The sequence below is a fragment of the Mytilus californianus genome, unplaced genomic scaffold (genome assembly GCF_021869535.1).
Source record: "Mytilus californianus isolate M0D057914Y unplaced genomic scaffold, xbMytCali1.0.p SCAF_4, whole genome shotgun sequence".
NCBI classification, from domain to species: domain Eukaryota; kingdom Metazoa; phylum Mollusca; class Bivalvia; order Mytilida; family Mytilidae; genus Mytilus; species Mytilus californianus.
Genome location: NW_026262690.1, coordinates 32,793,528 through 33,081,885, shown reverse-complemented (window position 1 = coordinate 33,081,885; position 288,358 = coordinate 32,793,528). Strand labels below are relative to the sequence as shown.

General features: G+C 32.7%; 2 protein-coding genes and 2 long non-coding RNA genes across 4 annotated transcripts; 3 read left to right on the top strand and 1 right to left on the bottom strand.

Moving 5' to 3' along the window:
- Positions 1 to 72,134: 72,134 nt before the first annotated feature.
- On the top strand, positions 72,135 to 248,283 carry LOC127736906 (uncharacterized). The gene is made up of 15 exons (XM_052247471.1): positions 72,135 to 72,401; positions 145,574 to 145,691; positions 152,107 to 152,211; positions 155,782 to 155,847; positions 168,669 to 168,766; positions 169,748 to 169,873; positions 172,336 to 172,410; positions 173,629 to 173,737; positions 175,877 to 176,146; positions 177,730 to 177,801; positions 181,608 to 181,690; positions 185,628 to 185,756; positions 187,825 to 187,899; positions 189,623 to 189,758; positions 248,008 to 248,283. Exons 1-15 carry the CDS (start codon positions 72,331 to 72,333, stop codon positions 248,281 to 248,283), a joined length of 1,809 nt encoding a protein of 602 aa, XP_052103431.1. The 5' UTR covers positions 72,135 to 72,330.
- On the top strand, positions 155,882 to 159,813 carry LOC127737924 (uncharacterized). Its single transcript, XR_007999888.1, has 3 exons — positions 155,882 to 156,378; positions 157,762 to 157,922; positions 158,835 to 159,813. It is a non-coding gene; the product is annotated as an uncharacterized LOC127737924 (long non-coding RNA).
- On the top strand, positions 213,728 to 219,622 carry LOC127737925 (uncharacterized). Its single transcript, XR_007999889.1, has 2 exons — positions 213,728 to 213,794; positions 219,427 to 219,622. It is a non-coding gene; the product is annotated as an uncharacterized LOC127737925 (long non-coding RNA).
- A 5,143-nt stretch (positions 248,284 to 253,426) lies between the features above and the next one.
- On the bottom strand, positions 253,427 to 274,788 carry LOC127737923 (uncharacterized). Its single transcript, XM_052248879.1, has 3 exons — positions 274,718 to 274,788; positions 266,499 to 268,503; positions 253,427 to 253,767 (listed from the first exon to the last, which is right to left on the bottom strand). The coding sequence occupies exons 2-3, from the start codon at positions 268,492 to 268,494 to the stop codon at positions 253,607 to 253,609; spliced, it is 2,157 nt and encodes a 718-aa protein (XP_052104839.1). The 5' UTR covers positions 268,495 to 268,503; positions 274,718 to 274,788; the 3' UTR covers positions 253,427 to 253,606.
- Positions 274,789 to 288,358: the final 13,570 nt, after the last annotated feature.

The following is a 288,358-nucleotide window of genomic DNA, read 5'->3' as shown; positions in this document are numbered from 1 at the left end:
TCGTTTTAATCTAAATTCATCTTCTTTTTTCAATTGTTTTAATGTAAATTCATCTTCTTTTTCCGATTGTTTTAATCTAACTTCTTCCAATTGTTTTAATTTGCATTCATCTTTTTTTTCCAATTGATTTAATTCAATTGCTTTTTCCAATTAATTTGATTTAAATTCTTTTTCCTACTGTTTTCATTTAAATTCATGCTCTAACTCAAGCTGTTTAAATTTGATAGCATCAAAATATTCGACATTAAGTTCAAGAGCCTCTTCACCAATAATTTCTGTGTTAACTAATTTGTCTATTACCCAATTTTTTATAATTATTTTCTGATAGATAATCTATAATCTATTTTAAGATGTTTAGCAAGCAACACTAATTCCTCTTTCTTCAACTTATCCAACCCCTCCTGGTCTGGCGTATTTAAAAATTTACTGGCATCAAATGACATTTTGTTGAATATTTTTGGCTAATTCTATTCTGATTCAATAAAATACTGAATCTATTTTTTTCTGAAAAATTTTAATCTTATATTTACGTCCACCCGGACGAGCTCCCAATTTCTGTTACGGCCAGAAATGACATTTAAATTGTTGCCAACAAGAGACAAAAATCAATAACAAATTTAATCAGATTTATTATAGAATTTTACAAGAAATGTTATACAAATATAAATATCAACTTAAATGTCAAAATATCTGAATGTCCGATCTTATAGTCTTTTCTTTATCCGGGATTCTTCTCTAAACTGAAACAGAATCCAACTGAATATGTATATCTCCAATAAGTTCACAAACTAATATGATGTTATTAGCGTAAATAAAAGTGTCAATCTAACAACTCCAGAGATCTTTTGAGAATATTTCTATATTTTTGTTCTTAATCCAATTCAGTGTCGGTATTTATAGTTACCACGGAAACTTCTAGAACACTTTAGAAGGGAAACTTCTAGAACACCGTAGAAGGGAAACTTCTAGAACATCGTAGAAGTTTAAATTACGAATAGTAGATTATAATGATTCAACACAATAACATTATTTTGTAAACTTAAATAGGTCACAAACCAATTATGTAAACATCTTATAAGGCCATACAAAACAAATTAGGCCAAGATAATAATCATAAAAATTACAATCTCACAACATTTTATAGATAATTGCTTCGATATTTGTGTTAATAGTAGCCAATCAATGAAAAAGATAATAAAAATGAAAAAAATGAATGAATCTGAATGTCCATCGCGAAGATGGAGAGTAGATATTGCTTCCCGATAGCCCGGTGTCAATTATTTAATAAAAAAGCCAAAAACTAATGTATAAGTCAAATAAATAAAATTATCACATATTTATTTCGCTTACTTTGGGCTTAGCAAAAATTGTTGTATCTGAAACTCCAATTAATAACAAGAGACCCGTTTGAGTTGTAAATAAACTCATCATAGATACCAGGACTAAATTTTGTATATACGCCAGACGCCCGTTTTGTCTACAAAAGACTCATCAGTGACGCTCGAATCCAAAACAGTTAAAAAGGCCAAATAAAGTACGATGTTGAAGAGCATTGAAGACCCCTTGTTCAGTAAAGATTGTCGTGATGCTGTGTACTGACCTCGACTGTCCTTACTGACCATCAGATCACCAAATACTCAATCTGGCAAGTAAATTTTAACTGTATCCCTTTGTTGACATCGTGACTTCGGGCACTACTATTACCATAAGTTTTGGACCCAGAGATTGGTGTCCTGTTACCAGTGAGGCATACTGTGTTCAGCTTACATAGTTTAACGAACGAGCATGTGCTACCAGCAGCAAGCTTGCCGTTTACTTTGTAGTTGTTCTCCCCTTTAAAATCTGAAATAAGGATGACAAACATTTCAACCATTTACAAGTTTGTCGGGTTTTTTTTGGGGACAGAAGTCAATGAGATCTTCCTAATATTACCAATGTTTTTTCAAATAGTCTGGCGGAACAAACGTTTTAATTTACATAGAGACAGTCTATTTTGAGATGTGTGTGTGATAAGGATAATTGCCGTTATAATTATATCATCATTACTGCTTTCTAATCAGTTTCACCAAACGGATATACAAAAGAACTGAGTGTATGAGTGTATGATATGGGAGGAGTAAAATAGTTTGAAATTTAAAGCATTTATATGTGCTATTACTAAAGCATTATTCTGTATAAAACTTTTCTAATTATTATATTGATATTAAACGTGATTTATAAAAATTATATATAAAAATCAAAACATTATCACCCTATTTATTTGAGTCGCAGATTCAGCAACCGTCACTCCAGTGAAAGCCTTTCTATAGAGAACTGCAGAAGCTAATATAAGGAGAATTTGGAACTACCCCCCCCCCCCCCCCCCCCCCTAAAAAAAGAAAATGTCCTCAGGAATAAATACAAGAAACAAGTTACAGAAAAACGCAATATGAATGTTTTCCAACTGCTGTAGTCATATTCATATTTTCATATCCACAATTTCCAAAATGTGGCATTTTTTACATGTGCTTAAATTCCGTTTTACAAGAAACTCAACGACTGTTTCTCACTATTTACTTTGCAAATACCAATATAGTGTTTACATTTTTTAATCGGATAAATGGCCATAACTGGACACTTCATTGATGACTTTATCCCAGAACACCTATCTATAGATGAACTGGTCTTTGATAAGCGAACCGGTTAAGCCCCACTCAGTCAAGTTAAATAAATAAAGTAATAAAAGCGAACAAATTATTCGTCATATGTGTATACGATTTATTACAAATCCACTTGCAAGGTTCTACAATTTGTACACATCGGAACACGACTTCTTGTTGCAAACTATATCTAACTTATTCTAAAAACATATTATTTGACATGGTATTTCAAATTGTCATTGATAAATTTAGAAATTATCAGGAAAATAAGGTTACTTAAAATTGACCGTAGGTGGTTTTAATTTTTCGTTCAAGGTCTCGTTGGATCATGTAGTTTTATTCAAACGTTTTGCATATTGTTGAATATTCTATTTTGGCATATTTGTCATTATCTTTATAAACTCTTCATAGATATTTAGCCTAAAATTTTGTACGCCAGACGCGCTTTTCGTCTACAAAAGACTCATCATTCACGTTCTTCTCAAAATAGCTAAAATGACCATATAATATATGAAGTTGAAGAGCATTTGGAGTCGAAAGTTACGGAGAGATTTTGCCAAATACAGCTTATCTAATCTATTCCTGGGGTAGAAAATCCTCAGTATTTCGAATAATATGCAATTTTAATACAAAGAAGAACTTTTCCCAAATTAGGACAAGATACTTATATCTGCGTTTACAATTACTGTACATGAACTTGAAACGCTAATATGATCATAAGAAGTAAACGATCTTTCAAATAAGACTGAAGATTGCTAATATATAAATAACGCTTTGATAATTTTGCAAAATGTATTGAATATGATTAAGGAAATCTATTAATTTATATGAACTCTTAAGAATGATACACATCTTTTATCAAACGATGGGGAGTTAGGGTCAATACATGGTCGTCAATAAAGAGCCATTGTCTAAACCATATGTTGAGCTTTCTATTTCCTAGGACATGTTTTATTGTGTTTTCGTTTTAAGACATACAGTCAAGATAGACCAGTACGTCTTTTTTAGGGAAGTCGGTTGTTGGTGGTAAATGTGTTTGTTTGCACTGTCCATTTTTTTTTAAAATAAAGTTTAGAGAATTTACCAAAGATTTGGTTTCAATATGTATAAAAGGAATGTTCTCTTTTGCAAAAAAGTCAGTAGCAACGTGCCTCTCTTTGTAGATTGAAATTTATAGATTTTCGCCACGTGCGTGAATAAACATTTGTAAAAGAGACAATTCATTTCAAACTAGAGTCATAAAAGTCAATCTTTAATAAAGTCTCATGATGTCTTTTTATGAAAACAAATTAAAAAAAATTCGCTAGTTGCTCTTCCATGCAAAAAGATACGGTCAATTTCCCATGTATTTGTTTAACTTGCAAGGTTCAATATCTAAAAATTGCAAAATCCTAAGATGAGTTATTGTATCTGCTTGTCTAATATCCAACATTATGCTGATTCTATGTGTGTCTTTTATGTCTCTACTTCATTTTTGCGGATTGATTTTTTTTAACATGAAACATTCGAACTAAAAATTGTGGTACGTAATCTGCTGGGTCCCATGTTGTTTTAGCAAAGTTTTCCCATTTTATCTCGTACATTTTACTACCTTGATGTCTACTGCAAGCTAAAATGTCTTGTACTACTATAGCATATTCGTCATCAAGTTTATTGTTTTCAACATCATTATGTGTTAAGTGAGTCTGAGCACATTTATTTTGAGTCGGATTAACGTTTTCATATTGAGAACAGTCGTCCTGAGAATTTGGGAAAAATTCATCCCTGTCGTCTGGATCTTCATATGGTATAAGTCTATTCGCATGAATAAATGATGTAAGTCTTTTATGAATTTTGCAATGATGCTGTCCATAAGCATGATAATGGCCTAAACCACTAATATAGTATGGTCCAGTCCTTTTAAATGTAGTTTTGCTGACTTGCCTTTTGGAATCTTGGGATTATAAATTCACACACGTTGACCTAAACGAACATCAGGGTCCTTTCTTCTTTTATCATGTTGCATTTTATATTTGTCCTGTGTTGTCTCTATACAATCTTTTGCAATTTGAATGCAATGTGTTTCTTCAGTTTCTGAGGGTATGCTTCGGCACTTGGACTAAGTCTTTTGAAAATACGGTCCACATTTAAGGTAACATCAAGGGGAAAAATAACATCTAGTTAAGATCCTGTTGACTTCGATTCAATCTGTTTTCCTATATGCCATAAGTATGCCAGGTAACATGCGACTCCAATTTTGATTGTACCTTTCACATGTACTTTTGGTCTACGGATGAAAGGAACTTGTTTTACAATGTCTAATATCCATTCGTTTACATAGTTCTGCAATAACATTCGAAAAAAAGTCCTTCCACGGTCCCAAACGAAAAACAAAGGACATCCATATCGACATCTTATTTCGGTATAAAGCTTTTCAGCTATTTCAGTAGCTTTTTGCAACCTTAGAGGGAACGCTTCTGGGAATTTAGAAAAACTGTCCACACACAAGAGAACATACAATATTTGTCTTTTGTAGCTGTTTACGGTCCTAATATGTCTATATGCCATCTTTCAAATGTTGACACTGTTGGTAAAGGATTTAATGGTGTAGGATGTTTGTGAGTTTGTTGTTTTGCAAGTTGGCACTTTTCACAAGTTTTTGCGTATTCTGAAATGTTAGCATACATCTTTGGCCAATAGTATTTTGAAGAAATAACAGAGTAAGTGCGATCAAAACCTTCGTAAGCTCCACCTATGTTACTATCATGACATGCTTTCATGACTTCAAATCTTAAAGTTTTGGTTATTGTCAACTGACGCTTCAATCTATTGTCTTTTGGTAACTTCTTTGCTCGTTGTTCTTTTAAATGGTATAAAATCCCATTTAATAACGCATATTGTTCACTTTCTTGTACAAATTTAATTGCAGAGTGTTTATTGTCTAGTAAATCACCACATGACAGATAATCATAAATAAATTTCAAGTCTGGACACTCAGACTGTAGTTGTTTAATTTCATCCACCCCATTATCAATCATTGAAATTATCTCTCCATCATTAAGGTTGTGATCAGTTACACTATAAATAGGGTATTCCCGTTGTGATGTAAAATGTTCAAAGTGTTTATATTCTAGAGAAACTATTGCAGGTTCTGTGTCAAACAAAGAACTGATATCACATTAATAAATCTTTTCGTTGTCAGTACCTTTATTTCTAGGTAGTACGTCTGCATTCTGATGTTGTTTTCCTGGTTTGTGAATAACCTCAAATTCAAATCCTTGCAATAATAAACTCCATCTATAGCTACTTAGTTTGCCAGATGAAAACTTGATATTTTGCAACCAAGCTTCAAAGCAAAATGGTCAGTAACTACTGTAAAAATTAATGCTGATGTTCAAGAAAATTTCTGTACTGTCTAACTCCTTCTACTAAAGCTAAACATTCAGTCTCAATACTATACTGTCTTTCACCGGTCGTAAGGTACGTCCCATATAAGCAATTGGATGTTCTCTACTATTGTGATCATTTTTGGAAAGTATCTCTAATTAGTGCTGTCTCAAGATGTATCTGTAGACAAAATGAATGGCTCATTCATATTTGGACATGTTAACACTGGAGTTGATGTAAGTGCCGCTTTCAATGAATCAAAAGCAATGTCATGAGAATCAGTCAATACAAATTTTACATCCTTCAACAACAGTTTATTCAAAGGAGCACTCATGTCACCATAATTCCTAATGAAACGCCTATAATAGTTTTTTTTTATAATGTAGTTGCTTTATTGTAACAAATAGACTAGCACAACATGTATGAACAAAGGTATACAGAATGGCATATTCACAGCAAGGAACTTTTAAATCAAAAACAACAATTGAATATTTATTGGTATAACATTAGGTTACACATAAATATTTATCTAATAACGAGGGAATCTAGTATTTGTTACATTCTTCTTCTGAGAGGTTTTTAAATGAACTGTATTTCTCTATGTGCATGTGTTCTTTTAAATTATTTTTAAAGCATTTAAATGTGGCAATACGTCTTGTAATTTTGTAAATAAAGTAATTTTTAATACAATAACCTTAATTTGAACAAAATTCAATTTAATATTTTTGAAGTTACCAAATAGAATAATTTTGAGTTTCAAAGGCAGTTTAATATTTGTCATTTCAAAAATTCAAGTCTTTATTGCATGCTAGAGACTTAAGACCACACGACAACCCCAAAATAGATGTTCCATGGTATCTGGTTCTTTTTTGAAAAATTTACACATATTGCTACCATTTATTTTCATCTTGTAAAGTAGTGTATTAGTTTCCAAAATTCTATGGATAATTCTGTATTGGAACCAGCAAATATTTTGCCTCTAGTATATTTTGTACACGAAGTGTGTATTTTTTTCAAGTTAATACCAGTCATATTAAGATGGTTTCCAATATTTCTATTGCAGCAAAAGTAATATATTTCTCATTCAATACTATGTACATGTCCTTTGGACCTTTCTTTGATTAAAAGAAAATACTTATATTGAAAGGTAGCATTGCCTGAGAGCTCTCTCCCATTCAGGTTAAGATAGACATTTAAAAAATAACTCATTATTTAAAAAGATAGTTTTCGTGGTATAATATTGTCAAGGCCGTCTTACTAGTTGTTGTGAAAATTATTTATTTACTCATTTTGTTTTATTAATGAACGAATTTACAACAAGATATCATTAAAAGTAATTGGATATCCATGCTTTACAATGAAATAAGATCAAATTGCTGAATGACCCCCTCCTAGATTATTAAAATCTATCCAATTACATTAACTGTAATTTCTCCGTGTAAATTAGGTACATGTGTCTCACATGGAAACAGGGTTAACATTTTTAACATCTGTATTAGCGATGATCATTTGATTTTCGGGGCAAAAGGGGGTGGGGGGAAGGTGAGTTTGAAAAAAAATATCCTGGCCTAGTAAGAGTTGAAAATAAATGATTTTTCCCAAGACAAGCTGAAAAAAATTAATAATCTGTAATACAAAATGCAGGAATTGATTGTGTACAAATAAAGGCAACAGTAGTATACCGTGTTCAAAGGTCATAAACCGATTGAGAGAAAACAAATGCATGAAAAAATGGCATGCGTAGCAACTTGGACATAATATATTGACAATGTACTATTCCCAGGTAGCAAAATATGAAGATGAATATTTAATCCGAAGAAAACCTTCTGGCCTCCCCCAGAATATCAATTGATCGTCCCTTTTCCAGTAAATGTATTTAGAAAAGGGTACGTTTTTATCATTTGCCATCTGGTGAATTGTACGAGGTGAAACAAGGATTCCACATGGCTAAGATGAACCGTAAGTAATAGAGACCTAGGGTATTTTGATTTGAGGTCCTTGGTTAACCAAAAAGAAAATGGTGTCAAGGTCAAAGGTCAAGGTAATTTTCTAAATGTTTCCCTTAGCTTGTGTGTGTATCCTGTCTTATACTATAAAAGCAAAATATAAAAGAACTAATGCAAAATATTTGAGTAATTGAGAGGAAGAAATGATACATTCTGTCCGAAGCGATCTCATTATATCTTATAGGAGTTATTGCCCCTAAAAGTTAAAATTTAGGTTAATCAAATATAACTTTATTCTGGTACATAATAAAGCCATACTGTCTTTTGAAAAGGGTTGGGTGACACATGACTTTGAAAATATCAACCGGAAGTGACCTTGTGCAAACCGGAATTAGCTATTTTTGCATTAATTCAAGGGCAAAATACTAAGAAACTATACATTTTCAGAATCAGCGTAAAAATAACATTGAAATGACACTGGAAGTCACCTTCTGTAAACCGGAAGTAGCTAATTATCTCCTGTATTTGAAAGAAAAGTATATAGAAATCAAATATTGTCAGAATCAGTGGAAAGTAGGCTATCTTATGAAACCGGAAATGACATTTTCTTAAATGGAAGTAGCAAATTATCTCCAATATTTAAGGCAAAAGTATATAAAAACCATATATTTTTTGAATCAATGCAAAGAAGGATGAGATCGGAAATGACATTTTTTTAACCGGAAGTAGTTTGTCAAGTACGTGATAACTCCTTTATGTGGTATCTGTGATTGCGCCTTCGCCTGTTCCGTTTACTGAAGCTGATCTTATCACGTGATTTGTTATCGAATGTCTTATCTACCTACCAATGTAAATAAATACGGAAACTCCCGTGGTTATTTTTGGCTCGCCACACGAATGACGACACCTGTTTCCGTTCAATTATCGAAGGCGAAAGCTGAAAAGATCTAAAAAAAATCGGTCCATACTTAACAGAATGACATAAGAAAATTAACTGCATTCGGAAAGAAGGAAAGAATATTTTTGGTTTTGTTTAATATGATTTAATCATTGGATCTTGGACATCGAGATATGTCCGGTAATAAAAATTACATGTACCTGAAGAGGGTGTTTGAAGAAAACAATGTGATGAGCGTGTAGTGTGCAGGATGGAGAAGGATAACTTAAATTTTAAGTTAGAGGTTGTAAATTTCTATCGAGCGTTACAAGAATATTAATGGTTTTCTCTATCGTCTCAAAATAGAAAAAATGTCATTAAACGTATTTATCGAATATGTTTTAAAAACTAAAAGGGGGTTTAAAATAATTAAACTCATGTGATTACCTCTACTTGGCATTTATCAGGTTACGAGACAGATAACTATATGTTATACCTTTTGTAATAATTCAAAAGTTAAAAACAACCTTCAACCTAGTTCGAGATTTCTCTGACTTCTGACAGATCTTTTTTAGGAATGGCTAAACTTTAAATATTAATTTCTGGATGCATTTAAAGAACGATCATCATGATGGGTCCTAAGAAGTATAATAATTTTTTTTTATTCTTAAGATTTTATTAAGGGAACCAACTTTGAATTCATTTTTGTGTGTAGATGCTTGACAGTTCTGAAACATCTTGCAACGTATGTTAAGCAAATTATGTTTTTGTTTCTTGTTGAAATGCATGAAATATTTGCCGTTGGAATTTCAGTAAACAATTAATCAAAACATTTGTCAAATTTAGAAGTAAACCTCAATCATAGATGCAGATTACAACTGATTTTTTTTCCTTACACAGGAAATTCATTGTTATTCAAGCCAATATCAAAATAAGGAGATATGGTATGATTGCCGATCGCTATTTCATTATACCAAAATACGATATTTTCCCGCCTATCTAAGCCCTCTGACAACTCCCCCTCCCCTCTCCTCCGGTTTATTGGAGCTCCTGTCAATATAATACTTCTATGGTATTATGTAATGTACATTATGTATTGTACATGTACAGGGATTTTAAACGTGTAGAAAGATAATGCGCATTTGATTTTTGTAACAAATGATGTAGTTATTTTCAATAATAATTTTTTTATACAGCTGTTATTACTTAATTGATTAATCAGCATGCGTTCATGTATACATTTACTTCCTCGAAACATATTGTATTTCAACGCTCTAACATTTTGAGTGTCTCTAAGAACAGGTAATGCAATTATATATTCTTTAGAACATTTATTTGGTTTTATAATTAGAAAATGTGGAAATATCCTTCGGACGCACCAATCATTCTTATTCTGTGTGTGCAAAGGTGGGATGCCTTTTTAAATGAATTATTTGCTTGTCAAACAGTGTTTTTTTCCCTTAAAGTTTAAAGTTATATCTCCGGAAAATACCCTTCCTCAAAATAGGATGAACAGTCTGTACCTTATATATTTATGTTTGCGTTACATTTGGTTGTCTGTTGAATGTGACAGGTATTAGAAAATACTGTCTTTAAATTGATATGTTCATTTTCTGTAAATTATTCAAAGCACTAATGTTTTTCTTCCAATAGGCATAGGCTGCCTTAGTCGTTTTTGGCACAATTTCGAAATATTCGGTATCAGTTGCTTTTCAACTTCGTATTTGATTCGGCATTTAAACTGTTTTGATTCGAGCGCAACTGATGAGTCTTATGTTTACGAAACGTGCGTCAGGCTTACTAAATTATCAGCTTGGTATCTTTAAAGAGTTTTTTTTCTGGTATACTTCAAAATTGTGGTTATATTAATTTCTTGACTAAAGTTTTAAGATTCACTTTATTAAGTCGTTAAAAGTTAGAATGTCACAGACATTTAAGGTAAAAACTACCAACATGTGGCTAAATGAAAAAAAAAAAAAAAAAAAAAAACACTTTTCAGTTTTTCATTTAACCGTTTTCCTTCCAAAATAACCCAAACAGAATAATCATAAGCGAGGATGACAAATGCGACTATGGATGGTACCAGTCCTTTAGGACACAGAGGCATGATGATTAATTTATTGTGGATAGAAGAGAAGCGACACACAAAATGAGGTCTATAGATTCAAATCCTGTATCATCCAATCAGAAGTCGTACAAGATTCTATTCTGAGTACTATCTGGGGTAAAAAATTTGCCGGTAAAATGTAAACAAATAATTGCGCTCTTTAAACCTATACGGTAATGCAAATTTTTAACTAGAATTAAGCGCACGGGCCATATGAAGCGCAAGCGTCTATCTAGCTCATATCACAGCTTCAAAACATTCTCTTATCACTCTTTGAATTTTGAGAATTATTTATTGGCCGTCGATCAGGCTTAAAATTTGAACTGATTTTTTTTTTTTGCAAATGCGGTACTGTTCAAAAGGACAAGAAGATAATATTTACTGCATTAATTTTTTAAAGGTCACCCAGCACTGATCATATTACCGACAAAACCGTTCTGATATGGAAAAGCTACATAGAATTTTGAAGAATGGCTTGAAATGAAATCATTTCTAGAAAAAAAATACGTTCGGTGTTAGCCAAGGCTCCGTGTTAAAGGCCGTACTTTGACCTATAATGGTTTACTTTTACAAATTGTGATTTGGATGGAGAGTTGTCTCATTGGCACTAATACCACATCTTCTTATATCCATTTCTAGAAAAAAATAAGTTTTTAAAACAGACTTTAGTTTTTCCAAATTCTGATATATGAAAATATTACTACTTTGGCATGAAAAACTATTCTTTTACTACAATATTTAACGCCAAGTTTTTTTTACTTTGTAATTCAACTCAATCATTGGTGTTTGCTAAGGGACTCTTTTTGTCAATTTTAACCAAATTTCCAATTTCAGTCACTCGAAACGGATTCCACTAATGAAATCAGATTATTATGTGATACTTGCAAATAAGATTGGAATTATGAATAGAGCCATAATAAAATACTCAATAAACAATGCGATTTGTGCACAAAACCGTCAGATTTTACTGAAATCTGGAAATGGCGTCAGACTTAATAAGGTGTTGGCTTTTAAGAAAGCAAATTAATCCTAATATGGGGTGCTTATTACGTCATATGAATAGAGCCATAATAAAATACTCAATAAACCACAACCACTATAAATCGACAACGTCATGTAATGCGTTTTGTGCACAAAAACGCCATATTTTACTGAAATAACGTCAGAGTTTCAGTGGGAAACTTTACCATATTAGAATCAAAATAATACATGCATTCCATAGATTTGTTTTCATTTTCACAGGGACCGAAGGAATGTTTGATACCTGTTTATGTAGCTCAGGTACCCAAAACATTAAAATTCTAATATAACGACCCAGGCCATGTGAAAATTTTCAAAATCTATGGCTTGCATGAATTATTTCTTAAACAGTTTGATACCGGTTCCTGTAGCTCAGGTACCCAAAACATGTATGTAATCAAGTTACGCTCGTAGAGCCATAACAAAATTCTCAATAAACCACAACCACTATAAATCGACGACGTTACAATGTGATTTGTGCACAAAAACGTCATATTTTACTGACTTTTCAGTGGGAAACTTTACTATGTCCATAGATTTGTTTTCATTTTTACATGGCCTGGGTCGTTATATTCGTTTATCTTATCCCTTGCTTACGCTCGGGATAAAATTCCAATATAACGACCCAGGCCAAGTGAAAATTTTCAACAAATATATGGTTTGCATGAGTTATTTCTTGAATAAAACATGATTATATACCGGTTCCAGGGGTCCCAAGAAATCGGATTTTTATCGCTTCCAGGGACCGAATGAATGTTTGATACCGGTTCCTGTAGCTCAGGTACCCAAAACATTGTATGTAATCAAGTTAGAAATAAAGGGTTGTTTGTAAATTTACTAAAATTCTGTATAATTTTAAACAGTCCTAAATGGAAGTCTTGTCTATGACTTAAAAATCCGTCCGATCACGGAAATAATATTTTTCTGACTTTTTCTTCTTATTTCTTATATTTTGCTATAATAGAAAACGTTTTCCTAAGTAATACTTTAATAAATATATAGTTATTAGTTAATGAAATTATTTTTGAAGCAGTAACTTACAACAAATTATTCACTAAAAGGGAAGCTTTTTATGTCCCTCTCTGGAACGCTGCGTAAATTTAGGGTCTCACTAATTAGCGACAAGAAGCGTCAAGAAGCGACAAGAAGCGACAAGAAGAAACAAATTAGCGACAAGAAGAATAATTTAGCGACAAGAAGTATAATTTAGTGACAAGAAAACAAATTTAGCGTAAAAATCTAATTATTAATTATTCTAAATTAATATATATTGAGACATATATTAAACTTTCTTTTTTAATATACGAGAAACAAGAGAATAAACTTTGTTTTTTTTTCATTATCAAGGATATGTTTTAGATAATATACCTTCATTTTGCAGCTTAGTGTATCGATGAATGAATCAATATGAATGTAGAGTCGGCATGGTTAAGATATCAAAGATTCAAAACCAAATTATAAGATAATATAATCTTGATTTATTTCAGACTCAAAAGGTCAATATATTTATATATAATATATAAATACATGACACAAATTTTTCTGTTTTAACATGATAAAAGGTTCAAATATTTACAATACCATTTAAACACAAAAGGTATACATGAATGTTTTGATAAAAAAGGGGGGGGGGGGGGTAATTTTTTTAATTTTCAACTGCTATTTTTCTCTATTTTTTATGGACCCTAAGTATAATCAGATGATTTATTTTCTATAAATATATTGTTTTAATAGTAAATAAACTTTCATGTCGCTAATTATTTTTTCTTGTCGCTAATATATTTCTTCATGTCGGTTCTTTACGCTTCTTGTCGCTAAAATTCTTCTTGTCGCTAATTAGTTAGACCGTAAATTTAAGTTTTACGTAGAGACTTATTGAAACCTCCATGGAGTCAGTAAACATTTATATGGATAGTTCATTCAGCTTGAATACTTCAATTACTCATTTATTATCATATTTCTTTCATAAATGAGTGAAAGTTACCCCATAATATTTATCTATTGGCCTAAAAAGTTAAGATTTTGAGGAAATGAGAGGTATAAATTGACCAAAAGGGACCTTATAATGAAGGCAAATAGGTCCATTAGTGGTATCTATCATCCTAGAGTCATCTTTTGTATCATATTCAACTGTTTGTAAGCTGATGAGATAAATATTTGATCATTTATTGGTCCACACTATATTCTATCATGATGCGGCTTGATTTGGATTTTTAAGAAGAAATTTTGCTCGAATCACTGTAGATGTCGTCTTATATTATACCAGAATTTTCTCAAAACTATTGAACTGATTATGACAAAAATTTACAGTAATGCTTGAAATAACCAGTATTACAAAGGAAAAAAATCACATTCATTTTATTCCTTTGTGGGAAGCTGCATATGCATCTTTGACCTTGTGTGTACTCTCATTTATTAAAATTTCATGCTATTTAAGTGAATTATTACAAAAATGAAATATTCTGAGTGGATTGAGTCTCAAAAACACATTTTATGAGAAAATTGCCTTGAAATAGGACACTACCATGAATATTTGTAGACAGAGCAAACCATACTTAGTGTTTTGGGGAGCTTTTTCTGACTTTTTCTTCTTATAAATAAATATATAGTTATTAGTAAATGAAATTATTTTTGAAGCAGTTACAACAAATTATTCACTTAAAGGGAAGCTTTTTATGTCCCTCTCTGGAACGCAGCGTAAATTTAAGTTTTACGTAAAGACTTATTGAAACCTCCATGGAGTCAGTAAACTTTAATATGGATAGTTCATTCAGCTTGAATACTTCAATTACTTATTTATTATCACATTTCTTTCATAAATGAGTGAACGTTACTCCAAAATTTTTATTTATTGGCCTAAAAAGTTGAGATTTTGAGGAAATGAGAGGTATAAATGGACCAAAAGGGACCTTATAATGAAGACAAAAGTTCCATTAGTGGTATCTACACTAGTACCAAGATTTAAGTCTGAAACGGTCATTTTGGTCTGATCAAGTTTTAATCGCCTTGATTTACTGCTAGGGAAAAACGTTAAGACTGGTTTAGACTTTCAGACACTGTTCCGATATATCGTGTTCAATCAGATCCGTCGGGTCAAGATAAACAAGACAGATTCTTCTAGCGTTCAAATAAGACTTGATTAGATCACGTTCAGATAAAATAAGACCAAAGGTAAAAAATCTGTTTAGTTGCTGTAAGATCGTGTTCAGTCGTGTTAAGATTTTAAATATTTTAAATAAAACGAGCGACACTTTATCTGTGTTTATCAGGGGTTACTCCCCTTTATGAATAAAATCGGCATAGCTAGGAGGATATTCTTTTGTAGTCTTTTAATGTAATACTGTATATCTATTTCATTAAATAACGTATGCAAACGTACAATTCATTTTTCCCCGATAACATTTGAGTTATGGAACCTGATCATGACAAACGTCAGGAATTTTGAGTAGACAAAATTATGATTTAGAGTGTAATTAATGGAACATATCAGAATTAAATTTGGACTCAACTAGTGCAACTTGGATTATTCTATATTATTAAATGTGCATATTAGCAAAAAACTGTCGCTGAAAGAAGTTTTCATTGTTTTCATTGGTATGAGTAGATGAATCGAGAGAAAAGGTAAACAACATTGTATACACAGACACATGAGTATAGTTCAAACGATAGTTATTAATCAATGTAGATATATACAATATAGTTAACCGTTATGACGAAGAACAGGCGCCCTGGTCAAAATAAAACTATTAACCCTTTTTCATCAAAATATAATGACCCTACAAAGTTACCACAAAGCAACGACACAGCAACGTTACCACAAAAAAGCGACTTAACAAAGACAAATAGCACTTCAAATCCACAAAAGAAACGTAAAAAAGACGAGGTGTCAGATAGTAGCGCATCCCAATCTGCATTAAGCCTGAACAACAGTAAGGAAGTTAATATTGACAAGGAGGAATCAATATCCAACACCATGTCTTACGCCTTATCGTGTATAAACAGTTTAAATGAACATACCTACGCAACCCCGAATAAAACTACCGGGTATACGCCTCAGCTGGCTACTAGTACACCAATATATCCAGCACAGTATTTACACTATCCGCCACCCCAACCTCAAAACGTACCTAATCATGTACCGATGCCATTCCAAGGCCCATTCCAAACACAGCAGTCGCCGCCGTTGTTACCCGTTCATCAACAACCTAATGATGTGAGTAGGCTGCTAACGGAAGTACTTAGCCGACTAAACGGTCTTGATCAGAAACTAGGTCGTCTCGACGAAATTGATAAAAAACTATTAAAGCTTGACACTGTTTCAACCAACTTAAAAAAAGAAAATAAAAACATTATGGTAGTCTCAAAAAACCAAAATAAAATTTTGCACGAGAGAATAGCTTCAGTCGAAAAGCAAAACACTGTTTTCAAAGCGGAAATTTCGAAAATGATATTGTTATACTTTCGGAATGTTGGATAAGTAATGATTTTACTTTCGATATAGAAGGGTTTATGTGTAACGCAATTCCGAGAAATAATCAAAATGTACGCAAGGGGGTGGATTATGTGTGATGATAAATACCATATATAGTCCGTATATTTCCTTTATTGAATCTATTGCTGATACATTCGAGTGGTTAAAATTCGACAAATTGCTATTTGATTTTGATCAGGATTTATATGTATGTGGTGCCTACATACCTCCAATTAATTCAAAGTACCATTCACTATACGAGTGTGATATTTTTCGATTAATGGAAGACAACATAATTTCATATTCATCCAAAGGAAAAATATGTCTTGTTGGTGATTTGAATTGCAGAACGTCAAATGTCTCTGACTTCATTGAAGATGATAAAGTCCATATAACATTACAAAATCAACTACCGAATCTATTCAATTATAGCAATGACTCTTCGTTATCTACACGCATAAATCCAGATACTATATTTAATGATTATGGTTCGAAACTAATAAAATTATGTAAATCGACAGGATTAAGGATATTAAATGGTCGTCATAAAGATGGATTATCAAATGACTACACATATTGCGGCCCAAAGTCATTTTCAGTTATTGATTATTTCTTAACAACTGTTGATTTATTCAGTATTATTGACAAATTTATTGTATCCAGTTTTACGCAATTTTCTGATCACGCAAGTTTGCACCTAGAAATAAAAATAAGGAATGTGAATTGTACGGATAAATTAATTACTGATTGTGAACTTGATAATGGAGTCGAAAGGAAAACTTTTAAATGGAGGGATGAATACAAATCTCAATGTAAAGAAGCTCTGTTTAATAATATTGACAATCTGAACTCTTTGTGTGAAAATTTGAATTTTGAATCACAGGATGGCATAGATAAAACTGTTTCCGACTTCAGTGAATTTTTAAATGGAATCATGTCGCCATACTTTAAAATTAAGCCAAAAGGGAGTACGTCTCGGAAGAAACATGACAGAATTATTCCTGCGATTGAACACAAACCATGGTTTAACGATGAATGTAAACGTCGGTATAATCATTATAAAAGATGTCTTAATATGTTTAATCACAGCAAGTGTAGTACACATCATCTGAACTTAGTAACAACAAAACGAAATTATAAACTACTTGAAGCAAAACTGAAACGGAATTATAAAAAGCAGCAAGGAAATATGTTAGAAAGCTTAAAGCGACAAAATCCTAAACTATTCTATAGAAAATTTTCACCTAAGCGTAAAGTTAAACCTAAAGCTACAGGAAAGGAATTTTTTGATCATTTTAAACGAATAGCGTCCGAAATTAATTCAGAGGATAATCCAAGAAATGGAAATTCAAATAATGATACTATACCAGTTTATGAGGAATTAGATTGTGTTATCACCAGTAAAGAAATTCTATGTGCTATATCTAGTTTAAAGAGAAGTAAGAGTCATGGTATTGATGGATTGTTGAATGAATATTTCATCGAATTCCAGGATATATTGATGCCAGTGTTCAATAAATTATTTAATGGTATATTAGTTTCAGGACTTTTTCCAGAATCATGGTCTATTGCAGTTATGGTACCAGTCTTCAAACGCGGCGACCCAAGTGACCCAAATAACTTTCGAGGCATAAGCCTAGTCAGTTGCTTAGCCAAACTTTTTACACACATTATAAACAATAGACTAATTGCATGGGCAAGCACGTATGATACAATAACTGATGCTCAATTTGGATTTAGAAACGGACTGTCTACTGTTGATGCAATGTTTGCTCTACAAAGTATTATTTCAAAAACACTGTCAGAAAAGAAGAAACTTTATTGCTGTTTTGTTGATTATACAAAAGCTTTTGACACTATTGATCGAATGAATTTATGGTTTAAATTGTCTAAAATTGGTATACAAGGAAAATTACTGTCAGTTATTAAGTCTATGTATTTAAATGTCAAATCATGTGTTACAATAAATGGGTTTTACACAGACTTTTTCAAAAATAATGTTGGTTTAATGCAAGGGGAGGTATTGTCGCCCATTTTGTTTGCTTTATATGTTAATGATTGTGAGATGGAGTTTATAAACAATAATTGTAAAGCTGTAGAGTTGAAAGAATTAAGTTTATTTTTATTAATGTATGCAGATGACATGGTCATTTTTTCGGAAACCAAAGATGGTTTGCAAGAGATGTTAAATGCATTGTATATTTATACTAAGAAATGGAAATTAACGGTAAATATTGATAAAACCAAAATTGTAATTTTTAGAAATGGTGGCTTAGTAAAGGAAGAAGATAAATGGTTTTATGATGATGTACAAATAGATATTGTTAACAAATTTACTTATCTTTACATAAAGAACTTTGTGAATACCACAGATCATTTAAACCAAGGTGGAACAATTCCTTTCGTATATTACAAACCCAGTTATTTTTGTCATTCGGATTCTTCAAACACATCCTAATCAGGGAGATTAGGACGAACACCCACAACAACTGGTCCAGTTATCAAATCTGACTTCAGATAAATACGATGGAGGGGAACATCTATACAACCTAACTCCACACCTTGTAACAAAACGGAGGCACCAACAGAAGTCTCCTCGGACAAAGGCAACACACCTTCTAACAATAAAGTCTGAGAAGCTCCAGTGTCCCTTAAAATCTTAATAGGCTGAGGAGTAGTATTATCAACAATAGAAACAAACCCATCAGAAATAAAGGGTTTATAATCCTCCATGTAATCACACAAACTGGACCTAAAAGCCTGACTCGCAGGACAATCCTACGTATTGGTAACAAGGGGTGTCGTACACGCACTGGTCTTGGGCGTATTATCTCTTTCATTCTTCTTCTTGAGTCTAAAACAATCAGCCATCGGGTGACCATTCTTCTTACAATAAACACAAGTCAGTGACTTCTTCTCAAAAGATTTTAAATTTTAGACTAGACATATTATAACGAGATTGACTCTTATTCTGTGCAACAGGCTTACTATCAGTACGCTCAGTGCTTTGATTCTTGTAATTTCCACTCGAAGTATTAAAATTTTGACCCGTGAAACTTCTTTTATGTGAAAGGGTATAATTATCGGAAATAACAGCTGGATCATGTAATGTCTCAACAGTTTTGTCGTCTAAATGTGTTTTTGAGTCTAAATGAACACGTTGTTTGAACTCTTCTAATAACATCAATTGTCTTAGGTTATCAAAATTGTTATCTGTTTTCTTTGACGTAAGCCATTTCTCAAATAGATCTTCTTTTCCCTAGCAAATTCAACATAGGTTTGTGAATCAAACTTTTTATAAGATCTAAATTTCTGTCTATATGCTTCTGGTACTAGCTCATAAGCTTTCAAAACTTCCTGTTTTACCGTGTCATAATCAGGACTTCGTTCGAATGAAAGTGCTGAGTAAATTTCAGCGGCATTGCCCTCAAAAACACTTTATGAGCAATTTTTCTCAAACTGTGGAAAGTATTTATCGACTGTTTTTTTCACAAAATCTGGGAACCAAACGTATATTTTTTGCTGCATCAAAATGTTCTGATTTCGACTGGACTTATGTGTTGCTTTCTTCTTTGACCATTTGAATTTTCATTTTCTCCATCTCAAACCTTTCCCTCATTTCAAGTTCTGCCTGTCTTTCTTCTTTTTCCAATTGTTTTATTTTGAGTTCATGTTCTAATTCAAGCTGTTTTGATTTGATAGCGTCAACATTTTCGACCTTAAGTTCGACCTGAAATTTCAGATGTTTAGCAAGCAACACTAATTCCTCTTTCTTTGAATTATCAAACCCCTCCAGGTCTGGCGTTTTCAAAAATTTACCGGCATCAAATGCCATTTTGTAGAATTTTGTTGGCTAGTTCTAATAAAAATACTGAATTTTTTTTTAATAAGATATTAACATTATTCCGGACGAGCCCCCAATTTCTGTTACGGCCAGAAAATCGCCTTTTTAATTGAAGCCAACAAAAGACACAAATCAATAATAAAATTTAACAAGATTTATTATACACAAGTTTACAAGAAGTATTACACAAAAAAGAAATGTCAACTTAACTGTCAAAATATATGTCTGATCTTTTGTCTTTTCTTTATCCAGAAATCTTCTCGGGAATCCACGCAGAATATTACGTCCAATAGGTCACAATCTAGTATGATGTAGATTGTAAATAAAAGTGTCAATCCAACTGCTGAGAATATTAATGTCTATCGATGTCTATGTCTGAAAGTTTAATTTTGGTGTCTGTATATATATAGTTGTCACGGAAATCTTTAGAACACTATAGAAAGGAAACTACTAGAAAACTTTATAACGGAAACTTCTAGAACACTTTTGACGTTTAAATAACGCATCTTTTATTATGATCATTCTGGGAACGTTATGTAAGTGAAATAGAAAGTTCCAATCATTCCATCAGTCTCTATGATTGTTCCAGTGATTTCTAAACTGCACAGTTACATTATCATTTTGTAAACAAGTACAAATTATGTAAACATATTATTAGGCCACACAAAACAAATAAGGCCAACTAAATAAATATGATAGTTACAATATCATAACAAGCTCAATAAAGAAAAACAGGGAAAGATAGTGATAAAAAAAAACTCCACAAATACTGAAAATATTTCTCGTTTCTAGTTTTTATTTAGATTAGACCGTTGGTTTTCCTGTTTGAATTGTTTTACACTAGACATTTTGGGGCCCTTTATAGCTTGCTGTTCGGTGTGAGCCAAGGCTCCGTGTTGAAGGCCGTCCTTTGACCTATAATGTTTACTTTTTATACATTGTGACTTGGATGGAGAGTTGTCTCATTTGCACTCATACCACATCTTCTTATTTATATTGCTCTACCAACTGATATGACAGATCATTCATGGTAAAGCGAGCCCGAATATGGCTTGCTCTATCTACTGATATGACAGATCATTCATGGTAGAGCCTGAATAGGGCTTGTTCTACCTACTGATATGACAGATCATTCACGGAAGAGCCTGAATAGGGCATGCTCTACCTACTGATATGACAAATCAGTCATGGAAGAGCCCGAATAGGATTTGTTCTACCTACTGATATGACAAATTATTTATGGAAGAGCCTGAATATGGCTTGCTCTACCTACTGATATGACAAATCATTTATGGTAGATCCTGAATAGGGCTTGCTCTACCTACTGATATACAGCAACAAACGACAACCACTGAATTACAGACTCCTGACTTGGGACAGGCACATTAGCCCATAATGATTACTTAAATATACAATCACTCTGTAAACATACTGTTGTTCAATCGATGTGGAATAATGATTATGTGAAAGATTTATACAGTGTTCGAAAACTATAATAAACAAAATATGTGACTATCAACCAAACGCTTTGCAAACTTCTCTGTCGGGATGCTTAAACACAGCTGTATACAATCATGTTCAGAACAATTCCGTAGAAAATGATTTACGTCATAAAATTGTTGTGGCTCCAAAACGAAAACCAGACTAACATACAAAACAGAATGATTTCCCTTAAATTTACTTTTTTCAACATTTTTTTTGATATTATTACCTTTAGCTAAATAACAAATAAAGAAAAAAGGACGCACATGTATGAGTCATTAAGTTTCCACTGAAATTGCGAAATTAGTGAAAAAAGATTTTCGTAATTTTGTATTTAAATTGATTGAGTGCAAGACGGTTGAAAACCTGAAGCAAATGATAAATACAAAATTAAAAAAAAATACATACATCTGATGGGCACAGGACGTTTGCACTTTTTTTTAACTTGTAACACAGAAGTACACTTGCGCTCAAACAATATGGACATTTGCACTTGACACAAATGAACAAAATTTACCGGACATTTGCGCGTTTTATCTATTAAAGTTTACCTGTCATCTTAAACAAATTTACCCCAAAAATGTAAAGGGATGATATTCATACATTTTTTCAAACATAACCCATACAAATCATAAAATCACAAAAAAATGTATTCAAGTAAAATATGGATAAAACGAACTTTTTTTTGGATTGCACAATTAAAATTTTGAACTAAATTGTGTAGATTCTTTTTAATTGTCACTTACTGAATACTAGTAATGTATAATTTTCAAAATTCTCATGGATTTATTGAATAAAGGAACAAATTCTGATGGGTATTGGTCAGTGACAACTGAAGAAAGAAAAGGACAACTTTAAGCTGTATATGCAAGATACGCGACAGATACCAAAGGGATATTCAAACTCACAAATGGAAAACAAACTGGCAATGCCATGGCAAAGAACGAAAAACGACGAAAAGACAAACAACAGTATGAATATATGAATGTGCTGTGTTTTGGATATTAAATGATTTTTAAACCATGATAGCTCAAATGTTATGTTTATAAAGCTCAAATGTCCTGTAGAAAAAGCGCAAATGTCCTTTATAGAAATAGCAAATGTCCATCAAAAGAAAAGCGGAAATGTCCATTAAAACAACCGTAAATGTCCTATCAAAAAGCGCAAACGTCCCGCACCGTATCTGATAGAATAATGTCTTAAGAACATCTGAAGCACGTTACTTGATATATTTACAATATTTTCTGCCTTTTGAAATCAAGAGGCCAAAAGAGTCCCCATTAGACCTTCTTTAGCATTGCAAAAATACGTTTCCGGCTGTAGGAAACTTGAAAAAATGGGTATTTCAGACCTACCTTCTTACGGTAACATGATTTAAAAAAAAATCTAAGAAATTTAGATACTGCCTTTACAATCTTTATTGGTGGCTTAATAAACACATTGATAAAGGATATTTGATAAAACTGTTGTTGTTTTATCATCGTGTTTGGTATTCTTCTGGATAAACATCCAACTAATGAAACGAGACCAAATTGTTCCGTTTCTGCATTGAAAAACTGTACAGATTTGTTCTTGGCATTGCACAATGTCGATTCTTCCTTCTGTTCATGGCGTTGTTGTATCAAATCTGCGGTGAAGTACAGCTATCGATATTAGAATGTAGGAAGATATAATTTCATATCGTCATGTTGAGTACTTTGACCTTCCCTTCAGTTACTGCGAGCATTCTTTGATATTATTTTGTTTATCATATTTTGTTTGTTCTTTTTTTTTTTGTTATTCAATATGCCGTAATGATAGAATAGAAGGATTTTTCTGTAGTGTTTTTTTTATAGCATGTTGTTTTATGTTCCTTTTGTTAGTTCCTTAATCGGGACCAATTAACGGAACGAGCTATATACACTAGTTTAATCCAAGAACATTTTTTAGTCATGACCTCGTCAGTGGTTGTTTTATGTAATATTTTATTGTTTGTTGGAGTTTGCTGCTGATGGCAGATCTTTAATATTCTCTCCTTACTTCATTCACTTATTTTCAGATCCGGGCGAATATTATATATACCCTTTCTCCATTTTGCTATTGTAGACTGTTGTTGACCTTTTGATGTCTCTTTGCTATTTATGTTGTTGTTTCATTGACGTATACGCCCTACTTCTTCATTATTACATTTATATTATAGACCAAAATCAGATACGGCGTATAACAACCTTGGACGAAATTAAATTTAATAGAGGGGATAATGAAGCAAAGAAAAGATTCCTATATCTTTCTTCTTCATAAACATATACTGGAGGTTGTAATAAAAATGTATAGTAATCTTGCAGACACAATTATCCGTAGCCTAAAACTCATAATACAAGACAGAAGGGCACTCATCCCATAAAAAAAATAGATAAAAATGGCCGTAAAGAAACAAGGGACTGCATTCATCACATCACAATCTCAACATCAGTTTATTGTTCAAAAGCAAATACATTTTAGGCCTACTTTAAGAAAGGCACTTGTTTTATAATAGTTTTTAATACACGACTATCATCATGCAAACAATCATTTAGCACTGTAGGTGACATTAACACCGGTTTTCACATCAATTTTAAGTCAAAACAAAATGAGTTCATTTTAACCTTAACATCTTACAAATCAATGCAGGAGCTCTTGTCTTTTCCTTTTCCATCAACTGTACTGCTGATACTGGAAAAGTAGATTCCATCCATATAAATCAACTGTTAGACCACTGATACTTGAAAGGTAGGTTCCATTCATATAAATCAACTGTTATATCGCTGATACTTGAAAGGTAGGTTCCATCCATATAAATCAACTGTTAGACCGCTGATACTTGAAAAGTAGATTCCATCCATATAAATCAACTGTTAGACCACTGATACTTGAAAGGTAGGTTCCATTCATATAAATCAACTGTTATATCGCTGATACTTGAAAGGTAGGTTCCATCCATATAAATCAACTGTTAGACCGCTGATACTTGAAAGGTAGGTTCCATCCATATAAATCAACTGTTAGACCGCTGATACTTGAAAGGTAGGTTCCATCCATATAAATCAACTGTTAGACCACTGATACTTGAAAGGTAGGTTCCATTCATATAAATCAACTGTTATATCGCTGATACTTGAAAGGTAGGTTCCATCCATATAAATCAACTGTTATATCGCTGATACTTGAAAGGTAGGTTCCATCCATATAAATCAACTGTTATATCGCTGATACTTGAAAGGTAGGTTCCATCCATATAAATCAACTGTTAGACCGCTGATACTTGAAAGGTAGGTTCCATCCATATAAATCAACTGTTAGACCGCTGATACTTGAAAGGTAGGTTCCATCCACATAAATCAACTGTTAGACCACTGATACTTGAAAGGTAGGTTCCATCCATATAAATCAACTGTTAGACCGCTGATACTTGAAAAGTAGGTTCCATCCATATAAATCAACTGTTAGACCGCTGATACTTGAAAGGTAGGTTCCATCCACATAAATCAACTGTTAGACCGCTGATACTGGAAAGGTATGTTTCATCCATATAAATCAACTGTTAGACTGTTGATACTGGAAAGGTAGGTTCCATCGATGTAAATCAACTGTTAGACCACTGATATGTAGGTATACCCAAAGATGTAATATAACTGCTGGTAATGTAAGTATTAATGTTAAATTGTACATTAATTCTACATATTCCTACGATTTATAACTATCCATCTCACATTCTTTGTGATTACGCAGAGTTCTAAATAAAAGAAGGAATATACACGTTAAACAATGAAATATGGTGGCGAATGATGATTTCCACTTTTTCCAGCAATGGTAGCATGATGTATCGCTGGTCTCACTTGAATTTCCTTGTGTTTAATCTCTACAATAAACATGTTGTATGTTACAAATATGTAATTAAGTGAAAAATATTTCCGTAATGATTTATTCGTGTACGCTCCATGTATAAAGTTTGGAATATATATTTAATTTACTGTATGTTAGTGAACTCAATATTACTGTACGTTAGAGAGGTCAATAGTACTGTACCGGAGTGAAGTAAAAATTACTAGGTACATAAGGGAGGGAATGAAATCCAGTAATGGAAATGTTATATTTTGAATTGTTGAAAGTTATGTTTTTTTAAATAGTTATTTAAAGAAAAGAAAGCATTACACTTAATAACTATATGTTGTAATGTACAATTGAAGGCGATATACAAATATTGAAACAAGGATTTTATAAGTAAAACATTTGTTAAGAAAATGCATTTGAAACATTGTTATTCCCATTACACCGATCTAGCTTTGATAGCTTGATAATAAAATTGAGAATGGAAATGGGGAATGTGTCAAAGAGACAAAACTACTTTCAGCTGACAAAAGTGTGACAAATCCTATAAAAATCCTTTCTCATGATAATACGTTTCAAACACTTTTAAAACTTGATGGTGATGGAGAGATTGCACATAATAGTGCATACATAATAATAGCTCATTGTTATTTGATTTTGTTTTTTTTTTCTATTGGGTTCTTTAATAATTTTTGCTTTGTCATAGATATTAGAAGATGTGGTATGAGTGCTAATCTATGCTTTGTTAGTCTGTGTGTTCTTGTATTTGTCGTTTTACCATTAGAAGTAAACGTAGATATTAATATCAGCTATATTACGTATCTCTATCGAATACAGCCAGTAACGAAAATATTTGTACGGAATAAAGTAATCACAATAACTGGCTACGTATCTCACTCGAATACAGCAAGTAAAGAAAATATTTGTACGGAATAAAGTCAACTGTTATTAAATTAACTGGACGTATGAATCACTTACACAAATCAAGTATTTTTTTCATAGAAAATAAAGTTTTGATTTTATCACATTTGTAGAAACTTAGCTTCAACGATAAACATAGAAACTAACCTGTACATTTTGAATAAACAACACAAACAGCGGCAAGTAAAATTCCAAGTCCTACGGAAGACAATACCACTATAACTATTATACCACTGAAATACAAAAACAAAAGTTTATTCGATTCATATGCCTCACTTTCAATTACCAACCATAGATAAAGTAGGCGTGGGATAAACCCTCATAAGACAGCAACCAAACAATTTGACAATTGGAGGTGCCACTACAAAAACTCTAAATTGCTCTAAATATAGAAAAATGTGAGAAATTTTTGAAGAACTAGATCAAATGTTTGAACATCAACGCTACATTTACATAGGCAAACAACACGAATAAAAGGTGCGACATTTTAATAGATTCCTACGTACGTTCACATTTAATCAGTGTAATCTTTGGATACTTTGCAATAATTTTAGTAGAAATCAATAACTATTATCAGTTTTATTTACATCAGAAAAGAGCCGTTATTCTTCACATGATGTCTAAAGTCAAGAATACTCATTAAGCGCATTCAACGAATGATGCTGTAGAAAATCATGCTATGAGACCCGTAAATAAAACTAGGTGGTATATTTCATTTGAACAATATAAAAGATGAAAGGAGATGAGCTATGGGTATACGTCAATGAAAAAGCAACTTATAACGACAAACATAGCCCAAAATAAAAATAGAGGGCAACATTCAGTTTTGAGATTAGTGTCTCTACTATAGTTTGTAATGTACATTTATGATGTGAATGATACCTCACAGAAGTATATACAAACTATATATGATGTGAATGATACCTCACAGAAGTATATACAAACTATATATGATGTGAATGATACCTCACAGAAGTATATACAAACTATATATAGCGTTGATTTTGATACCTCACAGAAGTATATACAAACTATATATAGCGTTGATTTTGATACCTCACAGAAGTATATACAAACTATATATAGCGTTGATTTTGATACCTCACAGAAGTATATACAAACTATATATAGCGTTGATTGTACAATTATTTAAACTACTAATACGATTTGACGGAATCTTCAATAAAATATCTTTTGCAATTAATTATAAGACTAGAGATCAAAACTAGAAACCATGAAACGTATGTGTATCAAGTTCAATTGATTGTGATGGATTTTGTCAATTGTACATTTACGATTATTGACAAATACAAATGAATGAAAAAAAAAAAATAAGAAGAAGAACCCCTCCCTTTTAAACCAACCCTCCCCAAATAATCAAAATTCGTATAATGTATTCGTTTTTGAGACAATTGTCTTATATACATGTTTACACATTGAACAGAGAGACGAAGTACAGGAATTTTCAATCAAGAACATCCACGACTTTTGAAATGATTTACTTACTTAATTGATAAACATAGAGATGTTCCTGTGCAATAAAGACCTTCTGGACAACACCACGTGCTTCCTGTACATTGATGATAGGTTGCTGGACATTCTTCTTGTGAAGCTGAAATAAGAAATATTTTCAATTTTAGAATCAGAAAAAAAAAATTTATCCAACTATCGCTTAAAATTGACCATCTAATGAATTATATTTTGTCAAACTAAAGTGATAAAAAAAGGAATTAAACCAAAAGAGATTGTACCTTTGGTATGAAGTTCATCCGATAACTTGTAAGTAAAAAAAATAAAAATAAAAAAGGAAAATCTCGTGTACTAAAGCATATGTTTTAAACGACTTATTAATATTTAGGTTTTCTCTTCTCCAATATGACCGTTAGACATATTATGGAAAGAAAAAGAAAAAATTAAACCATCAGATAACAGTTTTTTTAAAACAGTAAAAATAATTCAAATATTTCAGTTAACATCTAATGTTATAAATAAGTAACTGTAGCTGTGCAAAACTTATAAATAAGTAACTGCAGCTGTGCAAAACTAATAAATAAGTAACTGCAGCTGTGCAAAACAAAATTTAACATAATAAATAGATTACTTACACTGACAAAATACTTGTATTATAACATTGAAGAAGGCTAAAACAAATACGTAAACATATGTCACATCCATGTCTTTTATTGAAGTTATTTTTTCGGAAATGCTTACATATGATTATATTTTTCTTTTATACCTATTGCCGATGATTTTTTGAGATTCAGTTGAATTTATCAAATACACGGAAATGATATTGTTCTCAATCACCGCCTTAAATTTCAGCTAATTCAAACAAAGCACTTTAAATTAACGTCATCAAGCATATTGTTATATCAGTATTATGTACTTGATTGCTGGAGTGTAAAATACAACGTAACCATTCAAGGGCGTTACGATTAATTCCAGTAATATTTATATAAATAGAATTATTTGGAAACCGTCAATTATTTATTTCAGAGGATTTCATTTATAATTTCGTGTAAAGAATACATCACTACCACCCGACGTGTTACTGGAAATACAGCTACGCTAATGGGACTGCTCCTGACAATTTAAAAAAAAAATTGCAGGCTACTTCAACACAAGGAGTTAATTATTACTTTTTACTTTTCATCGTTTCCCTTTAGGCCAGGGTTTTGTTTGTTTTTCGACTTACTGTTTTTGTAGACAGTTTTATGTCCATCAATTTTTCTTTTGGTCAGGGTTTTGTTTGTTTTTCGACTTATTGTTTTTGTGGACTGTTTTCATCGATTTCCTTTTAGTCAGAGTTTGTTTGTTTTTCAACCTATTGTTTGTTTTTTGACTGTTTTCTTTTCGTCGTCTTCCTGTTGGTTAGGGATTTTTTTTCCGACTTATTGGTTCTGTGGATTGTTTTCTTTCCATCGTTTTTCTTTTTCAAGGTTTTTTTTCGACTTTTGTATTTGTGGACTGTTTTCCTTTTACCGTTTTCTTTTAGATCAGGGTTTTTGTTGTTTTTTAATGACTGTATTCCTTTGATCGTTTTACTTTAGATCAGGGTTTTTGTTGTTTTTTAATGACTGTATTCCTTTGATCGTTTTACTTTAGGTCAGGGTTTTTGTTGTTTTTTAATGACTGTATTCCTTTGATCGTTTTACTTTAGATCAGGGTTTTTGTTGTTTTTTAATGACTGTATTCCTTTGATCGTTTTACTTTAGGTCAGGGTTTTTGTTGTTTTTTAATGACTGTATTCCTTTGATCGTTTTACTTTAGGTCAGGGTTTTGTTTTGTTTTTCGACTTATTGTTTTGTGGACCGTTTCCTTTCCATCATTTTCCTTGCAGGTCAGGGTTTTTTATTTGTTTTTCGGATTATTGTGTTTGTGGAGTGTTTTCTTTTCATCGCTTTCCTTCAGGTATATTGCAGTATTTCGTCCAAGTTTTCAAGAATCTCAACCTAAACGAAAGTAGTTTGTTAATCATCTGAAGATACATATACATATATATATATCCATTTGCATACCATTAAACCTTATAAGACCAATTGATTGTTTTGTAACAGGAAATGTCTATCTCACAAAATCTAGTATGACACTATGCATAATTCTTTAAGTAAATTAATTCAACGATGATTATTTTCAAACATGCCATAAATACTGTCCGATACTGATCTCTCTAAAACAAAGAGGATCTAACTTTAAATGAATTACATTTTAAAGTTTGCCAACTTTGTTTTTCGTGTAATAGCAATTTAATATTTTCTTGTATGTGATAAAAAGGCCTACATACGAATCAATATAATGTGGTAGGTAGAACAGTCTTCTTTATATGTTACATAGATAGATAGTTTAACTTGAACTTATTCCAAAATTCAAAAAGCCACATATGACGCAATTTCTTAACTGTAAGTTTGGTAGATATGATGAAATTTTGAATGAAATAGAATGGGATTGGGCAAAAGATGCCCAAATTCGAAAATGGAGAAGATATATACAAGAAGTCTCAGACATGAACAAATCAAAACTGAAAAATGCACCTGTTTATTAAATAAAACGAATCATGCTGCTCCTTTTTTCTTTATTAAGCATGCGAACAATTAAGCAGATAGGGTTCGGTCATGTTTTTTTTTATACCGACCGAATACTTTCTGCAAACTAATGGTCAAGGACTCGCCTAAATCAATTCTCATCATTCTGAAACAGTCACGCTTATATTTGTATTCTCCGGATACATACCCAATCTATATGCATGCTTGGATTTCGCCTATTGCTGAAGGTCGTACAGTGACCTGTAATTGTTCACATCTTTGGTCTTTATGGATAGTTGTCACATTGGCGCCTCATCTTTATAGTGTTAATGACTTTCAAAATTTAATGTGTTTCCGCGCAATTATGTTTAAATACTCTGCAATATGTTTGACTTGACTCTGTATATTTCCACAATACTTCAGAGGCTCTCCTGACGATTTTTTTTTTAAATTAGATAAATAAACAGCAAACAATGCCGTTTTTTTTTTCTAAAATCATGAACATTTAATAGAAATGAATTATTTCCAAAGAGTTATTACACAAATAAAGATCATACTTTTGTAAAGAAGATATATCTTTTTTTCTTAAATCCGCATGTCTTCATCTTTTGAAATAAAAAAGTGAAGTATGTCTGTTCAATGGAAAGAACTGTTCAAGAAACCGAAATTTTAAGTAAATATCAAAAGTTTCGACCCATTTTATCTCTAAAATTAGCACATGAAGGTAAATTTTTTATTACATATTTTTACTGACTAGGTGAAAATCACCGTGGGATCTAAACTGTATCGTATACCCTTAAAATAAATGTGCTTTGCTCTTAACTTTCATAATCAAGATGTTTATGACAAGATGTTGTTAACGTTTAGTGGATGTGCCATAAAAACCAAATGTACTCCTCTTTTTGCCGACATGATAATTTATTCATTCCAGGCATACTTCATAAAGGGGCTTCTTACATAGAATAAAAAGCAGCCATCATTATCCTTTTACTTTATGATTGGGTACACAGAGGTTGTCTTCTCATAGAATTATTCATATTTAGTTTGATGACTATGTTGATCACATCGATCTTTTCCGTTTAACTTGAAAAAAATGATACCAAATATACAGTTAGGTCTGCCTCATATCTGTACTTTCATCGAGAAATTGACTTCGAGATTTAATTGAGAACTAATCACAAAAGAGATTTTTTTTTTTTAAATGGATTTCCATTTTAAATAGTAAATTCCAAAAAGCACCTGCATATGCATTATATACCTCCCAGCTGATACAATGAATTTCGTTTTCTATGATTTCCTTGAAAGAATTATGCTGCTCATAAGGAAGTTATTGGATCAAGTATGATTTTTGATATTAACTGCGGTAACCTCCAAATTAATCAAACATTACTAACATGAGATATGAGGAGTGATCTATTGAGGAACTATTCGTAATAGAATTAGACGTCTTTAGTGTAATGTTTCCTCTAATGAAACGGTCTCCAAACACAACTCTTTTAATGTTCTCATTTTATCACCAGTCTTTATAGCTATGTTGTGTTTTATGTACTGTTGTTTATCTTTTCTGTTTTTTTGCCATGGCGTTGTCAGTTTGTTTTCGCCTTATGAGTTTGAATGTTCCTTCAGTATCTTTCGCCTCTCTTTCAAACGAACTATTTACTCATATTCCTTCCATTTGTACAATCAATGTCACATAACAATACATAAAGCGATTTGTGGTACACGTCAATGAGACAGGTAAAAACGTCAAAATAATTCAAAAGACATATAGTAGCCAACATTAAGTCTACAACAATAACCAATCCAATCGGTACATTTCACTCTACATATTCCATATCAAACCATTGGAGAAACGGGTTCTACTAATTAACTACGTTGAATTACGAGAAACGGGTTCTACTAATTAACTACGTTGAATTACAATATGTATCAACTCTCGATGCTTAAATCAAATTTTAACTACATCGAGTGGATGAATATCGTAACAAAAGGGGTTGTGTTGTAGAATCTATGTTTCTATTTATATAAAACAAATGTTAATATATATATTGTCCTGATTCTAGGGTTACTGTGTGTTTAAGCTTTTGATTTTGCAATTTGATAATGGGCTTTCTGTTTTGACTTTTCCTTGGAGTTCGGTATTTTTGATATTTTACTTTTTACAGGGAAAATCAGAGATCTGCTATCAACATGTAATTATATCACAGAAAGATTATAGTCAAAAACAATTTGCAAGAGTAATTTGAAATACTTTTTATATCTACAAACAGCATATTAAACATGACTGTATGTTATTCATAATGCATGTTAGTTCTTCTTCATACCAGCATGATCCCATTTCTTACAGGAAGAAGGACCTAAAAAATATTATGACATAATTTGTCTTCAATTCATTATTTAAAAAAAAAGCAATACAAGGTGTCTTATTCGTGTCTTTGCAGATTCCTTGAAAATTTATATCTATGATAAAGAAAAGCAAGACATCAGTTATTTCAAATTGTTTTCAAATAAAAAAAGTGTATTGTTGCATAGAACTTTATGTCTAGACTAACTGTTCATTTTATGATCCTTCAGAAGGAAAGAAAATAAATTAGCTTAATATGTGTCTGAAAAAAATCAGAAGTATTGAAGAAGTTAAAAGATTGATGCAAAAATACTCCATGTTCCATTGTTGAAGTATTATATTGACTTCCATGATCATATATAACCAAACAGCCCCTTTGAAATTGAGAAAAAATTTAGTAAGTTTGATTGCGAGAATTTAAGTTTAAAGTTCTACAAATACATTCTCGGGGTAAATAAAAAGTCATGTAATTTAGCTGTTATGGGAGAGTTAGGTCGTACTCCATTGCATATTGAAATCATTTGTTCTATTCTTAAATTTTTACAAAGAATTAATGGTTTAGAAAAGGATCATTTGTTAAAATAAGCCCTATTCACAAGTATTGACACTCACAAATGTAATAAGTCATCTTGGTATTCTAATATTGTATATATTTTAAGATGTATTGATGTTGATATGGAAAGTTTTGACATTGACAAAGTTAAAAATATTTTGATTAGTAGATATAGGATTTACTGGAAAAATACTATAGAAGATAATGCAAATGTTAAAAAAGGAAAATTGCGTACTTATTTTAAATTTAAAAACATCTTCAAAAGGGAAGCATATTTATGTCAAGTTAATAAATTCCAGTATCGAAAAAGCTTAATTTAGAATCAGTGCTCATCAGTTAGCTATTGAGAAAGGTAGATATAAAAAAATCGATAAAGATAAAAGATTTTGTGGGCAGTGTGAAAATATGCAGGTTGAAGACGAGTTTCATTTTTAATGGAATGCATGCACTGCATATGAAAAGGAACGAAATTTTATTCTTAATGAAGCATGCATTCAATGTAAAAACTTCCCTTTTATTTCAAAGTATGAACAATTTATTTGGTTAATGTCATGTGAGTCTGAAAATGTTAATATGTCAGTGTCAAGATTTATAAGTACTTGTTTTGAAATAAGAGAAAATTTGCATTCCGGTAACTAACTAAATATACATGTAGTAGTGCTGTTACAGTAGTTTATTTATTTTTATGTATTAGAGAGGGTTAATATTCTATTTTATTTATTTTCAAACACCATCTGGTATGGAGTATAGTTATTTAATCATTTATTTTAATGTAATATATCTTAAAAATTACTGTATAATTAATACTATATATATATGTATATGCTCGGAAACGGGCCCTTTAATTGGATTCAATAAATATTCTTATTCTTATTCTTATATATATTTATCTTACCTCCTATAGATTTCTGGGGATAATTATGATTGGTTAAAGGACTACACGTGGAGACTACATATATTTGTTATAGGGTGTCCTAAAAAATATAGGCTTAGTTACCATATGGGGTTAGTAAGGAGTTACTTCCCTTTCAAAACAAAAAAGAAATCTGAAAGGTTTCAACAGACGAAGAAATTGATAATGAACGATTGAAATAAATTCATAAAAGAAATTTAAAGCTAACAAGTTGTTAATGTTGGCATTTGTTTTTTGTATAGACAAATGGAAGTAGGTTCTTTATACTAAGTATTGAAAACTTAATCACTTTGATAGGCCGCTAGTCTAAATACCACATGTGAAGATAGTCGGTAAGATAAATTCGTTACACGGTGTGCTAGTGACCTAATACGATACATATGGGGTGAGTAATTTCCATATGGGGATTCGAGTTTCGCTCTCACCCCATATGGAATTTACTGACCCCATATATATCGTAATAGGTCACTAACACACCATGTAACTAATGATATAAGTCACTTACATGGTAGATATCCTCACTTGTCGCTATTATCTCATTCACATCCTTTATTCTATCGTCGTGGGGGGTATCTGTCATATACGATCTAACACCGGATAAGGCATTATCTAGGGCAATAGTACCCCCGGTGCCAATAAGTTGTCCAGTGCTATATTCAAGGAATATATGTTAAAGTAATAACATTTAAAAAGTAAAATAACAATATTATCGAACTCCAAGGAAAATTCAAATCGGAAAGTCCCTTATCGAATGGCAAAATCAAAAGCTCAAACACATCAAACGAATGGAAAACAACTGTCATATTCCTGACTTGGTACAGACATTTCCTTTTGTAGAAAATGGTTGATTAAACCTGGTTTTATAGCTAGCTAATCCTCTCACTTGTATAACATTCGCATAACATTCCATTATATTGACAACAATGTGTGAACAAAACAAACAGACATAATAGGTAAAAATGTCAAAAATAGGAGTAAAGCAGTCAACATTGTGTTATAATCTTAATCACCATAAAACAAACATAATATTTAACATATAATAATCATTAATTTCACATACATTTCTACTTATTATTTCTATTAAGGAGTAAAATAATCTATCCCTATTGAGGAAACTTTGAACTTATAGAATTCCAACAAATTAACATTATAATGTATATAATAGATTATAATAGATCTGCAGTAATAAAGGACAACATACCGTCACTGAATAATAGCTCTTTTAGATATTTTTACATACATCTAATATTTTTTTATACTCCAGCTAAAAACGGATACAGTATGTTTACACTAGATCAAAACTTATTTTCCATTCCTAAACGAGCCCTATATTAAAAGAGAATAGACGTGAAATTTCAAGAAATATTACGTGGGTACTATATTTGGCAATTTGACAGTTTTTGGAGGGGTTCGTATTGCTCAGTCTTTGGTTTTCCTTGTGTTTTGTGTACTTTTTTTTATCTGTTTGTCTTTTTCGTTTTTTCGTTTTTAGCCATGATGTTGTCAGTTTATTTTCGACTTATGCGTTTGAATGTGCCTTTGGTATCCTCTCTTTTGAGACAACCTTAGTGTTCTAGATGCAGTATAAAATAAGTATGATAGGTTGTAGTGGTCACCAATCATGATAAAATCATTAACGGACAAATATTTATTTTTATTGTAACAAAACACATTATTGACTTCTGCAAACATCCCTTCTTTGCATAGGTTAACATCCATTTGTGAATTTCAGCAAAATGGAAAAAAACATTCTTATTATAAAAAATTACCCTTTGATCATTTTGTACATTTCTGTGCCTTTTGTTGCTTACTATGCGGCATGGGTTTTGCTCATTGTTGAAGGTCGTACGAGTTTTCAACCAAACAACATCTTCTTACTTTCATATAAAAAATTTTGACAGATTTTGGCATATTTGTATTATCTATCCAAACAATGTATGAGGTCATTCTTAACCAAGAATGGGAGGTAGAGCTATACGTTGTTTTTTGAATTTAGCTTAATTCATTTCGATTAGAGACGTCCTTTGATGAAAAAATTTACAAAATCATATACAATTTGCAGTATTGTCTTCCACAACAATATGCAGTCCCCTATTGACAATGAAATCACAGAGACAGCACAAAATTTACACTGATTTTGTATGATATTTTTGTCGTTGCAACAACAGAGATCAACAGAAGATGCAATGAAGACGGCAGGTATTTGGTTTGTCTGTTAAGATTTGTTGTCTCTAATATCTTTTATTGCACTTTACATTTTTGTTCAACCAACTCTTTATTATTAAAGGATTTCTATAGCTAGCATTGGAATGCTATGAACTGATAAAGTGCACAGTCAACGGGGTGAAGCAATCCCCAAACCACAACAAGCTCTTAGCTTTGAACAACCGAAATAAATAAGGCCAATCAATTCCAAGGAAACAGCAACTTACACATTTGAAAAAGAACGGATATGAGGAAATGACATGAAGATATCATCAAATCAATTATTGAAACGACCCACGTGACCACATGAACTCAGTCAAGGGCACACTCAATGTTGTACATACTACTAGTAAATGTAAGGTGGCTTTTATAAAAGTGTCGTTGGAGTTTCTACTGTTGGGCGAATCATTTGATACATATCCTTAATTATATGGTCTTGAGTATATTTGGATATTTGTACATGTATGTAAACCAATCAACCGAACAATGGGTAAAACTATCTTAAAAACAATACTACAAGATCAAATTAAAGAAACTTGGCATGCAAATGATTTAACTGTTCAAAAATGCGTATTTATCGATTTCTGAAAATGATCACATATTTGAGAACTATATTTTAATATTCTTATATAAAAGACATCATTATCTTTTGTAGATTTAAAGACTACCTATAGAAACCGGCCTAACAATTTGAAAGGACAAATATACCAAGAGAAATGGAACGTGAAATTTATGTCATAAATATGAAATTGGGGATTAATATAGAATAATATATACATTATGTATTAACATAGATATTAGAAGATGTGTGCTAATGAGACAACTCTCCATCCAAGTCACATTTAGTAAAAGTAAACCATTATAGGCCTTCAACACGGAGCATTGGCTCACAACGAACAGCAAGCTATATAGGGCCCCAAAATGACTAGTGTAAAACGATTCAAACGAGAAAACAAACGGTCTAATCTATATAAAAACCAGAAACGAGAAACACTTATGAACCACATCAACAAACGACAACCACTGAAGAAAAGGTTCCTGACTTCGGACAGGTGCAAACAAATGCAGCGGGTTTAAACGTTTTAACATGCGCAAACCTTCACCCTAACCTTAAACAATAGTGTAACATTACAACATTAAAAGACATACTATAAAATATCAATTGAAATGGCTTAACTCAATCAAAAGACATATTAACACAAATAAATAAACATTCTCTGAACGAATAAGATTGATATAAAAGGGAGGTGAGATGTAAAACAATATCAGAAAGAAAACCATAACCTTGCACAAAATAAAATAACGTACACAGGTAAATAAAAATAATTTTGTTGTAAGGTATACATGGAGTATGGAAATATTTTTTACAAAATCAAAGTACGAGAACTGAAGTGAAAATGTATTGTCATATCAAACACTTATCAAAGGTGGTATATATCAAAAATAGTGAGACGAGATATAATACAACAGAACTTATAAACGAAAAACTAAAATCAAAACTAAAACATTTGTGATTTTTTATTAGAATTATGATAAAAACGGTAATATCTTTGAACTAATTCCGTCTAAAATGACCTGCCTCATACAATCACTTCTTTCACTTTTTATAACTGTTGATTGTTGTTAACCAAACAGTTTTAATGAGGTACATGTGGATTGGTTGCATTCAAAAGTGCTTTAACTTTGTCATTTAAAAAGATATTCAGACAAATTAAGTACCATAATGAAGAACAAATATGTTTAGCGATTCACGAGATGCCACGAGATATGCATGACTTCTTAGTCTTGGAATGTATAGCTTTGAAAAGATAGAAATGACGTTAAACGAAAAAAAAAATGTAAACTTGCAGTCATCTAAGTTCAACGCAATTTATAAAACTTGCCAAAAAATGACTGGGTGTCATCATGCGGATTCTCAATATTAATAGTTTCAGCGACCAAAATCAACCAAAAAAACATTGGATATACTTCACATCCAAGTTAAGCTAGTTGGGCCTCATCTATCTTAGGAATGCCAGTTTGTATCAAACAAAAAGTAAATAGTAATGTGTAAATGTTGAAAATTGTAGTCCTCCCCAAGAAAATTTAAAAAAAAAGTAAAATTTTGTCTGTCAGTTTCTTTTAAAGGTTTCTCATTGTTACTACAACTTTTCTTTTGAAATGTTTTCGTTGCAACTATTCAAAACAATGTTTTGTGTTTGTTTCAAATACATATGAAGAACGCTATCAATATCAGCTAAAATGCTCTCCAGTCCCAACAAATTTTGGTCTTCAAAATAAATTATCTAAGTCATTTAAATAAATAGCAAACGGAGGGTCCGTGTAACACTTACCAATTCAAAATTTTAAAGTTTTCAAATTTTAGTTTTTTGGATTTTTGATCAAAGTTTTAAAATATCAAAATTCCAAATTTTTTGTTTTGTTTTTGATATTTTGAAAATTTCACCAAATAATTAATTTCGTTTAAAAATTAAACAGTTTAGATATTTAAGCAAACTTTAATAATACTAAACTGAACGTACAGTTTTGATCATTTCGATTTTTGAAAGTTTTAATGTTTTGATTTTTGAATAAAATTTAGGAAAGGGGAAAGGACTAAAAAGCTGATACCTGTTACAAGTGCGAAACGGAATAAGAACGTAACGAAACGAAATGATATTTACAAAACCAAATCAAAACGAAAACAATATTTTCTGAAAACTAAATATAATATAAAACAAGTGGCTAACGTGTTTGATGTACAGGATGAAAATGAGAAATATTTTTTCTTTAAGTCGAAAAATTTATAGTTAGACCTGATTTTGACACACTTTGATTCTCTAAATAAATGAACAGCAAGCAGAAATTATTTGTCAACTTTGTGATTACTGCTCTAAATGTGGTTATTGATAGTATATGTCTATGTGTTTGACTTGGATACCTCCACGAGGGACTTCATTAATAGTACATTTTTCAGGTGCGGATCCAGGAATTTGAAAAAGGTGGAGGCCTAGCTAGCCAACGTTTGGACGGATGCTTGTAAAATGTATATGCATTAATCAAATATGTAGCACCATTAGGGGTTGGCAGCACCACTGCCCCCTTAATCCACCTCTGTTTTTAAATAGCGAATAAAAGGAAACAGGATATTTGATTTTTTTTATCAAGAGGTAGTTCCGTATTTGTTTATTTTCGCATATGAAATTTATTGTACGACAATCAACTTTGTGCAAAGAACGAGTATGCAGCTACATCCAGTCATAATGGGGCGTGTAGAGAGAGTTCCACGCCCTCTGCACGTAAGGACCTCCTGCAACAACTCGTTGGTCGCCTGTTGAAGGCAAAATTTCTGTTCCTATCCAATATACCCTCATTTTCCAGTGACGATCTAAAGTTTGCTGACCTTCGTCATATACAGGACCTTCCTTTAGTATTTATTGTTAATTTGATATCGTCCCAAACGTGCATGAAAAAATATTTGCCACTGGACGTTAATCAACCAATAATCAATCATTATTAGTGATATCATATAATGATTGATTATTGGCATAATAAACATTCCATAATGGTCAACCAAATTGTGATGGCAAAGTTATATACCATAATACAGACTTCAGGATTAAAATGAAGTGCCCGGAAAAATAAGCATTTCTTATCTGTGCATGGTACCTGTTTAATCCATCTATTAAACCAACTAGTAAAAATTGAATTCCCTTAACAAACAAGAAAGCAGTTTTTTTTTTATAAAAAGAATTAAACAGTTTCACATTATATTTATTTGAGCGTTAATCAATCTTTTATAACTGATGACGATAGAAGTAAAAGTGGTATCCTGTAATTCCATCTCTCACTTTATATACTTTACCAGTTGTAGACGCTGAAATATTGACCATAACTCCTTTCCTAAAATATCCACTATTAAAAGAGCGGTGCCATTCTTAAATCATGGGATTCGGATGGTAGAGCATATAGTGTCCCTCCTCTGGATAAAACGTCACATCGTCCTTTAACCCATCAGCAAATTGTTCTAGATGAAAAGCGGAAAGTGTTTCCCCGTGTATTTGTTTACAACGTAATATGTATTTATTTAATTGTGACGTTTTATGTTACTCTTTTCCCCTTAAATAACGCAATTTCAAGATCTGCTATAGATTTGGAGAAAACAAAAAACTGCCATAGATTTGGTTTGTTATGGTTTTGTAACATCATATTTGCCATAGATTTGGAATATGCCATAGATTTGGAACCCGCCATAGATTTGAGTCCTACATATATAAACACGTAAAAAAATGAAAGCGTTGCTAGAGTTATTTATGAAAATAAAAGGTGTATTATAAATAAGACAGCAACCTAATTAACGCTTTGAAGCTAAACTAGGTCAACATTCTGGTTTCCTCAATGCAATATTTCAAGCTCTATTTTTTTTTAAATAGATAATTTAACAAAGACTTCCAAAAACATGAAATAAACACAAAATCCCTTAAATAGCAAAATTAAAAATACACAAATTTGGAGACCTTAAGGCAATGAACAGAAACGAACTCTGTTTGCTAACATCTGAGAAAACAATAATAAGAGCTTCATGTACATGTTTGTGTTATAATGTTCAGAAAACAAATGGTTTATGGTTAAACTTGGATCGATGTATGTGAATAGAGCTTGCGAATGTTCGAAACCATAGTATTATTAAATATGTTTTGCAATGGTCCAGAAAATTAGATAGTCATATATTTAAAACAAAAAGATAATATGTGGTTTGTTTTTCCTATACATTTCTAGGAATATGATTGGTTAAAAGCAACCGCGTGGAGACCATGTATACTTCATATAAGGTTATTTCAATTCACGGTTAGTGTAGTGGTATAGTGTCCCTTTATAAAAAAACAACACGGTGTTGAAGAAAAATGTTTCATGTTTCGACAGACGAAGAAATTAATGATGAACAATTGAAATAAATTCATAAAACACATTTAAAGCAAACAAGTTGTTATTGTTGGTATTTGTTTTTGTATAGACCAATATTAATGGAAGTAGGTTCTTTAATCGCTCTTACCTCATATGGAATTTACTGAGTCCATATATATATATATTTATATATATATATATATATATCGTATTAGGCCAATAGCACACTATGTAACTAATAATATACGGCATTCAACAATAAGAAAAATCGATACTGCATTGCAAGCTATACAAGGACCCAACATAAATTATGCAAAAATTGTCAAACAACAAAACCAACGGCATGTCATTGATTTCTGTACAAACCATTTAAAAAGGCACAGCAGACGATAACCAATGATTATGATTTTGCCACAGCCACACATCCTACATGTACATGTACTATGGACACATTCTTGCCTGTCTGTCTGTCTGTCTAATTTTTTAACCGGTAGGGGACTATATGTATTGCCATATGTGGGGTGGGGGTCTGTTTTAAAAATATGAAAAAAAAAAAAAAATAATTGTTGCCTGTTTCAAAACACGGAAAAAAAGTTGGACATCGTGTATTTTTACAAACTGAAAGAGAAGAAAGAACTCTGACTAAAAAGTGACTGTGTTTCTATTATTAAATCATTTAATAGCATTTATAGTTGCATCAAATGTATATAGTATCACTATCAGTGTAAAATTTCTATGATTTATAATATCAGCAACCCATTATATAGTCATCTACCTAGGAGTTCGACCATACTCAATATGAAGTTGCATGCATGTAGTTAGTTTGAAGATCAACTAAATTAAACTATTCAGAATATCAGCGACACAAAGGCAAAAGTACAAATGACCGATGAAATAAAAGAAATGGTGAATATTAGGTCAAAGAGACAACAATCCAATGAGGATAAAATATGACATTTTGTTTACAATACCAGAAAATAATAATTAAATAATTAAAGAAATTATACCATCTACTCCATATGAGTACCGAAAACATAATTTAAACAGGTTTATATGTAAGCGATCGTATATACGTAAACTGCTATATGTTAGGTCAGTATAATAGAGTTCTTGATATCTATATATATATACATTGTAAGTATTACGGAGAACTTTTCTACATTTATTTGAACGTTGTTGTTTTGACGTTTCTGCCAAAATGGGACATAACACAGAACCTCAAGCTTAAGTGATTCAGGCTTAGACTGCCCCTATAAAAATAAAGTGTAAACTTATCCTATGGTATATAAATGTACCTCAGTCTCCTTTTTACAGTTGACTGTGAAACCTGTAGTAATTTGGATATACTAGTATTTGATCCACTGAAACCTAAGTCTAAAAAGAACTGAAGTTGATCTTTAGAAATTTCATACAGTGGACGCCCTGGTTCCCCGTTACTGCTTCTTCCTGATCTGAATGCATTTTCATTCACTGTACTGAAATAGATAGAAATATACAAATAACTTTGGAAATTTACACACATTTGCAATGTAAGGTACATGTAGTTCATTGGTCTTTTCTGTCATCCCGACTTAGCATGTTGCAAAAATATTAATTTAGTTCACACGTATTGTACAAAATATATTTCAACGTGTAGCAGAAATTTCTTAACTTGGAATTTATACGATAACACTATAACTAGAGCCTGAATCCATCACCTGATTGGATGTTTCAACCGGAATTTCAGATTTCAAAGAAAGATAAGTCTTAAACCACATATCTGTCAATATTAACCTGAGAACATTGTTGTAGCTCTTGAAGAGCTACTCATTATTCCATTTTAAAATTTAGCTCTATATCTTACGGTTTTCAAGATATAAGCAAAAATATGCGAACATCAACAAATTTAGGTTTTTAAAGAGAGATAACTCTTGGAAATTTAACTGTTTTGACCTTGAAGACTTTATTGTAGCCCTAGGTAAATGATCAATAATGTTAATTTAGCTCTAGGTCTTTTTCGCTTAATTGATTTATGACAATTACCTTTTGCTGGAAACAAATAGTTGAAATGGTTGGAAATAACTGAACCATAACAGATCCCCCCTTTTTGTCAGTCAGTGACCACCCCTTTTTTTAGGAAGTAATGAGTTCTCGTTCGGCCACTGTTTCTTCATATTGACAATATAATACTTGCAGTATTTTGCAGTAAAGATTGGACCAACTGCAAAAGTTCATAACATTGTGGGAATCTCTTGGCAACCCTCAATACATTTCTTGCAACGCCTTCGAGTCGAACTGACACACCATCGACATTTTCTGGGTTTCTAACATCAGTGTTCAGTAAACGTATTGAATCCTGCACAATTCCATTACACGAATTCAAAAAAAGAATATAAGAATGATGGTCTGTGCGACGTCCTCTGCTAGACATTGTAAATAAGCATTAAAAAGGAGCGCATGCGGTAACTGTCCAACCAAGTAGTTAAGAAAGCGAGATTTTCATTGGAGAACACAATAAATTAAGCATAAGCTAAATTCATTTTAGCATAAGCTAATTCATTTTGGCATAAGCTGAATTCATTTTAGCAAAAGCTGAATTCATTTTAGCAAAAGCTGAAATCATCTTAGCATAAGCTAAATTCATTAAATATTTTCTTAAATGAATTAAGTATATGCTAAAATGAACTCGGTATGTGTGATCATATATGCGAAGTTTAATATTTATGACCTTGATTCCGCGCCAACATTTCTGTATAAGCTGAACAATTCAGCATATGCTAAATTGATTTTAGCATATGCTAAAATAATTAAAGGAAATGCTTAAATATATGCTAAAATCAAATTAGCATATGCTTAAATCATTTCAGCATAAGCTTAAATGGATTAAGCATATGCTAAAAGCGATAATTATGACCCTGATTCCGCGCCATAGTTCTGTATATAATTTATTTAGATAATGTTGATTAAGAGTAACATGAAAGCTTGCAATGCGAAGCAATAAAACATAATTGTAAACAGCAATACATATTTAGTTTCAGTGAAAATGATGTTGTTCTACTTTAAGAGTGTGCGTTTTACACCCATGCTTTTAAAATTTTGTTCACTTTACTTGTTGAAAATTAAAACATTTCCAAATAGGCACGACACTGGAGGTGTGCCTAGATTGGCAGAAGTTATACAATACAGAACATGCATTTTTGTTAACATTGTATAGGAACATTTGTTTAGCAAAACAAATCGTGCGTATTGCAGATTAACAAACCAAATAAACACGTATTAACAATTGATAATCCAATATTGAATTTCAGTGTGCAACATTTGCATAATAAAACGAACATGAATTAATGACAGTTGATCCGAACTGAAATACACATAGTTAATTTTCCGGCATTTGATGTCTTATCCTGAGACGAGAAAAGTCTGTAATTCTTTATCTCATTTAAGCCAATAGCTGTTGCTGTATCTCCGCCGCATCATAAAGCAACCAATCAGAACCTATATGTGATAAGTAATTATTTCAAGATGGCGTGTATACCGACTGAAACTAATAGATCCGCATCGTGATGCGAAGCAATTAATTTACGAAGATCGACATCATCGACAGCATTAAGTAGAGCAAAACAAGGTTTTACACTAACCCAACTTTATTTTATCTGTTTTGGACACCTTGGTGTTCAACAACATACTTGATGTACAAATTCCACTAAGTCTCCCTGTTACATTGAATGCTAAATATACAGAGAGAAATAGTTAATTTTGATTAATGTTATGCTATTTCTAATCTTTAATTTCTATATGATAAAATTATCTATAAATACTCAAGCTACGCATACGTTCATTAAATTATTTTTCCGTTGTGTAAACCAAAATATATAAAGGGATTCCAAAGCAGAGAAAAGGCACTTGACCATCTTCTGTTGTGTTTTATTTGACCAATTTTGAGAGCTAATAAACATAAACATATAGAATATATATAATTGATGTTCCCAAACAGTTCTCACAAAGTAACACATAATGTTTTCCAAATAAAAAAGCTGAAAGACACAAAAACTCTCTTTTGCCTCCCTTCTTTTTTTCATGCAATAGAAAACAAAGGATATGGGGTATCCATGCATGACACAAAATCAGTACATGCACTGCAAAAAAACACACAAAAAGCAATGGAACAGCGCTGTTATTGTTGTTCTTCATCTCTAAGTCACAGTGAGGCCTTCAACACGGAGCCAAAAAAAAAAACCCTCTCACCTCACTGCAAGTTTAAGACGGCCCCTAGCACCGGCATGAGCAGAATGATTTGCCAAAATAATTCTGATAGACTTTTTGGGCTGTTTTCTGCTCTTTGGTTGTGTTGTTGTCTCTTTGACACATTCCCAGTTTTCATTCTCAATTTTATTTGTAAGATATAACACTACAAAATCAGGCCCGTTCAAAAAGGAACAAACTGGAAAGTAGTACATATATTTAAAACAAAATAATTCCTACGCATAGGTGTAAATATCAAACTATGTAGAATATATTTTGGTGATTAAGGTATCAAATGAAAGGTGAAGGACTGGTGGGTGATCCTTTTAGAACACATTTTGATTGACAATTAGGAATAAAACAAAATGTATGAATGAATTCTAAAATTGAGGGCATGTGTTGCCTGTTTCTTAGATATGAAGTACCTGGTTTGGTGTATAAAAAGTTACGGTAACAGTCTGATGTGTAATTTTTTATTAACGGAATATTGTTCCCGCCCCCGTAAAATGTTTGTTACTTCCTTAAACAAAGACTTTGAAGGAGAAGTCTTTCCGTCACAAAACCAGCAAATATATATGTTGCCAAAAGGCATGAAAGCCCTTGTGACATTATTTTAACGAACTTTAAATATTTGATGTAAAATTAAGTCTTTTCGAATTATAAGTTTTGATATATACATTCTGCGCACCTTTTTTTTTTATTAACTTTGATACATACATATGTTTGTATAAAGTTAAAATTTGATGTGGCGGCATGGTAAGTAACATTATGATCCTTCACGACATTTCTGATCTGAAAGGTTCAACATCTACTTGTCACTATACCTGTACTGTGTTACAACCCTAAATAAGCAAGGATTCGAATTCCGCTGACGAAAGAACAGAAATTTACTAGCGAAAATTTGCAGATGTACAATGTAACTTAGCAGCATTGCCCATAAAAACACTTTTTTCAAACTGTGGAAAATATTTATCAACTGTTTTTCAGAAAATCTGGGAACTAAGCGTTTATTTTTTGCTGCCTCAAAAAGTTCTGATTTTTAGGTCCGTGTATATTTGCGTCCATTCGTTTTTCATTTTTAAATATCAAAAACAAAAAACAAAAAACGAGTGTTTTCATTTTTCGTTTTTGATTTCTCAAAAACCAAAACGAAAAACAAAAGTGTTTTCATTGTTCGTTTTTGATTTCTCTAAAACCAAAACGAAAAACAAAAGTGTTTTCATTTTTCGTTTTTGATTTCTCTAAAACCAAAACGGAAAACGAAAGTGTTTTCATTTTTTGTTTTTGATTTCTCTAAAACCAAAATGAAAATCTAAAGTGTTTCCGTTTTTAGTTTTTGATTTCACTAAACAAGAATTTTGTATTTAATTTTAATTATTTCTCGTTTAATATTGTACAATGTTTTCCTTTCTCGTTTCACAGTCATTGATAGTAAATAATGCCAATGTAAATATCCCGGTGTTCTTTCAACATAATGTAGACAAAATAGACCGCCTGACTTATGAATTGAACTACGGTGATAAATGAATCAAAGCCTTTCAAATTACCTTGTTTATATCTTTAATAAAAAATAAATTATTATATTTAAATATTAAACGAATCATAAATTTTAATTGTACAATACAATATTATATAAAGATGGTACAAATAAATAGATTGATTACAACATCACATAAACAAGGGAGGTTACTACTTTTTAAAACTTATAAGAAAACTACCCCGGTCGTTAAAGTATACATGCACAGTCACTGTCAGATCTTTAATCGAAGATAATGTCGACGGATGCAAAAGACTTTATCAATCTGAACAATAAGGGTGCGTGATCTTTACTTTTAAATTTAGAAAGGTTGATCTCAGATGATTATAGAATTCATGACCAAGGTCCATTGATTAAACGAACATTCAGGACGATAATGTGTTTTGCTTGATCAATTGATTAAAAAACAAATTTCCGCAATTTCACAATTCAAACCGGGATTTGCATTCAATCATTTTGCCATTCGGAGCCTACTCGGTATTAGTTTTGCTAATTTTTGAAAGCTATATGGTGACCTTAACTAGAGCCTGGGTGTGGATGGGGGTTTACGGAATAGAGAATAGTGGACAAAAAATATGAATAATAGAGACAATGGACCAAGAAATAAAAAAAAAAGAATAATGAGGTGTTAAAATATAAAGAGAACAGAATAATTGGCAAAAAGTATAAAGAAATAAAGAATAGAGAAAAATGGCCTGAAACACTGATTAAAGAATAGAGAAAATCGGCATAGAATATCAAAGAGTACAGAAATGAAGAACCCCGTATCCAGACCATCATCCTAGTTGCCTAAACCAACGTTATTTTGTCTCCGGTAGATTGTTATTGGTTATCATACGTTTTCTTTTTATTTCAATGCCTATCAATTAAGACGTGAGCTTTCATAATATGCCAGCTTATTACATTATAAAAAAAGACTAAGCCGAACATCACTCTGGATTTTTTTCTCAAGTGGACCTCAGCTACCTACTCTACCACACCATTACCGACAAGTTAATAAAAAAGAATCTACGGCAATACTAGGTGCACAGGGAAGTTGGGTAGCTGAGGTCTACTGGAGAAAAAAATTCAGGGTGTTATTCGTCTTAGTTTTTTTTTTTAAGTAGGTCCAAAGTTGGGGTCCGCGGACACCACACCCCACCCTTACCGAAAATTTAATAAAAAAAAATTCTAAGGCAATACTTTTGTCCGCACTAAGACAAAGGGAAGCTTAGTAGCTGAGGTCTACAGTAGAAAAAACACAGGGTATTTTTCGGCTTAGTTTTTTTTTCTAAAGTAGGTCCAAAGTTGAGGTCAGATACCCTACCCAACCCTTACCGAAAAGTTGACAAACAAAAATTCTATGGCAATACTTTTTTCCGCACTAGGTGCAAATGTAAGCTAGAGACCTAGCGCCTACTTTATCAAAATTCCCAGTTTGGGTATAGCACGGATTATTTTTTAAAGCTAATAAATAATTTCCTTGCCCACCATACTTTGAGTACAAAAAATAAACCTTTCGTCCAATCATAAGTAAGAGAAATCCACTGTTTCAGAAGTAGAATGTTTTGTCAAAACAGTTTTGTGTGGCAAAAAAAAAGTTAAAGCACGAGTGCAACTTTTTTTTCTTCTAATGCAGAACAATTGTTACTTTTCATGAACTATTTGACAGGATGCCGAGAATATGGAAAGCTATTTCACACAATAGTGCAATTTTGCCAACATTTAAATAATTTCATAATTATTTAAGATTCTATATACACTCAAAAGTGTTGACTATTTGAAATGTAAAGCGTGCAGCACGCTGTGTGATGTATTGAAAGCGATTTCTATTGTATTTATATAATTAATGAACAAGAAATGAAATTTTGAAATTCATTGAATAGTGTCTTTGACTGCTTAATTATATATCAAAAACTGATAATATAGTGGTTATATATTAATAAAAACATTTGAAGTACGTTTGAATCTTATGCAACATTTGGGTTTATATAAATATAGCCGGGTAAAATGGCGTTTCGGCTAAATGGAAATCAAGAAGGAATATTTCGCTCCTTAAACTTTTATTTTAGCAGTCCGGCAAGACCGAACAACAACTCCAAATCAAAATGTAAAATAACATACAAACAATAACAATATATATAAGCACAAGCAATTAAAGGATTAAGAAGATTAACATATGCCAAAAAGAAATAACAATATATTAAAAGAGTAATTAATGTCCGACACGTATTTGTAAGTTATTGTCCAAACTGTTACAGAGAATAAATAATTAAATTTAGAATATAGCAAAGTACTCTCGACCAATGAAATTGTAGGATTGGATGCCTCTTAATTGTGAAGAATGAATGTAAATCATGTTCTTAGTAAGGGATTATCCTATTATTTGGGTCTATTTACAGTTCAAAACAAAGAGTTTCTATAAATGAGTTACAACTGCCCTGAAGCCCATTTATCAGATTGAAAGAATTTATCACAGAGTGATTGAAACTGACTAAAAGTTGAATTGTGAAACAAACAAAAATCTCAAAATAAGTTGAAGTTCACTGGTGCAGTAAAATTGGTACCGTGAATGTTATTATGAAAATATTAATAACTTCAAATTACTATAAAATTAAACAATACCAAAGCAATGCAAAAAAAAAAAAGGAAAAAAATCCTTCAGATAAAAAATAACCTAAATCTTAAGCTTTCCAAAACTTTGATAACTTGATCAGCGGTTGGGGAGAATAGTATTTGATGTAAAAAGCAGGACCAAATTATTGGCTGTGAAATAAAATTTAGTTGTAACTCAAATGTATTAATTGATTTAAACTGTAAATAAAAAAAGGATAATTCCTCACTAAAATATTACATGATTTACATTCATACTCACAATCAGGAAACATACAATTCCTACCTTTTCTTTCTACTGTTGTGTCACCAAATATCTATAACGCATTTTTTTAAAAATATTTCCCAAATGATAAGAAAGTCCTCACATCACTAAAACTAATCCATAAATGACATGCCGAAAAAGGAAGTCATGCATCAATTATAAACATTGCACTGACAATGAAACTAATTGATAGATCATTTGAGCCTTGAGCACTTTACAATATTCTAAGTTTGTAAGAGAATGATAATCCCTTACTTCATGATAAGTACTCGCTAACGCTCGTACTTATTCATGAAGAAAGGGATTATCATTCTCTTACATATACGAATAGAGTAAATGAATTTAAGTCCTTTGTCCAAGATTATGACACATAATCCGTGTAAAACACTTATGCCTAAATTTACGACAAAGTTCAGAATAATAAAATAAATGCAAAACAAGAAAATACATTAAAACAATTGAATTCTTAAAATGTTGTTAAAAAACTAATTTCATTGCACAGTCCAAATTGTCCGGTCATATATTCCCGCGGCCCTTAAAGACACGACCCGGGTCTTACTGTTCATCTGAAGTTATGGTTCCGAAAGTTTCTTCTGTGGTTGTGGCGTCCTCTGTAACGATAGTTTTGGTTTTGATGATTATCTTCTCTTGTATTATTTCGAAAATTGTCCAATTCGTCTTCTAGTTTTGTGATTCGATCCCGCATATGTTCTTTGTCGCGTTGTTATTGGTATTGCTGGTCGATTGATTCACATCGTTGATCGTATATCCGAAAATTAGCTTCTTCAAGATCAGTAATGCGTTCCCGTAATTTTTCCATATCTTTTTTATCATCTGCACCTTGTTTTTGAAGTTTTTCTAGATTGCTAACAACACTGGTATGCTTTTGATTTAACTCTTTAAACTTCTTCTCATAGTGTACACTTTTGATTTTGAATTTAACTCTCTCGGAATTCACTCGGTCGTGCCTGAGTCTTACGTTTTCTATGAATTCCTTGTTATATTCTAAGGTTGGAAAGAAGTATTGAGTTCCGCACAAGGAAAAATTGACATAGCTTTCTGTTCTTTGAATTTTATCATTCTTTCTGCGTCACGACGTAATTTCGATTTGGATTTAACTTTAACGACTTTCACGTCCGGTTGTCTGTGAAAGTTGCACATTCTGGCGAAATGTCCAAAACTTCTGCACTTATAACAAAATGACGTTTTTGCTATACATTGTCTAAAATGAAATTGATTGTTCACAGTCTTTCCACAAAACTTACATAGGCAGTTGTCCATATGTTGTGAATTTCTTGTCTGAAAGGTAGTTCCATGATCACACATCTGGTACCTCCAGTCTCGGCCAAAATTTCTGGTTCTCCGCGTATCCATTTTTCTGTTTGCTGGGGGGTCAGCTTCACAGGTAGAACAAGGTATCCGATAGATGCGTTGCCCGGATGTCCTAACACCAGATATAGCCGGGTAAAATGGCGTTTCGGCTAAATGGAAATCAAGAAGGAATATTTCGCTCCTTAAACTTTTATTTTAGCAGTCCGGCAAGACCGAACAACAAACTCCAAATCAAAATGTAAAATAACATACAAACAATAACAATATATATAAGCACAAGCAATTAAAGGATTAAGAAGATTAACATATGCCAAAAAGAAATAACAATAGATTAAAAGAGTAATTAATGTCCGACACGTATTTGTAAGTTATTGTCCAAACTGTTACAGAGAATAAATAATTAAATGAATAGAGTAAATGAATTTAAGTCCTTTGTCCAAGATTATGACACATAATCCGTGTAAAACACTTATGCCTAAATTTACGACAAAGTTCAGAATAATAAAATAAATGCAAAACAAGAAAATACATTAAAACAATTGAATTCTTAAAATGTTGTTTAAAAACTAATTTCATTGCACAGTCCAAATTGTCCGGTCATATAAACATCTGAAAACTGGCTGCTAGAGAAGTGGCTGCTAGCGAGTGGCTGCTTGCTTGGACCTGGTCTCACAAACTCCGCATTTTCATTCACGTCTTCACATTACAGGTTTCAATAAACGTTTAGTAAATTATGTCAATGTGAAGAAAATGACCCGTATTATGCCAACAACTGGTTTTAGAATTAATTAGTTTATTTCCGATGCAAAGACCTTATAAGTGAATCAATATTTAAACGAGGTCGCAGTTGAATTGTTATACAGAATTATCAGTGGCTGTTTTGAGTTAGGTCATGTTCCAGAACAGTGGACAAATGGCATTATCAACCCTATTCCGAAACCTGGAATGAACGACAACAGGTGCCCACTAAACTATCGTGGAATTACCCTTATATCTGTACCATGCAAGATATATTGTACCGTTCTAAATAATCGTTTACGAAAATGGCTAGAAGAAAATGAATGTCTATGTGACGAGCAAAATGGATTTCGCCGAGGAAGGAGTTGTGAGGAACATATTTTTACTTTATATTCAATTCTAAATGACAGGAAAATTAGTAGAAAATCTACATATATATGCTTTGTTGACATGAAAAAGGCTTTTGACACTGTCAGACGTGATTTGCTATGGTACAAACTTCAAACAATTGGGATACTGGGGCAATTTCTTAACGCAATAAAATCACTTTATGAGGATGTTCGATGCGCAGTTAGAGTCAATAGAGAGCTTACCCCCTGGTTCCAAGTGTCTTCCGGTGTAAAACAAGGCTGTATTCTTTCGCCAACTTTATTCTCGATTTATATTAACGATTTGGCAGAAAAGATAAATGCATTAAATTGTGGTGTTAAATTTAACGAAGAAATCATAAACATTCTTCTTTATGCGGACGATATTGCACTTATAGCGCCCGACGACCAGAGCCTGCAACGAATGCTTGACACTTTAACGGACTGGTCTTGGAAATTGTCTGTGAATCCAGAAAAGACTAAAGTGGTACATTTTAGACCTCAATCGTTTAACTTGACGTCATTCCAATTCAAGTGCTCAAGCAACGACATTTTTATTACTGATACGTATAAATATTTAGGAATATGGTTGGACGATCACTTAACGTTTGATAAAACAACGAAAGAACTATCAAAGTCGGCTAGTAGAGCTCTCGGTGCGGTTTTCGCAAAAATTTATTTCATCAGGCGGTATGTCGTACAAAGTATTTACAAAACTCTATAATTCAATGGTGGAGCCAGTATTGATGTACGGGAGTGCCATATGGGGAACAAAATCATATACCGTTATAAACACTGTCCAAAATAAGGCATGTAAATACTTTTTGTCCGTTGGTAAAAATACGTCAAACATTTCGACACGTGGTGATATGGGATGGCTTTTTTGTCTCAGTAAGCAACGCATTTCTTGTATAAGACTTTTATGTAAATTAACACGGATAGACCAAAACAGGAAAATATTTAAGGTTTGGCGTTGGGCATCGAGACGGAAAAAAGGATGGAATTATGAAGTGAATAAAACTGTAAATTTATTAAATGTAAACGATGAAGCGCGTAACCCTTCTTCATCAAAATATAATGACCCTACAAAGTTACCACAAAGCAACGACACAGCAACGTTACCACAAAAAAGCGACTTAACAAAGACAAATAGCACTTCAAATCCACAAAAGAAACGTAAAAAAGACGAGGATTCAGATAGTAGCGCATCCCAATCTGCATTAAGCCTGAACAACAGTAAGGAAGTTAATATTGACAAGGAGGAATCAATATCCAACACCATGTCTTACGCCTTATCGTGTATAAACAGTTTAAATGAACATACCTACGCAACCCCGAATAAAACTACCGGGTAAACGCCTCAGCTGGCTACTAGTACACCAATATATCCAGCACAGTATTTACACTATCCGCCACCCCAACCTCAAAACGTACCTAATCATGTACCGATGCCATTCCAAGGCCCATTCCAAACACAGCAGTCGCCGCCGTTGTTACCCGTTCATCAACAACCTAATGATGTGAGTAGGCTGCTAACGGAAGTACTTAGCCGACTAAACGGTCTTGATCAGAAACTAGGTCGTCTCGACGAAATTGATAAAAAACTATTAAAGCTTGACACTGTTTCAACCAACTTAGGAAAAATAAACAGCCAAGTGCAAAATTTAGAAGGAAATCTAGTTGCAGTTAATAAACGGTTAGGAGATGTTGAAAAAAGTTCAGTTTTTGTAAGGGGTAAACTTGACGATATTACGAAAGAAAATAAAAACATTATGGTAGTCTCAAAAAACCAAAATAAAATTTTGCACGAGAGAATAGCTTCAGTCGAAAAGCAAAACACTGTTTTCAAAGCGGAAATTTCGAAAATGATATTGTTATACTTTCGGAATGTTGAATAAGTAATGATTTTACTTTCGATATAGAAGGGTTTATGTGTAACGCAATTCCGAGAAATAATCAAAATGTACGCAAGGGGGTGGATTATGTGTGATGATAAATACCATATATAGTCCGTATATTTCCTTTATTGAATCTATTGCTGATACATTCGTGTGGTTAAAATTCGACAAATTGCTATTTGATTTTGATCAGGATTTATATGTATGTGGTGCCTACATACCTCCAATTAATTCAAAGTACCATTCACTATACGAGTGTGATATTTTTCGATTAATGGAAGACAACATAATTTCATATTCATCCAAAGGAAAAATATGTCTTGTTGGTGATTTGAATTGCAGAACGTCAAATGTCTCTGACTTCATTGAAGATGATAAAGTCCATATAACATTACAAAATCAACTACCGAATCTATTCAATTATAGCAATGACTCTTCGTTATCTACACGCATAAATCCAGATACTATATTTAATGATTATGGTTCGAAACTAATGAAATTATGTAAATCGACAGGATTAAGGATATTAAATGGTCGTCATAAAGATGGATTATCAAATGACTACACATATTGCGGCCCAAAGTCATTTTCAGTTATTGATTATTTCTTAACAACTGTTGATTTATTCAGTATTATTGACAAATTTATTGTATCCAGTTTTACGCAATTTTCTGATCACGCAAGTTTGCACCTAGAAATAAAAATAAGGAATGTGAATTGTACGGATAAATTAATTACTGATTGTGAACTTGATAATGGAGTCGAAAGGAAAACTTTTAAATGGAGGGATGAATACAAATCTCAATGTAAAGAAGCTCTGTCTAATAATATTGACAATCTGAACTCTTTGTGTGAAAATTTGAATTTTGAATCACAGGATGGCATAGATAAAACTGTTTCCGACTTCAGTGAATTTTTAAATGGAATCATGTCGCCATACTTTAAAATTAAGCCAAAAGGGAGTACGTCTCGGAAGAAACATGACAGAATTATTCCTGCGATTGAACACAAACCATGGTTTAACGATGAATGTAAACGTCGGTATAATCATTATAAAAGATGTCTTAATATGTTTAATCACAGCAAGTGTAGTACACATCATCTGAACTTAGTAACAACAAAACGAAATTATAAATTACTTGAAGCAAGACTGAAACGGAATTATAAAAAGCAGCAAGGAAATATGTTAGAAAGCTTAAAGCGACAAAATCCTAAACTATTCTATAGAAAATTTTCACCTAAGCGTAAAGTTAAACCTAAAGCTACAGGAAAGGATTTTTTGATCATTTTAAACGAATAGCGTCCGAAATTAATTCAGAGGATAATCCAAGAAATGGAAATTCAAATAATGATACTATACCAGTTTATGAGGAATTAGATTGTGTTATCACCAGTAAAGAAATTCTATGTGCTATATCTAGTTTAAAGAGAAGTAAGAGTCATGGTATTGATGGATTGTTGAATGAATATTTCATCGAATTCCAGGATATATTGATGCCAGTGTTCAATAAATTATTTAATGGTATATTAGTTTCAGGACTTTTTCCAGAATCATGGTCTATTGCAGTTATGGTACCAGTCTTCAAACGCGGCGACCCAAGTGACCCAAATAACTTTCGAGGCATAAGCCTAGTCAGTTGCTTAGCCAAACTTTTTACACACATTATAAACAATAGACTAATTGCATGGGCAAGCACGTATGATACAATAACTGATGCTCAATTTGGATTTAGAAACGGACTGTCTACTGTTGATGCAATGTTTGCTCTACAAAGTATTATTTCAAAAACACTGTCAGAAAAGAAGAAACTTTATTGCTGTTTTGTTGATTATACAAAAGCTTTTGACACTATTGATCGAATGAATTTATGGTTTAAATTGTCTAAAATTGGTATACAAGGAAAATTACTGTCAGTTATTAAGTCTATGTATTTAAATGTCAAATCATGTGTTACAATAAATGGGTTTTACACAGACTTTTTCAAAAATAATGTTGGTTTAATGCAAGGGGAGGTATTGTCGCCCATTTTGTTTGCTTTATATGTTAATGATTGTGAGATGGAGTTTATAAACAATAATTGTAAAGCTGTAGAGTTGAAAGAATTAAGTTTATTTTTATTAATGTATGCAGATGACATGGTCATTTTTTCGGAAACCAAAGATGGTTTGCAAGAGATGTTAAATGCATTGTATATTTATACTAAGAAATGGAAATTAACGGTAAATATTGATAAAACCAAAATTGTAATTTTTAGAAATGGTGGCTTAGTAAAGGAAGAAGATAAATGGTTTTATGATGATGTACAAATAGATATTGTTAACAAATTTACTTATCTAGGTGTTGTTCTTAATTTTAATGGAAAATTTGCTGTTGCACAAAAAAAAATTGCAGAACAAGGTAGAAAAGCTATGTTTTGTTTATTTAGTAATATTAGACAATTTTCATTTAATTATGCCACGTTATTGTCATTATTTGATACATATGTGAGTAGTATTCTATGTTATGGTTCGGAAATATGGGGCTTCCATAAAGCTCAAGACGTAGAAAAAATACATATTGATTTTTGTAAAAGAATTTTGAATGTTAAAACAAGTACACCGAATGTAATGGTTTATTATGAACTTGGCAGATTTCCAATGTTAGTAACCAGGAAATTGCGTATATTTAAATATTGGATTAAGGTATTGAATAATAACAATTGTATATTACTTGGTTGTTACAATTATTTATATGATATGTGTTTGAAGAATCCGAATGACAAAAATAACTGGGTTTGTAATATACGAAAGGAATTTTTCCACCTTGGTTTAAATGATCTGTGGTATTCACAAAATTCTTTATGTAAAGATCATATTATGGTTATTAAACAGAGACTATGCGATATTGTCAAACAAGAGTTTGATGCTACTTTAGGTAGTTCATCAAAATGTTTTTTGTATAGATATATGATATCAAATTTTTCTTTGCAGTCATATTTATGTAAACCAATACCCGAAATTTACAAAAAGTGTATTGTTAAATTTAGATTGTCATCACATAATCTAGCTTTAGAGAAGGGAAGGTATTCTAATGTAAAAAGAAACCTTAGAACCTGTACATTGTGTATTGATGATATTGAGGATGAAATGCATTTTATTTTATCATGTCCTTTATATTCAAATTTGCGTGAATGTTTGATAAAACCATATTATTGGCGTAAGCCATCTGTTTACAAACTTTTACAATTATTAAGCACTAATAATGTAAAAGACTTGTGCAACTTAGGAAAATATATATTTAGAGCACTGAAGCTCAGAAATGACTGTTTTCAGTAAGTTGATTTGTAATTCATTTGTTACATATATTTGCTTTTTGGAATTATATTTATAAGTATTTATTTTTTGTGTATTTAATACTTCTGTCTGTTTTGTCATGATCGTATATTTTTGTAATCTATATTTAGTATATATTGATTATACATGTACCTATATGTTGTAAAACATTTGGTTAATAAAGAATTGAACATCTGATAGAATTTTTAACATTTAATTGGTTATATAAGAAAAGATTAATTGTCTTAACCGGGAAATGTGTTAGTCATTAAAACTTTGCAGTCGTGCTTTCTGACATAAAGTAGTCCTGTATTTATTCATTCCGCCCGTAAAGATATAATGATAAGTAATATATCCCAAAGATGTTCTGAAATTTTCTTAAACATTTTTTGTTTCTAATGTAAAATAATAGTTCTGATCCATATAAAATTTGTCAAGAAAAATATATTCTAAGTATCTAATTTACTTTAAATTTTTAAATATTATACAGATGACAGTTGCTTGGTGAAAGTTATTTACATTTCAATAAACGGATTATCTAAGCAGTCAACCGAAACGGGTTGTCATAAACTATCTAAATAATTACCCATGCAACGCTTATGATGTTTTATCTATGGACGTAAAATGAATAAAGTTCCATGTTTTATCTTATATAAGGATTTACCGGGTAAAATTATTACATTGACAAATAAAACATTATTTTTTCAAAAAAAAATGCAACAAGAATAAAGAATATTTTAAGAATTTAGTTGACAGTTTATATTTACCATTAGGTACCTATAAAGACCGATTTCGATACCTCTCTTGATTTTTTTTTATCATCAAGTTTTTTTTAGCAAGAACTAATACAAGAATAAATCATATAGAAAAATATCAAACAACGATTGATAAAATCTTGTGTACGGTTTATATTTCTGTTTCGTATCAGATTTTTTTTATAACACCAGCGTTACTTCTCATTTAAAAAACAGTGAGATGCTTACTTGCTTTTTCGAAATTGACCAAAAAATATAGAAAAACGTAGCGAAATGACTGTACTTATAGATTATACCTTTGTTTTTCCATTTTGAATTGTTTTACACTAGTCATTTTGGGGACCCTTATAGCTTGCTGTTCGGTGTGAGCCAAAGCTCCGTGTTGAGGGCGTATTTTTAATCTATAATTGTTTTATACTTTGTAACTTGGATGGAGATGATTATTTGGCACACATACCACATCTTCTTATTTATATTAACCGGGAGCAGTTTATAATATTTTCATTTCGATAAAAAGAAATATGCAATTCCGTAAATCAAATCGATTTGTACCATATTGTTACATTCAAAAGTCTTTAACTGAAGTAAATGATTGATAGAAATACATTATTTGTATTGCATCGCTCCTAAAATAATGTCCAGTGTCAAATATTACACATCGATGATCACTTAGATGTTCAACTGATTCAATCAAAAATTAAACTTAGGACTAGGATCAAATGCAATTCATCACGTTACAATTGTATCCAATATTAATATTGCTAATAACATTCAGTCGAGGAAAAGACACATGTGACATTGATATGCATTGGTTTGTTCTAGCCTGATACGGCGAGCGCGTGTCGACAAAAAAGGTCATGTTAACAAGAGAACAATTGTTGTGAATCAGAGCCAAATTGACCTTTGTTCCAACTTTACTCATAAATAATGCGTGCTTGTGGACAAAAGGTCACAGACGAAAGGTCACAATTCAGTTTCTGAGACTATTTTCTTTGAAAAGGAGAAAATACTTATTTAAAAAAATATATTTTGTATGTATCTTGAACTATTGTATATATAAACCAACTCTGTAAACAAATGTATTAAATGAACAAATAATTGTTTAGTAAACAAACTATCAAAGTGGATTGGTACCTAAACAGCTTCATGGTGCTAAGAAATATTATATCATTTGCATGATTAAAATTTAATAAATCTTCATTTACCAAGGCTAATGAACAATTTCATAAACTGTAAAAAGAATATATGTAATACAAAGTAATTTTTCAAGATATTTCTCTTACATACTTAAACAATTGTCACTTCCTGTCCTGTGACTTTTTGTCCTGTGACTTTTCAGTGTTCGCTTACTGTTAAGAATAGGACCTCCCTTACCCAGGACCTCCCTTACTAATGGAGAGAAAGCTGTCGGGACTACCAATCCTAAGTGTTAGAGAGAATAAAAAGTACATCAGTCATTCTCAATTTTATATGTTTTGCGTAAAACAAAACGGTTTTAAATGTTGAATTTAAGGAATGCTCGGATTTAAAAAAATAAATCTTTTTCGTTTGCTTTTCGTTGAAATCATCCTGAATATTATGTAATATTGTACGCTGAACATTCAACGATCATGGCCAAGCATGTGTTCTTCAAAATGCAATCTGTAGAAGAAAAAACACGGTTTTAAATCATGTACATTGGAAATCAAGAATCGTGTGTCGTGTTCGACCTATAATCCTTTATTAAATAGTCGAAATTGACTATTAATATATAGTTTTGTTTTGCACCTACGTAACTCTATATATGCATGTTTTTGCCACTTTGTTTGGAAAAATTATCATATATCTTAATTCTCTTTCAATAACATTTCCTTATTCAATTTGCTACTCGTCTACCAAAAAAAAAAAAATAGATATTGTTTCATTTTTGCCATTTTGGTTATAATAAGTTCTCATATTTAATACTTTTCTGTTAAAAAAGAAAGTGTAAAAATAAGAAGGCGAAAACGGGAAAAGGGGAGGGTTGTTACACGAACACTTTCTTCGCAATTTAATTCTAAACGAATAGTGATTATCTAACTTTTTGTTCAAATATCGAATACACAATCAAATCTCTAACTTATCCACGCTTGCAATAACCTTTTTATTGACAGGTTTCTGCTGGCATTTGATTGGACAACAGTTTAATGTAGGCGTGACAATCTATCACATTTATCCAATCAGCTGTCTTGTTAAACAAACCTGTGTGCGATGACCCACTGTCCACATAGTTTAGTTTAGAGAGTTTAGTTGTTTTTTTTTATAATAAATTGATCATCAAAAGGACGTTGTTGCTATTGTTGGCCAGGGACTTTCTATACTAATGAAAAAGTCCATGTGTGTGCTTGTCAGATAGAAATAGACAACGCTTATATTTAAGAATAAAAAAGTGATGAAAAAGAAATATTACTATGCATTGGATGGATATTTAGACTAATTCACTAGCTGTGTTATACAGACGGAGAAATAACGCCACGTGTAGCCAGGATAAAAAAAATGATGATTTTAATTATGCTAAAAATGATATATTATCCAATCAAAGGGGAAGCGATATGTCGGCTCCTGAATCCGCCACTGACCAAGCAAATTACTATGGCAAGCCGTTGTGGAATTTATTCCCTATTTATTAATATTAAAAAATCATTTATTAATATTAAATATTATTTCTTAATATTAATAAATCGATTTTTTAATATTAATAAATATTTTTTAATATTAATAAATAGGTAATTTTTAATATTAATAAATGGGTTTTATTTATTAATATTAAATATTCAATTTTTAATATTAAATATTCGATTTATTAATATTAAAAAATAATTTGTAATATTAAAAAATAGATCCTATTTATTAATATTAAAAAATCATTTTTTAATATTAATAAATCATTTTTTAATATTAAAAATTCATTTTCTAATATTAGTAAATGGTCTTATTTTTTAATATTAAAAAATGAATATTTAATATTAAATATTCAGCTTGATTTTTTAATATTAATAAATCATTTTCTAATATTAATAAATACGCCACCTATATATAAGAGTTGTTTGAGCGCTTTTATATACGATGATCATACGTTACTGCAAGCATGTAGCTGAACTAGATCAGTGGAAAATATGAATAACAAAAAAATCTACGAAACACCGGCTTTTATCCTGCTATCAACTAATTGTTGCATAAATAAAAAGTTCAAAAATAAAGTTTTGTTTAATTTTACTTGTACAAATAAAGCCTCTTGTACTCCACCTCCATATTGAGCAAACGGTAATGAGAATATTTCTGTTTCTGCCGTGACAGTTCAATTTCGATCAACTTCGCGGTCAGCGGTTAAAACTATGTAGATTTCTTTAAAAAATGTAAAAATTCAGACTTGGATTTAAAAACTAACCATTAAAGCGTCAGTTATAAATTGTAGGATATAAACAATAAATGTACATTGTCGGAAATACTAAATGTATGTGTACTCGCTACTAAGAAAGAAGAGAAAACCTGGAAAAGAGTTGCTTTTCGTTCTGTTTCTAAATCTTGAACAAAATAAGTTTGATTTTAACAGGTAAATGTAATTACAGGTGACCAGATTATCAAAGCTTTACCTGTTATATTCATGATATTGTTAATATTTGACATACGTTTAATTTCAATAACAACTACCCCCAATAAATGGCAAGCTGACATAACAGGAAAAAAGTAATAAAAGTTATTTTTATGACTATTCAAAACAATAAATTAATTCATACACGAAAACGAAATTTTGAAAGATTTATATTCTTACGGTTGCTGTTTTTTTTTTTTTTTTTATCTTTTTCTCTAATCTTTTATTCTAATAATCACTTTTTACATTGACTTGCATATTTTAACACACGACAAAAATCACAATCCAGTGATAAGAAAACTGTTTTTTTTTTATTAAATTTAAGAAAGGACTTATCTTTTTAGACAATCAGTTAGGTTTTTTTATTACTGAAATCTATAAAACATTTTTTTTTATATTTTATGAAAATACAAGTTAAAAACATTACTAAACATAAACATATTAATAAAAAGCTGCTCATTTAATAGAAAAAAATGGTAATAAAAAAAAAGGTCCCAGAAAATAAGCCTTCTACAATAATTATTGTATATTACCTCTATGTGGTTAGGTGACGTCCCATAATTAATTTAGAGCTCTTCAAACTAGACGAAGAACATTAAGAAAAGAAAGTTCAGTGAAAATGGACTTCACACTAAACTCCAAAACATATGAATAAACTAAAGTTAAAAAGCATCAAGACTAACAAAGGCCAGAGGCTCCGGACTTGGGACAAGAGCAAAAATGCGGCGGGGTTAAACATATATTGTGAGATCTCAACCTAGCCAATGTAGAATAAAGAATACGATATATGCCAAATATACAAGTGTTCTAAGTCTAGACCACACAAGCGGCGACCAAAGACACCGGTCATCGTTAATTGATGTAAAAAAGGGAGAAATAGAAACCATTTCATCCAAAAGGTATAAAATAAGAGAGTTTATCATAAATACATTTTTCAAGGCCATACATTTCACGGCATGATGATACACTTTTATTACAGTTACTTATCGGGGTTATCTATGAATCACTTACTTTGGCCAGCAGGTGATAGTTCATGTGGTCTTTGTGACAAACCAGACACCTCCTACCATATGCTTCAAAACTTTTACATGTCTAGTGCTATGGGTAATTTTAGAGACCATGCCTACCTCTACTTCTGGTAACCGTGGGCCACATGGAAAATATCTTAGTTTGGCCAGTGGGGAATAGGAAAGTTGGCATATTTGCCATACCAGGATACCCAAACTCCCATTCTTTGCTGACACACACGTATGGGTCTAAGCTTTAATTGCTTTGAGACATTCCAACCTCTACCTCTATTCCCATGGCCCACGTAGAAAATCTCTTAGTTTGGTCAGCAGGCAATATAAAAGTTGGACTATGTAACATTCCGGGTCCCCATTAACCTTTGCTGACAAACTCGTACAGTTGTAGGGTTTTAAATGCTATATTCCATTTTAGAGACCATTACCATTTTCTAGTACCATGGCCCTAATGGAGAATCTCTTAGTTTTCCCAGCGGGCAATAGTAGAGATAAAACAAGAATATGTCCATAGTACACGGATGCCCAACTCGCACTATCATTTCTATGTTCAGTGGACCGTGAAATTGGGGTAAAATCTCTAATTTGGCATTAAAATTATAGAACATATCATAGGGAACATGTGTACTGAGTTTCAAGTTGATTGGACTTCACCTTCATCAAAAACTACCTTGACAAAAAACTTTAACCTGAAGCGGGACGGACGAACGGACGGACGAACGGACGAACGGACGCACAGACCAGAAAACATAATGCCCCTCTACTATCGTAGGTGGGGCATAAAAATAAATTGAGGATGGAAATGGGGAAAATGTCAAAGAGACAACAGCCCGACCATAGAGCAGAAAACAGCCGAAGGCCACCAATGGGTCTTCAACACAGCGAGAAAATCCCCCTTCAGCTTTGTGCCATACAAGAATACCCCAATCCCCTTCTCTTTCCTGACACACTCCTAAGGGTATAAGTGCTATGGAACATTTTAGAGGCCATACCTACCTTTTTTTCTGGTACCTGCTATAACTATAGGACATTCAACAAGTACCTGCCATGACTATATGATATTCAACAAGTACCTGCTATAACTTTAGGACATTCAATAAATACCTGCTATAACTATAGGACATTCAACAAGTACCTGCTATGACTATAAGACATTCAACAAGTACCTGCTATAGCAATAGGATATCAAACAAGTACCTGCTATAACTATAGGACATTCAACAAGTACCTGCCATGACTATATGATATTCAACAAGTACCCGCTATAACTTTAGGACATTCAATAAGTACCTGCTATAACTATAGGACATTCAACAAGTACCTGCTATGACTATAAGATAATGTAAACAATGTAAAGAACATTCATCAACTACCTAGTAATAATATTGGACATTCATCAACTACCTAGAAATAATATTAGACATTCATCAACTACCTAGTAATAATATTGGACATTCATCAATTACCGACTAGAACTATGATATCCAACAAGTTCCTACTATAACAAAAGGAAATTCAACACGTACCTGCTACATATATAGGACATTCTATGAGTACCTACTTTACCAATAGGATATTCAACAGGTACCTGCTAAAACTATATGACATTCAACAAGTACCTGCTATAGCAATATGACATTCAACAAGTACCTGTTATAACTATAGGACATTCAACAAGTACCTTCTACAACTATAGGACATTCAAAAAGAACCTGCTATAACTATAAAACATTCAACAAGTACCTGCTATATTTATAGGATATTCAACTACAACATACTATACCAATAGGATATTCAACATTTGCCTATTATAGCTATTGAAAATTCAAAAGTATGTGCTATATCTATAGGACATTCAACAAGTACTTGCTATATTTATAGGACATTCAACTAGAACCTACTTTACCAATAGGATATTCAACAAGTACCTGCTATTAATACAGGACATTCAACAAATACCTGCTATAACTATAGGACATTCAACAAGTACCTACTATATCTGTAGGACATTCAATAAGAACCTTCTATACCAATAGGATATTCAACAAGTACCTGATATAGTAATAGGACATGAAACAAATACCTGCTCTAACTGTAGGACATAATTAAACAATTAACAACCTTGTAAAAAAAATAATAGAAAAGCGTCTTTTTTATCCATTATATTTTATGATATTTTGTGGACAATATAAATCTTAAATCAGTGTTTCAAAGTCATATCAGATAAAAAAAATAATTGCAATTTCTGCCACAAAAAAAACGTATTTTAGAATCACGAAATAATTGAAATCGAATTTGGATTAGTTTTGTGCTCAATGGAATTTATTAAGACTTTAAAATATCTGTTCCTTTATATTCGCTATTCTAAGATCGAATTTAATGAGGTTCATATATAAGTATGTGCCAAAACAGAAAAAATACAGTTGCAAATCAACGGGTACGTCTAAACACTGCCCAGGACCTCCTGAGTGCACTCAGGACATACAAAGTGCACCCAGGACTCTTTTAAAGTCATCGTATATGCACACAGGAAAAATGTTTACATTCTTTTCACGTTGTCTATTTTAGTGGAAACTTTTGGAATATTTTGAAAACGAACTTAAATAGATATTCAATATTTTTATAAAATGATGAGGGCACGTGTCACTGATTCACAACTACTCAGCCGTGAATAATCCAATCAACAAAATTGATTGGATTATCCTTATTGCTTATGAATATTCAGATTCAATATTTTATTAATCTATCTTATGAATATTATGTTATCAAAACAGTATTTTTTATAAAAATATAATAATGCGAAATTTTAAAGTTTTTTCGAAATTGATTTATGTAATTAAATACTTTGTGTATTGACTTTAACGATAATGGAGAAAAAAACCTCAAAAGTCCCATTTAATGTATTTTTATACAGTTTATGTGTAATGAGTCAGCTAAATTAATTTTGTTATTATACGTTCTGCAGTTCTAAAGTAAAAGAAATAACAATTGATATTGTTTTATAGTTTGTCTATTATCAGTTCGTTTTTGTTTTTCTTCGTGAATTTTTTCTCCTTTCCAACATCAATTAAATAAACGAATATCATATTTTATTTAATATAAACATACAAAGTGTTTTTTGTTTTGTTTTGATAAGTCTAATATCTTGGTAGAGTACGTGCTTTTATTGGTTTCTTTCTTTGGTTTGGCTTATGGGCAAGTTTTTGTTTTATTTTTATTTAACATCTGTGCATAAGGACTTATTCGTTGTAAGAACGGACTGAGTATATCTTTCAACAGTCTGCGAAATAGTCTTTCTCGCTGTTCTTGATTATGAGTCTTGCAAAAATCACATTAAATTGATATGAAATAACATGTTTTCTGTAAGACCAAAAAGTTCATAATTTCTCATGAGCTCGATTTAAAACCAAATCTTACTACCTGAAAATGTTAAGAAAAAAAACCAAATATGATAAATGACGGGAGTTCAATGTACGCATTATTTTAGCCCGTTTGTGAAAGGGGGTCGGTCTTGATTGGGACAGAAAACTGACAGAAAAATGCAGTCAAATTCATTATTCAGAATTTATTTTCTCATTGAAATTCGTTCAGGCTTGTAATCATGGTAATACTGGAGAAGAACGATTTTAAGGAGAAACAAAACTTTACTGTTTGAGTTTGATTATTTGAAAATCGTATTTTGATAAGTACGGCAACAAATACAGATAAGAACGGGCTTCGTTCAAAACCAAATATTGCCTTATTAAAATGTTGATGACAAATTCCTTCTTCAGATTTTATTTCCCTATTCAAACTCGTTTGAGGAATTTATTACTCACTCATCGGTACAGCGGATACAGCTTAATAGGTACTTCGAAGGGTGAAAAGCTATATACCGTACATTCATTTAACTATGCACCGTACAGAAGGATTTATGCTATACACTGTACACAACGCTTCTTTTCGGAATAAAATATCGAAAAATAACATATGTATGAAAGATTTCAATGCCAATTATTGAAACAGCTATACTTATTACGTACACACAGTGCATGGCCTTCTATCAGAAAAAGAGTTGCAATATTGAATATAGAATCATATCGGATGAGACGAGCGCCAACTTCTTTGACAAGTATTTGCACATGTTTTAGTAAGCGTTCTTGTTTTAGGAAAATAATGAGACTTCTCTAATCATCAACCTACGACCAAATCATTTCTTAAAACAACAATTATGTTTAGATTGAGGTACAAATTGATATTATGTAAACAAAACAAAGACTTTTTTACCGTGTCAGAAGAAAAATCGATCACGTCCGCTTGGTTAGTACCTATATCCGCTGTACCGATGATACACGGTGTTACTGGACAAGAACGAGTGAAAAAAGCGACAGTGTCTTGTAAATATGTGGATACACTTTCAATAGTCACACACATATTTTATATACATTTATTTCGGGAATTATTTTTTAATTTATTATGCGCTCTATTGATGCCAGATTTTCCTTTTTTTTACTATCAATGTTCAACCACACCTATATATGCATTCTTATATTATAGGACTTTCCTCGTAGATGAAACAGGGGTTTTATCCAAAAAGGACGTCACGTTTTGCAATGAATAAGATCTATATTATTTTTAACGTTTTCAAATGAAATGAATTGAATTGAAAATTTCCCGACTATAGACAAGACAAGACGTATACATGTACATATACGTAGACTTCGTTTGGATGTGACATGTCTTTAAAATTAATACAGTTGAAATAAGACTGAGAATAAAACTTTTTTCTGTTAACTATGTACCATAAATTTACGATTAATCAGTTCAGTTCAGTTCAGTTTCTTGTATATTCCTCCATTAATTGTGGAGCACTACCCATAGGGTATAATTGTAGCAACTATATACACCTTAGAACATAAGGAAACATTTAATTATGTACAGATGACTGAATTTAGGCAATAATAATTACTAAATAATTAATATTATAACTAATTCATAGGATTGTCATCATAAAATTTAAAAAATAATATTCATAATGTGCTGAAGTGTAAGAATAAGTTAAGTAAGAACTGGATATATTTACAAATAAGAATTTAGAATTTAAGTGGTCTTAAATTAAACTTTCTTATAATTGTTAGTTAAAGGTGCTATACGTACATCAGAATTTATAATGAGAAGGTTATTTTATAAGACTTATGTAAAAGGGTTGGGGTTTAGAACGATTCATCATATATACATGTTTTCCTTCACAGTTTAAAGTTACCTTATTTCGGATCTTATCATTATTCTTTAAAGGTAACTGGATATTTTAAAACTTTGCAAAATTTTTTATTTAATTTAGGTCCTAATACGTCATAAAATAGTAAGATGGTAAAGTAGGGAACTATTTTATTTTCAAAAAGTTTACTTATACTGTACTTGTGTTCAAGTTTTTTATCCTTTTTGTCCTCTGAGTATATGGATGGCTTAGGTGAAAGAAAAGCATTGATCTATACTCATGCAAATAACCCTTTCAATTATGAATTCTTATAAACTGAACAAGTAATAGCTTTTCTAAAAAGCTAGCCGTCTCATAGCTGATGAAAGTGGAAAATGTTTTCTCTTTGTAGTTCAATTCGTTCAAAATTGTATGTAAATTGTAGTAGATAACAAAAATCATAAAAGGCTTATACCTTTTTTTAGATTTACCAATTTTTTTTGGGGGAAAGTATTAAAACTGGAAATTGGGGGTAATGTCTTTTTATCGATTATTTTTTTTCAAACAGATATCCGAGTTGTTCGTTGGCTTTTTCTTTGGTTGTTTGCTTGTTTATTTGTGTTAGAAAAGTATGGCCGCTTCCACCTGAAAGTTTTTCGTTCATAATAGGCATCGAAAAGTGTAGAGAGCAGGCATGGGGTAATGCAAATTTGTAATTGTAATGCATGGTAATGCATTACATTTTTCCAAGTAATTGCATGTAATGTGTAATGCAGCAATTTGTGCATTACATGTAATTGTAATATAATGCATTACTTTAGCAAAACAAAAAGTTGTGTAATTTCATGCATTACATGGCATTACATGTCATTACTTTTTTCACATACTACATCTTTAACATATTGTTGGAGTTTTAACTAAACCAAATTTAAGATTTCTTGATTAATTAAGAATATGTTAATTTTAATTAAGGTCTATGTCTATTTTATAATTAGGGAAGTAATTCACAGTAATTAAATATTTCGTATAAAATTTAAAGAAAAACAACAAAAAAATATATTTATAAAAGTAAAGTCAACATTAAGTTAAAATAATTAAAAATTGTAAAAGTCAAATTAAATAGACTTTTTACATGTATACTTATATTCAATTCATGGAACAGTAACTGCATATGCTAGAATCTTTTGTGACTTGTAGTTGTTTTTCAAAATGTTTAATTTTTCTATTCACTAATAAAATTTTCAAATGTAATGTGTAATTCAAGGCATTACTTTGCAAAAGTAATTGTAATATAATGCATTACTTTGATAAATGCATGTAATTGTAATTGTAATATAATGCATGGTTTGGTCAAAGTAATTGTAATATAATGCATTACATTGCAATGTAATTCGCCCCATGCCTGGTAGAGAGTGAAACGTAGTAAAATTTAAACATATAAGAACACAATTAATATATTTCCAACGGTATCTCACATCTTTTCAAAAATGATCCTTAAAATGTAAAGCTTCACATATATGTATGGTTATTTTTGTTGTCGATGAAGATTTTGTCTATTCATTGTAGTTGGACTGCAATGTGGAATGCCCCACGCCTCTTTTTCTATATTTGAATAATGAGTATCCTTAACAATTAAATGTTTCTTTTTTCAGATTATTTGGTTTTATTGGACTTCTTGATTTTATTTTTTGATGAAAAATACTCAGAGTCGTGAGACGGGTAATTTGTTATATAAGACCTATTGTAAGCGCCTGAAAACAAAGTAGTTTCGCCGCCATTTTTTTTCAAATCATAATAGACGTCGTTGGTTATTAAGAAGGTGATAAGTTCTGCAAAGCTACTTTAAGTTCACTATGAGGCCATCAACATAAGAGAATCAACAAATTTGACCAAAACTTAATCAAGCATACAGCTTGATACTGTATCTTTTGTTATTGTTTTACTTGTACGTATCTTCATATTTATTTACTATACCATTTAATGTTGGATGACGAATAAGGCCCTTATCATACTTACCCTTAAAAGCTTGACATACTGAATTGACATAATCTTTTGTGGGAGACCGTTCGTATGTTGACATATAAATGTCTTTTTGTTTTATGATCATAGTATATGTATGTTTATACTTGTTTTTACAATTCTTGTAGAAAACATACAATTAAGAATAATCTTTTAAGGTGCCAACAGTATTTTCGTCTTTTAAATTTATAATTTTCTTTTATTTCTCTTTCTCTCATTTAGCATGTCTAGTATAAATAGTCAATAAACCTCAAAACAAACATTAGAAGTTTGTTCCTGACCCTGCTCATAGTTCCAAGTAATATCTGAATTATTTTTTGCTATTAAGATTATTTTTTGTAACAAAAAAAATGTTCCGGCGTGACATTTGTTCCGCTGGAACTTATTTCATAGGAAATATGTTCCACCGGAATTTATATCACAGAAATTTTTTACCCGGAATATATATTTAAAAAAAATATGTTCCAGCACTGTAAGATTTGTTCCGGAACTAATATTTTTACTAAATGTTAAATAAGTTTCGGGTGTTATAGATTAACATGATGCATTAACTTTATATCAAGCAAAACATTCTATAGTTGTACCTGACAAGTTTAATATTCAACATTGAAGTCTTTAAACAACACGACAACGTTCAAAATAAGGTAAATCTTTGAGAAATTCAAATTAAGTCAGCATATATATTGTACGTAGATAATATGATTAAAAAACAAATGCACAACTATGATTAACAACTGCGATAAATATTTAAAACACACTATTTCATTTTTTGTCTCGCCTTGACTGAGTCAAAAAGCGAGACATAGGTATGCTGTTTCCGGCGTCGGCGGCAGCGGCGTCGTCAACAATGTATTAGTTTGTGATTAGGTCTAGTTTATGGCGAACCACAAGTGGTAGGTCAATCATATTTGGTATGCAGTTGTATTAGCATTGGCACATCTCATTTCCATGGAGATTATTTGGCCCTGCCCCCCTCAGTCATGGTCTATTGACTTTGAAACTTTTGCTTATTTTACATGTATTAGTTTGTGATTAGGTCAGTTTATGAGGAATCACTAGTGGTAGGTCAATGATATTTGGTATGCAGTTGTATAAGCATTGGCATATCTTATTTCCATGGAGATTATTTGGCTCCCTTAGTCATGGTCTATTGACTTTGTGAATTTTGCTAAGTTAACATGTATTAGTTTGTGATTAGGTCAGTTCAAGGGGAACCATTTAGGGTAGGCAAATGTTAATTGGTATTCAGTTGTATAAGCATTAGCACATCTCATTACCATGGAGAATATTTGGCCCCGCCCCCTCAGTCATTGTCTATCGACTTAGAAACTTTTGCTTAGTTTACATGTATTAGTTTGTGATTAGATCAGTTTAAGATGAACTGCTAATGTTAAGTAAACGATATTTGGTATGCAAATTTATTGGCATTTGCAATTATCGTTTCCATGGATATTATATAGCCTCACCCCCTCTTCATGGTTCATTGACTTTGAAACTTTTACATAGTTTATAAGTTAATGTTTGTGTTTAGGTTTGTTTAAAGGGAACGACTTATAATAATTCAATGTATTTGGTATGCAGTTGTATTAGCTTTGGCACATCTCATTTACATGGAAATTGTTTAGCCATGTACCTCAGTCATGGTTCATTGACTTTGAATATTTGCATAACTTATGAAACATGTTAAAGTATTGCTATTTTAATTTCAACATTTGCATAATTAAAATTACAAAAGGATGAGACATATTTCTGTGATAACAGTTTATCTACAAATTCTGATATGAAGTAACATATGTTGAATTGCAATATTCATAAATAAATGATTGATCTAAAAAAAAATTCTGACGGATTTTTCTTATTCTTCGCTTATCTGCCTCATTAAATTATTGTCATTTGGATATTTTTGTATGGATAATGTAATTAAACATTTTGCTATACTCCACAGAATCCATATTGGATGTTTACACCTTTTATTTATTACATTATCAATATAATACATGTTTTTATAATGTACTTGAATTATAACTTTAAGCTCACTGATAACAATGCTCAGTATAAAAGATAACTTGTATAACCAGTGGAACATATTTCACAGACAAGGAACTTATTTCACCAGGTAAGGAACAAATCTTACAAACCTGGAACTTATTTCACTAGGTAAGGAACAAATTTCACAAACCCAGAACTTATTTCACCAGGTAAATTGTGGAACTTATTTTATAGAGATGGAACAAATCATATAGAAATTATCTGTGAAAAAAGTTCTCCCAGAATATATTTCCTGTGATATTTGTTCCACTGGAACTTTTTTCACAGGAACTAATTTTGGCTCACATATTCACAACTATTCTATATATTATAGTTAGACTTGGGAGGATAAAAAACTTTAAAATGTTGTAATGACATGTCCATTGAAGAAGACCGTAGATTGAACTTTAGAAGTAAATTGTCACGTTTTGTTTGTTGCTTAATTGGGTTGCTGTCTAAATTAATTATGTATACTTCACATCTCCTTTAAAATCATTCATAGAAATTAAACATTGCTTAAAATATGTTAGCATACATCGTCTGAGAGTAGTTTTTTGCTCTTCTTATATTCCCTTTTAGATATATTTTTAGTCTTCTGTTCTTCAACCTCTGCTATATCTTGCTAGGAAGAGCTAGCTAGGTAGATCTAGACAACATCCAACTCAGCCAAACGATCTTGGGGTGTGTGTGGGGGCACTTATTATGTAATGAGTGGAAAGGATGAGTCGCTGGGATAGGTCACTGTTTGAAGCTTCATGAAATTGCATGAGGTCGAGAAATTTAGGTGAAATATAAGACAAGGTTGATGATTGAATCTGAAACTAATCAGATGTCGATATTTTTTTACAGATGCAATTAAAATCACCAGAGATTGTGTATATATGTCTCTAAAATCACTTTCGTAAATGTTTAAGATCTTTGTCAAATCTATTTACTAGTATCTCCCCATGAAATAGCGTAACAATGATAGCTATGTGCAGGTATATATACTTATTGTAAAAAATATATGATAGCTAGGGTAACTGCATGTATGTTCTTTTATCATTCAATATATATAGTCAAATGCGTTTTGTTAAAATATACTTTTTCACTCATTTGGTCTTTTGGAAAATGTTGTTTGTGCTGTATTTAGACCCCTCTACCAAGAAATTTGTTTTGCATGCACACGTATACAAATTGCGGTTTTTATCCAACGCAATCATAGGTTTGAACGTTGTTTTCAATTTAGACTTGTTTATATTTTTTCGTTTGGGCTTGTATTATATTTGCCTTCGGACTTATATGATCCGTTCATCCTATTTTGACTCTTTCAAAATTCAAGAGTCTATCCTAAATTGAGGTAAATTATATGGCCTTCCAAATACCGTTTCGATTCCTAAAATCACTGAAGAGACATTAATTGTCGAAATCCGGATATGGTGTACAAATGTTTGCACCTCATGTTTGCGGTATACCATCTTTTCCGCAAGTTTATTGTATTCTGTTTGGTAATAAATTAATGATAAGATCTAATTGTTACATCTTGATATCCGTTTATTTGTCAATCGCCAATGGCAGTCAGCAGGGTTTAAGAACATCAGTTGTTCGACCTGCTAGTCAAATGCGTTTTGTTAAAATATACTTTTTCACTCATTTGGTCTTTTGGAAAATGTTGTTTGTGCTGTATTTAGACCCCTCTACCAAGAAATTTGTTTTTTTCATTCACACGTATAAAAATTGCGGTTTTTATCCAACGCAATCATAGGTTTGAACGTTGTTTTCAATTTAGACTTGTTTATATATATATATATGAGTCTAAAAGATTGTGTAACAATACCGATAAATAGATGGAAAACAAAACACTAAAAAGTGTTGAATATCATCGCACAAAGATGGAAAAACTGAACAGATGATATAAATTATACAATAATTGCAAATATTTCGGCTCAACAAATGGCCTTCCTCAGTGTTAAAAGTTTTAACAATACTGATATATAATGTATAAGGTGTAAACATAGATCAGTAATAATACAGGTAAGTTTTGGTCGATTGATTTTAATCCAAAATCCTGAATATCATAATATAAACATTAGACTGTAAATTTAATTATTTCTTTCTATTGATTCCATCTGGATGGAGGACACCCAGTGTTTTTATCCAAAACTTCTCCCGATTCTCTCTTTGCCTATTTTGCCATGTACAATCCTGTTCGATCACAAGGATCTTCATGTGATCAAAATCTTTCAGATTGTGATCTGGTAACCTGAAGTGTTGGCTGACAGGAATATACGGTTTTTTTGTGAGGTCACTCCTGTGGCCATTAAGGCGTTTGTGAAATGGCTGCATAGATTCACCAACATATTGGAGACCACATATAGGACACTCAAGAACGTAAATCACGTTTGAGCTTTTGCAGTTGACATTGCAGAAGATCTTGTATGTCTTTTCTGTGGTCTTACTGTGAAATGTTGATGAATGCTGCAATTGGTTGCAACATTTGCAGCGCTTATCCCCACAAGGCTGGCAATTACCTACAGTATGGTTAGGTTTGGAAAGGTAAGCACGGACAAGTATATTTCTCAGGCTGTTAGGTTGTTTGAAGGCAATCATGGGAGGCTCAGGAAAGATATTGGATAACTTAGAATGTTTCTCGGTTGCTGTCCAATGATCACGAATGGTCTTGAAACTATTTCTCAGGCATGGATGGTAGGTGAGCACACATGGGATTCTTTTACTTTTCTGTTTTTCTTTGTAAGTTAGCAGACTGCTTCTGGGGATGGATTCCGCTTTTCGAAAACTATTTTTGATGTTTTTGTGTTTATATTCCCTTCTTTTCAAATGTCCTTTGAGCTGCCCCAGACGTTGTTTTGCAGTGTCTTCAGAGGAGCAGATTCGCCTTATTCTGAGAGCTTGGCTGTATGGAATGCTCTTCGTGCAGTGTGGAGGATGGCAACTTTCAGGCGACAAGTATTGATGAGTATCTGTAGGTTTAGAGTATATATCTGTGTTTATTATACCTACAGAGAGGGTGCTAGATGTATCAAGGAATTTTATGGTGGAATTAGATGTTTCATGGGTGAAATTTGATGGTAGGGTGTTGATTGTTAGCATTTGTTATAAAAGTTTGTAATTCTTGGTCTCCCTTGTCCCATTTCATGTCAACGTCATCAATGAATCGATACCAGGAAAGCGGTTTTTCGATGGAGCACTCCAGCAGTTGCTTTTCAACTTTACCCATGAATATATTGGCATTAATGGAGCCATTTTTGTACCCATAGCAGTGCCATTTGTCTGTAAATAGTGTTCTCCTTGAACTTCACATTCCAAGGAGAATTTCTATTTACAGACAAATGGCACTGCTATGGGTACAAAAATGGCTCCATCTTATGCCAATATATTCATGGGTAAAGTTGAAAAGCAACTGCTGGAGTGCTCCATCGAAAAACCGCTTTCCTGGTATCGATTCATTGATGACGTTGACATGAAATGGGACAAGGGAGACCAAGAATTACAAACTTTTATAACAAATGCTAACAATCAACACCCTACCATCAAATTCACCCATGAAACATCTAATTCCACCATAAACTTCCTTGATACATCTAGCACCCTCTCTGTAGGTATAATAAACACAGATATATACTCTAAACCTACAGATACTCATCAATACTTGTCGCCTGAAAGTTGCCATCCTCCACACTGCACGAAGAGCATTCCATACAGCCAAGCTCTCAGAATAAGGCGAATCTGCTCCTCTGAAGACACTACAAAACAACGTCTGGGGCAGCTCAAATGACATTTGAAAAGAAGGGGATATAAACACAAAAACATCAAAAATAGTTTTCGAAAAGCGGAATCCATCCCCAGAAGCAGTCTGCTAACTTACAAAGAAAAACAGAAAAGTAAAAGAATCCCATGTGTGCTCACCTACCATCCATGCCTGAGAAATAGTTTCAAGACCATTCGTGATCATTGGACAGCAGTCGAGAAACATTCTAAGTTATCCAAAATCTTTCCTGAGCCTCCCATGATTGCCTTCAAGCAACCTAACAGCCTGAGAAATATACTTGTCCGAGCTCACCTTTCCAAACCTAACCATACTGTAGGTAATTGCCAGCCTTGTGGGGATAAGCGCTACAAATGTTGCAACCAATTGCAGCATTCATCAACATTTCACAGTAAGACCACAGAAAAGACATACAAGATCTTCTGCAATGTCAACTGCAAAAGCTCAAACGTGATTTACGTTCTTGAGTGTCCTATATGTGGTCTCCAATATGTTGGTGAATCTATGCAGCCATTTCACAAACGCCTTAATGGCCACAGGAGTGACCTCACAAAAAAACCGTATATTCCTGTCAGCCAACACTTCAGGTTACCAGATCACAATCTGAAAGATTTTGATCACATGAAGATCCTTGTGATCGAACAGGATTGTACATGGCAAAATAGGCAAAGAGAGAATCGGGAGAAGTTTTGGATAAAAACACTGGGTGTCCTCCATCCAGATAGAATCAATAGAAAGAAATAATTAAATTTACAGTCTAATGTTTATATTATGATATTCAGGATTTTGGATTAAAATCAATCGACCAAAACTTACCTGTATTATTACTGATCTATGTTTACACCTTATACATTATATATCAGTATTGTTAAAACTTTTAACACTGAGGAAGGCCATTTGTTGAGCCGAAATATTTGCAATTATTGTATAATTTATATCATCTGTTCAGTTTTTCCATCTTTGTGCGATGATATTCAACAATTTTTAGTGTTTTGTTTTCCATCTATTTATCGGTATTGTTACACAATCTTTTAGACTCATATAATTTTCCCTGTTTGTGTAGTATTGTCAATTTTGATGATCCAAAACCTATTAAGTTTACTGGTTGGTAGATTCTTATAGACTCTCTCTCTCTCTCTCTCTCTCTCTCTCTCTCTCTCTCTCTCTCTATATATATATATATATATATAAAGGGTGAGCTATTGGATGTTTCAGCTGCTCACCTCTGCCATAGAAAGGTCGAAGTGCCGCCGCCGCCGCCCCCGCCCCCTGAGATAAAAATTCTTGTGTAAATTAATATTAATCGAACAGAAATTATTTGATATCTCTGTTTTAAAATGTTTGTGTTGCCTTTAGATTATCTTACTGAGTAGGGGGCCTCGGTGGCCGAGTGGTCTAAGTAGTTACTACTGTAATCACTAGCCAGTCAACACTGTGGTTGTGAGTTCGAACCCCGCTCGTGCGGGTGCACTCGACTCCACTCTTAATTGACTAGGATTGTCAGTTTTCCTATCGAAGGTCGGTGGTTTTCTCCGGGCGCTCCGGCTTCCTCCACCAATAAAAACTGGCCGCCTCGAAATAGCCCAAAAGCGGTGCTTAAAAGTGGCGTTAAAACACCAAAAATCAAATCAAATCAAATCTTACTGAGTATAAATAAATATAACCTAAGAAAAAGGCATTTTCCTAAAAGTTTTCTTATGTTTTCGCGTATAAAATGTACGTAACATGAAATAATCACGTGTGTGTTTACAAATCTTCAGGAGATTTGGCTATTTATAGATAAGTGTTACCTGTGTACCGATATGCATGATTGGTAACCAGGCAAATCTATTTACTAAAATAAAGAGTTCAGATCCGACACTCTACGGGATTAAAAGACATTTACTAGGTTTGAATTGTCCCAACCAATGAACGAAATTTAATTATGACAGCGTCAGTAATATCTTCCAATTAGGTAGTAAGAAAGCCTTCAGCCCGCAGACTGTCCATCGTTCAACTCTTAATACCGTCTCCGAGGAGACGGTAATAAAAAGTAATCAAACAGAACTCAAACTATAGGAGATGTGGAATAAACTTCAATTTGACAGCAACCAAACGACAAAAACGCCATAGGTAAATCAGATATGTCTTTGAGTAAAAGCCAATTTCTATTGTTTCACTGTTTTTATTTCAAATAGCGCAATTAAACAATCACTTTTTCCAAATATATTTTTTCTAACAAAGCATCAAAGAAAAGATCAACAGCCCTTTTATCATTACTACTTAGCATCAAGGAAACATAATTCACAAGTTAAAGATTGGTTGGATCAATTTTCAAGGTGATCAGACATTACACAAGAAGAGCGCGTGCCCCGTAAAAATGTTAACTTGTATTTGTAGTATTTGTATTTTTATCCATCTGATGAGTTAAGCCTCTTTCAACTGATTTTTATAGTTCGTTCTTATGTTGTACTGTTACACCACTGTCCCAGGTTAGGGGGAGGGTTGGGATCCCGCTAACATGTTTAACTCCACATTCTGTATGTATGTGCCTGTCCCAAGTCAGGAGCCTGTAATTCAGTGGTTGTTGTTTGTTTATGTGTTACATATTTGTTTTTTGTTCATTTTTTGTACATAAATTAGGCCGTTAGTTTTCTCGTTTGAATTGTTTTACATTGTCATTTCGGGGCCTTTTATAGCTGACTGTACGGTATGGACTTTGCTCATTGTTGAAGGCCGTACGGTGACCTATAGTTGTTAATTTCTGTGTCATTTGGTCTCTTGTGGAGAGTTGTCTCATTGGCAATCATACCACATCTTCTTTTTTATGATAACTTTTAAATCTCTTAAGATTTTCGAACCAACTTTGAACATATTTGTTTACATTATAATAATCAATCTTAATTTACGATCTTGGTGCATATTTGACCTTTCCATTCATATCCTTAGTTCAGACGACATAGTACTACTGGCAGAAAGTGCTGATGATTTACAGAAACAGCTGGATTCTTTCAGTGAATACTGTAATATTTGGAAGCTTAAAGTTAACTAAAGTGATGATTTTTTCTAGAGGCAGAATGCCGTCAAATTTACATTTTTATATAGCTATAGACGGCACTGACATTGAAAATATTAAAAGAATTTAACTATTTGGGCATATTATTATCTAGAACTGGTAATACTAAAATAGCACAGAAACACCTAGCAGAAAAAGCCACACAAGCTATGTTTAAGGTGTTGAAATCAGGCCGCATACATAATCTTTCCACTCAGTGTCACTTAGATCTGTTCTATAAAGTTGTGAAACCCATACTTTTGTATGGATGTGAAATTTGGGGGCATGGTGATGTTGAAATTATAGAAAGAATCCATCAGAAATTCTGTAAACTTCTTTTGAAACTGAAAATTCCACACCTAGCTATATGGTATACGGAGAACTTGGTAGATATCCTTTAAATTAAAAATAGTATCTTATTGGTGTAAATTAGTATCTGCTAAAGAGACTAAGTTATCTTCTATCGCATATACACTATTAAAAACACTAATTACTGTTAATAATGTATGTACATTTTTTGTGAGTGAAGTTAAAAATATATTGGATGAATGTGGTTTTTCAAATATTTGGATTTCTCAATGTTTTGGTAATGATATATGATTAAAAAATGCACTAAAGTTGCGATTACAAGACCAATACAAACAGTTGTGGAATACACAATTTCAAGAGTCTACATAATCAGTAAATTATAGAATTTTAAGTTAGAATTAAATTTTGAAAAAAAATATTTTGAAATGTTGGATATGCACGAAAGTATTATTTTATGTAGATATAGAACCACAAACTACAGACTCTCAATAGAGACAGGGAGGTGGAATAATGTTAATAGAAATGATAGAAAATGTCATCTTTGTAATATTGGTAGCATTGGAGACGAATTTCATTATCTGCTAGAATGTCCATTTTTTAACGACAGTAGAAAATTACACCTTGATAAGTACTATTTGGCTTACTAGTATGTTAATACACTAAAGTTTAGAAAATTGATGAGCAAATTAAACAAAAATTCAGAGCTAAAAAGATTATGTAAGTTTATAAAGTGTATAAATAAACATGTGGGTCCTCCTAGCTAAAATGTATATTATTTGGAAACCACTGTATTGTATATATGTTTTGTAAATAGATGCATATTCATGTACATATTTTGCACTCTCTCTGTACCTATGTATCTGCAATGGTTATGGGAATAAAGATATTGGTATTGGTTTATATGAACGCGTCAAGCTTCGGTGGATTCAATCAACACTATGATAACTGGACACATTATACAAAAGTCGGCGCGTGCCATGTAAAATGTTTATAACTCTTTCATTTCTAAATACATTTACACCAAAATTTAAATATATGCTCTTTATTTACAACATTATCATACTGAATGACCTTGGTACTTATATGACTGTTCCATCATGGGCTTAGTGCACTTTTCAGAGCTTAGTGCACCAAGGCGGCCTAGGTGGTGTTTAGACGTACCGGGTAAATCAGTCTTCAACAAGAAACACGGGCGTGTTTTTTTGTTCTTCGGTAGTGAGCCAGAAGAGGTCCATTTCTGTTTTTTTGCATAGGGAAGATCTTCTGGCCCTCTTCCACCTCTTCGTTTTTGATAGGTAGTTTAGACGGCAGAGGCACATAACAAACATGGCGACGTTTAGTCTAAATGACATTAATAAATTTATGAATGCAGATATATTGGAATGTGAGCTGTGTTATAAACGTTTTTATGGTATGACAGTCTTAATAGGACATCCCTGTATGACGATAAGCTGGATAAATATAAGAACTACACGGACAATAAAAGTTAAGGGACGACTATTTGATATTCTAGGGACGGGATTTTGATTGATTGGTGTTTAACGCTACTTTCAACACTAAGTTGGGCTATTCCGTGGTGGTCAGTTTAAATTTATAGAGGGCATTATTAACATTTTTAATCTGTCGCTTATTATGCATATTTTTCAGCTCTTAATTACCAGCCCACCCCACTAAATGAATGAATATCAAATGGTTTTTCTTCTTATTTAACACAAGTTTAATTGGTTGATTGTTTGTTACTAATTATTAACGCCCAGTGACAAATATGTCATGCATGTTCAGGACTCGGTTCAAAACACGAGTTTAAAAGTCAGGTAAATAAATAAAAACGAAGAAATGTATGATTGCTAATGAGGCAACTATCCACCGGAGTTCAAATATGAAGTGGATGTAAGCAATTATAGACAACCGTAATTAAGGCCTTCAACAATGACAAAACCCGATACTGTCAAAAGGCCCGACGTGAAAAGTGTGCGATACCATTCAAACGAGAAAACTTACGGCCTAATTATACATAACAAAATAATTTACAAAATATTAAATATGAGTCGAGACATGAACCAACGACAACAACTAAACTACAGGCTCCTGACTTGGGATAGACACACACAGAATATGGCAGGGTTGATATAAAAACGAAGATTGCCAATGAGACAACCCTCCAGAAGAGACCAAATGACACAGCAATTAACAGCTATAGGTCACCGTACGGCATTCAACAATAAGCAAAGCCCATACCGCATAGTCAGCTATAAAAGGCCCCGAAATCACAAATGTAAAACAATTCAAACGAGAAAACTAACGGTCTAATTAATGTACAAAAAAAAAAATGAACGAAAAACAAATATGTAACACAGCAAAAAACGACAACCACTGAATTACATTTGACTTTGACTTTGGACAGAGCATACATACAGAATGTGGCGGGGTTAAACATGTTAGCGGGATCCGGCCCAACCAGCCCCCTAACCTGGGACAGTGGTGTAACAGTACAATAACATGTTTGTGAGCGCTTAACCCTCCCCGAGGCTGGGACAGTGGTGTAACAGAACAATATTAGAACAACCTGCACAAATCAATTGCAATTAGATTAACTCAAAAGATCGGTACGAGACACACACAAAAAAACTTACATTAAGACAATAGACACAAAGCACCGAAATAAGGGTATTTATTATATCTGGTCTATATACCAGCTTTGATAAGTGTTTGGTATAACTATAAATTTTCACTTCGTACTATGAACATCAACATTATTTATTTTGTAATAATATTTCCTTTCTCTATTGGTACTGTACACGTATACCTAACAACAAAATTATTTTCATTTACCTGTGTTTAAAGTTATTGCAAATGGATGGTATTTTTGTTCGAGCATATTGTTTTTCTTTAATTGTTTAACATTTCTTACCGATATAACATGTTACTTTTATTATTCTTCCCTTAGTTTATTTATTTTGTATTTACATTGTGTCATAGGTCAAATTTATTTGTTCAGTGTATGTTCAGTGGTGTTAATATGTCCTTTGATTGGGTTAAGCTATTTCATTTGATATTTTATAGTGTGTCTTTCTATGTTGTGATGTTACACTATTGTTTCAGAAAAAGGGTGAAGGTTTGGTACCATTAAAACGTTTAAACCCGCTGCATTTGTTTGCACCTGTCCTAAGTCAGGAATCTGATGTTCAGTAGTTGTCGTTTGTTGATGTGGTTCATAAGTGTTTCTCGTTTCTCGTTTTTTATATAGATTAGACCGTTGGTTTTCCCGTTTGAATGGTTTTACACTAGTAATTTTTTGGGGCCCTTTATAGCTTACTGTTCGGTGTGAGCCAAGGCTCCGTGTTGAAGACCGTACTTGACCTATAATGGTTTACTTTTATAAATTTTGACTTGGATGGAGAGTTGTCTCATTGGCACTCATACCACATCTTCTTATATCTATTTCAGCGGCAATTACTGGAAGTTTGCTCAAAGCTAATTACAACTATAGTACTGAAATAAATCTTGTTCTCCAAGACTGAAGTATCAATCAGTACACAACCAACGGATTTATTAAAAAAAAAGAAGAAAAAACAGTCTGAGAAATGTCTGGTATACATTGTATATATATACTTGCATATAGATCCATATACAATGAAAATTTTTGAAAAGTGGTGGTCCGAAGGTTTTGACCATCGAAATTATGCAATAGAAATAATAGTTAGGACCAGAAGATTTTTTTCAAGGACCACCAGAGAAAAATGATTTTGAGAACTTTCCGATATCTTTGCTTTATACAAAAATAATCCAGTTTGGTTACTTTAAAAAAATTGAATAGACAAGATGTCCTTTTTGATCATATTCGAGACAAACATTGACGAATTTTTGTGCAGTTTAAGATTATTCTTAAAAATCAAATAGTGGGGGTTTACGCCTGATTTGTCTAGCAAAATTGAGTTAGAGGAAAGAACAAAGAAGCATGTCACGAACAGAGCACACTTTTACAGTCATGTCTACCGGACGTATCTTAATTTTCTATAAAATCATCGTAAACTTCATTTAATATGTCATCCAACATAGCAAAAATCTGCTATATTCGACGGCAAATTGAATTTTTGTTTTATTGATCTTCCGTAGAATATCTCCAGGTTATCTCCAGATTCATTTTTTTTGGACTCTTCACCAGAAGACATTCTGGGGATGTGCAGAATAGACCAATAAAACACGCCCCAGGTGTCTACACGAAATGTCAAGGTCTAAACGTCATGAGTTTATATAAAATTCGTGAATACAATAAACAAAAACAATTATATGAAAGAATCTAAATAATATAAATACTCATTATTTTACACGTATTCGAGGGATCAAAATAATCAGTTCTACAAATTGCTGTTAAATGAAATATTTAAGCCAATTTTACAAATTTTTATACCTGCCTCTGTGATATGTCATATTGACGGACCACATTATTTTTTTTTATCGTTAGAGACACTGTTGCAAAGCTCATTTTCCGTTCACTTTAAAAACCTACAAAAATTGCCTAAACTTTTAATCTTAGACTAGACAGCGTGAAAGATCAATACACTTTGGTAAGTGTACAAACGGCGTTTTGACAAACCGGTAAATAATCATGTTTTCGCCCGGGGATATGAATTTGACATTAAACGTCCTTCAGTAACTTTACAATACCCAGCCATGTCATTTCCGTATATTGTAGATGGAACGTGTGACAAATATACACCAGCAATACCAATACAGGTGAATTTTACCTTTTTAAATGATTCCAAAGAGGGAGTGCATTGCATTTGCGCCAATTTTGAAAAAAAATCAATCTTTCATTTGCGCCAAAAAAATAAAACTATATTGGCGCCATTTCACAGGTAACATATAACGGAAAAGTTTTAAATATTCATTTTTACATCGTGAATAAGATGATTTTTTAAGTATTCCCCATGGATAACTTATTTTAAAAAGTTCATAATTATTGTTTATTATAAAATTGCGAGTCAGTTAGGTTTAAAATTATATAGTGTTCGCATGTTTGAGGTGTCAAGATGTATGGATCTGAGTAAAATCCGTTAGTTTTCTCAGAGTTTGATTATTTCATATTTTTCATGTTGGGACCGTTATTAGCCAACTTAACGGAATGGTTTTTAGAAGGCCGTACGGTTGTCTCTGGTGGCTTTCGTCCACCTCATTTGAACTTTACGGATAGTTGTTTCATAAGCAATTCTTAATATACCACATCTCCTTGTGTTTACATAGAGGAAATTAGTCTGTAATTTTTATGAACACACATATAGGTTATCCAGTATAAATAAGTACATCTGAGCCGTTGCCTACAAGTCTAGTGTCGGAACAAACTTTTGGTTTTACTCCAGTATATATATAGTCCTTTATTTCTAGTTTTTATGAACTCGTTCAATTATAACATAACTGTGTTTTAAAGTTATTATTCAAAGTCTCTTTTAAATAAAACAACTTTTTATACTATTCAAAATTGAGAATGGAAATGGGGAATGCATGTGTCAAAGTGACATCAACCCGAACACAGAGCAGAAAACAGCCGAAGGCCACCAATGGGTCTTCAACACAGCGAGAAAATCCCGCACCCGGAGGCGTGCTTCAGCTGGCCCCTAAACAGACACCAAGTGATGGATACAATTGTGGCTTATATTGTTTAATTAATTTTTTAGAGCAAAAGATTAATTGATTGTTGGTTGCTTAATGTCCAGTGGCAAACATTTCATGCATATTCAGGACGACAAAACTTTTCAGAAAAAGATTATGAAGTACTAGGTATAACAAATGTTAAAATTTTCTCATCATTGACCTTTTAATACAATTTTGTTTATGATATGATCTTTCGTTGTCTTTCTATGGTTATGAAGTCATAAAGTATGTTCTATATATTCTAAGTTAGCATATCTGTACAGTTTGTCATTTTGACTTTTTTTTATTTTGCCATGGCATTGTCAGTTTGTCTTTGAATAATAAGTTTGAATATCACTTTGGAAATTTAATTCCGCCTTTTTACAAAAATCATGAGATTCAAATTTGATAAGATGAAAGATTATATTTTAGACTAATACGTATGCACATCTGTATAATTTAATGAGATTCTTGATCGGGGGTAGACAATTCCTCTATCTAAACCAAGAAAACCAATATGTCTGCTGTATAATTCACCTACTTCTATTATATAAAATTGAAAACTGTCCTAACAGAACAAGTATCGATTTGCATATTTGTAAAATTTAATGTCAGTGGTGCACACAGTGGCGGATGGGGGGTGTGGATTTTGGACCCCCTTTTGTTAATAAGGACATACGGTTGGATCCCCTCCCTTTATCCTTGGTTGGTAACCCCCATTTAAAAAGACTGGATCCGCCACGTGCACTGTACACAGATTTAGTCCGCATTGTTTTCCGGGCAGAATAGACCACCACTGTTACTAATTTTTATAGTTGTAAATATTTACGCTAAATTTTGTTAATAAAGATAGAAACAGTTACAATTGTGTGGTCATAGATTTCGTAAATTTGTTTTCTGAATCCATATAGCAAGTGGCATGACATCATAATGGTGAATCGGGGAAATCACAGAAAGCTTATGAAAATGTTAGATTTTTTTTTATATATGACAATAGCGCAAAAAGTATCAAATATGTTTTAATAGAGAAAAAAAAATGGCTGTAGCTGTAATAGCTATATTTTTATTTGTTTTTAATTGTGTCGCTCTTTGATGACCATTTATCAAACCTGCATTTTCGTCTTTCATTCTTACGTACGTCTAGAAATTTACAGAACTCAAATTATATATCTGAATAAAAGGAGTTGTCGGTTTTATTTACGTCAATAATATAGCAAACAAACCAAAAACAAAAACAAAAACCAAGAGACATCCAGAGAGCAAAGTTGATTTTTCGGCTTGCAGTACAAACTAAGTATAAGTATAAAAAACAGTTATATTATAATTATACCACGTCAAAAGTTCTCTCGTTCATTTCATTCCATAGTAGAGTGAAATGACTAACTTTCATTTGACCTTTAAAGAGGCAGAATTAGTTGACACAAATGTTATGCCTTTTTGCATGGCTGATTGTATATATTTATGTTGAACATGTTAAATTCAAGGCGATCTTGTAGCGAACGCACAACCCTATAGATTGAAATAAACAATTAATTTCCCCATAGGCGACAATGATAGCCTTTTTCGAGATACAGACTTCAGAAAGTTGATTTTTTTAACGAAACCTTGCTATAATTAAAGAAAAGTTATTAGGACAGTATTTTTGGTCCAAAAAATATAGGTTCGCGTTGCTTTTCTGAGCGTAATTTGTACTTATCTCCCATGCCTATCAATTTTGCACTTAAAAATACGTGTCTCATCCTAGCGTTTAAAAGACATCTCAGTTCCGTTAGGGCTAAGGAAAATAATTTATTTGGCCTTTGGTATAATGCAGAATGCACGAAGTCTCTAATAACAAAAAATAACGGGCGCACATATCAACCAATCAGGATTAGCTATACTCTTAATTCTGAATACCATGTTGTGCTCATAAAATGGCTACGCCCATAAAATCTAATGGTGTATTGTAACCTATACGGTATTTAATACTTTCTAGAATCATGCAATTCATAGTTCGTTATATGCACAAATATATATGCCACACAAAAATCATCTTCAAAACGTTCTGGCATTACTCTCTGAATTTTCACAATTTTTTATCAGAGGTGACCCCAGTCAAAAAATGGGAAAAAAAAATTTCAGATTTTTTGAGTAAATGCGGTATTGCTAAAATAGGCCTGAAGATAATGTCCACTTTCTCCAATGATTCTTTGTATGTCATCAAGTACTGATTATATTGATACCAAAACCGATCCAATATGTAACTACTACGGTGAATTTTGAACAACAGTTTTAAATGAAACCATTTTCGTATAAAAGTACATTTTTGAAACAGACTATAGCATTTCAAAATATGAAAAATGTGTAAATATTTGTGTTTAAGCATCGAAAACTATTCGTTAACTACAAAATGTCATGCCTATTCATTTTTTTATAGTCTGTCATTCGAGTGAACATTTCAATGTTCGATGGGGATCATTTCTGTACATTTTCACTGAATTTGGTAATTTCGATAACAGCACTTGGATCGAGATTGTCATGTTTAAAAATCGATTTGTATATCCAAACTCTAGACGTGTACGTGCTTTTTTCAAACAAATCAGCAGAAGTTCAGAAAATGACATATTCTCTCCACAGTAAGTCAAAAGTCGAACCCACCCATGCTTCTAAGGTAAAAAGCAATACAAAAATGAAACAGACTATAGCTTAAAAACTAGTTAATCAATAATTCATTTGTCACCAAAAAATACGGTTTCACATCAATTATCAAGTAAAATTACTGTTTTTGACACTTTTTGAGCACTATGATAAAGAAATGTCGACGCTGTATAGATTGAAATAAACAATTAATTTCCCCATAGGCGACAATGATAGCCTTTTTCGAGATACAGACTTCAGAAAGTTGATTTTTTTAACGAAACCTTGCTAGAATTAAAGAAAAGTTATTAGGACAGTATTTTTTGGTCCAAAAAATATAGGTTCGCGTTGCTTTTCTGAGCGTAATTTGTACTTATCTCCCATGCCTATCAATTTTGCACTTAAAAATACGTGTCTCATCCTAGCGTTTAAAAGACATCTCAGTTCCGTTAGGGCTAAGGAAAATAATTTATTTGGCCTTTGGTATAATGCAGAATGCACGAAGTCTCTAATAACAAAAAATAACGGGCGCACATATCAACCAATCAGGATTAGCTATACTCTTAATTCTGAATACCATGTTGTGCTCATAAAATGGCTACGCCCATAAAATCTAATGGTGTATTGTAACCTATACGGTATTTAATACTTTCTAGAATCATGCAATTCATAGTTCGTTATATGCACAAATATATATGCCACACAAAAATCATCTTCAAAACGTTCTGGCATTACTCTCTGAATTTTCACAATTTTTTATCAGAGGTGACCCCAGTCAAAAAATGGGAAAAAAAAATTTCAGATTTTTTGAGTAAATGCGGTATTGCTAAAAAGGGCCTGAAGATAATGTCCACTTTCTCCAATGATTCTTTGTATGTCATCAAGTACTGATTATATTGATACCAAAACCGATCCAATATGTAACTACTACGGTGAATTTTGAACAACAGTTTTAAATGAAACCATTTTCGTATAAAAGTACATTTTTGAAACAGACTATAGCATTTCAAAATATGAAAAATGTGTAAATATTTGTGTTTAAGCATCGAAAACTATTCGTTAACTACAAAATGTCATGCCTATTCATTTTTTTATAGTCTGTCATTCGAGTGAACATTTCAATGTTCGATGGGGATCATTTCTGTACATTTTCACTGAATTTGGTAATTTCGATAACAGCACTTGGATCGAGATTGTCATGTTTAAAAATCGATTTGTATATCCAAACTCTAGACGTGTACGTGCTTTTTTCAAACAAATCAGCAGAAGTTCAGAAAATGACATATTCTCTCCACAGTAAGTCAAAAGTCGAACCCACCCATGCTTCTAAGGTAAAAAGCAATACAAAAATGAAACAGACTATAGCTTAAAAACTAGTTAATCAATAATTCATTTGTCACCAAAAAATACGGTTTCACATCAATTATCAAGTAAAATTACTGTTTTTGACACTTTTTGAGCACTATGATAAAGAAATGTCGACGCTGTATACGGTATTTAATACTTTCTAGAATCATGCAATTCATAGTTCGTTATATGCACAAATATATATGCCACACAAAAATCATCTTCAAAACGTTCTGGCATTACTCTCTGAATTTTCACAATTTTTTATCAGAGGTGACCCCAGTCAAAAAATGGGGAAAAAAAATTTCAGATTTTTTGAGTAAATGCGGTATTGCTAAAAAGGGCCTGAAGATAATGTCCACTTTCTCCAATGATTCTTTGTATGTCATCAAGTACTGATTATATTGATACCAAAACCGATCCAATATGTAACTACTACGGTGAATTTTGAACAACAGTTTTAAATGAAACCATTTTCGTATAAAAGTACATTTTTGAAACAGACTATAGCATTTCAAAATATGAAAAATGTGTAAATATTTGTGTTTAAGCATCGAAAACTATTCGTTAACTACAAAATGTCATGCCTATTCATTTTTTTATAGTCTGTCATTCGAGTGAACATTTCAATGTTCGATGGGGATCATTTCTGTACATTTTCACTGAATTTGGTAATTTCGATAACAGCACTTGGATCGAGATTGTCATGTTTAAAAATCGATTTGTATATCCAAACTCTAGACGTGTACGTGCTTTTTTCAAACAAATCAGCAGAAGTTCAGAAAATGACATATTCTCTCCACAGTAAGTCAAAAGTCGAACCCACCCATGCTTCTAAGGTAAAAAGCAATACAAAAATGAAACAGACTATAGCTTAAAAACTAGTTAATCAATAATTCATTTGTCACCAAAAAATACGGTTTCACATCAATTATCAAGTAAAATTACTGTTTTTGACACTTTTTGAGCACTATGATAAAGAAATGTCGACGCTGTATAGATTGAAATAAACAATTAATTTCCCCATAGGCGACAATGATAGCCTTTTTCGAGATACAGACTTCAGAAAGTTGATTTTTTTAACGAAACCTTGCTAGAATTAAAGAAAAGTTATTAGGACAGTATTTTTTGGTCCAAAAAATATAGGTTCGCGTTGCTTTTCTGAGCGTAATTTGTACTTATCTCCCATGCCTATCAATTTTGCACTTAAAAATACGTGTCTCATCCTAGCGTTTAAAAGACATCTCAGTTCCGTTAGGGCTAAGGAAAATAATTTATTTGGCCTTTGGTATAATGCAGAATGCACGAAGTCTCTAATAACAAAAAATAACGGGCGCACATATCAACCAATCAGGATTAGCTATACTCTTAATTCTGAATACCATGTTGTGCTCATAAAATGGCTACGCCCATAAAATCTAATGGTGTATTGTAACCTATACGGTATTTAATACTTTCTAGAATCATGCAATTCATAGTTCGTTATATGCACAAATATATATGCCACACAAAAATCATCTTCAAAACGTTCTGGCATTACTCTCTGAATTTTCACAATTTTTTATCAGAGGTGACCCCAGTCAAAAAATGGGAAAAAAAAATTTCAGATTTTTTGAGTAAATGCGGTATTGCTAAAAAGGGCCTGAAGATAATGTCCACTTTCTCCAATGATTCTTTGTATGTCATCAAGTACTGATTATATTGATACCAAAACCGATCCAATATGTAACTACTACGGTGAATTTTGAACAACAGTTTTAAATGAAACCATTTTCGTATAAAAGTACATTTTTGAAACAGACTATAGCATTTCAAAATATGAAAAATGTGTAAATATTTGTGTTTAAGCATCGAAAACTATTCGTTAACTACAAAATGTCATGCCTATTTATTTTTTTATAGTCTGTCATTCGAGTGAACATTTCAATGTTCGATGGGGATCATTTCTGTACATTTTCACTGAATTTGGTAATTTCGATAACAGCACTTGGATCGAGATTGTCATGTTTAAAAATCGATTTGTATATCCAAACTCTAGACGTGTACGTGCTTTTTTCAAACAAATCAGCAGAAGTTCAGAAAATGACATATTCTCTCCACAGTAAGTCAAAAGTCGAACCCACCCATGCTTCTAAGGTAAAAAGCAATACAAAAATGAAACAGACTATAGCTTAAAAACTAGTTAATCAATAATTCATTTGTCACCAAAAAATACGGTTTCACATCAATTATCAAGTAAAATTACTGTTTTTGACACTTTTTGAGCACTATGATAAAGAAATGTCGACGCTGTATACGGTATTTAATACTTTCTAGAATCATGCAATTCATAGTTCGTTATATGCACAAATATATATGCCACACAAAAATCATCTTCAAAACGTTCTGGCATTACTCTCTGAATTTTCACAATTTTTTATCAGAGGTGACCCCAGTCAAAAAATGGGAAAAAAAAATTTCAGATTTTTTGAGTAAATGCGGTATTGCTAAAAAGGGCCTGAAGATAATGTCCACTTTCTCCAATGATTCTTTGTATGTCATCAAGTACTGATTATATTGATACCAAAACCGATCCAATATGTAACTACTACGGTGAATTTTGAACAACAGTTTTAAATGAAACCATTTTCGTATAAAAGTACATTTTTGAAACAGACTATAGCATTTCAAAATATGAAAAATGTGTAAATATTTGTGTTTAAGCATCGAAAACTATTCGTTAACTACAAAATGTCATGCCTATTCATTTTTTTATAGTCTGTCATTCGAGTGAACATTTCAATGTTCGATGGGGATCATTTCTGTACATTTTCACTGAATTTGGTAATTTCGATAACAGCACTTGGATCGAGATTGTCATGTTTAAAAATCGATTTGTATATCCAAACTCTAGACGTGTACGTGCTTTTTTCAAACAAATCAGCAGAAGTTCAGAAAATGACATATTCTCTCCACAGTAAGTCAAAAGTCGAACCCACCCATGCTTCTAAGGTAAAAAGCAATACAAAAATGAAACAGACTATAGCTTAAAAACTAGTTAATCAATAATTCGTTTGTCACCAAAAAATACGGTTTCACATCAATTATCAAGTAAAATTACTGTTTTTGACACTTTTTGAGCACTATGATAAAGAAATGTCGACGCTGTATAGATTGAAATAAACAATTAATTTCCCCATAGGCGACAATGATAGCCTTTTTCGAGATACAGACTTCAGAAAGTTGATTTTTTTAACGAAACCTTGCTAGAATTAAAGAAAAGTTATTAGGACAGTATTTTTTGGTCCAAAAAATATAGGTTCGCGTTGCTTTTCTGAGCGTAATTTGTACTTATCTCCCATGCCTATCAATTTTGCACTTAAAAATACGTGTCTCATCCTAGCGTTTAAAAGACATCTCAGTTCCGTTAGGGCTAAGGAAAATAATTTATTTGGCCTTTGGTATAATGCAGAATGCACGAAGTCTCTAATAACAAAAAATAACGGGCGCACATATCAACCAATCAGGATTAGCTATACTCTTAATTCTGAATACCATGTTGTGCTCATAAAATGGCTACGCCCATAAAATCTAATGGTGTATTGTAACCTATACGGTATTTAATACTTTCTAGAATCATGCAATTCATAGTTCGTTATATGCACAAATATATATGCCACACAAAAATCATCTTCAAAACGTTCTGGCATTACTCTCTGAATTTTCACAATTTTTTATCAGAGGTGACCCCAGTCAAAAAATGGGAAAAAAAAATTTCAGATTTTTTGAGTAAATGCGGTATTGCTAAAAAGGGCCTGAAGATAATGTCCACTTTCTCCAATGATTCTTTGTATGTCATCAAGTACTGATTATATTGATACCAAAACCGATCCAATATGTAACTACTACGGTGAATTTTGAACAACAGTTTTAAATGAAACCATTTTCGTATAAAAGTACATTTTTGAAACAGACTATAGCATTTCAAAATATGAAAAATGTGTAAATATTTGTGTTTAAGCATCGAAAACTATTCGTTAACTACAAAATGTCATGCCTATTCATTTTTTTATAGTCTGTCATTCGAGTGAACATTTCAATGTTCGATGGGGATCATTTCTGTACATTTTCACTGAATTTGGTAATTTCGATAACAGCACTTGGATCGAGATTGTCATGTTTAAAAATCGATTTGTATATCCAAACTCTAGACGTGTACGTGCTTTTTTCAAACAAATCAGCAGAAGTTCAGAAAATGACATATTCTCTCCACAGTAAGTCAAAAGTCGAACCCACCCATGCTTCTAAGGTAAAAAGCAATACAAAAATGAAACAGACTATAGCTTAAAAACTAGTTAATCAATAATTCATTTGTCACCAAAAAATACGGTTTCACATCAATTATCAAGTAAAATTACTGTTTTTGACACTTTTTGAGCACTATGATAAAGAAATGTCGACGCTGTATACGGTATTTAATACTTTCTAGAATCATGCAATTCATAGTTCGTTATATGCACAAATATATATGCCACACAAAAATCATCTTCAAAACGTTCTGGCATTACTCTCTGAATTTTCACAATTTTTTATCAGAGGTGACCCCAGTCAAAAAATGGGAAAAAAAAATTTCAGATTTTTTGAGTAAATGCGGTATTGCTAAAAAGGGCCTGAAGATAATGTCCACTTTCTCCAATGATTCTTTGTATGTCATCAAGTACTGATTATATTGATACCAAAACCGATCCAATATGTAACTACTACGGTGAATTTTGAACAACAGTTTTAAATGAAACCATTTTCGTATAAAAGTACATTTTTGAAACAGACTATAGCATTTCAAAATATGAAAAATGTGTAAATATTTGTGTTTAAGCATCGAAAACTATTCGTTAACTACAAAATGTCATGCCTATTCATTTTTTTATAGTCTGTCATTCGAGTGAACATTTCAATGTTCGATGGGGATCATTTCTGTACATTTTCACTGAATTTGGTAATTTCGATAACAGCACTTGGATCGAGATTGTCATGTTTAAAAATCGATTTGTATATCCAAACTCTAGACGTGTACGTGCTTTTTTCAAACAAATCAGCAGAAGTTCAGAAAATGACATATTCTCTCCACAGTAAGTCAAAAGTCGAACCCACCCATGCTTCTAAGGTAAAAAGCAATACAAAAATGAAACAGACTATAGCTTAAAAACTAGTTAATCAATAATTCATTTGTCACCAAAAAATACGGTTTCACATCAATTATCAAGTAAAATTACTGTTTTTGACACTTTTTGAGCACTATGATAAAGAAATGTCGACGCTGTATAGATTGAAATAAACAATTAATTTCCCCATAGGCGACAATGATAGCCTTTTTCGAGATACAGACTTCAGAAAGTTGATTTTTTTAACGAAACCTTGCTAGAATTAAAGAAAAGTTATTAGGACAGTATTTTTTGGTCCAAAAAATATAGGTTCGCGTTGCTTTTCTGAGCGTAATTTGTACTTATCTCCCATGCCTATCAATTTTGCACTTAAAAATACGTGTCTCATCCTAGCGTTTAAAAGACATCTCAGTTCCGTTAGGGCTAAGGAAAATAATTTATTTGGCCTTTGGTATAATGCAGAATGCACGAAGTCTCTAATAACAAAAAATAACGGGCGCACATATCAACCAATCAGGATTAGCTATACTCTTAATTCTGAATACCATGTTGTGCTCATAAAATGGCTACGCCCATAAAATCTAATGGTGTATTGTAACCTATACGGTATTTAATACTTTCTAGAATCATGCAATTCATAGTTCGTTATATGCACAAATATATATGCCACACAAAAATCATCTTCAAAACGTTCTGGCATTACTCTCTGAATTTTCACAATTTTTTATCAGAGGTGACCCCAGTCAAAAAATGGGAAAAAAAAATTTCAGATTTTTTGAGTAAATGCGGTATTGCTAAAATAGGCCTGAAGATAATGTCCACTTTCTCCAATGATTCTTTGTATGTCATCAAGTACTGATTATATTGATACCAAAACCGATCCAATATGTAACTACTACGGTGAATTTTGAACAACAGTTTTAAATGAAACCATTTTCGTATAAAAGTACATTTTTGAAACAGACTATAGCATTTCAAAATATGAAAAATGTGTAAATATTTGTGTTTAAGCATCGAAAACTATTCGTTAACTACAAAATGTCATGCCTATTCATTTTTTTATAGTCTGTCATTCGAGTGAACATTTCAATGTTCGATGGGGATCATTTCTGTACATTTTCACTGAATTTGGTAATTTCGATAACAGCACTTGGATCGAGATTGTCATGTTTAAAAATCGATTTGTATATCCAAACTCTAGACGTGTACGTGCTTTTTTCAAACAAATCAGCAGAAGTTCAGAAAATGACATATTCTCTCCACAGTAAGTCAAAAGTCGAACCCACCCATGCTTCTAAGGTAAAAAGCAATACAAAAATGAAACAGACTATAGCTTAAAAACTAGTTAATCAATAATTCATTTGTCACCAAAAAATACGGTTTCACATCAATTATCAAGTAAAATTACTGTTTTTGACACTTTTTGAGCACTATGATAAAGAAATGTCGACGCTGTATAGATTGAAATAAACAATTAATTTCCCCATAGGCGACAATGATAGCCTTTTTCGAGATACAGACTTCAGAAAGTTGATTTTTTTAACGAAACCTTGCTAGAATTAAAGAAAAGTTATTAGGACAGTATTTTTTGGTCCAAAAAATATAGGTTCGCGTTGCTTTTCTGAGCGTAATTTGTACTTATCTCCCATGCCTATCAATTTTGCACTTAAAAATACGTGTCTCATCCTAGCGTTTAAAAGACATCTCAGTTCCGTTAGGGCTAAGGAAAATAATTTATTTGGCCTTTGGTATAATGCAGAATGCACGAAGTCTCTAATAACAAAAAATAACGGGCGCACATATCAACCAATCAGGATTAGCTATACTCTTAATTCTGAATACCATGTTGTGCTCATAAAATGGCTACGCCCATAAAATCTAATGGTGTATTGTAACCTATACGGTATTTAATACTTTCTAGAATCATGCAATTCATAGTTCGTTATATGCACAAATATATATGCCACACAAAAATCATCTTCAAAACGTTCTGGCATTACTCTCTGAATTTTCACAATTTTTTATCAGAGGTGACCCCAGTCAAAAAATGGGAAAAAAAAATTTCAGATTTTTTGAGTAAATGCGGTATTGCTAAAAAGGGCCTGAAGATAATGTCCACTTTCTCCAATGATTCTTTGTATGTCATCAAGTACTGATTATATTGATACCAAAACCGATCCAATATGTAACTACTACGGTGAATTTTGAACAACAGTTTTAAATGAAACCATTTTCGTATAAAAGTACATTTTTGAAACAGACTATAGCATTTCAAAATATGAAAAATGTGTAAATATTTGTGTTTAAGCATCGAAAACTATTCGTTAACTACAAAATGTCATGCCTATTCATTTTTTTATAGTCTGTCATTCGAGTGAACATTTCAATGTTCGATGGGGATCATTTCTGTACATTTTCACTGAATTTGGTAATTTCGATAACAGCACTTGGATCGAGATTGTCATGTTTAAAAATCGATTTGTATATCCAAACTCTAGACGTGTACGTGCTTTTTTCAAACAAATCAGCAGAAGTTCAGAAAATGACATATTCTCTCCACAGTAAGTCAAAAGTCGAACCCACCCATGCTTCTAAGGTAAAAAGCAATACAAAAATGAAACAGACTATAGCTTAAAAACTAGTTAATCAATAATTCATTTGTCACCAAAAAATACGGTTTCACATCAATTATCAAGTAAAATTACTGTTTTTGACACTTTTTGAGCACTATGATAAAGAAATGTCGACGCTGTATAGATTGAAATAAACAATTAATTTCCCCATAGGCGACAATGATAGCCTTTTTCGAGATACAGACTTCAGAAAGTTGATTTTTTTAACGAAACCTTGCTAGAATTAAAGAAAAGTTATTAGGACAGTATTTTTTGGTCCAAAAAATATAGGTTCGCGTTGCTTTTCTGAGCGTAATTTGTACTTATCTCCCATGCCTATCAATTTTGCACTTAAAAATACGTGTCTCATCCTAGCGTTTAAAAGACATCTCAGTTCCGTTAGGGCTAAGGAAAATAATTTATTTGGCCTTTGGTATAATGCAGAATGCACGAAGTCTCTAATAACAAAAAATAACGGGCGCACATATCAACCAATCAGGATTAGCTATACTCTTAATTCTGAATACCATGTTGTGCTCATAAAATGGCTACGCCCATAAAATCTAATGGTGTATTGTAACCTATACGGTATTTAATACTTTCTAGAATCATGCAATTCATAGTTCGTTATATGCACAAATATATATGCCACACAAAAATCATCTTCAAAACGTTCTGGCATTACTCTCTGAATTTTCACAATTTTTTATCAGAGGTGACCCCAGTCAAAAAATGGGAAAAAAAAATTTCAGATTTTTTGAGTAAATGCGGTATTGCTAAAAAGGGCCTGAAGATAATGTCCACTTTCTCCAATGATTCTTTGTATGTCATCAAGTACTGATTATATTGATACCAAAACCGATCCAATATGTAACTACTACGGTGAATTTTGAACAACAGTTTTAAATGAAACCATTTTCGTATAAAAGTACATTTTTGAAACAGACTATAGCATTTCAAAATATGAAAAATGTGTAAATATTTGTGTTTAAGCATCGAAAACTATTCGTTAACTACAAAATGTCATGCCTATTCATTTTTTTATAGTCTGTCATTCGAGTGAACATTTCAATGTTCGATGGGGATCATTTCTGTACATTTTCACTGAATTTGGTAATTTCGATAACAGCACTTGGATCGAGATTGTCATGTTTAAAAATCGATTTGTATATCCAAACTCTAGACGTGTACGTGCTTTTTTCAAACAAATCAGCAGAAGTTCAGAAAATGACATATTCTCTCCACAGTAAGTCAAAAGTCGAACCCACCCATGCTTCTAAGGTAAAAAGCAATACAAAAATGAAACAGACTATAGCTTAAAAACTAGTTAATCAATAATTCATTTGTCACCAAAAAATACGGTTTCACATCAATTATCAAGTAAAATTACTGTTTTTGACACTTTTTGAGCACTATGATAAAGAAATGTCGACGCTGTATACGGTATTTAATACTTTCTAGAATCATGCAATTCATAGTTCGTTATATGCACAAATATATATGCCACACAAAAATCATCTTCAAAACGTTCTGGCATTACTCTCTGAATTTTCACAATTTTTTATCAGAGGTGACCCCAGTCAAAAAATGGGAAAAAAAAATTTCAGATTTTTTGAGTAAATGCGGTATTGCTAAAAAGGGCCTGAAGATAATGTCCACTTTCTCCAATGATTCTTTGTATGTCATCAAGTACTGATTATATTGATACCAAAACCGATCCAATATGTAACTACTACGGTGAATTTTGAACAACAGTTTTAAATGAAACCATTTTCGTATAAAAGTACATTTTTGAAACAGACTATAGCATTTCAAAATATGAAAAATGTGTAAATATTTGTGTTTAAGCATCGAAAACTATTCGTTAACTACAAAATGTCATGCCTATTCATTTTTTTATAGTCTGTCATTCGAGTGAACATTTCAATGTTCGATGGGGATCATTTCTGTACATTTTCACTGAATTTGGTAATTTCGATAACAGCACTTGGATCGAGATTGTCATGTTTAAAAATCGATTTGTATATCCAAACTCTAGACGTGTACGTGCTTTTTTCAAACAAATCAGCAGAAGTTCAGAAAATGACATATTCTCTCCACAGTAAGTCAAAAGTCGAACCCACCCATGCTTCTAAGGTAAAAAGCAATACAAAAATGAAACAGACTATAGCTTAAAAACTAGTTAATCAATAATTCATTTGTCACCAAAAAATACGGTTTCACATCAATTATCAAGTAAAATTACTGTTTTTGACACTTTTTGAGCACTATGATAAAGAAATGTCGACGCTGTATAGATTGAAATAAACAATTAATTTCCCCATAGGCGACAATGATAGCCTTTTTCGAGATACAGACTTCAGAAAGTTGATTTTTTTAACGAAACCTTGCTAGAATTAAAGAAAAGTTATTAGGACAGTATTTTTTGGTCCAAAAAATATAGGTTCGCGTTGCTTTTCTGAGCGTAATTTGTACTTATCTCCCATGCCTATCAATTTTGCACTTAAAAATACGTGTCTCATCCTAGCGTTTAAAAGACATCTCAGTTCCGTTAGGGCTAAGGAAAATAATTTATTTGGCCTTTGGTATAATGCAGAATGCACGAAGTCTCTAATAACAAAAAATAACGGGCGCACATATCAACCAATCAGGATAAGCTATACTCTTAATTCTGAATACCATGTTGTGCTCATAAAATGGCTACGCCCATAAAATCTAATGGTGTATTGTAACCTATACGGTATTTAATACTTTCTAGAATCATGCAATTCATAGTTCGTTATATGCACAAATATATATGCCACACAAAAATCATCTTCAAAACGTTCTGGCATTACTCTCTGAATTTTCACAATTTTTTATCAGAGGTGACCCCAGTCAAAAAATGGGAAAAAAAAATTTCAGATTTTTTGAGTAAATGCGGTATTGCTAAAAAGGGCCTGAAGATAATGTCCACTTTCTCCAATGATTCTTTGTATGTCATCAAGTACTGATTATATTGATACCAAAACCGATCCAATATGTAACTACTACGGTGAATTTTGAACAACAGTTTTAAATGAAACCATTTTCGTATAAAAGTACATTTTTGAAACAGACTATAGCATTTCAAAATATGAAAAATGTGTAAATATTTGTGTTTAAGCATCGAAAACTATTCGTTAACTACAAAATGTCATGCCTATTCATTTTTTTATAGTCTGTCATTCGAGTGAACATTTCAATGTTCGATGGGGATCATTTCTGTACATTTTCACTGAATTTGGTAATTTCGATAACAGCACTTGGATCGAGATTGTCATGTTTAAAAATCGATTTGTATATCCAAACTCTAGACGTGTACGTGCTTTTTTCAAACAAATCAGCAGAAGTTCAGAAAATGACATATTCTCTCCACAGTAAGTCAAAAGTCGAACCCACCCATGCTTCTAAGGTAAAAAGCAATACAAAAATGAAACAGACTATAGCTTAAAAACTAGTTAATCAATAATTCATTTGTCACCAAAAAATACGGTTTCACATCAATTATCAAGTAAAATTACTGTTTTTGACACTTTTTGAGCACTATGATAAAGAAATGTCGACGCTGTATAGATTGAAATAAACAATTAATTTCCCCATAGGCGACAATGATAGCCTTTTTCGAGATACAGACTTCAGAAAGTTGATTTTTTTAACGAAACCTTGCTAGAATTAAAGAAAAGTTATTAGGACAGTATTTTTTGGTCCAAAAAATATAGGTTCGCGTTGCTTTTCTGAGCGTAATTTGTACTTATCTCCCATGCCTATCAATTTTGCACTTAAAAATACGTGTCTCATCCTAGCGTTTAAAAGACATCTCAGTTCCGTTAGGGCTAAGGAAAATAATTTATTTGGCCTTTGGTATAATGCAGAATGCACGAAGTCTCTAATAACAAAAAATAACGGGCGCACATATCAACCAATCAGGATTAGCTATACTCTTAATTCTGAATACCATGTTGTGCTCATAAAATGGCTACGCCCATAAAATCTAATGGTGTATTGTAACCTATACGGTATTTAATACTTTCTAGAATCATGCAATTCATAGTTCGTTATATGCACAAATATATATGCCACACAAAAATCATCTTCAAAACGTTCTGGCATTACTCTCTGAATTTTCACAATTTTTTATCAGAGGTGACCCCAGTCAAAAAATGGGAAAAAAAAATTTCAGATTTTTTGAGTAAATGCGGTATTGCTAAAAAGGGCCTGAAGATAATGTCCACTTTCTCCAATGATTCTTTGTATGTCATCAAGTACTGATTATATTGATACCAAAACCGATCCAATATGTAACTACTACGGTGAATTTTGAACAACAGTTTTAAATGAAACCATTTTCGTATAAAAGTACATTTTTGAAACAGACTATAGCATTTCAAAATATGAAAAATGTGTAAATATTTGTGTTTAAGCATCGAAAACTATTCGTTAACTACAAAATGTCATGCCTATTCATTTTTTTATAGTCTGTCATTCGAGTGAACATTTCAATGTTCGATGGGGATCATTTCTGTACATTTTCACTGAATTTGGTAATTTCGATAACAGCACTTGGATCGAGATTGTCATGTTTAAAAATCGATTTGTATATCCAAACTCTAGACGTGTACGTGCTTTTTTCAAACAAATCAGCAGAAGTTCAGAAAATGACATATTCTCTCCACAGTAAGTCAAAAGTCGAACCCACCCATGCTTCTAAGGTAAAAAGCAATACAAAAATGAAACAGACTATAGCTTAAAAACTAGTTAATCAATAATTCATTTGTCACCAAAAAATACGGTTTCACATCAATTATCAAGTAAAATTACTGTTTTTGACACTTTTTGAGCACTATGATAAAGAAATGTCGACGCTGTATACGGTATTTAATACTTTCTAGAATCATGCAATTCATAGTTCGTTATATGCACAAATATATATGCCACACAAAAATCATCTTCAAAACGTTCTGGCATTACTCTCTGAATTTTCACAATTTTTTATCAGAGGTGACCCCAGTCAAAAAATGGGAAAAAAAAATTTCAGATTTTTTGAGTAAATGCGGTATTGCTAAAAAGGGCCTGAAGATAATGTCCACTTTCTCCAATGATTCTTTGTATGTCATCAAGTACTGATTATATTGATACCAAAACCGATCCAATATGTAACTACTACGGTGAATTTTGAACAACAGTTTTAAATGAAACCATTTTCGTATAAAAGTACATTTTTGAAACAGACTATAGCATTTCAAAATATGAAAAATGTGTAAATATTTGTGTTTAAGCATCGAAAACTATTCGTTAACTACAAAATGTCATGCCTATTCATTTTTTTATAGTCTGTCATTCGAGTGAACATTTCAATGTTCGATGGGGATCATTTCTGTACATTTTCACTGAATTTGGTAATTTCGATAACAGCACTTGGATCGAGATTGTCATGTTTAAAAATCGATTTGTATATCCAAACTCTAGACGTGTACGTGCTTTTTTCAAACAAATCAGCAGAAGTTCAGAAAATGACATATTCTCTCCACAGTAAGTCAAAAGTCGAACCCACCCATGCTTCTAAGGTAAAAAGCAATACAAAAATGAAACAGACTATAGCTTAAAAACTAGTTAATCAATAATTCATTTGTCACCAAAAAATACGGTTTCACATCAATTATCAAGTAAAATTACTGTTTTTGACACTTTTTGAGCACTATGATAAAGAAATGTCGACGCTGTATAGATTGAAATAAACAATTAATTTCCCCATAGGCGACAATGATAGCCTTTTTCGAGATACAGACTTCAGAAAGTTGATTTTTTTAACGAAACCTTGCTAGAATTAAAGAAAAGTTATTAGGACAGTATTTTTTGGTCCAAAAAATATAGGTTCGCGTTGCTTTTCTGAGCGTAATTTGTACTTATCTCCCATGCCTATCAATTTTGCACTTAAAAATACGTGTCTCATCCTAGCATTTAAAAGACATCTCAGTTCCGTTAGGGATAAGGAAAATAATTTATTTGGCCTTTGGTATAATGCAGAATGCACGAAGTCTCTAATAACAAAAAATAACGGGCGCACATATCAACCAATCAGGATTAGCTATACTCTTAATTCTGAATACCATGTTGTGCTCATAAAATGGCTACGCCCATAAAATCTAATGGTGTATTGTAACCTATACGGTATTTAATACTTTCTAGAATCATGCAATTCATAGTTCGTTATATGCACAAATATATATGCCACACAAAAATCATCTTCAAAACGTTCTGGCATTACTCTCTGAATTTTCACAATTTTTTATCAGAGGTGACCCCAGTCAAAAAATGGGAAAAAAAAATTTCAGATTTTTTGAGTAAATGCGGTATTGCTAAAAAGGGCCTGAAGATAATGTCCACTTTCTCCAATGATTCTTTGTATGTCATCAAGTACTGATTATATTGATACCAAAACCGATCCAATATGTAACTACTACGGTGAATTTTGAACAACAGTTTTAAATGAAACCATTTTCGTATAAAAGTACATTTTTGAAACAGACTATAGCATTTCAAAATATGAAAAATGTGTAAATATTTGTGTTTAAGCATCGAAAACTATTCGTTAACTACAAAATGTCATGCCTATTCATTTTTTTATAGTCTGTCATTCGAGTGAACATTTCAATGTTCGATGGGGATCATTTCTGTACATTTTCACTGAATTTGGTAATTTCGATAACAGCACTTGGATCGAGATTGTCATGTTTAAAAATCGATTTGTATATCCAAACTCTAGACGTGTACGTGCTTTTTTCAAACAAATCAGCAGAAGTTCAGAAAATGACATATTCTCTCCACAGTAAGTCAAAAGTCGAACCCACCCATGCTTCTAAGGTAAAAAGCAATACAAAAATGAAACAGACTATAGCTTAAAAACTAGTTAATCAATAATTCATTTGTCACCAAAAAATACGGTTTCACATCAATTATCAAGTAAAATTACTGTTTTTGACACTTTTTGAGCACTATGATAAAGAAATGTCGACGCTGTATACGGTATTTAATACTTTCTAGAATCATGCAATTCATAGTTCGTTATATGCACAAATATATATGCCACACAAAAATCATCTTCAAAACGTTCTGGCATTACTCTCTGAATTTTCACAATTTTTTATTAGAGGTGACCCCAGTCAAAAAATGGGAAAAAAAAATTTCAGATTTTTTGAGTAAATGCGGTATTGCTAAAAAGGGCCTGAAGATAATGTCCACTTTCTCCAATGATTCTTTGTATGTCATCAAGTACTGATTATATTGATACCAAAACCGATCCAATATGTAACTACTACGGTGAATTTTGAACAACAGTTTTAAATGAAACCATTTTCGTATAAAAGTACATTTTTGAAACAGACTATAGCATTTCAAAATATGAAAAATGTGTAAATATTTGTGTTTAAGCATCGAAAACTATTCGTTAACTACAAAATGTCATGCCTATTCATTTTTTTATAGTCTGTCATTCGAGTGAACATTTCAATGTTCGATGGGGATCATTTCTGTACATTTTCACTGAATTTGGTAATTTCGATAACAGCATTTGGATCGAGATTGTCATGTTTAAAAATCGATTTGTATATCCAAACTCTAGACGTGTACGTGCTTTTTTCAAACAAATCAGCAGAAGTTCAGAAAATGACATATTCTCTCCACAGTAAGTCAAAAGTCGAACCCACCCATGCTTCTAAGGTAAAAAGCAATACAAAAATGAAACAGACTATAGCTTAAAAACTAGTTAATCAATAATTCATTTGTCACCAAAAAATACGGTTTCACATCAATTATCAAGTAAAATTACTGTTTTTGACACTTTTTGAGCACTATGATAAAGAAATGTCGACGCTGTATAGATTGAAATAAACAATTAATTTCCCCATAGGCGACAATGATAGCCTTTTTCGAGATACAGACTTCAGAAAGTTGATTTTTTTAACGAAACCTTGCTAGAATTAAAGAAAAGTTATTAGGACAGTATTTTTTGGTCCAAAAAATATAGGTTCGCGTTGCTTTTCTGAGCGTAATTTGTACTTATCTCCCATGCCTATCAATTTTGCACTTAAAAATACGTGTCTCATCCTAGCATTTAAAAGACATCTCAGTTCCGTTAGGGCTAAGGAAAATAATTTATTTGGCCTTTGGTATAATGCAGAATGCACGAAGTCTCTAATAACAAAAAATAACGGGCGCACATATCAACCAATCAGGATTAGCTATACTCTTAATTCTGAATACCATGTTGTGCTCATAAAATGGCTACGCCCATAAAATCTAATGGTGTATTGTAACCTATACGGTATTTAATACTTTCTAGAATCATGCAATTCATAGTTCGTTATATGCACAAATATATATGCCACACAAAAATCATCTTCAAAACGTTCTGGCATTACTCTCTGAATTTTCACAATTTTTTATCAGAGGTGACCCCAGTCAAAAAATGGGAAAAAAAAATTTCAGATTTTTTGAGTAAATGCGGTATTGCTAAAAAGGGCCTGAAGATAATGTCCACTTTCTCCAATGATTCTTTGTATGTCATCAAGTACTGATTATATTGATACCAAAACCGATCCAATATGTAACTACTACGGTGAATTTTGAACAACAGTTTTAAATGAAACCATTTTCGTATAAAAGTACATTTTTGAAACAGACTATAGCATTTCAAAATATGAAAAATGTGTAAATATTTGTGTTTAAGCATCGAAAACTATTCGTTAACTACAAAATGTCATGCCTATTCATTTTTTTATAGTCTGTCATTCGAGTGAACATTTCAATGTTCGATGGGGATCATTTCTGTACATTTTCACTGAATTTGGTAATTTCGATAACAGCACTTGGATCGAGATTGTCATGTTTAAAAATCGATTTGTATATCCAAACTCTAGACGTGTACGTGCTTTTTTCAAACAAATCAGCAGAAGTTCAGAAAATGACATATTCTCTCCACAGTAAGTCAAAAGTCGAACCCACCCATGCTTCTAAGGTAAAAAGCAATACAAAAATGAAACAGACTATAGCTTAAAAACTAGTTAATCAATAATTCATTTGTCACCAAAAAATACGGTTTCACATCAATTATCAAGTAAAATTACTGTTTTTGACACTTTTTGAGCACTATGATAAAGAAATGTCGACGCTGTATAGATTGAAATAAACAATTAATTTCCCCATAGGCGACAATGATAGCCTTTTTCGAGATACAGACTTCAGAAAGTTGATTTTTTTAACGAAACCTTGCTAGAATTAAAGAAAAGTTATTAGGACAGTATTTTTTGGTCCAAAAAATATAGGTTCGCGTTGCTTTTCTGAGCGTAATTTGTACTTATCTCCCATGCCTATCAATTTTGCACTTAAAAATACGTGTCTCATCCTAGCGTTTAAAAGACATCTCAGTTCCGTTAGGGCTAAGGAAAATAATTTATTTGGCCTTTGGTATAATGCAGAATGCACGAAGTCTCTAATAACAAAAAATAACGGGCGCACATATCAACCAATCAGGATTAGCTATACTCTTAATTCTGAATACCATGTTGTGCTCATAAAATGGCTACGCCCATAAAATCTAATGGTGTATTGTAACCTATACGGTATTTAATACTTTCTAGAATCATGCAATTCATAGTTCGTTATATGCACAAATATATATGCCACACAAAAATCATCTTCAAAACGTTCTGGCATTACTCTCTGAATTTTCACAATTTTTTATCAGAGGTGACCCCAGTCAAAAAATGGGAAAAAAAAATTTCAGATTTTTTGAGTAAATGCGGTATTGCTAAAAAGGGCCTGAAGATAATGTCCACTTTCTCCAATGATTCTTTGTATGTCATCAAGTACTGATTATATTGATACCAAAACCGATCCAATATGTAACTACTACGGTGAATTTTGAACAACAGTTTTAAATGAAACCATTTTCGTATAAAAGTACATTTTTGAAACAGACTATAGCATTTCAAAATATGAAAAATGTGTAAATATTTGTGTTTAAGCATCGAAAACTATTCGTTAACTACAAAATGTCATGCCTATTCATTTTTTTATAGTCTGTCATTCGAGTGAACATTTCAATGTTCGATGGGGATCATTTCTGTACATTTTCACTGAATTTGGTAATTTCGATAACAGCACTTGGATCGAGATTGTCATGTTTAAAAATCGATTTGTATATCCAAACTCTAGACGTGTACGTGCTTTTTTCAAACAAATCAGCAGAAGTTCAGAAAATGACATATTCTCTCCACAGTAAGTCAAAAGTCGAACCCACCCATGCTTCTAAGGTAAAAAGCAATACAAAAATGAAACAGACTATAGCTTAAAAACTAGTTAATCAATAATTCATTTGTCACCAAAAAATACGGTTTCACATCAATTATCAAGTAAAATTACTGTTTTTGACACTTTTTGAGCACTATGATAAAGAAATGTCGACGCTGTATAGATTGAAATAAACAATTAATTTCCCCATAGGCGACAATGATAGCCTTTTTCGAGATACAGACTTCAGAAAGTTGATTTTTTTAACGAAACCTTGCTAGAATTAAAGAAAAGTTATTAGGACAGTATTTTTTGGTCCAAAAAATATAGGTTCGCGTTGCTTTTCTGAGCGTAATTTGTACTTATCTCCCATGCCTATCAATTTTGCACTTAAAAATACGTGTCTCATCCTAGCGTTTAAAAGACATCTCAGTTCCGTTAGGGCTAAGGAAAATAATTTATTTGGCCTTTGGTATAATGCAGAATGCACGAAGTCTCTAATAACAAAAAATAACGGGCGCACATATCAACCAATCAGGATTAGCTATACTCTTAATTCTGAATACCATGTTGTGCTCATAAAATGGCTACGCCCATAAAATCTAATGGTGTATTGTAACCTATACGGTATTTAATACTTTCTAGAATCATGCAATTCATAGTTCGTTATATGCACAAATATATATGCCACACAAAAATCATCTTCAAAACGTTCTGGCATTACTCTCTGAATTTTCACAATTTTTTATCAGAGGTGACCCCAGTCAAAAAATGGGAAAAAAAAATTTCAGATTTTTTGAGTAAATGCGGTATTGCTAAAAAGGGCCTGAAGATAATGTCCACTTTCTCCAATGATTCTTTGTATGTCATCAAGTACTGATTATATTGATACCAAAACCGATCCAATATGTAACTACTACGGTGAATTTTGAACAACAGTTTTAAATGAAACCATTTTCGTATAAAAGTACATTTTTGAAACAGACTATAGCATTTCAAAATATGAAAAATGTGTAAATATTTGTGTTTAAGCATCGAAAACTATTCGTTAACTACAAAATGTCATGCCTATTCATTTTTTTATAGTCTGTCATTCGAGTGAACATTTCAATGTTCGATGGGGATCATTTCTGTACATTTTCACTGAATTTGGTAATTTCGATAACAGCACTTGGATCGAGATTGTCATGTTTAAAAATCGATTTGTATATCCAAACTCTAGACGTGTACGTGCTTTTTTCAAACAAATCAGCAGAAGTTCAGAAAATGACATATTCTCTCCACAGTAAGTCAAAAGTCGAACCCACCCATGCTTCTAAGGTAAAAAGCAATACAAAAATGAAACAGACTATAGCTTAAAAACTAGTTAATCAATAATTCATTTGTCACCAAAAAATACGGTTTCACATCAATTATCAAGTAAAATTACTGTTTTTGACACTTTTTGAGCACTATGATAAAGAAATGTCGACGCTGTATAGATTGAAATAAACAATTAATTTCCCCATAGGCGACAATGATAGCCTTTTTCGAGATACAGACTTCAGAAAGTTGATTTTTTTAACGAAACCTTGCTAGAATTAAAGAAAAGTTATTAGGACAGTATTTTTTGGTCCAAAAAATATAGGTTCGCGTTGCTTTTCTGAGCGTAATTTGTACTTATCTCCCATGCCTATCAATTTTGCACTTAAAAATACGTGTCTCATCCTAGCGTTTAAAAGACATCTCAGTTCCGTTAGGGCTAAGGAAAATAATTTATTTGGCCTTTGGTATAATGCAGAATGCACGAAGTCTCTTATAACAAAAAATAACGGGCGCACATATCAACCAATCAGGATTAGCTATACTCTTAATTCTGAATACCATGTTGTGCTCATAAAATGGCTACGCCCATAAAATCTAATGGTGTATTGTAACCTATACGGTATTTAATACTTTCTAGAATCATGCAATTCATAGTTCGTTATATGCACAAATATATATGCCACACAAAAATCATCTTCAAAACGTTCTGGCATTACTCTCTGAATTTTCACAATTTTTTATCAGAGGTGACCCCAGTCAAAAAATGGGAAAAAAAAATTTCAGATTTTTTGAGTAAATGCGGTATTGCTAAAAAGGGCCTGAAGATAATGTCCACTTTCTCCAATGATTCTTTGTATGTCATCAAGTACTGATTATATTGATACCAAAACCGATCCAATATGTAACTACTACGGTGAATTTTGAACAACAGTTTTAAATGAAACCATTTTCGTATAAAAGTACATTTTTGAAACAGACTATAGCATTTCAAAATATGAAAAATGTGTAAATATTTGTGTTTAAGCATCGAAAACTATTCGTTAACTACAAAATGTCATGCCTATTCATTTTTTTATAGTCTGTCATTCGAGTGAACATTTCAATGTTCGATGGGGATCATTTCTGTACATTTTCACTGAATTTGGTAATTTCGATAACAGCACTTGGATCGAGATTGTCATGTTTAAAAATCGATTTGTATATCCAAACTCTAGACGTGTACGTGCTTTTTTCAAACAAATCAGCAGAAGTTCAGAAAATGACATATTCTCTCCACAGTAAGTCAAAAGTCGAACCCACCCATGCTTCTAAGGTAAAAAGCAATACAAAAATGAAACAGACTATAGCTTAAAAACTAGTTAATCAATAATTCATTTGTCACCAAAAAATACGGTTTCACATCAATTATCAAGTAAAATTACTGTTTTTGACACTTTTTGAGCACTATGATAAAGAAATGTCGACGCTGTATAGATTGAAATAAACAATTAATTTCCCCATAGGCGACAATGATAGCCTTTTTCGAGATACAGACTTCAGAAAGTTGATTTTTTTAACGAAACCTTGCTAGAATTAAAGAAAAGTTATTAGGACAGTATTTTTTGGTCCAAAAAATATAGGTTCGCGTTGCTTTTCTGAGCGTAATTTGTACTTATCTCCCATGCCTATCAATTTTGCACTTAAAAATACGTGTCTCATCCTAGCGTTTAAAAGACATCTCAGTTCCGTTAGGGCTAAGGAAAATAATTTATTTGGCCTTTGGTATAATGCAGAATGCACGAAGTCTCTTATAACAAAAAATAACGGGCGCACATATCAACCAATCAGGATTAGCTATACTCTTAATTCTGAATACCATGTTGTGCTCATAAAATGGCTACGCCCATAAAATCTAATGGTGTATTGTAACCTATACGGTATTTAATACTTTCTAGAATCATGCAATTCATAGTTCGTTATATGCACAAATATATATGCCACACAAAAATCATCTTCAAAACGTTCTGGCATTACTCTCTGAATTTTCACAATTTTTTATCAGAGGTGACCCCAGTCAAAAAATGGGAAAAAAAAATTTCAGATTTTTTGAGTAAATGCGGTATTGCTAAAAAGGGCCTGAAGATAATGTCCACTTTCTCCAATGATTCTTTGTATGTCATCAAGTACTGATTATATTGATACCAAAACCGATCCAATATGTAACTACTACGGTGAATTTTGAACAACAGTTTTAAATGAAACCATTTTCGTATAAAAGTACATTTTTGAAACAGACTATAGCATTTCAAAATATGAAAAATGTGTAAATATTTGTGTTTAAGCATCGAAAACTATTCGTTAACTACAAAATGTCATGCCTATTCATTTTTTTATAGTCTGTCATTCGAGTGAACATTTCAATGTTCGATGGGGATCATTTCTGTACATTTTCACTGAATTTGGTAATTTCGATAACAGCACTTGGATCGAGATTGTCATGTTTAAAAATCGATTTGTATATCCAAACTCTAGACGTGTACGTGCTTTTTTCAAACAAATCAGCAGAAGTTCAGAAAATGACATATTCTCTCCACAGTAAGTCAAAAGTCGAACCCACCCATGCTTCTAAGGTAAAAAGCAATACAAAAATGAAACAGACTATAGCTTAAAAACTAGTTAATCAATAATTCATTTGTCACCAAAAAATACGGTTTCACATCAATTATCAAGTAAAATTACTGTTTTTGACACTTTTTGAGCACTATGATAAAGAAATGTCGACGCTGTATAGATTGAAATAAACAATTAATTTCCCCATAGGCGACAATGATAGCCTTTTTCGAGATACAGACTTCAGAAAGTTGATTTTTTTAACGAAACCTTGCTAGAATTAAAGAAAAGTTATTAGGACAGTATTTTTTGGTCCAAAAAATATAGGTTCGCGTTGCTTTTCTGAGCGTAATTTGTACTTATCTCCCATGCCTATCAATTTTGCACTTAAAAATACGTGTCTCATCCTAGCGTTTAAAAGACATCTCAGTTCCGTTAGGGCTAAGGAAAATAATTTATTTGGCCTTTGGTATAATGCAGAATGCACGAAGTCTCTTATAACAAAAAATAACGGGCGCACATATCAACCAATCAGGATTAGCTATACTCTTAATTCTGAATACCATGTTGTGCTCATAAAATGGCTACGCCCATAAAATCTAATGGTGTATTGTAACCTATACGGTATTTAATACTTTCTAGAATCATGCAATTCATAGTTCGTTATATGCACAAATATATATGCCACACAAAAATCATCTTCAAAACGTTCTGGCATTACTCTCTGAATTTTCACAATTTTTTATCAGAGGTGACCCCAGTCAAAAAATGGGAAAAAAAAATTTCAGATTTTTTGAGTAAATGCGGTATTGCTAAAAAGGGCCTGAAGATAATGTCCACTTTCTCCAATGATTCTTTGTATGTCATCAAGTACTGATTATATTGATACCAAAACCGATCCAATATGTAACTACTACGGTGAATTTTGAACAACAGTTTTAAATGAAACCATTTTCGTATAAAAGTACATTTTTGAAACAGACTATAGCATTTCAAAATATGAAAAATGTGTAAATATTTGTGTTTAAGCATCGAAAACTATTCGTTAACTACAAAATGTCATGCCTATTCATTTTTTATAGTCTGTCATTCGAGTGAACATTTCAATGTTCGATGGGGATCATTTCTGTACATTTTCACTGAATTTGGTAATTTCGATAACAGCACTTGGATCGAGATTGTCATGTTTAAAAATCGATTTGTATATCCAAACTCTAGACGTGTACGTGCTTTTTTCAAACAAATCAGCAGAAGTTCAGAAAATGACATATTCTCTCCACAGTAAGTCAAAAGTCGAACCCACCCATGCTTCTAAGGTAAAAAGCAATACAAAAATGAAACAGACTATAGCTTAAAAACTAGTTAATCAATAATTCATTTGTCACCAAAAAATACGGTTTCACATCAATTATCAAGTAAAATTACTGTTTTTGACACTTTTTGAGCACTATGATAAAGAAATGTCGACGCTGTATAGATTGAAATAAACAATTAATTTCCCCATAGGCGACAATGATAGCCTTTTTCGAGATACAGACTTCAGAAAGTTGATTTTTTTAACGAAACCTTGCTAGAATTAAAGAAAAGTTATTAGGACAGTATTTTTTGGTCCAAAAAATATAGGTTCGCGTTGCTTTTCTGAGCGTAATTTGTACTTATCTCCCATGCCTATCAATTTTGCACTTAAAAATACGTGTCTCATCCTAGCGTTTAAAAGACATCTCAGTTCCGTTAGGGCTAAGGAAAATAATTTATTTGGCCTTTGGTATAATGCAGAATGCACGAAGTCTCTTATAACAAAAAATAACGGGCGCACATATCAACCAATCAGGATTAGCTATACTCTTAATTCTGAATACCATGTTGTGCTCATAAAATGGCTACGCCCATAAAATCTAATGGTGTATTGTAACCTATACGGTATTTAATACTTTCTAGAATCATGCAATTCATAGTTCGTTATATGCACAAATATATATGCCACACAAAAATCATCTTCAAAACGTTCTGGCATTACTCTCTGAATTTTCACAATTTTTTATCAGAGGTGACCCCAGTCAAAAAATGGGAAAAAAAAATTTCAGATTTTTTGAGTAAATGCGGTATTGCTAAAAAGGGCCTGAAGATAATGTCCACTTTCTCCAATGATTCTTTGTATGTCATCAAGTACTGATTATATTGATACCAAAACCGATCCAATATGTAACTACTACGGTGAATTTTGAACAACAGTTTTAAATGAAACCATTTTCGTATAAAAGTACATTTTTGAAACAGACTATAGCATTTCAAAATATGAAAAATGTGTAAATATTTGTGTTTAAGCATCGAAAACTATTCGTTAACTACAAAATGTCATGCCTATTCATTTTTTTATAGTCTGTCATTCGAGTGAACATTTCAATGTTCGATGGGGATCATTTCTGTACATTTTCACTGAATTTGGTAATTTCGATAACAGCACTTGGATCGAGATTGTCATGTTTAAAAATCGATTTGTATATCCAAACTCTAGACGTGTACGTGCTTTTTTCAAACAAATCAGCAGAAGTTCAGAAAATGACATATTCTCTCCACAGTAAGTCAAAAGTCGAACCCACCCATGCTTCTAAGGTAAAAAGCAATACAAAAATGAAACAGACTATAGCTTAAAAACTAGTTAATCAATAATTCATTTGTCACCAAAAAATACGGTTTCACATCAATTATCAAGTAAAATTACTGTTTTTGACACTTTTTGAGCACTATGATAAAGAAATGTCGACGCTGTATACGGTATTTAATACTTTCTAGAATCATGCAATTCATAGTTCGTTATATGCACAAATATATATGCCACACAAAAATCATCTTCAAAACGTTCTGGCATTACTCTCTGAATTTTCACAATTTTTTATTAGAGGTGACCCCAGTCAAAAAATGGGAAAAAAAAATTTCAGATTTTTTGAGTAAATGCGGTATTGCTAAAAAGGGCCTGAAGATAATGTCCACTTTCTCCAATGATTCTTTGTATGTCATCAAGTACTGATTATATTGATACCAAAACCGATCCAATATGTAACTACTACGGTGAATTTTGAACAACAGTTTTAAATGAAACCATTTTCGTATAAAAGTACATTTTTGAAACAGACTATAGCATTTCAAAATATGAAAAATGTGTAAATATTTGTGTTTAAGCATCGAAAACTATTCGTTAACTACAAAATGTCATGCCTATTCATTTTTTTATAGTCTGTCATTCGAGTGAACATTTCAATGTTCGATGGGGATCATTTCTGTACATTTTCACTGAATTTGGTAATTTCGATAACAGCACTTGGATCGAGATTGTCATGTTTAAAAATCGATTTGTATATCCAAACTCTAGACGTGTACGTGCTTTTTTCAAACAAATCAGCAGAAGTTCAGAAAATGACATATTCTCTCCACAGTAAGTCAAAAGTCGAACCCACCCATGCTTCTAAGGTAAAAAGCAATACAAAAATGAAACAGACTATAGCTTAAAAACTAGTTAATCAATAATTCATTTGTCACCAAAAAATACGGTTTCACATCAATTATCAAGTAAAATTACTGTTTTTGACACTTTTTGAGCACTATGATAAAGAAATGTCGACGCTGTATAGATTGAAATAAACAATTAATTTCCCCATAGGCGACAATGATAGCCTTTTTCGAGATACAGACTTCAGAAAGTTGATTTTTTTAACGAAACCTTGCTAGAATTAAAGAAAAGTTATTAGGACAGTATTTTTTGGTCCAAAAAATATAGGTTCGCGTTGCTTTTCTGAGCGTAATTTGTACTTATCTCCCATGCCTATCAATTTTGCACTTAAAAATACGTGTCTCATCCTAGCGTTTAAAAGACATCTCAGTTCCGTTAGGGCTAAGGAAAATAATTTATTTGGCCTTTGGTATAATGCAGAATGCACGAAGTCTCTTATAACAAAAAATAACGGGCGCACATATCAACCAATCAGGATTAGCTATACTCTTAATTCTGAATACCATGTTGTGCTCATAAAATGGCTACGCCCATAAAATCTAATGGTGTATTGTAACCTATACGGTATTTAATACTTTCTAGAATCATGCAATTCATAGTTCGTTATATGCACAAATATATATGCCACACAAAAATCATCTTCAAAACGTTCTGGCATTACTCTCTGAATTTTCACAATTTTTTATCAGAGGTGACCCCAGTCAAAAAATGGGAAAAAAAAATTTCAGATTTTTTGAGTAAATGCGGTATTGCTAAAAAGGGCCTGAAGATAATGTCCACTTTCTCCAATGATTCTTTGTATGTCATCAAGTACTGATTATATTGATACCAAAACCGATCCAATATGTAACTACTACGGTGAATTTTGAACAACAGTTTTAAATGAAACCATTTTCGTATAAAAGTACATTTTTGAAACAGACTATAGCATTTCAAAATATGAAAAATGTGTAAATATTTGTGTTTAAGCATCGAAAACTATTCGTTAACTACAAAATGTCATGCCTATTCATTTTTTTATAGTCTGTCATTCGAGTGAACATTTCAATGTTCGATGGGGATCATTTCTGTACATTTTCACTGAATTTGGTAATTTCGATAACAGCACTTGGATCGAGATTGTCATGTTTAAAAATCGATTTGTATATCCAAACTCTAGACGTGTACGTGCTTTTTTCAAACAAATCAGCAGAAGTTCAGAAAATGACATATTCTCTCCACAGTAAGTCAAAAGTCGAACCCACCCATGCTTCTAAGGTAAAAAGCAATACAAAAATGAAACAGACTATAGCTTAAAAACTAGTTAATCAATAATTCATTTGTCACCAAAAAATACGGTTTCACATCAATTATCAAGTAAAATTACTGTTTTTGACACTTTTTGAGCACTATGATAAAGAAATGTCGACGCTGTATAGATTGAAATAAACAATTAATTTCCCCATAGGCGACAATGATAGCCTTTTTCGAGATACAGACTTCAGAAAGTTGATTTTTTTAACGAAACCTTGCTAGAATTAAAGAAAAGTTATTAGGACAGTATTTTTTGGTCCAAAAAATATAGGTTCGCGTTGCTTTTCTGAGCGTAATTTGTACTTATCTCCCATGCCTATCAATTTTGCACTTAAAAATACGTGTCTCATCCTAGCGTTTAAAAGACATCTCAGTTCCGTTAGGGCTAAGGAAAATAATTTATTTGGCCTTTGGTATAATGCAGAATGCACGAAGTCTCTTATAACAAAAAATAACGGGCGCACATATCAACCAATCAGGATTAGCTATACTCTTAATTCTGAATACCATGTTGTGCTCATAAAATGGCTACGCCCATAAAATCTAATGGTGTATTGTAACCTATACGGTATTTAATACTTTCTAGAATCATGCAATTCATAGTTCGTTATATGCACAAATATATATGCCACACAAAAATCATCTTCAAAACGTTCTGGCATTACTCTCTGAATTTTCACAATTTTTTATCAGAGGTGACCCCAGTCAAAAAATGGGAAAAAAAAATTTCAGATTTTTTGAGTAAATGCGGTATTGCTAAAAAGGGCCTGAAGATAATGTCCACTTTCTCCAATGATTCTTTGTATGTCATCAAGTACTGATTATATTGATACCAAAACCGATCCAATATGTAACTACTACGGTGAATTTTGAACAACAGTTTTAAATGAAACCATTTTCGTATAAAAGTACATTTTTGAAACAGACTATAGCATTTCAAAATATGAAAAATGTGTAAATATTTGTGTTTAAGCATCGAAAACTATTCGTTAACTACAAAATGTCATGCCTATTCATTTTTTTATAGTCTGTCATTCGAGTGAACATTTCAATGTTCGATGGGGATCATTTCTGTACATTTTCACTGAATTTGGTAATTTCGATAACAGCACTTGGATCGAGATTGTCATGTTTAAAAATCGATTTGTATATCCAAACTCTAGACGTGTACGTGCTTTTTTCAAACAAATCAGCAGAAGTTCAGAAAATGACATATTCTCTCCACAGTAAGTCAAAAGTCGAACCCACCCATGCTTCTAAGGTAAAAAGCAATACAAAAATGAAACAGACTATAGCTTAAAAACTAGTTAATCAATAATTCATTTGTCACCAAAAAATACGGTTTCACATCAATTATCAAGTAAAATTACTGTTTTTGACACTTTTTGAGCACTATGATAAAGAAATGTCGACGCTGTATACGGTATTTAATACTTTCTAGAATCATGCAATTCATAGTTCGTTATATGCACAAATATATATGCCACACAAAAATCATCTTCAAAACGTTCTGGCATTACTCTCTGAATTTTCACAATTTTTTATCAGAGGTGACCCCAGTCAAAAAATGGGAAAAAAAAATTTCAGATTTTTTGAGTAAATGCGGTATTGCTAAAAAGGGCCTGAAGATAATGTCCACTTTCTCCAATGATTCTTTGTATGTCATCAAGTACTGATTATATTGATACCAAAACCGATCCAATATGTAACTACTACGGTGAATTTTGAACAACAGTTTTAAATGAAACCATTTTCGTATAAAAGTACATTTTTGAAACAGACTATAGCATTTCAAAATATGAAAAATGTGTAAATATTTGTGTTTAAGCATCGAAAACTATTCGTTAACTACAAAATGTCATGCCTATTCATTTTTTTATAGTCTGTCATTCGAGTGAACATTTCAATGTTCGATGGGGATCATTTCTGTACATTTTCACTGAATTTGGTAATTTCGATAACAGCACTTGGATCGAGATTGTCATGTTTAAAAATCGATTTGTATATCCAAACTCTAGACGTGTACGTGCTTTTTTCAAACAAATCAGCAGAAGTTCAGAAAATGACATATTCTCTCCACAGTAAGTCAAAAGTCGAACCCACCCATGCTTCTAAGGTAAAAAGCAATACAAAAATGAAACAGACTATAGCTTAAAAACTAGTTAATCAATAATTCATTTGTCACCAAAAAATACGGTTTCACATCAATTATCAAGTAAAATTACTGTTTTTGACACTTTTTGAGCACTATGATAAAGAAATGTCGACGCTGTATAGATTGAAATAAACAATTAATTTCCCCATAGGCGACAATGATAGCCTTTTTCGAGATACAGACTTCAGAAAGTTGATTTTTTTAACGAAACCTTGCTAGAATTAAAGAAAAGTTATTAGGACAGTATTTTTTGGTCCAAAAAATATAGGTTCGCGTTGCTTTTCTGAGCGTAATTTGTACTTATCTCCCATGCCTATCAATTTTGCACTTAAAAATACGTGTCTCATCCTAGCGTTTAAAAGACATCTCAGTTCCGTTAGGGCTAAGGAAAATAATTTATTTGGCCTTTGGTATAATGCAGAATGCACGAAGTCTCTTATAACAAAAAATAACGGGCGCACATATCAACCAATCAGGATTAGCTATACTCTTAATTCTGAATACCATGTTGTGCTCATAAAATGGCTACGCCCATAAAATCTAATGGTGTATTGTAACCTATACGGTATTTAATACTTTCTAGAATCATGCAATTCATAGTTCGTTATATGCACAAATATATATGCCACACAAAAATCATCTTCAAAACGTTCTGGCATTACTCTCTGAATTTTCACAATTTTTTATCAGAGGTGACCCCAGTCAAAAAATGGGAAAAAAAAATTTCAGATTTTTTGAGTAAATGCGGTATTGCTAAAAAGGGCCTGAAGATAATGTCCACTTTCTCCAATGATTCTTTGTATGTCATCAAGTACTGATTATATTGATACCAAAACCGATCCAATATGTAACTACTACGGTGAATTTTGAACAACAGTTTTAAATGAAACCATTTTCGTATAAAAGTACATTTTTGAAACAGACTATAGCATTTCAAAATATGAAAAATGTGTAAATATTTGTGTTTAAGCATCGAAAACTATTCGTTAACTACAAAATGTCATGCCTATTCATTTTTTTATAGTCTGTCATTCGAGTGAACATTTCAATGTTCGATGGGGATCATTTCTGTACATTTTCACTGAATTTGGTAATTTCGATAACAGCACTTGGATCGAGATTGTCATGTTTAAAAATCGATTTGTATATCCAAACTCTAGACGTGTACGTGCTTTTTTCAAACAAATCAGCAGAAGTTCAGAAAATGACATATTCTCTCCACAGTAAGTCAAAAGTCGAACCCACCCATGCTTCTAAGGTAAAAAGCAATACAAAAATGAAACAGACTATAGCTTAAAAACTAGTTAATCAATAATTCATTTGTCACCAAAAAATACGGTTTCACATCAATTATCAAGTAAAATTACTGTTTTTGACACTTTTTGAGCACTATGATAAAGAAATGTCGACGCTGTATACGGTATTTAATACTTTCTAGAATCATGCAATTCATAGTTCGTTATATGCACAAATATATATGCCACACAAAAATCATCTTCAAAACGTTCTGGCATTACTCTCTGAATTTTCACAATTTTTTATCAGAGGTGACCCCAGTCAAAAAATGGGAAAAAAAAATTTCAGATTTTTTGAGTAAATGCGGTATTGCTAAAAAGGGCCTGAAGATAATGTCCACTTTCTCCAATGATTCTTTGTATGTCATCAAGTACTGATTATATTGATACCAAAACCGATCCAATATGTAACTACTACGGTGAATTTTGAACAACAGTTTTAAATGAAACCATTTTCGTATAAAAGTACATTTTTGAAACAGACTATAGCATTTCAAAATATGAAAAATGTGTAAATATTTGTGTTTAAGCATCGAAAACTATTCGTTAACTACAAAATGTCATGCCTATTCATTTTTTTATAGTCTGTCATTCGAGTGAACATTTCAATGTTCGATGGGGATCATTTCTGTACATTTTCACTGAATTTGGTAATTTCGATAACAGCACTTGGATCGAGATTGTCATGTTTAAAAATCGATTTGTATATCCAAACTCTAGACGTGTACGTGCTTTTTTCAAACAAATCAGCAGAAGTTCAGAAAATGACATATTCTCTCCACAGTAAGTCAAAAGTCGAACCCACCCATGCTTCTAAGGTAAAAAGCAATACAAAAATGAAACAGACTATAGCTTAAAAACTAGTTAATCAATAATTCATTTGTCACCAAAAATACGGTTTCACATCAATTATCAAGTAAAATTACTGTTTTTGACACTTTTTGAGCACTATGATAAAGAAATGTCGACGCTGTATAGATTGAAATAAACAATTAATTTCCCCATAGGCGACAATGATAGCCTTTTTCGAGATACAGACTTCAGAAAGTTGATTTTTTTAACGAAACCTTGCTAGAATTAAAGAAAAGTTATTAGGACAGTATTTTTTGGTCCAAAAAATATAGGTTCGCGTTGCTTTTCTGAGCGTAATTTGTACTTATCTCCCATGCCTATCAATTTTGCACTTAAAAATACGTGTCTCATCCTAGCGTTTAAAAGACATCTCAGTTCCGTTAGGGCTAAGAAAAATAATTTATTTGGCCTTTGGTATAATGCAGAATGCACGAAGTCTCTTATAACAAAAAATAACGGGCGCACATATCAACCAATCAGGATTAGCTATACTCTTAATTCTGAATACCATGTTGTGCTCATAAAATGGCTACGCCCATAAAATCTAATGGTGTATTGTAACCTATACGGTATTTAATACTTTCTAGAATCATGCAATTCATAGTTCGTTATATGCACAAATATATATGCCACACAAAAATCATCTTCAAAACGTTCTGGCATTACTCTCTGAATTTTCACAATTTTTTATCAGAGGTGACCCCAGTCAAAAAATGGGAAAAAAAAATTTCAGATTTTTTGAGTAAATGCGGTATTGCTAAAAAGGGCCTGAAGATAATGTCCACTTTCTCCAATGATTCTTTGTATGTCATCAAGTACTGATTATATTGATACCAAAACCGATCCAATATGTAACTACTACGGTGAATTTTGAACAACAGTTTTAAATGAAACCATTTTCGTATAAAAGTACATTTTTGAAACAGACTATAGCATTTCAAAATATGAAAAATGTGTAAATATTTGTGTTTAAGCATCGAAAACTATTCGTTAACTACAAAATGTCATGCCTATTCATTTTTTTATAGTCTGTCATTCGAGTGAACATTTCAATGTTCGATGGGGATCATTTCTGTACATTTTCACTGAATTTGGTAATTTCGATAACAGCACTTGGATCGAGATTGTCATGTTTAAAAATCGATTTGTATATCCAAACTCTAGACGTGTACGTGCTTTTTTCAAACAAATCAGCAGAAGTTCAGAAAATGACATATTCTCTCCACAGTAAGTCAAAAGTCGAACCCACCCATGCTTCTAAGGTAAAAAGCAATACAAAAATGAAACAGACTATAGCTTAAAAACTAGTTAATCAATAATTCATTTGTCACCAAAAAATACGGTTTCACATCAATTATCAAGTAAAATTACTGTTTTTGACACTTTTTGAGCACTATGATAAAGAAATGTCGACGCTGTATAGATTGAAATAAACAATTAATTTCCCCATAGGCGACAATGATAGCCTTTTTCGAGATACAGACTTCAGAAAGTTGATTTTTTTAACGAAACCTTGCTAGAATTAAAGAAAAGTTATTAGGACAGTATTTTTTGGTCCAAAAAATATAGGTTCGCGTTGCTTTTCTGAGCGTAATTTGTACTTATCTCCCATGCCTATCAATTTTGCACTTAAAAATACGTGTCTCATCCTAGCGTTTAAAAGACATCTCAGTTCCGTTAGGGCTAAGAAAAATAATTTATTTGGCCTTTGGTATAATGCAGAATGCACGAAGTCTCTTATAACAAAAAATAACGGGCGCACATATCAACCAATCAGGATTAGCTATACTCTTAATTCTGAATACCATGTTGTGCTCATAAAATGGCTACGCCCATAAAATCTAATGGTGTATTGTAACCTATACGGTATTTAATACTTTCTAGAATCATGCAATTCATAGTTCGTTATATGCACAAATATATATGCCACACAAAAATCATCTTCAAAACGTTCTGGCATTACTCTCTGAATTTTCACAATTTTTTATCAGAGGTGACCCCAGTCAAAAAATGGGAAAAAAAAATTTCAGATTTTTTGAGTAAATGCGGTATTGCTAAAAAGGGCCTGAAGATAATGTCCACTTTCTCCAATGATTCTTTGTATGTCATCAAGTACTGATTATATTGATACCAAAACCGATCCAATATGTAACTACTACGGTGAATTTTGAACAACAGTTTTAAATGAAACCATTTTCGTATAAAAGTACATTTTTGAAACAGACTATAGCATTTCAAAATATGAAAAATGTGTAAATATTTGTGTTTAAGCATCGAAAACTATTCGTTAACTACAAAATGTCATGCCTATTCATTTTTTTATAGTCTGTCATTCGAGTGAACATTTCAATGTTCGATGGGGATCATTTCTGTACATTTTCACTGAATTTGGTAATTTCGATAACAGCACTTGGATCGAGATTGTCATGTTTAAAAATCGATTTGTATATCCAAACTCTAGACGTGTACGTGCTTTTTTCAAACAAATCAGCAGAAGTTCAGAAAATGACATATTCTCTCCACAGTAAGTCAAAAGTCGAACCCACCCATGCTTCTAAGGTAAAAAGCAATACAAAAATGAAACAGACTATAGCTTAAAAACTAGTTAATCAATAATTCATTTGTCACCAAAAAATACGGTTTCACATCAATTATCAAGTAAAATTACTGTTTTTGACACTTTTTGAGCACTATGATAAAGAAATGTCGACGCTGTATACGGTATTTAATACTTTCTAGAATCATGCAATTCATAGTTCGTTATATGCACAAATATATATGCCACACAAAAATCATCTTCAAAACGTTCTGGCATTACTCTCTGAATTTTCACAATTTTTTATCAGAGGTGACCCCAGTCAAAAAATGGGAAAAAAAAAATTTCAGATTTTTTGAGTAAATGCGGTATTGCTAAAAAGGGCCTGAAGATAATGTCCACTTTCTCCAATGATTCTTTGTATGTCATCAAGTACTGATTATATTGATACCAAAACCGATCCAATATGTAACTACTACGGTGAATTTTGAACAACAGTTTTAAATGAAACCATTTTCGTATAAAAGTACATTTTTGAAACAGACTATAGCATTTCAAAATATGAAAAATGTGTAAATATTTGTGTTTAAGCATCGAAAACTATTCGTTAACTACAAAATGTCATGCCTATTCATTTTTTTATAGTCTGTCATTCGAGTGAACATTTCAATGTTCGATGGGGATCATTTCTGTACATTTTCACTGAATTTGGTAATTTCGATAACAGCACTTGGATCGAGATTGTCATGTTTAAAAATCGATTTGTATATCCAAACTCTAGACGTGTACGTGCTTTTTTCAAACAAATCAGCAGAAGTTCAGAAAATGACATATTCTCTCCACAGTAAGTCAAAAGTCGAACCCACCCATGCTTCTAAGGTAAAAAGCAATACAAAAATGAAACAGACTATAGCTTAAAAACTAGTTAATCAATAATTCATTTGTCACCAAAAAATACGGTTTCACATCAATTATCAAGTAAAATTACTGTTTTTGACACTTTTTGAGCACTATGATAAAGAAATGTCGACGCTGTATAGATTGAAATAAACAATTAATTTCCCCATAGGCGACAATGATAGCCTTTTTCGAGATACAGACTTCAGAAAGTTGATTTTTTTAACGAAACCTTGCTAGAATTAAAGAAAAGTTATTAGGACAGTATTTTTTGGTCCAAAAAATATAGGTTCGCGTTGCTTTTCTGAGCGTAATTTGTACTTATCTCCCATGCCTATCAATTTTGCACTTAAAAATACGTGTCTCATCCTAGCGTTTAAAAGACATCTCAGTTCCGTTAGGGCTAAGGAAAATAATTTATTTGGCCTTTGGTATAATGCAGAATGCACGAAGTCTCTTATAACAAAAAATAACGGGCGCACATATCAACCAATCAGGATTAGCTATACTCTTAATTCTGAATACCATGTTGTGCTCATAAAATGGCTACGCCCATAAAATCTAATGGTGTATTGTAACCTATACGGTATTTAATACTTTCTAGAATCATGCAATTCATAGTTCGTTATATGCACAAATATATATGCCACACAAAAATCATCTTCAAAACGTTCTGGCATTACTCTCTGAATTTTCACAATTTTTTATCAGAGGTGACCCCAGTCAAAAAATGGGAAAAAAAAATTTCAGATTTTTTGAGTAAATGCGGTATTGCTAAAAAGGGCCTGAAGATAATGTCCACTTTCTCCAATGATTCTTTGTATGTCATCAAGTACTGATTATATTGATACCAAAACCGATCCAATATGTAACTACTACGGTGAATTTTGAACAACAGTTTTAAATGAAACCATTTTCGTATAAAAGTACATTTTTGAAACAGACTATAGCATTTCAAAATATGAAAAATGTGTAAATATTTGTGTTTAAGCATCGAAAACTATTCGTTAACTACAAAATGTCATGCCTATTCATTTTTTTATAGTCTGTCATTCGAGTGAACATTTCAATGTTCGATGGGGATCATTTCTGTACATTTTCACTGAATTTGGTAATTTCGATAACAGCACTTGGATCGAGATTGTCATGTTTAAAAATCGATTTGTATATCCAAACTCTAGACGTGTACGTGCTTTTTTCAAACAAATCAGCAGAAGTTCAGAAAATGACATATTCTCTCCACAGTAAGTCAAAAGTCGAACCCACCCATGCTTCTAAGGTAAAAAGCAATACAAAAATGAAACAGACTATAGCTTAAAAACTAGTTAATCAATAATTCATTTGTCACCAAAAAATACGGTTTCACATCAATTATCAAGTAAAATTACTGTTTTTGACACTTTTTGAGCACTATGATAAAGAAATGTCGACGCTGTATAGATTGAAATAAACAATTAATTTCCCCATAGGCGACAATGATAGCCTTTTTCGAGATACAGACTTCAGAAAGTTGATTTTTTTAACGAAACCTTGCTAGAATTAAAGAAAAGTTATTAGGACAGTATTTTTTGGTCCAAAAAATATAGGTTCGCGTTGCTTTTCTGAGCGTAATTTGTACTTATCTCCCATGCCTATCAATTTTGCACTTAAAAATACGTGTCTCATCCTAGCGTTTAAAAGACATCTCAGTTCCGTTAGGGCTAAGGAAAATAATTTATTTGGCCTTTGGTATAATGCAGAATGCACGAAGTCTCTTATAACAAAAAATAACGGGCGCACATATCAACCAATCAGGATTAGCTATACTCTTAATTCTGAATACCATGTTGTGCTCATAAAATGGCTACGCCCATAAAATCTAATGGTGTATTGTAACCTATACGGTATTTAATACTTTCTAGAATCATGCAATTCATAGTTCGTTATATGCACAAATATATATGCCACACAAAAATCATCTTCAAAACGTTCTGGCATTACTCTCTGAATTTTCACAATTTTTTATCAGAGGTGACCCCAGTCAAAAAATGGGAAAAAAAAATTTCAGATTTTTTGAGTAAATGCGGTATTGCTAAAAAGGGCCTGAAGATAATGTCCACTTTCTCCAATGATTCTTTGTATGTCATCAAGTACTGATTATATTGATACCAAAACCGATCCAATATGTAACTACTACGGTGAATTTTGAACAACAGTTTTAAATGAAACCATTTTCGTATAAAAGTACATTTTTGAAACAGACTATAGCATTTCAAAATATGAAAAATGTGTAAATATTTGTGTTTAAGCATCGAAAACTATTCGTTAACTACAAAATGTCATGCCTATTCATTTTTTTATAGTCTGTCATTCGAGTGAACATTTCAATGTTCGATGGGGATCATTTCTGTACATTTTCACTGAATTTGGTAATTTCGATAACAGCACTTGGATCGAGATTGTCATGTTTAAAAATCGATTTGTATATCCAAACTCTAGACGTGTACGTGCTTTTTTCAAACAAATCAGCAGAAGTTCAGAAAATGACATATTCTCTCCACAGTAAGTCAAAAGTCGAACCCACCCATGCTTCTAAGGTAAAAAGCAATACAAAAATGAAACAGACTATAGCTTAAAAACTAGTTAATCAATAATTCATTTGTCACCAAAAAATACGGTTTCACATCAATTATCAAGTAAAATTACTGTTTTTGACACTTTTTGAGCACTATGATAAAGAAATGTCGACGCTGTATAGATTGAAATAAACAATTAATTTCCCCATAGGCGACAATGATAGCCTTTTTCGAGATACAGACTTCAGAAAGTTGATTTTTTTAACGAAACCTTGCTAGAATTAAAGAAAAGTTATTAGGACAGTATTTTTTGGTCCAAAAAATATAGGTTCGCGTTGCTTTTCTGAGCGTAATTTGTACTTATCTCCCATGCCTATCAATTTTGCACTTAAAAATACGTGTCTCATCCTAGCGTTTAAAAGACATCTCAGTTCCGTTAGGGCTAAGGAAAATAATTTATTTGGCCTTTGGTATAATGCAGAATGCACGAAGTCTCTTATAACAAAAAATAACGGGCGCACATATCAACCAATCAGGATTAGCTATACTCTTAATTCTGAATACCATGTTGTGCTCATAAAATGGCTACGCCCATAAAATCTAATGGTGTATTGTAACCTATACGGTATTTAATACTTTCTAGAATCATGCAATTCATAGTTCGTTATATGCACAAATATATATGCCACACAAAAATCATCTTCAAAACGTTCTGGCATTACTCTCTGAATTTTCACAATTTTTTATCAGAGGTGACCCCAGTCAAAAAATGGGAAAAAAAAATTTCAGATTTTTTGAGTAAATGCGGTATTGCTAAAAAGGGCCTGAAGATAATGTCCACTTTCTCCAATGATTCTTTGTATGTCATCAAGTACTGATTATATTGATACCAAAACCGATCCAATATGTAACTACTACGGTGAATTTTGAACAACAGTTTTAAATGAAACCATTTTCGTATAAAAGTACATTTTTGAAACAGACTATAGCATTTCAAAATATGAAAAATGTGTAAATATTTGTGTTTAAGCATCGAAAACTATTCGTTAACTACAAAATGTCATGCCTATTCATTTTTTTATAGTCTGTCATTCGAGTGAACATTTCAATGTTCGATGGGGATCATTTCTGTACATTTTCACTGAATTTGGTAATTTCGATAACAGCACTTGGATCGAGATTGTCATGTTTAAAAATCGATTTGTATATCCAAACTCTAGACGTGTACGTGCTTTTTTCAAACAAATCAGCAGAAGTTCAGAAAATGACATATTCTCTCCACAGTAAGTCAAAAGTCGAACCCACCCATGCTTCTAAGGTAAAAAGCAATACAAAAATGAAACAGACTATAGCTTAAAAACTAGTTAATCAATAATTCATTTGTCACCAAAAAATACGGTTTCACATCAATTATCAAGTAAAATTACTGTTTTTGACACTTTTTGAGCACTATGATAAAGAAATGTCGACGCTGTATAGATTGAAATAAACAATTAATTTCCCCATAGGCGACAATGATAGCCTTTTTCGAGATACAGACTTCAGAAAGTTGATTTTTTTAACGAAACCTTGCTAGAATTAAAGAAAAGTTATTAGGACAGTATTTTTTGGTCCAAAAAATATAGGTTCGCGTTGCTTTTCTGAGCGTAATTTGTACTTATCTCCCATGCCTATCAATTTTGCACTTAAAAATACGTGTCTCATCCTAGCGTTTAAAAGACATCTCAGTTCCGTTAGGGCTAAGGAAAATAATTTATTTGGCCTTTGGTATAATGCAGAATGCACGAAGTCTCTTATAACAAAAAATAACGGGCGCACATATCAACCAATCAGGATTAGCTATACTCTTAATTCTGAATACCATGTTGTGCTCATAAAATGGCTACGCCCATAAAATCTAATGGTGTATTGTAACCTATACGGTATTTAATACTTTCTAGAATCATGCTATTCATAGTTCGTTATATGCACAAATATATATGCCACACAAAAATCATCTTCAAAACGTTCTGGCATTACTCTCTGAATTTTCACAATTTTTTATCAGAGGTGACCCCAGTCAAAAAATGGGAAAAAAAAATTTCAGATTTTTTGAGTAAATGCGGTATTGCTAAAAAGGGCCTGAAGATAATGTCCACTTTCTCCAATGATTCTTTGTATGTCATCAAGTACTGATTATATTGATACCAAAACCGATCCAATATGTAACTACTACGGTGAATTTTGAACAACAGTTTTAAATGAAACCATTTTCGTATAAAAGTACATTTTTGAAACAGACTATAGCATTTCAAAATATGAAAAATGTGTAAATATTTGTGTTTAAGCATCGAAAACTATTCGTTAACTACAAAATGTCATGCCTATTCATTTTTTTATAGTCTGTCATTCGAGTGAACATTTCAATGTTCGATGGGGATCATTTCTGTACATTTTCACTGAATTTGGTAATTTCGATAACAGCACTTGGATCGAGATTGTCATGTTTAAAAATCGATTTGTATATCCAAACTCTAGACGTGTACGTGCTTTTTTCAAACAAATCAGCAGAAGTTCAGAAAATGACATATTCTCTCCACAGTAAGTCAAAAGTCGAACCCACCCATGCTTCTAAGGTAAAAAGCAATACAAAAATGAAACAGACTATAGCTTAAAAACTAGTTAATCAATAATTCATTTGTCACCAAAAAATACGGTTTCACATCAATTATCAAGTAAAATTACTGTTTTTGACACTTTTTGAGCACTATGATAAAGAAATGTCGACGCTGTATAGATTGAAATAAACAATTAATTTCCCCATAGGCGACAATGATAGCCTTTTTCGAGATACAGACTTCAGAAAGTTGATTTTTTTAACGAAACCTTGCTAGAATTAAAGAAAAGTTATTAGGACAGTATTTTTTGGTCCAAAAAATATAGGTTCGCGTTGCTTTTCTGAGCGTAATTTGTACTTATCTCCCATGCCTATCAATTTTGCACTTAAAAATACGTGTCTCATCCTAGCGTTTAAAAGACATCTCAGTTCCGTTAGGGCTAAGGAAAATAATTTATTTGGCCTTTGGTATAATGCAGAATGCACGAAGTCTCTTATAACAAAAAATAACGGGCGCACATATCAACCAATCAGGATTAGCTATACTCTTAATTCTGAATACCATGTTGTGCTCATAAAATGGCTACGCCCATAAAATCTAATGGTGTATTGTAACCTATACGGTATTTAATACTTTCTAGAATCATGCAATTCATAGTTCGTTATATGCACAAATATATATGCCACACAAAAATCATCTTCAAAACGTTCTGGCATTACTCTCTGAATTTTCACAATTTTTTATCAGAGGTGACCCCAGTCAAAAAATGGGAAAAAAAAATTTCAGATTTTTTGAGTAAATGCGGTATTGCTAAAAAGGGCCTGAAGATAATGTCCACTTTCTCCAATGATTCTTTGTATGTCATCAAGTACTGATTATATTGATACCAAAACCGATCCAATATGTAACTACTACGGTGAATTTTGAACAACAGTTTTAAATGAAACCATTTTCGTATAAAAGTACATTTTTGAAACAGACTATAGCATTTCAAAATATGAAAAATGTGTAAATATTTGTGTTTAAGCATCGAAAACTATTCGTTAACTACAAAATGTCATGCCTATTCATTTTTTTATAGTCTGTCATTCGAGTGAACATTTCAATGTTCGATGGGGATCATTTCTGTACATTTTCACTGAATTTGGTAATTTCGATAACAGCACTTGGATCGAGATTGTCATGTTTAAAAATCGATTTGTATATCCAAACTCTAGACGTGTACGTGCTTTTTTCAAACAAATCAGCAGAAGTTCAGAAAATGACATATTCTCTCCACAGTAAGTCAAAAGTCGAACCCACCCATGCTTCTAAGGTAAAAAGCAATACAAAAATGAAACAGACTATAGCTTAAAAACTAGTTAATCAATAATTCATTTGTCACCAAAAAATACGGTTTCACATCAATTATCAAGTAAAATTACTGTTTTTGACACTTTTTGAGCACTATGATAAAGAAATGTCGACGCTGTATAGATTGAAATAAACAATTAATTTCCCCATAGGCGACAATGATAGCCTTTTTCGAGATACAGACTTCAGAAAGTTGATTTTTTTAACGAAACCTTGCTAGAATTAAAGAAAAGTTATTAGGACAGTATATTTTGGTCCAAAAAATATAGGTTCGCGTTGCTTTTCTGAGCGTAATTTGTACTTATCTCCCATGCCTATCAATTTTGCACTTAAAAATACGTGTCTCATCCTAGCGTTTAAAAGACATCTCAGTTCCGTTAGGGCTAAGGAAAATAATTTATTTGGCCTTTGGTATAATGCAGAATGCACGAAGTCTCTTATAACAAAAAATAACGGGCGCACATATCAACCAATCAGGATTAGCTATACTCTTAATTCTGAATACCATGTTGTGCTCATAAAATGGCTACGCCCATAAAATCTAATGGTGTATTGTAACCTATACGGTATTTAATACTTTCTAGAATCATGCAATTCATAATTCGTTATATGCACAAATATATATGCCACACAAAAATCATCTTCAAAACGTTCTGGCATTACTCTCTGAATTTTCACAATTTTTTATCAGAGGTGACCCCAGTCAAAAAATGGGAAAAAAAAATTTCAGATTTTTTGAGTAAATGCGGTATTGCTAAAAAGGGCCTGAAGATAATGTCCACTTTCTCCAATGATTCTTTGTATGTCATCAAGTACTGATTATATTGATACCAAAACCGATCCAATATGTAACTACTACGGTGAATTTTGAACAACAGTTTTAAATGAAACCATTTTCGTATAAAAGTACATTTTTGAAACAGACTATAGCATTTCAAAATATGAAAAATGTGTAAATATTTGTGTTTAAGCATCGAAAACTATTCGTTAACTACAAAATGTCATGCCTATTCATTTTTTTATAGTCTGTCATTCGAGTGAACATTTCAATGTTCGATGGGGATCATTTCTGTACATTTTCACTGAATTTGGTAATTTCGATAACAGCACTTGGATCGAGATTGTCATGTTTAAAAATCGATTTGTATATCCAAACTCTAGACGTGTACGTGCTTTTTTCAAACAAATCAGCAGAAGTTCAGAAAATGACATATTCTCTCCACAGTAAGTCAAAAGTCGAACCCACCCATGCTTCTAAGGTAAAAAGCAATACAAAAATGAAACAGACTATAGCTTAAAAACTAGTTAATCAATAATTCATTTGTCACCAAAAAATACGGTTTCACATCAATTATCAAGTAAAATTACTGTTTTTGACACTTTTTGAGCACTATGATAAAGAAATGTCGACGCTGTATAGATTGAAATAAACAATTAATTTCCCCATAGGCGACAATGATAGCCTTTTTCGAGATACAGACTTCAGAAAGTTGATTTTTTTAACGAAACCTTGCTAGAATTAAAGAAAAGTTATTAGGACAGTATTTTTTGGTCCAAAAAATATAGGTTCGCGTTGCTTTTCTGAGCGTAATTTGTACTTATCTCCCATGCCTATCAATTTTGCACTTAAAAATACGTGTCTCATCCTAGCGTTTAAAAGACATCTCAGTTCCGTTAGGGCTAAGGAAAATAATTTATTTGGCCTTTGGTATAATGCAGAATGCACGAAGTCTCTTATAACAAAAAATAACGGGCGCACATATCAACCAATCAGGATTAGCTATACTCTTAATTCTGAATACCATGTTGTGCTCATAAAATGGCTACGCCCATAAAATCTAATGGTGTATTGTAACCTATACGGTATTTAATACTTTCTAGAATCATGCAATTCATAGTTCGTTATATGCACAAATATATATGCCACACAAAAATCATCTTCAAAACGTTCTGGCATTACTCTCTGAATTTTCACAATTTTTTATCAGAGGTGACCCCAGTCAAAAAATGGGAAAAAAAAATTTCAGATTTTTTGAGTAAATGCGGTATTGCTAAAAAGGGCCTGAAGATAATGTCCACTTTCTCCAATGATTCTTTGTATGTCATCAAGTACTGATTATATTGATACCAAAACCGATCCAATATGTAACTACTACGGTGAATTTTGAACAACAGTTTTAAATGAAACCATTTTCGTATAAAAGTACATTTTTGAAACAGACTATAGCATTTCAAAATATGAAAAATGTGTAAATATTTGTGTTTAAGCATCGAAAACTATTCGTTAACTACAAAATGTCATGCCTATTCATTTTTTTATAGTCTGTCATTCGAGTGAACATTTCAATGTTCGATGGGGATCATTTCTGTACATTTTCACTGAATTTGGTAATTTCGATAACAGCACTTGGATCGAGATTGTCATGTTTAAAAATCGATTTGTATATCCAAACTCTAGACGTGTACGTGCTTTTTTCAAACAAATCAGCAGAAGTTCAGAAAATGACATATTCTCTCCACAGTAAGTCAAAAGTCGAACCCACCCATGCTTCTAAGGTAAAAAGCAATACAAAAATGAAACAGACTATAGCTTAAAAACTAGTTAATCAATAATTCATTTGTCACCAAAAAATACGGTTTCACATCAATTATCAAGTAAAATTACTGTTTTTGACACTTTTTGAGCACTATGATAAAGAAATGTCGACGCTGTATAGATTGAAATAAACAATTAATTTCCCCATAGGCGACAATGATAGCCTTTTTCGAGATACAGACTTCAGAAAGTTGATTTTTTTAACGAAACCTTGCTAGAATTAAAGAAAAGTTATTAGGACAGTATTTTTTGGTCCAAAAAATATAGGTTCGCGTTGCTTTTCTGAGCGTAATTTGTACTTATCTCCCATGCCTATCAATTTTGCACTTAAAAATACGTGTCTCATCCTAGCGTTTAAAAGACATCTCAGTTCCGTTAGGGCTAAGGAAAATAATTTATTTGGCCTTTGGTATAATGCAGAATGCACGAAGTCTCTTATAACAAAAAATAACGGGCGCACATATCAACCAATCAGGATTAGCTATACTCTTAATTCTGAATACCATGTTGTGCTCATAAAATGGCTACGCCCATAAAATCTAATGGTGTATTGTAACCTATACGGTATTTAATACTTTCTAGAATCATGCAATTCATAGTTCGTTATATGCACAAATATATATGCCACACAAAAATCATCTTCAAAACGTTCTGGCATTACTCTCTGAATTTTCACAATTTTTTATCAGAGGTGACCCCAGTCAAAAAATGGGAAAAAAAAATTTCAGATTTTTTGAGTAAATGCGGTATTGCTAAAAAGGGCCTGAAGATAATGTCCACTTTCTCCAATGATTCTTTGTATGTCATCAAGTACTGATTATATTGATACCAAAACCGATCCAATATGTAACTACTACGGTGAATTTTGAACAACAGTTTTAAATGAAACCATTTTCGTATAAAAGTACATTTTTGAAACAGACTATAGCATTTCAAAATATGAAAAATGTGTAAATATTTGTGTTTAAGCATCGAAAACTATTCGTTAACTACAAAATGTCATGCCTATTCATTTTTTTATAGTCTGTCATTCGAGTGAACATTTCAATGTTCGATGGGGATCATTTCTGTACATTTTCACTGAATTTGGTAATTTCGATAACAGCACTTGGATCGAGATTGTCATGTTTAAAAATCGATTTGTATATCCAAACTCTAGACGTGTACGTGCTTTTTTCAAACAAATCAGCAGAAGTTCAGAAAATGACATATTCTCTCCACAGTAAGTCAAAAGTCGAACCCACCCATGCTTCTAAGGTAAAAAGCAATACAAAAATGAAACAGACTATAGGTTAAAAACTAGTTAATCAATAATTCATTTGTCACCAAAAAATACGGTTTCACATCAATTATCAAGTAAAATTACTGTTTTTGACACTTTTTGAGCACTATGATAAAGAAATGTCGACGCTGTATAGATTGAAATAAACAATTAATTTCCCCATAGGCGACAATGATAGCCTTTTTCGAGATACAGACTTCAGAAAGTTGATTTTTTTAACGAAACCTTGCTAGAATTAAAGAAAAGTTATTAGGACAGTATTTTTTGGTCCAAAAAATATAGGTTCGCGTTGCTTTTCTGAGCGTAATTTGTACTTATCTCCCATGCCTATCAATTTTGCACTTAAAAATACGTGTCTCATCCTAGCGTTTAAAAGACATCTCAGTTCCGTTAGGGCTAAGGAAAATAATTTATTTGGCCTTTGGTATAATGCAGAATGCACGAAGTCTCTTATAACAAAAAATAACGGGCGCACATATCAACCAATCAGGATTAGCTATACTCTTAATTCTGAATACCATGTTGTGCTCATAAAATGGCTACGCCCATAAAATCTAATGGTGTATTGTAACCTATACGGTATTTAATACTTTCTAGAATCATGCAATTCATAGTTCGTTATATGCACAAATATATATGCCACACAAAAATCATCTTCAAAACGTTCTGGCATTACTCTCTGAATTTTCACAATTTTTTATCAGAGGTGACCCCAGTCAAAAAATGGGAAAAAAAAATTTCAGATTTTTTGAGTAAATGCGGTATTGCTAAAAAGGGCCTGAAGATAATGTCCACTTTCTCCAATGATTCTTTGTATGTCATCAAGTACTGATTATATTGATACCAAAACCGATCCAATATGTAACTACTACGGTGAATTTTGAACAACAGTTTTAAATGAAACCATTTTCGTATAAAAGTACATTTTTGAAACAGACTATAGCATTTCAAAATATGAAAAATGTGTAAATATTTGTGTTTAAGCATCGAAAACTATTCGTTAACTACAAAATGTCATGCCTATTCATTTTTTTATAGTCTGTCATTCGAGTGAACATTTCAATGTTCGATGGGGATCATTTCTGTACATTTTCACTGAATTTGGTAATTTCGATAACAGCACTTGGATCGAGATTGTCATGTTTAAAAATCGATTTGTATATCCAAACTCTAGACGTGTACGTGCTTTTTTCAAACAAATCAGCAGAAGTTCAGAAAATGACATATTCTCTCCACAGTAAGTCAAAAGTCGAACCCACCCATGCTTCTAAGGTAAAAAGCAATACAAAAATGAAACAGACTATAGCTTAAAAACTAGTTAATCAATAATTCATTTGTCACCAAAAAATACGGTTTCACATCAATTATCAAGTAAAATTACTGTTTTTGACACTTTTTGAGCACTATGATAAAGAAATGTCGACGCTGTATAGATTGGAATAAACAATTAATTTCCCCATAGGCGACAATGATAGCCTTTTTCGAGATACAGACTTCAGAAAGTTGATTTTTTTAACGAAACCTTGCTAGAATTAAAGAAAAGTTATTAGGACAGTATTTTTTGGTCCAAAAAATATAGGTTCGCGTTGCTTTTCTGAGCGTAATTTGTACTTATCTCCCATGCCTATCAATTTTGCACTTAAAAATACGTGTCTCATCCTAGCGTTTAAAAGACATCTCAGTTCCGTTAGGGCTAAGGAAAATAATTTATTTGGCCTTTGGTATAATGCAGAATGCACGAAGTCTCTTATAACAAAAAATAACGGGCGCACATATCAACCAATCAGGATTAGCTATACTCTTAATTCTGAATACCATGTTGTGCTCATAAAATGGCTACGCCCATAAAATCTAATGGTGTATTGTAACCTATACGGTATTTAATACTTTCTAGAATCATGCAATTCATAGTTCGTTATATGCACAAATATATATGCCACACAAAAATCATCTTCAAAACGTTCTGGCATTACTCTCTGAATTTTCACAATTTTTTATCAGAGGTGACCCCAGTCAAAAAATGGGAAAAAAAAATTTCAGATTTTTTGAGTAAATGCGGTATTGCTAAAAAGGGCCTGAAGATAATGTCCACTTTCTCCAATGATTCTTTGTATGTCATCAAGTACTGATTATATTGATACCAAAACCGATCCAATATGTAACTACTACGGTGAATTTTGAACAACAGTTTTAAATGAAACCATTTTCGTATAAAAGTACATTTTTGAAACAGACTATAGCATTTCAAAATATGAAAAATGTGTAAATATTTGTGTTTAAGCATCGAAAACTATTCGTTAACTACAAAATGTCATGCCTATTCATTTTTTTATAGTCTGTCATTCGAGTGAACATTTCAATGTTCGATGGGGATCATTTCTGTACATTTTCACTGAATTTGGTAATTTCGATAACAGCACTTGGATCGAGATTGTCATGTTTAAAAATCGATTTGTATATCCAAACTCTAGACGTGTACGTGCTTTTTTCAAACAAATCAGCAGAAGTTCAGAAAATGACATATTCTCTCCACAGTAAGTCAAAAGTCGAACCCACCCATGCTTCTAAGGTAAAAAGCAATACAAAAATGAAACAGACTATAGCTTAAAAACTAGTTAATCAATAATTCATTTGTCACCAAAAAATACGGTTTCACATCAATTATCAAGTAAAATTACTGTTTTTGACACTTTTTGAGCACTATGATAAAGAAATGTCGACGCTGTATAGATTGAAATAAACAATTAATTTCCCCATAGGCGACAATGATAGCCTTTTTCGAGATACAGACTTCAGAAAGTTGATTTTTTTAACGAAACCTTGCTAGAATTAAAGAAAAGTTATTAGGACAGTATTTTTTGGTCCAAAAAATATAGGTTCGCGTTGCTTTTCTGAGCGTAATTTGTACTTATCTCCCATGCCTATCAATTTTGCACTTAAAAATACGTGTCTCATCCTAGCGTTTAAAAGACATCTCAGTTCCGTTAGGGCTAAGGAAAATAATTTATTTGGCCTTTGGTATAATGCAGAATGCACGAAGTCTCTTATAACAAAAAATAACGGGCGCACATATCAACCAATCAGGATTAGCTATACTCTTAATTCTGAATACCATGTTGTGCTCATAAAATGGCTACGCCCATAAAATCTAATGGTGTATTGTAACCTATACGGTATTTAATACTTTCTAGAATCATGCAATTCATAGTTCGTTATATGCACAAATATATATGCCACACAAAAATCATCTTCAAAACGTTCTGGCATTACTCTCTGAATTTTCACAATTTTTTATCAGAGGTGACCCCAGTCAAAAAATGGGAAAAAAAAATTTCAGATTTTTTGAGTAAATGCGGTATTGCTAAAAAGGGCCTGAAGATAATGTCCACTTTCTCCAATGATTCTTTGTATGTCATCAAGTACTGATTATATTGATACCAAAACCGATCCAATATGTAACTACTACGGTGAATTTTGAACAACAGTTTTAAATGAAACCATTTTCGTATAAAAGTACATTTTTGAAACAGACTATAGCATTTCAAAATATGAAAAATGTGTAAATATTTGTGTTTAAGCATCGAAAACTATTCGTTAACTACAAAATGTCATGCCTATTCATTTTTTTATAGTCTGTCATTCGAGTGAACATTTCAATGTTCGATGGGGATCATTTCTGTACATTTTCACTGAATTTGGTAATTTCGATAACAGCACTTGGATCGAGATTGTCATGTTTAAAAATCGATTTGTATATCCAAACTCTAGACGTGTACGTGCTTTTTTCAAACAAATCAGCAGAAGTTCAGAAAATGACATATTCTCTCCACAGTAAGTCAAAAGTCGAACCCACCCATGCTTCTAAGGTAAAAAGCAATACAAAAATGAAACAGACTATAGCTTAAAAACTAGTTAATCAATAATTCATTTGTCACCAAAAAATACGGTTTCACATCAATTATCAAGTAAAATTACTGTTTTTGACACTTTTTGAGCACTATGATAAAGAAATGTCGACGCTGTATAGATTGAAATAAACAATTAATTTCCCCATAGGCGACAATGATAGCCTTTTTCGAGATACAGACTTCAGAAAGTTGATTTTTTTAACGAAACCTTGCTAGAATTAAAGAAAAGTTATTAGGACAGTATTTTTTGGTCCAAAAAATATAGGTTCGCGTTGCTTTTCTGAGCGTAATTTGTACTTATCTCCCATGCCTATCAATTTTGCACTTAAAAATACGTGTCTCATCCTAGCGTTTAAAAGACATCTCAGTTCCGTTAGGGCTAAGGAAAATAATTTATTTGGCCTTTGGTATAATGCAGAATGCACGAAGTCTCTTATAACAAAAAATAACGGGCGCACATATCAACCAATCAGGATTAGCTATACTCTTAATTCTGAATACCATGTTGTGCTCATAAAATGGCTACGCCCATAAAATCTAATGGTGTATTGTAACCTATACGGTATTTAATACTTTCTAGAATCATGCAATTCATAGTTCGTTATATGCACAAATATATATGCCACACAAAAATCATCTTCAAAACGTTCTGGCATTACTCTCTGAATTTTCACAATTTTTTATCAGAGGTGACCCCAGTCAAAAAATGGGAAAAAAAAATTTCAGATTTTTTGAGTAAATGCGGTATTGCTAAAAAGGGCCTGAAGATAATGTCCACTTTCTCCAATGATTCTTTGTATGTCATCAAGTACTGATTATATTGATACCAAAACCGATCCAATATGTAACTACTACGGTGAATTTTGAACAACAGTTTTAAATGAAACCATTTTCGTATAAAAGTACATTTTTGAAACAGACTATAGCATTTCAAAATATGAAAAATGTGTAAATATTTGTGTTTAAGCATCGAAAACTATTCGTTAACTACAAAATGTCATGCCTATTCATTTTTTTATAGTCTGTCATTCGAGTGAACATTTCAATGTTCGATGGGGATCATTTCTGTACATTTTCACTGAATTTGGTAATTTCGATAACAGCACTGGGATCGAGATTGTCATGTTTAAAAATTGATTTGTATATCCAAACTCTAGACGTGTACGTGCTTTTTTCAAACAAATCAGCAGAAGTTCAGAAAATGACATATTCTCTCCACAGTAAGTCAAAAGTCGAACCCACCCATGCTTCTAAGGTAAAAAGCAATACAAAAATGAAACAGACTATAGCTTAAAAACTAGTTAATCAATAATTCATTTGTCACCAAAAAATACGGTTTCACATCAATTATCAAGTAAAATTACTGTTTTTGACACTTTTTGAGCACTATGATAAAGAAATGTCGACGCTGTATAGATTGAAATAAACAATTAATTTCCCCATAGGCGACAATGATAGCCTTTTTCGAGATACAGACTTCAGAAAGTTGATTTTTTTAACGAAACCTTGCTAGAATTAAAGAAAAGTTATTAGGACAGTATTTTTTGGTCCAAAAAATATAGGTTCGCGTTGCTTTTCTGAGCGTAATTTGTACTTATCTCCCATGCCTATCAATTTTGCACTTAAAAATACGTGTCTCATCCTAGCGTTTAAAAGACATCTCAGTTCCGTTAGGGCTAAGGAAAATAATTTATTTGGCCTTTGGTATAATGCAGAATGCACGAAGTCTCTTATAACAAAAAATAACGGGCGCACATATCAACCAATCAGGATTAGCTATACTCTTAATTCTGAATACCATGTTGTGCTCATAAAATGGCTACGCCCATAAAATCTAATGGTGTATTGTAACCTATACTGTGTTTGGTTTTTCTACGATATCTAGTTAAAAAAAAACTTTATTATCGGAGGGGTGAAACGAGGGAGAAAATAATATGTATTAGATACACATTAAGGGCGTTAGCCCGAATGAGTGCGTATTACTTACACCAAGATAAATTGAATATTGTCAATGCAGAATGACAAATTCAATAATTTAGGACAGGGACTTTCAATACTAACGGATTCCCTGTTAAGGAGGAGATCTTTTAACAATTTGACAATATGCTATTGAAATGCATGATAAATGCAGGGTATCAAATTTATTTATCGACATCTTTGTGTAAAAAAAGATACAATTTTGCTAGATAAATAGAAAACAATAACACATTTCCTTGCATAATCTTATCTAAAATTATTGAAAATTATCATAATTTATGGGTATTGTTTTAACATGATACACCAAAGCCGAATTTTGTATGTTTACATTACACACTTGCACTGTTTGGATTAACGTATCAATTAGAAGGTAGGTTAGAAAATCACAAAAAAAGAATTAAAGGACAAAACGCCATTATATGGTTTTCCGGATAATGTTTTTTTTTTGGCAAATATTAAAAAAAAAATCTTAAACTTTTACATATACATAACATTTTAGGTAAACACCTAGAGTTACATATATACCAGCATACATTTTTGATAAGAAAAAAATGCTATCAAAGATACTTCAGAAATGCCTAGCTCCATGCCTAAGAAATATACATCTTTTTTATTGTTCACATTTATTTAACCTCCATTCAACAATGGGAAGGAACATTTGCCTCAGCTGTGAAATGAATTGATTTAAAACGACTTTTAACATATTTACTTCTGTCTTGTCAATATCTTAGCATAGAATATGATCAGAATATGGTCTGTGTATAAAACAAGTATACCGCTGTAATAAAAGCACTAGATAATTTATACATGTAAATATATGCTACTTCCAACAGAATTTTGTTTTGTTTTTAGTTTTTAATTATTTTTTTGTCATTATCGTTTATTTTTTAACCACTAAATTTGCGGTTTTGTGATATGTTCGTGCAGTTTTAACAATGTCGTCAATAGTGTTCAGAAAGAAGCTATTATAAAATGTGTCAGAACCTTAAATTACACATACATGAACGGAGCTATGATACCATGACAGGTGTACATATGATGTAATTGTGAAATAGCCATTGTAATTGCCAAGTTTTTGATAGTTTAAGGATCATTTTTGATTAGTGGCACGTGCCATCGAATTCAATCTTTATTGACAGAAAATATTAAATTACGAATACATTTATTACTATTATAGGAAGAAAAAGACGAAGAAGAATTATTTGCTATAGTGCAACTTGAATAAACAAATAAATACATAATTATTTTATATTAAATAACATTGTTATTAAAATGAAAGAAAGGATTAACGCATTTACAAGGATATATACTCGATGCTGAACTTAAATTAGGTTGTATTGTTTTAACGAAAACTTCTATGAGGATCTGGAGGGGGTCCTTTATTTCTGTATTCTTTAATTTTTTATGCCGATTTTCTCTATTCTTTAAACTTTTTGTCTATTATTATCACTTCTTTATATTCAAGCACCTTATTATTCTCTATTCTTTATTTTTTTTTATCCATTTTCTCTATTCTTTATATTTATTGCCACTCATTCTCTATTCTGTAACCTCCTCCCCGCCCCCTCCCATCAACATCTTCTTCTTTCCGATGGTATGTTATTTATAGTTTTATTGTCTCGTCATGGTCTAAGTGCAGTTTTCAGAATATTAACTGCACTCGGAGACATGGTTCCCTGAGGCGGCCTTGCTGACTACGCATCACTACGAAATAAAAGCCAAAAAAAAAAAAAAGAAGACGGTTGTCCAAATATAAAAAGAATAACACGCACGGGGAATGATTACTAAATGCCACGAAGTAATTATTAAGTTTTAGAGGAAAGTATCGAAAGATAACGAAATTAACGATATAAATTATCTGACATAAAACATATTTGTATTTACGTTGATCGTTCCCGATGAAGTTAAATCCAGAAACGTGCTTCAGACGCATGAAATTTATAAGGTGTTTTCACTCTTTTGATAATGTTATGTTTAAAATTTGCAATTACTTCTTTTCAAAGAATAAGTAGATAAATACATAAATTAACATCAGAAAATAAAAAATAAAATAAAATCATAAACAGTTATAGGCGAATAAGTTATTTCCTCAACAAAACAAAATCACTAATCTCTTAAAAAAAGACCAACAGAAATAAAAAGTCAACCAATGATTTTATGTTTAATTATTAAAAATATACGTTTTTCATTCTAGCATTTATATTGTAATTTTTTTATAATTAAAATGTATCATCCACATGAAGGGGCGTAACTCCTAATATCATTCTGACACACTAAACGGATCTTAACCCGATCTGAAAATTTTGAACATTACTTTTTATGTTTGGTCTGAATTCGTCTAAAACCATCTCAACATATCTTGTTTAACAGCTAGAGCCTTCTGTCTTGTTTATCTTGACATGAATGAACGGACTGAACACGACATATCTGAACAGCGTCTGAAAGTCTTAAAAAGTCTTAACGTTTTTCCCTAGCGGTAAATTCAGTTGATTCAGACTTGATCAGACCAAAATGACCATTTCAGACTGAAATCTTGCTACTAGTGCTATCATCCTAGAGTCATCTTTTGTATCATATTCAACTGTTTGTAGGCTGATGAGATAAATATTTGATAATTTATTGGTTCACACTATATTCTATGTTGATGCGGCTTGATTGGATTTTTAAGAAGAAATTTTGCTCGAATCACTGTAGATGTCGTCTTATATTATACTAGAATTTTCTCAAACTATTGAACTGATTATGACAAAAATTGACAGTAATGCTTGAAATAACCAGTATTACAAAGGGAAAAAATCACATTCATTTTATTGCTTTATGGGAAGCTGCATATGTACCTTTGACCTCGTGTGTACTCTCATTTGTTAAAATTTCATGCTATTTAAGTGAAATATTACAAAAATGAAATATTCTGTGTGGATTGAGTCTCAAAAACACATGTTATGAGAAAATTGCCTTGAAATAGGACTGCACCATGAATATAAGTAGACATGCAGAGCATACTCAGTGTTTTGGGGAGCTTTTTCTTACCTTTTCTTCTTATTTCTTATATTTTGCTATAATAGAAAACTTTTTCGGGTGCCACATGTGGAGCATCTGATTACCCTTCTGGAGGACCTGCGATCACTACTAGCTTTGGATGGGGTTCGTGTCGATCAGTCTTAATTTTCTATGTTGTGTTTTGTGTACTATTAGTTATATAAAAAAGAAGATGTGGTATGATTGCCAATGAGACAACTCTCCACAAGGGACCAATTAGACAGAAATTAACAACTATAGGTCACCGTACGGCCTTCAACAATGAGCAAAGCCCATACCGCATAGTCAGCTTGTCTGTTTGTCTTTTTCCTTTTTAGCCATGGCGTTGTCAATTTATTTTCGACTTGTGAGTTTGAATGTTACTTCGGTATCTTTAGACCCTCTTTCGCATACTGTAACGCATTTTCCACAGTTAGGGGGAAATCTATGAACGTTTACATTTATGTGCCATGTTCATTAATGTTGATTATTACAGCTCTGGTAAATTGATTTGAATTCATGCTTATGTTACACAAATAATTTGTATCTAAGGTCCTCTTTAAAGAGAGTAAACCATTTGAATACTTAGTATTTGAGAAATACTACGTACTGAGTTTCATTCATTCGTAACGTATAGAGCATTACAATAGAAACCAAGATCGATATGTCGAATTCATCATCAAACAGATGTCTAAAGTATGCTTAGTAGGAATCCGATTACGTATATTTCAACAAACATAACTGATCAAAAGCTTCTTAAGCTATCAAAGTAACATAATGAAGAAATTAGATTCGTTTCTACTTACGCCATGACTACATACTTAAATGTAGTAGGTATCCAAAACCGTCTTCTCCATTTCAACCGTATAATGTTTAACAGGTAACATTTGAAACAGTACCTTCATTTTGGAAATTTTGGCACACGATTGACGACCGAATATTGAATATTTAAGATCTTTAACTTCAAACATTTAAACTACCCGAGTAGGAGAATCATACAAATACATCTAGAGTTATGCGTATTTGAGCAGTTGTAAGGATTCAATTTGTTGGTTTAATTTTGAGGAGGATAGACCCACAGTAACTACAGACACTGGTGTTAAGAACTGATCAATCGTTAAATTGTATCCATAGGAATTACAAAGACTGAAAAATGAAACTCGGAAAGTGTATTATAATTCTCGTTCCTGACCGAAGTGAATGACAAATTCAATAAGAAAAGGAAGTATATGCACGTTTTAGTTTAAGAATAGTGCTTATGGATTGTTAACAAAAAAAACTGTCCAATGGACAATTAAAGTGGTATTCACTTTCAATGAAAGTCAAAGAATAAGTGGTAATTATAAAGACAATTGTCACTAGGTTAAACAGAGACATAAAATACCAAAGGGACAATCAAAACTCATTAGTCAAAGAAAAAGACCTACACTTCAGATGCCAAAGGAGGCTAAATAGATCTTGCTACACTAGTGGAACATGTCCTGCTGTTCATGGTACAAATTCGGTGATCAGTCTCAATAGGTGACGTCACAATCGAAAATAAGGCGACTTTATCACTTGGAATATTTGATTCAATAGCTTCCTTTTAAGCATCGACCTTCTACGAAGAAGCTTATCTTATGAAACGAAAGCTCTGGAATATTAGATCAACTCGGAGATATTTATTCCAGATGCAGGTGCTGCTGAAATGTTGTGACATAAAAATGGAAAGTTAACTATTGGAAAGCTGAAATCATCTCATTTAGTCGTAAAGTTTTGCTTTGAACCGACCCTCATTGGCAATTTCTAGATGTAAGTCAAGATTTTTGATAGACTTAACGATATCTGCGGTATCTTTTATTTCATGTTCGATAGGATAAATACGTTCAAATAGTAAACTTTGAAATATTTATTGAGAGGATATTATATTTATAGCAAAACGTGAATTTAAGTATGATTTGGAAGTATAGTATAACAGCGACAGTTATAATAGAGTCGTTTTCATTCTGTGTGATTGAAAATATAATTTATTCCATACCAATTTTCAATTTTAATCTCCGAATGATTTCGACAGTAACGGGCTTAAGCTTGCTGTTCGGTGTGAGCCAAGGCTCCGTGTTGAACGCCGTACTTTGACCTATAATTGCTTCCTTTTTACACATTGTGACTTGGATGGATAGTTGTCTCATTGACACTCATACCACATCTTCTTATTTATATTAAACAATAAATTGACACTAACCCACATAACACACCTATCTGGAAGTAACTTGACCCAGTGCATTGAAGCATGATAAAAAGTAAAACAACAAAATACCGAACTCCAAGGGAAATTAAAAACGAAAAGTCCCTTTACAATTAGTAAAATCAAAAGCCCTTACACATCAAACGAATGGAAAACAACTCATATTCCTGACTTGGTACAGGCATTTCCTTATGTAGAAAATGCTGGATTAAACCTAGTCTTAAAGCTAGCTAAACCTTTCACTTGTATAAAAGAGTTCTTTAAATGCCTGAACTATTTGCTTGCTTTAATACACATATCTTTGTGGATAATATTTTGGAGCAAAAAATCAATGTGAATGTTTTTTAGAGGGAGGTGACTTGGCTTATGTCATATGCATTCCAAATATTAAACTTTGAATATCTACGAGGTTAAGAAAATTCTACAACCAGTACCTATATATGTCGTCAACGCCCAATGCCTGGATTAAACACTAATTAATAATAACAAAGATAGGCCCTGGCTAATGCACACAAAGTATAAATAATGAAATAAGATAATATATTATTTATTTCAGGAACATGAAGAATAAAATGAAAATATTCCTACCATGTTTAGTCGTTTGGTCATTGGTGGCTTTATTTGCACATAAGATTATAATTTCAAACAAAAAACCATTTCAATACATAAAACAGGTAAGTGAAAAGGCAATCTGATGAAAGCTGAAAACAAGCAAGGCCTATGTTTTTCTACAGTTTAATTTTACTTTCTTAAATGTCATATTGTTTAAAAAAACTAAAGCATTTCTTTTTGGAACAAAGTACTGTACCATGATTTTATTTTTCTCCATCTATCAATCAAAATGTTGCAAAGCTGTACAAAAAAATATCAGAAAACATATATAACGAAAATTATTGTGTATACATATTGATATATGGTTAAGGCAGTAAATTTAAATGTACAGAGCTACAGTAACTATAGTAGTTATTACAGTCCTTGTCAATAAACGGCTAAGAAATAATTAGTTTCATGGTAAACGTAAAAACCGTAATCTACGTATTAAACATCGTATAAATTATACACTTGCTGATCTGTTATCTACAATAAAAAATAATGGTAGACATCAATTATTATTCAAACTTGGTCATATACTAATAAGTAAACTATATGATATTTTTATGGAGTGAGATAAAATTTCATTTTTTAGCCCGTTGAATGAATACATCTGTATTGTATTCTGTAGGTGTCGCTGTTGACACTGGATTGTCTCTCTTGTAAATATTGAAGTCTCGCGTGTACAATTTTCACTCTTGTAAATAACTCACTTGCACTTTAATTATACATATAGGTGGCAACTGTATTAAAATATTAAGAAACAAAAATGGAAAAAATATGATTTAACTTTTGCTTTAAGAAAAAACAAAAAATTCTTAATCAAATCTGCGCGACTCTCGTATAAAATCACCCAACAATCGCATTAGTGTTTCTCTAGAGACGGAGTAGTTTTCTATTGACAATAAAAGTTCTAAATCAATATGTATCGAGCCCGTGTAAAAAAACATATCATGTATAAGTTTTTGTCTAGCCTCTACATAATTTTCACAAAAAAGTAAATAATGTTCCACGGTTTCTAATTGACCACATTCACACTTTGGATCTACATTTGAATTGATTTTGTTTTGGTAATTTTTTAGGTAGTATCCTGATCTTAAATTTTTCATAATTTTTTATGTTTTATGATCTGGAAAATCAAGTGTTAATTTTTCATTGACTTATGGTGGAAATTATAATAGAATCTTCCTGTATCAGAATTGTCCCAACGATGTTGCAATTTTTTATTCACTAAAATCCTTGCTGCTGTTTTTATATCTTGTTTTGTTACGGTAATATGGGCTTCTTTTTCAATTTCATTCGCCTCTTTAGCTGCTTCTTTAGCTAGTTTATCAGCTATTACATTTCCTCTGACATCTGCATGTCCTGGGGTCCATTCAAAATTAATTTTTATTCCATAGTGTTTTTGGATAGATTTAATAAGAGAGATTATTTCACGAGAAGTGGATCTGTGATTTTCAATTTTCCAGTTTAATGATAATATTTCAATAGCTGATTGACTGTCTGAAAATATTTTTACTTCTTCTATTATGGTTTTATTTTCAACTCTGCTAATATAATCCAAACTAATTTTATTGCTACTAGCTCAGCTAAAAGAATAGAACCTCTTTTTGATACTGGTTGTTTTAATTCTGTTTCTGTATTATTGAATATTACAATTGCACTTGCTCCACAAGGTCCAGGGTTGGACTGGCAAGAACCGTCTGTAAATGCAACAACTGTTGAAGGAGATACTGTGTTAAGTTTGTTTAATATTAATTTTTTTTTCCTGTAATTTCTTGTTCTTTTGTTCTATTTTTGAGGAACCCAAAGTGCGCCAATATTCTGGTGGAAATTTTGATGCTTGTAGACCATTCAATTTATATTCTGGCTCTATGTCATCAATACTAATATCAGTTTCTTCTTTCAAGTTTTTTGCTTTGTGTAACATTAAGCCTAAAGGTGATATGAACTTGTCAACTGTTGGTTTGTTTTTCCATTCTTCTATTTTGTTTCTGATAGGGATTTTGGTTGAATATGAATTTATTTTGGCAATATCTCTAATTGCCATTTCTTCTCTTCTAAGATCTAATGGAAGTACTCCTGCCATAACTTGATGTACCTCCAAACTGGCCGTTGAAGATACTCCAAGACAAATAGACAAATCTTTCTTTTACATCCTTATTATTACAGCCTTTTGTCATCACAGGCTGTTTCCTAGTATCGATAAACCTGAAAATCATAAACGGCATTTTCTTAAACTAAAATATATAAATAGAGGTATTGATTTTATTAACTTATCTAGTATATTCAATGACTATACCATCCATAGCCAAATAACTCCATATTTTGATAACACAGAACCACCTTTTATTTCGTATTCGTACAAAAAACCCAGCAGAAGTTCGATTTTTAAATATAATACGTCAGTAACACCAGACGTCAATATAGAAAATAATGCTCCTTCCACTTAAGACTGTGAAACATCTAGTTTTAAATATGTTCCCTATGGTCATGTCATTATAGGAGACCTCAACATCGTCGAAGACCGTGAGGTCAAAACTTTTCTTAAGAAAGGACCTAAATATCGTCCTCCATCTATTATAGATTGGATACAGTGATGTCAGGTCATTAAAGACGCTCTGTCTGCCTACTGTAAAAATTGGTGTAAACGTGAAAAATCTGATAAAAAATCTCTGGACAGTTATTTGAATAAAATTATGAATACTGTTGATATTCGTATATCTCATTTTGAGAACAATTCTGAAATTAATAATAGAGTTCATGATATAGATATAAAAAGATGTGGTATGAGTGCCAATGAGACAACTCTCCATCCAAGTCAAAATTAATAAAAGTAAACCATTATAGGTCAAAGTACGGTCTTCAACACGGAGCCTTGGCTCACACCGAACAGCAAGCTATAAAGGGCCCAACAAATTACTAGTGTAAAACCATTCAAACGGGAAAACCAACGGTCTAATCTATATAAAAAACGAGAAACGAGAAACACTTATGAACCACATCAACAAACGGCAACTACTGAACATCAGATTCCTGACTTAGGACAGGTGCAAACAATTGCAGCGAGGTTAAACGTTTTAATGGTACCAAACCTTCACCCTTATCTGAAACAATAGTGTAACATCACAACATAGAAAGACACACTATAAAATATCAATTGAAATGGCTTAACTCAATCAAAAGACATATTAACACCAGTTTTTAGAATAAAAAAACTCCAAATACTCGCAAAGCGGTTTGTGTTCGTACCGGCAGACAAAGTAGCCAATAATGTAGTGGTGTCGTGACGCGTATACTACACCGCATGTTCTCCAAAACGAAATTATCAATTCTTCTACATTCAGGTCCGTACGCGTTCCACAGAGAGTCAAATTGTAAACAAGCATATCACTGCCACTACCCAACTTAAAGTCTCTTCCAAACATTTGAAAGTCCCGACTATGTACTGGTTACCTGAATTACAGAAAAAACAATTTAAATTTCGTTTCATCTCCGCATCTAGTAAGTGTTCTTCTACTAATCTGTCAGTGCTTCTAACTACCTCCCTTGCTACTATCAAATAAATTTTATTAACTTTTGTAATAAAGCTTATGAAAATAATAGTATTAATTATTTATGGAGTGTTACAAATTCTTTAGAGGTTTTAGATAAAATACGTGCTTTTGATGGTCCTTTTAATTCTGTTGACAGTTACGATTTTTCTACTGTCTACACTACACTTCCACACAATCTTATCAAGAAAAAGTTTTCATATTTAATCAAATGGTCTTTTGAAAAATCTCATTGCAAATTTATTTGCTGTAACTCGTTAAAAGCCTTTTTCTGTAACGAAAAAGGAAAGTATGCTAGATACACTTACTGAAAATGTGAAGATATGATTAAAGTTTTAAATGTTCTCCTGGACAACATATATGTACGTTTCGGCGATAAAGTATATCGACAGGTAGTAGGTATTCCTATGGGCACTAATTGCGCCCCTTTAATAGCAGATTTATTCCTGTATTGCCATGAAACTCATTTTATGACCAAACTCAGTAAAGACACGTCATTGTTACATTTGGTTGACACGTTCAACAATACCTACCGTTATCTTGATGAATTTTTTCGTTAAATACTACAGAAATTTACCCAAAGGAACTTACTTTAAAAAAATCTAACATAAACAGCAGTAGTTGTCCTTTCTGGATTTAGACATTTCAATTTCTAAAGGGAAACTCCATACTAAAAGTTACGACAAAAGAGACGATTTTTCATTCCCTATTGTACATTTTCCTTTTTTAGATGGCGATATTCCTTTGGCTCTATCATACGGTGTTTATATATTCTAACTCGTTCGTTATGCCCGAGTGTGTAGTGATGTCATAGATTTTAACGAACGTAATCAATGCATCACTGGTAAATTATTAAGTCAGTGATTTCGTTACCATAAATTACTTTAAACTTTTACTAAATTCTTCCAAGATACAAAGATTTGATTAGTAAATTTGGCTGTACCTTTAAAAAAAATATTAAAACGATATTTCACATCCTTTATTTTACGGTAATTTTGTACTAAAAGCGCGGAAATCACTATGTAATCCGTGTAAACTCATCGAACCTTTAAACAAACTTATTAGTAAAGGTTATCTTATTAATGTTGTAATAAGATCTTTGAATATTGTTTACATTGGCACAGATATCGATTTTGTCATCAACAAATTAAAACATAACTAAATTTGTATTCTTTTCGAATGGTTTTCAGGGATGTATATATACACACCCACGTTAATTTTCTATATAGAGATTGCTTTATCTATATTTAACAGTAAACATAATTATTATATCCAAACTATCCTACTGCCTATTTTGGCATTGCACTGTCCATGGCGTTAAAACACTAAATCCCTGGGATGTGTTTTAGTTGATTTTAGTCTCCGATGCATGATTTTTTATTATTGATTGTTTTTTACTTTTAACTAGCTTTCAGTAACTGCGAGTACTCTCAACATCTCAAATCGTACTTTCGTGTTAATTTGACCTGTTGACACAATTTGTAATGCATTTTTGTTATTCAATGTTTACTTATTTTGTGTTATATCTCGTCTCACTATTTTTAATATGTACCACCTTTGATAAGTATTTAGTATGACGATAAAATTTTACCTCTATTCTCGTACTATGAACAACAAATTTATTTATTTTGTAAAAAATATTTCCGTACTCCTAACAACAAAATTATTATATTTAAATTTACCTGTGTACGTTATCTTATTTAATGCCATTTTGTCCAGGGTTGTGGTTGTCTTTTTGACATTGATTTATCCCCCCTTTTTTATTTGATGTATTTATATTGTGTCATAGATCAAATTTATTCATTTATTCGTTCAGTGTATGTTTACTTGTTTTTGTTAATATGTCATTTTGATTGAGTTAATCCATTTCAATTGATATGTTATAGTTTGTCTCTCTATGTTGTAATGTTACACTACTATTTCAGGTTAGGGTGAAGGTTGACGCCTGTTAAAACGTTTAAACCCGATGCATTTGTTTGCACCTGTCCTAAGTCAGGAACCTGTTGTTCAGTGGTTGTCGTTTGTTGATGTGGTTCTCAAGTGTTTCTCGTTTCTTGTTTTTTATATAGATTAGACCGTTGGTTTTCTGTTTGAATTGTTTTACACTAGTCATTTTTGGTCCCTTTATAGGTTGCTGTTCGGTGTCTTCCAAGGCTCCGTGTTGAAGGCCGTACGCTGACCTATAATTATTTACATTTACACATTGTGTCTTTGATGGACAGTGGTCTCATTGCCACTAATACCACATCTTCTTATTTCTACTTGATACAAAAATTGTATGATAAGGTTTAACAGTCCAACAATCAGGACTCTTGTATGAACATTCTTTTTTGAAATTTACTGTTTTAAAATTTAGAACTTATCTAAAATTAAGGAAAATATCTCTTTCATGCATAGCCATGATGACTTGTTTCTTGTTCTTCTTTTTCAACTATTTTGACCTCGAGCATCACTAAAGAGACTTTACTTGTCGAAATGTGAATATGTTGTAGTAAAACTGTTACCTTAAATTTTATTATGCTAACATAAAAAGAAAATCTAAGCCTGTTGCACGCTTGCTTTATATTCATGAATTTACTGGCCTCGCAATGCCGTTTCAAAATGGTCATTTGTATGATTTTTAAGCGGGCGATCTTGAAGGTGAGAATGATCAATTATTTGTGATGTTTATATACTAAAGATGTGTACCTATTTCAAGGTTAATATTCCCGAAAAATTGTCCTTTGTGGATGCTTAACAAATTAAGTATTGAAAAAGGGAACTATACACAAAGGACCACGAATATCGTAACAATATTAGCATAAAGAGTAGAAAAGTAAATAGAACACTTTGAAATACTTCTTTAGAACTACTTTATTTATTATTAGTATATTTTTATAATGATTTTCCAATCTTTATTTACAATGAAAATTGCTGCTACAGATATTTTATTTGCATTTTTCAGACCAAGAATAATGACTCAGCACAAGTTAAGTTTAAACCAAAAGAGAGTACACACTCAGCCTTAGGAGTTTTTGATTCAAAAAGAGACATTTTCTGCATAAAAACTGTAAGATATGTATTTTCATTTATAGAAAAATTTGTCAGAGGAAACTAAAACTGTTGACGATGAACATCGACAACAAGACCCACAGTTACAAACGGATAAAAATGACACATACAATGACACACCAAGTAGAAGATCCACACACCATAGGGATCAAAACGTATTGAAGTGTCCGACAAAATTTTGCTAGGTAGACGAATCCGTCCTTAAAATTATCAATACACACATCATAGATACCAGGATTAGAAGTTTGTACGTCAGACGCGTATGTTTGACTTAATATTAAAAAAGTCATATCGGTCATATTTTAACTTCATTTGCTTTCGTTTAGCTTACATTGAAATAATAACAGCATAATGAGACTGTAAAAATTCTATTTTCTGTGAAGTTTCACACTCTTTAAACTTGCGTAGACTCGCATAAAATATTTCAACATTTCTCTTTAAAATATTTTTTTTATTCAAAGGTGAAAACGTATAGTCGGTAAAGTTTTTTTTTCAATTTCTGAAGAATGCGCTGTATAGATAATATATAATTTTTTTCTAAATTTTGAAAATTATTAAGTTAAACTGGCATTGTATTTTATTGATAAAAATGACAAGATTTCATCCAGTGTCCAGTTTATTGGCAAATTAACTAACAATACGGGTGCGTAAAAAGAAATGCAAATTAACCTGTTTTTATATACAAGAGGGATACTGGCTAAATATTTTCATATAAGAAACTTTGAATGGAATATTAAGAAGATCATTGTTTTTATCATTTATATCTATAAAGTAAATAAATGATAAAATGGTTTCCGACTTGCATATAAAAGGAGGTCACATGTAGCAAATCAGCTATAATTGTTAATTGACAATTCAAACGAAAGTTATTTTACTATTTCTTAAATAACATTTAACGTCAGAGCTGTCGTCCCTGTCTTCTTTAACAATTTTTGTAACATATAAAATTTCACGTTCTGACATTCACGCAGGAAACGTTTCCACAGACAAACCGGAAAAGGCGAAGCTAAAATCATCATATCGAGTTGCGTAAGGTTCAATAACAATGACCAGACCATTTCAAAATAAGTTTACTTGAAGTTGAAGGCTTAAATTTGCCTTATTAAAGTGACAATATATTAACAAATAATGCGCAGATACATAGCAACATCATTTCTTGTTATAATGTGGTATAGCAAACATCGAATTCATTTACAAAAGTTTATCACACACTCTGCCAATCCCTCCAATAATCCCATTTCAATCACTTTGCTTGATTTAAAGCCTGTATAACGTAGCGTTAAAAATGGGTCAATACGCCAAATTTGATTCAGGTAGGCGATAAAGTAGCTTTTTCTTCAATTCCTTTGTACATACTGTAAACTTGGATGTGTATGATGACTCGTAATATTCCCCGAAAGGACGTGTGTGTCGCAGTTTCAACTTGAATAAATCCCTTTTCTAAACAATTAAATTATCCGTAAATTCAATTTTTTACACACATTTAATAACTCCATTTATAGTTTTTTACATCTTATTCAATTGTCTTCTGCTCTTCCAAATAGAACAAAAGGTTAAACTGAGTCAATAATTAAAAATAGCATAATGTTCAATATTTTTGCATAAGGATTTTGTATTTACAAATTAGAATTGTTTTCTGCATTTTTAGATACATTATGGATATTGACTTCAAACAGAAAGCTAGTTTCAACATTTAAGAATTAAATCGTTCATTTTGTAATTTTATAAGAATGTTAAAACGTTACAACCCTTATAATCATATAAGAAAGCTTTCCATCCATAAAATTACATTTTTATGCTACAGTTAAATCAAGCCTTCCGTTTGTTGTTCTATACATAATTTGACGTTAGAGAGCATGTGTGGTCCTAGATGTTGCATATTAAACTTGAAAATGCCTAAGCAAATCAAAATTACAGAATTATATGCAACTTCTATGGAATGCAATTATGTTAAATTAAAGAATGACTTAATTTAGAAAACATAGTAACTGTATAAATCTGAAGCATACAAACCAATAAAGTCTGACCAGAAACCCATCTTTAACAATTTTGGTAGAGGAAGTTCCAAATTTAGTTTTAGTATATTTACAAGATTCAAGAAACTTAACTCACATTTAAAGTGATTAAGCATGCCAATCCAAAATAGTGGTATTTCAAGAAAAGGTCTAGTTTAACAGCTATCCATAAAAATAATCTATTCATATTTGATATAATTGTTAAGATCAACTTTGCCAGAAGCAGTTTCAACCTTAGTTTTAGTGCCGTATCATAATATACTAATCAAAATTTATAAAAATATTTTATCAATTTAATCATGCCAATATATGTGGTGGATAGTCTTCTCGGTTTTCTGATATAGTCTACCAGTAGCAGTGACAACTGATTGCTTTATTTACAATTCGTGTGAATCGTTTTTACAAAGACATTCACCAGAATTAAATGTTGAAAAGACTTTCGAGAACATAATCATGTAGAATATTACGTCTATTCATTTGTGCCGTTTCCAGCCATTCTTAAATATAGTCTTGCATTCTATAAAGATTCTAAGGAGTCCCAATTGTTAATGTTTTACTAATAAGAAAATAACCAGAAGCTTAACAATGAGGAAAGCTTGAGATGATATTCACTTTAGAACACCAAGTCTTGATCAATAACATTAACAGTATATTTTTTTCTGCACCAGAGGCGCATTTGGACAACAATGTCCCGTCAGTGATGCTCGAGGCCGAAATATATGAAACTCCAAAATTTATTATAAAAATGATGATGAGCCTATAAACAAAAAAAAGACAAAAAGTATAGCCAAGCCCGACAAGGAATCGGAGCTTCTGCATGAGGGAGATACATTCCTTAATTCAAAATAGTTTCTAAAACTTTGTAAATATATTCAAATCAATTAATGAACCCAAATCTTTAATATATCGAATAGAATTCTGAAAATACATGTTATAAGCTATTTCCTTTAAAATAACATTCTGTAAATATTATCATTGCAAGAATGATATTTGAGAATTTAGGCATTTGAAATAGTGACGCCTTTCTACCCAAAGCCATATATTGTTTTACCAAGATTTGGCACAGATTGTTCGAGTTGTCGGTCATAGATGCTCTTCAATATCATAATTAATTCGATTTCAATTATTTTGATTCTTGTGACAATTATAAGTCTTATGTAGACGCGCGTTTGTTGTACCAAATCATAAGTCTGGTAGCTTTATTGAGTTTTTCTAAACTTTTAAATTAACAAAATCTATATAAACACGATAGAGTTGCATTAGTCTCAAAATAGTTTTGCCATATTTTACATGTTTTTTTTTTATTTGGCAACAAAGTCATAAAAGGATATCGTTTATTTTCATTAGTGTATACTTTTTGTAGATTCAAACCTCACCCTTCTATTTAACCAAACTAAGGTATTTTCTACTGTACAGACTGTGTCACTAACAATGGAATGTCCAAGTGTTCGGTAACAAATGGTGTCACGGATATTTCAACTCCATGTGTACAGTGATATTGATACTACTGATAGTTTAACCCTATTTGGAAAAAAAACATTTGTATTTTTCAGAAAGAGATTACAGACTCAGCCTTAGGAGATTTTAAACCAAAAGAAGATTTTAACTGCATAAGAACTGTAAGATAAGCTTTTTAGATATTGGCAATGCAATCTAATTAAAATTAAATCTCCGCACTTGCTCCTCGTTGTTTATATGTCGCGCGTGGGAGATCTAACAACAGCCGCTTGAGGGTCATGTCTAGGGTCAAATTTGGTGAACTTTGACCGACCAATCAGCGTGCAGAAAATCAATTTCGATTAACCAATCAGCGACGGGCTTGTATACCATTATCGGATCGTTAAAAAACATGGATGCGCCCAGTTTGGACAACGTTTTGACAAAAGTTTTGCCAAAATTTGGTATAAATGATATAAAGAAGGAGCAAAAGGAAATTTTAGAGTGTTTAGTTAACAAGAAGAAGTGCGTGGCTGTACTACCGACTGGTTTTGGCAAGTCACTGCCGTTTCAACTGTACCTTCCAGTTGTCCGGGAGGTTATTGAAAACAGTTCTGACTGAAAAGTTTTAGTCTGTTGTCCCTTAGTAGCTCTGATGCAGAACCAGGTGGAAAAACTCTCGCACATTGGAAATATTACTGCTGCATACAAAGGTTAGTATAACTTTAAGCATGCAGTGGTAGTAAGGCTTCAATAAATGGAATAGTCTATACTATAGTATTTAATGCCATTAAACACCTAATTTATATTATAATTATTATGTTGGCAGTGTTGTATAATAAAGATGTTTATAACACATGAGAAATCAGTTAGGGGGTGACATATTATCCCCCTGTACAGTGGCGGATCCAGAACTTTTTGTAAGGGGGGCCCACTGACTGACCTAAGAGGGGGCCCGCTCCAGTCATGCTTCAGTGATTCCCTATATAATCAACTAAATTTTTCCCACAAAAGGGGGGCCCAGGCCCCTCTGGATCCGCCTATGCTGTTGGAGCTACTTATATAATTAATGCAATGCCTCTATTTTACAAAAATGTATTAAGACGTTATTCCCACACCTTATGGTGTCTAAATGCAGGGCCCCCTTTTCCATAGTCCTGGATCCGCATCTGACCAGGCAAAGATGTACATGTATGCCTTATCAAATAAAATAAAATTTATTTGCAGGAACATACATTTAAACTTCAGTATATCAACACATACACATGACTAACATTAACAAAGCAGTAATATGAAACTTAGATATACATGAGCAAAGTTAAAAAAAAACTGCAGAAGCAGTTGATCATAGCCATGGTAGCACATAAATTTGTCTCATTTCACCGAGAACAGATTGTATCGGTCATATTGCCAGTATTTTACAGTCGTTTTGGCCATAATGCTAGTTCTTCATACTTTGTATAAAGATATATACTACATGTTGTATTAATGAAGCACCAGAGTCCAAGGGAAATGTTGTTAATTGCATGTACTAATAATCTATCTCAAAACAAATATACATGCATATAAGAATAAGAAGATGTCGTACATGTACAAGACTTGAAGTAAAATTGCCAACTCAACTCTCCTCCAGACAACAAATGACAAAGTTTACAACTATAGGTCACCATCTGACCTTCAACAATGAGCAAAATCATACAGCATAATCAGCTTTACATGGTTCAGAAACGTGCGGGAAACTTAATTTTTAAATTAGATTGTTATTTGTCATGTTTGTGTTAAACAATGAAAAAAATAAAAAAAAAGAATATGAAAAAGTGCAGTCTAAAAGACCTTGTTCGATGGCCAAACAGATACATTGGCAGAAACATCTCAAAATCGAGAAAATATGCCATGCATTCATTGAAATCTCAGCTATATTCATTTCTGTATTGGACTTTACAACAATAAGAATTATTTCATTGGATTTCAATCTTTAATCAAACGCAGTGAAATGGAGAAAGGGTATTTGTACAGTGTACATTTAAATTATAGAAGTTATCATAGAAATATGTCTTTTTGGAGACTGCCCACCTACATTTGTTTTTGCATTTTAGGATCATCTTCCCCAGAGTGACGATCAAATCAAAGAGGGGTTGATAGATGTCATTTTTGCATCTCCAGAAACATTGGTTGGTGATCCCTATTGGAGAACTTGTTTAAAGAAGTTGAACATTAAGTTGGTTGTAATTGATGAGTTTCACACAATAGCAATTTGGTAAGTGGATACAATGTTTATTCCCCATGTTCATTTCTATTCGCACATTTACAGGACGTATTATGGTATACCGTTGTCTATATAAAAAAGAATAGTGGTAGGATTGCCAATGAGACAACTCTCCACAAGTGACCAAATGACACAGACATAAACAACTATAGGTCACCGTACGGCCTTCAACAATGAGCAAAGCCCATACCGCATAGTCAGCTATCAAAGGCCCCGAAATGACAAGGTAAAACAATTCAAACGAGAAAACAAAAGGCCTAATTTATGCATAAAAAATGAACGAAAAACAAATACAAATGTATGTAACACATAAACAAATGACAACTACTGAATTACAGGCTCCTGACTTGGGACAGGCACTATACAGAATGTGGCAGGGTTAATTAAACATGTAAGCGGGATCCCAACCCTCCCCTAACCTGTGAATGTCTGTCAATCGTCAACCTGTCAGACAGTAACTCAAAAACTATTCAACTAATTTGCATGAAACTTTGATGAATTGTTTCTATATATTGATGTGTACTCCCTTCCCATTTTTATGAATTTAGATTTTCAAAAATATAGAAGTAAAAAATTAAGACCACTGGTACAGAACTGTACAGCTTTCAAGAACGAGATAACCTAATACTAAAAAGTAAGCTCTTTTAAGACCACTACTTGCAAAATGATGAACCATTACAATGTAATTATAAGAATGTATGAAAAATAAAACCCTAAACAAATGTGATAGACAGCAACCAACAACAACCACTGAATGATAGGCTGTTACATAACAATATGGACAAGCACATACATGTATTTAATTTTGTTTTGCCATAAGAATTAACAATCTAGGCAAGAGGTGCTGATATTTACCTTTTATAAAAGTTTTTATAGATGTACTTATTTCTATTTTTCTTTCAGGGGCCAAGATGAAGGAGACAGAAAAAAGGCTTTTCGAAAATGGTTTTCAAATGTAGGTGAACTAAGATCCCTCTTTTCCGATGCTACAGTATTGGCTTTAAGTGCAACTTGCACTGTAAGCTTTAGGAAAAAAGTCATGAAAATATTGCAGCTAGCGGAGGACACAACAGAAATTAATCTATCACCAAACAAGTCTAATATTAAACTAGTATCTTCCAAAATTAAAAATTAAATTGAAATGGGAATGACATGCTTAGTAGATGCATTAGAGGAAAAAAGTCAGGACTTCCCACGTACACTTTTGTATTGTTCATCGATAAATGACACTTCCAAACTTTATAAATACATTGTAACAGAATTGCCACATTGTGCCAAGTATATTGAGATGTTCCATTCTGAAACTCCAGATGTTAACAAAAACATCATAATTAATGCATTGAAGGAGGAAAGTAGTGTTTTGAGACTTATTTTGTCAACCAGTGCCCTGGGAATGGGTTTAGATGTAAAAAAAAGTGTAGTGGAGTGGTATTATTTGGACCTCCAAATAATCTGGTAGATTTGCTGCAAGAAATAGGGCGAGTGGGGAGGGATGGAAATCCATCAGTTGCCATTATCCTATACAATGGATACCACTTGCAGAAGTTGAAACCGGAAGTTAAGGCAATTCTTAAAGCTAAAGATTGTAGGAGAAAGGATCTGATGTGTAATTTCCTCAGAAATTCAGACTTGGATGATTTGATGAAGAAAGAAAGCAGGAAACATTCATGCTGTGACTTGTGTACTAAGTCTTGTAATTGTGAATCCTGTGATATGTTACCTCTTGAGAAGTTATTTCTGTCAGAATAAGTTGTTGAGGAGCTCGAGGAGCAAGAAGATTCTGCTGTTTCAGATAGCGATACTGAAGACTACAATGTGTCGGCCTATGAATACTTCGAAAATCTTGATATGGCTTTATTAGAAATACAAGATGATTAAAACAGTTGATATATATTTATTTAATTTTTCAGTATCTGGTTTCTGTAACTTATTCAACTTTAGACTCTTCAAATTTTTTTGACTTTTAACCCCCTTACAATTGCTGTATTGCCACTCTAGATCTGGGTTCATGTCATGCCTGCAGCTGTCAATGTGACTAAAAAGAGATGTAGCGTATAAAAACAAATGAGACAGTAACTGATTGACACACATCATAAGATATTTACTTGTTTTCATCTTAAAAATAAAGAGATGCGGTATGATTGCCAATCAGACAACTACCCTCCAGACTTTTCAATAACTTGATATAAGCAATTGTAGTACAACGAGAAAAACCCATGCCTTTAGTCGGCTACAAAAGGCCCCGACCAGAAAAATATGAAAAAAATTCAAAAGAGAAAACCATGTCTGCCATGTCTGTCAGATATGGTTGCAGATTCGCCTAATCTTGACCTCATTTCATGAAACAAGCATATATTCGGGGTCAAGTCTGCATCTCGATTACTATAAACATGATAAACAAACAGAAAAATATATTTGGTGTGGAATTATTGTAAGATGTACATGTTATATAAAAAAGAAGATGTGGAATGATAGCCAATGAGCATGATTAGACAACTCTCCACAAGAGACCAAATGACACAGAAAGTAACAACTATAGGTCACTGTACGGCCTTCAACAATGAGCAAAGCCGATACCGCATAGTCAGCTATAAAAGGCCCTGAAATGACAAATGTAAAACAATTCAAACAAGAAAACTAACGGCCTAATTTATGTACAAAAAATGAACGAAAAACAAATATGTAACACATAAACAAACGACAACCACTGAATTACCTAAGGCTCCTGATTTAGGACAGGCACATACATACAGAATGTGGCGGGGTTAAACATGTTAGCAGGATCCTAACCTGGGACAGTGGTGTAACAGTACAACACAGGAACGAACTATAAAAATCACTCTGGTTGGTTTCTGACCTTGACTTTTCATGGTTTATTGATCAACAAGTCAACTATCTTTGGTGTATAGAATTACTGCTATTGATGTATGTCCTTTTGTGCTAAGTTTTGGCATGGTTCATATGACATGTATGACTTTGACCTTTTTGTTCATTGTTCTTGATGATGTTATATTTGTTCTATATAGCAAACTCATTGTATTTAACTTGGTGTAGCCAACAGTATACACAGAGGATGATTATTTTTGCTCAAAATGAACATTGATAGGTTGATTGATTATTGATTTCTTCACTTGGGTTTCAGTGGCAAATATTTCATGCATATTCAAGACAATTACATGAAGTGGGACTATATCTTACTTACAACTTTGTTCAAGACCAATGTGCTCATCAAGAAAACAGTCAAATATAGACTTAATACCACATCTTCTTTTTTATACGACCACAAAATAATTTTGCGGTCGTATATTGGTATGACGTTAGCGTCGTCGTCCGAAGACACATTGGTTTTCGCACTCTTACTTTAGTTTAAGAAAATGGATCTCCATGAAATTTTACCATAAGGTTCAATACCACAGAAGTAAGGTGGGGATTGATTTTGGGGGTTATGGTACCAACAGTTCAGGAATTAGGGGTCAAAAATAAGCATTTTTGTAACTTCCAGACATTACTTGTGTGTTAGTGTATGGATCTCTCTGAAATTGTACCACAAGGTTCCATATCACAAAGGGAAGGCTGGGATTGATTTTGGGGGTAATTGCCTCAAAATTTTAGTAATTAAGGGCCAAAAAACAAGTATTTTTCTAGTTTCATGACAATAACTTGTGTGTAAGTGTATGGATCCTTCTGAAATTGTACTACAAGGTTCCATATCACAAAGGGAAAGCTAGGTTTGAGTTTGGGGATAATTTTCCTAAATGTTTAGGAATTTTGAACCAAAAAGGGGCCAAAAAACAAGCATTTTTCTAGTTTCCAGTCAATAACTTGTGTTAGAATAGGTAAATTAAAAATTTATAAGTTCTTAGACCACATTTATTCTGTGTCAGAAACCTATGCTGTGTCAAATATTTAATCACAATCCAAATTCAGTGCTGTATCAAGCTTGACTGTTGTGTCCATACTTGCCCCAACTGTTCAGGGTTCGACCTCTGCAGTCGTATCAAGCTGGGCCCAGCAGAGCATTTTATTATATTAAGTTACTGTGTTTAATTTGACTAAGATAGAAATTGAACCAAATAATGTGCACTAATAACTTCATCACTCAGGAAAGCACATTTAACCAACACCACCTTGTATAAGTTTTATCAACAGCTCTTTACATGTACATATAGGGTAAATATCTGCATGCTGGTCGCCTTGTGAACAAATCTGTAAAAGTTTGGTTTTTATCTCATTGTTGTTTTGTACAAACGTGCTTGATGTTTTCATAAAGTCATTTCGGGTCTTTGTTTAGCTTGCTATAGGTTTTACTCAAAGTCAGAGGTGGAACAGTGAACTTTAATACAGAAAAATAAGTTGGTCCCTTTTGAATAGTTGTCTCATTAGAAATCATGCCACATTTTTATAAACATGTTTTTGTAGGTAGTTATTCTGCCTAATCAAAATGCCCATGATATTCTGCAACTAAACTGAAAGTATTTCATTACTTTGTTTGTTGGGTTGATGTCTCATTGACTTATGACACTTTAATATCAGCAGCAAACTACTAAAAAAGTACCAGCTAATTAAGGTTATGACTTAAGAGAAAATTAAACCTGCACACTTTATTCACAATAATTTAATTCCAAGCAATATTTTTCAAATATGTGGATTTGAAGGCGATGGAAGGGGACTGTTGGTTGATGTCACGGCGATGAATCAATGTACGAAGTCCTATAAATGCACTGTCAAATGGGTTTTTGTCTTTTTTTAGCTCCTTGCACTTAATTGTTATTATTCCTGAAGTTTTATATGTTACATGTAGTACATTTTCTTGTAGTAGGTCTTTTGCAATTTTCTGAACATCAGCTCGGTATGACCGTATATGGTGGAACCCCTTCTTTCCTGTTAAATTGGTAATGTTATCAAATTGGCTTGCAAAATTAACTAGGTGAGGATACTCATTAGAGTGTTGAAGGATACTTTCCTTTGTCTGATGTCCTGAACATGTTACTTTTGTATCCTTGTGCAACATCTCTCAAGTATTCATCTAAGCTTATATTATTGTTTGTTCCACCTTGCAGATTAACAAATCTATTAGCAATTAATCTTTCTGATTGGTCAGGTGGTAAGACACCCAAAGTTAGTCACTTAGTTCTTCTTGAATTTTTAATGAATCATTCTTTAATTTGATTGACTGTTGGACTTTTCTAAAACATTTAATACAGACGCCATTGTCATTGTCTACTTCGGCGTTTACTTCAAAACCAGTAACAACACAAGAAATTATTGGATGAAAGAAAAACCGCATAAAACACAAATGCTTGTTCATACTGATATTTTCCTTGGGGTGCATACTTCACTTGATGCCATTTTAACCTCGGAAGGCAATAATACAAACTATTATTACAGTTGTATGTTACGAAACGTTTTTCGCATGGGGGCTGCCATTTTTGTTTATATACATTCGGAAGACCTCTAGACGATACTAAGACTCCTATGCCAGTCCAATACCCTAACACTTTGTAGCACCTTCGCTGATTGGCTACAGCAAATTTGACCCTAGACATGACCCTCAAGCGGCTGTTGTTAGATCTCCCACGCGCGACATATAAACAACGAGGAGCAAGTGCGGAGATTTAATTTTAATTAGATTGTTGGCAATGTTTTTGGACTTTTGATTGTTCCTAAAGTATCTTCTCTCCTTTTTTATAACAGTATTACAAAACGATTACTATTAACATATCAAATAAAAAAATATCATACAGTTTGAACTTATTTGATAATTCTACACTACAATCATCCCATTTCATTAGTGTATTAAAGAGCATGTACATGATACTAAATGCCTTATTACACTGATTGCCCTTGGAGAAACCTTCCTCTGCAGGTGTCAATATAATTGCAGTCTCTTAGTTATAGCAGTAAAAAGTAAAAAAACAAAAATTCCGAACTCCAAGGAAAATTCAAATCGGAAAGTCCCTTATCAAATGGCAAAATCATAAGCTCAAACACATCAAACGAATGGAAAACAACAGTAGTAAATAAGCAGTAAAATTTTTAAAGGGGTAAATTAAAAAGAAAAGAAAATTAGAAATAGAGATATAGCAAGTCTAAGTGGACAACTACTTTCAACATCTAAAGATTGAAGACAGGATTTAGCAAATATAAAGCCAATTTTTGTGCAAACGCATGTATACTACTTTCATCGGGTATATCTGATATGAAAAGTTGGGATAGCTAAAACGTAATGCCTATATCATTACTATTATGAGTATTCACACTAAGTGGTTTTAGCAAATAAATTCCCAAATTTCTTAGGAAACTTTGTATTCTTTAGTTCTGTAAATACCGAAACACTTTCTTACCTATTGTGGCACCCTCACTAACCACGTGATATGACAGCATTTTTCCTACGTATAACATGTTATTCTAAAATCCTATCTAAAATAAGCGTGATCAACATTTTGGAAAGATGATGATATAAAGCATTTTAGAGAATAATCACCAAAACGGTCTTAATTTTGAATTGATTTAGGACAAATTTATAACTCCCTTAAGGAGATCTTAACTTAGGTTGCGTTGGCGGCTATTCTTTTTGTATTCTTTTTGTTCATATTGTACCTACAGTTTTTACAATCCTTTGCTCTCAAAGTTTGGTTTTTAACGTTCCTGATGAAGATAAACTAAGAAAAGCGCTTCGGACGAATCGATTTATAAAATGTTATTTTCATTTTCTAGCTATGGGTCGATACCGCTTGTTGTGAAGTCCATGATGGTATAAATAACCATATTGTTTGTGCTTCCACAAATATATGATTTATGACAAAGATTTCTTGAATTTCTGATGATATTGTTTTTGAATTGTTTAGAAACTTTGGTAGATTTCGACTTATATTGTTTAATTTATGTTTTTATGTCCTTTGTGGTTATGTAGCTTCTCAAATATTGACACTCTTTGACTTTCAAGATTTTTGTTTTTCAGCGAACCTGATGGAAGTTAATCTAGAAAAGCCCTTCGAATGCAGTGACTTTTAAAGTTTTATTTTCATATGTTATTGATTGATTGTTGATTATTTTACGCCCAATAGCAATTATTTAACAAATTGTCTATTTTTCCGGCTAGCGAAAAGAATATGTAAAAATCTTTATTATTCTGACCATCAGTTTGCACGTGCTCAAATATTCGATTTTAGCTGCAGTATCATGTGTCCAAATGAGTCCCGGATGAGGTGTTACATTGTAAAGTCGCGTTTGCAATGGACTTTTTGAGAAATGGATATCGTGAAATATATTTGTCCTGAAAAAAAAAATAAGAGAGAATGAGATTGTTGTAACAACTAATTTTATAGGAGAGACTCCAAATCAAAATCGTGTGCACGTAAAAGAGAAATATAGCGTGAAATAAAATTGGAATTTCTGATTTACTCCATTGCCTTTGACCGTAAAAGTCGAGGCAAAACGCAGGACATCGACCAAATAAAATTGTAGTAGGCTGCATGATTTCCAAATTCTACTACACCATGAGATCTAGGCATATGCACAGATAGGGTTGGGTTATAACCCCACTTTTTTAAATTTTATTCTGTTTTATTGATTTTCTCAATAAGAAATATTATGTTTTTGCTATTATAAGCACAATTTTACGTTGAGGGCAGTTTAGATGTGCGGTTAAAAAAAATAAATAAAAAAAATCCAATTCATTTCACGACTTCATTGGAACTTAAGTTCAAGGAAATAATAAATTCAGAATTTTCTTTAGGAACCAAAGATGTCCATTAATGCTATAAAACACTGATGCTTATGATGGTCAAAACAGCTTGCCTGATTCTAAACTTGCAGGAAATTTATAGATAGAACATTAAAGCAAGACATTTTTAGCCCCTATTCCTTAAAAAGTAAGAGACAAAATCTAATGATGATATATAATAAGAAGCAAACTCATTTACATTTTAATTTGTTTTTTAGTAAATGGAAACTTTTTTGTACTATTTGTTTTGCCAAGTGACTTAAAGGGACATTAGCTGACTCAAATTCTCATATTTGATTTATAACATACTAAAACGTATATCCAAATTACAAAATGTCTAAAATTAACAATTAACAATGCATAGACTCGATAATATGTATCAGCGTTTCGTGTGTATTTAAGTCTAGACGTCATCTAAATAACCATGGAAATCACACCCAAAGACTTTCAACGGTCATATAATCCGATATAAACATAAATATAGATATAAATAGATAGCGACCACTTGTAATTGGATTTTTCTAGGTCTGTTTGATTTCATATGATATGTTTAAAAGTATGTTTGTCATTGTTTTTATCTGTATACGAATGATGTTTTGTGGATTTAATCAGTCAACCAAATGGTTCTTCCTTGTTTCGCTTTCAACGTTGACATTCTTTTCCTTTTAATAGCTGAACACACGCGTAACCAATCTCCAGCTAAGGGGTTGAATTGAAGGTCACATGGATACGGATTCTAACATGACGTCCTTCTTAAGCTTTGGAAACAAATCCATGTTCTAATTGCAATGAAACATGGGATGGACGCGATTGACGTCACAATTGAAATTGCAACGTCAGTTGTATTTTGAAAACACCGGAGAAACAAAACGGACATTTGTGTTGTTGTATCTTGCTAGGAAATTAAATAAAATTATTTTTTAAAGTAAGTTTTAGATGTAGATTTTCTATATCGTTTGGCTTCATAAAATCATAATGGCTGCCTTTCGAACTTGTATTATAGGCCTGCTTCGAAGTACGAAAGTTCTAAATTTTCCTATTAGAGTCGAAATGATTTTAACATGGGTAGGCATTATATTTGTCAACATTTTACACCTCGCTTACGCTCGGTATAAAGATATTGACACAAATAATGCGTACCCATGATGTTAAAATGAGCGTAGAGCATGGCATCACAGAATTATTCTTAATTTAATTGAGATTAAATTATTGTCTTGAAAGTCAATAGTATATCAGCGATATATTTGAGCTTATTTTGACAATTTTTGGCCAAGCGGACTACTTATAACGAAAATGTATTTCAAAACTCCACTCTTACTATTACTTACAAAAAAAAAAGAATCGTATTTAAAATTTTTGTCTAAATCGTAGCTAATGCCATTTTAATTCAGAAGTGTCTTTGCTGCATATCAATCTTTTTGTTCATATTCTTTTTTTTTTTTTTTTTTTTTTTTTTATCTTTCTTGACTTTCTACTGATATATACGGAGACTCAGTGTGCTCCAAAGAAGTATACAGCCAGTAGAAAAAAATATATTAAAGTTTGTACGTGAGGAATTTATTCCCATGAAAATTCAGTTTTATTTTAGTTTTTTTCAGTTATTACTATTTGCCAGAATGTTTTATCTTAAGCTTGTAATCAGCATTGTCCTCGCGGAGAACGTGCAAACAATTTAATAGTTACAATTCTCAGTGTTTTACTACATTCTCCATGGGATGCTGCAATTATCACTTAACCAAACACATTTGCATTATTCATTGTTATGTATGGCCGCAAAAAGCATAACAGCATAGAAAAGCTATTATTCTGGATGGCCGGAAGAATAAACTATTCGGTCTGTGTTTTCGTTAGATGTTTTTTGCTTTGTATCGATCTGATAACATAAGCCCTTTTGAACTGATTTTTATAGTTTGTTCTTATGCTGTACTGTTACACCACTGTCCAAGGTTAGGGAGAGGGTTTGGCGCATTCATTTTTCCTCAAATGTTCTAAAATAAAATACTGAACCTTGAACTTTACATTTACCTTATATTATTATGGATTTACAAGTTGGAAAAGTTCTCCGTCAATAGACCACATTCGAGTTATCTCCTTCACCGGAAAAGTTCGTCAATTGTGTGCGCCTTTGTGACATCATTTACCAGATAGAGGGGATCGCCTGTATCCCTGCTCTATTAAAGTTCATCAAGCGTCCATGTGATCGTTATTATGCAGGATAAACTAGTAATAATATTTGTTCCGTAAGTACTTAATCACAATTCCTTAATGATAGCAGTGCTAAATATCAACATTAAGAATTTATTTTGCCGACTAATTCGTGCAATATAGCATTATCATTTTTTAACCAATCGCTCAACATAGGAACGGAAGTGACGACGCTCCTAAACGCACGAATGATGTTCACTAAAACCAAAGTTTTTGACGGAAATGCAACGAACTCGAAAGTTGTCTATTGAGTCGAGCTTTTCATCCCTCAATTAATCGAAAGATCTGTATACATTAAACACAAAACTAAGTATTACTACCACTAGCTATTATTATTTTAAAAACACTGCCTTTAAAAAAGCCAGAAAAACTCAAAGCTGTAAAATTTCTGTCAAAGATGCAAAATATATACATTAAACAAATTATGACTTTAAAATAATTCATTATTTCCTTATTCCAAAATATTGATGTAAACAAAAGAAAGCTGAACAAATCATCTGATTCTTTCTTAAAGAAGTTAACCAATCTGGTTGATTATCGTATAATATTTCGAAAATAGCTTTATACAAAATCGTTCTTAAAGAACACTACGCCTGAAAACTAAACAAATTACTTACTTTAAGAAAGTGTGTTGTATTTGTATCAACCAACAAAAAGCCTGTTTGATATGAGTCATTCAAGTAATACCAAAATATTGATGTAATGGAAATAGTATATTTGTTTCAGATTTTGATCATGAAAGAATTTAACTTCTTTTTCTGTGATATAGTGTAACGGGTTGAACTGAAGTAATTTATTGATTTCAGATTGAACAATACCGGACTTTCGATGGTACTTTCTTCATTCCACCTGACCATATTTTGACAGCATTACCCAAAAAAGTTATTGATTGTCTATATCAAAGGTACTTACAGCTATTTCCTGAAAATACAAACCAGTATGATTATCTTGTATAATTTCGTTGATCAATAAGTACATCGAATATTACATTTTGTACCTAGTTGGGTGAAAGAACTATGAGAACATGTATGGAGTGTGAGGTTTCATATGAGCAGCTTTAAAAATTGAGCTATATTCATAAGCTGCGATCATTTTATGATACATATTGCTTATTATTGCTGTGATTTTATATTGTATTTTTATTGACTGTTTGCCATTTGTCACTAAACCAATCGAGATTAAAAGAGAGGGTTATTTGTAAAACGGATATTTGAATATTTTTCACTGGAAAGGACGACCTTTGTCAATTTTATTAACGTAGTGTTGTCTTTTTAGCGGTATTATTAACATTGCCATATTAGCGGGAGGTTTGGCTAGCCATTAAACCAGGTTCAACCCACCATTTTTTCTTAAAATGTCCTGTACCAAGTCAGGAATATGGCAGTTGTTATCAGACAGTCCGTTTCTATGTATGTTGGCGTTTGCTTTTGTTGTAGTTCAGTGTTTCTGTTGTTCCGTTGTTTTCCTCTTATAGATGATGTGTTTCCCTCGGTTTTAGTTTGTTACCCGGATTTGTTTTTGCTTAATCGAATGATGACTATTGAACAGTTGTATACTACTGTTGCCTTTATTTATAAAGCATTCTTTACGAGTATATTTTGGTGTCGGTTATTATGACTTGAGACCCGGAAGATTTGCTATGTCATCATTTTATTTTCCCGTAGAATTTTTCTTTGTGAAAACACACAAACAAGATTTGGACGAGTTTCTTGAATTGTGTCATACTCCCAACACAAATATATGTACTATGTCATATCTTAAAAATGTCATCCGGGAACATTTATCATTGGTAAAACTTAAGACTTATGTATGAGCTATTTTATTGTCTCTTCTCTTACTTAACTTCATCTGTTTGTTTATAAACGCATTTTATTTTTTATTATAGAATAACAACAACAATACAATATTTTTGCGCTAAACGAAGTCGACATGGATCAGTAAAGAACGGATGGAATATTTGTACAGATGGATGTTATAAGCCAAACAGTAAAACAGTTGTCCATGTGCTGAGGTATACAAATAAAAACCATGTGATATTCACTAAATAGTTTTACTCATTTAGATAAAGAAAATAAATATGTTTATAAAATGTGTCATCGGCAAAGCCGTAAGATCAAGAAAAAAAAATTATTTTTGCCGTAGGAAAGATTGCCAAAATTCACTCTGATGAAGGGGTTTCATTCGTTCTCAAGCATATAATGATTGTTTGCCTTAATAAGGAAAATTTCAAAAATCTGAAAAGACAGCCTAAGTGACACCACTTATGTTTTATGAAATAATTAGCTCATTTGTGGATATGTCAGTTTAAAAATGTCCACTTCCAAATATATAAGGCTTTTGGTGGTTATTTAAAGAGAAAACATTAAAATATACATAAATTAAACCATTATCTACAAACGAAAATGCATGTACCAAGTAAGGAATATGACAATTGTTTTTCTTTCGTTTAATGTGTTTGAGCTGTTGTTGATTTTTGACTTTTGATAAGGGACTTTCCGTCATCAATTTTTCTGGGAGTTTGGTATTTTGTTATTTTTACTTTTTTGTAGAACTTGACAATCTATTGATCAAGGATAAACCTGCTCGCAGAAATCCCATAAAACAGCAAATATATATATATAAAAAAAAATTTAAATAGAACGTATTTTTGATAATATTTTGTTAAAATCTAAATAGATTTTGTGAAACAGTTCTTTCATTATCATCTGGAAATAAATAAAAAAATTAAGATAGATAAGTGCATAACCATTGAAAGATAAATGTCAAAACCATCGAAAATATCGAACTTGACTGATATTTTAGGATCAATGACATTTTTTTATAAATTGTAAAAGATTTTTTCAAATAGTACTTTAATCAGCACCCGAAAACAACTCATTTCGTTTACTAAGTTTTGAAAGGTACAGAACAAAATCATCAAAATTGACCTGTAGTTTATGATCCTTGACATTATGTAAAAAAATCAGTATTCAGTCAAACGGTACTTTGATTATTATCGTGAAACCAAACTAGTAACGGGCAAATGAACAGACGGAGATGTGCATCCATTACTGTAAGTCTCGCTCTTCGAAGCGGGATATAATAAGATATACGTCTTAAAAGATGTATATATTTTAGAATAAAGATAGGAAAAAATTCAATCATTTTCGGAAAAGGATAATATACTTAATGCTATAATTAATGGAACATGTGTTCAAGACTATATTAAACTAAATTAGAAAAACCTGTCTTTGTGCTTGGCTTTTTCATATACAAGTTTAAATTAATAAGTATGAATCTTTTTTACGGTATGGACAGTGTAGTTCTTTATGCTCACTTTGTATTATTCGGTTTTGATTTTTGGGAAAATTGTTTTGCAAAGTCAACAGTTTCTAAATGTGCTTCACAACATCCGATTCCAACTTAAGTCAATAATTCGGTTTCAACGGAGGCATTAGTAACGAAATTACTAGCATGTAAAAACTTAACTTAATGTTAAATTGGTCAACCCCGAAGAGAATGCACTATATCTTAAACTAGGACTACTTTCTTGAAAAGCTTATGCTTATAACAGCATTTCTGTTATTGTTATACTTACTTTTAATTCAACATGTTTTTCCAAATCCAAAATTGCTACCAATATTGTAACTACTTCTAATAGGTAGACTGTTATTGGCAGGCTTTACCAGCTTTGATACAAGTATAAAATACGGTCATTGTTTTTTTTTTATTTTCTCTGTACAATTTTGGAAATCATTTGAAATTTAGGAATTATCAACCTTATTCATAGCTTTTTTTTCTTGTCTACTAGTAAGTTGTTTTGTTTTACATTTGGTCCCCTTTTTGGTTTAAACATCTGGTCAACGCATGTATTAGGTTTTGGACTTAATTTATTTTTACCTCGATCATCACGCTAAAAATATTAATTGTTGAAATTCGCAGCTGGTGTAGTAGTTTGGTACCGGTAATGTTATTATATGAAGTACAAAAACCTAATATAGAAAACATTGTTATAGAAAATGTAATCCGTAAATCTAAATAGTGCAGCCTTAACCGTCTATAGCTTTTCATATATATATACATATATATAGATTACATGTATCTGATTTGCAGGCTATATTTTGTAGATCAAATATGAGCACCTATTATTAAAGTTAGTCTATTTGGAAACGATAAGCAGGTTTGTGTTCTAAATGTGCTCTGGTGTCATAGGTTTATATCAATAAGATATATTAATTACTATGAGACTGAAAAATCGTATTGGTTACATAGTTATCCCTTGGCATGTTTACTACGTTGCGATGAACTACTTGCCGCACCTAAGTGTCTTATGAAATCTTTAAAATATCTTATTACCTTTATCGTGACAGATATTCTGATGAAATACTGGTGACCTATTTAAAATAAAGAAGTGCTAAGTAATGAAAGAAAATGTTAGTATCGTAATGTGTAAATATTTAAAACATAACATAGCAATGGGAAATTATTTTATAGCACAGTTAATGATTATGAAAATGTCCAAAGTATCCACATGACTTATAAGATCAACGTTCAAAGACACAAACCAAGGTACATTTAATTATTTATTTATTCACGTATAAGTTTTGCCATCATTACAGCTTATATGAATAACGATATTATCATAAATACAGAAACTCTTAAATAAAGTCATCACAATTTAAATTTACTAGGATTAAAGACAAAGTAAACCACACATTAAAGTCAGTAAGAAATAAATATTGGTTTCACAGTCAAATTAGCAACTCTGTTGCAACTAAAGCAAGCTCGATGCTCCGGCATTAATGATACTTCTTCTTTTCTTGAGCGACGTTTTAATAACTAAATAGAATTTGATGCAAGCTCTTGAGAAAAGAATAATGTGCGATATCATTTGTACAAAACGCCACACGCACGCGACTTAGGTATACTTGAAGTTGGAGAAACGTTTGTGCCGATCGTACTTTCGTTGTTTACCAAGCAATTGCATTTGTTTGCCAAAGTACAAAATTTGTTATACAAATACAATTTGTAAACGCAAAATACAAAGTGCGATTGGATATCTAAACAGAGAGTCTAATAAGAATTTGGTATGTAGCATACTTATCAGAAACGGCGAATTAATCAAAGCAACATGAAATTTCTTGTTTGTTGTTATGTATAAATATAATAATTCTAACCTCCGTTTTGATAACGTAACCTGGAAATTAACGCGTCAAAAGGTCGGGGTTGAACTCATGTCTTTCGAAAGGGTTATCAGTTGTTCATGAGCCACTAGTAACCCCTATCATGTTACTCTTGGTTAAGAGTTTTCTGTAGTAAAGCATTATACAGTAGCGGATTGGTAAATTGTTCTTATCTTATCCTAAGAAATTACCATAGAAACTACCAACACAAATATTCTACAGGATAAAGGACAGACAAGTCTCAAATAAATTGTCTCAGATATAACCTAGAAAACTAGTACTACTACTAGGACTAGTAAGTTTTTAAGGATAACAAGTAAAACAACTCTAGTCGGAACTAAAATCATCGAAAAGCCTGTATAGTCAATTCAAATTTAACTAAGCAGTTCATGTAACAGTAAATGCGTCTATGTTGTGGTTTCAATCCCATGAGAAGAATACCAGCTAACGATATGTATACACAAAACGTTTTGTTTAAAAAAAGTGTTAAAATATTAAGCATGAACACAATAGAATGTTATCGTACTTAATTCTTAACTTATTTGTTTGTTAATACGATGGTCAAGCACAGACACAAATATGCATATATATTTCTTTCTTTTAGCAAAAAGACTGGAACTGATGAAATATGTCTTTCAAAAAAGGAAAATAATATTATTGATGGTCAGTCCATCAAACTTGATGCATGGAGCTATGTAGTGACAGAGGAATCGGTAAAGTGGGGCCAGCTTACTATAGTCTTAAAAAAATGATAGCAATTTTTGTTTTGATAGTGAATTTCTCAAGAATATAAAGCGAGCACTATAGCGGGTCAGTCTAAAAAATGATTTGCTCACACAGATGAACAAGGGGCTGTCAAAATGATATCAAAACTGATTTAGAAAAAAAATTTAAAGTGTGATTGTTAAATGAATTAAGGGCCATAACTCCTTAACAACAATTAAAACTTTTTTCCCGTTCCCCGTCTTCCTGCTTAATTTGTGACATCTGTCGTGTTAATCATTGTTAGTAAATTTAGTTTCTTGGCATTTCATATGCCTTTTTTATAATTATCAGGATTCAAACAGAAAAAGTACGCTAAGGAAAATGCATTGTGAATAATTGAGCAATTGTAACCTATAGGACCAATCAGTAGTGTAAATTGTGATCTCCCTTAATTTCATCCAATCAAAGTGTTTGTGTATGTGTAGGGGGAGAGGGGGGTTCAGTTTGATGTAAACAATAGTATCTTGATATTTTGACGGAAAGGGTAGGTGTCGACAAGGTTCTATTTAATTGATTTTCATTTTTCTCTTGAAATTTGCTTTAAATTCTTCACTGACCTCAGCAGGATTCTGCAGGTAAGACTCATATTTGTATCAGGGCATCACAATTGTTTGTCTTTTTTGCAACGCCATTTTCAATTTAAATATCTCCATGCGGAAAAGGCTAGCAAATTTACAGGTTTTTTCTATATACGAATAAGCACGCACATATCTTAGTTACCTGAAACTATTAAATTTCTTTGCAAAGTTATTCGAATGATTTTCAGAAAAAACCTAAATGCTAAATCAATGAAAGTTTGAAGATTTATTATAAAATAAAAGGTCTGTCATCCTAGAAATTTGAATACGAGGGCTTATATCTCCTAACCAATTGATAAATTTTCCTTTTGAAAAATTTACACTCGTTTAGACTCAGAAAGCTTTAAAAAGCTCGAAGAACACATAAACCCTTAAAAAGGGTAAACAAACACAAAGTTCCTTATCGAGGACGTGACCTTATGACCTTTGACCTTATGACCTTTGTCAAGGTCATTGACCCCCGATGTCATTGCAAAAGACCCCATGGGTATTTAAACTTTGGTTTAAGGGTTAAATTTAATTCTGTCTTTTCAGAAACCGTTAACGGGGTTTATGCTCCTTACGGAAAAGTTAAATCGGTCGAATTGTAACAAAGTTGCGCTTTAATGACCCAAATATATTTCACTATTCACGAATTCTGTAAGTATTAGGTTTCCTGAGATATCCTTTAACAAGTAGTAGGGTCAAAGGTCAAGGTCAACCTACAAAAGCTTTAAAACACATAAAACCCTTTAAATAGGGACAAAAACACGTAAATCGCTTTCTGGGACATGATCTGACTTTAAGGTCTTTCCATCAAGAAAATTGATCAAATAGAAAAATGCAGCAGTAGTATAAAAAGAGGAAAACAAACAGTAAACGAAAAAAAAAAATGCACTAACAACCAACGACAACAAGAATTAGAAGCTGCTGACTTGGGGAAGACACATAAAGTTATGTCGGGGTTAAACAAGTTAGCAAGTCTCAGCACTTTCATATCAGATTGTCACGAAGCAAAAAAAAAAAAATTGAAAAAAAAACCGAAAATATCAAATACACAGCCATTCGTTTTGCATGATAAGCAGGGGACACTTACACTATCGACGCACCCGGTTTCTCTCTTTGTGGAATTCATGCGGTTCCCTCAGTTGATGTTTTTTTACCTTGATGGCTTTCTTGTTTCACTTTTCAATGATGAATCGCATGGATACTGATTCAAATGAGGTTAAAATATTAACTTGCAAGCCAATAACACATCAGTGATATTTCCGACATCAATTGAACTATGAACTAAAATGATTGATAAATTGAAATGCTATTTCATAATTTCATTTTTTGTTTAAATGTTTGAAACAAAACAAATCAATTTTTTATTTTTTTTTGTCTAAATTGTTGCTAATTCCACTAGAACTATAAACTAATTGTAACAATTTTTTTATATACTATAAGATTTCTACAATGGTATGTCCCATTGTATGTAAAGTATTCACCATTTACTTCTAAAATACATGTTTATTTCAATATCGATAGAATGGCCAGGGTATCCTTATTATTGATGTGGAAAACCTCACTGAGACAATTGTTGATCATGTGATCAACAGTGGAATGCTCGATGAAATACAACAGCTTTCTATTCGGATTAGTTATGGAGATCCTAAGTCTGGAATCAAGTACTTGTCTGCACTAAAACATTTAAGAACGCTGTTTGAAGCAGGGTTTAGAATATACTGGTCCAGACAAGAATGGTCTGGTATTCTTCGGGAAAACAAGAACAGAACAAGTTGTGTCTATCTAGATATGGTATGTTGAAACAGTTACTTCTAGTATCCTCCCTAGGAGGTATATAAATTTATGACTATGACACATGGTAATTTCTCATCAGTGTTGTGATTGCGTATCAATACTAATTTGAAAACTAAGGCTTGAAATTGTGTTTATTTACTAAGAATTTATTCCCAAAGGTAATAGTAATCTCAGAGATTTTTGCCTTCTCAGTTAATGTCTGTAAAATTTTGTTGTTCTAATATGGTAAAGAATTTGTCTCTTGAAACTTTTATACTCAAGCGTATCAATTTACGATTAGTCCCAGAGGAGGAACGACATTCTGCACACGGCTAGCATATTTGTGTTATATTATCGATCGGTAGCAGTGATGATGTGTCATTAAATTCAAGTAATTTGTGGTGTCAACACCACCTGGACACTCGAAATGTATTGAATGAGATTCTAAACATAAGCAGTAATATACAGTAAAAGAGAGAGGCGTATAGTAATGACTATACGATCTAAAAAAACATAATGAACGAATTCGATAAATGTCTTTTTTTGCCGGGAATATACATGCGTATTCAAAAAGTAAAACGCCATTTCAAAGAGGCTAAAAAGTTTCTTACTACTTCGTCTTGGATATTCGTTGAATACTCATTTATCGATTTTAATTAATAGAAAGTATGTCGAGTCTTCTCAAGTAAAATCTGTGCTCGAGCACAAAATATGGTCTTTTCAGACTCTGAGCAGTTTGTAGTGCATGATAACTGACATATACAAAATATAGGGTTTGTGTCTCATAGATAAACATATTTGTTACCGGATTTGACCAGTTTCATAGGTCATTTCATCGGAAACTCAACTACGGCAGAAGAAAAATTGTTCGTTTTTACCGACTTATTATGCACCAGAGGGTGGAGACTTAGTGACCTTTCGAATTATAGAATGTATATAAGTTTGTCACTGACGTATTTTTATAAATTAAACAAAATGTGTGCCTTGCGTTTTAAAAGAGATCCAATATAAATTCTAGCCATTACGCGACAGCTTCTTTTATAATAAAATTGACCCCTTAAGTAATAATAAAGTAAACATTTAATGTGAAATTGAGTATTGATCGTCGATATATATTTCCCTGTGAAAAGCTGTAATTTCCATGCATGCGAAAGACTACATTTGATATTAAAGCATCAACATATCGATCGTTTTCATATTTAAAATTGATGAAGTGACGCTGAATTCGTTACACGTGATATGAAAATTTTGCACTCAGTACTTCCTCTGGTTTAGGTAATTATTATATCAATTTTTGTATTGTTAAGTAATTTTTTATGTAACATATAGATAAATCATTTACGCATGTTGAATACTTTACACTACGGTTCCAATTTTTATGAACAGAGGCACTTGGATGGCTATAAATTATTTTAAACAATCAAGAGATTTTTTTTTGTAAACGATAGAAATTTATTTAGACAAAACTTGATAACGTTAACCTTAATTCAAAAATAAAGAGATGTAATATAATGAATTGCCAATGAGACAACTATACAATCCTGTTTCAAAATAACACAATCTTACTAGATCATTAAACGAAAGATCCATTGATTTATTAGGTTTACAGTGTATGTAGAGGTTTGCTAAAGTCAACAGGTCCTTTAAAGGAGTACAGTATAAAACAAAATTCGGTAAGTACAAAATGCTATAATAATGTGTAAAATCTCCTCGTGTAAAAGCTCATCAAAGATACCAGGCTTATTATTTGGTACGCTAGATGCGGGTTAAGTCTGCAATAATAAAAACAGTAGAAATTTCAAATAAAAAACGAAGTTAAAGAGCGCCCAAGAAAAACTTGTCAAAGATACTTGTACCAGGCAAATAATTTGGCACACCAGGCGATTTCATAGAAAATTGGAAGAAGGCATCATGTATGCTTAATGATTATAAGTATAAATCCGTATTACATTTAAACATGTATTTACTGTTCATTAATGAAACATGCAATATTTTCGAAGATTAATTACAAAGCGTAGTAGTTTATGGACCAATTTCAGTACATGAAAAATGACTTTCAATGATATTTACATCCTTAGATTTCAATTTTATAAGCATGAGTTTTTCTCATGGAGATAAATCGAGAAAAGAGCTTCGGATGAGCCAATTTTATTAAGTTTTATTTTCAAAGTAAAAAAGATGAGTTCAAGTATTGCATTAGAAATTCTGCAAGTATAATTCTGACTTTAAAGATTTGAGTTAAATCATTAACATCAATTTGTCCTGGATTAGCAGAAAGACAACTTGATGTGAAATATTTTATATCAAAATAAATACATTGTTTCTTTACCTTTTTATTATTTTTTTTACTCTATCAATCCGCCATGATATATACTACATGTTACTAACGTTGTATTTAAGAATAAATTAATCAGTTATTCATCTTGCATAAGATGTAAAATATAAACCCAAATTATACTTATATGTAAGTCGGGGGTATTTAGGAATCCTCATGTCCGTCCGTGTATTGTCCATGCGTCACACTTTTTTGGTTTCCAGTAGACAAACAGAGAACCGTTTTTTGAAATTAATTAAAATCTTAATATAATATTTTTGACCACCAAACACGGGTTCAGTTTGATTTTTGTCGCGTTTCACTTCTGTAACTTAAGAGTTATTGTACTTTATTGTAGGGAAAATTCAATTTATTATAGTTTTCGGGTAATAAATGGAGAAACCCTTTTTGAAATTTTAATGGAATGATTTGGACCACTTGAATACAGATAAGTTTCATTTTGATCGTTTCAGTTTTACCGTTCCAGAGTTATGGTTATTGATTGTTGGAAAAAAGTCAAAATTGTGTGGTTCCTGAATGTTAAATCGAGAACGATTTAAAAAAGTTAATTGCAATCTAAATGAAGAATGAAGGGTTTTGGACATCTAAACAGAAGCATTTAATCCAAAACTTTTTAAAACCATATTTTTATCAACTTTCATCATTCCAATGGTTTCATAAGTTCATTTTTCACAGCATTCCTTTATTTCAAGTGATTATCCATCTTATCATATGTCAATGTTTGTAATTAATTTTATACTAATATCATAAACTAATTTCTGCCATTATCAAGTTCGTTATTTTTAATTACATTTCATACTTCTTTGAACCATTCAAACATATCACAAAATCTTTATCTCTCAATTGCCGCAGACGGGGTGTCTATGATCAGTAGATCACTTTTCTAGATTTTTTGTTGGTCAGGAATCATCTATTATAAATATATAGAATAATTATCTCGGAGAACAAAACTATATTTCATAATATCTTGATATTTATAAAAGAAAAAAAGCTCTGTCCAAACAGCAGTGAAATCTACTAAAAAAATAAGACGAAACCTAGGTAGGATCCAATCGAATAGAATGAAAGACAATTCAACAATAAATAAACGGAAGCGAAGAAAGACACGCAGTTTATAAAACCTCACATAGTAAAATTGAGCTAATTGAATGTGCGCTTGATAACAAAGACCCTATAAAACATTACTACTTCAAGTCAATTTAAATAAGAATTTCCGTAAAGCGAAGTTTTATGACATAATCGATGTATTTGGAAGATTGTTCACATCTTGTAATTGAATAGTATTTCATTTACATGTATAAGAATAGTAAAGCAAATATTCAGTTTCTTATCTTAGTTTTGGTAAATAGTTACGTTGTTTTTTTTATAAATAACAAAAAACACTGAAGTAGAACATTTATCAATATGCAAGACGTGAAAAAAAATAATAATGATAAAAATTGGTGTATCTAATGCACTTTTCTGAATTTACCTTAATCAGGAACGCTAGAGCCAAAACATTTAACGCCAAACGACATTTAAATGCTTGACGAGTTGAGTAGAAAAATGACCTATATAGCCAGAAAGACAAAAAAAACCCTATAAAATTTGTAAACCATGTCAAATAACATATTCTCTATTCGAACAAACAGTCGGTATTTCAATTGATACAAATTGTAGACCCCTTATTGTGAACTTGGTCTAAATCATGTACACAATTTATTTCACTTTCATATATAGTTTACCAGATTATGTAAAAGAACAATGAGATATTTGGCAATGACTTTATTTTCTAAAATACACAAAATTTGTGTAAGAAACTGGTTTCCGGTTTGCAAATCAAATGCTTATATGGAATTGCTGCCTTATTTGAATATGTTTTCACACAAAATGAGAGAAAATACCGATTGATTATGATGTCATTTCGTCCAAGGTCAAGGTACTTACAAACACCAACATTTGTACAAGAAAGCGATTTTAAATGCTTAATCAAACTTTCATATATAATTGCTATTATCTTGTGCATTTTATCACATATAATGAAGGAAAGGATCCTTTTGAGTTTTAGTCGACAAAGAAACTAAAAATCGACCAAATTTGCTACAGGAAAAAAGTGTCTGGATGTTGTGTCAAATATTTAAATCGGATTGCAACGTCTATTGTATATATCCTTACATAATACTGCTAGAAAGACAAAGACCCCAGTTCTGATGTCACCTTTCTTTAGTCAAGATTCAAAGTTAATAATATCGACCGAAGTCCGTTCAGGAAAATGGAAATAAGCAAATAATTCATATCGGGCTGCGATCATACTTAATATTTATTGCATACTTGTATAACTAATCTTCTGTATTTAAGAATGTTTTCCTATTTAGTGTAGAACTGTATAATACTGAAATACCATATATTTTCCTTCGTATCTTAACGTGTTTGACAATTCTTTTGATATCTATACCAACTGAGCATGTAGATTTCGTCAATATCTAATAACGAATTTCCTTAGACTGACATCACGTGATGATGTCGCTACATTCATTTCTTTTAGTCCTTGCGTCACATATTGTCAGGTAAACTTAAAACTAAGAATACAATGACAATATTGTCCGCTCTTTGATTATTTCTTTTTAAAAACTTGATCTCTTTGGTTAAGCCATCATTAAGATCTATTACAAAATTGATACGATATTTAAGACCATCCTCTAATTTTGGTGATTTCGTTAATACAGATATCCAATTAGCCGGAAGAAAACAAAATTCTATCATAAACTCCACATGTCCACTCTCGTCCATCTTATATTGTTGCCTTTTTAGTCGTGTTACTTTCCCCATAATATGACATTGTTGTCATACGGAGTGAATTATGTAAGCAGTAGAGACAATTAATGGCGATATTATAACTTCATCATAGACTCCACGTCTGTAATTTTTTGCCATTCCGGGCTTGTCCGTGACTTTGCAATATGAAATTGTAATCTTCCAACAAATAAGTAATGTTTAGCAGAAAATTCCTTTCCTATAAATGTACCTGGTCGCGCACTGTTTCGAGTTAATACGATTCATACTGTATTTTACGTCTATTTATATTTTTACTGATGTTTTATATTACCTTAATTCATTTCAAACGTTCACTTGCATCTCCTTTTTCACATATTTTTACATTATTAGGCAGATTTAGGACACTTACGAATCCCAGAGGACAAGGAGGTTTCGAAATTAAAAGCAAAAGAGCGGTTTGCACTATATGTAAGGTAATTTGAATATGGGAAACTATTATTCTTTTGTAAGTTAGAGTTTTCATTGTAGTGCCATGTTAATTATGAAAGTTATATCTATGAATGGTTTTTGGAATTAGAAAACTTTTCATATTGAATGAAAGGATGAAATACGGTAGAAGCCATTATTTGCAGGAAATGTTTTCAAACCTTTAACCATTATTTCATAGATGAATGAAACAGGTGAATAAATCTTGACACTCTAATGCAGAAATATCACTTATTATGTTACTATGACATAATTCACATGTCGAAATTGACGTTATTGACATGAAATAGCCATTTCACACGCATGGATTTTGAAATTTTTTGTGAAATCAATCTTGTAGCAAATATATATATTTGGGTGAAGACTTGGCGTATATCTAAATTTCAAATGACAAGATCTCCATATGAAGGTTTTTAGCAAGAATTTAAAGCCCTTATGCCAATTTCTAAAACAAAAAAAACAAAAAACAAAAAAAATTGATACGGATGTCTGATGTCATATGTATACTTGAAGGATGTAAATTGCTAGATTCATAGTAATTTTTTGTTTTCGAATTCAGAGTGCAAAAAAAAGGTGACCGAAAACAAAATCACCATCAAACACTACGCGAGAAAACCAAAGACTAAGCAATATAAACCCAACCTAAAATTCAAATCGAAGTTGATGGAAAGGGTAACCAGATATTTTTTTTTATATAAGTGGCATCCGTCTTGTTTCTCATGGCAAGTACGCATCGAGTGAAAGTCGTGTATGGTAAGGAAAAGAGGACGAGATTAAAGCGACAATTGAAACATACCCGTAGTTTTATGTGACACAGATATTCCATAATGACCAACTAATTCAAGATATCTTCTCTCTGTAAAATTTTCGAAGGACACTTTTAACTTTACCATTAGGAACCCTTAATTTAACATCTTCTTTGTAAACAGCAACCCTTTATCAAGAAAATCATAATAGGAAACACAAACACAGTTATACTGGGATATATATATATATTGAAAATTATAAAATGTGTCCACGCTGCGCTATACATAGGCGCTGCAGGAATGTTGCTACACAGAAATAAAAGTTCACAATAGGAAAACTGAAACCAATCGACCCTTATTTTCAATGTGTAGATGAAAGTCAAGATATGAAGAAAAAAGTATAACAAAAATAACGAACTCCAAGGCAATTTCAAAACTGACCAAATCAAACGTTAGACTCCATCAACCAACAGAACGGATGAAAAAACAACTGGCATTTTCTGACTTGGTACAGACATTTTCCGACGAAAATAGTGGGTTAAATTAAGTGCTATAGCTCCCTCTTGAATGACAAATGTTAATAATTCAGTTTTATTTACAAAATTGGGTGAGCAATCCAAACAGACATAATCAGTTCATGTAACAATTATCGGGGTCCAGCAGCCAAAACAGCGAAAGTATAATTACAGACATACAACACAACTGACTGAAAAATTCAAACAAACCTACAAATAAATCTAACAAAGACAGCCAACAAAATAGTATTTGCTGTTGAAAAAATAATAAAAATATAGTAACACATAATTTTATAAACATTTTCCCCAAAAAGTTTCAGCAGTTGATAGCAAATTTGACAAAGACGCCAACAAAAAAGTGTTTGTAGTTGATAGTACATACAGTATATAGCATTCACTTTTTCGATAAAGTATAAGTTAAATAAAGTATAAAAAGAAGGATAAACAAAATGAAAACATCACCGTAAAAATCCCCTCCGTCCCAATCGCACCACTGGATCCACCTGTATCACGAACGCTAAAATCCAAAAGCCAATAGCTGGATGATCGGGATCCAGCAGCCAAAACTGCGAAAATATACTTACAGACATACAACAAATGACTGAAAAATTCAAACAAACCTACAAATAAATCTTACAAAGACGGCCAACAAAATAGTGTTTGCAGTTGATAAAAAACAAAAAAGTATAGTAACACATAATTGTATATACATTTTAAAAAAAAAAAAATTGTAGTTGATAGTAAATTTGACAAAGACGCCAACAAAAGAGTTTTTGTAATTGATAGTACATACAGTATATAGCATTCACTTTTTCGAAAAAGTATAAGTTAAATAGAATATAAAGACAAGGATAAACAATATGAAAACATCACCGTAAAAATCTCCTGCGTCCGAATCGCACCACTGGACCAACCTTCATCCCAAACGCCAAAAGCCAAAAACCCGATAGCTGGATGCATAAATACCGAGACACGTCAAGATCTATACGACCAAACGGTATGTCAAAGCACAAAGACAAATAAAAGGAAACTGTCAAGTGAATAAAAATATAGACAACTTCAGAACCTGGAATCTATAACTCGAGACATTCTTATTTTTTTTTGTGAAGTGGACACTGAATATTTATCTAGTAGGTCTTGATACTTTCCGATAAACTTTTTGTGAAATCAGACGAGACACTACAAAGCCTGATTAGCAGCTGCAAGCTCTTGGTTATCTCAAAGAAGACTTAACTGTATCAGATTCTGTGGCATCCTTTATTTTAAGTTCAATGGGTTAAATGAGTTCAACATAGTCACCAAACTTTGAATTATTGATTGAGACAACGTCAACTTTATAGTTGAACGTGAACTTAAAGGATAACACTAAATTCTGTTCATTCTTTTACTTCAGATTTCCCGTATGCAGTCTGCTGTATACAGATAAAAAGATGTGGTATAATTGCCAATGAAACAAATCTCTACCAGAGACCAAATAACATAGAAGTTAACAACTATAGGTCACCGTACGGCCTTCAACAATGAACAAAATCCATACCGGATAGACAGCTATAAAAGGCTCCGAAATGACAAATGTAAAACAATTCAAACGAGAAAAATAACGACCTGATTTATGTTAAAAACAATGAACGAAATACAAATGTGATATACAGAAATAAACAACAGCCACTGAATAACAGGCTCCTGACTTGAAACAGGCAAATACAAAATACGACGGGGATAAACATGTTTAACCCCGTCTAACCTGGGACAGTGGTGTAACAGTACGACATATGAACAAACTATAAAAATCAGTTGATAAAGGTTTAACTCATAGGAAAGATACAAAGCAGAAAAACAAGTAACAAAAACACAGACCGGACGTGTAGGGTATTTATACATCCCTTCAACAAAAAAGACACTAAGTACAGATCTGAGAGTACTCGCAGTTAGTGACAGCTATTTTAAAGCCAATAACAACTAATAAAAAAGCATGTATCTAAGACTAAAGTATCAATCAGCACACATCTAAGATCAAATGGATTTAGTGTAAAGTCGTTATTTACAGTCAGAAAAAAACATGAGCTTGTGCAATGCCAAAATACAGGTATCGACAGATTGTAGGACCGTGAATGTTCATATGTTTATGTATATAACAAAAACATTATTTTTGTTTTAATTGTCTGATACCAAAATTTATTGATAACAAAATCAATATTTATACCAATAAAAACAATACTTAAAGATCAAATTACAGCGTTGGATTAGTAACCTTTTGAAATAAGTTTATTTAAAGGATCGATTAATTTACCCGGGTCGTGTTTAAATTTCCGAGTTCGGTTAACAACATTTACGTAAAAATAAGGTTGTGCTATCCCGTTTGAATTAAGTTTTCTACAGGTACAGCCAAACTGACAAACTAATTCTTTGTATCAATGGAAGAATTTAGTAAAGGTTTTAAGTAATTTGTGAATCCATGACTCAATAATTTACCAGTAATACAAAGATTACCTTTATTGAAATCCAAAACGTCACTACTATATCTGTCTATAATGAAGGACTGTTTGTTAATTACAAGAATGGAATGTTTTGTGCAATAGGAAAATATTTCCGTATAATGATAAGATTTTCTTTTCAATAACCATGTGATATTTATCTTTCAATATACTTCGATATTTCTACAGATATTTGACGTCGATACAGATACATTGTAAAGAAGTGATAAGGTTAGGTCATATAACCGATGGTGGGTGGAACTGTTGTCATGATAAACCGTACAGACCGCCCTTTCCATGTTTTGCTTATTCATTTGGGTGAGTTTAAACAAATATAAATATGGACAAATTCAAGTACACCTTCTAGGATGCGCTCGACTTTAGTGACTCAGCACGAGGTGTTTTGGAATGTAAAGGTTGTTTAGGACTTTTTGTAAGCAATTAACGCTAGCACATCATGGAAAAATAAGTGAGTAATCTATGTTCAAAATTTTTTAACGAAAATCTGTGTATTGAAGTCTTAGGATTTTCTGCAAAAATCTTGTCTTTATTTGCCACAAAATCCCCATTTTCTATTAAATGCAATAAAACAATAAATAATATTGTTTTGAATGAAGTTTCCCTTTGATATATGTTCCACATGGCACATCTCTAACATTCATTATCTTTGCTGTTTTGATATTATTGCACTTTGAAAATTTCGTAATACACATGGCTACAGAAGAAGTCATAAACAGTACTACACATCACAGTAACAGCAACTTAACAATTTTTTTTTACAACATAAACTATAAATAATGTTTTTGCAACCTTTATGGTAACATGTCATTAAATGAGCATTCATACGTATTTTATGGACTTTTGCAAGAAACTAGAGCAAGCGGATCTGCCAATTCATATAGTTTAAGATATCAGATGAATTAAATATCCTCAAATGGAAGTATGTTTCATTTAAAAAAAACAATTCAATATTACAATATTTATTGAATATTTTGACTTTAAACCGTTTTTTGGCCAAAATTTGTCATTCGAATGGTCCTGAAAAAAAGTTATGTGCTTTTTACAAAATCAATTAACGTTTTACTCGTTTTTGCTGTATTAATCATTAGGATGTATCATCGAAAAAAAAATAAGATTCAACAATTATACTAAATATACGAACTCGGTGACCAGCTACATATTTGTTTCTAATAAAACGTAAATTCCATTGTAATTAACATATCATTTAAAAAGAAAATTAGTATGACCGGTTTTTGAGAAATTATAATTTAAGTGATATTTTTTTTTAACTTTTTTCGATACCTACGTGTATTCTTTTGAATATTACTTCAATTTTCTTGGTATATGATATGCCTATTCTGGGTAACTATAAAAATAACATATGTATACATTTTAAAAAATTCATATGTAGTTTTCGTGCTTCAGTGTAAGGCATATTTCATAAACATCCATGAGATCGCTCATTTATGTTCTTTTGACCTTAAAAAATTTACGAGAAACTATACACAGGAGACGAATATGAACTATTGGATTTAATACCTACTCAATACAATTATTTATGACATCTCTTCTTATCGTTAATTAGCTTAATAATGAGGTATTAGAAATTAATCAGTAAATATAAATGGAATTGACCTGTCAAATGTGTATGACAATTGTCATTTTCTTTTAATTTTCCGATATATAGGTTTAATAAAGTAGCTTGGCAGTTTTTATTCCCAGTTTAAAAAAACAAGGGCTTTGTATCAAGAGCCATGTTGACGTATTAATATGGCAGCCTAGTTATGTTTTAAAATCTTCAAGTATCAATATTCGACATTCAGAGGAAGGCTGATAAGGATACAACTGACTAGATCCATGCATTTAGAATGTTCACTTGGTAATACAGAAAAGCGCTTCTGACGCATAAAATTTATAAAGTGTAATTTCATTATGTTCATTTTGTATGATCATCAGATACTTATCATATTTTGCAATTTCTCAAACATTTTTTTAAATTTTGAAAGGCGCGGTAGTAATTATCTTCCGTATTGAGCGTCTACATAATTTATATTTTCTTCAACTTTGTCTATATCATTGCCACTTAGGAAAAAAATGCTGCAATTCAGAAAGTCGGTAGCATAATACCATATAAAACGCATGATAAATAACAGGCTTATAATTTGATACGCCAAACGAGCATAAGCAATATATACACTCACCGTATCCTACGTATCGAAGCTGAAAATTACGACATATTGACGTTTTAATGACGAATAAATTAAAGGTCGGACAAGCTGAATAAGTTTTCTACCACCTTAACGAATGATATATTTATATTTACTATTGGACTACAAATGTTTACATATGTTAGAAGGTCCAACATCAGTGTTATTTTATCTTGCAGAATAAATTGGGACTTCAGTTTTGATGATGCCGTGGTGGAAACATACGGATGTGACGTTCACTCTTTTGATCCCAGGTAACAGACTAAGTATATAGACAAATAATTCCTTTGATATTTAAATACTACAAAAAAACAACACAGACATTTTGAAGATAGTTGATGCTATGAACTTCATTTAGGCGTATATAATAATCGATTTATGAAATTTTAACATTGGTAAACTCTGTATTTGTATCTATATTTTTTCTGCATTTTCATAAAATGGCAGAGACCACATGTAGAGAGCCTTTCAATTTTGACACTACTTAAAATAAGGTTGAAAAGGGACAAAAGACATTGTCATCTAACTATTTAGTTCGAGAAAATTTTTTACAATAACTTTTATGAAACTTGTGTTCTGCTTTTAAAATATTGAATGATGAGATTTTCACGGTTTCTCGTCATCTAATTATACAACCTAGGATCTAGATGAAAATTTAATGCATCTGCTGTTTCTTTCAAATAGATTGAAATAATGAAATGAAATATTTTGACATTTTTTCTGAAGTTATGATAAGCACAAAAACCATTTAACAGTTAGCGCCTCGGAAGTCTTGTGGTAGATGTAGTGGGTTCGAACCCGTTAGGGTCTAACCAAAGACTTGAAAATTGTTATTAGCTGCTTCTCCGCTAAGCAGGCGCCAATAAAAAGCACTAAGACTACCGTCTCGGAGAATAATGTTCCGGGTACTTTGACATGTCTTCCTGCGGATTGTTAGCTGGTGAACCAGCATGTTAAAAATCAGACTAAGAGTAACGGTCTAGTAAAAAGTAGGTTTTATACTCATGTTATAACATCATGTTCTTGTCCAGAATATGCATTTAGTTTGACACTGGACGTTAAACAGCCGTCCATTCATACATCCATATAACAGTTAAAAAAAGATTCTTAAGCGAAACTATGGCGAATTCAATCTTGATAAGGAATTGGTCAAAGAATTTTCCTATTACGTCACTTGTCTTAGCATTTAATTACATATTTTTATTTTTTGAAGAACAATGTGAAAGGGTGAAATAAATAGCTGGAATTCTGGATATTTAGTATTTTTGTTTTTATCAGCCATTTAGTTGAGAAAAAAAAGATGCATGTATAGCTGAAAAGAGATCCAGTTGTTGCTAAAACAAATTTGGAACTTTAAAACCAAAAAAAAACAAAACAATCCTAACTATTCAAAAATCAACATAATTGCCATTTAATCTTTGACTTATGAGTTTAAATATCCTTTTGGTATCATCAGCCTGTTTTCAGTGGACGTCATATTTGTCGTCGTTATTAGACAGTTATCCTACGTATCAGAAAATAGATAAAGTGGGAGCTCGTGAGATACAAACCATGTTTAATTATATTCTAATTTACAAGTATGGCAAAGGAAAATTGTACTGTTATTTATTTTATTACGACAGTCGATGGAAAGGTTCCACGATCAACTACAATTATTAAACGTTACAATTATACTTGAAGAAAATTTTATAATTGCACGATGAAGTCGGATCTATGTTTCTATTGACATCCTTCAAATTGTAGATTCAATATACTTTTGTTTTGTTTTTAATTTGTCATAGCATACTGTTATGTTAATGTATTATGTATATTTTGAGCAGTATGAAACCCAATTCATTGGTCGCATACATTTGTTTTAAGTACAAATTTTCCATCTGGAAGTGAAAGTGTTTAAACAAATTTGAAAAATATTTTTTCACAGATATTTGTTTGTTGTTTTCAAGCAAAAAATATGCTGAAATTTTATGCGTTTTTTAGTATGAACCAGCCAGATTTTAGACGTGGAGACCATATATGGTTTCATAACCTTGGCATGAGCAATACAAAGTCTAGAAAAGGAAAATGGAATGTTTCTTCCTTAAAAGATATATCAAAACATTTGAACCATACTTCTGTAAGTAGATATCTTCTTGTGATCATATCAAATAAAGGTAAGAACATCAGGTATGCACAATTCTTTATTAAAATCTGATTATAAAAAATTTAAAACAGTTGATTATTTACTCCTTTGGTTGTTATGTAAGACTTTATATGTGAAATCACGTAGCTGTTTCAATATGATAAACATATCAAAAAGAGAAAGCCTTACATATACTATATGCGTAAATACATTCGTATCAGTTTGTCTAATTATTGTCAAATAAGTTATACTGATACAACAGCGTATGATTTAAAAGATGGGTATTAAAAGTAATAGATCATTAGATAATAAAAATCTATCAAAACATTTTCGGAACTAGGTAGTTTCTTCAGATTTTTACGCACAATTACCCAGCTAAGGCGTAAGTTATTGTTCAATGAGTTATCTGCCATTCATTACATGAATATACTCTTGATAAGCAAATTAGAATTAATGAATTAACATGAATAGATGTTTGTAAAGATGATTTTGTATTCAGATGTATGTTTGGTTTTCTTTGTGTTATTTAGGTTAATTAACGAATAATTCAATTATTTGTTACGAAATCTTGTTCCAATTAATTTTTTTTATTGATTTTAATATAATATAAATTTTAATGATTGGTTGTTGTTGCTTCAAGTCATTTGAAACAAGTTTCTTGTGATTATAATGTTAAGAAAAGTATTGAAATAATGGATGCATATATTCTTAACTAAATCCTATATGCATTTGTTTTTAACAATATTCCGAATCCATTACATTATATTATCGAAAAAAACAAAATTTCATTCTGTAATATTTAATCGAAAACTTTGGCTGCTAATTAGCTTTCGGATTATATTGCCAAGGAATTCCAAAACTTGAGCTTGATAAAAAATCAACAAAAAAGGCACGTGCAAAATAAGTAAAATGATAGAATGATGTTTAGTTTATATTCAAAAACAACATTTTCCTACAGTTTCCCTTTGTCAATTTAACCTTGTCACAAGATTTGTTAATTGGTTTGGTGTAATTTACCTAAAGATTTATTTCATAATCGGTTAATACTATATTACTTTGAGATTTGTTTACTTATTTTTCACTTCGCACTTGGGCTGTGCGATTGCCAGACTTCTGACAAAAGATGTCATCTTTTGGGTCTCTGCATACGGAAAAGCTGTCACCGGATTAGAGTACGGGAAGACAATAATTCAAAAGCAGTACATTTCTGAAGATTTTAATAAAATAAAGGATTTTCTTTGAAATGAAAGTCATTGTACACGTGTTTCATAGTAAAACTTAGTCATTCGAGTATATAAAACACTCTCATCTTTTACTCAGACCTAAGGGGGCCTGGGTATTCCATCACGATGCTAATTCTGAAATGCAAAAAAAAAAAAAAAAAGATAATAAAGATAACTGTTTTCAAACTTACAAAAAAAAAAAAAACCAAATGCAGTTTTATAATCATTAAAATAGACCTCTTCATTTTATCAAATAGCCTATTTAATAAGTCGTTTTTTAAAAGCATTTACCTAGATATTCTATATAGAGACAAATAATTATGGTTAAGCTATATATATTCATCCGTAATAATTAGTTCACCTGGCCTGCGTAACCGTTTGAGCTATCGTCATCAATTGGGATCCGTTATCAGTCAGCTCGTCTATAAACTTTCTTTTTTAAATCTTCTTCTCTAAAACATCTGAATGGAATGGAACCATTGACCCACAAACATCCTCAAGGTATCTACTTTAAAAGTTATCTCACACAAATTGCAGGATTTTCCCACAACTTGAAAGTGAAAACAATTAGGGAGAAAGTCTCAAAGCAAAAATGAACAATCAAACAAGATCAACAAAAAAGTGTAGTAACAAATATTGTTAGTTAACTTTTTATAAGAGTTATTGCCCATGGACCATTTATTCAATACTGTTTTACATAGAGAAAAACTGTAACTAGCAATTATGATCAGTAAAACAAGATCTTCATGGTCAAAATGGCCGATATTGTCAGATGTCTGCTTTCATGAGTTATTGTTCTTTAAGTCGATGTTCAGTAAATGGGCTATGTCACAGATATTTGTAAAATTTTGCATACAACTTTGGCACGTTGAATCGTTTATCTCTTTTATTTTCTGAAATATTACTTAATTTTCATTAAATGCCCATTTATTACAGAGAAACTGTAATTATCAATAATAAACATCAGAACAAGATCTATGATTATGTAGCAAATACTAGATTAAAGGCTACAGCAAAAGGTTTAACTACTAAGAGCCTGAGTTTTGAACTTTTTTCCAGAAAAGTTTTGTTAGTTAAATTCTAAGGATCAGATGACATTTACATCCATTGGGAAATATCATGCATATTCAAGGCGATGCATCCCTAGTCTGATTTTTTTAGTAGATATAGGAAGATGTGGTATGAGTGCCAATGAGACAACTCTCCATCCAAGTTACAATTTATAATAGTAAACCATTATAGGTCAAGCTACGACCTTCAACACGGAGCATTGGCTCACACCGAACAGCAAGCTATAAAGGGCTCCAAAAAATTACTAGTGTAAAACCATTCAAACGGAAAAACCAACGGTCTATTCTATATAAAAACGAGAAACGAGAAACACGTATGAACTACATAAACAGACGACAACTACTAGTACTGTTATCAGATTCCTGACTTAGGACAGGTGCAAACATTTGCAGCGGGATTAAGGTCTATTTGAAAACCGAAATGCAGTTTGCGGATATGGGGTATCAATCCATGACAATCAGTATATGCACAGCAAAAAAAAACCAAAAAAACACACGAAAAGCAAATGAACAGCGTTTTTATTGCTGTTCTTCATCTAAAGACTATCTAAAGAATTATTACCATTTCGAATTCTGCTACTGCTCTTTTGAGCTAAAAACTCATTGAATAAGAGTTTGATAATTGATTGAATTCCTCTTTATTTTATCGTGACGTAATTTTAGTATAGCAAATTCAAATTTTTATGCATTATTTTTCATTTTCAGCGAAGAGTCGATCTTCTTAAAATTGATATAGAGAGGATGGAATGGGAATCTTTCCCTAATATGATACAAACTGGAGCTCTAAGAAATACCAGACAATTGTTTGTAGAATTCCATGGTAGCTCAACATCATTTCAACAATTAATAACGCTTAGAGCAATATACAACGAAGGATTTAGAATTTTTTGGTACCATAGAAATCCAACAAAAAGTAACTTAGTACAAGGCACATTTGTCGAGCATACTTCATGTTATGAAGTGTATTTTGTTCGAGTCTGATTTGTACGCAAAAATGATATAAAATTCGTATCTTAAATGTGACTGATTTGTAAGCAAACATGATATAAAGTATGCTTCTTAAATGTGACTGATTTGTAAGCAAAGATGATATAAAATATGCATCATAAATATAAATGTGATTGATTTGTAAGCAAACATGATAAAAAAATATGCATTTTAAATGTGACTGATTTGTAAGCAAACATGATATTAAATATGCATCATAAATGTGACTGATTTGTTGTGCGGTGTGAGCCAAGGCTCCGTGTTGAAGACCGTACTGTTACCTATAATGGTTTACTTTTATAAATTGTGACTTGGATGGAGAGTTATCTCATTGGCACTCATACCACATTTTTCTTATATCTATGATATGAAATATGCATCTTAAATGTGACTGATTTGTAAGCAAACATGATATAATATATGCATCTTAAATGTGACAATTGAAGGATATCACTTGAGTGATAGATATTTTTACATTGGTGTTGATTGAAAAAATGTTGTTGTATTTTTTTGAGTTTTTGACGTGTGTGTGTGTTTTTGTGTTTATAGTGTCCTTGCTTGTTGAATAGAAGCTAATTATTTAGATAACTGCTTCGATATTTGTGGTAAAAGTAGCCAATAAATGAAATGAATAATAAAATTAAAGAAATAAATGAATCTGAATGGCCATCGCAAAGATGGATATTAGCTTTTGCTTCCCCATATCCCGGTGTCAATTATCTAATAAAAAGCCAAAGACTTATGTATTCGTCAAATGAATGAAACTTTGATAAATAAATCATAAAATTGTCACATATTTCTTTCACCTACTTTGGGCTTAGCAAAAAATATTGTATCTGTAATTCACATAAATACCAGTTTGAGTTGTAGCCCCTTATTCAATTAAGATTGTCGTGGTGCTGTGTATTGCCCTCGTTTGTCCTCACTGACCATCGGACCACCGAATACTCAATCTGGTAAGTAAATTAAAACTGTATCCCTTTGGTGACACCGTGACTTTGGGAACTACTATTACCATTTTATGCAGATGTTTGTTAAGTATTATATGACCAGTTCTTACTTTAAAGATGAGTCTTTCTTTGACTCGCTAACGCTCATACTTTATCATGAAGAAAATGATTATCATTCTCTTACATATACTTAACTATTAGTGGTAGACTAATTGATTCTAATTGGTATGCATGACTGTACTTACTTAGAGTTACTTAGTATAAAAAACTGTTTAATGACCGTGGAAACCAAAACGGAAATAAACTACGGACGTATAGACAGTTTAAACAGGAACGAAATATTGAACCGTATGTCTCAGTGTTAATATCCAGACAACATAAAAAGTAAAATAACACAAATACCGAACACCAAGGAATGTTCAAAACGCAAAGTCCCTTATCAAATGGCAAAATCAAAAGCGCAAACAAATCAGACGAATAGAAATTAACTGTCATAATCCTGACTTGGTACGGGCATTTCCTTATGTAGAACATGGTGGATTAAACCTGGTTTTATAGCTAGCTAAACGCATTATGGCTCTGTTCCGCACTGAGTCGCTACCGCTTGCCATCGAAACCGAAAGGTATGCCAGGCCACCATTTCCAGTTTATAACAGACTTTGTGTGTTTTGTACGAACAATTGTGTTGAATCTGAAAAACACTTTCTTTTCAATTGCACACTTTATGATGACTTGAGATGGGTTTTATTTTTTGAATGTTCAAATTATATTGAAAATTTTGTTAACTTAGACGATGATTAGAAATTAGTTGCAATTATGTAAGCCAGTGAAATTATGTAAGCCAGTGTAAGCAGACACTTTTGATTTGTAATACAAACACATTATAATCCAAACAAAAACAACATACGCCAGTAGCCTCATTAAATTTAATTATCTGATAAATAATAATTGCTATTAATAAAACGGACTACTGGCGCTGAAAAACCAACAATACAAATTGTAGAAAGAATACAGAATATTTATTACTAATAATACAACAAGTATATGTACAAAAATATGTATGTGTGGATATTTGATAGGCCGTAGATAAAATGTTTAACCAGTTCAAGGGAGACAAACAACCCGATAGCCAAAGGATTGAAAAGAGCATATCGGGGACCATATGATAACATAAGTGTCAAAACATCCCTCTTACGTGCAAGAGTGGACTGGACGGAGAACCCCCCTTTGTTTACACAAACCTCTGAAAACAACAGTCACTCCGATTTGTTATATGCAAATAACCTGAATTACGTGTACTGCGGAGATGACACCTCCCTTCTGATACCAGAAGTGGGGGGGATTCCTCTCGATGTCAAGAGTGAACCCTATGAAATTATTTAATACCCTCCACTATAGAGCCGGTAGCGTAGAGATATGTGCCAGAGGGGGACAGTTCCAAGTCCGTTTATTGTCTCCCTGAACCGCCAAATGAATGGGGGTCTATAAATCCCCATTCACCGCCAAACATTCTCTGCGCTAATTTATCTGGTGGGAAAACCTCAGCAACACCGAGTGCGAATGTTTTAATAGCAGCCTGAATGTTATTTAAGAAGATGCCAATACCAACTTGTGACAGGTGGGTGCCGTCATGTCTAAATAAATTTGATTCAGAGGCTTCTATAGTTGGATACCTTAAAATGTATTGACCTTCGATCTTCATAAACGATCTAACCGCACAGTTTACTCTTTTTCAGGCTATTTCTACTAACTTTGGCCTTAATGTTCCATGCCAATAGGGCCTTGGTAAAATATCTGACCATATTATTTTAATGTCAGGTGCGAAAACCTTTATTCTTAAAATTGAACATTTGATATTCTCGATTAACTCTTTTGACTTCATAAGCACTAAATCATTTGCACCTAGATGTATAAATATATAATTTGGGGATGGCCACTTTTTAATTTCACTTTCAAAAGATGAATCCAGATCTCTCCGTTTCATTCCTGATTTTGTTATCCATTTAATGTGTACTCCTAGCCTATCCAAATTAAGACTTTTACCACCAGATCGGCTAGCAGCTGTTACGCCAGCCCAATGGGGAATAGAAGAGGGAAGAAAGATACCAGAGGGACAGTCAAATTCATAGAAGATCCCATTATTCAGACAGTTGGCTGCGCCTCATGACCTACAAACCGAAAACTATTTGAAGGAGTTTGCTATAATGTTTTTTACTTCTGTTCTATATGTACATATAAAGAAATTGAAAATTTGAAATTATTTTCACCACGGAATCCTGATGTAGCGCTCAAATGCACCTGACGACCACCTTCCCCATTTGTTGATAGCTTCGTCATTAATACCACGATTGCTCGCCTCTGTGGCGGCTCCAATTCTTAAAGAATGCGATTTCAAAAGGTTAGGGTTTGGAATATTGCAAAAATTTACCGACTTCCTTAGCATAGCTGACAGTTGATAACGAGTTAGCGGTGACCCGTCAAAATGCATAAATAACTGATTACGACCTGAAACCGTAGGACGTGCAGATAAATATTTCTTCAAGGTTAACACAGGGCAAATGCTCGCGTTATCTCTGTATTTATTTATCACAATGAACGTTGAATGACCTTTTTGATCCGTTTTACTTTTCTTAATGTTAATTTTTAGTTGACGATCTGACAAGACCACATCCGACAATTGCAGTGCTTCTGTACTTGAATCAAATTTATTTTTTTGTCGTAAACTCACTTACACGTAACATAGCGAAAAATGCCAAAATAAATAAAGATTTAAATAATAAAGATTCGTAAGTAGATGTAAACATACTAGAGAGAGCGTCTGTAATCTGTCGTAGTAATGATAATGTTATCGGGGCCCTATTGTCTGTCCGTGGGTGATTTCTGTGTAAACCTTCAACCATTTTCGATACAACAAAATTCTTAGTAGTATCCTCTAAATTACGTGCCTTGTGAGAAAAGGAAATGCCACTTATATATAATCGAATGTTTTTCCGGCTAATGAATGAGCCCATATACCCTTTAATACATTCCGAAACCAAGTGTGGACCCCCCGGCACTGTCTTTGTAAAATTTGAGCGCCTCGTTAGAGGTCCATAATTTATCTGGCATAAGAGTAAGACCGTTAAAAATTTTCAAAAATGATTTCCACATCAAAAGATCAGCTTTTATGTTCGAAGTTATTCTTATTCTGTAATGTGGTTTATTCAAACCAATCGTTGAATCAATCAATGTTCTGCAAAAGGCTCTCCCCGGCGCGACAACACGACACGCAAAGTTTAATGAACCCAAAAGGAATTGCATTTCCCTTAGCGCGACCGTCTTGTTTTTTTAAAACAAAGGAAATTTTTTGAAGTAGTTCATCAAGCTTATCTGTAGGTAAGCGGAGAGTCATGTCGGAAGTGTCAATTTCTACACCCAAGCCGTGTCGTGGGAGAGATCGTTTTCTCATCCGCTAAAGGAACTCCCAGATCAATGCAAATAACCTTGAAAGTATGAAGCAGGTAACTACATTGACTGGTTCCGCCCCTTCCCAAAAATAAAAAGTCGTCAAGGTAGTGTACAATGGCGCCCTCAGATTTTCTTACAGAAACAGCCCAGAGTAGAAAAGAGGCAAACTTGTCAAATAAAGCACAGTTAATTGCGGCTCCAAAAGAGAGGGCTTTATCAAAATAAAATGCTTGATTAATTTTGAAACCAAGAAGATCAAAATCAATTGGCGAGATAGGGAGTATTCTAAATGCCGAGCGGACGTCGGACTTGCTGGCTAATGTTTTATTTCCGTACAATTTTATAACATCGACAGCGTCATCAATATTTGAGTAGACTACTGAACATTTCTTAGGGTCAATAAAATCATTAACGGATGAATTTTCTGGACAAGATAAGTCGTGAATAACTCTAAACTGGCCGTCCTTTCCCTTTAGAACTAAATCCAATGGGGAGATTCGTAAAGTAGGAATAGGCCTAAACTTAAAAGGACCTGCAACACGCCCTGTATCTATTTCCTTCTTAATTTTTTGAAGAAGTATATCTGGTCTCTCGATAGCGCTTTTTTAGTTTTTGGAATCTGTAGGTAAACGAGGGCCTAAGTAATGTAAACAAAAACCAAATGTAAAACCGGACAATAAATACGAGGCACTTTCTAAAAGGGGATAATCATGTAAATATATTTCTAAATTTTCAACCTTAACTGGGGAAAAACCAAGTGAAAATGTGTCTCTCTGTTTTGACATTTTAAAAAAGTAAGCTGGGTGTTGACCTCCGCATGCTGAGCATCCATGTTTGAATCTGCAAGGGTTAAAATTACACCGCTTCCCTTTTGTGTTGTATGCATTGCATGTTATTGGTGGCTGAAAATTTTGCTGGCCTGATGACTGACGAAAGGAATGAAGGGGCTCACTTTGAGAACTGAAACCTGCTTTACTTTCATTACTTTGACCTTGATCTCTCATAGCTGTTGTTATATAAAATGACCATATGTCTTGGTTTATGACAGCCCAAGATGACTGAGGTCTTTGTGCTTTTGAGAGTCTGAATTGCTCATCGTATGTTCCCCAACCGTGTGATTTATTTGCTGCAAAACGAATATCTCTCATGTACTTTAGCAGTTCCTGTGCCAAAGAACTCTGTTTCTCTAGCAAAATTCTCATATAAATATCGAAAGCGCTTGTCCATGTGTGTATATTTGGTATAGCGCGACATGGTAAAGATTCAATCCGCATGTGACCCCCTTTTACAACTAAGTCACCTTCTTGGTCAGGAAAATTTGCCAGTTCGCTAGGAGATTTAATCAACAAATTCAGGTCAATAAATTCATGTTTCCAAATCATATCTTTTAGCTTCATGGGTACGTAACACCCGATTTGGTCAAACAAACTTTCCTCAAGACAGGGAAGGCTTTGTAAAAACTGAATGTTTTCAATTAAATGAGTTAGGTTCTGTCCCAGTTGACGTTTGGGCCCTTGGACACTACTAAAATCAATAACTGAGTCAACAGATGATCTGTGATTGACTTCACTAGCTGTTTCTTTCTCCCTGGGGTTGGCCATTTTCGTCCTTATACCCCTTGTCCTCTAGCTGGAGTCCCTTTCTTAGAATTCCCTCTTGGCATGTTAGATTTGAAACTGGTCAGCAAATAAACAGCTAGGATGGTACTTAATTTATGCAATGGTAACGTCACACTTTTAATACAGGCTAATGTTTCTTCGGTATAAAAACTCTAAATGTCAACAAAATGTTTGTCTACGATGATACTCGGGCAATAATAACTATACAGGTGAAGATTGCACAATAATCCTAGAATATAGACTATGTCGAAAATGTTTTTTGTATAACAATATTTTTTGTATAACAAAATGTTTGTATGAAGCTAAACAGATTCTATGTGAGAAAGTTTTAACGTGCTTTACACTTTTGAGAATAAAATGCACGTGATAGTAATCATTCTAAACAAAAAGAGGCGTTTCTAAATGTAAGCCAGTGTAAGCAGACACTTTTGATTCATAATACAAACACATTATAATCCAAACAAAAGCAACATACGCCAGTAGCCTCATTAAATGCAATTATCTGATAAACAATAATTGCTATTATAATCATTTTTTTATGATTAATGTCCAAATTTTTTTTCATAGTGCCAAAATTTGTTTCATCTTGTGTTCAATATTTCATTTACACATACATTATGCTGGTTTTCACAGAGATATTTATATGAGGTGTTTGTTTCGTCCCAGTTTGCTTTTTGTATAATGGAATTACTCTTGGCTTTTGTTTGAGTTTTGATGGAGCTATTGCAAATTCAGCAAACACAATATCATGATCAGATAGACCGGGTATATCTTCAACGTTGTACTTGGTTTGGTAAGTTTGTGATAATCAGAACAAGGATATTGGCTTTACATGTAGGGACATCAACAATTTGTGTGAGACCTGTGTCGTCAAGTGAGTTGCCAAAGAAGTAATGAAGGTGTGGGTGATTATTGTTGGGTTTTAGTGACCAGTTGTACCAATCCTAACCAGGAAGATTGAAGTCTCCCCCTGTAATAAGCATAGAATATTTTGTTTGTGTGGCTTTTCTTATCATTAAGTCAAAGTTTGTGAGACTGGTTTCATCTGATGTTTTTTTTTTTGGTTGTAGAAGGAGCTTAGGTACAATATTGTTGAACCAACAATGTCTATTTTTGCCCAGACCATTTCTGTTTTATCAGGGTGTGCAAGTTCATATACCTCAGAACTAATTTTTTTTTACAGCTATAAGAACACCACCACGTCTTTGTCTGTTTCGTTCTTTTTTCTATCATTTCTGTACAAATTTAAAATTGTCAGGAAGTATTTCCACATCTTTGATTTTGAGGTTTAACCAAGTTTTAGTGCCAAAGTATCAGGTTTTGTGCTGTCAATGATGTTATTAACTAGATGTTGCTTGTTTTCAATTGACTGGAAGTTAATATTAAGTACCCTCAACGGCTTATTAAAGGGTGACACCCGAGTTTTTGTACGTATGGGTGTAGATGCTTGAATATGCTTGATGTCTTGATTTTGATAATCTAGACTTAAATGAGGATTTGAGTGATTAATTTCACCAATATATAGACTTGCAAATAGATTAAGTGAGTCAAGACTAAGTTGATCAAAAAGTACCGTGCTGTAGTTTATTTTGTCGCAAATAGTGCAGTGTCAGCTTATCATGCTGTCATTTAGATCTTCGTAATTTTTTAAGTGAATACCTTGGCAATTTATATGATACCACTGATCACACGTCTCGCATATAATGCCTTTGTGGTCCCAGTTTACTGACTGATGACAAGTACTACATTAATATCAGGTGCTGTCGTTACTAGGGCCAGTATTTGTCTGAATATCATTAGACTTTCCGATCATGAGTAAAAGAAAAAATAAGAGCATTTTAAATGGTTTTAGTTTTGTCCATCTATGGTCTTGCTTTGCCATCTTATACGTGATGTTTTAAATACTTAGGTAAGCATGCATGTTAAAGTGGTGTTTTAAATTGGATGTTATTTTCGGTAATTACACAAGTGACTGCCATAGCAGTGTGTATGCTGTTGGTTAAAAGTGAATACTCGTGTACATTAGGAATGCTATTATTTTCTTCTGCGTTTCGATGTTTCTTTCCTATAAATATAGCAGCTATGATAATCAAGAAGTACATTGTCAACATGTTCATGGTGTAATACTTACCGTTATGTGATGGAACTGGACCGGTGCTCTGGACTCGGGCTTGTAGTGTTATGGGCCGATGAATAGTTATCTTTTGTCCCTATTGTTGACCTAGGGCTCAAATGATGGAATGATGAGCAATGTTAGTGTACAGCTATGATATTTCAGTGCAGGGTGTCATAAAATGAGGACTGGTCACACTGTGGGATGTTTTTGTTATGTTTGCACCGGAAAAACACAAATATAAACAACACGAATCATGTGACAATTTCGGCGGGTAAATTTTGAAGGCCCTTCGATTTACGACCAAGAGTCAAAATATATTTTTTTTGTAAGACTGAGCTATGGAATCAATAGTAAAAATACTTCTAAATGTTCTGTTCAGTGCAAATTGTGATAAATTGTCAATTAGACAACGAAATTTAAGAAATATTCTCGGAGCTCAGAACAGCTGATCTAGTCGTGACGCATGCGTATTTTCCTGTGTAATACCTTAATAATTGTGTAATGTATACTTGTATCTACCGGTCTGTAACTTGTCAGACTTACTTGGTGTTTTAACTTTCTCCCGAGAATATTATACTAACATAGTATGTCCCAGCTTTCTTAGAGACATATATACATATATATATATATATAAAATGACTGAATAATAGCCAACGATAAATCTTACGGGGGATGGATCATAAATATATATATATATGCCTGTGCCTTTCTGTATTTTAATGCAGATGTTATAATATGTATGGACTTTAACAAAATTATTTTTTTACATTGAAAAAAGCTATTATAAATACAATAATGGTCAAAACATGCAACTTTCAAAAATTTCCCAAATAAATAATGAGAACAGAAAATTTATCTGAAGTATGAACACGATAAAACTAATGACACAGCCGCCAATTTGAAAATTCCCGAAATCGTCGAAAAATTTATAGGTTTAAATCTATTAGGGACGTAATTTGACAACGTATGTTTTAGATATTACAATATAGCAGCAAAGTAATACTTTTGTTTAAGGAATTTGTGAAATTCATGTATAAGAAGACGTAAGTTTTTTAGTTTTACAATACAGTCAAGAGCAGTATTTACAATTGATCAAGAACACGTAATTTCATCTAGATTTAAACTGTCAGGGTCAACATTTAAGAAAGATTTATATTCGAAGACAAAGAAACAAGCAGCAAAAGTTAGAAAACGGGTCGGATTAACGTAAAAATTTAAGTTTATTGAAGGGCCTATGCAATTTCTATAAGACAAATTTACTGAAGATGGCGGATTGCTACGTCATCGAAGTCACGTGATGTCTTACTTAGTTGGATATGAATAGGTGTTGTTATTACAATTATTAAGTACAGGTAAGCTACAGTCAGTATTTTAAGCATTACAAATCACTCTTTAAAATCAGAGGAAAAAATAAATACTTGCAAAATTGAAAATTGTATTGCAGTAAACATGAAATTGTTATAAAAAATAGACAAAAATTCTAAAATAGAACACTTAATACTTGCCAAAAAAAAAATATGTGGTCAAAAAATTATTTAATTTGCGAATTTTAGGATAACTTTTATTAATTATTTTAAAACATACAATGAACAAGCAACAACATATACATAAATCGTACAAACAATGCTAAATTTTCACAAACAATTAAACAATTTTAATTCAGATAAATTATACAATATTTAAGATTTAAAATAACTATCAAATATCAGGCTAACTGACCTAAAACAGAGATTCCAGGATAACAACATGACACCAGTTAAATACGCAGATGTAGCATCATATCTACTACATATTAATAAGTGTATGACTTATATGAAAATCATAGTATTAAAACTTTATCTTATTCTGCTTCTGCGTCTGTGTCTGTGTCAATATTGTAGTATGTATGAGTGAAAATTAAAAAGTTAATTTATTTTACATAAGTCAGTATTTATGAACTATGTGTGTTTCAATAGTGCTATAGTCAGTATGTCCATGTATTTGAAAAAATCTATCTAAATTATCATTAAATATTTCGATCATATATTGTATATTACTCACGAGAATGATACTTGTATATATACTACCCAAAGAAAATTTTGCATCAGTTCCATTGAGATGAATAGGGGTTCAAACTTTGAGGGCTCATATCTTTGTAGAAAATGCTGTGAAACGAAAAGTGTTCATGTTTTAAAGGATGTTGAATTGATTAAAAAAGAAAACCAAAAAATATGATAAAAATGGAAGGTTTGGGGATGTAAACAAAATGCCCTTCCAATTTAAAAAAAAAATTTTACGAGGTAAATGTTAGTTTTATGTTTAGATGTTATCGATTACATGTATGCCATCAGATTCACCAATTCGTCAACTGTGTGCGTTTTATGCATTTTTTAACTAGACCCTGTGCAGAAAAATGTTAAAGTTGTGACTTTCAATTTTGACCCACCAAAGTTTGGAAACCGTGTAGCTGTCTGAAATTTGACAAACATAACTGTTATACTTTTGAATACACGAATTATTGTAGATTAAGAAAACAAAAACTTCAAAGATAAATCGAAATTTGTTTTTATTTTATTTTCAGTCAGAAATTCTGTTGCTAAACTTTTTTTTAGAAGTATATTATATATACGAAAAGATGATTATTCCTTTAATAAAATTTAAAAAAAAATCTTATTTCCCATTGTTTTAAAATATCAATTCCTTATTAAAAAGACATCATCAACACATACAATTGCCTACATTTTCACTATTACATGTATAACAAAAATGGTTTTGAGTACACTTAATCGATAAGTTTAAACTGGTTGTAAATTGATTAGCCCCTAATCAATTGATATTTTTTTAACACTTAATCTGTTGCATATTATTCAACCTTTCAACCTATTTCTACATTTTTTCATGCAATTTTATACTTGAATTTCAAGTTGCCATAGGTTAAATGAACCATGAAAATAAAGAAAGTGCTGTATGAACTATTATGTTGATGTCATAATTATACAAAACTGTAATGTTATACGTGCTCTAGTTGTCAAAACAACGTGCTTATGGCAGTTTATGAAACAAGATATGACATCGATTAAATGTTAACGAATCTCATATATAATGTTTTCTGGAATAACATTCATGAGGTAAACTATTTTTTTTTGGCATAATCAAATAAATAAAATTACCTAATTAAAAGAGAGCTAAACTACAACAATCAAAACTGTCTGAAGTCAACTTTGGGAAGTCGTATACATTGTTTTAATTCAAGTACATTATTAACATAAAAGTTATATTTATACATGTTGGATTGCAATCTTAGCCGGGACTATGATGTCCCTACTTGTAGATGATTTTTGGTTATTTGCGTTGTTCGGTTGCTGTTTCATTGACGTACACCCACATCTCGTTTTATTTTTTCAAAGTCACATTTTAATCGCATTACAATATTTCTATTCCTTTTGAATATAGTATTTTTGCGTGTGCATTACCTATTTATTTATTAAGAAGTGCTAAAAAAAATTGTCTCTTTATTTCTTATGTCTTATCCTTCTGAAAAAGGAACCAATGCTATAAATGCTAACTTCTATCAAATGAATGTTTTCATTACACACTTAAAAAAAACAATGGGCGTCATATCGCATCACTAGGATGGACCTATATTTCACATATCAGGAAAAAAAGGTAAATTAAACGAACAATAAATGCTCAAAAAAAAATTGTTTAGTAGATATAAGAAGATGTGGTATGAGTGCCAATGAGACAACTCTCCATCCATTTCAAAATTTATAAAAGTAAATCATTATAGGTCAAAGTACGGTCTTCAACATGGAGCCTTAGCTCACACCGAACAGCAAGCTATAAAGGGCCCCAAAAATTACTAGTGTAAAACCATTCAAACGGGAAAACCAACGGTCTAATCTTTATAAAAACGAGAAACGAGAAACACTTATGAACCACATGAACAAAAGACAACTACTGAACATCAGATTCCTGACTTAGGACAGGTGCAAACAAATGCAGCGGGTTTAAACGTTTTAATGGTACCAAACCATCACCCTTTTTCTGAAACAATAGTGTAACATCACAACATAGAAAGACACACTATAAAATATCAACTGAAATAGCTTAACTCAATCAAAGGACATATCAACACCAGTGAACATACACTGAACAAATAAATTTAACCTATGATACAATGTAAATACAAAATAAATAAACTAAGGGAAGAATAATAAAAGTAACATGTTATACCGCTATGAAATGTTAAACAATTTAAGAAAAACAATAAGCTCGAACAAAAATATCAGCCATTTGCAATAACTTTAAACACAGGTACATGAAAATAATTTTGTTGTTAGGTCGTTTAATGTAACTTAACCTAATTTATGCGTAAGAAACGTCAAACTTGTAACTTAACTTACCTCAGGTTTGTGGTAAAAAAACCGTCTGAATAAAATTTGAGCCCTGCCGATCGTATTAAATACACCACACACTGTTGTACTTTACATTTTTTTAATCTATTTTGATTAGCAAATAGTAAAACGGAGAACTCCAAAGAATGACATCGGAAAAAAGTTTCAATTAAATAATAGTTTCTGGAATATTGATTCCAGGTTTCCTTTATAAATCAAAGCATTTTCAGTGCTGTCAGCTATAGGCAGCCAATATGACCAGAGGGTTATCTTCGGACATTTTTTTAAAGATAACTCTTACAGCGCCCTCTGTTGGGTTTTACTTTGAAATGGTGGTCGCATGTAAAAAAAAGATCTCTTGAGAAATCAGAACGTATTGCCTATTGTAATGCATTATACGTATTACTAAGCTCAATAGGTATTTTAATCTCTGGGTAACAAGCACTTTATGTTATCTTAATAAAAACGATATCCGACGCATTTATATTGAAGTTTAAGACAATCAATTTTATCGCATTATGGTCATATAAAACTGCCTTGTCAACCAATACGCATTTTCAAAACGTGACATTTTGATAATTAAGGTTATGAAGGTAGTAACAAAGCAAATGGTAATCTATGGTTTACAAAACTGATTCCATTTTTATTTTTCTTTGCTGTCTTTGAGCAAAAATGTAAACGAGCCCATGAAAGTCTTAGTGTAAATCATAATGCACGTAAAAACCCAAAGGGTTGACTAGGTTATAGCAAAATTGTCCTCCCTTGGTCTTCTTTCGAACGTTAGTAAAACACTTATCAAAGTGGGGCGCCCGTTTGGCTGTGCGGGATGTATAAATTATAAGCCCCGTCGAACCATGACAGTATAACATTGACCAACGAATTATGGTCAGTTGAAACCAACCGGTCGGACATGTACACCCTAAAATCAGCCTATACACGAGCAAAACCACGAAAATGAAATCAAGGTCAATGGAAAATGATGACATTGAAACATAAGGCATTATGATACAATATTTGAATCATTCAGATCTTCATCGCATCTGATATAAAAAGACCTATACCGAAAGATAGAGACGCCGGATTTGCATCCCTATGTTTCGCATTCTGTCGCTATTTTCGCAGGCGAAACTTAATCAAATTTATAGATAAAAGAATTACAATGATCATAATAATGCTCGTCTTCGTCTAAATATTTCGAATGAATTATTTTAAACTGAAGCGTACGGTTAATTTAAAGCATGCTTGACTTCCAGCGGTAAATTCAGAACATATTGGTCAAGCTAGTTAAAAAACTAGATACTCCATGTACCACTCATTTACAGAGAAATAGGTTCTGTATTTATTTTCAAAGATGTCATGGTGTTTCGAAGTTCAAATGGAACCTACAAAAATATGCACATTTTAATTCGGACATAAAGCGAAATCATCGGTCAAACAGCAAATCAGACCAAAGGCAACGGACAAAAAACAAGAGTGTCGGACTGAAAACAAATTTATCGGACAAAAAGCAAAACGGACTGAAAGCAACGGACAAAAATCAAAAGTGTCGGACGAAATACAAAATTATCAGACAAAAACCAAAAACGGACAGAAAGCAACGGACAAAAAGCAAAATCGTCGGATGAAATACAAAATTATCGGACAAATAATAAAACGGACAGAAAGCAGCGGACAAAAAGCAAAAGTGTCGGACGCAAAGCAAAAATATCGGACAAAAAGCAACGCCGGACAAAAAAAAACAAATCCCGGAAAGAAAAGCACCGTATCACACACCCGTTCATAATTGGCACGTTAAATATGATGCATCTTGTAGAGAGTGCCATGCTCTCTGCACTTTAAGAACTAATATAGGCGTCCGTAGATGGCCTGTCGCATAGGTAAATCTCTGTTCCTTTCAATTTACCCTCATTTTCCAGTCTGAATATTACTTACAGATGGTGGAATTTTGATTTTCTGCGGTCATATTCATTTGACTGCTCATCTTCACTAATCTTTGAATCTCTTTCACTCTCTGCCGGTGCTTTGATGTCTTCAGATGGTTCCAACCTTCACCAGATGTTTCGACCCTGTACCATTACATCCTCTGGTTGGCGGGTCAGTAGATGTGGCCAAACCTCTACTCATCAGCACTTGGCTTCCAGCTCAGATCATCTCGGCGATGCCATAAACAGCAAGATGAACGTTCTGCAGCTTCCCCTAGCTGTCTTACTGCTGTCTTCCGTGCCTTTCCAACTATTCCCATTGCCTGTAGCATCCTCCATAATGACTGTGTAGGAAATCCCATGCAGCCTACTTCTACTGGGAACAGCCACGCTTTCCAACCTCTCTCTCTAACATGTTGTCTCAGTTCTGTATACTTCTCCTTCTTCCTCTGGGATGCCTCTTCACATCTCTCTTCCCAAGGAACTGTTAGTTCTACTGTTACGATCATCTTTGACTTCTGTGACCAAACTACAATGTCTTTGCGTAGGGTTGTCTGTACACATTCAGGAAACACAAGCTTCTTGCCAATGTCAGCACTCATGTTACTTTCACTGCCCTTGTCCAAGATGAAGTGCTGTTGTGACGTTTTTGCATAACCTGTATCTCCCTCTCTTACGAATCTAATCTGCTTTGCCTCTGTTGTTGTTGGTCTCTTTTTCCTTCTCTAAACATCAGGGATCGCTGCCAGATGTTTTAGGATCTTGTTGTGCCACCATCGATATCTTCCCTGTGTCAGCGCAACTTTACAGCCTGAAAGGATGTGTGCCATCGTATCTCTTTCTTTACATAACTCGCAGCCTGGTTCTTCTATCAGTCCCCACTGATGTTAGTTTGAAGGGGAAGGAAGTGTATCGTAGACTGACCTAAGCATGAATGAAATTCTGAATGGTTCCATCTTCCATAACTCTGCCCATGTGATCTGGCAAATTCCACTTCACCCATGATCAGTGACGGCTTAACTCTACTGCTTTTGCCCTTCTTTGTTCTTTTTCTACTTGTCTTATTTCTGACTGCATCATGCTGCTCTTCTCTTTTGGTGTTACCTTTAACCACTGTTAGAAATGTGTCATTTAGCCCTTTCTACCAGTACAGGTGTTGCCGGCTATGTCTTTGTGATGAAGAATACTTTCTGCTTGATCTACTAAAGTTCTCGCTTACCATTTTCGCCTAGTACGTGTCTGGATTCCAACCTATCTGATCTTGTTATCCTTTGAGTCTCTGAGAGTCATTACAAATCTGCTCTTTGATACCTTGTATTCCCCCAAAATTGATGTTAAAGGTAGCTGGATTTATGGTGATCGACTGTAAAGACCTATGGCTGTAAAACTTGGTGGTACTCCTAGCCATCTTCTGAGGTGACTGTTTATCTTTCTTTCTATGGCTTCAACTGTCATTTCATAGATCATGAGAAGCCATGTCAGTCTTGGTAGCAACCCATGTTGGTATATCCAAGCCTTAAACTTTCCAGACAGTCTACGCTTGTCTACTTTCATAAGCCATTCTGCAACCTGTGTCTGTACTGTCTTCAAATTGGAATTGTCTTTCAGGGGGTCATCAAACCATTTTCCAAGGCACTTAATAGGGTTATCTACAATTGTTGGTATTTCTTCCCCTTAGATCTTAAGCTGGAACTTCGTTGTAATCTGATCCTTTCTCAGTATCATTGATCTTGACCTCTTTGGCTTAAATTTCATCCTGGCCCACGTGACTACCTCTTCCAGTGCTAAATGTATCCATCTTGCTTGAATATGGGATGATGCTGTTACTGTAAGGTCATCAATGAACCCTCTTGTTGCTGGTAGAAAAATCCCTGAATCTGTCTTTGGACCTCTTGTTTCTCTTTTTGCTGCCTTCATGATGATATTCACACTCATAATGAATAGTATCGGTGATATAGTACAACCCATTAATATTCCTTTCTCTAACTTCTGCCATGCTGTTGTCATATTATCTACAGTAAACCGCACCTGTATTCCACAAAAATAATTTTGGACTATCTTCCTTATGTGATCTGAAATGTGGTAGTGATCCATTGCCTTCTCTATCAGTTTTAGTGGTACTGATCTGTATGCATTTGCCAGGTCTAACCATACATCTGTCAAATTCTTCTTTTCGATCTTCGCCTCATGTATAAGTTGGCTTAGAACACTAGTATGTTCTACACACCCTGAAAAACCTGCAATGCCTCCTCTTTGCATAGATGTATCGATGTAACCATTCTCTACCATATATTTTGTCATCCTGTTTGCCAATACAGAGAAGTAGATTTTTCCCTCTACGCTCAACAGTGAAATTGTCCTAAACTGTGAAATGTCTTTTGAATCTTTTTCCTTTGGTACAAAGCACCCTTTTGCCTTCTGCAAGCTTTCTGGAATTTTCACTTTTTTCCGTAGTGTTCGGAATAGCTGCCATAGTTTCCTCAGTATCTTTGGGCATTTCTAGAATTTGTAGAATTTGTATGATACACCACAATACCCAGGTGCTGATCCTGTTCTTGCCTTTTTTACCACCTCACTAACTTCTTTCCATGTTGGTTCCTGTGTTTCAAAGTCTATAGTTGGTTGTTATTCTTCTTCAACTCTCGAGCAATACCCCAAAGGTACCTCTCTTTCTTCGTCAAATTGTGTTTTATACAGATATTGTTCTACTTCTTCCTTACTACAATGCAGATGTCCTGTTCTTTCTCCACTCAACAGTGTTTTTGTGTAGTTATATTGATTCTTAATGAAATTCGCTTTCTTTTCCTTTTTATTGCTTTTCTTGAGTTGTTCTGCCCTTCTAGTTCTTCTCATCTCTAATACTGTCTGTAAGGCAGGCTATTCCTAACTTCTCTATCTCATTACTTCTCTTGTACCGCCTGTTTAGGTCTTTGAGCTCCTTCCTCAACTGTTTAATTTTCTGTTCTCTCCTGTTTGGCGTCTGCTTGATGTAACTCCTTTCTTTCCTCTCCTCAACACATTATCTCTCTTTCCTGATGTTATATACTAGCGTAGTCAGTGTTTCTATTCTCCTCTCAAAACATCCTTGAAATGATGTTTCCTAATCAACCTTTATTATAGGACCTACCTATTATATTGTCAGTTTTTTCTCGTCCTGAACATGCATGAAATATTTGCCATCGAAAGCTAAGAAAACAACAGTTAATCAATCACTTGAAGTTAAAAAAAATATTCAGGAACTTGAGCACCCTATTTGAACGCTTAAATTCTCAACTGCATGGTTACACTTATTGTGCAGACAATTACAAGAATGTCAGATATTTAGATAGTCAAACTTGTTGTGTTTCTAAATGCTCTCAGTTGCTGACTTTGGTAATGTTAATTTGGATTTCGCCAGAAATACAACCACACTTTTACGTTGAATGATCATAGTTCACTCAAGCTAAATAAGTCCGAGTTATGTAAATTCAATTATGATGCGTGCCTCTAGGTTATTGATATATATCTCTGAGAAAACGAGAGCTATATCAGTACTGGGTCCATTAAGAGTCGTTGGTCGACGGTGAGATACATGAAGAAAAAGAGGAGGGGGCGGGGGGTAAAACTCGACAGAGGTAAACATTTGAAGGGATTTATATAGGGTGGGTATAGGCTTTTTAAAAGATGCTATTGATTATCAGAACGAATTAAACATCATTTAGATTTTGGCATCACAGTAGCAAAGCACTAATGTTCGGGGAAATGAAATAATAACTTTTACACTTTCAGATACAAATAAACTCAACTGAATAAAGAAAAGATGTTAACATTGAGAATAGAATAAGCGAATTAGTTATTAACAATAGGTAATAAGTTATATGTTAATTGTATAAACATGTCCTTCAGCCTTAAGGCAAATCTATTTTATTGAAAATAGAAGTAAAGGCTAGTATATGAAAAGGTATATACTGTGAAATTAGAACATACTCACCCCTTCTCGTCCAATGAAAAGTCAGTTTTTCCCTTCTAATTTTCATAGTACATGGCTTTCCATGAACTATACAATGCTTTACATAAATGAAGTGTCATTGTAGATTATTTATGAAAGTGAACTCTTAATAACTACACTAACGAAGTGTACAATACCCTGAGGCATTTTCCTTGGGAACATAGCCTACTGATTAAAGATGAAAGAGAAAAGAATTATAAAAAAAAAACATTTTGAATTTTGCAATTGTTTATCATGGTACATCTATATAACAAATAAAAAATAAAATGGGGGCAAAGATGTAGGTAAAATAATCTTATATTCAATTTTGATATCAGACATTCGAGTCAATTATTATTTTTTTTTCTTTCAAAAAAAACAATGTCAGACTGCTGATATATAAAGCAAAGCATTTCTTTCGAAAAAAAAAACACAATACATGTACATTCATCAATAAAAAGTAAGCATCTGATGTTGAATGTTTGTAATTCAAATATTTATAGAGTGAGTTTTGTAATTATCCAAAAATGTACAGATTTCAAAAAGCTGATTTGTATAAAATTGTGTGCTTTTTAAAATCAAGAAATTTAAGGTATATAAGTATTAAATTTTACCTGAAGCAGAAGAAAAACTCAATGTTTGAACAATTTATCCTTTTTGTCCTCACAAAACTATGTTAGTGCTATTTCATTCCATCCATTGAAATGACTATTACCTATGTTATACATTCCTTTTGTTTACTTTTAAAGGTTCTAAATTTGCAGCTATTTTGATTACAAAAATGATTGATAATTACATTGGCCTTAGCTTGTCATTATTATTGTTTGTTACAGTAGAAGAAACATACAATCGGTTATCCATGATGTTGTATTGCAATCGATATTACACTATAAGTGAGAGGAATAAAAAACAAGTATCAATCCGTCATTTTATGATCCAAATTTATTTGCTGTATTTAATTTAATATGAGCAGGTGTAATATGCAAGTCTTTAATATGCATGTTAACGCTCGTTAGGGACCACATCAATTCATTGCTTGTGTTTGTTTGTCATTCCTTCATCCCATCAAACAGAGCAAGCATGTGTTGACAAAAATATTAAAATTTGCTGTACAACATTTTCGAAATAATTTTAAATTCAGGAATATATCTCCCTCGTGCAAATTCTGATTCCTTGCCTGGCTTTGGCTATACTTTTTGTCTTTTTTTGGTTTTATCAGCTCTTCAATGTTTTAATAAGTTTTGGATTTTTCAAATATTTTGGCCTCGAGCATTACTGAAGAGACATTTATCGTCGAAATGCCCATCTGGTACAGTAAAGAAAGGTACCGTTAAAGTTATTACTGCTTTGGTATGTGCAAAGTATCAGATAATCGCTCTAAATTTGACTAGAATTTGCCATCATAAACATCACAAATACTTTGGAAGAAAATACTTATGTGCCAAAAACGGAAACTAAAACAACAAAAAAAAAAAAAAAACAGAAACAGAAACTACCGGTCTAGAAACTCTTAGCTGTTTTGTTGAAACCCGCAGTAACCCAGTTAATGTCGGATTTTATTGGATAGAAACGAAAGTCTAACGTTCCATTACCAATGAGAACTTAAGTTCTAAACGAGATGTATAAAATTATAAAGGAGAATCAGAGAATTTGAATATAGTTTCGTTTGGAAATAACTCTAACGGTATTAGAAATTATACACCTACACAAAAGCACTGTATAGCTGAGAGCTGATGACGGATAAATTATACCTATTATACCTATTAGTACCAAACATAGCCTCACCGCTACGAAAATAGAGGAGGTACAGCATCTACGTGGATTTCTAGCACATCACGTTACAGAAGCAGCGTCTTTCCATCGTTCTCTTCTTATGGAGCAAATTGTTTTTAACGGAATGTTGTTCAAAAGGCAAAATAAAGTACGAAGTTGAAGAGCATTGAGGACCCAAAATCAACTTATACAAGCATAAACCTTTTTTTGCATTTATTTACAAATTTATTTTGTGTGTATACTCTTATGAAAATTAAATTCTTTAAACTTAGTAAATTCGAGAATTTGACGTCACAAGTTTTCATGTTAGGTACTTAGATGCAAATATATAAATAATTGTGTATGACCCTTTCCCTTTGGTATTCCGTGTAATTGATAATTACTGATAAATAGCAAATCTGGACATCCCCCCCCCCCCCCCCCCCTCACGTTTCAAATATAATAATATTGTCTCTTTTTTCCCAGTCGCAGTGTTAAGAAAATATATCCCTCTTTATTTCAAACATAGTCACTGTGTATCATCGCCACCGGAAATTGGGTACTAACGAAGCGGAGAGAAATGGAAAAAAAAGTAAACAAGGTAAGATTTCATTCAATTTAAAGCATTTCTACTGATTTGACGAGGGTACCGCTTAAGAAATGATTTTCTGATATATAATTCTTTAAATTATTAGGCCGATAAGTACAAAATTAAGACAATATTTTGTGTTATACCCCAAAGCTTGCCACTTAGTACCTGAAAATTTCGAGGTCGATTGTCCTCTGTCGCCCCATTGGCAAGATATTCAACTGTTTTTCATTATTTTTCCAGACACGTTTTTAGATTATGATAGTGTGACATCATATTGACTGAAATCTGTTGTCATAAAGATGTTTTCAAAGAATATGGACCAAAACATTGTTTGTTTATTGTACGGCGAATTGCAGGACGTTGTACGGCGAATTGCAAAATAACAACTTTTGTCTGTACGGCGTCTTGCAATATATTGTAATTCAAAGATGAAATTAATCACTGTTTAGATAATATCAAGTGACGAAATTTTGGCTGTATCAAAGCTTTACCGGCTAACAAATATACAAAATAAACTACTTATCAAATATTATAAAATATATGCCGTTAATTTCGTTCAGAAGTCGTCGTTGCGTACCTCTATTTGACTTTGTGTTTTTAAAGACAAAAAAGGTTTTTTTCAACCATATTATCCTAAATACATTCATATATCGTTATAATACTAACGACTGTTGTCTTATTTGTTGTCAATGTGAAATTTTGTAAGTTCAATAAAAAAAACCGACCATTCATCTTTTGTTGGTGCTGTTTTTTTTTTTAAATATAAACAGTGGAGATATTGTATGATTGCAAATAAGATAACTATCCACCAGGGTCAAATAAAGTGTATGTAAGCAATTATATGCTATCGTTTGGCCTTCAACAACGAAAAATCGTACCTTACAGTCGGCTATAAAAATCCCCGACATGAAAATTGTGGAAGGATTCAACAAGAAAACAAACGGCCTAACTCATAACAAAACAATTTACGAAAAATAACAAACATGATAGAGATGAACCAACGACAACCACCAAACTACAGGCTCGTGGCTTCGGACAGACACATAAAGAATGTGCTAGGTTAAATAGATATTGGAAGATGTGGTATGAGTGCCAATGTCTATGTATTTGTATATTTGTACGTCTGAATGTGAGTATGTATTCAATGTGGATGAATGTATGCATGTTTATATGTAAGTTTGTAAATTTATGTGATTGAACTCCTGCTATTTTCTTTTGTAAATAACCTCTTTTTTTCTGTTATACACATACTATTGTATCGTAAGTAAAACTTAACTAAAATGATTATATCCCATTTATCAAAAACACCTGATTCCATACCAAATGGTATTAAATTTTCTTTCACCTTTTTGTAGATTTACTTGTAAAGTTTACATAGTTCACTTACTTACGTTTTGTTCATACTTTATTCTTTTTTACGACTGTGGACACGATGGCTTGTTTATCACTGCACTGAAAATGAAACATAACTTTGGTCGCTCAAGATGTTTAGTCATAGTCTTGTTACCGAATGGGTAACAGCCTAGAGACATATAGAGCGGCCATAGGAATGTTTCATGCTCATACGAGGAAATCAAGAAGATTTGTAAATCACCCTCCTTCTTCATATACAGATATACTATTAACTAACCTGCGTTGCTCGTTCCTCTTTGCTGCCCTGCTCTGTCTACAAAGCTTAAATCCAAATGTAAATGCAGTATTTCTTCTCTTCGTATTGAATTTCATACTTATGGTAGGTAACATTGAAACTAATCCGGGTCCAGAAAGATCAAGTTCGTGCAGTTCACTAAATAATACTTTAGACAATACAATCTCACTTTGTAATCTTAACATTCGAAGTATAAGGAACAAAATAGACTTTCTCCATGACTTTGCTGAAGATATTGATATTCTATTGTTAACCGAGACACATCTTGACGAACGGATTGACGATTGTACTATTTTTCTAGAATGCTTTTCAAATATAATACAGCGAAAAGATAGAACAAATGCGGGTGGTGGTCTACTTATATATGCCAAAGACGAGATTCGAATGGTACGAAAACATGAACTAGAAAATTCCATTGACGAAACTATTTGGGTTGAAATAAATGCCAAAGGCAAGTCTTTCTTACTATGCAACTCATATCGAGCACAATGGACTGACCCAGATTATTGGCACAGATTAACATATGCAATCGAGTTGGCCACCCAGATAAACGAAAATATCGTGCTGGTCGGTGACTTTAATTCTAACTTATTTTGTGAAAACAATAACAAACTCGTTGATATATTGAATTCCTTTTGTTTTCTAAATGTTATTGATAAGCCTACTAGAGTGACGGAAAATTCAAGTACTTTATTAGATCCTATTATATTGAGTGAAAATCTTATATGCGCTTATTCTGATGTTATAAAAATCTCAAAAGATATAAGTGACCACGATGCAGCTATTGCATACATTAACTGCCCAAAGGGAACATCAACTACATTCAAAAGAGAAATATGGCAATATGACAAAATAGATTTGGTTAAATTTAATAACAATCTGGACGAAACTAACTGGAGTGACAAGATAGGAAATTTTGAGGACGTCGATGATATGTGTGATGAATTTACAAAAATATTTTTGGAAATAGCTAGGGAATGTATACCCACAAAGAAAATAACAATAAGATGTAATGACAAACCTTGGTTCAATAATCAATTAAGAAAGGAAATTAGAATTCGCGATAGGTTACGGAAAACAGTTCTAAAAAATAATAAAGAAAGTGATAAAATAAGATTTAAAAAACAAAGAAATAAGGTAAATAATATGAAAAAAACTGCCCGAGAAAATTTTGAAAAAAATTTGGATAATTCTTTACTGGATAATTCCAGTCCAAAAAATTACTGGAAAATAATGAAGATGTTAATAAAATCTAATAAGGGGAATAACGCAATTCCACCAATTCAAAATATAAACAATGAGCCAAATTTTGACCATATTGTATATGACGATACTGACAAATGTGAACTAATGAATAAATACTTCGCGTCAATATCAAAACTTGAGGAACAAAATGTTGAGATGCCCCCATTTGAGAATAGAACGGAAAGTATAATTAGTGATATTCAAATAACAGAGAGTGAAATAGTCGATATACTTCTTACACTTGATCCTAAAAAAGCATCTGGGCCAGACAAAATCAGTCACAGGATGCTTAAAATATCCCCCCCCAAAAATTGCAAAACCCCTTAAAATTATATTTAATAAATCCCTGTCCCAAGGTAAATACCCTTCTTCATGGAAAATAGCCAATGTAATTGCCATATTTAAGAAAGCAGATGCGTCCCTACCATCTAATTATCGACCGATATCCCTAATTAGCTGTGTAGGAAAAGTAATGGAGAGGGTAGTCTACAAACATATTTATAACCATCTACATAGGAACAAACTTATTTATATGTATCAATCAGGATTTTTACCTAAACATTCAGCTGTACATCAACTTATTGAACTTTATAACACAATATTAAATTCTCTTGAAAAAAAAGAATTCAGTTGCTTCGTCTTCTGCGATTTTTCCAAAGCATTTGATAAAGTATGGCATAATGGACTTATATATAAAATGAATTCTTATGGAATAAAGGGAAATTTACTTGCATGGACTAAAAATTATCTTTTTCAAAGAAAACAAAAAGTAGTTATTAGAGATTCGTCTTCGTCATTGTCCATTGTTTCTGCGGGGGTCCCCCAAGGCTCTGTTCTCGGTCCCCTTTTATTTTTGCTGTATATAAATGATATTGGCGAAAATTTAATTTCACTGACTAGACTTTTTGCTGATGATACGTCGCTGGGATATTCCACCGCAAGCATTACAGACTTAGAGGTAGTAGTTAATCATGATTTAAACAAACTCAATGATTGGTCAAAAAATTGGTTAATGTCCTTTAACCCAGATAAAACGGAAATAATGATTTGCTCAAATACTAAGATTCCAAGTAATTTAAGTTTTTCTTTCAATGGAAGATCAATATCTAACACATCAAGTCATAAACACTTAGGTGTAACTCTCTCCCAGGACGCAAAGTGGAATGAGCACGTAGAAAATATTTCCAAAAACATTACAAAGCATTTAGGAGTCTTAAGAAAATTAAAATTTAAGATGAAAAGACAGAACTTAGAAAAAATGTATCTGGTATATATTCGTCCTATATTTGAGTATGCTTGCGAAGTGTGGGACAATTGTGGTATTTGCTATTCAAACAAATTAGAAAAACTTCAACTGCAAGCTGCGAGGATTGTAACAGGACTGCCAATCTTTACTAAAACCGAATATTTATATTTAGAGACTGGCTGGGAACCCCTTCAGAGTAGGAGGCACAGAAGAAAACTCCAATTATTTTATAATATGTACAATGGTCTCGCTCCACAATATTTATGTGATTTAATTCCCCCAACTATACAAAGTACAACTGTTTATCCACTGCGTAATGGCAATGACTTAATAGTCCCCTTTTGTCGACTCTCCTTAACAAATTCTGCATTTATTCCCTCGTCCATCAGAGAATGGAACAAACTTGATAATTCTATCCGTACACTTGATACCCTATCTAAGTTCAAACGCTATTTGTTGAATAATACATACGAAGCAAAGACTGTACCTAAGCATTTTATGTATGGTCCGCGGAAATTGAGTGTAATTTTAACACAGCTGCGATGTTCAGCCTCATTTCTAAATAACGACCTATTTGAATCAAATATAATACAAAGTTCATATTGTGCTTGTGGCGCTCCGCGTGAGGATTCATTTCATTTCTTCTTTAATTGCAATAAATACGCCGATATAAGGAACGATCTATTAACCAACATTCATCGTCTACAAGTGACAATAAATCTACAGTTGCTCACTGAGGGTAGCCAAACTTTAACATACCAGGAAAACTGTGAAATCTTTAAAGAAGTCTTTAGATATATAAAAAAATCAAAAAGATTCCTTGTAATATAATCAAACAAGATATGACTGAACAAAAAACATCGTGTCCACAGAATTTCATTTATTTGTTTTCTTTATATTTGTATTATTTAATATTTTTTCTTTTTTTTTTTTTCTTTTATTTATATTTTTTCTTTTCTTTTCTTTTTCTCAATTCTCTATCCTTTTCCTTGTTAATTGTGTTAGGCTTTTTTTTTTTTTTTCTTTCTTTCTTTTTCTTCTCTGACTGTGCAAATGCCTCATCTTACTATTACCTTTAATATATATATACTGAACTGTGCATGCTCTGTATAATTGTTATTGTAATATTATGTAAAGGAGAAGACTTCATAAGTTGGTTAAACTTGTGTCCGATCCTTTTTGTATCTATGAGCAAATAAAATCGTTATAAACTCCTAAAAAATGAGTGCCAATGAGACAACTCTCCATCCAAGTCACAATTTATAAAAGTAAACCATTATAGGTCAAGGTACGGTCTTCAACATTGTTCATTGTTATTTTTTTAAATTTCTGAAATGAATAATTTGTTAAAAGAAGAGTGAAGAAAATACTTTGTTTTCATTGAAAATTAGGAGAAATAAATCATGAATTGTGTTTCGAATTCATTTTCTTGTTTCTTATTAAAAATAAGATTGTATTTTTTTTTTAGTTTAGGTAAATTCAATCAATCCTTTTTTATACAGGGAAAAAATAATAAAAGACTGTTGCTAAGGCTGTTTGGCCTAAACCTAAATGAGTAGATGGAGGGGTAGTGAAAAGGAGTGTATTCGTCCGAATTTTCATTGTTACAGTAGTACATTTTCATGATTACTATGTATAATATTTCTCAGTAAATTTTAATGTGATATTGTGCCAATTAAAATTATATTATTAATACAAGTAAGACTTGCATTTGCCTTAAAAGATATAGCAGTACGTGATTTTTTGTTTTCAAACACACCTTCTCTGTTTTGAAACTTATAAAGGTATGGATCTCGGCCTATCTGTTTGGTTGAATATAAATGTGAATTCATAGAGTTTCAAAATCAACAGTTAGCCCTATTTGTGTGTGTGTGTGTGTGTGTGTAAATAATCTAATCTTTAGATAGATGCTTAAATTAAAATCTTTTTTTTTCTTAATAAGAAGAAAAAAGTGCAACTTAAGCACGCCTGAATGTAAAAAGGTGTACCCGACTTATTCGTTCACGATAAGAATTTACCGATTTCGGTATTTTAACAAAACTGTTTACGAGGGCAAATAAATAAATGAACGCTATCAAATCAACATTTAAATTTACGTGGTTTTTTCCAAAAGAATTTATGAGTATGCACCATCAGGATTCAAAAATATTTCAACCTGTCCTTATTAGATGTTATTTCATTATAATTCTTGAAACTTACAAGTCGAAGATGCTAGCTTTTGTGTATTGTATTAATAAGTATATATATAATATTAAGATGACAACAAAAAAAAAACTTCATACAAGGTCATCTTTATTCCCAAGTAGAAAGTTTATATAAATAGTTTATGCCGTAGCCATAGCCGGATTTGTATCCCTTGTATCGGATTCTTCTTTCATTCTTTCCAAAAATGATTAATCTAAGGTTAATATTTTTTTTAATTTAAACAGTGTTAGCCACCGAGCTTGTTCATTTCTTACTATATAGAGATGAAGTTTTTTTTTAGAAAATTAATGTTCTTTATTCTAATATATTGGCTGTATCTGCCTTTTACAAATAAGACAATAACATCAATTGAAAAAGGAGACGTGGAATGGTTTTCACTGAGAGGACTCAAACAAAGTCCAAATGAAATAGATTTGACCAACTATTGGTTACTATACACTTCACAAAGAACAAAACCCATACCATATCAAAATTGACTGATTTATGACAAAATCATAAACAAATATGTCAGGCAGCAACTTACGACAGCCGCTATATTACATGTTCCTGACCAGGGACAGACGCATTTATATTGAGGCGGGCTTAAACAAGTTTGTGAGCACTCAAACCTCCCATAACATGGTGCCGTGGTGTAGCAATACAACATTTGTTTTTGCAGCGAATGATAATTCATTTATATTTCATTTTATCTGAAAGTTGAAAGAGAATTCATTCATTCACTTAATGGTTCTAAATATTCAATGCGGAAAAATTCTCCTGCCATTACCTCCTTCCTTCCCTCCACCCACAACCCATCCCCGAAATGTTCATCACTTATATGCAAATGCTGACTAATGTTGTATGGTTAAAACATTTGGTTGAGGCAATCTAAAGTTTGAGAACAGAAACGACAGCTTTAGCTTTTTTTCATTTATAAAAGGGCATAACTCAAGAACGGTCAACAGTGACGCTACCCAATTTATAACTTGATCTGTGTTTTGTGGTGATAAGCATTTCGTGTAAGTTTTAAAACATTTGGTTAAGGCATACTAAAGTTAGAGAACGGAAACCAATTATTGGGACTTTCTGGACGGACGGGAGAGACGGGTCGGACGGACATGTGTAACATTTAACGCTACGTCAGGGCAGAACAACAGGTCAGTAAAACAGTGACATGCCTTTCCGAAAGTTACAACATTTGCCAGCTTTTGTATATGCCGTATTCATATTGTATACATCAGGTATGTAAAAGATGTAATAGGACTGTGTTCAAGCCTTATATTGTGTATACATCTTAAATGGTGTCAAGCGAATTGTATTTTTATCAAATGCATAATTAGATATTTGAACCTAATACTTTATTTTCTTTAAAAAGACGGCAAATAAATATTTTGAAATTAGCAAGTTGCCATACAGTTGAAAACAAGTTGCCATACAGTAAATTTGTCAACATGAGCAAGTTGCCGTACCCTAGACTTTATTTTTTATGGTCTATATTCTTTAAAAACGTTCATTTTGACAACAAATTTCAGTAAATATGATGCCACACTATAATAACCTAAAAAAGTGTCTGGAAAAATTATGAAAAACAGTTGAATATCTTGACAGAGGACGATCGACTTCGAAATTTTCAGGTACCAAGTGGCAAGTTCTTGAGTATAACACAATATATTGTCTTAATTTTGTACTTATCGGCCTAATAGTTTAAAGAATTATATATCAGAAAATCATTTCTTGAGCGGTACCCACGTCAAATCAGTAGAAATGCTTTAAATTGAACGAATTCTTACATTGTTTACTTTTTTTTCCATTTCTCTCCGCTTCGTTAGTACCCAATTTCCGGTGGCGATGATACACAGTGATAGTACTATCTTTTAACCTAACGCTCAAAATCAATTTGTGTAATTTTTATGATTAAAATGAGATGCGGTATGATTGCCAATGAGACAACTATCCACCAGAGTTTAAATGAAGTTGTAGTAAGCAGTGATTCAGTTACTTAATACGTTCCATAAGTAAGTCAAATATAATTTACTTTTTATGACCAAACGATAATTAAACATCCATTAGAATTTTGTATCTGCGAATCGGATAAATTGTATTGTATTGTAAAAACAATTAAAGAAACCAAGCGTTGAAATTGTCGTTTTGTTCATATTTATTATATATTTGGTTCCACAGATGTTGAAAAAGGGGGACTCACTTCTACATCAACGATTTCCCCTTAACAACAAATCTATCTTTAAAAGCCTCTACACAACAGTAAAATGATTTAACTGAAAAGTAACAAAATACGTCAGAACTAAGATTGCTCGTCATCATTTTTATATTTTATTTAAACGATTGATCGATGTTTTAATAACAACAAGAAGGACTATCCGGTAGTAAATTTGTGATTAACTAAAGTATAATTTTGCAAGAATTGTATTACAGAGGCAATAGCAGAAGAGATTTTTGCATTTTATGTGATTGTTAATCTTATATTTGTTATTTATAAAATATTTTTACAATTTGTGTAACACCCTGGATATAAAAAAATTTAGAGAACGTAAAAAATGAAAATATCACATTATAAATTGTATGCGTTTGATAAGCTTTTCTTGATTTACCTTCATCGTGAACGCTAAAACCCAAAACAAATTTGAAATCAAGAAAGTATAAGTACGGGAATACATGGACCGTAAAAGAAAAGTCAGATTCATATTAGATCCACTTTGCGTGACTTGGAGCCTTAATTTCTTAACATTCTCTTTATTTGTCAAAGAAGAGTATAAGAAAGGTATGTTAAAAATCAAGATCATTTTAGTATAGTTCCTTACGTAATAAGTCCAGTAATTATGTCGAATATTGGAAAACGTTTTAAATGAGAATACTATACAATTATAGCCTTTGTATGAGGTCAATACGAGGTTATATCGACCTAAGAGAAGCATATGGACTAAGGACGAAGTCCGAGTTCGATATGCTTCTCTGAGTCGATATAACATTGTATTGACCTCAACCAAAGGCTACAATTGTTATATTGTTAATAAATAACTATTGCATGAACAATGTAAAATTGGGGATTTCTAGAATGTATTTTTAGTAACATGTTGTATGCCCTGTGCAATATGCTGTTTTTGACCTACGAAAAGCTGAAAACAACAGTATTGGCGTGCAAACTGAGTAAATACAAATGTTCATGTGATATAGTAACGACGTATTTTCTTTAGAGGCAACGTAACTCTAAAACAACGCGAAGTATACAAGTATCTTCGCAATTCCTAACAGCTGTCTTTTTTTATTTTGACGTATTTACTGTTATTCAAATTTTACATAACAATCAGTATACCAGGTATTGTTTATATGAATAGAAATAAGGTACAAGGAAACGTTTTAGAGACAACATATATAAAACACCACCCTCACATAAAGTAAGTGTGAATGATTTTTAATTTAGGTGTCATGTCCTCAACCCTAGCTATGCCATTTGTTTTGTTTATCTGTATTCCAAGAAATTCCAAAATCCAAAATCGAGAAAATCCCTCACCCGGAGGCGGGCTTCAGCTGGCCCTTAAAAAAATCAGTGAAAATGAATTATGGGTCTTCAACATTATTAGTAACTAGTATTACTTTTATACTTGGAATACAGATAAAAAAATCCAAAATCCAAAATCCAAAATAGAAATGGGATTTAATACGAACAGATAATACGACAGGCTAATGAACACAAAAGTACAAAAAAATATTGGAATTAAGATATAACTTTGAAATTTCAGGAAGATGAAGACTGGTACGAAAATATTCCTGTCATGTTAGTGCGTTGGGTTATTGAAGACTTTGATTGGAAAGAGGGATTTCGTTCCTGCTAATTACGATGATACGAATAAACAAATGATGTTTCAATCCATAACAAAGGTAAGTGAGAAGGCTTAGTGTCATGTATTGTGTTCCTTCTTTATGATTGCATCATGTATTAGAGTTACGCCCCCCCCTGAGATGTTAAAGCATTGTTAGTTTAGTGTGACATCCATTTTCACTGAACTAGTACACATTTTTTTAGGGGCCAGCTGAAGCCCGCCTCCGGGTGAGGGATTTTCTCGCTGTGCTGAAGACCCATTGGTGGCCATGGGCTGTTTTCTGCTCTTTGGTCGGGTTGTTGTCTCTTTGACACATTCCCTCATTTCCATTCTCAATTTTATTAGTCAGCCAATGTTGCTTATTTACGTACACCATATGGTGTTAGATATAAAACTTGAATAATGGAGCAACTAAAGCCTCCAGGAACATTAGATTTGGAAAGGAATTTAGCCGAAAACTATAAAGAATGGATTCAATCATTGGAACTTTATCTAAGTCAGGGAAGGTACAAGTGGCTACTTTTCTGCATATTGCAGGCTCTGAAGCACAACGTGTTTACAATACTTTTGACATTGTTCCGGATTATAAGGAGAAAATGGATGTACTGAAAGCTAAATTCAAGGATAACTGTGAATCGAGAAAGAAACTCATGTATATTCGTCACGTTTTCTTTACCCGAAATCAAGGACAACATTTTTTTTAAAAATTTTGGTTCATTTAAATGTTTCTGGGTTTAGTGTGACGTCCATTTACACTGAACTAGTACACATATTTGTTTAGGGGTCAGCTAAAGCCCGCCTCCGGGTGCGGGGTTTTCTCGCTGTGTTGAAGACCCATTGGTGGCCTTGTGCTGTTTTCTGCTCTTTGGTTAGGTTGTTGTCTCTTTGACACATTCCCCGTTTCCATTTCAATTTTATAGATTGATTGATTGATTGTTGGTTAATTAACGTTCAGTGGCTGAAAACATAGACAGTTACGTCTAAGATCTAAAGAATAAAGATAAACCTTGTGAGTTTGAACATCTATCTGATGGCTTAATTAGGGATCGTATTGTTTGTGGTATCCAAAACGAAGGTTGAAGAGCCCTGCTTCTACGGGAAACAGATTTGACATTAGTATTAAAAAGCGATAGATACATGTCGTGCACATGAGATAAGCTCATAGCACCTAAAATCATTAAAATCTGCAGGTACATTCTGTGAACGCCGTAAAACAGGTTAGTTAGATTAGATATAGCCAAAATGAAAATCACAAAAATCAAAGTCCTATGCATGCTGAGAGACTGTCTCTTTGTTACTATTGTGATAGAACACTTTGTGAATGGAATTGCCCATCGTTCGGTAAAGAAAGTCATGCATGAAAGAAGAAGAATCACTTTGCTGCAACTCATGGATTCTGGCAGACTCAACTCGACGACGACAGTTCAAAACTTTTAATTTTCAATACGCCATATCGATACCATAGATTACCGTTTGGTATAAGTTCAGCGACACAAGCTGTCCGAAAGATATATTTCATGACCTTCCGGGGGTCGAATGCAGGTATCGTTGATGATATCCTTGTACGATGTCCTTGGAGAGCATGATGAACAACACGGCTACCGCGTATGACAAATGATAAATAGGTGCCAGCAAATGAACTTTAAGCTAAATAAATCGGAATTTTAGTTTCGCGATCCCAAAGTCCATTACGATGGACATGTTTTAAGCAAAGATGGTTAAAAAGTTAATCCGAGAAATGTTCGTGCAATACATGAAATGCCTGCACAGACCTATACGGCAGAAGTTAAACTGTTTCTCGGTATAGTACAATACTTGGCCAAGTTAATTCCTATTCTACCAGATGTTTCCAAAACGCTCCGCAAATTGTTAAAGGGTGACATACAATGACATTGGGATCATGAGCAACAGCAAAATTTTGAAGAACTTAAGCGGCTAGTATAATTTGCTCCCGTGTTACGTTTCTATAATGTTAATGAACCTGTTACGATATCGGTTGACGCAAGCTCAAAATGTCTTGGAGTTGTACTTCTACAAAATAAACAGCCCGACAAGAGCTCTTACCGAGAAGCAAAGTAGATATGCGCAAATAGATCGTGAAATGTTAGCAATCTTGAACGGTTACAAAAGCTTTGATCATTTTATTGACGGTCGCCGAGCCGTTATTGAAACTGACCATAAGCCGTTAGTTGAAATCTTTGACATACCGCTTTATTATACACCACGTCTTCAACGCATGTTATCGGTGACAACCAAGTGATTAAACGTGTAATTCTCTTGAGTTTCACGTCTTTGTTTAACAAGATTAATTTGCCATTAAGCTTGAAACGACCTTTGAAAAACATAAATATGTAAAATTCATTTATTTCAATATTTGTGTCATTTTCCGGTCGGTTGTAATAATATGGCTGGTATTTTTTCAAGTATAGTCTCTCATTTTATAAAATTAAATGCATCCTTTATTTTAAATCTTCATTCTAATCTTCATCAAATATTTTTTTTTATGTTTGGTTTTCAATGGTCTTTAACTTGTTTTCCAACTGTATTTATTCGAGCATCACTGATGAGTTCTATGTAAATTTTTGAGATGTTAACAAAATTTATTCAAAAATTTGAAGTTGGATGCGTTACAAAAGAGGTTTGTCAATTTTCAACCGTTTTTTTTTACATGACAACACAGTTTTTGATAAAAGTTCGAAATCTCAACTTTTCATAGGTGAACATTTTTTTGTCAATTCCACCTCTTCTTATTCTCCCAACAATTCCTACACCATCAGAGCAACTTAGGTATTCTAAACTTATCAAATTGTCATAACTGACATTGAAGTTTACATATGCAACAGTATTAATTACTGGTACAGATATTACAACTTCATTTGACAAAAATAATTGTAATTTTCAGAAAGACTTAACAGACGCAGCCCTGGTTGATTTTAAGCCAAAGGAAGATTTTAACTGCTTAACAACTGTAAGATATCCCTCTTCAGATAAAGGAAATTTTCTTCGACTTACTGTTTGTGATAAGTATAGTTGTATCCTCTCTCTCTTTTTATCAGAGGATTACAAAACGATTACTGTAACGCATCATCTACAAAACATATGTCACCAAAATCTTATCAGGCCTTGTCTAATCGTTTGTGTGGAAATTTACATATGCACAGAGCAAGACTAGTTGTACAGTTTGGTGTAAAGGAAATGGACTTATAAAGATAAGACAGGACTATTACAGTAATTATAAAAAATCAATTCGACGCAAACATATGTATGGTCCCTTCATAAGTTCCATCCGAGACTAAAACAAATAGAAAGCCTAAACTACGATACATTTACAAGTATACAAACCAAAGGGTGAGGGTTTAACAAGAAAAGCAAAACATTACAGACTTTCTCAGAAGGATTAGCAACCTTAGACTAGGTATAACTACAAAAAACGTGAACTGGAAATCAAAATCTGCTCTTACCGAAACACAAGTTACAAGATTTTGGCAATTGTGATGACTAATAGTTCACCAGCAATGGTACTGACGATATGATTCAAAACGCGTGACAGGTTATGTTTTTTTTTAGTATATCATGTACAATATACGCTTGTTACCAACAGTTTTGTAATCCGAATATAGAATGGATTAGGTTTAAAAGGATGTATCAAAATTAGTCGAAATTGTTTGATATCAACTGACCGTGTCAATTGTAATCTTTAATTCAGTTGCAGAATGAATGATTTGAAAATTTATAATCGAAATGTATGATTCAAATCATGACAGTGCCGAAACACTGGTAACAGAAATTCCAACGAGCATGACACGTTTCCATAAAAGCCTAGCACGCTATGTATATGAAACATTTGGAAACACTGGAATGTTAAAGAAGGCTTATAAAGTTACAATTTATATCATGTAAATTTTTCAAATGTTACTATTATATGCCTCGGGGTAGAAAAACCTTAGTGTTTGGAATAATTTATTTATTTATTATAATGATCCATCTTGCCTTTTGAACTTACAGGATACCTATGCCCTGTCTCTTTAAAAAGCAATCAATCTGGTTTATTATCGTATTACAATTTGCAATTGAAAAGTCTGGAACACATGAGTTCACCATGGTTTTTGATTGGTTCGTGTTGCTAAAACTTTAGTTTTCTGTGTAATGTTTCGTTTGTATTACCGTCGTTTTTCATTTTGTCTATAGCGTAGTTGTGTTTTATTGGATTTGTGTTTTTTATTGCCCCTTGGTAACTACTCTCTCCTTTTAGTTTAATACAAAATTGTTCCAAACAATACAAGACTAAATAACAAATTGTTTACCACGATAAACGTTTTGTGTTGACCGACAAACAGCCAACACGAAACGATATTTTTATCCAACGCAGTCATAGGTTTGAACTTTGTTTTCAATGTAGACTTGTTTATATTTTTTCGTTTGGGCTTGTATTATAATTGCCTTCGGGTTTATATGATCCGTTCATCCTATTTCGACTCTTCAAAATTCAAGAGTCTATCCTAAATTGAGGTAAATTATATGGCCTTCCAAATACCGTTTCGATTCCTAACATCACTGAAGAGACATTAATTGTGGAAATCCGGATATGGTGTACTAATTTTTGCACCTTTTATTTGCGGTATACCATCTTTTCCGCAAGTTTATTATTTTCTGTTTGATATTAAATTAATATTTAAGATCCATTTTGTTACATTTGGTGATCATTTTATTTGACAATCGCCAATGGCAGTCAGCAGGGTTTAAGAACATCCGTTGTTCGACCTGCTAGTCAAATGCGTTTTGATAAAATATACTTTGTCACTTCTTTTGGTCTTTTGGAAAATGTTGTTTGTGCTGTATTTAGACCCCTTTACCAAGAAATTTGTTTTGCATGCACACGTATAAAAATTGCAGTTTTTATCCAACGCAATCATTGGTTTGAATGTTGTTTTCAATTTAGACTTGTTTATACTTTTTCGTTTGGGCTTGTATTATATTTGCCTTCGGGTTTATATGATCCGTTCATCCTATTTCGACTCTTCAAAATTCAAGAGTCTATCCTAAATTGAGGTAAATTATATGGCCTTCCAAATACCGTTTCGATTCCTAACATCACTGAAGAGACATTAATTGTCAAAATCCGGATATGGTGTACAAATTGTTGCACCTTTTGTTTGCGTTATACCATCTTTTCCGCAAATTTATTGTTTTCTGTTTGATATTTAATTAATATTTAAGATACATTTTGTTACATCTGGTGATCATTTTATTTGGCAATCGCCAATGGCAGTCAGCAGGGTTTTAGAACATCCGTTGTTCGACCTACTAGTCAAATGCGTTTTATTTAAATATACTTTGTCACTTTTTTGGTCTTTTGGAAAATGTTGTTTGTGCTGTATTTAGACCCCTATACTATAAAGATATATCTTACTTCATACGAGAAAAGAAATCATATGCAAAGAGCTCCTGTTGGAAAATCTACCATATTCATCGATTAAAAACGTAAGGGTTCTAGCAATAGCATGAATGCAAATAATTTTACTATAATATATGTAAAAATGACACTTCTTTTTTTATGAATACGAGGGTTACACTATAATTAAATGTATATACGAATAAATTATATACTTGTATTGTTTAAGTTCTTATGGATAACAAGTCGAAGATTACGAAATAACTCTATGACGAAGGCTATCTGTTCGGCCGAAATATTTGTCAACACGATTTTATAACATCATCTTCGTATATTACCATCTTATGTTAGTACCGCTGCGCACATCTTAAGATTTTTATATATAATTATCTAATGTTTACTCCTCTATTTAAGCGTAAAAAATGAAACAGATGAAATATATGCTTAAAAAAAGAATAACAGTAGTCTTGTAGGTCAACCCACAAAGCTTGATGAATTGAGCTATGCAGTGAAAAACAAATTGGTATAGTATTTTTTGTCATTATCACATACCAATTATCAAGTACTAAATACAGGAAGGTACCATGAGCAAAAACCCTTTTTTATTTCTCTTATAAAGGCAGTTTCATCTCCTTGTACTTTTTGTGGAAGATACAGATACACCCTGATTCTCGAACTTTAAGTTATACCGGAATGTCCACTGATCAATGTTCTGTGTGATATCATATTGAAGAATAATATCATAATAAAGCAATTAGGAAAATGTGATTTAAAGAAAACAGCATAGAATTTTTTTAATTAAGACCAGCAAAGAAATAAAAACATAATATGCATGAACACAACTATCCTATGAAACCAAGGATCGAATGTTTGCTTGTTAAAGACATATGATACTTCAAATTGAAAAAAAAACTTTGAATATGTTTTGTATACTTGAATGGCTAAGTTTTTCTATAAGAAAACGTGTTCATGGCTTTTCTTTTAAAGTAAAATGTTTTATCTTATCAAAATCTTCAGAAATATACTGCTTTTGAATTATTGTCTTTCTGTACTCTAATTCGCTGATATCTTTTCCGTATGCAGTGATCTTTACTATGAAACCTCTCGTTAGTTCTTCGGCAACCACACAGCGCAAGGGCGAGGGAAAACCGTAATGAAAAAAAGGTAAACACGCGTGGAAATTAGATAGTGTTAATTGATTCTGAAAGAAAAATTTTAATACACCAAATCATTCAATAACTGTTATGACAAAGTTTAATTAACAAATACAAACGCATGGAAAATATAAAAAAACCCATGAAAAATCGCTTTATTGCTTGTCTATCATCTCACTTATTTTCCACGTGCTCCATTATTCTGTGTTAATTGTTTATTAAGGTCAGGTTTAGGTTCGGTAAACTTCGGTAATAAAACACGGAAGTTAATAAGCAGGTAAAGTTTTCACTGAATGAAATATTTTTTGTGAATTATAGGTTATGGATCTGTAATAAACGTTAAATAAATCGTGCATAGATGACTTCGTTAATTATATATACATGTATTGGTTAGATAATTTCCTTAACTTTAAATTTCAAGAAATCTCGTTTCATATGACTTTATATTAAGATTTTTCTATCCCTGTGATTTTTAAAATGTGTTTGAGTATTGGTATGTACAATAATAAGTAGTGTCAAAATGTAGAATAGTGTAAAGGTGATTGAAAAGAAATGGTTTTTTTTTCTTCATTATGACGATATAAGACGAGAATTGTTGTGCCAATTACTACTTCCAACATTCTCTGACCAAATAACTTCTTTCAAAGTTCAACTTTATTGGGTTGTTGCTTACTTAAATTATTTAGAACGTTTGAACGACAAAAAACATTCAAATTTGTATCCTAAACTGCCACGACATAAACACTAATTTAAAAAAAACGAACATAGTAATAGTCCACAATACATAGAAAACTAAAGATTAAGTAACACGACCCTAACCAAAACATCGAGGTGAACTAAGGTTTCTGGAATATGAAATGCAAACATTTTCTTGGAAAAGAATAGAGAAGACCGTTGTCGATAGAAATAAACAGATTAATCGCTGATTTAGTGAAAATGAATTTTAAATTTAGATATAATTTAATAAATAATATTAATTGATTAATTAATTTATTGATTTATAGATTAGGAAATTATTGAGAGAAAAAAGGCTCCAACCCTCTGACACAAAGTTGGCCTTAGAAGAATTTAGCTATTATTTTAAATTTCTTTTGGTCATCAAGCTCCTACCGTTACTTATTTATACATCCCTGGCTTTTAAATGTTTGAGCGTTCCTGATGTAGGTAAATCCAGAAAAGCGCTTAAAACGCACGAAATTTCATTAAGTGTTATCTTCATTTAAAGGAGCTCAAATCCCTCCTTTTTTAAACCACTAATGGAATAAAAGAGGCGAAAGATACCAAAAAGGACATTCAAACAAACTGACAAGGCCATGGCAAAAACAGCCGAAAACTACTAAAAGACAAACAACAGTATACAAAACACAACATAGAAAACTAAAGACTGAGCAACACGAACCCCACCAAAAAAAGGCGGTGATCTCAGGTGATCCGGAAGGGTAATGAGATGTGCTCCACATGTGTCACCGTCTTGTTGCTCATGTAAGTACAAACCCGATGATAAGTCTAACTCGGTAGGTCACAATCGAGGAGAAAAGGACAGGATTGTAGTTACGACAATTGGAACATATCCGTCGTCTTCTGTGATACAGATATTCCATGTCAACCAACTCGGCATGGCGTGCGTAAAATTTTCGAACGGATATCTTCAACTTCGCCACTGAACTCTTGGTCTAAAAGCTTTCTTGAAGCAGCAACCCTCTATGAAGGAAATCATGATAGGAAATGCAAGCACTGGAATGTCGTATCAACTGGGGATATATAATCTATATGCAGGCGCTGGAATTTTGATACATAGAAAAGGAAAGTTCACAATTGGGAAGCAGAAATCATCTCTTTTGTCGTTAAGTTGTTCTCAACCGACCCTCATTGTCAATTTCTAGATGTAAATCAAGATATGATGCAGACTTAACTGTATCTGTTGTATCCTTTATTTCAAGTTTGATAGAAAAAAGTAAAATACTAGTAGCAAAAATACCGAACTCCAAGGAAAATTCAAAACGGAAAGTCCTTATCAAATGGCAAAATCAAAAGCTCAAACACATCAAACGAATGGAAAACAACTGGCATATTCCTTACTTGGTACAGGCATTTCCTTATGTTGAAAATGGTTGATTAAACCTGGTTTTATAGCTAGCTAAACCTGTCACTTGTATGACAGTCGCATAGAATTCCATTATATTGACAACAATGTGTGAGCAAAACAAACAGACATAATAGGTAAAATTGTCAACAATTGGGGTACAGCAGTCAACATTGTGTTATATTCTTAATCACTAAGAGATGCATACAATATAGTCACCAAACTTTGAATTATTTATTATGAAGATATCATCCTTATAGCGTAAAGTGAAGTTAAAGGATAATGTTAGCTTTTACAAAATACGATTTATCCCTCCCAAAGACAAAATACTTGTATCTACGTTGATCATTTTTTTTTATGAAGCAAAGCAAAGCTAAGTAAAATAACCCTGATTAATGATTAAGCTTGTTTTAAAAAAATCTGGTGGTCTATGCGGTTCATCCAATAATGCTACTGAAAAAAAAACATGTAACAAATTTATTTTATTCACCGTCAATCGAAAAAAATGACATTGGCATACTTAATAAATAATGTTTTTTTTTATAAAAAGGTTTCAAAAAATGTTATATCCTTTTGTCAGTTCAACATTTATCGGATGTTTATAGGCTTAATTGTTAAATGTATATGATTATTTCACTATTGATAGAATGGCCAGGATATGCTTATAATTGATGTGGGTAACTTCACTAAGAGAATTGTTGATCACGTGATAAAAAGTGGAATGCTCAATGAAATACAACAGCTATCTATTCGGATCAGTTATGGAGATCCTAAATCTGGAATCAAGTACTTGTCAGCACTGAAACACCCGAGAAAGCTGTTTGAAGTTGGGTTTAGAATATACTGGTCGAGACAAGAATGGTCTGGTATTCTTCAGAAAAACAAAAACAAAACAAGCTGTGTCTATCTAGATATTGTATGTTGAAACGACAACCATTGACATCTTTCCTATTTTTTTAACTCTTATACTTACCTATCTCCATCCAAAATGAGGCGAGTAAAAACAGTTATCTTTGTCCGTTCGTCCATCTACATCTCCCTATTAAAAGAGTCATTGGTGATACATTTCCATTGTAAACAACCAGTTTTGAAATGACGTCATTGCACTGAGGTTGTAAATCATCCCACAGACAAAGGTAAACAAAGACGATTGTGTAATTCCATTTAAGGTTTAAATTGTAATGATCTGATATGATTATATGTTCGGCTTTCCGAAATATTCTTATTAAGCATACCTAGAGGTTACTAGTTGTCATAAGCACTGAAATATGTCGGTATCATATTATTATGTTACTAGTTTACTACAAATGGTCTGTTAGCTGAATTTCAGTCTCGAAGGTAACATCTGCCCTGTATTCATATGTTCAGAACTGGCAAAAGTTAAAACTAAAAAAAATTATAAATTGATGTAATTATACTTGCACTAAGGTTGTAACTCTCAATGTAATGTTGACCTAAGACTTTTTGCGTGAACCCCTGAGGGTTCACGCATATTAATTAGTTAGAAATATAGTCTATGGAGGAATATTCGGAACCCTAATTATTGTTCATTCGGAACATTTATATCTGTATTAACTACCTGCAATTAAGAGCACCTCCATACGGATCATTTAAGATATCTGAAACTTGGCAATAAAGAACTTTACACAGATCGCTTAACCTCACTTATATGCTATATGGTAATAAAAGATAAAGTTGATAATCTATATAGAAAGAAAAGTAGAAATAGATTCCAATATGTATAATTCTTAACGAATAAAAATGATTCAAAACATGGACACATGTACCTCAGTCTTTCAAAAATTCATTAGATTAATCTAGAAATAATTAATGAGGCAATGATTAATGGTCAACTAGTAGGAGACATTAATTAATGTTCCTTACAACTGATCATCAATAATTGTAACTCTACCACGAGATGCATTGAGAGATTAAATGATCTAATATAAAACCATTTTTGTAGAGGCATAACTTTTAAGTTCAAGATACAAAAGATTTCATTAATAAAACACACGAGGTAAAAAGGGAATGCATTCTTATTGCCTATGATGAAACGTAAATGTACACAAATATGATCATTGATAATTTAAAAGAAACAGTTATCAATGCAGAAGAATTAATTGACACAAAAGAATATCCTTTAAAGATTCTCAACAAAAAAGATTAAACTGCATTTGTTTAATTAATTATAAGACACAATAAATTTGAGTTTAATGGAAAGTTATACAAACAAGTTATAGGAGCGCCCCCTCCATAGGTGGTATATTTTCACCATCATGCACATATCTGCATCTGTCTGTCCTAATAATAAATATCTTAGATAAGTTCAAATGGAAAGAAAACATCAAATTACACCGTCAATATAGAGATGACGGTTTTATGGTCTTCACATGCAAAATAGAGCAAGTAGAAGATTTCTTTAACATAGCGAACAAAATTTCCCCTATACTTAAGTTCACATATGAGGAAGTAGTTGGGAGACTTTTGAAAAGGGACCCATGCTTAAAAAGTTAACTTTAAGCAAAAAATCCCAAAACACTGTTAAATTTCTGAATTATAGGCAACAAACATAAGTTAGCAAAAAACAGTGTAAAGTTTTGAGATTTATTACGTATGTTGATTTAAGGAACCGCATTTCATAATACTAGTAATCGAATTATCCTGCGACTGATATGATTATGTAATATTTGGTAAACTATGCTTGCCAATTAGAAAACTTTTCAATAAACATGGCGTTGAATTTTGAGTCTTAGCAAAGCGAGCTAAACGACATCAAATTGACCAGTGTTGTACAAAGATATAAATGAATGGCAATATTTTATACACAAAAAAAAAAACGAAAAACAGACACGATAATAAGGAAACAAAAAAACAGGCTCCGGATTTGGACAGGTATATTAAGTATACATGTATAAGCAGCAATTTGAATGTATTAGCTGGATCCAAACCCATTTCTAAGGTGACACGGGATTTTACGGCACAAAATAAAAAGCAAGTAGATTTTGTCTTATTTGGTAGGAATAAAACTTTCACATTTTATGAAACAAAATATCGTACTTGCTTTGAAATATGTATTTTAAAAAGAAAAATATATAAAATTACTGAGGGATTCTAGTTGAAATATTACCTCTATTAATAAACACCATAGAAGTGTCATCCATTGGTAGTAGTTTGACCTTTCACACTGGTAAAAATGAAAGCTAACACCATCCAGAAATAAACTATTGAAATTAAAATATTCCTTATCTCCCTTCTTTATATTTAACACCTAACTTTTAACATGCCATAATTGTCCTGATTTACAATAAAAAGAAAATATTATCCTCCACACACATGGTAATGACAAAACTGAGATATAATTTACAATTCAGTTGAAATAATAATTAGCATAAAAAAAGTTCTAAGGTTCACGTATTGACTTTTTTTTTAAAAAAGCAACTTGTTATGCTGTTCTGCTCAGATCTCTGTAGATTTTGATGTTTAAGTATGTTTATTGATTTCGCGTTCTAAACTTATCCAGCTAATCTGATAAAAGTTATTCCAAAAACTTTTGAGGTTTGCAGTGAAATACATGTAACTAGGTTACGTCTATATGCCAATTAAATTGTCAACGAATCGTAGGTACTTTATTCAGTGTACCTTACTTTTTTTATTTTATGATTCAAACAAGGTTATTGCATATACATAGGCTAAACGTTAAGTTGTGTAAAACGTGGTAGATATTTTGTTTTGTAACTTCTCATAAACCAATGGTTTGGTTTATAAGATAATCGAATAACATATTTTGAATTTTGAATGTTATTTGTTATTGCATTATTTGTTGTAATAATTCATTCTGACAAACCATGAAAACTACTTATATCTTTATAAAATTGTTGAATAAATATATATATATATTTCGACTGTTCCGAATAAGACGACATTGGAGAAAAACATTAATAAATTTTAAAGTAAATAAAGTTTACATAATTTTAAAAAAATCTGCGAACCATGATTGGAAGATGTATTTGCTGCCTTTTTTAATTAACCCAGCCACTTAGATGGCTACAAATCATATCAAATGATGAAGACATTTTGTTCTTAACAACAACTGGATCAGCTTTTTAACAGTTTACTTTAACCTTTTTGTTTAGAATCAAACAATCATTTTTTTTAAAGAATTAGCTACAGCTGCATGCTTTGTTTTTGTTTTTCATGCTAGGTATACATTTGTATCATAGCCATTTAAGTTTCATAAAATGATGATAAATCCATTAATTTATTAAGTTTACAATGTATGTAGAGGTTAACTAAAGTCGACAGGTCTCAATAAGGAGTATAGTATACGGCAAATATTAGTAAGTACAAAATCCGATGATAAGTTTTGATAGCTACCAGCATGCTCCCTAAACGCTTAATTAAACTTAAATGCAACAACATAATAAGAAATTACAGGGTAGAATAGTTGAACGTCAGATTAAATAACATGTCGTAAATTAAGCCGACAGTAGTTTTCCGATGTTCAAATCTCGTACATTTATTAAAGAGACAAATCAAGGTTACAACAAAAAACAAACAAACTGGGAAAATCGAAAGACGTATAATGTTTGTGTAAAAGTATGGAATCAAAGACTCTGTAATTTTATAATTCTGAACTAAAAATAAATATATTGACAAAACTCATGACCGTTCTTCTTGCTCCCGCTTTAGACATTTTTACGTTGGAATACTTTAATAAGACATGTATACACATTGTCATGATAAATACAGTATCATTTTGTTTCTAACCTTGCTTTTAAAAATAAATTAATATATGGATATATATATTTCCTAAAACATAAATACGAATACAGAAATTCATATTTATCCATTCATTAACGAAACTGCTGTCCTTGTCTGAATGTAATAGAATAGAAACTGGGAATCCAAACTGTCACTATCAGTTTATCTAGAATATTTTCCCTTTTAGGTAAATTAAATGCAAGGGTCTGTTTCTATAAATGTATCGAATAATTGTCCCGAAGAGCAAGATTATATTTCATGATATCTTAATATTGAAAACAAAAGAAAAACATTGTGCAAGCTGCAGTCAAATTAACATTGGTAGTAAAAGAAAGCTACGGGGGCAATTTTAAAGCATCTTAAATTAGAACATACAATTCCCTGACAAAACAAAACAAGAAAAAAGAAGATGGTTGCGTGATTTTATAAAGAACCAATTTAAGAAAAAAAGCATCGATCGAGCGCAAAAAAGAAGCTTCGAGCTTCTCAAAATTCGTCTTTTAAATAAAAGACTGTTAATTACCAAGGAATGATAATAACTTTATTATTTACAAGACCAATGTAGAAGTCGTAATCTTTTTAGACCGTTGGTCCTTTCTGTTTAACCCTCATAAGTTATGCATCAGTTTTGGGGAAAATGTTAACAAGCATTTAAATAATATTTCCTGTAGCAAGATAACTGGAAAGAGTAATGAACTGTTTTCAAAGCACATGAAGTTTCCTGTGTAGATTTACATGGTGCAGGAATAAATTGTCACTACAGTTCTAGAGTATTTGATTTGGACAGAATAATTCTTATTTCTAATGTAGTGATGTATCACTAGTTCAGCAAATATATCAGTTAAAATTATAATTTGATATTCCAATTAAAATTCTAATTTGATATGGCTACAAAGAAAGTTAAAACGTCAATAAACGTGGACATCACTAGTTAAGGTCGGTTTAAATTTACACGAGGCCAATACTGTTTTTCTCTAAAAACTACGATAAACATCCGGACTTGTGAAATGTTTTTTTTTTCAAATTCTACAGTGATGTGATCAGCATTACGAATTGGATGTGATAGGTATAATTAAGGAATAGTTATACCGCTATCAATATTTTTGTCCCATTATCACAAATGTTATTTGTTTTAAAAATATAACTAGCAACCCAAAAGCATTTTATATCATTCATTTGAGAAACCAGTATTGTTTTCAATTATATATACTAGACTTGTGTTGTGAATGTTATATGCAGAAATATAGATTTTAGGGTTAATAACCGGTTATGAGTTCATAAGACAACAATCCAGCACCACAATAAACCATAAAAGACATTCGAGGGTCAATACAGGGTCGTCAATAAGAATTGGGTAGTTTGACACTTACCATTCAAGAGTTATTCCAAAGATTCGGTTTCAATGTATAACTTCCCATTCGTTTGATGAAAGATATGTATTATTCTTAAGAGTTCATACACATTACTAGATATCCTTAATCATAGTCAATACATTTTGCAAAAGTATCAAAGTGTTTGATATTTCTGTACTGTACATTAGTAATATCTATTCTAATTTGAAAGATCGTTTACTTCTTACGATTAATTTAGCTTTTCATGTACATGTACAGTAGTCGTAAACGCAGATATCAGTGTCTTGTCCTAATTTGGGAAAAGTTCTTCTCTGTATAAAAACTGCTCTAGCTTATTTTTCGAAATACTGAGGATTTTCTAGAATATTGAATAGAGAATCAATAGATTACCTAAGCTGTATTTGGCAAAACCCCTCCGTAACTTTGGATCTCCAATGCTCTTCAACTTTGCCCTTTTTAACTATTTTGAATCGAACGTCAATGATGAGTCTTTTGTAGCGTCTGGCGTACAAACTTTTAAGCCAAGTATCTATGAATAGTTCATATAGATAACAACAAATATACCAAAATAGAATATTCAACAATATGCAAAACGTTTGAATAAAACTACATGATCCAACGGGACCTTGAAAGAAAAATTAAAACCACTTACAGTCAATTTTAAGTAACCTTATTATTAAGTCAAATAATATATTTTCAGAATAAGTTAGATATAGTTTGCAACAAGCAGCCGTGTTCCGATGGGTACAAATTGTAGACCCCTACAAGTGGATTTGTTATAAATCTTGTACACATATGACGAATAATTTGTTCCACTTTTATATATCTTATAACCTATTCACAGAGTAGATGGTAACCTACAATCACCTTGTTCGTTCGTCCGTCGTTCCGTTCGTTCGACCATCCATAACTTTGATACATATCATTCAGATCCTGAATAACAGAATGATGTGATGTTTAGTTAGGAATTTAATTATGACGAGTTCTACGTTTAGCAAATATTCAGATCTGCTGAACATTCACTGTTTGACGATACATTAACTACTCTATGACAAAAGGAAGGTTTTTGATTTTCTTTTATAAATTTCATATTATCCTGTTGTTACATACCAACTACCCAGCATATGATGATTAAGTTTCTCAGTTGATACGATGTGCAAGAACATATTCGTGTTATAACAATTTCTCTTATAGAGGAAACATGTGAACTAGATTGAAACTGAAATAATCACTTTACAAGTTTTTTGGTCGCCGCGCAAAAGACCTGCTCCCGCACTGTTTAAAGTTTACATGATTCCTACTGGTTTTTTATATTTTATTGTATGTTAATCTATATTTTCACTAATATTTTAAATTCCCTTAATATATTCCTTATGTTACCTTGATTCCTCTTTTTCACATATTATCACACTATTAGGCAGATCGTGGACACTTACGAATCTCAGAGGACAAGGAGATCTTGAAATTTACAGCAGAAGAGCGGTATGCGCTATATATAAGTTAAATTACAACGAGAGAGTTTAACGTTTAAAGAGTTCAGTCACAAATTATTTCTGGCAATCTCTTCCTTCTTTGTTTTTTTTCTCACGAAAGTCAGTTTAAAATAACAATAAAAAAAATGTGTCTAGGACACAAATGCCCCTTTCAAGCTTGCTTATAATACGTGAAAATACTTCTTTTAGAGCATTTGACGTCACTGCTAGTGCGGAAACGTGCATGAGGCAAACTAAAAGTGAAAGTGCGGAAAACAAACAATTTGCAATTTTCCAAGTATTAAAGGGCATAACTCTAAGTGACTCACTGTCCAAATTCGTACTCTGTCTGTGGCGTGGGCATAAAAAACGTTTTTGGACTTTAAAAAGGTACTTTTATCTTTTTGGATATAGAAAAAACATAATATGTGGTCAATTCCTATTATACCCGAAATGCAGATTAATTGCAAGTGGTATTTTTATTGTATTTAAATTTTGAAATAGGAAAACAAACGTACGTGTATTTATTTACAAAATTCCAAACATGAAACATAGCACACGCTGCTAATTACTTTTTTTTGTTCGTATTACTGATGTATCAAGGTTCTCTGTGGTAAAGTTGGAGTCATTCCTACGTATTATTTTTTCACGATTCGGTTAACTGTTGTGGAATATCTGTTTCACATATGACGACTAATATGTTTAAATTGTCGTAACCATAATCCCGTCGTCTTTTCCTCGAATGAAACATCAACGAATGAGACTTGTTGCCAAATGTTTATTGACATGAGCAACACGATGGGTTCCACGTGTGGAGCAGGATCTGCTTACCTTTCGGAGCACCTGGAATCACCGCTTGGTTTTTGGTAGGGTTCGTGTTTACTCAGTCGTTGGTTTTTTTCTTCTTTGCTGTGTTTTATATACATTTGTCTTTTCGTCCTTTTTTTTGCCATGGCATAGTTAGTTTGTTATCATCTTATGAGTTTGAATATCTTTTTGGTATCTTCCGCCTCGCTTTAAATGGATTTGAGACATTATTTTTAAGAATTGCGTTATAGTCCTGCAGCTAAAAATCAAATCAGGAAATTGTCTGTAAGATTAAAATGCGAATCATAAACTTATATCCTGCAGTGAGTGTTCACTATGGCTACACCATAAACTTACTAAAATAAAGTAGATAAAAAAAATAAACATAAACATAAAAAGAGAACCATACATGTTTGAAAACTGCATAACTTACATCAGTATTAAGCACATTTAATTCGCAATTTAAAAGAGAGAAATGTTTTTTAGCACATACATTGCACAAGTTAGCCAATACCTAATTGTTTACTTCACCATCTTTGCGCTCTATATATATTTGACATCGACACAGATTCATTGTAAAGAAGTGATAAGGTTAGGTCATATGACCGATGGTGGGTGGAATATTTGTCATGATAAACCTTACAGACCGTCCTTTCCATGTTTGGCTTATTCATTTGGGTAAGTTTTCTCGATTTATTTAGATTTAAAACATTATGTATTGTTATTTTCTTGTTACACAGATAACAATAACAAAACAACTCGATTTATTTAGATTTAAAACATCATTAATTATTATTTTCTTGTTAAACAGATCACAATAACAAAACAATTATTTGTTCTGAGGGAATGTTATTTGTTATGTCTTCTAAAAATTTACAATTTTCTACATCCTGATAGTATAATGATATCAAAGTCTACAATAACTGCCTCACACTATGCATTGAAGTATTTTAAACAGGACTACATAAAATAAAACTACAATTTTATATTATCTTTTAGCATAAACTGGGACTGATGTTTTAGTGGAAACATACAGATGTGACATCCACTCATGTGATCCGAGGTAAGGAACTAAACATTACATTTTATATGAAAAAAAATTCTCTTGGTATAAATTAAAACATTCTGATAACATAAGAATAAAAACGAAAATTTGGCTGTCAAATGACAACGTTTTGTAGACACAGTTTGTAAGATTACGATTAAAAAAATAATGGCATTGTTCAATTTAGAATTGATAAGAAAGACGATAACTAATAATAGTTTTATTAATACACATAAGATATTTAAAAATGTTCTGTTATTCTTATTGGATTTTCCTTTAACTGTCAGTTGAATATTCACAAAATCAGAAATGTGTTCTTTAACAATGTTAGAATACGAAACAAACATGGTTTTAAAAGGTTCGAACACTTATCATTAAAAAGTAAAGAATTCGGTAAAATCACACAATTTTACATGCACGATACAGTTTTCGAAACACCCGTTAGTGTAATTTTTTGGCATATCGTTTGAAGGTCAAGAAGAAAAAAATCATAATAAAATGTGTGTTAAGAATGCTTTGTGTAACATAGTGTAAGGTATTTCATAGGATAGTTGTGTAGACGAAATAAAGTTTTCAATTTAGAATTTACTGCTATTTCGTGGGTTGCAACATTTTTTGGATCTCTATTATATTAAAGAGCACAAAAAGAGTTCTTTTCTACATCAAAGCTTCCATTCCTATTTCATATTCCCGATACATCGTAGCTAGAATAAGATGTTCGTAACTTTGAATTTGTGTTTTACATTTAAAATCGTCTAAATTTGGCGGAAGAATATTTTAAATGAAACAAAATCATCCCTTGATTGTCGACATTTACTGACATTCTACAATCGCATCATTCTTCTAACGTTAATAATCGGTCAACTAATGGCTGTGATGATCAGGCAATTATATACGTGTTTATTTATGCTATGTTTTCTTTCCGGACATGAGGATTTAAACTACATTGCAACAATGTTTACGGAATTTCATTTGTACCATTAGTTGAATCGAGTGAATGGAAAATCATCAGAATTGATTGCGTGATTCCAATTTGCACACTATCACTTATTTTGACGCCACAAACGAGGATGTGTGTTAGCCATTTTAGTCGAATTATAAAAATTGTGGTTTATTGTTAAATTTATTTTGGTGCGAACTGCTATGTCTGTACCCCACATGATGAACTTCTTTTACAAACATGTGTCATAAATATCGAAATCGTTAGTATTACAGTCACTTGGTTGGCGACTAATTCGTACTTGGGAATATCATAAGCATAGAATCTAAATACTAAGTATACGATCATGATTTCATCAAGAACGTTTGTGACTAAAAGACTTGATAAGTCAAATAAATGAATCAGAGCTTCCATAACCGAAAAGAATCAAACAGTCCAAGACCGACAATGCAAATATTTTGTTCCTGACATGACTCAATCGACATATTTGGTGGGATTTTTGTTTGTTTTTTTTAAATTATGTAATTTATCGAAATTCAGACAAAATTGACTCTATATTTAGCTTCTGTCTTTGTTGCTTATACATTATTAATGTGTATGACTTTCCAAACTCATTTTATCTTTGGAGTTATTTCAGAAAAAAACCTTGTCTACTGAAATATGTATTAAACGTTTACATCATTCCAATGGGAACGCATTTTTAAAGAGTATTCTGTAAATAAAGGCAACAGCAGTATACCGCTGTTCAATAGTCATAAATCGATTAAGCGAAAACAAATCCGGTTAACAAACTAAAACCGAGGGAAACACATCAACTATAAGAGGAAAACCACGGAACAACAGAAACACTGAACTGCAACAAAAACAAACGCCAACATACATAGAAACGGACTGTTTGATAACAACTGCCATATTCCTGACTTGGTACAGGACATTTTAAGAAAAAAATGTGGGTTGAACCTGGTTTCATGGCTAGCCAAACCTCCCGCTTATATGACAATGTTAAAAATACCGCTAAGATGACAATACTACGTGACAGGAATACAAGAACACTCAGCACAGAGAAATACATAAATAAATAATATACTAGTACATTACAACATATAAACTGCAGAATAACAACGGACACCTCCCATGAATTTACGAAAGCACACCAGGACACCACAAACGAAATATAAACTGCGCGTCACATGAATGGATCACAGTCACAAAAAGTGACGTATTTTTTGTGACGTTTATATTATCACAGGTAAATTTCTAAAAATAAAATAGATTTGTTTTATTTATAGACACGTACAGGAATATTAAATTTGGATTGAGTTTGTAATGGTGGTATTTTATGTATTTTCTAACTATGACAAGAATAAATTAAAACACAATAACGAAATATGAAAGCTAAGAAAATGCATACCTGAGCAATATCACGCCAGAGAAAAAAACTTCTATTGAATCTTGTTTGACTTTACCTATAAAAAACAAAACCTGTGTTGTTGTTTTTTAAGATAAGATCTTCTGCTCATTTTGTTTGAGTAGAGTTTTTTGTGCGATTGATACATTTAAAGTACCATTAGATAAATGAACAGATTCAATACATACCATGAGTACATTAATGTCGTTAAACACATTAAATCAAAATGATTTGGCCATAGATGCAAAAAAAACATTTTTTTATTAATTGCTAACTAAATAGCTTCAGTGAATGTCTTTTCGCAATCTTGGGGTAATTTTTTGAAAGTTATGCATGCGTTCGTCCAACGTATTATTTACTTAATGAGAAATATATCAATGGAACCTCTGTAACGGTTGTTCGTCTCGACAATTACAGAGGATACTTCAAAGTTCAACTTTAGGGATTGCACCTTACACTATTACTATTTCTAACTGTAACATGAGAACAGTATGGATCTCAAATCAATAAGTGAAAATATCCACACAAAATGAAAAATATATTTCTTACTTATTTGTATAATGTTTTAACGTCAATACTCTGCTAAAATTTATATACATTATTTCAATTTAGTATTAACAGTGCAGATTTTAGACGTGGAGACAACATATGGTTCCATAACCTGGGGATTAGCGATAAAACATCGAAAAAAGGAACATGGAATGTTTCCACATTAGAAGATATATTACATCATTTGAACCATGCTTTTGTTAGTAGACGTTTCTTATGAAGTCATCGAAAATAAATGTAGTAGAATAAGGAAAGCACGCTTGTTTGTTGAAATTCTGATTCCAAAAAGATATAAATCAACGGAGAGTTTACTCCTACGGTTGCTATATATTGGTAAACTTACGTAGCTATGTCCATAAATCAAGAAACATAACGCAATAGTATCAGACTTAGTAAAATTTGCAATATGTATGATTAAAAAGGTGAGTATGGAACGTAATAGATCATAAAATAATTAAACTTTATGAAAACGTCCTTGAAACCTGAAGAATGATGGTGATGATTTGTTACGATTTAAACGTTTCTTTACATTATATTCTGGTTTCATGTTTTCAGATTCATTCAAATTCTTAAGTATATAGTATCTGAAGACGTCAAAACACCTAAACCGAGCAAAATGGTAAATTATGTTTAAAAACAGGGTTTATGTGAATTAATAACATAAATATTATTATTGATATCCAAATCAAATTTAATGGATGAACAGTAATAGGTTGAAATACAGATAATGTGGAATTTAGATGTTGATTTGGTATCATTTGTGTTATTTAAGGTTAATTTACTTATTGCATTGGCATTCTTCTATATTTCGTTTTTATCAGAAATTAAATGAATTATAGTAAAAAATGCGAATTTAGAAATAAGATGCCTAGTCCAAAATGTAAATACACTAATAATACAGGAGTTTGTTGCAAAATATGTTTATCTAATCGAATTAATAGATGACTAATTAAACAGGTAATATGTATAGAATTTCATTTATACATTGTAGCTAACCTTGATTTACTTTATGATTTTACTCTATGTATAATTGATGACTGAATAATATGTGATATCTATGATTGGTTGCTGTTTGTTTTAAGTTCAGTAAGAAATATTCCATACATATCGATGACGATCACACATTTAAAACAACTATGAAAGGCAAGCCATAAAAAGAGGATTGACCTGGATGAAGGATGGGAAATGTATACTTCCAATAAAAACAATTTGTGAGATAGGGGCAACTATTTTCCCTCCAAACAGGTCACCTACTGAACCCTAAAGGATTTGAAGCAAAGTTTATTTAATGCATAGAGAGTGTGGTACACTCCCTGAGAGGGACATCGGATTTCATCAGATGTATACACCCCAGACAGACAATTAGACGACTCTTTGTATCATGACTTGGTTTATCCAGTTGAAGCCAACACATTTTGACCCTAATTTTTTAAAGATTTTCACTTTGTTCTAAAAATATACTGCGAACATCTTAAGAATAATTGATATTTCAATATTCTGCTTCCAGACTTTCGAGCTTAGAGTTGTTTGAATGAGAGTCTTATGAGTGTGGATTTCGCGTGGCGGTTGATGCATGCGTAGAAGGATATGCTTACTTTGTCGACGCACCCGGTCTCGTTCCTTTTGGATTACATGTATCATAGTTTGTGTTTGTTTTCTTGATTTGGCTCTTCTTACTCGATTTACAAGATTTGAACATCGGTAAACTACTGTCGCCTTAATTAATACATTATTGAATTCCCTTAATGATATCTACGTGTAATTACACGACCAACATAGACTATTTAACTGTTATTGTTAAGGTCTTTCCTTTTTCAAAAGGGAAAGACCTTACTGTATTTCTTCTGTTTATTATTATTATTATTATTATTATTATTCTTTTTCCGCTAAACTTTGAAGAAGTTAGCAGCCTTAACCGTAAGACGTGTCGCTTTCATGTTCACACTTTGTGTCGGTGTCATGAATACCTATCCGAAACCAAAAAACCTTGTTATCGTTCCAACACCGTAACCGTAATAGGTAGAAAAAAAACCAATGGTGAAATTTGTTCAGGACCAGACCCCGGTTCTTCGTTACATTTGGATCGAAAAGATTCAACGACTCATTGTTAGGGTTATGCCCCTATGAAAATTAACCGGTGTCGGTTGGCCACCAAAACTCAGAAACCGTAAGTCGTAGACACCTAGGATCTTCACCAATCATCATCAATTCATGTGACTTTGAAAAATTCCTCAAGGTCAAATTGGTATGTTGACCTTGACCTTTGACCTTACACCTTGTTATGGGATAATCTCAGAAACCTTAATACTTACAGTAGTGATGAATAGTGGAAAATGTTAGGGTCATGAATGCGCAACTTCGTTACATTTTGACCGAAGAGATTTGACCTTTCTGTAAGGGGCATAACCCCTGTTTTAGGTTTCTGAAAAGACTAATTTAGCTTTTACTATATAACCAAAGGTCCTAGATCCATGGGGTCTTCAACAATGACATTTGGGACCAATGACCTTGACAAAGGTCACAAGGTCAAAGGTCAAGGTAATGTCCAAGATAGCGAATTATGTGTTTTTGACCTTATTTAAAGTATTTTCAGTGTGTTTTAAAGCTTTTTAAGGTTGACCTTGACCTTTGACCTAACCACTTTTTATTGGATATCTCAAAAACGGTTATACTTACAGAAATCGTCAATAGTGAAAAATGTTTGGGTCATAGAGGCAAAACATTTTTACATTATGACCAAATAGATTTGACCTATCTGTACGGGGCATAACCCCAATTGACTGTTTCTGAAAAGACTAAATTAGCTTTTACTCTTGAACCAAAGCTCCTAGACACATGGGGTCTTTTGTAATGACATCCTGGATTTATGACCTTGACAAAGATCATAAGGTCAAAGTCAAGGTCATGTCCCTAATAGCGAATTTTGTGTTTTTGTCATATTTTAAGGGTTTTAAGTGTGTTAAAGAGCTTTTCAATGCATTCTACGCCTATTGAAACATATATTTTACATTATGAAAAGGAAAGACCTCTCAATTGTTCAAGAACAATTGACATTTTAATTTTTAATTTTTTTTTTTGCATTGATTCTCTTTTTCAGCGAAGAGTCGACATTCTGAAAATGGATGTAGAGACGATGGAATGGGAATCTTTTCCTAATATTATCAAAACCGGCGCTCTAGCCAATACAAGACAGATGTTAATAGAATTTCATGGCACATCAGCATCATTGAAAAAATTGAGAACGCTTAGAAACATATACAACGAAGGATTTAGAATATTTTGGTACCACAGAAATCCAGCAGCAATCAACTTCAGACAAGGCATATTTGTCCAGAACACTGTCTGTTATGAAGTGTATTTTGTCAGAGTCTGATTTTTATAAATCAAACATAGTATAAAATATGGATCTTAAAAGTGACAATTAAATACATAAACATGTTTGATAGTTCACGAGAAGTATTTATTATAATCAAACTTATTATAGATGCTAGAAATGTTGTAATGTTATATCTAACATCGTTGTGTTGAAGTAAATATTAAGGTTTAAACGGGTTCCAATGGCATATGCCAGTCATTCGACGTCAGAGTGATATGCATACTACCCAATAAACAATACAGTTACAACGAGCCTACCGATGAGTCTTTCAATAGGTCTTATTCACAATTCACCCTTTTTTTCTACGATCTCAAATGCTACAGTATGTTTTGTTTCTCCCCTCGACAAAGTTGCGAAAGCGAGAATAAGGTGCTGTTTCCAAAAAAGTATAGGCTTGTGATAAGAAAGGTCAAAGATGTTTGGTTTGCAGCTGTATAATCATTGGCATATCTTATTTCAACGGAGACTATTTGGCTTTGCCCTGTAATTCGTAGCTCACATGGCTAATTCAATTTGAAACTTTTGATAATTTATATGTTAAAGTTTGTGTTTAGGTCAGTTTAGTGGAACCACTCATGCTATTGTATTAAATTTGCAATTGTATTAGCATTGAGAATTCCCATTTCCAGGGAGATTATTTTGTCTTGCATTTTCAGCCATGGTTAATTGTGTTTGAATGTTTTGCATAGTCTACATGATAAATTTATTGCTATTCTAATTTTGAAATGTGCATTATGCTATCAAAATTAATATATGCGAGATATATCTCTGTGTCACCAGTATATTTATGTTTTGTACACTGCTGTTGTCTCTTCGTCATTTATCGATTTTTGCAATGATGTTTATTGGTTTCTCTTCAAATTATGAGTATTGATTGTTATCTTCCGCCTCTTTGTTTTTTTACAAAACGGGATAGTTAAATAGTTCTGTATATTTCTACATCCTCCCTTTCCAATGATAGGCTAGAGCGTTCCATGTGAAGGTAAATCAAGAAAAACGCTGAAGACGCATAAAATTTATAAAGTGCTATTTTCATTTTCTACTTAAAGTCTTCTTAAGGTTCTTACAACTTATTAACATTCATGTAAGCCTTCAAAAACATTGTGAATGAATAAAATCTAGCAGTAGTGTGCATTAAACATATAGTATTCAATAACAGTTATTTACATTTTACAGTATTATCGAAACATTCGATTTCTCTACACTACACTATCACGTTTATACCTTACGATTAAATTCTGTCCCAGAACCAATTCCAATCAGTGCACTGTTACTGTTGCCTGACATTATATGCAATTACGAACATATTGCGTAAATATTTTTTCTCTGGCATACCGCCCTACACTTCCGGCAACATTTGTTAATAAATCTGGTTTTTCTGTCATATGGCAAAATCCTAGGTATTTTATTCATATTATTGGCGACTTTGGTCCTTTTGATTAAATTACTTCCTTCAGTTGTAGATTGAAAACATAAAATATATCACATTTGCGGATAATCCAGTCATTTTCCGTCTTGGATCTAAATATAACGTGTCTTTAAAAACTTTCTTTAGCGAATATGTAAAGATATGTTGTGTAATTCTATGGAAAATGCTTATAATGTGACAATGAAAATGGGAAGGATGAAATCATCATGTTTTCAAAAGAATTTGGTCGACAATTAAAGAAAGAAAGTAAGATAAAAGTTTTTTAACCTGAAAATTTAACCTGAAAGGTGTTTCCCTATATGCGGACTAATCATGAACAATTTCTTCTTGTATCTTGATTTTTTTTTAATCTTGCTTTTTTGCTATTTCTCGTTATTTTAAAAAGCAATTATACTACGGTTACGCTTCCAGTTTTTAAACTGAATAGGCCAACAGTTTTCATAGTAAGTAGACAATTATCATTTGTACACGAACAGAAGGCAACAAACATGTTCAATTCATTTATATGCGGACAAATTGTCGATGCGACTTAGGAATTTGCATATTTGGATTTTTACTCCTATTGTAATGGCTAACCTGGTGATAAGGGAATATGGCCGATATGCAGATTACCAAAGAACGTTGCCATATGGTTTCGATTATTCGATTAATCAAAGGAAACAGTAATTCCCGATGTCCAAAATCCCATAAATTCATTAATAAGATACATATCAATGAAAAAATCAAGAACTGGGGGATTCGTATGAACTCCAGAAGGAGCGGGACCAAGTACGTCGATAGAGAAGTCGTCTCCTGTTGTACATAAATCATCCGCCATGCAAACAACCCACACTCGGTCAAAATGTCCCAATTAGGAATGTGATTTACTGATCAGAGTACGTCACAAAATGACAATTTATCTTTTTAACGCATTGTTGTATAATACGCGCGTGTGTACATGACGTCATTGCTTTATAAAGCTCACGTGAAAGTTTCAATAATAGTTTTCAGGCAAATGTAATTCAATATATTTAAAACACTCAACACCTCGTTTCTGGGATGTGTAGTTTGATGTACCTTATCATGTGATAATACCTATCACGTGATATTAATTAAAGCATTTTTTAGTCAACATGGCGATAAATTTTAACAATTTCCCGGTGCCAAAATTGAAGGATAACCTTCGATATATATATATATATACACAGACTTATTTCTTCTACCAAACACAATGAAAGAAAACAAATAGAGCTTACACAGTACCGTCATGATCTTAAATAGGATGTGATTTCAGAGAAATACATCAAAATTATCTGCAAAGGGCGACGCGACGAAGAAGTGTTACATAATGAAGATAGACTTTGAAACTCACCATAACTTGACACTATAGTACACTCAAACAGTGAAACTCAACCTGGATTACGTGGAAGAGACTGCTATGGATTGTTTTTTTTACAACGGTGAACGGCAGAGAAATATCAGTAGCGACTTTGACATAGAGTTTCCAAAGATTGTTGACATATCTTTCTAGTTCTTTAACTATGGTAATGCAAACATTTCTAAATTAGATAGCGATTGCACTACATTTATCTTCAGTTCTGTACAATAAAATGGTCCACATGAGATAGTTGTACGTTATCATTTGGTGTCCTGAGTCATGCAATAGTTGTAGTTATCATTTAGTGTCCTGAGTCATGCATGTTCAACCCCGTTACATTCTTTATGTCCCTATCCCAAGCCAGGAGCCTGTAGTTCAGTTGTTGTCGTTGGTTCACGTCTGTCATATTTGTTTTTCGTAAATTGTTTTATTATAAATTAGGCCGTTAGTTTTCTCGATTGAATTGTTTCATATTTTTCATGTCGGGGCCTTTTATAGTCGACTATACGGTATGGGTTTTTCTCATTGTTGAAGGCCGTACGGCTGCCTATAATTGCTTACATCCATTTTTTTTAACTATGGTGGATAGTTGTCTCATTGGCAATCATACATCTCCTTATTTTTATATGTACAAATTTTAAGACCTGTTTACCAATGAAAAGGCGCACAAGGGATCGAAACTAAATATAAAGAAATGAGAAAGGGTAGTATTTTAAATGAGACAAATATCCAACTGACCATAAAACAATGAATGAGGATGTACAGCCTTTAATGATTATCAAATCCAAAGATATGTGTAGTATAATGTCTCTGTCAATTTGAAATCGCATATTAATATATTCAATTGTATGGGCCCATAAATAGCAAGACGTGAAACAATTCAACAGGGACAACTGACAATGAAACTTAATCAAATGACATTAATAATTTAAAGAATAATGTGGGGTTAAACATGCTTGTGAGTACTCATTCCTCCCCTAACATAGGACAACGATGTAAAGCTTAAATATACCATTTTATTAAGAGAGAGCCCGAAATCCATTATGTCTAAAGACTGTTCATTGCTATTAAAGTTTCACGGTAGCTATGATTAAGTGGGGCGCAATTGTCGCTTGTCCAAATGTGCTGTAGTACGCAACCAAATGGTGAATTATGCTTCCTTAAAGAAATTTTACCTTCAATAATGCAATATTCGGTTATTACTTTCATTAGTTTGCATGATCCTACTATGTTAACTGCTATCATGGTTAATTTGGCATGCTTTTACTGTGCACACAGCTATCATAGTCAATTTGTCCTGATCCTACTATAAACACAGCTATCATGCTTAATTTAGCTTGATCCTACTATGTACAAAGCTATCATGGTTAAATTAGGCTGATCCTACTATGTACACAGCTATCATGGTTAATTTGTCCAGATCCTTCTATGTACACTGCTATCATGGTTAATTTGTCCAGATACTTCTATGTACACAGCTATCATGGTTAATTTAGCCCGATCCTACTATGTACACAGCTCTCATGGTTAATTAAGCCTGATCTTACTATGTACACTGCTATCAGGGTTAATTTGGCCTGATCCTATTATGTATACAGCTATCATTGTTAATATGGCCTTATCCTACTATGTACACAGCTATCATGGTTAATTTAGCCTGATCCTACTATGTACAAAGATATTATGGTTAATTTGGCCTTATCCTACTATGTACACAGCTATCATGGTTAATGTAGCCTGATCTTACTATGTACAAAGCTATTATGGTTAATTTGGCCTTATCCTACTATGAACACAGCTATCATGATTGATTTAGCCTAATCCTACTATGTACACTGCTATCATGGTTAATTTGGCCTGATCCTACTATGTACACAGCTATCATGGTTAATTTGGCCTGATCCTACTGTGCACACAGCTATCTTGATTGATTTAGCCTGATTCTACTATGTACACTGCTATCATGGTTAATTTGGCCTGGTCCTACTATGTTTACAGCTCTCGTGGTTAATAAGGCCTGATCTTACTATGTACACTGCTATCATGGGTAATTTGTCCTGATCCTACTGTGCACACAATTATCTTGATTGATTTAGCCTGATCCTACTATGTACACTGCTATCATGGTTAATTTGGCCTGATCCTACTATGTACACTGCTATCATGGTTAATTTGGCCTGATTCTACTATGTGCACAGCTATCATGGTTAATTTAGCCTGATCCTACTATGTACACAGCTATCATGGTTAATTTAGCCTGATCCTACTATGTACACAGCTATCATGATAAATTTGGACTCTAACTATTCACATGTCAAAGGTTGATTTCTTGTCGTGTCTTTACTATTCACACATCTTTGATTAAAAATGTTTTATAGTATTCACATAATATTTATATTTATATAATATGTCTGATAATATGTCTACAAGCCAGTTGCTGTAGCATCTTTTTCAGTATGTTATGTTGTGACTCAGTTCATACGAGGGATGCAGTTTACATAATTATTAGTAATCCGTTGAATTACAAAAAAAAGTCAATAAGTAAAGTTTGGATTAGATTTCCCTTTCATATCGTATTCGCTTTTTCGCTTTCTCGATGAATCACTACAACTATATACAACAATGCACAATTGTAGAAATATAACTCCACACAAGCTTCCAACTACAATCCAGAAATTCTGCTTAGTGTAAAAATCTGGAAAAAAAAATAAACATGTATAATGGTAATGTCATAATTAAAAAAAAAACAAATGCAGCACAGCACGAATTCGTTTCGGTTTTTGTGTAAATATGATGGAAACGTCACAAAATTTTTTATGTTGCCTTGTCACACGGATACTAGTTAATAATTTTCAAGATGTCGCTGGAGTATTTTTTTTCTTTTAATTAAGCTATGAACAGGTGTATTTTCCTGGCTCAGATTCACATAATATGCTCGGAGGATTGGTCGGAGACTTGTTTAAAATTTGCATTTTCAAGTACTAAGCTTAATTACCAACGTAACCGACCATTGTATCTTAAACGTACCTTAATAATATTCGCTGCGCGTATATGACAGTCAAAATGGTCATTTTTTCAGCTTGAATTTTATTTATTTGGCAATGGTAAACTAGTAATTTGCTTCTTTTAGATATAGATACTTGGTTGAGCTAATCGTTTATAGAGACATTTTTTTCTATTCCATCATTTTTTATCATTATTTCAAAATCATGTTGGTTTCGGCTTTCAGGTTGCACTTTGTAAATACAGCTATTTCACAAGCCCCGCCTCTTTAGGGGAGATATATAATATTCATAGATATTTTGTTTTGTTTACGTACTGGTTCCCAGATATGATCTCTATGTTTCATCTCATAGAGAAATAACTTGGGAATGTTACCATGTTACCAGTATAAAAACACATGGTAGCGGTGAAAAATGAATTCTGAGGAATACCCAAAGTGACGGTAGGGGTAGTACAGAATTTTAGTATAAGTTTAAACTCTTAGAAGTTCGGGCATATAAATGTTGAAAATATGCCGCACAGCCCTATGTTTTGACCTTTGAATAAAAAAGTAGTGCATATCAACTTTAGTTCTAGAATATAATTTTTTACGAAACTTTATAGTAAAAGTGGCACAGCTTTAGCCGCAAAGGGAGTTCCTATGGGAAATTGCATTGTCTATATTTAAGTGCAACTTGTTCACTATTTCTTTTTTTCAAATTGTGTGCCATCTTGTGCGGTTATGTGATTTCAATCTACGCAGATACTATTTCTGAATACGCTATCTTACTATTTTGTTAATTCCTACAAATTTTTAGTTTATTTAACAATGTGTTGTTGGGCTGTTGTCTTAGTTACGTTTACGTCTGAACAGAAACAACACTTATATTCGGAATCAGTTTTTTTTTAAAGTGTGTTTATGCAAATTAACCTCTGGTAATTTTGTGTTGTTGTAATATATGACATATTGAAAAATATCAAGTAAATAATATCATTATAGGAAAATACATTTCCGTTTGATTAAAATGACCGAAAAAGTTACCCTCAAAACCCCTCTTTCTGCCAATAAAAAAAAAAAGAAAACGACGACAAAAATATCTTCTTCAATGGATGTTAGTTTCAATCAAAATAATACACAATTCAAACAAAAGATAATCATAACCCTGCCACTGACCAAGGTTAACAGGGAGATGAATGATTATTAGACTAGTTTAAACACGCTACATGTCCTTTTATGGAAATTTAAAGATTTAAATTATAGTTTATACGATAAGATGATTCCTGCCTACGTCAGATGAGTTATTTTTAGAATATAAAAAATTGAGAGAACAGAGATATTTTTAGAAAATTACTGAGAGAACATTGTAGCCAATCAGATAGGAGATATAAGGAAAGTATTAATCAGCCCGTTTTTAGCTGCCAGTTCATCGTAGCAGATTTTAATTTTGTTTTGAATTAGTTAATTACAAAAGAATAAGTTTGTTGGAAATTTCAACTTGCCTATGCTATGAACTATAAGTGTTGGCTTATTTTGACTATATTGTTAAAAGATGTTTTTCCTGTTTAATGTGAAAAAATCAGGAAAAGGATCATGAGAATAAACTTGGGACAATCCACGTGTTTGTATAACGAAGAAGTCTTCATTCATACGAGATGTGCTTTTTAATATTTTGATTTGGAGTTAATCATTCAAAGAATTGAGGTCTGTTTATTTATTTATTTATTCATTTATGTTGCATTTGAACATTGCATAATTACACGTGTACTGACACAATGGGTCCGATTAGGAGAAAGAAAAACAATAATGTTTATAATCCTACATTGCTTGAAAATTGGACAATAGCTAGACTGAAAGCAGAGTTAGATAAGAAGAATATCGCTTATCCAATCAATGCAAAACGTATGACATTAGTACGTATTTTGAGACGAAACGACAATGCTGATAGTGAAGGTATCACATCAAACACAACAAACGCATGTGGCAAAGAAGCACGTGGTGAGGAACCCATAAATGGTAGTGCGGTATGCCATAATGTATTGCCAATGCAAAACGCACGTGGTGATGAGAGTGCGCGATCCCATGATGCACCTAGCACAAACAATAACAACGAAAACACGCCCAGTAATGACAATCGAGTTTTGATTGGAATTGTTTCTAAATTATCAACAACAGTTCAATCACTTCAACAGAATTTTTCTGGATTAACAGGAAAGGTTAATTCATTACTTCAAGCCAGATCAAATGAAAATACAAATAGAATCGTAGAAACACCTCCCAGCAGGCACAAAACGTTGTATCAACGTTGATCCAATGTCAGACTTCAACGTTGTTACAACGTTGAAACTTGGGTTAGATTTGAAAGTTGAGATGACGTTGAAATTCTGACGTTGAATCAACGTTGCAGTTTCAACGTTATAATAACGTTGATAACATGTTGAAATCGGGTCCAGTGAGGTTGAAATCAGGTCTTGGTTAGGTTGAAATCAGGTCGGGTTTAGGTTGAAATCAGGTCGAGTTAGGTTGAAATCAGGTCAATTGAAGGTTGGTTGAAGTTAGGTAAAGTGATGGTTCTCAGGTGTAAATTAATCCTTATTGGCACGTGTTCAAATACAACAAAAAGATATCTGAATTATGAAATAACAAAAGCCATTTTTTTATTTCAAGTTACAATAGTTCTTTTCTCAACAAGTGACAACTCTAAAAATAGAACAGTCGACAATAAAAATCAAAACAAAAGAGGAGAGACAGTTAAAATATCAAGATTTCATTTGAAACCAAGTATTTCAATATCAGCAAAGCTTTCTTTTCTAGCACATCAATTTCTCTAAGCAAAGGAACACATGTATCAACTTACTACACATTGTTTTAATTCTGGTTGATCAAGTTTTCGAACTTATTCAAAAACATGTAAATGCAGCAAGTTTGACACAGTGACACAAAATGCCTTCTTTGTTTAATGTGAATACATAGCAGGACCATTTAAAAACAAAAGATCTCATTTTGAGTTTTGTTATCCGATATTTAGTTCTATTTTTGTCTTTTTTTTCATTTTTATTGATATCATGTCGATCTCAATTTTGACTTTTTGTGGGTATACCGGATATGTGGTTTTTTTACATTTATCTTTAAGGCTTTTTGAACAAACCATAACATCATCAAGCTGTTTACTCATTCAATCATTATCTATACATCCGATACAATTGAGTAAACCGAACAAAAAGATGCAGAACACCAAATAATGTATTTCTTAATTTCACTGCCTTTTTTACTGGCACTAAATTAACTAGAGAAATTAAAAAAAGAGGTTTTTAAAATGAAAAAAATATTTTATTTTAAAAGATCTATTCTTTAGCCTGGCAACTCGTTCTGCTCTCTGTGGGGCACACTTCAAATGTTTTGTACACTGCTTAGATATTTTGGATTCTGTTATCTCTTTGTGGCAGACTAGAACAGCATCTGAAAGCATGGAAGAGAATGAACATAAATTTGAATTACCTAATAAAAGTTGTGTACTAAAGCCGGAAATGTTATCAAATTCTACCAATAACAAAAAAAAAAATATTTCAAATCATAAAACGCAACATGTCCATTTGAAACAATTGTCCAAGCTTACATCAATAACAAGTCAAAGCATGAATTCTAACCAGATCTGTGTTTTGCAATAAGCATAATGTTCATATACAGATGAAACGAACAAAGATGACTGGTATATTACGATAATACCAAAAAGACCAAAACAGTACTTAAGAGCGTCCAATTCTGTGTGTGTCAGACACACCCTATATGATATCGAGTTGTATTGGAACGAATTGGCTAGTATTCGATGACCCCTCCCCCTTTTCTGGTATTACTGATTCTGTACATGGCTAGCCATATGTTTTATGTTAGTTTGCTAATTGGAGGATATATGCAAACAAATCATTAAACTGTTTTGACACGAAAATGAATCAAATTCAGTAAGATAAGACCTTATCACAATTTCTGTGAACGTAAACATGGTAAACATGCAGATAAATAATTTGAACATTTGAATGTGTTTGTATATATTATGATTCTTCCTTAAACTAACTGTAAAATATTCTTACACTAATATCAAGAGGTTTATACAGAAAAGTCTTCTCTTGTCTTTATATTCCTTTCACTATTTGTTTATCAGCCTGTTGCAATAATATCTCGAGGTTAATTTTCAAAATTTTCTAAACGGATGTTGAATCGAGGTGCGCGTGCTTGCGTGCGCATCCGAAAGAAAATTTTCGCAACTCAACTTGAAATACCGCGAAAATTTAAAAACTACTCAATTATTATACTGAATACATTGTACATCGATGATATTTTTAGATCATATATATATTAAATATTAATCAATAAAAAATAAATAATATAAATAAACTGAAAAATTTCTCTTATTTATTTAATTGAAAGAAAGCAACTTATAAAATCGATTTGATTTTAAAAATATAAACTAAGAACATATCATATTCATACAGATATACATATAATCAAAATAGCATGAACAGGCTTTGAGATTCCCCCCAAAAATGGAGAATCATCAAACACAAATTACTAAATATTTGATTTCAACAGTTTTTTTTAAAAGATACCTAAAAAATAAACACAAAAAAAATTAAAGGGAAAAAGCAGATGTGTTATTGCTGATGTCTCCTGACTCCTTGTTATTGCGCAAAACTCCTTTCCATGCATAAACAGTCCGGTCTCCCCCTTTTTGTGGGAAAAAATGGTTGATTATATAGAGGGGGTCTCATTGGGGGGTTCTGCTCCCGGATCCCTCTTACTGTTTTGTCAGATTCCCGTATCCCGCTTACACTATGTACGTAAGCATTTTTTTGTAATTTCCCGTGTCCCGCTAGACTTCATTTCCCGTTTTTACGGCACAATAATTTGACTTTCACGTGTCACGCTTACAAAAAAATCGGCAATCCCGGGTCACGGAGACCCACTTTAGAGATCATGGAAGCTGATGACAGAAGGAAGCCCCCTCATGCTAAAGTTATGGCAGTAAGTGGACCCCCTTATAAGTATTATAAAAAGTTCTGGATTAGCCACTGATTATCCAATCGTTTATATTACTAAACTGCCCCTTCTCCGATCTGCTCATCAAATATATCTGTACCCCTCAATTTTGACAATGAGATTTTTTTGTCGCGAATGACTGACGTTAACTTAACGTTAAATCAAGGTTGTTGTTTAAACGTTGATTTTAACAACGTTAATTCAACGTTGAAACAACGTTGTAAAGTCAACGTTGAATACCATAACGTTAGATCAACGTTGAATTTAGGTTGATCAACGTCACGACCAAATTTCAACCAAATTTCAACGTTGTTACAACGTCGAGTGCCCACTGGGCTAATTTATATGTCTCTGCTCCAATGGATAGTGCATCCAATCTCATTAATCATAACAATACCACCAATTCTAATCAATCTTGGTCAAACTTTAATCTACAGTCAGCATACAATGCATTGCAACACACACGAACTGTATCCAACGCAGCCGCAGGAAGCGAAGAACAACTTATAATTTTTTGGAACCTCCGGGAATATGTTGAGAATAGCGAACGGGTATTCTGCAGAAACTCTACCGTTAATGGAGACTATTTCACCCCAGTTTAGAAAGAATATTATATCAGGTATGGACATAAATCTTACATTATTACTGATACCATACTTTTCTGTTTCAGGAATCTATGAGATAAACTTAGGTGAAGATAAAAACAATAAAACCGACCCTAGAAGTTCAAGATACCTGTCTCTGAGCGAGTTTATTCAGGCTTTCGGCATTTATTAGAATATAATGTGCACAGCATTTCCGCACCGCAGAAGTGAACTTGATTTATTTGAACGTGATTTGGTAGATATGGCCACCAGGTTCCTGGGAAAGGGATTTTACGAGTACCTTAAGCGCTTCTCTGCTGACGCGGCAGCTCATTTAAGGCATAACAATATTCCAGTTGACTGGTCCATCAGAAATAACACTTTATTTTGCAATATTTTTGCAAACATTAAACCTAACACATGTAAAATTTGCAGTAGCTCTTTTCACTCAACTAGATGTTGTAATCAGTCAAACAACAGCAATAGGAATACGACAGGGTTATATAGGTCAGATCAAGACATACACGGCAGAGAGCGTTCTTATCATTCGGGAAAGGAAATTTGTAACAATTTCAACGGGAAAACAGGTTGTTTTAGACCTCATTGGAGAAATTTACATATCTGTCTAAGTTGTTACGGAGAACACCTAAAAAATGTTCAAAAACGAGGCACTAGGACCCCACAAAATCGGGTCCAATATGCAGAGAAAAATGTAAACAATCAAGTGTCCCTAATTTTAGGAGTTTCAACACCCATTGTGATTAATAATTTAGTTCATTAATTAGAAAACCATCCAAATAAGGATATCAAGAATTACCTATTTTCTGGATTAAGACACGGTTTTACAGCATTACCACCTAATTCTATTGAGTGCAAAAACTTGAGATCAGCGTTATCTCAACCAGCACACGTTTTAAAATCAATAGAGTCGGAGGTAGAGAAAGGCTACTTAGAAGGACCATTTGATTTTATTCCATTTGAACATTACTGCATTAACCCTATCGGTGTGGCAGAGGGTAATTAAAATAAAAAGAAGCGTTTAATCATAGACTTGTCAGCGCCTCATGAGGATAAAAAAAATCATAGTTTAAACGAACTTATCGACAAAGATGAATTTACTTTGCAATATGTTTCAATTCATGATGCTACCAGAACTATTAAAAGCCTAGGTTTTAAATGTTTTTAGTTATTGTACCTGAACATGCTGAACCAGACAATGCTCAACAAACTATGAGTACTTTCTTAGATATTTTTAAGTGATGAGGTGTACCCATTTCAGTTAAGAAAACTGGAGGACCATGTCATAAATTAGAATATTTAGGAATATATTTAGATACTATAATAAATATGGAGGCTTATCTCCCTTTAGAAAAGGTATTAAGAATTCAAGAAATTATAGAATCTTTGAGTAGGCGCAATTCTTGCACCAAGAGAGAGTTATTAAGTTTATTAGGGCATTTAAATTTTGCTTGCAGAGTTATAGTGCCAGGTAGGTTATTTGTTTCACACCTAATTAAACTGTCTACTACTGATAAAAAGTTGTATCACCATGTTCGCTTAAAAGCTATAAACTAGATCTTGCTATGTGGTCAAAATTTTAAAAAAATTGGAATGTTGTTTCCTTCTTTTTAAATGATAATATTACGAATGCTGCAGACATTCACTTGTATACTGATGCTACACCTTCCCCATTTGGAGGATTTTATCAAAATGAATGGTTTCAAGGTGACTTTCCTTGTGACCTATTGTCTTGTGAGCAAACATCTATGGCGTTTTATGAATTGTATCCAATTGTAATGGCATGCGTATTGTGGGGAGACAGATGCAAAATAAAACGTATATTATTCAATTGTGACAATTTAGCCACTGTTGACATTATACAAAAGGGTAGATTTAAGATTCAAAGCCTGATGAAGTTAATGAGAAAGCTCACTTATTATTCAGCCATTAATAATTTTGTAGTGCATGGCAAACACATTCCTGGTATAAAAAAAACTGTGTAGCTGATTCTCTTTCTCGTTACCAGATGGTGAAGTTCAGAGCCTTGGCACCACATGCCAACGCGATACAAACTCCTTGTCTGCATACCTCAGAGCTGATAATGGTTTGAATTTAAAAATAGAAGAATTATGGTATGCGTCTATAAGCGAAAGCACAAGACTGACATATAAATCCGCTTTTAAATGTTTCAGAACTTTTTTGGTCATGAATGGTCAATCGTGCTCCGAAGTCAATCTTCCCTATGTACAAGAAGATCTTCTAGTTTATTTCGTTACTTATTGTCAAAAAACACTTAATCTTAAACACCAGACTATTAAACTGTATCTGGCCGGAGTACGCCATTATTATATAAGATTTTTAGGATATGATCCTATGGCGAATGCTATCAGATTACCAATTATTCTTCGAGGAATTAAAAAATCACAGAATAATGTTGTTCAAGGAAGATTGCCAATTACATCCTCAATTTTGAATAAGCTTTGTGATTTATTATCGAAATGAATGTTTTCACCAGTTCTAGACCTCATGTTTCAGTGTGCTTTGCTAGACCTAATGTTTCAGTGTGCTTTTAACATGGCATTCTTCGGTTTTCTTCGGTGTGGAGAATTTACCTGTCGGTCTTACAGTGATAATTCCAGTACAGTACTTTTGCAAGATACCACTGTGGATCCGACGAAACAGTTTTTCATTTTTCACCTGCGATCATCAAAGCGTGATCCCTTTCGACAAGGGGTGAATATTACTATTTATAAAAATGACACATTTAAACCAGTGGATACAATGCGTAAGAACCTCTCTCTAAGACAGAACACTGTCGCTTTACCAAAATTTCCACTTTTTGTCGAGGATGAATTACAATCATCGCCGTTAAATAGGAAAACATTTATTACTTCATTGAGACACACTTGGCTACAATACCGTTAAATTTTGTGGTCACTCCTTTCGTATAGGAGCAGCTACATCTGTAGCAGCATGTGGTGTCGAGGATCATATTATTCAAACATTGGGCAGGTGGTCGTCAGACTGTTACATACGTTACATACGAACTAATGCCGAAGTATTGAGAAGAGCTCAGCACGATATGTGTTTTCATACTTAAGTATCATTTGTGGTAGTTGAAAGCATGGAAATATTTAATAAGAGTATTTTTTATGAAAGTATGTAATTTTCTTGTAACATTATGTTGATATGTGAATGGTGATAAACATGAAGACAATTTTACTTCTATATTTTTTATAAATCAGGTTTGATTTGATTCAATGTTTATATTTAGATTTTTGATATATTGCAACTGATTATTCTTTACATGTGAGAACATCTACACACATACGTTTATAAAGATTAGAAATAAAAAAAAATCACGTAAAAATGATGTATCTATCTTGGGGGCTTTCACTCATTTAATGGTATTGCATTCGCTCAATATGGCCACGTTAATTTTGGAGAAATTATTTTGTACCCCCAAGTCAATTATACATCAGTATAGTAAAAATTCTTAATTATCAGTTCCAATTATTAATTTATTTTATAACATGTATAAGTTAGCATGGGATTATTTTGCCTTCTGGGCTCGACCGAAGTAGGAATAATCCTATATCGTGCTGCTGGTATCCACCGCAGCCTAGACCTTGCTGCTGGTATCCACCGTAGTCGAAAACCCCGCTGCTGGTATCCACCGCAGCCGAAAACCCGCTAAAGGTATCCACCGCAGCCGACACCCTGCTGCAGGCATCATCCGCACCCTATAGTTTATAGTTTATTTTTGAAGTAATGGTTCAAATTGTTGTTAAGATTAGGTAGATTTTTGTAAAAGTGAGTAGCCCCCGAGAAAGCCAAAACATAGATACATTTATTGAATATATTGTTATAATTTGATATGTTGTCATGTAGTTTTAGCAATTATATAATGGAAGTAGAGTTTGATTTTATTAGTTTAGATAATAAATATATATACCAATATGCTATTTTATGGTGTTTGTTGTTTTGACCTGGTTTTTTGTTAGCGTATCAGTCTGTCGTCTTAAATATAATGTGAGGTTTAGAAGGGACCTGAATTACTATAGACAATAGCTTTTACTAAATGTCATTTAGAGAACGCGTGTGCTTGTACATGTAAAATTGAACGTTTTGGGTTGTAGTTGTTTCTCTTTGGTTATCAGCTTTTTTCCAGTCATGTATACTATCAAGTTATCGGAATTTCAATGGGGATTAACTGCGCACCACTAATTGCGGACCTGTTTCTGTATTGCTATGAGTTACAATTTATGACTAAAATCAGCAAAGACCCATCAAAACAACATCTGATACAAAAATTTAATAACACTTTTAGATATTTGGATGATATATTGGCTCTCAATAATGACGACATCAGTATGTACACTAAAGAGATTTATCCTGCTGAACTGACTTTAAATAAAGCTCATATTAACAATGAACACTGCCCTTTCCTGGATCTTGATATCTATATCTTTAACGGGAAGCTTAATACCAAAATTTATGATAAAAGAGATGAATTTCATATCGTTAATTATCCATTTTTAGATGGTGACGTTCCCTTGTCACCATCTTATGGTGTTGATATCAACTTGTTCGATTCGCTCGATTTACTAAATTTTATCATCGGTACAAGGACATCATTCGTAAATATAAATCAACATGCAGACGTCTTATACGTTCAGGTATTTCACATCCAATCTTTTATAGTAATATTCTATACAAATTACAAAAATGTCGGCATTCACCTCAAAAGCTAACCAAACCTTTAAACATACTTATTCAGAAAGGATATAGTTACGATACTGTTGTCAGGTCATTAAAGATGGCATATTTTGGTATTAATATTGATTCACTCATAGGGTCTTTGCATCGGAAATAAATACATTTATTCTAAAACCAGGTGTTGACATGATACGGGTTATGTTCTTCTCATATATTTTATGATGGTATGATACTAAACCCCTTACGGGAGGGACTGTGCTTGATTTTCATATAATGAAGACATAATCTTTCAATCGGTTTAATTGAGGTCTGGAGCTGGCATGTCAGTAACTGCTAGTAGTCCTTTGTTAATTTATGTATCATTGTCATTTTGCTTAGTTTCTTTGGTTACCTTTTCTGACATCGGACTCTGACTTCTTTTAAACTGAGTTTTACTGTGCGTATTGCTGTGTGTTTGTTTTTTTCTACATTGGCTAGAGGTATAGGGGGAGGGTTGAGATCTCACAAAACATGTTTAACCCCGCAGCATTTTTGCGCCTGTCCCAATTCAGGAGCCTCTGGCCTTTGTTAGTCTTGTATAATTTTTAATTTTAGTTCAATTATATGTTTTGGAGTTTAGAATGACGTCCATTTTCACTGAACTAGTACACATTTTTGTTTTAGGGCCAGCTGAAGCCCGCCTCTGGGTTCGGGATTTTCTCGCTGTGTTGAAGATCAATTGGTGGCCTTCGGCTGTTTTCTGCTCTTTGGTCGGGTTGTCTCTTTGACACATTCCCTATTTCCATTCTCAATTTTAGCTAAAATATGTTTGTATAAATGGAAATTTAGATATTTAAATTATAGTTTATACGATAAGATAATTCCTGCCTATGTCAGATGAGATATTTTTAGAATATAAAAAATTGAGAGAACAGAGATATTTTAGAAAATTACTGAGAGAACTGAGATATTTTTAGAACATTTTTAGCCAACCAGATAGGAGATGTAAGGAAAGTATTAATCAGCTCGTTTTTAGCTGCCAGTTCATCCTAGCAAATTTTGATTTTGTTTCCCACTCGCCATCCCCACCTTCACCTGTTTAAAAATATATATATGTATATAATCAATTAAATATTGGGACTACTTACTATTTTGTGTTCCATGTTAATTTCGGGGAAATTTTTGTGTACCCCCAAGTCAATTATACATCAGTATAGTAAAAGTTCTTAATTATCAGTTCCAATTATTAATTTATTTTATAAGTTAGCATGGGATTATTTTGCCTTCTGGGCTCGACCGAAGGGGAATTAATCCTATATCGTGCTGCTGGAACCCACTGCGGCCTAGAACTTGCTGCTGGTATCCACCGCAGCCGAAAACCCGCTGCTGATATCCATCGCAGCCGACACCCTGTTGCAGGTATCAACCGCACCCTATAGTTTATAGTTTATTTTAGGAGTAATGGTTCAAATTGTTGTAAAGGTTAGGTAGATTTTTGTAAAAGTGAGTATCCCCCGAGAAAGCCAAAACATAGATACATTCATTGTTTACTATATTGTTATATTTTGATATGTTGTCATGTAGTTTTAGCAATTATATAATGGAAGTAGAGTTTGATTTTATTAGTTTAGATAATAAATATATATACCAATATGCTATTTTATGGTGTTTGTTGTTTTGACCTGGTTTTTTGTTAGCGTACCAGTCTGTCGTCTTAAATATAATGTGAGTTTTAGAAGGGACCTTAATTACTATAGACAATAGCTTTTACTAAATGTCATTTAGAGAACACGTGTGCTTGTACATGTAAAATTGAACGTTTGGGGTTGTAGTCGTTTCTCTTTGGTTAACAGCTTTTTTCCAGTCATGTATACTAGCTAAAATATGTTTGTATAAAAGGTATTTTGGTATATCAAGGTTTTCAACTTGCTCGTGAAAAATTGTTTAAGCTGCTTTGTTTAGACTCTTTCTGTTTCATACTTGAAACACGTTCATTTGATTTTTAAAACTTTCATTTATATTATTGTAATGTCCATATCAGGACAGATTTAACTATTTCAAGCGTACTTTTGATAATATTTTGTTATTGCATCATTGAACTATACGTCGATACATGAATAAGGAACTTACCACTAACAGTGGTTCCAGTTTCTTGATTGATAGGGACTTTGGATGGCATTGATGAAGGGGTTGTTGTTGTAGATGGTGGTGGTTCGTTGTCAGGATAACTGTGGCAATGAGGAAATCCCGTGGGTGGTGATGGGTGATGAGGAAACGATTCATTCAGAAGCATGGCCATTCCATCATTGGCATGAAGTTCAATATGACAATGTAAGAACCAAACTCCAGGATTATCTGCTTTTATACGGGTTATAACATAACCTCCACTTGGAACAATAATTGTATCCTTCCTTACTGGTTTTAGTAATTCCATTCCTGGCACATTTCCGTTAGCCCATGCTGGATTACTCCATGTTGCATTGTTGCACCAACTGTTGGCACGATCAGTTCCTCCTCTGCAACCGATGTCAGAATTTCCTTCTAGTTTTAATCCTGTTCTGTTATCATGTTTAGCATATCCAATTTTAAGGACATAGAACGTATGCCCGTGCATATGAACTGGATGGGCCCAGCCGGTTCCCTGTCCCATATTTAGAAAAATCATTTGGACTGTATCACCATGGTTTATAGATAAAGAATGCGTACAAGTACAATGTCTTTGTTCGCCGCAATCTGCTTCCTCACAAGGAAAGTTGGCATCATCAGGATCAGCCAAAACATTTTTTGTTGGGAATACGAACCTTCGTCCATTAATAGTACTTGGAAATGACGTAATTCCGGGAAAAGCAAAGTTTAAAAAATATTCTTTGAATTTTCCTTGATGAACAGGTGGAGCAGGGTCAGTATCAGATTTTACTTTCAAATTATCAATAGGTAAACAATCGGTAAAATATTCGTCTGGGTAATATGGAAAGAAACAATTCACCACAACACATCGATCGTCAGCTGTACACTGCCGAGGAACAGACGTTGGTTGTACATTTTGATCGGCGCCAAAATACTGAAGTATAGCTTCCGCTGTCGTGTTTCGGTTTATTTCGAGAGTTTTGGCTCTAATGTAATAGTTATCCACGGTTTGGTTTGCAGTAATGACGAAATCGTATCGCTCTCCGGCATTTATAATAAAGGCATCTGCTATCTGAGGTTCAATATCAAACCCGTCGGTGGCTATCATTGTTAACGGGTGGTTATCTATAGAGATAGACCAGGGAAATAACTGTCCTGCTGCTATCACCCGGAACCGGTACTGCTGGCCTTGTTCTACAGTAAACACCTCAAGTGGGGCCTCATTATGACTATTTTCATCAGAATAATATCTTCCGCGTCCATTTATAAGACCACTTTGTGCTTTTATATTACTAAAAAATTGCCCGTCAAGTGACTGAGAGCTTTGAAATTTTTTTCTGTTTTCAAAAAATCCAAATACCATTTTTGCATCTTCCAAATCTGCATCCAAGTCATGATTCCATTCCTGAATAGTCAGTATGTGTTCCTTCATTTCCAAACTCTTTTTCTCACGAACAATCAATGCACCAATCAATCCCTTTGCTCTTTGAGCTCCAACGTGAGAATGATACCAGTAAGTTCCTTTATGTGATGCAACAAATTTGTAGACAAACGTTTGGCCAGGGGATATTGGGCACTGTGTTAAAAAGGGCACTCCATCCATGTACGGAGTTCCATTTTGAGTGATTCCATGCCAATGAATTGTAACCTCTTCCGATTTAAGGTGATTTGTTACGTGAACAGTGATTGTCTGTCCTTCGTAAACAATAATAGGCGGACCAGGTAATGTACCATTCGCCACAACAACTAAACGAGAATCCTCCCATCCATCTGCTGTTATAACATCATTTATGGGTATAGGGTTTGATTCATTTATATTAGTCACGTCATATTTATACAGCCTCCCTTCTGCTGAGTATACAGCGTCTTTTTTATGCATCATTGTCAGACGATGAGACACCAATAAAGATGTTTCACAAGTTTCTGCTGCCTTTTCACATTCATAACTGATAGCACCATGAATTAAAAAGACTGCACAAATGGAGAGAGATCTCAACATTCGGAATATCTGGAAAATATAAAGATATTAAGATTAACAAATATCACAGCCATACAATATGAGCTAGTTGTAAAAACAGTGCACTTAGTTAAGGCAACTGCACACTAAATTACTAAGCAGCTGAGATCAACCCAAATTGTTTCATGTTAGCTAATTTTTCTATTAATTGGGGTTGAACTTTCCTTTTTTCAAATCTTTATGTATTTAGTAATTTTGTTTTTGTTTTAGCATGACTTTATATTTCCTCGTACAATCTATTGATATTCTGATTGTCATTTGTAATACACCTTTCAACTTGAAGGTGGGGTTTGCACGTTAGAAATAGATCAATAGTCGTCCCCTAGGAATTAGAATATCGAAAAATATCCTAAGATTGACTAAACATTACACTAATCAACAAATGAGCTAAGCGTATGAGTAAAACATCAGTGATGTTTGGATCCATGCTGCAAAAAAAATATAATTGTCTTACTTCTTTTTGATGTAACTTGGTTAACAACGGCCTTGCAAACACTAGTTGATGTATTACATCAAGGGAAGAAAAAACAAAATGTAGTTCAGTATTTCATTTTAACCAATGTAATAGTTAAACTACATATTTACTACATATTTGCATAAAATGTTTAACCCCGCCACATTCTATATGTGCCTGTCTCAAGTCAGGAGCCTGTATTTCAGTGGTTGTCGTTTGTTCCTGTATATTATATTTGTTTTTCGTTTTTGTTTTGTACATAAATCAGGCCGTTGTTTTTCTCGTTTGGATTGCTTTTCGTTTTGTCATGTCGGGGTTTTAATAGCTAGCTATGCGGTATTGGTTTTGCTCATTGTTGAAGGCCGTACGGTGACCTATAGTTGCTAACATCTATGTCAATTTGGTATCTTGTGTATAGTTGTCTCATTAGCAATAAAACCACATGATTCGCCTATCTTGTTTTACTTTTTTTCTTTCTTGCTGGTATCTTATCATCTTTTTTCCAAGCAATTATCACGAAACTAAAAATTCAAACTGAAAAATTATATGAAAAGTTCACAATGGACAAATTGAATCAATTATAACTTCAATGTTTCCAATATGTTACCCGCAATTACATTTCAAGGCTTATGGAGGGAAGGCGTCATTGTGAAAAAAAACCGCCGTTAACTATATGAGTTACGACAAAATTTTGTATATACGAATACATTATTTATATAAAGAGAATAACACCATTAAGAACTTGTCTATTTTTCGTAGAGGCCTTAACAAATACATGCATACAGTACACAGTCAATAGCTACAATAGTAAAACATCTCATGTTCTAACCAAAAAATGTTAATACCATTAGATTTTATAATTTATCATTATACAAAAATTATTATATTGACTGCGCTGTGTATTACTTTATAGAGTTTTCTGATTTAAAGATATTTGCCCATTCATTTGGTATTGATTTCTTTACAAAATTTATTTCAGCTATCCAGTTGAATTTATTTTTAACTTTATCTAAAATTACATCTTTGGTTTAATTTTTTACTTGCAAGTACATGCATACTGAAGACATTTTACAGTTCTTTCTGAAGTGGAAATGATTTGTACCTACATAAGTTAATAATAAAATTTTAAAAGTGTTTAAAGTTAATATGCTCTGCTCTGGAGAGTTTTCAAAGTTAGAGCCAGAAAAATGTCATTACAATAACAGTAGCGTATCGAATTCATATAAAGTAATCATAGAAACCAGGATTAAAATTTTGTACGTCAGACGCGTTTTTCGTCTACAAAAGACTCATCAGTGACGCATTTATGAGATGTACTTCTGTAAATTACTTCTTAATTGATCAATTCGCTTCGCATGCTATGGATCTAAGTAAAACTTAAAACTTTACTTCATAACAACAGGTTAAATCATAGGTACTTGGAGACATGATCATATTTTAAGCTTCTTTTTTTCAAAATTCATTTTTTTTTTTCTTTTAGTTACAATTGTTTTCGCTTTTTTCTGTGTTATATTTACATAAATATACTTGAAATAACATGTATCAACTATTTACTATCAATTCCTAGTTAATATCCACAGCAGTAACTGATAATATATATATATATATATATATATATATATATATATATATATATAATTCAATTTAGACTTGTTTATATATATATATATATATATATATATAAATATTTAATGACACATGGACCTTTTTGGCAAAACAAGCTTAATAAAAAAGCGCTTTTCTATATTATGTTTTCCAATGCCAACAGGTCTGAAGACTCTGAACATCAATATCAGAGAAGTTAATAACAAGTTTAAGTACTTTTTATAATCTTTCATTATAAGTAGTCCTTATATATTTGTAAAAGGCCTTGATTATGACAAATATCATGACTCTGTGAAAGAACAAAAAGTCGATGTCAATGAAATTCTATAATTCGAAACACTAAATAAGATAGTTTTTTAATCATTAGTTATTGTTAGTTCTTTTTGGTCGTAAAAGAACATAAACTGTAAAGTATCCTTTCTAGGGCAACTGTATAAAATTGAGGTTATATTTCCTAAGTAGTGGTACGGGTGTATTTAATTGGGGTAATATTTCCTATGTAGTGGTACCCGTGTGTGGACTTTCGTCTATTTAACTGAGGTAATATTTTCTATGTAGTGGTACCGGTGTGTTGATTTTCTTTTGTTTAATTGAGGTAAAATTTCCTATGTAGTGGTACCGGTGCGTGGACTTTCGTCTGTTTAATTGAGGTAATGTTTCCTATGTAGTGGTACCGGTGTGTGGACTTTCGCCTGTTTAATTGAGGTAATATTTCCTATGTAGTGGTACTGGTGTGCGGACATTCGTCTGTTTAATTGAGACCATATAGGTATTTTTCGAATACATTCAAACTTCCTTAACAGACACAACCAAAATCGGCACAAGTTATTAACAGAAATTCTATATTGTCTGAATCTTGGAATACTTGTTGTCTTGATTTCGCTATCTAGAGTCAACTTTGAGCACCTTTATCCTGTCGACAGTTTCGTCCGTACGTGAAACCACAGGTGATTTGGGCGGTGTCATCCTGGTTTGCCCACTTTTAATTGCAGGTTTATCAAAACATAGGGTGTTTTGTTGTTTTAACAATTATAGTTTATTTCTGAATTATAGTCATATTTTTACCTTTATTTTACCTGTAAAATTTTATAAAAGATTCTGCTATTAAATCAAGGAAAAAGTGCAAAAATATTTTATGGTTTGTATTTTTTTTAGCAGGAAAATGTATTGAATTTGTCAAATATAAAAAAAGAATATAGACAAAAATGTATACAGAAATGTTTATTATTTTGACAATTTATCAACAAGTTATTTCAATTGTTGCTACATTCTGAAAAACAAACATGTAAAAAGTAAAATAATGAAGCTTAAGATTAAAATAAGTGTCATTTAAATTATTTCTTATTTATTCACCTTATTTATTTTTTTTAAAATTTTAATGAATACACGTACTGTTCTGAAAATTTAATATAAAAAAATATCCAATTAATTCTAACAAATAAAACATTAATGCAACTGTTCAGTAGGCAAGCTTTCCAAATGACACAGTAATCTACATCCAAGCTAACATTTTCTTCTTTAAAAAAACAACAATAAAATATTTTTCAATTAATAATCATGATTGATAAGTTTTTAAGCAATTTTTACAATTCATCCAAGCTGTTAATAATTTCTGACTCTTTTGTGAACTGTTCTCACAAATTATTGTTTTATAAATATGAAATTGTCTTACATTCGAGGACGTACGAGCCGCGGTATAATTGTATTAATGTATATACCATGTACGGGAATATGTCAGACCCCTTCTAGGATTTGCATATTCGTAAAAGTCAGATATGTCTATCCAAGAGTATTTGATACTTACAGTTTTCATGTATAAACAACAAACACACCTACTTACCAAATCATTTAATATTTATAAACAAAGCAGGCTAAGTTACAAATAACAGAATAATAAGCTCACATAAAGTTTTCTTCTCACTATGAATTAACCACAAGATAATTAAGATAATTAAAATACACACCATAGTTCAGATTAAAATATCAAGATTAAATTTAAGGAAAAAAAAAAACAATAAAAAAAAAACCTCACAATTTACTATAATATGAATATATAATACAGGTTAATTCCTAAATAATAATAAATTTTAAAACATTTATTTGAAATGTTTTTCTATAAGGTAATCTGGCGCAATACCCGCAAGGGTAGTCGCCATTAAACTCTATTTAGTAGTAGTTCGAGGCATTTAAAACCAAGTATGCCGCTTTCTATGGAACCACTACTACACAGAAGGACCCCGCACTACCAATCACCTGGAAGGATGGCACAACCAAATTAAGAAGAGACTCCAACATGCCCACCCCAACATCTACGAGATCATTGTGTAACTGAAATAGACCCAGGCACTAACAGAATGTACCATTATCCAGTATGCAGCAGGAGGAGCCCGCCCACCAAAAAGAAGACGATACAGAGTAATAGACACCAGACTCCAACTACTAAAAAACAGATACCAACAAGGACTCATCAACGTGATAGACTACTCTGACGCAGTATCCCATCTTCTCCATTTGAACTTAATGACTTTGTGAAATATTGTTATTTGTGACTTTGTGAATATAATGTTTTGCGACTTTTGAAATATATATAAACAATTGTATTTTCCATCATTATACATATAGTGTCCCATATTAGTTATTTTACCATAGTGCTTTATTTATTTCCTTATGCAATGCATGTATAAATTTGATTCATATATTATATAAATTATGTTTGCAATAAAAGAAGACTTGTATTGGTGTATTTATATCATGAAAATCATTCAGAAACTTTATTATTAAGACACTTTTATAAATGAATGTCATTGTTTTGTCATTAGATGTACATGTATGTTAAATGAATCGATTGAATTGATATTAAATTATTGAGAGAAAAAAATATTTGATTTATTTATTATTTATCTATACAAATGAAAATGGAAATACACAATGAAAAATACCTGAGTATATAGAAAACACTGATAAACTATATATACCTAAGTAGGAACAGACTATACAATTATATGCTCATTAAACCTTTTGTCTTTTTTGTTTTCTTTACTAATAGCTAATTGGTATAATTAAAAGCGGGCAAACCAGGAGTAAACCAATTGGGCATGGACATTTTTTCCCCGTGGCGTTTAGATTAGATTTTCTTAAATTTCTTCTAATTTCCAATTATTTTTCACAATGTTTTATAAATATGACAAAACCGAATGTATTAGAAGTTTAAAATTTCTTTAGCATCAGCACATTCTGTGTAAAGGATTTGTTGACATAAAATGTGAATGTTTGCTGTATTTTATCTACAGAGTAGAAAAAGAAATCCAGTGGTTATCTTCCAGACAGTTTGAAAATAGCAAAAAAATGTCTATTTCTCCGACTGTCCGGAAAATAGCTTTTCTGTGATATTATAATTATTCCGGCCATGCATAAATTAGAGGTAAGAAATGTTGTTTTTTTTTAAAGAAAAGAAATATTGGTTAAGTGCTAATTTAGGAAATAGAGCAATTAAGTTAACTAGCACGTTGATAATCCGTATTAGGGTGTCAGTAAAAGTAAGGTTCTTATCTATATCACATTGCCATGTTCTCTTTCTGAATAGAAATGCAATAGCTTCCACTGACATTAAACAGACACCCATCATCATCATCGTCATCATCACCAACATCGTGAATGATTCTAGAAATGTAAATGCTGCATGTCAATGACTGTCTTCTAAAAACCGGTAGCTTATAATCATCCTACATGCACCGAATCTCAAAACTGCAGACAAATCGAAATAATGTTTAAAAGAGCAATTTAAAATCGTGGTTGCTCGCGTGATTCATTCATTTATCTCAACTTTGCGACCCTGCGAGTGGAATAAACTCCGGGTTCACTTGCCATACTCCTTTTGAAGAAGAGACATCATCTTTGATGTCTCACTGATCCTTTCTACATTTGAATACATGCTACATTTTATATAATTCTCGTCAATTGAGAATTTTGACAAATAGTTTATCCCATTTGCAAGTGAACCTACTACTTTATTTACATAGAACGGGAAAACAGGATTATATTTTGGTGCGAAAATAATACGGAAATATTTTTTAAAAAGTCATCAGAAAAAAACTGAATTCTGCTCTATATAAGGTAAAACAAAAATCAGTTTAAAAAAATGCCTACCTTGTTAATGACGACCGACTTTAAAATAAAATCTTCAAAAAAATATTTGATACTCAACAAACAACTTTTTTTCAAATATATGTGTTTTATGTTTGATATCTCAACTGAGACGATTTAGTAATGAAATACCCCATCAAGGTTATACGCTTTACATAACAAACATTCCTGTGTTATGATTTAAACACGAACTGTTGCCTGAATCAAATTTCTTTAAAAAAGATTAGTAATAACACGTTTATGAATCCAATTTAAATGTATAATTATCAGTTGTCGAAGTCTGGCCCACATTCACAATAATTATGTATCTGTAATGTTCCGGATGTCAATGTCTAATCATCGGAGATTAACTTATTACGAAAACATTTTGTAATGGAATTACGAATACGAAAGAATAAAAAAACAATAAATATTTTTATTCTTTTTATTAATAATCTTTTCTTTTAAACAATAGTCTTTTTAGGGGCTTTGGTAAACATATCATTCACCTTTCCCTCCTCACTCTGAGTAATGGTGATATTTTCCAACTTATAATTGAATAACCTAGACATGGTTGATCAAGCTGAACTTTCTTTTGTTGCTAGTGTAGATAATGATATAACCATCAGCTGAGTGTAAAATATTATTATTGAATTCCTTCAAGTGGAATAATCATGATCATAGTATTACTTTCCAAAAAAAAATCCTATATGAAAAAAACTCTCATAATATCAACGCTTATTTATTCGAGTTCCGTAGTTTGTGTAAAATATCATTTTGACAATTACCAGAGCATAATCGTTGTGTCATAAAATACCCAGTCTGGGTTATACCAGTGATCAATGTTGGTATCATCAATGAAAAATATCATATGGTCACTTTTATGATTTGTTTCACCATTACATAGCGAGTTTTCCACCAAAATAGCTGAATACATATTTTATAATGTGACCTTCCCCTCCCCCTCCCCCCAAAAAAAAATATCTGGATACATATTTTATAATGTTTCCCCAAAATAGCTGGATACATATTTTATATTATCCTCGGATATAATATGACGTTATGATTGGTTTAACGCCGTCACGTGGTGACCCCCTATGGATCCATTTGGGGTTAGTAAATTTTATATGGGGTTCATGACGCCACATTTACTATAAACGGTGACGTCATCCATTAATGTTTTTGTATTTCATTGCTTATTTTTATTCATAACTTAGCAGGAAAAGTCCCGTGTGCGATAAATTCGTTCTACGGTTAACCCCTTATGGATTTTACTAACCCTCTATGGATCGGTAGGGGATCAGTAGCAAACCATATAACTTATAATGTGACCCCCAAAAATAGCTGGATACGAATTTTATAATGTGTCCCCATACAAAATAAGATTTCACTCATAAATAGCTGGATACCTATTTAATAATATGCCACTTTCCAAAACAAGATTTCACTCATAAATAGCTGGCTACATATTTTATACGTCCCCTTCCAAAATAAGATTTCACTTATAAATAGCTGGATACATATCTTATAAAATGTCTCCTTCAAAAACAAGATTTCACTCATAAATAGCTGGATACAGATTAATTATGTGTCCCCATCCAAAACAAAATTTCACTCATAAATAGCTGGATACAGATTTTATAATGTATCCACTTCCAAACCAAGATTTCACTCATAAATAGCCAGATACATATTCTATAATGTGTCACCTTCCAAAACAAGATTTCACTCATAAACTGTTGATTAATTTGACCAGACTACGATGTAATACGACATGTGTCACATTAAGAAAAGAAGTGTGTTAGCGGTGTTTATATTTCCTAAGCTTTTATTAGGTGTTAGTGTATATGTTCCGGACCATATGAGTATTTGGACTGTACGCGTATGGTCATGACCATATTGGTATACGCGTATGGTCGGACCATACGAGTATATACTTGTTTGGTAATTAACGGGTCGGACCATATGAGTATTTAGACCATATAGGTATTTTTCGAATACATTCAAACTTCCTTAACAGACACAACCAAAATCGGTACAAGTTATTAACAGAAATTCTATATTGTCTGAATCTTGGTATATTTGTTGTCTTGCATTCGCTATCTAGAGTCAACTTTGAGCACCTTTATCCTGTCGACATTTTCGTCCGTACGTGATACCACAGGTGATTTGGGCATGGACATTTTTTTCCCCGTGGCGTTTAGATTAGATTTTCTTAAATTTCTTCTAATTTCCACTTATTTTTCACTTAACTGGTGTGTTCATACTCTTATTCATACGGTCTTACAATAACAGTTGTTTCTACATAAGAATAGAAGGGCAGCATGTATAACCTACTGTAATTATAAATCGTATAAAGAGGAGTATGAGAAATCTAAATAAGTAAAAATAATTTGAAATGTTAAAAAAATATTAATTTACAAGTAAGAAAATAGGGGGATTCAATGCTCAAATTGCCTATGTGTAAAACAGTTGACTTCTTGCTTAACAGTTCATTTAGTTATTTTCATTAATAATGACCATGCAAAAATGCTTCTACTATAACTTTAACTTGTGAGTAAAATTCATTTTATTTCATTAATCACGTTACAATGATTACAGTCAAATTATCATTTTTCGAAACTCTTAATCTATGACACCGTGAAGGTTTATTTATGCCTTACGTAGTTACTGTTCAACGTTCGTCGTATTAATTACCAGGACTATACGCGTATGAGTATATACGCATATGGTCAGTAATAGTAATCCCATGAGGACGCGGTATTACACTGACACACCAAGTCCGAGTGGGATAACTATTTTACATCCCAGCTCTTCTAGACTATATTAAAAAAACATTTACGCTTCATAACATCTAGTTCCGAATGCCATACAATAATTATAATATACTTTATATATTACAAGTGTGGACACAGATCAGTGTGGATAGTATGATTGGATGTTTGACAGTGTTTTATGTGACTAAAGGAGTTCTATGTTTTATGTTTTCTATATATTAACTGTGTTGCACAATGACAACCAACATGAGCATTAGGGGTGTTGTTTATGTAATATTTAGTTTTTTTATGTTCAACACGGGCATGGAAGAGATACTAATTTCATTAATTACTAAATGATTATGATAGAATATATATGTTCCACATTTTGATTTTGGATACATTTTGTAGCTAGGAGAGGAACACATAATAGGTTCATTTTTTTCTTAATGTGATTTTTTTGTATGGGAGATGGTATCTGAGAACATGTATTTGCTTACTATTTGTATGGTTCTATTTATCTTAATTTGTGGGGGATTGTCAGTATCATAAGTAAAAGATTTCGGTTAAATGTGGAAATTGTTTCTCAGTTTAGAAGACATTTAATGTTTTTTTGTAATGACAATGCCTGACATGATGATTGGGGCTAGATGAGCTAGAAAGTGAATTTCTGTGTTATTTTTTATTAATTCTTTGAAAATATCTCCTCCAAAGTTTTGACCAGTATGAAAATGATATCAACAAAAGAACCTTTGTGAGCATGCTTCAAAGACTCATAACTAACTACAGAAGTCATATGATACAATGTCAAGTGGATATTATGAACATCTACTTAATATGTCTAAATATCTAAAAAGTTTTAGTACTCAATATGAAAAAGCTATTGCAAAAGTATTCTCTTTTCAGTTTTTTTTGTTATATGGGTACAAATATAAGTGATACAAATACAGTAAGGCAATTTTGTTATGGTAGGAAAGTGTAGTAATTAACATTTACTGTTAATTCACACAAATTAAGAAATAAACAAATGAATGATAAATGTTGAACATGTACAATGAAATATATTTTAGAAATCAATTAGGCCAGATAGGCCTTATAAATTTTGGTCTTATTCTTAACATAATGAATGACCATTTACACTCAGGACTGAGTCGCCAGTAGGCAGTACAGATGTAAAAAAATAAAGAGTAACAAATGAACCTAGCATCATATTGCTAGTAGCGCCAGTAGCATTGTTTGGTGAATTTGTGCTTCTTTTTTTTAGTTTGGCTAATGGACAAAAAATGTTTGGTTCAAATCTAAATAAAATGCTTTTATCTCCCTATTACTTACATTGTTCATAGAATGGATACTACTTTGACAATTCCTTGTACATGAGAGTTGTCTGTCAAATCTTTATTTCACAAAGAATGAATTGCATAACAATGAACAGAGCTCAAAGCAAAGCACTTTAATAATACACTTAGACAATGAGCTCAATCCAGTGATATACTTTGTACTACAGGTCCTTCATGAACATCCTACTGGCAAAAACCATATCTCACAAACATGCCATACTACATGGTTGGATCAGAAGTCCTGAAAAAGACATGAACTTTATTAACATATTTTAAGTATATACACCGGTTAAAACTTTTACAAATTTGTGGTAAAATTATTCAGTATCTAGCAACTATCAATCGCTTCACGCACAAATTGATATAGGTTGAGTAACCCTCTGTCAGAAATAAGAACATACCTCCACCTAATTTTAGTTAACTGATGAAGAAACATTCAAAACTATAAAATGTTATCTAATAGACTAGCTGCAATGAAATCCCAGTTTTCTAAAATGGTAGGTGGAACCTAAAACTCAAAAGATTTTAAACTATGCATTTTAAATATTGCAAATATACATGCAATAATAATTCTTCTCAAAAATTCGCTATATTTTTCCTTATTTTGTCTTTTGTTCGAGACTGTATATTGACCTCTAGATGTCTTTCAATTACATCCAGTTTGGCGTGGATTGATGTTTGATTGTTGTACATGTTATATATCGACGTGGGATTTGTTTATATAAATTAGGCGTGAAATAATTTTGGTTAACTGAAATCCTTTAACTTACTTCCAAATTAATGTTAATACTGAGGGAAAAAATTACATTGCTAAATAACCACTTTAAAACACATGCAAACTTTTTGAGAGGAAGGCATAATGCATGTAACATCTATTAGATCTTTTTTTAAACCATTCTAAGCTACTGATAAGTGAAAAAGTTTGTTAACAGTTACTTACCTTCAAACAGGGGGTTGCATTCACTTTACTACATATACATATAAATATAATCAACAATACTGTGTGCAACACCTAGGATAAATAGAGGATTGTTTTGTAAGAGTAGTGTAAAATTGCCGGTTCTGCCACAAATCTATTTTAAGTAGAAATATAGCATAAAAATGATAAAAAAACGAAAAAAAAATAAAAAATGTGAATGAATGACATTAGATTTTTTTTTTTACACAAAACCCAAAACACCTTAAAAGGATGTAATCCTAGGGTAAATATAAATATGTCTTTTGTTCAAAATATGGATGAACTCAAAAGTTCAAAAATCGTAGACAACGAATTTATCAATGATAATGTTTTTGAGAAAAAGGCAAAGGACCAGAGCCTGGAAACCCTGAAATAGAAGGAACTCCCAATCGGAGTGATTTATAAAATCCTGGAAGTGGTAGAAGTAGATGGGAAGTTTGGGAGGAGTAAGATCCTCACTTTGAAAAACAGAGAAGGAGAAACGAATAGGGTGTGGGCCTGCAGTATACTGAACAGAGAGATGGAACCCTTGGAAGGAGCCTTTGTGAGAAGTACAGGCTTAGAAGTCAGCAAAAAGACCAAACAGGAGTACTTTTCTTGCAACCTTGTGAGAAAGTAAGTTAAAAAAAAAAAAATAATGGGCCGGCTGGGGTACAAAAAAATTTTTCGATCCGACATTTTTGCCGGATTGGAAAAGTTTTTTTTTTTATTCTTGAAACGGAGCACATCATGAAGTGAAGCGGAATGGAGCACATCGTAAAATGATGTGTAGAGTGAAGTGTAACGGAATGATGTGTGACGTTTTTTACTGCGCATGCGCATTAAGGTCCTCACCAAAAGTGGTGGAAGGTTGTCGGAGCTTATCTTTTTCATCGTAGTAGTTTTTGAGGCAGGTGGTGATTTTCCCAAACTCAGCATCATCAATTTGTTCATCATTAGCCAAAGCAGTACTAATACATTATTCAACCAAAAATTTTGTGGACTGTGCTAATTGCAAGGTGTCGCGGTGTTTTTTCTTCTTTTTCATGATACGCCTTGAGATTAGTGTGAGTACATCACACCAGTGGCACTCAAGCAAGCAAGGGATCCTAGGGGAAGGGAGGCTATAATACCTATACCTGTTTAAGCTGAACCCATGGTGCAGCTGGTCAACACCAAACTGCCCACAGAACAAGCACCCAGTGCTACAGATACAACTTTGTCCAGACGTTTGTAGATCTTCAAGGTATGTTGATACTTATGAATATCCGCGTTGAGTTGGTCTTCCATACTTTCGACTCTGGTTTGTCGGTATTCAGAATCTAAATTATCCATTTATTTTATAGGAGCATACCTAGGAGGGGGATATTTTTTCATTGGAAAGCCTTTTTTGGGAATTAAGAACCGCACTTTGAAAGATCCTTACTGAAACTGGATAGGGGTTGTTGGAGCTTATTTTTTTCATCGTAGTAGTTTTTGAGGCAGGTGGTGATTTTCCCAAACTCAGCATCATGAATTTGTTTATCATCAGTCAAAGCAGTACTAAAACATTGTTCGACCGAAAAATTTATGAACTGTTCCAATTGCAAGGTGTTGAGGTGTTTTTTCCTCTTTTTCATGATACGCCTTGAGATCAGTGTGAATACGATTAGGCCAGTGGCACTCAAGCAAGCAAGGGATCCTAGGGGAATGGAGGCTATAATACCTATACCGGTCAAAGCTGAACCTATGGTGCAGCTGGTCAATACCAAACTGCCCACAGAAAAAGCACCCAGTGCTACAGATACAAATTTGTCCACACGTTTGTAGATCTTCAAGGTATGTTTATAAATGTACTTATGAATATCCGCGTTGAGTTGGTCTTCCATACATTTGACTTTGGTCTGTCGGTATCCAGAATTTAAATTATCCATTTATTTATAGGAGCATACCAAGGAGGGGAATATTTTTGAAGGGGCTGTTAGCACCTAAGATCAGACCAGCTCCGTCGTGGAATTGCTGACCACGCTTCAAGTAGAGTCCATCACCATAGGTGATCCGGGCGTTTGAAGGTTTGAGGTAGAGACCGTTGCCACTAGGTTTTACAGTGCAAACGCATCCACCACGTTTTAGGTACAATCCAGACCCTAAGGCCTTGTTGACGGCTACACCATCAAGACCACTCAAGGCTCCAACACCCAAGGCGGGTAGAATGGTTTTTGCTAACATGGGGAGTGCCCTCATTGCCAGCCCCGCCAACATGGGTAGGAAACCACCCACCTTCTGCATGTTTTCCTTTAATTGGGTTGCACTCAACTCGAGGACCATACCACCAGTACCCTTTTGTAGGAGCTTGGCGATCTTTTGAACCTGGCGGGTGGTGAGCAACATCTTGTGTTCGCCTTGCAGATTTGCGTGGGACAAACGAATGGAGACCGGACAACCTTTTTTAGCCGCCCGTTGTAGTTTATCAGCTTGACCTTTTGTCAAGTTCAAACCTTGTTCGTGATAAGTCATTTATTTATACCTCACGAAGATGAAAGCGGATGGTGAGATGTTCACCCCTGAAATCGATGCGCCTACCATCTTGATCGGTGAGATACGTTTGCATGCGATTGATGGTTTGCAAGGTCACCGGCAAGTATACTAGATTCTTTGGGGTTTGAATGATCTTCATACCAGGACCGTCTGCGGGAAAGAAGCTGTAGATGGTAGACTGCTGTGTACCATTTACATAACTTCCATGGATGATATCACTATTCACCAGAATGCTGTTGATGCTGATGATATTTACAATGTGTTCCCCTTCCGTATAGCCGTTTGTGATCATATCGTACGTGTAAATCTGTCGCTCGAATCCCAAGACGGTGTTGATGCTATTGACAACGTTGAAGTCTACTTGATAGTGTCTGGCGAGGGTCAGCGTTGCTCTTAGGGTCGCCCGGTTGGCATCGATGATGATCTTCGTTTTGTGTTTGTTGAGCCGTAGCCACCGCTTGATCTCATTGTTGATGTCGTCGATGTCATAGGAACCTGTGCTTAGTGCGATGGGAAACCAGTTGGCACCATCGTCGGGGGAGTAGCGAAAGGAATTGTTACCTGTATGAATGTTGGGGATGGAGTTATTGGTTTCCAGGTTTACTAATGCCATTTCGTAGGTCTTAGATTCCTTGAGTGGTAGTGGGGGTTGAATCTGGTAAGGATTTGGCTATCGTTTCCAGAGACGATGAAGGAAAACCCATGCTTTGGGTTGGTATTATCGACAATTTGCTGCAACAATGTGTTATCCATTTATTTATGGTAGACCATTGTCACACATTTTTGCTTCCACTCTTCGATACCGTCATACTGCTCCTTGAGTTGTTTACTAGCCTTCACTACGATCGCATAGACTTCGGCGGGGCGACTGGCAAAGAGGAGTTGTAGGTGAATTTTATCCATTTACTTTTTAGTACACAACGTTCATCTTCTGACCATCGGATTCAAACTGTAGGATTCTATCTGAAATGACAAGTGCAAACGCTTCGGTGTTGGCTGGAACATTACGGGCGAATTCTGCTCGGATCTGAATGTCTACAGTAGATTCTTTGAGACGCTCAGACTGATGACTCACATCAATCACAAACAAGGGGTACAAGTCGATGAAATAGGAGGGATTGATACCACCATTACTGAGGAGAGTGTCCATGTTATGGAATTTCTTTCTGAAGTCGAAGGCCTCTTTGAACACTCTGGCGATCCTATTTTCGTTGAAAGCTGCATTATAGTCGACTGCTGGAAAACGTTCAGCGTTGAGGGTGACATTGATATTTCGCAATCGACAGTGATCGAACACGGAAGCATTATGGGTTTGGTCACTACTTTTGTTGGTTTGGAAGGCAACAATGATATATCTAGGCTTTTTTCGACCACTCTTGGCAGCTAGGCGCCAGTTAAACTGTGAGGCTTAGGGAACGGCTATGGAATCACACTGTCTCATGCGAAATCCACAGTGGATCTTGGATTTACTTTGGATGGTTTTGTACAGTTGCATTTTATTTTCGTCTGAGGGGGTGACGTGAGGAACAAACCACGATAGTTTACTCAGGACGATCTTTGCCGGATCGTTGACGGCAGCTGCTCTCAAAATGGCATTAGCATTTGAATCGCGAACGAGTGAACCCGTACACTATTTTGTTGTAATCATCTGCGAATCCAAAAATATGTTTTAGAGGGATGGCAAACGAAAACGATCCTTTGTTGGTGGGCTTGGTGATAATGTATCCATGACGGGCTGCAAATCCAGCGTTTTCAGCCTCAGCATCGGTGGAAGAATCCTTATACCACAGTTGGTTGAGACCCTGCGATTTGGAAAAGTCGTCAGGATAGGTGAGCATTCCTAGCATAGTGGTGGCAATGCCGGGGTCGTTAATATGTTCGATCTGCTGACCGGAAAGCCTGTAACTGATGCTCTTGAAGAGATACATGATACCATTATGGGTGAGCGACACAAGATCGCCATCGGCATATGCTGTGTCATCATTCTTGAGAAGTCGACCTTCCACCACGAGATAACTTTCGGCGGGGTGTAGGAACAAATCCTGGGTTTCGATGTTGATTCGGATTTCAGCACCGGCATTGTTCAGCTGGGCACCGGCTTGTGGTTCGTATTCTCGAACCTGATATTCCTGGAGACTTTCGTCCAAAGATAAACTTTCAGTGATTGCTAAGATATCAGACATTATGTATTTATTTATAGCGCTGCACGAAATCGTGAATGGTGGCAATGCCACTCCCTGAGATTAGATTGTTTAGTCGAGTCTGCTGCCTAGGGGTCCTCTTTGGTTTACTGGATGTAGTTTTCTTTTTGCGGGTAATTCTTCGGGCGACATGGTCTACAGCTTTAGTTGCACCTTTTTCCATTCCCTTTATAGCTGCATTGGTGGCGGCGTTCATGGCCTTACTCCCCAATGTCTTTGCTGCAGAGGATGTGAACATGCGTCCGGCTAAATTGGTGATGGTATCAAAGAGTCCTCGTCCTCCGACTGCATATTTCCGGCGATAACCATGTTTAACTATCAATGGCATTGTATATTTATTTAAAGGATACGACGATGCAGCTTTTTGTACTCCTCACCGTTGATTTAACTGAATTTTCTCATAGCATCAAGGATGGCAACAATCTCATTTCGCACACCATTATTTCCAGCTTTGTAAGCGGCGGCGCAAAGATCCAGACGATCAAAAAGAGAATTAAAGTCTTTTGGGAGGAACACTGTGCTTAGTCCACTGCCATACTTGTTCTGCCGATAGATGTGTGATACAATCTCTTTCCACTTGTAGCTTCGACTGGCCTTAGGAGTCCGTGACAGAACAGAGTTACCTTGGTACATAGCCCCGGATGTTTGAAGGATTTCACCATAAGTCTCCAAGTCTTCGGGTTCGAACGATTCTGGACGCTTTTTCACGATGAGTTCCCAAAGTCCAGGAGTACCTTTGTAGCGCACTCCATCGACCAAGATGTTGTCCCCGTCAAAAGTAACAGGTGAAGTGCCGATCATGATGGTGTCGTCTTCTACCCGCAGTCCAAATGTGTGGTCTGCTTGAGAGGTCATACTAAGCTGGAGATATTGTTGTGCTCGCGGGCCGAGTGTGGTATGTGTGGCTTGTTCAATAGGGAGTGGTTCAGCAAGCTCAGTGGGTGGAGGTAGGGCTAGCAGTGGCGCAGGCAGCTCTTCAATCTTTTGAGTGATTTTAGAAGCTGCCTCCTTTTGAGCCTCAACTACGGGCTTAAACACCTTGGAAAGGTTTTTAGTCAATCCGATCTTATCAAGCCGATTCTGTAGGTTGCTGGCTTGAATGCTCCATTTGGTTTCTTGTAATTTTTTCGCAAGCAACTCACGCTGCTTGGGATCAGTGATCTTGATAAACGTCATTTATTTATAGCACAGAACGCTATCAAACGCCCCATAGCGTTTTTTCAAACGCCCCATAGCGTTTTTTTCCAACGCCCCTAAACGCCCCATAGCGTCTGAAAATTGCTTGCCAGTAAGGAGGTAACTGATAGAGTGTGTCTTTCATCGATAGGTTTAAGAGTCTTTTGCATTTGTTTTTACCCGGTTTGCAAGGGTGTGTGCACTGATGGCCTTGAACTGTCTTAGCACTACATTGTGGTTGTTTCGGTTTTTGGTGAAAATAATAAATGTAATTCCTTCCTATAAAATCTTTATGGTCGATGGGACATTTATACCTTTCAATACAGCATTTACCAAATCTGTAACCTGGGATAAACCCGCCTAGGGATCCTGTGGTGATATATACACGCTCCCACTTGTGCTTACATGGACACTTACACTCTCCAAAATCACCCATATGCCGGCGCATGCAGGATAGACAAATATCACTTTTTTCTATCACTTTCCTACCATTGCATTCCTTATCGCTACATCCCTTGTCATACGTCTCAGTGTACTGACCAAAATAGTGATCTGCAGAACATCCTTCACAACTACCTAGCCAGAGTGAGAGCCAACTCGGATAGCCACCCAGTTTGAAGTGGAAATGCAGGAGGTATTCCTTTTCATTCTTGATGTCAACCAACCTGCCTTCCTCCAGTTCGATTTCAAGCATTAAGAATGCATATCTAAAATCCATCGTTTATATTACACTACATAGAATTTATCTAATTTGCATCGATACTTTCCATTTGCCTTGGTGCTCGTGAGATCAATGGTCACAAACCCATAAGGCTCATACCAGCAGTGGTTACACAGAGCATCAAACTGTTCCTAGGTTATATCACCGCAGTGATCTTGACGAATATGATCAAGGTTCTTAGCATCCTGCTGAAAGAGACATATAAAGTTGGCATTTTCTCGGATCGATTGACGGGGCAGCTTGAAGTAATTTTGACATAGGTAGAAGCAGTCCACATTGTTGTGACGACCTCGCACATAGTAATCTTCACATTTGTTCTGTTTACTTAGCATCAAATCGTCGAACACTATGAGATTCTTGCGGGCAGGATCGAGGTCGCGGGGGTCTGGTACATCATTTCCCTGCTCAAAGAAAAAAGTGTCGATTCCACTTGGGTGTGATGGCGGTTTCAGGGACTCAACCACATCAACTAGTGAGTATGGGCAATTCTTTTTGATGGAGAGCAATTTCAAAATATCTTCCTTTGAAAATCCCTTCCTAAGTGTTTGCTGCAGCAGCTGGTAAATGGGTTGATGGAGCGATTTTCCAAACACGTACAGGCGATCGTAGTCCAACCATTCCAGCCGCAGGAGGAGGTTGTTCAGCAACGTCGTCTTGCCGCAGTCGCTCTTCCCAATGATTAGACCTCTGATGGATCGCTGTGGAAGGAGATAGTAATTACTCCTGGCTGGGGTAGATTCATTGTAGGAAATGTCTTCAACGTTCATTTATTTAAATAAAATGACGATTTACTGTTTAAAATGTAAGAGGCCAACAGAGACGCAGAGCCGCTTCGAGGTTACAACTAGCAATAGACGACGACGAAGAGGTGGAATTTGTGCCGTCTGTGGTTCGAGAAAATCACAGTTTGTAGGGACTGCCAGAGGTGCTGGAGTCAAACAAACTTATCAACAATCTTCCAGTCGAAATGCATCTGCCAGGTCATAATTTCACTGGTCCTGGTACCAAACTTAGCAAGCGACTCCATGCTGATGGTACCCCAAAAGCCTGGTCAAAACCGATCAACCGAGTCGACCAAGCAGCCTATCACCATGATCTCTGCTATGCTAAGCACAAGGACACAGCTGCTCGAAATTCCATCTGCGACAAGACTATGCTAACTTCCCTTAATGCCATCCCCAACCCCACCCCACGTGAAATCATAGATCGCAGCACCGTTAAACCTATTATTGGCACCAAAGCTCGATTTGGACTAGGTGTTGGAAAAAAAAAGTTCGTTGGTCGGACCAATTAGCAGAAGAGTTGCACAAACCCATCCGACGTAAATTCACAAAGCGACGAGTGGTAGTAGGTGGTGTAGATGAGACTTGGGCAGCTGATTTGGTAGATATGAGTGCCTTCTCTCGTGAAAACAAAGGGAATAAGTTCATCTTGAGTATTATTGACGTGTTTTCAAAGTATGGCTGGTTGATTCCACTACAAAATAAAAATGGGGTGACAGTGAGGGATGCCTTCAAAACAGTGTTCAAGTCACGTATACCTAAAAAACTCTGGACAGACATAGGTACTGAATTCTACAACAAGGAGGTGAAGGAGCTCCTCCAAAAGCATGGCATCGAACTCTACTCTACCGAGAATGAGGAAAAGTCAAGTGTTGTCGAACGCTGGAATCGCACTATGAAGGAGAAAATGTTCAAGTACTTTTCAGCCAACTCCACACGCAGCTATCTACCTGTCCTTGACAAGCTCGTTCATCAGTACAACACCACTAAGCATAATTCCATCAAGATGACACCCACCGCCGCAAGTCAAAAGCAGCACGAGGTCAAGGTGTTTTGGAACCTCTATGGAGACTTACCTCCCATGCAAACACCTCGATTTCGTGTTGGAGACAAAGTTAGAATTTCCAAGAAAAAAGGCACATTTGAGAAGGGATATACACCCCGCTGGACCGAAGAAGTATTCACCATTTCCCTAGTGTTAAACACTCAGCCGCCCACTTATCGCCTCAAGGATTTCA

Bases quoted from the DNA above. Each gene is read 5' to 3' on its own strand.
- LOC127737923 (XM_052248879.1), bottom strand. From the start codon at position 268,494: ATGTTGAGATCTCTCTCCATTTGTGCAGTCTTTTTAATTCATGGTGCT. The intron at 253,768-266,498 runs GTAAGTTCCTTA...TTTTTTTTCCAG, and splicing joins AACTGGAACCACTGTTAGTG to ATTTTTACACTAAGCAGAAT.
- LOC127736906 (XM_052247471.1), top strand. From the start codon at position 72,331: ATGCTCAGTATAAAAGATAACTTGTATAACCAGTGGAACATATTTCAC. The intron at 145,692-152,106 runs GTAAGTGAAAAG...TGCATTTTTCAG, and splicing joins CATTTCAATACATAAAACAG to ACCAAGAATAATGACTCAGC. The intron at 155,848-168,668 runs GTAAGATAAGCT...TATTGATTTCAG, and splicing joins ATTTTAACTGCATAAGAACT to ATTGAACAATACCGGACTTT.